Raw genomic sequence first — 242,234 nt, 5'->3', positions numbered from 1 at the left:
GCTAACATCTGCCAATCCTCCTCTTTTTTGCTAAGGAAGACTGGCCCTGGGCTAACATCCATGCCCATCTTCCTCCACTTTATATGGGACGCTGCCACAGCATGGCTTGACAAGCGGTGCGTCGGTGCGCGCCCGGGATCAGAACCAGCGAACCCCGGGCCACCGCAGCAGAGTGCATGCACTTAACCACTTGCACCACCGGGCCGGCCCCAACAGTGAATTTTTAAATGTGACCATGGCTGGCTTTCCTCTAGGACGATTGGAGCGTTACATAGTGATTACAAACCATTGAAAAAATACAAATGCATGAGTCTTTGCCGATAATAAATAGATAAGTAAATAAACAGGGGAGAGGGAGGTTTCTTATTTACAGTAGAATGACAGGGCCAGCTGGAAATGTGGAGGGAGGGCTGGGTTGAAAACTCACCGTGTTGCAACCATTATGGTAGAGATTGGCTCGGTCGAGGGTCAGCCATGGATTCTAAAGCCGGGAGGGGAGATGTTGATGAGGAGCGGGATATTTGCATGCTCTTAAGGGATCTCCCCACAGATGGCTGATTAATTTCAAGGGGAAAAACAGTCACTGTACGGTGGCAAAATCAGACATCCATTGACTGGGTCATCGGTATTAACATCATCGCTGAGGGGAGGGTCGCTGTGTGACACCCTGAGAAGGGCACGCCATCTCCATGTAGTGTTCTGGCCGAGAATGCACGACCTGAATCTCATCAGGAGGAAACAGCAGACGAACCCAGAATGTGGAACATTCTGTTTCAATACAAGGCACCTTATTCTTCAATGTCAATGTTGTACACGACAGAGGAAAGCTGAGGACACCCAACTGCAGTGTCTGATTCTAGACTGGATGCTGTGTAGGAAGGGGAACCCTATAAGGACATTACTAGCTGACAGGTTGTAGCACAGAGAGTGGATTAGATAAACTACTGCATTGGTGTTGAATTTACTGCCGTTGACAATTGTCCTGTGATTATGTAAGAGTGTCCTTATTCTTAGGAAATGCACACTGAAGTATTTAGGAGTGAAGGGCCGTGATGTATGTAACTTACTCTTAAATGGTTCAAAAAAAAAAACATGAATGTGTGTGTGTGTGTGTGTGTGGAGAGAGAGAACAATTGATAAATCAAATGAAATGAGATGCTCACAGCAGATGCCTCTTGGTAAAAGATATACAAGTGTTTTTTGTACTAGTAACTTTGAAATTGTTTCCAAATAAAAAGTATAAAAGATTACTACCAGCAATATATATATATATATTTTCATAATAATAGTAGTGCCTGGCATTTATTAAACAGCAAGATACAGGCACATTATATCATTTGCTCCTCAGAAACCTCTAACATCAGGCATGGTTAACATGCTCATTTTCACAGAAGATGAAACAGAAGCTCAGGGAGGTGAAGGTGCCCCAGGACCCACGTGAGTCAGTAGCAAAGCAGTATCCTCACATAAGTCAATATCTTTCCAGAACCCACACTCTTATCTACTACACCAGTATGTCTCAAAGCATGGGACACCCATGTGATGGCTTTTCAGTGTTATACCAACAGAGCACTGGACAACGTTAAATCACATAGTGAATTTTAAAAATCAAATTTCCATTCACTTTCAAATCTTTTAAATCCAGAAGAAAGTTCCAAGTTGGTGCTAGGTGGTGGTGAAGATTGCGCACTTGCTGATTCTCCTTGAATAACAGAGTCCCCAGGCAGGCGGCGGGCTCTGGAGAGACTGAACCTCTTGCCTGTGGGTTCATCATATTTTTGTGTGTGTGTGTGAGGAAGATCAGCCCTGAGCTAACATCCATGCTAATCCTCCTCTTTTTGCTGAGGAAGACCGGCTCTGAGCTAACATCTATTGCCAATCCTCCTCCTTTTTTTTTTTTCCCCCAAAGCCCCAGTAGATAGTTGTATGTCATAGTTGCACATCCTTCTAGTTGCTGTATGTGGGACGCGGCCTCAGCATGGCCGGAGAAGCGGTGCGTCGGTGCGCGCCCGGGATCCGAACCCAGGCCGCCAGCAGCGGAGCGCGCGCACTCAACCGCTAAGCCACGGGGCCACCCGCTCATCATATTTATTTTTCTAACTGCCTTCTTTTTTTGGCAGTGATTTATATTTGTGATTTAAAAACACTTCCTGTTTAGGTATATTAATTTAAGTTTATTTTTAAGTTTTAAAAAGCAAATCAATTTAAAGAAAATATTAAGGGAGTGACAGTGGCATGTGTTGGGGGACACGAATACGGCAGAGTTTGGGAAGGACTAAGGTTTGAGCAGCTGCAGATGAAAGCTCTTCTCAAGTTCATGATATTTGGGTCAAGGTGATACTTTCTCACCGGTGGTCCCTACTTTCTTAACACTATCATTTAGGAAGGCCCTAATTGGGTCATTTTCTCCATTCCTTTGTCCCTTCCTTCAAGGTTGTGACTGGAGTAACTGGGCCCTCTGTCTCTCACCAATATATGACATTTCCATTGTTTCACATCCTTAATTTCCAGAATCTGGAGGAACGAGGCAGAGCAGTGTTAGACTGGAAATTCAGAGGGAAGACTCTGTATTAGTTTTCTAGGGCTGCTGTAACAAAATACCACAAACTTAGTGGCTTAAAACAACGGAAATATGTTCTCTCTGGAGGCTAGAAGCCCAAAGTCGAGGTGTCAGCAAGGCCATGCTCCCACTGAGACCTTGCCTCTTCCAGCTGCCGGTGGTGGCCGCCCATCCCTGGTGTTCCTCAGCTTGTAACTGCATCGCTGTGGTCTCTGCCTCTGTGATCCCATGGTGTCCTCCCCGTGTGTCTCCACACGGCCATCTTCTTACAGGGACACCCGCCATATTGGATTGAGGGCCCACCCCACTCCACTATGACCTCATCTTAACTGATTACATCTGCAAAGACTCTATTTCCAGATAACGTCACATTCTGAGGTACTGGCGGTGAGGACTTCAACACACCTTTTTGAAGGACAGAATTCAGTCCCTGAATTTATGATTTATTCAAAAACTCAAGGGATGGGAAAGAAAAGATTGGTGACTGGCCCTATGTAAAAATAAAACACGTCAGCATAGCAAGAACGCCATATGCAAAATTGAAAGACAAATGACAAACTGGGAAGAATATTTTCAGTTCTTATCACAGAAAAGAGGCGGTTTCTCTAGCATATAAAATAGAGTTCCTAGAATATGATAAGAAAACAATAACAGGAATCTGTTAGAAAAATGGATGAAAGATATGAACAGGCAATTCACAGAAAGGAAGTACAAATGGCTCTTAAATATGTGAAAAGATGTTCAGTCGCACTTAAAATAAGACATATGCAATTAAAACTGTACCCAGGAGATTGGCAAAACTTCCAGAATTTGTTAACACGCTCTGCTAGTGAGGCTGTGGGGAAACACGCGCTCGCATCTGTTGCTGGTGAGAGTGTGTATCTGTGGGGTTCTTTTGCAGGGCAGTTTGGCAGGGTCCATCCAAATTCCACATGCACCCACTTTTTAACCTAGTCATCCCACTTCCAGGAATTTATTGCAATTGTCCATGTGCAGAGTAGCATATGGAGGTCTTTATTGTAGCATTCTTTGTAACAACAGAAGTTTGGGAACAATCCCAATGCTCACAGATAGAGAACTGCACAGATTGTGGTTTACCCATACAGTGGAATACTATGCAGCTGTAAAAATGACAATACTCTCTCAGCACTAATTTGGTAAAAACCTCCAGAAAAATATTGCAAAAAGGAAGTGATATAGCATGCTACTTTTCATTAAAAGAAAAGGGGGGAGTGGAGTGAATAGGAATATACATTCGTATTTGCTTCTATTTACATAAAGGAATTTTGAAAGGATACACAGGAAACTAATGAAAGTGGCTATGAGGGGATAGCGGGATGGGAAGGAGACTTTTTTACTATTTTCCTTTATAATTTTAATTTTTGAATCATGTAAATATAGAATCTGTTTTAAAAATGCAATCAAAACTAAATACAAGGTAGGGGCTGGCCGGGTGGCGCAGTGCTTAAGTTCGCGCATTCTGCTTCGGCGGCCTGGGGATCGCAGGTTTGGATCCCAGGTGCACACTGACACACCACTTGTCAGGCCATGCTGTGGTGGCGTCCCACATACAAAATAGAGGAGGATGGGCACGGATGTTAGCTCGGGGCCGATCTTCCTCAGCAAAAAAGAGGAGGATTGGCAACAGATGTTAGCTTATGGCTAATCTTCCTCGGCAAATAAATACATACATACATACATACATGCATACATACATAAATAAATATAAATATATATATAAGGCCTTGGTGGGGGAAAGGTTACCATGGTTGCTGCATGTTGTTGCTTTGCACGTCCTGGGTTCTTTATCCTCGGGGTGGTCCTTCCTAGCTGTTCTGGGAGAGAGCATGCGCCATGGGATACCTGAGACTAATAAACAAGTTCAGGTCATTTGGGGCCCGCAGTGGACCAGTTCACAGGGCATGCGATCGCTGTGTCTTGGGCAAGAAAGTGGGCCCCTCTTCAGCTACCATCATTTTGCTTTATTGTCGCCAAGCAGTGCCTCGGGGAGGGAGCCCCTTGACCTGTGTGTCTGCTGACGCACAGAAGGTCTGAAACTCAGCGAAGTCTGGGAGCAGAGCTGGCGCGGTGTGCTTGGTTGGAATCTGCCGAAGCCCCTTCTCTCAGTCAGGAAAATCACCAGATGCTGGTGAGCAGATGGCCTTGCAGAGGAACAGGTGCCCAGCGAATAGTGTGACATCTGAGCCCCCCTGGGAATTCCCGCTGCAGCGGGGGAGGCGGTGTGGCACAGTGGGTCAGTGCTGTAGCGTCAGAGCTGAATTCCCGGCGTGCATACCCTCGAACTGAACGTGTGACCTTGGGCAATTCACTTAATCTTGAACTCTAAGATGTATCATCTATAAAATGGGTGTGTTGATAGGACCTCACTCCCAGGGTTTGTGAAGATCGAGTGAGGTAATGCATAAAGTACACATAGCAGGTTTTCAATCAATAAACACTTACAATTATTACCAGTAATATTGACAGATAATACTTACCTTGCATTTGCTGTGCTGCAGGCACTGTTCTGAGCCCTTCCCGTGTATTTACTCTCTCCTGCAACTCCGTAAAGCAGGTACTTTAATTAGTGTCACTTTCCAGATGAAGAAACTGAGGTGTAGAAGGCAGATGTCTTGCCCAGGATTGCACAGCTCTGAAGTGGAGGAAGTGGCATTTGAACCCAGGCGGTCCAGCGCAGAGACTGCTCTTATTGGCTTCATCCTTCTGTTCAGTGAGTTCAGGGACATGAGTTTGAATGAATGGAAAAAGGGGAACTTGAAACTGTCAGCAGAAGTCTGCTGTAGGCATGAGTCTCTGATCTTTCAAGAACTGCTTTAGCCACTTTTAAACCCCATGAGCTTTAATTTTGTCCTATATAAATGGGGATGAGAAGAGTAATAACATCTACTATTTATTGGGCACCTGCTAGGTGTCAGGTGCTGTGACGAGTGCTTTACATGTCTCATTAGCTCCTCACTTGAGTGCGGTCAGTACTGTTGTCGCCATTTGGTAGATGAGAAGACTGAGGTTCAGAGAGGTTCACAGTCTTAGGCAGCCAGTTCGTGGCAGAGAGAGGATTTGAAGCCCAGTCTTGTTGATTCCAGAGCCTGGATCCGTCACCACCCCCTGGCCTGTGCCCTCGGGGAGCTGTCTCCGGGATGAGAGCTGCGCTTTGTGGGGTGCCTGGCACACAGCACTGGGCATGTGAAATCACCAACGCTCGGGGCGGTGATGTTACATTGGCTCATGAAAAATTGACCTCAGCGGCGTTGGGGTCTCCCTTTCCTCCTCTGCCAGGTCAGGATGCTGATGGGAGGGGGGCTTTCAGGGACGGCTTTGTGGAAGGGGTTCTAGAAGGTTGTGTGGCCCGGAAGCGGCACTGCGCTGATGTCAAGGGCCTCTACCTCTGAACTACAAGCAAATTCCTCCCTCCAACAAGAGCACATTGTGTCCTGGCCCTGCTCTCCTACCCAGGCTGCTTTACATGCAGGTCTTGCTGCCAACAACTACTTTTAGCAAGGGCAGACTATCATAAGGAGAGAAATTTGTGAGAAAATAGCAAAATGGAAGCATTGTTCCTGAGGGTTTGGAGCAGGCTCAGGGAACGGTAGGGTGGGAGAGGCCTGGAGACGTGCTTTGCCATCACAAATAAGTTGTACAGAAAATAATAACAATAATAAAAAAGTCACTTAAAGGTTTCCCTTAAAGCTGAAAGGAAGAGAGGGCAGGCCAAACTAACCGTTGAAGGGTCGGGATCCCATAGTCCTCTGGAAGCTCATCTGAGGGAGCCAGGACGTGTCTGGAGAAGGAAGATCACGCCTGGAGGCTGGAAGAAGTGCAGTGCGATTGGTGGAGTGATCTTTAGTGTTGGATGTCAGGCAGGAGAATAAACTTGTGGGTGGAGAGTGTAAAGGAGAAAAGCCACTTTTTGAGGAAATTAGAGTTCTCAGGAATGAGCTAGGATCATATGATAAAAGGTTGCGAGGCAAGTTCCAGCTCCACAGGAGTTAGAGCTTTTAAGGCTGCAAGGCGGCTCCCTCATGCAGCAGTGAGTGGACCGTCCCCAGAAGCATTCAAGCAGAGCCTGGGTGATGACACAAGTGTTCCAGCTTTGAGCGAGGACGCAGGACTTGAGCAGAGGTTCACAAACACTGGTCTGTGTGCCGGGGCACAGAGGACTGAGGTTACAGTCCAAAAACTGAAATTGCTGTTTATTTCAAGGACTGTCCCCGAGACCCTGTCCTTCCTATATTTGGGTGTTCCAGTGTCCTTTATAAAATTGCCAGTGGGTGGAATGCAAAAGTCTGGAAATACCAGGATTAGATAATGTCCAGATCTTTTCCATTGCTAAGATTCTGTGATTCTAGGAAAATATGCTTCTGATTTGGGTGAAACAGGAGAGGGGGAGCGCCTGTAATATCAAACTTAAAACTGACACATCAAGAAATTGCCGCGTCAGCATAGTAGCTAGAGATGTGGAGCTCATTACCAGAAGGAACAGCTAAAAAAGTTGACAGTGGTTGCCCCTGGAGAACTGGGCTGGAGGTGAGATTTCTCTTAAGTATCAATTCTATATTATTATATGAATTTTAAAATCACATACATGTATTATATGATCTTTGATAAAAATAAAAGACAAATGATAATAGCTGCCATTTATTGGGTTCCATGCTAAGAGCTTTTCATATATTATTGCATTTGATTAATCCCATCTTCCAGATGAGCAGACAGGCTCAGAGAGGTGAATTGACTTGCTTGGTCTACAGAGAGGGTGACCATCAGGTTTTGTTGACTTGAGAACCCAAGTCAGACTCATATGCACGATGCTCTGTGATCCCTGCCCAGGGGGAGACTTCTGTGAGGTTTGAGGAGAGAGACAGGACAGAGAGTGAGTGATGCTGCAGGAAGGGCCAGAAGGTCACCGGAAGAGAGATGACGACGAAAAAGGAGGTTGCGGTTTGGTTTCTAGATTGTACATTGTGAGAAAATCTGCAGAGAAGGCGCAGGTGCAGTTTAAAAGAGAAAGTGATAAACAATTGCACAGGACACTTTTGTCCTTTTCGCCTTTCATTTTGGACTTGATGGGAGAGAAGCAGACCAGGAGAAAGCAAACTGTTGAAGAGTCTACTCTGTGCCTGGCTCTGTGCCAGACCCTTATGTAAATATCAGCCCATCTAGTCCTCACCTTGACCGAGAAACGATAGTATTCACTCTAGAGCTCACTTGGGAACGCCTGCCACAGGGTTTCTCTGCCTGGCACTGTGGACGTTTAGGGTAATTCTGTCCTGGGGGGCTGAGTACTGTTGGATATTTAGCAGCATCCTTGGCCTCTATCCACCTGATGCCAGTAGCATCTCAACCCCTCAAGTTGTGACAACCAAAAATGTTTCCAGACACGGCCAAATGCCTCCAGGAAGGCAAGACCACCCCCAGCTGAGAACCACTGGCGTCATGTGACTGGGTGTGTCATATGTATAGTCTTTAATTGCCTGGCCAACTAGCAGTCATGTTGTCCACTTTATAGATGAGAAAACTGAGGCTGAGAGAAGGGGAGGGATTCGTCCAGGGTCACGGAGTTGTTAGTAGTAAAGCTGAGAGTCGAGTCAAGTCTTTTCAATGCCAAACTTTCTAGAAAACCAGCTGGTGAAGACGTGGGCCTGGACTTGACCCCAGACTGGCACTAAAATGCAGATTGAATCTTTTCTTTTCTTTTTTTTTTTTTTGGTGAGGAAGGTTGACCCTGAGCTAACGTCCGTGTGCATCTTCCTCTATCTTGTATGTGGGACGCCACCACAGCATGGCTTGATGAGCGGTACATAGGTCCATGTCCAGGATCCAAACCTGCGAAACCCAGGCCACCGAAGTGGAGTGCACGAACCCAAACACTATGCCACTGGGCCAGCCCCTGAATCTTTTCTTTTTTAGCAGCAGTGGATGTCTTAGAGGAGGTGCTGGTGTTTCATTACGTTTTTTAAAGTAGGCTGGACAGCACCAAATGCTGGCGAGGATGTGGAGCAACAGGAACTCTCATTCATTGCTGGTGGGAATGCAAAATGGTGCAGCCACTTTGGAAGACAGTTTTGCAGTTTCTTACAAAACTAAACATACTCTTACCATATGATACAGCAATTGTGCTCCTCGGTATTCACCCAAAGGAGTTGAAAACTTACGTCCACACAAAAACCTACATAATATGGATGTTTATAGCAGCTTTATTCGTCATTCCCACAACTTGGAAGCAACCAAGATGTCCTTGAGTAGGTGAATGGATAAACAGACTGTGGAATATTGTTTAGCACTAAAAAGAAATGAGCGGGGCCGGCCCCGTGGCGTAGCAGTTAAGTGCGCACGCTCTGCTGCTGGCGGCCCGGGTTCGGATCCCGGGCGTGCACCGACGCACCGCTTGTCAGGCCATGCTGTGGCGGCGTCCCATATAAAGTGGAGGAAGATGGGCACAGATGTTAGCCCAGGGCCAGTCTTCCTCAGCAAAAAGAGGAGGATTGGCATGGATGTTAGCTCAGGGCCGATCTTCCTCACAAAAAAATAAAAAAGAGAGAGGGAGGGAGGGAGGAAGGAAGGAAGAAAGGAAAGAAAGGAAGAAAGCAATGAGCTATCAAGCCATGAAAAGACATGGAGAAACCTTAAATGCGTATTACAAAGTGTAAGAAGCCAATCACATACTGTGTGATTCCAACTATATGACATTCTGTAAAAGGCAAAACTATGGAGACAGTACAAAGATCTGTGGTTGCCAGGGGTTGGGGGAAGGAGGGATGAATAGACGGAGCACAGAGGAGCTTTATGGCAGTGAAACTGCTCTCTGTGATTCTATAATGATGGGTACATGTCATTATACGTTTGTCCAAACCCATAGAATGTACACCACCAAGAGTGAACCCTAATGTAAACCATGGATTTCGGGTGATAATGATGTGTCAATGCAGTTTCATTGATTGTAACAAATATACCACTCTGGTGGGATGTTGATGGTGGAAGCGGCCATGCATGTGTAGGGGCAAGGGATATATGGGAAATCTCTGTACCATTCTCTCAATTTTGCTGTGAACCTAAACTGTTCTAAAAAAATAAAGTCTTTAAAAAAAAAAAGAGGCTGGTAGCATGGTGGCTGAGAGCATGAGTTCTGGAGCCAAATGCCTTTATTCAATCCACTTACCAGCTCCGAAACCTTGGTGTGTTACTTAACATTGCTGGGCCTCAGTATTCTTCTCTGTAGAATGGGGCTAATGATATTACCTTCTCATAGGGTTGTTGTGAAGATTAAATGAGATCGTGTGAGTAAACAGTGCCTGGCAGGTAGATATTCAGCATCAATAAATATGAGCTGTTATTCTTAATTGTAAGCTTTTAAATCCGTTCCACATACTCAGACCTGGAACTCGGACCCCAGTGACGTATTTCAGGGCACCATCTCTGAAGTGGCTGACTCTGCTTCTTTGCAGTCGAGCCCTGGGGTTGCAATTTGGGTCGATTTTTCGCTGACCACTGAGCAATCATCTCCGGGCTGTAGGAGTAGCCGGATTTGGCTTGAGTGTCGCCAGGAGAAGCGGTCCAAGCCAATGAAGCGTTCGCCTTCCCCACCAATAGGAGTCTCAGGAGAATTATGGAAATATCTTTGCACATGGAAGAGATTAATTCATGTGGCCACAAATAGCTCGAACACTGTGTCCTCAGTGCTGTGATCTCGTATCCCCTGAAATTTACTCAGGGTGCCAGCTCGGCAGCCAGAAAAGCCACAGGGCTGCCTTAACTACCCAGTGTGCCTAGCTGGGGGACCTCTCAGGAATCCGGGGGACGGGATGAGATTAAGTAGTTGGATTGTTTTTTTAATTTCACCCCCCCATATCCTACTTCTGCCCTCCCACACATCAGTCAAATGGACTTGTGTGGCCCCCTCGTTCCCACCTCCAGGGCTTTGTCCGCCTAGTTCCCACCTGGTATACCCTCTTTTTATTCCCATGACCACCTTGCAGTGTCCACGTGGTTAAATACTAGCATCCTTCAAGCCCGGTGCCACCACCTCTACCTCCCCCCAGCAGGCCACGCATGGTTTTAGAGGGTGTGGGATCTGGAATGGGTTTAAACCCCAGCTCTACTAAGGACAGGCAAGGGGCTTACGTTCTGGGAACCTCCATTTCTGCCTCTGTAGAATGGGAAGACTGATGGGTACCTTCCTCATGGGGTCATTAGAGATTTAAATGAGGGAGGGCGTCCTAGGTGCTTGGCTCTGTGCTGGGAATGTCGTAAGGACTCAATAAACGTTAGCTCCCGGCAGGTGAGGCAGAAAGGGACCCGTTTGGATAGCTGGGGCGGCAGAAGAACATCGGAAGAGGAGCGAGGGAGTGCCCTGTGGTCACACAGTCCCTAAGCGGTGGCGCCGGCAGCTGCTGGTTGGCGGGCCACACCTCCATGAATTTGGCGGGTAAGGCGACAACGCATCACCGTGGATTTAGACAGCAACGTCAGCATGAGGAGCATGAGGAGCGTGGGGTCAGCTCCGGCATCCCTAGTCCCACAGGGCTCTTCCTTTTCCCAAAGGCTCCTCCATAGTGACAGCGTTGACTCTCACTGGTCCAGATTAGGTCATGTGCCCCTCCCTGAGCCAATCAGATGGCCAGGAATGGGACAAGGCTCTGATTGGCCAGGCTTGGAACATGTGCTCCTCCCTGAACCAATCACAGTGGCTGGGGATGAAACAAGGAAGACTCTGATTGGCCAGGCTTTGGACATGTGCCCATCCCTGAACCAATCACGGTGGCTGATGGGACAAGGCTCTGATTGGCCAGGCTTGGGACATGTGCTCATCCCTTCATACATGGTGGGTGATCACTCCATCCAAATGATGTGGGTGGAGAGAGAAGAAGAAGTGGTTCTCCAAAGGAAAGTTGTGATACTGTTAGACAAGAAGAGATGGATGGTGGACAGGTACAGACAACAGGTGTTCGTCCATTAAACCCTCAAAGAACATGGTTCATTTCAGCCTGTTATGTGGACTGGATGAGAGTTCATCCGGTGGGACAGAGGAACTGGAGTGGGGGAAGGGAATCTCAGGCAGAGGGAACAGCAGGAGCAAAGGCCCAGAGGCATAAATGGCATGTTAGGACACATCAAGGTGCTCACATGAGTGGAGCACAGGGAATTGGGTGGTCGAGCAAAGTTGGAGAATTGAGCAGGAGCCAGGACACCAGAGGCCTTGTATGTCAAGTGATTCAGCGAGGAAAGGGCTGTGGCCCAATTTGTGTTTTAGAATTTATTCATTCATCTGATACATATTTGCTGCACACCTTATGTGAATAAACAAAGCCCCTGGTTATGTTCTCATGATACCCAAGGGCAGTGGTAGGAGATCAGACTGGAGACGCTGAGCCTGGAGGCAGGGAGGCCAGGGGGAGGCTGGTGCACTAGTCCAGGCGGGAGAGGAGAGACTTAGCTGAGGTGTAGAGCACGTTTCCCCTGAATCCCAGCTCTACTCAAAGCCAAACGTGCACTCTGTAGAGGGAGTTGCTTGGGGCAGAGTTCCAGGCTCCTGTTTGATGCCCCTCAGGGCAGCCTGCTGGGAACAATTTGTAGCATCTGCTTGCAGAGGCTGTCACCCACAGAATTACTCAGCCTAGATTTGAATCCTTGCTGCTGCATGTGCTACTGGCTGTGTGACCTTCACTCTCTCCTCTGTCTCCTTCATTAAATGGCTTAGTGATAGCACCTATCTTGTGGGGTTGTTGTGAGGATGAAATGGGACTGCGCTTGCAAAATGCTTGGCACATAAGAAATGCTGAACAAATGGTAATGGTATTAATTACTGTTATTATTATGACTGTCTTCAGGGCACCCCCCCCCCGTACTCATCCTCCTGTCTTGGAAAACGGGGACCATGATAGATAGCATGGACCTTAGCGGAGAGGTAAATCACTTAGTGGCTGTGTGACTTTGGGCAAATGACGTCACCTCTCTGTGCCTCAGATTCCCCATCTGTAAAAACAGGGCTAATATTAGTCCCTGCTTAAAGGGCTGCTATATGAATTAAATAAATCACGTTAAGTGCTTAGAAGAGTTCCTGGCACATAGCATGCTCTCAATATATGTCAAATAAATAAATAGTAGTAGCAGTATATGTTTAATGAGTAGAAGTGATAGTGATAATTAAGTGAGGTTGTGACATAATAAGGGCTTATTAAATAGTGGCTATTATCAGTATCATCATTTTCCAATCAGATACTTTGAGGGGAAATGACAGCATTTGGTTTTGGGGACAAAAGGGACACCATTTCCTCTCACAAAGGCTGATGCGTTTCTCCCCATGACACATGGATATTAAATATTGCTCCTTGGGTGAGGTGAAAAGACGTCAATTGAGGAAAACTGCCCCAAACCCTCTCCAGGCAAGATGGGAGAATGAGGCTGGCTCCTCCCCCGACCCACTTGTCCCAGAATAACCAGACAGGCATCCCCCACGCCCCCTGACAGTTCTGTTGCTCCCAGGATGCAACTCTAGCCAGGGTGTCAGTTTCCTGACTTGAGGATTTCTTTTTTCCCTCGTGCCTGGAATAATTTGTGGCTCTGTTTACAAGAGTAAAGCTTTTGTGATCAACCTCACTCGGGTCCCAGAAGCAGAGATGCTTGTAAAATGGTTTGGAAAGGTCAGTTGAGGGGAGAGTCCAAAGTGATTTTAAGTGGCCCAGCTAAGTGCCAGGCCGAATGGGGAGCCTTTTAATTTATGATAGTCTTGCTCTGTGAAGAAAAAGACAACACGGCTCTGGAGCAGTTTGACTGCAAAGTAATAAATCCCTTTGTGTATATAAAAAGTACAGATGTATCTAGCTCACGTTTCAGAAGGAAAAAAATCTCTGCTGGTTGGGGCATTGGGTTGAACTCATGTACATGAACCTATAGGAGGAACTTCCTGGAGAATAAGGATTTTATAATCTGTATACATTTTTAACTTATAAGGATTTGATCCGAGACTGAGATCACAACTTCCAAAGCTGTGTAACCTTAAGCAAGTTACTTCACCTCTCTGTGCCTCAATTGAAAAGAATAGTAATACTAGTTTCTAGGGTTTTTATAAGGATTCAACGGATTACTAGACATAAGGCAGTTAGAACAGAGCCTGGGACAGTGGACGCACTTGGTAAGGTTAATTACTATTACCTTATACAAACTTTTGTTTGGGGATTGGTGGCAGTTTTCCATCTGACACACAGAAAACCAGTCTAGAGAATGACCTTGTTTGTAACAGAAACCTATAATTGTTTCTCTCTCCTTGGTTTTCTACACTTGAGAGTCCAGTGCACGTATTTCATCATGCTTCGATTTTTTTTTTCTTTTTTAATCCAACCTTTTAGGGCATGCTTCCAGGAAGGCATTTTGGAATTCTTGAATTCCAGAGAGATTTTTCTGGCCACGTGAGCTAGCAGAGGAACTCTTCAAAACCAAGAGGACCTTGCAAACCACTGGTTAGAAAACTGACTCTTTCATTCATCCATTCGTTCTACAAATATTTCTTGCAGGCTTACTATTTGCCAGGTCTCTGTGCTATAGGCTCAGGTACAAAATGAACACGATGTAGTAAAGCGGACTCTTTGGGGGAACCAGGCCCTGATTTAAGAGCTGTACATACGTCAATCCATTTAACCATCAGCACGATCCTATGAGATAGATGCTATTTTCCTCCCCATTATACAGATGAGAAAACTGAGACACAGAGAGGTGAAGTAACCCCAAGGGCACAGAACTGGTAAATAGAGTCCAGATTCAAACCCAAGCAGCTTGGCTCCAAAGTCTATACTCTTCTCTTTTTCTCTCCAGTTTTTTAATTGAGAAAATATCAAACCTACAGAAAATTTATCAGTATGGTACAATGAACGTACACCTGTCCCATGGATTCACCAGTTGTTAGAAGTCTGCCACATTTGCTTTATCACTCTCTTTCTCTATAAATTTTTGCTGAACCATTTGAGAGTTACTTTCAGACATCCTGATTCTTCACCCCTAAATATTTCAGTGTGTGTAGTAGTTATCGATTGCTGCATAACAAATGACCCCCAAATTTAATGGCTAAAAAACCCCAAATGTTTATTATATCACAGTGCTGTGGGGCAGGAATCTGGATGCAGCTTAGCTGGGTCCTCTGCTTCAGAGCTTCTCACTAGTCTGGAATCGAGGTGTTGGCTGGGGCTCCTCTCATGTTGGGCGTTGTTGAGCTCACGAACGTGGCTGTTGGTGGGAGGTCTCAGCTCCTCTCCCCGTGGGTCTCTTCATGACACATCAGCTGGCTTCCCCCAAAGCAAGTGATGAGAGAGAGAGGGGGGTGGGAGGGACAACGAGGCACCAAGAAGGCAAGATGGAAGCCACAGTCTTTATAACCTAATCTCAGACGTGACATATCTTCACTTCTACCAAATTCTATTGGTCACACAGACCAACCCTAATACTATGTTGGAGGGGACCTCACAGGGGTGTGAGGACCAGGAAGCAGAGATCACTGGGGCCTCTTGGATACTGGTGACCACAGTGTGTATCTCCTAAGAACAAGGACGTTCTCCTGCACAACCCCAATACTATTATCACACTCAGGACATTTATTATTAATACCATACTACTCTCTACTAATATTCAGTCCATCCTCAGAGTTCCCTAGTTGTCTCCATAATGTCTTTTTTATCAGATTTTTTATCATGTTCAGTCCAGGCTCTAGTTTAGGATCCTGCCTTGTACTTACTAGTCATATCTCTTTGGTCTCCTTGAATCTGGGGCAGGTCCTCAGGTTTTTTTGATCGTTTGTGTGTTTTTGTTTTGTCTTTCAAAACATTGGCATTTTTTGAAGAATCCAGGCCAGTGATTTTGCATAATGTTCTCCTCAGAGTGCAATGGGCAGACTTTGGAGGGGACAGATGAGGGACAGAGGGACAGTCAGAGGCTGTGCATCATTCCAGCAAGACATGAGGGTGTGTCCTGAACTAAGTATTGGCCTTGGGATGGAGAGGAGGGGATAGATGGGAGAAAAATCTAGAAGGTGGAGTCTCCTTCTGATTGTGGAAGTGAGAAGGAGCTGGGGAGAGGGAAGTGGTCAGATTTAGGAACAGAAGGGTGCGGGGAGGACAAAGTGTCTTTACGAAGTAGGGGTGTGGAGGTGAGGGCTGTTGTCTGGAATTCTGGGCATCAGCTCGTGGTACTTACAGCAACGTGAGGATGGGAACTGCTCCTTCATGGACAAGTTAATCATGTGGTTCAGAGTCTGCCTCTCCAGGGAGGGATAATCGCTGTAGTGTTTAGGACTCGGCAGCCCACTGCCTGGGTTTAAGCTCCAGTGCTGCTCCACCGGGCAAGTTGTTCAAAGGGTCTTTGCAATGGGCATACCTTGCCTCATAGGAGTGCTGTGAAGGGAACCAGGTCATTGGTTCTTCCAGGCGTGCCATTCCAGGCCAGGCCCAGAGAGACGGCGGAGGTTTGGGGCAGGCTGACATTCCTTCCTCTTCTTTTGGTCACTTGCCTTGGTTTCCCCTCGAGGAGCCCCTCACCCACTCTCATGGGTGCTCTTGCCTCTGTTCTCATTCTGTGTGTTGTACTCTTTCATTATTTTTTCTGTTACCCCATAGTTTCATGATGAGCTCATACATCTCTCTCTGCTACTGGGCTGTAAGTTGCCAGTCCAGGTCCATTCGGCCTTCTTGACACGAGAACATAGTGATTGTCCTTTTGGGAAACCCTCCCTCCCTACTCTCAGTCCCCGTGGTTCAGGAGGAGCTGACTCCCCTCCCTGCCATAGACTCAGGCTTGACTCAGATCTGGCCAATGAGTGCACAGCATCACTGTGGTGACTGTGATTGGTTCAGGGATGGGCACATGACCCAAGCTGAGCCAATCAGAATAATTCCTGGATTTTAGCTGGTACTATTAGGAGAAAGATACTATTTTACCGCTGGCAGGGGTTGCAGGGGGTCAAGCTGAAAGTACCAAGGAACATCTTTCCCAGTGGTCTGGAGGAGAGGATCCCCAAAAATGAAGGCAACATGAAGGAAAGCAAAACTAAGAGAGAGAGGGAGAGAGGTAATGAGTTTATTAATTTTCAAATCCCTTGATCAAGCTATGTCTGAAGCTAGCTACTCCTAAGGTTTCCAGTTATGTGAGTCAGTAAGCTCCCCTTTTTACTTAAACCACTGTGAGCTAAATTTCCTGTCATTTGCAGTGGAAAATGTCCTTACCAATACACGCATCTGCCAGGGAAAGAGAATGATTTACGGTAAATCTTTACCACAGAAACTAATTTGTTTGCAGCCGAGTTTGCTATGAGAAAGCAGGGCTGATATTCTTAGACATCGGAGTTCTTTGCTTTCTGCCTTCTATTTGTAAGAGATGGTGCAGCGAAAACTCTAGCCTTGCTACCTTGCATACTGGGTTTGCCCCCCACTCCGGGAAGTTTATCAATAAATGGGTTGTCCCATTTATTATTGCTAGGGTCTGGGGTAAGTCAGTTAACCTCTCTGAGTCTCAGTGTCCTTGTCTGTAAAATGGATATATTGTTGAGACGTGAAGTTTGAGGGGAGAGTAAAATAAGATAATATGTGTTAAACAGGAAACAGTCCTGGATATATAGTAAGAGTTCAATAAAATTTAGCCATTTGTAATTATTATTAGATGAAAGATCTGCTACGTGCCCAATCTTGTGCAAGGATCTATAAGAAGATACTCGGAAAGTATGATATGCCCACCCTGGTATCCCAGAAATCTTCATGGAGGAGAAAAGGCTTGATCTGGCCTGTTAGGGACTCACCCAAATTTAAAAACATAAGTAAATAGATAGAGGGCTTCCTGGACAGAATGGGCAGAAACACAAATCAATAGTCAGAGCTAACATTTATTGAACACTTGCTGTGTACAGGAGTGGTTGTAAGTGCTTCCCTCCGTCCCCTCTTATAATACTAACAGCCCTGGAGGGTGGGTCTCGTGATTCACCATTTTACAGATGAGCACACTGAAGAACAGAGAGGTTAAATCATTTGCCCAAGATCACTTTGGTCTTAAGTGGGGACCCAGGATTGAGTCCCCCCGGGGGTGTCTGGATCCAGAGTCCACATTCTTCACCACTCTGCAAATACTACTATTACTAATAAAAAAATAAATGAAAATAACAGCAATTACTGAGGTCACACAGTTTATAGGCACAAGTCCAAACCTCGAATGGTGGTAAGGATATAAAAGAACAGGCACGAAGATCATCCATTTAATCAGGGCTCAGGCCCAGCTGGCTCGGCCTCTGGCCCTCGAGGGGTTAAACGCCTTGTTCTGTGCGGGTGGCCAGGCCCAAGCCAAGGACTCTGCGGGGGGAGGCAACAGGCCGGCAGAGGGAGCGGGGAGAGCTCCAGGCGGCTGGTGGCACTGGGGGCTGTGGCCGGCTGTCCCCCGCTGACCAGGCCGGAGCAGCCCAGGCCTCTCACGGGCGAGGCCCCCACAGCTGAGGGCGGGGAATGGGGCCTGCCCCGGCGACCCGCGGGGCGAGCCGGTGACCCTGGGGGGAAGCTCTGTCTGCCGGCCCCTCAGCCTCCTGACTCGCCATCTGCCTGGCCACCTGGCAGCGCCATTTCTGATGGTTCCCTTTGGTGTCAACAACTACGCGGTGAGCGGTGGGAGCTGGGTAAGACGTCCCGTCTTCCCCGAGCCCCGAGCCTGCCGGCGGCCCAGTGTGTTTGGGGGAGAGGGCCGGTCAGGGGGCACCAGCAGGGAGACCAGCATGCCCCGTGGTGCGGTGGGAGGAGCTGTGGGTTCAAATCCTGGCTCTGGTCCTCCTCAGCTCTGTGGCCTGGGCAGGCTCTTTAATCCTTCTGGGACTCAGTTTCTAAATCCTTAAAATAGGCTGATACTATCTACCTGCCAGGGCTGTGGTGCGCAGATAAACGCATAGCGACGTGTCGAGTGCCCAGAACACTCCGGTAAGCACTATAAGAGAAGTGGTTTAGCACAGTGGTTAAGAGTACAGGCTCTGCCACCTACCAGCTGTGTGACATGGAACAGGTTGCGTCCCCTCTCTGTGCCTCAGTTTCCTCATTTGTAACATGGAGATACCCTTACCTCAAAGGCTTGTCCCAAGGATGAAATGAAATATTATGAAAGCCCTTGGAGCTTAGTGGTGAGTTCACGATAGACATCAGTTCTTAATGTTAGGACAGCGCTTGTCGATCCTGGAGTGACTGTTACTAGCGGTCTTATTAACATCCTTTCTAGAACGTTCCTCACCAAGGAGGGGGCAGTGGAGAATCTGAGGAAAAGTGCCATTTTATAACAGAAAGACCCTCTTAGAGAAGAGTTGGGGAGTGGAGCAAAGGGCCCGCTAATATCTGGGGACGCTTCTCATGTAGTTGAGAGAACCTGGGAGTTGAGTTCATCCAACAGCTCAAAGGCCTCCAGCAACCGGCTGCACAGCTTCAAAGATGTACCCACGCGGCCAAGATTAACACCCCCGGGCACTGGGGCGAGACTCGCTGGGCTCCAGTCCCCTCTCTGGCACTAGCTGCGTGACCTTGGGGAAGGGCCAGCGACTTAACCTCCCCAAGCCAGGTTCCCTCGTCTGTAGATGAGGACACCGGTAGACCTGCCTCACGGGGAGGATTCCGTGAGTTAATCCACGTGGAGCAGCGCTCCCCAACCAGGGCTGGCTTTGCCCCCCAGGGGACATTTAACAGTGTCTGCAGACTTGTTTAGTTGTCACAACTGCAGGGAAGATGCTACAGGATCTGGTGGGTGGAGGCCAGGGATGCTGCTAAACATCCTACAGTGCCCGGAACAGCCCCACAACAAAGAATGATCCAGCCCCAAATGTCAGGGGTGTCAACAGAAATCCTGACCTAGCATACGGCCCTGAGCACAGTGACCATAAGCAGTAAGTACTCGTGTTTGTTGAGTGACTAAATGAACTTGCTCTCTCCAAGTCTCAGCTTCTGCTGGCATGGAGAGAATGTATATACCTCACAGATTTGTCATGAGACTCGAGGAGAAAAATCCACCAAAGCGCCCAGCTCCAGGCACGGCCCTCTCTGGGCCTGGTAAGTGTTGTCAGCTGTTGAATGAATGTTGCAACCAGGGGCCACGGGGAGTCCTGGATCTGGGATGTGGGCAGAAAGGCTCACCCAGGAGGCCGGCTTGTGCGCAGCATGAATTTCTTCTAGTTCAAACTGTTTTCTCCCTGAAAGATTTCAAGCGTGACGTATACCCAAACAAAAAATGATGGCAGCAAAGTGCGCAGAGGGAAGCCAGAATCGATTTGGTCCCCGGTGACTCCTCCTTGATAATTTCCGAAGCTGTAAGAATTTTAAGGGAAACTTAATCCACATGTTGTTGCCTCATTTGCGCATAATTCGTCAAAATGCCTTTCTGTAACAGAACCTCTTGGTGGCTTGGAGCCCTCCCCACACTTTTATTTTGATCTTTTGCTGCTCACTCATGTTCTCTCTCTCTCCTTGTCTCTCATTAAAAAGATGCATTTTCTCTCAAGTACAGGAAGTGGGCTTGTGCCAGAAACAAACAGGGTGGATGCTGAAGGCTCCCGGGGTTGTCATGGAGCCTCCAAGCCCTGGGCCCCGAGTGAACTTGTGACTCGGAGCCTCCTCCCTGCTCTGTCGTCTCTGGCTGGCCCGGGGGAGCCTCAGGAGCAGCCAAGACAGGGAGGTGAGTGTGTGTGAGGACAGGGGTCGGGGCTGGGGACAAGGTGCCCAAAGGTCCCTTCCAGTGGTGGGCGTCTCTGATTCTGTGGCAGGTTTGTGAGGGCTGCACTAGCTTCGGGCCAATGGCAGCCTCACTCTCCTCATCTGAGCAATGGGATAGTGAGGGGGCTGTTCAGAGGGTTGGGCCCCTGAGGAGAGGGACACAGAGTGTGCATCGGGCACCTGGCACTGCAAGGTGAGGGCTCAGAGCTTCATGCCTGCTATGTATTGAGAAGAGATGTCAGCTAGGAAAGGAGAGGAGCATAAACGATAAAGATGCTGCATTTACCATGTCCTGGCTATTCACTTGGTCCTTAAAAAAGAACGTGCCTCCTGCAGGTAGCAGTGGGAAGGTCCCTCCTTTATCTGGGGGCCTTCGCCTCTCTGGGCCTTAGTTTCCTCATCTGTAAAATGGGGATAATTATGGTATCTGCACCATTGGGGATTGTGGATTAAAAGAGATCTTCTGTGTACAGCGCTTAGAACAGTGCCTGCTGTTTCCTCAGTGCGGTGGAAGTGAGCCAGCCCTGGGGGTCTAGTGGTTAAGATTTGGTGCTCTCACTGCCGCAGCCCGGGTTCGTGCCCCTGTCAGGGAACCACACTACCTGTCTGTCACTTGTCACACTGTGGTGGCTGAGTGTTGCTGTGACGCTGAAAGCTGTGCCACTGGGGCTTCAAATACCAGCAGGGTCACCCGCGGTGGACAGGTTTCAGCGGAGCCTCCAGAGTAAGACAACCTAGGAAGGACCTGGCCACCCACTTCTGAAAAAATTGGCCATGAAAACTGTATGAACAGCAGCGAGCATTGTCTGATACAGCGCCAGAAGGTGAGAGGATGGCGCGAAAAGACCGGGCAGGGTTCTGCTCTGCTGCCCACAGGGTCGCTAGGAGTCGGAATCCACTCCACGGCACTACCAGTAACAATGTAAGAGTTGGCCGCGTCGACAGGGAGGCTGGACTCGCGGTGATCATCTGGTGGATTTTTAGAAAACCTCAAGCTCCCTGTTTTTAACCAACTCCAAGCACCCTGGAGAGTTCAGCCACCTCTCCCACACCTCGGTGTTTCTGTTCTGTGGGAGGGGAGTTATCCCACCTGCTGTCCGCTGAGTCCCCACGGATGGCCGCCTGGTGTCGGCCGAGCCCCGGGGGCTCTGCAGAAGTGCTGACAGATGATCCACGTGCTCCAGTGCTCCTCAGGGACCTGGGAAGCTCGGGTGTGTGTAGACTTTTCCTGCCTCCACTCAGTCATCGTTTGGGCATTTGCTGATTTTGGACGGGACCCGCCAGGCCCTTCTGGGTGTGTTGCAGGAAGGGAATGCATCGTTGCTCCCATCTGCCTAGTCAGCTTTTGTAGCAAGCTCTTGATATGACGATTGTGTGTTTTGGTTTAGCTTTTCAGACCTTCTGCAGGCTTTGCCGCAGAGGGCGCAGCTGCTGGGACAATCTGATCAAGCCATCAGTTGCCAACAGTGGCCCTGGCGAGGTCTCGCAGTGTGGAAGACACTGGGCCGTTCCACTGTGGCTCGTGGTGGGACCAGCCGGCGTTCCAGGGGCTGACTCAGAACTCAGGCAGGGCTGGCACAGAACACCCTGAGCACTGAGGGTCTGGAGAATAAGTGGTGACCTCAGGATCTGGGTCCTGTTTCCCAGGGGAGTTAGAGTCTCCATGGCCGAGGTTGTCTTTCTCCAGTGTCTGCTTGTACTTGAACTTCTTCCTGCTCTGGCCCTCGCCCACTGGGTCCCTGTAGGACGGTCAAACCCTTGGCCAAGTCGGGCCATCGGGAGTGAGAGCTGCTCCCTCCTTCCTTCTAAGCTCAAAACCCTGGGAGGTCCTGCCCCTGGAGACGAGGTGCGTGGCTTTGTGTTTTATTACTATTTATTGTTCTTGTTATTTTAACATTTATAGCGCACGTCTTAGCTGTGAACTCATTTCTTGAGCGTCACTGTGGTCAGAATCTCTCCAGGGTGCAGGGCCAGGGGTTACTTTGATTCGTTTTTGGCTTTCGTCCTATTTACTTTATTAAAAATATCATTCTCCTTGGGGCTCCCTTTGTTCTAAGGACTTTTCTGGATAAGGCCCTAGGTCCACCCTGAGCCCCTAAACACCATCGTTTGAACGTGAGCCTTGGCATGTGTGAGGCCGTGTCGGCCAGGAATCAGCAAACATTTTCTGTAAAGAGCTCGATAGTAAATATTTTGGGCTTTGCGGTTCGGATGGTCTCTGTTGCCACTGCTTGACTTTACTGTCAATGCATGAAATCAGCCACAGACGACACGTAAACGAATAAAACTTTATTTACAAACACAGACAGCAGCTGGAATTTGGCCCACGGGCCGTGGTTTACTGACCCCTAATGTAGATGATGGGAGCTTTGTTCTAACAGCAGCTCATCTTTAGTTCTCTCAGGGATCTAAAATGGAAGTCCTTCCTGTATTTCAGCCAGTTTCAACCTCTTTGCTCTACCCTAGAGCAGGCTTTGGCAAACTTCAACCCGCAAGTCAATTCTGGCCAGCCACCTATTTTGTAAATAAAGTTTTATTGGAACACAGCCATGCGTCCTCACTTCTGTATCCTTTCCCTCTACATCAGTGGAGTTGAGAAGTTGCAACAGAGACCTCTTGGCCCCCAAAGCCTAAAATATTTACTCTCTGGCTCTTTACAGAAAATGTTCACTGACTCCTGCCCTAGAGAGGTGGAGAATGGCTGGAAAACACCCTTTTCTTCCACATGAAGAACGTTCAAACTGACCCCTCCAAATTCACCTCCTTAGACCTTTTCTCCCAAGCTCTCTTGTCTTGTCATCCAAGTATTTTAGATGCTCTTTTGGGGACCCTAAGTTTTTTCCGAAGTTCTAGACCCCTGCATTTAGACACTTTTTAACCATGATTCTCAGTAAGAAACATATTTATTACAACATTGTAATGACATAAAAAAGAAACACATGCATGCACATAGACATACCCCCCCCACATACAAAACACACACACAAATAAAAGTTTCAAGAAACAATACTTACTCTTACTGTGTACAGCACACACTCGTATTTTCTATTGATATCAGTCAGGATGAGCTTGACTCTGCTGTGGTAACAAATACCCCCAAATCTGAGTGACTTTAAAATAACAGACATTTATTTATTGCCCCTACTCTGTGTCGCTCCTGGGTCGCCTGAGGACTCTGAAGCTACAGAACATCCCACGCTGGCTCTCCAAGCGTCTATATAGAAGGGTCACTCGTCATATCCTTTAACACTTCTTTGGCCAAAGCAGTTCATATGACCATAACTGTAAACAGGGTGAGGAAGTGCAGTCTTGCTGTGGACTCAAAAGGTAAACCTGAAATATTTGGTGAACAGCATTCCTAACTACCATGTGAGTTATCCCAAAGACAAGGTTTTAAATTGCTGTTGACACTTGAGACCCTGTTTTTAGGGCTTAAGGATTCAACTTGAAAATGTACTGTAATGTGCTTTGGTATAAAGTAATATCAAAAACATACATGACCTAGCTTCTTTAATGGAAAAATCGGAAGTTAACAGTGAAATCAGGGAGTAGGGAGGGTTTAATACTTTAGAAACTGTCCTGCTAGGTATGAGAATGTTGGGCCAAACCTACTCTCATAGTCAAGACTTTTAGTTACAAGCGACAGAAAACCCAATTCAAACTGGTTTAACGAGTAAAGGGAATTTATGGACCGAAGGCCCTGAGTCCAGGATTATCTTCATTCAGGTGTAGCTGGATCAAGGCTCAGATGATGCAATCAAGATTCCACACTCACTCTACAAAAGTCTCATGCCAGGTCAGCCCCACTGATGTGGAAGCAGGGCGTCCTAAAACTTTGTGCCCCTCTGTTCATTGTCTGTGTCCTCCACTAGAATGTCGACTCCAGGAGGGCTGACACTTTGTTTTGTTTACTGTACCATTCCCAAACCCAGAACAGTACTTGGCATGTAGTAAAAGTTCAATAAATACTTGTGGAAGGAGGGAAGGAGAGAGAGAGGGAGGGAGGCAGGCAGGAAGGAAGGAAGGAGGACAATTAAGAAAAATAAAATCAGTAAATTCAGGAGCTTACGGTAAAGGAGCAATCTTGCAACCCACACAGCTGTGTTTCTCTCTAAATTCCAACTCATTTTGACTTGTGGTTTATGGACAAAAGATTTGCATAGCAAACAGGCTCCAGGCAGCCAGCTCCCTTTGAGGGAACACATTAATATGATTTTTATGCTGCCTCTTTCCAGAAATACCGTGCTGATGAGTGACCTATGTTAAAACAACAGCAATAATATAAACAGATGCTCCTTCCTCCAAGCTGGTGAGCGACCACAGAAACTCTTATGCGTTGTTCCTCAAGCGCCAAGAAACACCCAGAGCCCACCTCTTCCTCCTCATGGTCTCGTTCCAGCCTTGAACAGAGCTCTGGGTTCACATCAACCCTGAGCTGGCCCCACAGGGCAGTGGGCTGTGATGACGCTCAGTTCCCACTATGAGGCGTGCGCGGTGCCAGGGGGAGGCTGGGCTGGTGGTCTGTGGGCTGAACATTTTTGGCAGAGGACTTACTCTAGGTTTTTTTGTTTGTTTGTTTGCCTTGATTTGGGGGTGGGGAAGAAGCAATCACAGTACCTTTGGTTATTCTAAAGGTCAGAATGGAAAGTCGGCATGTCCTGCAGGCCTGTTCTGGGCCTGGGTTGATTTCCTGGTGCCTGCTGGATGAGCAGAGGGCGGTGGGTTTTTCTTTTTCTTTTCTCTTCTTTTCATTCTTTTGCTGTATTTTTCATGTTCTTCAACGCTTGTTCATGCAGTCATCATACATTTAACGAGCACCTACTGTGTGTCAGCCAGGCCCCAGCCTGGCATTTAGAGTCTGAAGATGCATAAGAACTCCCCTCAACAAATTCCACTTCACCAGCACTTTTTTTTTCCTTTATGGGTTTTATTTTTCATTACGAAAGTAATTAACATGTTTATCCTAAAATGTTAAGATGTCACTGAAGGATATAAAGTAAAAAGTGGATGGTCCTCATGTCCCCTCTTCCTACATGATCTCCATTAACTGTGGGGTGTGCACACTTGCAGATGTGTTTTAATATATACACAAGCCATCCTACAAATTCATATAGTTTTCTTTTTACAAAAATGGAATCAGACTTTACACACCATAACTTACTATTTTCCACTTTTAAATCGTGGACATTTTTCCATGTCAGCACATCTCGCTCTCATCTGCCTGATTACTAATAGTGGTTTATTTGTGGATATAGCATAATCTTTATTTGTCCTGTGTTGGTCACCTAGTACAAGGATCAGCAAACTTTTTCTGTAAAGGGCCAGATAGTAAATAGTTATGGCTTTGCGGGCCGTACAGTCTCCATTGCAACTGCTCCGCTCTGTCACCACAGTGTGAAAGCAGCCATAGACAGTATGTAAACCAGGGGCGTGGCTGTGTTTCAATAAAACTTTATTTACAAATTAGGCAGTGAACCAGATTTGACCTTCAGGCCATAGTTTGCCAACCCCTGACCTTTTAGTCTCCTGCATCTTTCTCTATACTCCTGTGTTCCTAAATAGAGGATTTTGGTTTGGTTTGAGTTGAGTTTGGTTTGATTTGGGTTTTTTTGGGAGAAAGGGTGAAGGAAAGGAAGAATCACTGATTTTTTTTTAAAATAATGTATTACACATGCTTAGCATCTTTTTTTCCCCCTTCAATGATATTATGGAATTGCCTCTAAGACAACTAGAATAACTCTTACTTATTGTTTTCAAGGGCTGCATAAAATTCCGTTGTGTGGAGAGACTGTCTGTATTGGTTAAGGTAATGCTAGCTGCTGTAACAAATAAGTCCTATAGTCTCAGGGCTTAACACAATCACAACTGATTTCTCACTCATGTAAAGACCAGTAACAGTGTTCCTGGTAGAATAGTGCCCTGCATGTGGTCCACCAGGGACTCAGGCTCCTTTCATTGTGTAGTTGTGCTTCCTCTAGTGCCTCAGAGGCGAGTCCAGTCAGCAGGTAGATGAGAAAAGAGAGGGAACAATCAAGTGTTAGAGTCTTTACAGGCCAGGCCTATGCATTGTGAATGTCATTTCTGCTCGTGGTCCATTGGCCAGAACTCAGTTATTGGCCCCACCTAACTGTGATGGGGGGCTGGGAAATAGTCTAGATCTCCGTTCAGAAGGAAGAAAAGCTGGATTTTGGTGAGCACATAAGCATCTCCTCCTCAAGAGTTAAATGACTTAGTTGAGATAAAGCGGTTACCCCCCGGCCTGGTGTGGAGGACGCCCTCGACGAGTGCTACCCTCGTTATCACAAGCATCTCTCCCTGTACTGTTCTGATCCTGTGATGCTCTTAGACCGATCGTGGGCTCTTCGCCCCTGCACACAGCTGTGCTTCTCCCTCCTTCTCTGCTGCTTCGGGTCATTTCTCAACTGCGAAGCTGAATTGTCGAAACCTATCAGAATTTCACTGTAAAAATTAGTCAGTTCCAGGTGTAGTAGACTGAATATGCCCCCAAAGATAGCTGGTCCTAATCACTAGAGCCTGTAAGTGTTACCTTATGCGGCAAAGACTTGGCAAACGTGATTAAGTTAAGGATCTTGAGAGGGAGACATTATCCTGGATTATCTGGATGGGCCCCAAATGCCGTCACCAGTGTTCCTATAAGAGAGAGGCAGAGGGAGATTGCACACACACACACACACACACACACACACGAGAAGGCAATGTGAAGAAGCAGCAGAGAGAGGTGTGGGGATAGTGGCCTTGAGGATTGGAGTGACGCTGCCGCAGTCCAAGGAGCGCCGGCAGCCCCCAGGAGCCGGAAGAGGCAAGGAAGGAGTCTCCCCTGTAACCTCCAGAGGGAGCATGGACCTGCTGACACCTTGATTTTCCCCCAGTGATCCTAATTTCAGACTCCTGGCCTCCAGAACTGTGACAGAATGAATTTCTGTCATTTAAGCCACCGAGTTTGTAATACCTTGTTATAATAGCCACGGACAGCTAATATATCAAGAAGGTTTCTGGGGGTCTCTTATGAACAAAATACATAAGCATCTAACTTGGATCTGTCCCAAACCGAATCCCCTGCCCTCCCCACGCAGTGTCGTCCTGTGGGCTGTGAACTCACCATCAGCTCACGGCTCACGCTGGAAGCCCTGGAGTCTCGCTGGCCTCCTCCCAGCCCCTCGCCTCTTGCGTCTACTTGCTTCCATGGCTAAGTTTTGTCAGAGTGGCTCAGAGACAGCTCTAGATCCCCCGAAACTTTGTTCTCACCATCACACCCTTAGTTGCAGTGTTGGCGTTTTTTGCCTGAACTAGAACTTCAGTCTACTAAACCGGTCCCCCTGCCCGCGCCCGGGGCCTCCCTGCATGCCACCCGCCACGCTGCTGCCTGGGTGCGGTTCTCCAGAATTGCTCCTCTGCCCAGCATTCCCCACGGGCTCTCCGGCTCCCGGGGGGAGAAAATCCAGGCGCCCAGACAAGCATCGAAAGTGCCCTCATTTCTCGCCAACTCCCAATCGTGACAGAGATGAGCTAGGCAGGGACACAAAACGTGCCTCGTTGCAGTAAAACTTCATGATTTTTGATGCATCTGAGCCCATGTTTTCTATAATTATCAGAAAAACATGAACGTATTTAGTTTTTCACTGACGGTTGATGTGAAGGCAGTAGCCTTATAGAAATAAGAGATAACATTCCCATGGGGGCCCCTCCTTTCTTCCTTGCCACCCAGTCACGTGTCACTTAACTACGGGATCCGTTCTGAGAAATGCATTGTTAATCAATTTCATTGTTGTGCAAACACCATAGAGTGTACTTACACAGACCTACGTGGTAGAGCCTACCACACCTAGGCTACATGGTGCTAGTCTTATGGGACCCCCATCATATGTGCAGTCCGTCCTTGACTGAAATGTCCCTGTGCGGCACATCACTGTAGTAGATGCTCAAAAAATAAGTGTGGAATGGATGAATAAATACATGAAAAACGGATCTGACTGAGTCAAGGAGATTTTCTAATTACATCTGTGTCAGTCACTGTGTACGATAAAATCCTTCCCCTTAGCTCAGAGTTTCTCGGCCTCAGCACTAGGGAGATTTGGGGCTGGAGGATTCTTTGTTGTGTGGGGCTGTCCTGTGCATTGCCAATGCCATGCTGGGTGCTGGTAGCCCTCCTCCCCGGTCTGACAACCAAAGATGTCTCCAGACATTGCCCAGTGTCCCCTGGGCACTGCTTAGGTGATGATAGTGAGGTGCTGTCTCTCCATCCCCTGCCACAGGGTCCTCTCCTTCCTCCTGCGTCACTCTGCTACCTGTACCCCCAACACACACACACACACACACACACACACACACACGTGCGCACACATATCTCCCTCAACTGCCCCCACTCTGACATATAAAAGTGTCAGAGAATAAAGGGTCTTTCTTACCCTCCCCCACTGTCCATTTAGTGAACCCAGTCCCCGGCTGCCATCGAGGGCGTCTCTTCTCTCTGCAAGTCCCCAAGCATCCCGTCCCATTGAAGTCAGCAGGAAATCCAGATGCAGAGGGGTGTGGCGCCCGGAAGTGTCGGAAACTGCGGCCTCGAGTTTTTCTTTGCCTTCTGAAATCTTGGGAAGGGGTTGTGTGGAAAGAGTTGCAAGAAGGCAACTTTAAAAAGGGCCCTCGGGCCGCACCTGCCAGATTCAGGCTGAGTCAGGCAGCCCGAGCTCAGGGCCAGGGCTGCAACGCGCCCAAGGTCTGTTTTGATTTGTTTTGTTTTTCTATCGGTATTATTCTGGGGAATAATAATATTGACTTTGGCTATCGAGCACTCACTGTGCACTCCGGCAAATCACTTGGCGTGTATTCACTCCTTTCACCCCACAACAACCCTGGAGGTGGGTACTTTTATTGTCCCATTTTACAGCTGAGGAAATGGAGGCCGAGAGAGACACCTTGTCCAAGGATGCTCCGAGGAGGAGGAGCAGCTGGGATTTGATCTAAGGACTGCCTTCTTCCAGATGGTAATAATAAAAGTAGCTAAGATTTACTGATGTATTTACCGAGGGCCAGGTAGTGTCGAGCGTGCTTTCTGTGCCTTAGTTTATTTAATCCTCCCAGCCACCCTATGAGCTAGATACCTTTACGTTTCTCATTGTTGGGTGAGGGAACTGAGGCACAGGGAGGTTAAGTGACCTGCCCAAGGTCACATGGCTGCACTCCAATAGTCCAGCTCTGAAGCCCTACACTGTAGTGCAGGGGTGGGCAAACCGTGTCTCAAGGACCGGATTTGGCCCACTGCTTGTTTTTGTAAATAAAGTTTTATTGAGACACGGCCATGCCCATTCATTTACATGTAGCTGCTTTTGAAATACAACCACAGAGTTGAGCAAGTGCAACAGAGACGGTATGACCCACAAAGCCTAAAATATTTACAGAAAATGTTTGCTGACCTCTGCTCTAGGGCCTTCCCTGATTACCGTTCTGCCATCTGAGCTGTGAGACCCCACAGCCTGCTGGATTTGGAGGGTATTTTGTAGGTTTAAACAAGCGAGCGTTTTGGCAGCTGCTGGAAGGAAGCCAGCATCCTCGGAGGTGCTGCGGAGGTGCCCTGGGAAGGCCGACCTCTCATCTCCATCGTGTTTCCTGGAGGTTTGGTTTAGATTGAGCCAGCAACATGTGTGCAGACACCCTCCTCCGCCCTGCAGGAAGGGAGAGGGACATAACGATGTGTAAGACTCTTTCCCTTCGGCTCATTTAATTCCAGGCAAGCAAACAAATAAACAAGTACAGGAACTACTTTAGATCGTCTTAAGTGCTCTGGAGGAAATGAAGAGGATGACTTGTTAGACCTAGGAGTTCTCCATACTCATTGGAGATTTTTTTTTTTTTTTTTTTTTTAATGCTGATGTTCAGACCTCACCCCCAGAAATGTCTAATTCCGTTGATCTGAAGTGGGGCCTGGGTGTTGTTGTTTTTTTGTTGAACTCCCAAGGTGGTTCTAATGTGCAGAGAGGCCTGAAGGTGCCTCAGTGGTGATGGCAAGGCAACGTTCCGTGGATGAGCAGGCAGCCTCCCTGAGGAGGTAGTCTTTGGCTAAGCCAGATGGACAAGCAGGGAGAGTGCTCCAGCAGTGGGAGCAGCATGTGCAAAGGCCCAGTGGCAAGAGGGAATATGATGCAGGAGGTTCAGCATGACCAGAACTTGGGCTGCCCGGAAGAGGTGGGGAGAGATGAGGCTGAAGGGCTGCCAGGGCCTGGGTCTGAGAGCTCTTAAACCAGTGTTGTTCGGACTACAGGCCTTAACGCATCAGTGGGTCGTGAAGTCAGTTTGGTGGGCCACAGCCAGCACTGGGAAGAAAACAGAAAAGAATAGAATAGAAAATACTTGTGTGTGTCGCATGTGAGGTCAATGTGGTTTCTTGAAACTTTTATTTCGAGTTTTATAAAGGTGAACCCCGCACTGCGCTGTAAATGTGTTTCTTACCGTGAGTCTCAGTCAGAGATTTTGAAAGCCGCTGTTTTTAGCCCCTGTGAAAGTTTGAAATTTAGCCAAAGGAAATGGGGAGCCATTAGGGAGGTTTTAATGGGGGCATGACAAGGTCAGATTTACGTTTAAAAATCGCACTCCCGGAGCGTGGAGAACAGAGTGGGGGGAGGTGGGCAGTGGAGCCTGGGGGGCTCCCCGGGGGTGCTGGAGTCGCTCGTCGGTCATCAGGGAGTGTTGGTGAGACCTGAGTTGTGCCGGTGCACAGACGGCCCGCAGGTAGCCGTTGAAGGGACTCATGTCCCCACAGGAGTGCCAGGGAGTGGAGGGGCTGAGGGTTGAAAGCTTGAGTTTCAGGTTCTGCCTCCCACCCTCCCTGGGGAGCCCTGCCCCCGACTCGTCACCTTTCCTGTGGCCCAGGTGCTGCAGGCACCACAGACACTGGGCTCTTCTTTGAACACCCGCTCTTTGCCAGACACCCTGCTAAATGCTTCCAAGTACTAACTCGTTTAAGACCCTCACGACAACGCCATTGGCAGGTACTATTATCCCCATTTTACAGATGAGGAAACTGAGGCCCAGAGAGGGTAAAGGACTTGCCCAAGGTCACTGCTGTCGTCAAGTTGCATTGCTGGGACTCCAGCCAGGCAGTGCGCCTCCAGAGTCTAGCTCTCCAGCGTCTGCAGTGGTTACGTGGGAGCCAAATTGCCTGAGCGTGAATTTCGCCGGTAATAGTAGCTGAGGGTCGTCACGAGGGTTCCGTGAGCAGTACGTTCAGTGAGTAGTTCACTTAGAGCAGTGACTGACGGCAGCTTAGTAAATGCTAGAAAAATGATAGCTGTTGGCGCTGCTACCTCCCCCAACTTGATACAGCAAGTAAGTAGCAGAGCTGGGGCTCAAACCACATAACTGGTGAACGGGACGGCAGCTCCGGCTGCCAGGGTTCGAATCCCGCCTCTGCCACTTGCCCTCTGGGCAGCTCTTGTCATGAGGCATCCGTGTCTAAGTCCTTAGCACCGAGCCTGGTGACCCGTTTCTAAGCGTGAGCCGTTGGTCCTCCTGTTCAAGGTCAGACAGGAGTACAAGCGCCAAGACCGGGGCTCGAGTCACAGCCAGCTCGGACCTGAGCAACGAAAGCCCAGTTTAAAAGGGGCCAAGACACCCAGTTTGGTTTCTCTTCTGGCCTCTCAAATCCTCCATCTTTTCTCCCCACCCCTACCCCCCAACAGTGGGGCCAAGTTGGAGTGTCAGGCCCAGTGGGGCCGACAGGGGCCCGGGGCGCCCCGGAGCCTCGGGAGGGGCAGCCTCGGAGAAGGCTGCAGAGTCCCAGCCGCCACACGGCCGCTCCGCTGCCGGGGCCCCGTGCCGCCCAGCTCCCGAGTCTGACCCAGTGTGCCTTCTTCCTGTCGCGTCTCAGAGAACTGTTTTCCTTGGCATGGGACGGAGACAGGTGACCCCACCTGGTTGCTTCGGGCCCAGGCTTGTTCAGCCTCCTAGACACTCTTGGTCTTGGCCTCTTGACTTCCCCGGGTTGGCACAGCCTCGCCCGCCTTGGCTCCCGCCCGCCATGCCGTTCCCTGCGAGTACGAGTGGCCCTTTCTAGAACGTGTTTGTCCGGTCAAGGTTGACGGACTTCCCAAGCCACCATCTGTTGACTTTTGTGGGAGACTCTGGCTGGTTGCTGCGACGTTTCTCTCAAGACTCATCTTCTCTCTTGGGGTGTGGAGTCGGCTCAGCAAGCGGGGAAACGGGCCGTGTTCACAGGATCGTGTCGGAAGAGAAAGCCAGCCAGTGCCTGTGTTGGGACTCGGCAAGTGAAAGAATTATAATTCCATAGACATGGCGCTGGTGGCTGTTTAGAGAACTTTGAAACACAATATACAAACAAACTCCTTAACAACCAGGATACCAACAAGGCAAGCTCTTGCAGTCTCTTAAATTGTATTCATTCATTCATTCAGCAAACATTTATCCAGCACGTATGCCGTGCCAGGCGCTGTTCTGTGCACGAGGGAGAGAGCAGGAACGATCTAGCTATGAACTCTCTCCTTGGGGGGCGTGTTAAGGTCTCGAGCAGCACTGTTCTATAGAAATGGAACGTGGGCTAGAGATGTGAGCCACATGTGTAATTCTAAATTATCTAGTAGCCGCATTAAGAAATATAAAGAGAAACAAGTGAAATTAATGTTAATAATATATTTGAACCCAAGATATCAAAAAATATTATCATTTCAATATATAATCAATATTTTTAAGATTACTAGTGCATTATTTTACATTTTTTTTTGTACTGAGTCTTTGAGATCTGGGATGTGTTTGGACACATCTCGATTTGGATGAGCCATGTTTCAAGAGCTCAAGAGCCTCATGGGGCTCTTGGTTACTCTGGGGGGCCTAACAGGAGAGGTGAGCATTACACAACTTAATACTCAGCTAATTATTAATTGCAATGGTAATACCTGCCGTAAATGAAAAGTTCAGGGTGTAGCAAAAACTGCTCCAGTAAGGGAGGGTGGTGGTGGTCAGGGAAGACTTCCTGGAGGCAGTGACATTGTGACGTTTATGCAGAAACCTAAAGGTGAGGGAGTGAGGATGAGCATCAAGGGCAGAGGGAGCAGCTGTGCGTAGAGCCCAACGCGGCAAGGAGCTTGCTGCTTTGGAGGGGCCACAGGTAGAATGCTGGTGTTGCTGGGGGGTTGAGACGTGAGGGATGTGATGTGACAGTGACAGGAGCCAGGTCACCCAAAGCACCCAGCGTGTGTCTGTGCAGGGTGAGGCTGCGCTCAGAATGGCAGCTGGCACTGGAGAGGCGGCCACGGCTTGCAGTTATTTCACTCTCGGGAAGGTTGGCGTGGCCGGGTGTGTGGGATGCCTCCAGCACAGCCCTTGCCGGTGGCTCAGCCAACAGCCATGGCTCCTCTTCCCGACCAGCAGAGGCCCGATCTTCTTTAGTTGGCCATGTACTCAGGCCAGAGGGATGAAGGATGATTAGACTCAGCCCCTTTACCATGATCCAGTTCTGACCCATGAGACATAGGGGATGTCTGCTGGAGGATGCTGGGAGAGATGTTCCTCTGAGATAAAGTGAAGGGGGCATGTGAGGGGAGCCCTCTTTTCCACTTCCCTCCTCCCTGCTTTGGATAGGGTCGTGTCAGGTTGTGTTGCTTGGAGCTGTGGCTTATGACGTCTTGGGACCATAGGGGAGGCCAAGAAATACGCAGAGATGTTCGCCTGGGCCCTTGACATTGTTGAGCGTCCTGGGCCACCACTGCCAGAGGCCTTGTGAGTCGCAATAATGCGTGTCTGTACCGTTTACCGTGATGTGCGTGGTGTGGATGAGCAAACATTTACTAACACTGTGTGCCAGGCATTCCTCAAAGCGCTTGATTTCACGCCGTCCTCTCAGCATCTCTTACCCGTGTCGTGCAGGTGAGCTGGGATTCACACTCAGGTTTTTTGGCCGTTTTTAACCACCACGCTATCCTGCCTGTCCGTTTTTTTTTGTTTGTTTGTTTTTTGATGAGGAAGATTAGCCCTGAGCTAACATCTGTTGCCAATCCTCCTCTTTTTCCTGGAGGAGACTGGCCCTGGGCTAACATCCATGCCCATCTTCCACTGCTTTACATGTGGGACGCCTGCCACAGCATGGCTTGGTGAGCGGTGTGCAGGTCTGTGCCCCGGATCTGAACCTGCCAACCCCGGGCTGCTGAAGAGGAGCACGCGAAGTTAACCTCTACGCCACCAGGCCTGCCCCTGCTTCTCCGTTTTTCAATATGTTGGTTTGTAAAGTTTATTTCTCCCCAGAACAGCATTCCTCTAAAGCAGGGTTTCTCAACCTTGGCTCTTTGGACATTTGGGGCAGATGATTCTCTCTGGTGGGGCCGTCCTGTGCATTGTAGGATGTTTAGCAGCATCCCTGACTCTGCCTGCTAGATCCCAAGTAGCACTCTCCCCCAATTGAGACAACCAAAAATGTCTCGGAAAGTTGCCAAGTGACCCTGGAGGCAGACTCACCCCCCACTGAGAACCTCTGCTCTGAAAGATATTTCACGGCCAGCCACCTGGGAAGCCCTGTATCCTTGTGCAGATCGGTTCATCTTTCTGGTCCTCAGTTTCCTCTTCTGTAAATGGGGTGGGGGGGCAGTGTTATTTACCTCATTGGTTGCAGTGAGGACTAAACTAACCACTATATGTAAAGCACCTTGGCGTACAAAGGGCTTGGCGTGCAATGAGCCCTTTCTTCATGTGGAGATTTGGCCCAGAGGGCTCTCTGTCTTGTCTGGCTTCAGCTCACAGGAACTGTGAACTGGATTTTACCAGCAAGAATGAATTCCATGATCGCAGTGAAATCTACCAGGATGTTGGTTCTGGGATCAGGGGTGCCATCTGTCTTGCCCCCCACCGGATTCCCAGGGTTTAGATCAGTGCCTGGCACATAGTAGGTGCTCTGTAGTGTTTATTGCATGAATAAGTGACTTAAATCTTTGTGAATATCTGTAAAACTATTGATTTTAGGTCTCTCTTAAGGTGTCTCCCATTCTTTCTTGTCTTCCTTTATATTTGTTTTCATTATTTTTTGCTTTTTACTTGTGTTTTTTAGTGTGTTTTCTGTTTTTTGCTTTGTTTTTGCTATCGCTGTGTTTTTGCTACCCTAGAAATTACAGATCCTGAGGATTCGCCAGCGTTGCTGTCAGCTGAAGCATCATCAGCTGGGCCAACCTAATTCGGAGCCTCAAACCTGTTTTAGTAATCCCCTTGGCCTGTTTCAGCCCCATGGTATGCCCTGTTGGGGTTTGTTTAATTTTTCCCAGCAGGTTATGGCTGGATATTAAACCTGGCCAGGGGCAGATCTCAGCAGAGAGAGTATGCTTAAGGTTGTTGAGTTTAGGCTTCACTGAGAATTTGGAAGTCCCTCCCCCTTTTGTGTACAAACACCATATAATTTATTATTAAGTGTAGGAGAGAAGGGGAATGCAGAGGGTCATGCACGTTCCCGAAAATATAACCTACAATTGAAAGTATGCCAGACCATAAAGGTTAGCATGTTGTTCCCATCTGTAAGCCAGTTTTATAAAGTATGTCTCATGTTCTTCTGTTGGATCCCCTGATTGGAGGCACGATGTTAAAAAACAGATCAACTCAAGGGGTTTTTGATTGACATGGTAAATTTACAGTTACTAACTACAGTTTATTGTGAAGAATAATTCTCAGGTTTTCAGGGTAAGCGTGACTGAAGCACAGTGAAAGTATTTACCAAAATCCAGAGTGGCCGTGAACTGATAGTTTTCTCAAGTGGCTGCCATTTTGAAAACTCCTCTTTTTCCATTTCTCTACTGGCCTCCGCTGTATAAATTAGAGTTTTCTACTTGCTTATGTGTGTATATTCACAGGCGAGTTTCTCGACCAGGGTGATGCTAACACGAGGGGACTTTTGGCAATGTCTGGAGACATTTTGGTTGTTACAAGTGGGGAAAGGGGTGCTACTATTATCTAGTGAGGACAGGGGCCAGGGATGCTGCAAGACAGCCTGTAATCTGCAGGCCAGCCCTGCACGGCAAAGAGTCATCCAGCCCAACGTCTCGAGAGTGCTAAGGCTGAGACATCCTGAGATAGATAGAGGTTCGTTGCATTGTTGATTAAAATAGCAAAAAAACACCCTGTAAAATAACCTGAAAGTCCGTGAGTTGGAGAATGGCTAAATAAACTTTGGCACATGGTTTCGATGGAATACTATGCAGCTATTAAAAAGAATGAGGTGGCTCTAAGTGTACTGATGTTGAAAATTGCCCATGGTGTATTTTTAAATGGGAATAAACATAGTTGTTATTAAAATAAATTAATATCTGCTTTTGGTAATATTGAGGAATTTTGTAGGGATGATAATGGTATTATGGCTATGTTTTCAAAAGAAGTCTTTGGTTTTTCTTTTTTTTAGAAATTCATACTGCAATATTTACAGATGAAAGTATATTCTGGCTGGGATTTACTTTCAAGGACTATGAGGGGAGAAGTTGATGGGGTGGAAATGGGGCAGGACTGGCCATGAATTAATGGGTGGGTAGGGACTGGGTGATGGGCATAGGGAGATTCATTTAATGAGTCTGGGTGTTTTTGTGTGTTTAGAGTTCCCCATAATGTAAAGTTGCTACAAACACATGGCCGCACTCACACACATAAATACGTTGAAGGAAATCTGGTAGGAGATGATAGATGATAGACAGATAGAGAGGTAGATACAGACAGACAGACAGACATTGATTTGGCTCTGTGTAACAGAGAACTGAAATCATTGTGGCATAAATAGCCTAGAAGTTTGTTTCTCTCTCCCATAGAAGTCTGAACTGACACAGCAGCTCTGCTCTGCGAGGTCATCGGCGGCCCAGACTACTTTCATCTTGTTACATCATCCTTGAAGTGCTGCCCTTTTCCTTGTGGTCCAAGATGGCTCTCTATCATGTTGCGTTCTAGCAAGTAGGAATGGGGAGAAGGGGGGGTTCACCTCTCTCCTTTAAGGACGTGACCTGCATGTTGAGTGCATCACTTTTGATTCCATCCTGACTATAGTTTAGTCACGTGACCACAAGCTCACGTGACCACAAGCTAACTGCAAGGGAAGCTGGGAAATTCTTTCTGGGTGGTACATGCCCTGCTAAGAATCAGGAATTCCTTTACTGTAGACTAAGAGGAGAAGAGAAAGTATACTGGGGACCACCCAGCAACTGCCACGGTGTCCCTCAAACTGAGTGATGGTTAGTACAGACCAGTAGGACCACAGGGGACTTGATCTTTTTACATTATATGTTGTTCTATTCAACTTTTTACCATGAGCATTTATTTCCTTTTCTTTTGTAAAAAAGAACTAAGTATAAAAAAATGCTATTGATAGATGCTGCATGCATGACCCTTGTGTATAATGCTATGAGGCTGTAGGGTCCTTATTCAATATTCATTTAACTGCTACTGGCTGACAGTTTAGTGCCAGTTGCAATGACTGTACTAGATGCTAAGGATACAGCAGTGAATAAGACGAAGTCCCCACTCCCTCAGAAAGTGAACAAATAAACATGCAACATGTTTTAAGACAGTGGTCAGACATGTAAAGACAAATACAGCAGGGTCAGGGAATGGAAAGTGGAGGGCGGTTGGAGAAATGGGGGAATGGGTTTGATAATGTGATCAGGAAAGGCATCTCTGAGGAGGTGACATTTGAGAAAACACCTAAATGAAGTGAAGGAGCAAGTCACGGAAAGATCTGGGGAAGAAAGTTTGTGGTGGACAGAACAGCAACTGCAAAACCGTGAGATGGGAACCAACTCACTTGGTTTGAGTGACAGCGAAAAGGGCAGTGTCCCTGCAGGAGAGAGAGAAAGGGCGGAACTTCCAGAGACGAGATTCGAGGGGCGCTCAGGGCGCACATCGTGTGGGCCTCGGATTTAGGTGTTCTCTTGGGCTGTCTGGGTGTTACTCTAAGTCATTATGGCCAAACGGTGTTTTTCCTAATTATTTGCAATTATTTTCAAAACGTGGAAAAACATTTCATTGACACAGTGTAATGCAGGGGAATGAGATTTCTGTTCCAGCTCTGTCTGTCATCAGCTGTGGGACCTAAGCACATTTATTTAGCCTGTTGGCCTCTCTGTTTCTTCACTTGTAAGGGTGGAGACGGAGTTCACTCTGTGTCCTATTCTGTTCTAAAAACTATCCGAGTAGTACGTCATTTCATCCTCACAACAGCCCTAAGCCGTGGGTACCATCTTTATCCCAATTTGACAGGTGAGAAAATTGAGGCAGAGAAGTTAACCAAGACCCCATACCATCATAAGTAGTAGAGCCGGGATTTGAACCCAGGCACCTGGACACCCGACAGGGCCTGCTTAGTCACCCCACTGTTCCAAGTTCCTGCTCGCTCTGCCCACCTCACAGGCTGGTTGGGAGAGTGCCCTGAAGAAAGATTTGTGGCAGCAATTTGTAAGAAATGTAGATGCTAAACAAAGGTATTAATATTATTGTAATACTCTTGAATCTCTCTCTTCATTAACAAATATTTTCAAAAATTTCTAAATCCCTAATGAAATAATTGATTCAGACCATGAGCATCAATGGGTGAAACCATTAGATCAAAGATGTATGGGGAACTCCATAACGGAGGAAGCAGGGTGTTGGCACCTGGGCCCACTGACCCCTATTAGTATTACTAGAAGGGGGACACCTGGACGTGGTGCCCCTTCCCCTCCAGGAAGAACCCAGCACCAGTCTGAAGCAGTCGTGTCTCCCCCGCATTAATCTAAACCTAATCACATTTTAAAGTGAATTTATGGGAAATACGGTAGAAAGAGAAATAAGTTAGCACCACTGTGAAGAAACAAACAGAAAAATCCAGAGCATAAGATATTCTGCTAGACAACTAAACTAGTTTCTTCAACATGTCAATAGTCTATATAAAAAGCAGGGGAAGGCTATTCTAGATTAAATTAAAATAAGAGACACAAGAAGCAAATGTAATATGCAGATTTTATTTAGATCCCGAATCTTATAAACCAACCTTGAAAGGGCATGCGGAGATAATTGGGGAAGATCGAATATGGACTGTGTTCAAGATGGGACAAGGAATTATTGGGAATTTTGGTAGGTGTGATAATAGAAAGTGTCCATATTTTTAAATGAAGTATGGCAGAGAGAAGAGACTTCAAGTTCAAATTTGTTTTAAAAACTTTACCAAAGAGAAAAATAAATCCAAGAGCTTAGAAAAGACACGTGCGGTAAAATCTTGAATATTGTTGAATCTGAGTGATAGGTGCTCAGCGATTCATTTCCCTATTCTGCCTGTTTTTGCAAATGTTTGAGATTTTTCATTAAAAAACCTTCTAGCCCTCACCATGAAACCATCTTACAAAAAAAAGGAGGAAAAAAAATCACTATGAAACTGCATAAAATTGAGCCAACCTCAAAACAAGAAGAAGAACGTTTAAAAACTCATGAATCACTGCATGGCCCATTCAGTTTCAGGGTAACGATGTAATTAGAGATCGGTCATTGGGAAAGATTAATTTTAAGACATCTGCTGCTGTGGCAGCTGGCGGGAGAGTAGAACATTCAGAGTCAGACATCCTGGCTTTAAATCCGCCCCTGCTGCTTACAGCTGATTTTAGGCAACTGACTTAAACTTCCCGTCCTCACTTGCTTTATCTGTAAAATGGGGTCTGAGTTCTGCTGATCTCACAGAGGCTATTGGGTAGACTAAGGGACTCAAACATGAAAGTCACTTAAAACAGTGCCTGGCTCCTAGACAGTGTTTACTGCTTGCAACTATTATTATTTTCAGTTTTGTAGCGGTCACTGCTTCATGGGGGCACAAATAAGGATTTGGGTAGAATGAAGATATTCTAATCTTCAGTATTCCGTTTCTCTTACCATTTCTCCCGGATTCTTCTCCCAGCCGTTCCCCGCACTGAAATTAATATGCCCTTGCTCTGTAGCCTCAGAACCAGTCTCTCCGTGGTTTAAAATGGTTTAAAGTGGACCCGGGTCCTTGCGGTGGGCTGTGGTTGGGTGGGCCAGAGGGAGGGAGACGGTGACAGGCAATGATGCTGGTGTGGGGTGTACTGAGGGGAGAGACCGTAAACTCAACACAAAATGCCTTTGCAACCGGAGAGAACGCTGCCTCCCGCCTGCTGCGTGCTCGCTGCCTCTTGGGGGATGGGAGGGGTCCTGGGGCTCCCCGTGGCCTCCACTTGACATTCTCCAGCCATCACTGGCAAGGGCAGGCCTTCCCTTACAGTAAGAGTCCGTGGTGTTTTGCTCTGTGCCTTGTTTTGTTGGTTGTGGGTTGGGGTTTTTTTATGGCTCTGCATGAGAAATATTCTATAAAGTTCTGCATTTTGCTCCAGGGCCCTGCTGAACCCAACTTGAAGCCAGCAGAACGCGTGTGGTCCTGTCGTGGTCTGTCGCCGCGCATTGGGTGCTTTTCTGAAGGTCGCCTCCTGTGGGCCTCGAGAATATTGGGAAACGTGTTGTAAAATGCGGGCATCAGAACTTGAGTCATTTTAAAAAAAAAATCTCGAGAGGTCTTATACTGTATGATTCCATTTATATAATGTTCTCAAAATGACATTATAGAAATGGAGAATGGGTTCGTGATTGCGGGGGCTTAGGGATGTTTGGGGTGGGGAGGACGAGGGTCGGTGTGCCTGTGAAGGGGCAGCACAAGGGAGACCTTTGTGGGATGCAGTAGTTCTCTGTCTGGATTGCAGTGGTGGTTACATGTATCTACACACGTGATATAATGACGCAAAGCTACACACACACACACACACACACTCACACACACAGCACCAATGTCAATTTCCTGGTTTTGATATTGTGCTCTAGTTATATAAGATGTAATCACTGGAGGGAAATTGAGTGAAGGGTACCCAGGATCTCTCTGCACTGTTTTTTGCAACTTCTTGGAATCTATAACGATCTGAAAATTAAAAGTTAAAAAAAAAAATCCCCTGGACAGCAAAACTGGATTAGCCAAAACAACGGGCCCTTGTTTTACGTGGTATCAGGAATGAGGGAAGCGTGGCAAAACTCTCCCATCGGCCTTTTTTATTCTGCAGCAAGTTCACGTGAGGGAGAATTTATCAACTGAGTGCGAGAGCTTAGTCTGGGCTGAGATTCTAGACCCAGGCTGGTTTTCCTTTCTGACATAAGACTCTGTAGAACTTAACCTGCTCGGCTGAATGATGGTGCTGAGGAGCAAACTGCTGTGGAGGCGTACTAAAATAATTGCTTATGTCTTCCTCAGAGAGCTTTGGATAAAAGCTTGCAGATCAGGGAGTGGAAACAGTGCAGGGGTGAGGACGAGACATGGCCATGGGGCATGTATGTAGACTGGATCAGCCGCTGGGAGCAGCAATTTGCAAGTGTGCTTTACAATTTTAAAAGCAGACCCAGCAGTTTTACTTTGGGGTCTCCTAGAGAACTCCATGTATGTGCACCCAAGACCTGTCCTGGGCAGTGTGGCGTTAGTTATAATAACAAAAACTGGGAAACCTGGGGACTGATCGAAAGAAGCGTGGTGTGGACATACCTGTGAATCTTATGCAGCAGTTGAAAAGAATAAGCTAGATCTCTCTGTCATGATGTGGAATGAACATCAAGATATTTTATTAGAGTGAAAAACATCTTAGAACAGGATGTACATACAGATCAATGACTGATAAAAACACATTTATAAAACAATACTGTATATTTTTAAGGATACATGTAGGTGTTGATGATTAGAAAAAGGTCTGAATGATTGGCAGCCTGACTCAATGAAGGAATCAGTGAATAAATTTAGCGTCAACTCTGTCCCTATTTTATCTGCCTTCTTCCTAGCCTTTGGAGAGGAGACTAAAGTACGTTGTTCATCTGGGGAGATGGTTCTCTATGTGTCCCAGCCCTGCCCCCACAACTTCTGTTAAGTGACACCTTCCCCATTGTAAGGGAGACAGGCTGGGGGATGGAGATGTGGACAGGAGGAGGGGCTTGTGACCTCGCCAGTGTAGCATGTGGGGTCCTTCTGCCTGGATGTTGAAGCCAGCTGCAATGACAGCAGCCCCTGAAGTTCACTGGCTGCACCTAGTTTATTCCTACTTGAACTTTCATGCTGAACACCAAAGACGTGATGAGCATGTATCGGATTGGGGGTCACAGGCTTCTAAGACTGTGCTACTCCGAGGTCGTCTGGGGACCTGCACTGCCAGCAGCTCCTAGTAGACACCATCCCAGGTTCATGTCCCGTGGGAGAGAGTATCTCTTGTCCAGAGGCTCTCATTGGCCCCTGTGGGATCATGTGACCACCGCCCTGAGCCAATCACAGTGACCCAGGGATGGGAGATGCTAGTTACATCAGGGTCTATTAGTAGAGTCAGCCCCACCCAAGCCACATGGACAGAGATGCGGGGAGAGGCAGTTCCCCCAAAGAGAGAAAAGATGCTATCGCACAAGACCCACTGCCAGGAACCCACTGCTCCCGCCATACTCCTTCTTAAGTGATGACTTTTTCCTCCGTGCTGGGCTCTGGACATTTCCACTTTCTCGTCCTGCTTTCTTAGCTCAAAGCAGGACCCCCAAAGTCATTGTGCAACATACGCATGTATCAGATCATCTCATTGTGCACGTTAAACTTACACAATATGTCAATTATATCTCGATAAAGCTGGAAAAAAAATAAACCTAAGCCGGGCAGGGGGGGTAGGGGGGAGCAGGATGGCCAAGGGCGTGACAGCCAGGCAGAGCTTAGTAGTGTAATCACTGTAATTAACAAGCACCTTGTGTCATTTGGCAGGAGCTTTGGACCACTGCTCCCTTCTGGGAAGGCCTGGGGGGCAGTAGCATCCGACATCCATGTACCTCTGATCATGTCCTACATACGGGGCTGACGCTGGAAAGAACAGTAAACCAGGGGTCTCAGACTCGATGCCCAGAGGGGCCAGGCAGGGAATGTGAGTGAGTTCAGTGTCCAGGATGGTGACAGTGGCAGTGACTGGCACATATAACAGGCACTCGGTAAATATTGGTTGAATAAATACATTTTATTTATACAGTACATTCATTCATCATACAACAGATATTTATTAAACAGCTACCAAGGGCCAGGCCCTACAGATTTGGGGAATGTGATGGTGGACAAAATAGACGAAGTCCCTGCCATCAGGAGCTTGTAGTCTGGTCGGGAAGACATATGGAAACTTGGTAACATACAAACACCCATAAAAATTGTTGTAGCGACTGGTGTGTGAAAGAGAGGGACATGGGCCAGTGGAAGCTGCCGTCGGGGAACGGGCTCTGCTCAGGGAGGGCCTGGGGAAATCGTGATAGAGCTGAGACCTCTGAAGGGCAAGCAGGAAAGAATGGTGTTCCAGGCAGAGGGAAAAGCATGTGCAAGAGCCTCACGGCAGGAGGGAGCGTGGAGTGAGAGGCCGGTGCAGTGGAATGAGACATCGAGCAAAGGGAGGCCTGATCAAGGCTGTGTTCAGAAGTCTTGCCTTCACTCCACAAACAAAGGTTATAAGCAGGGATGAAGTGAGGGGGGCAGGCCCCTCAGACCACCCCACAGAAAACAAACTGGAGGGAGGCCAGGGTGGCTCTAGGGAGATGGGCCCAGAGGTCGTGGTAGCTGTCCAGGGCAGAGAGGGTGGTGGCTTGGCCCTGGGCGATGGCCGTGGAGGTAGAGAGCAGTCAGTGGGTTCCGAGGATATTTAGGAAGTGAACTTGACAACACCGAGTGATGGACTGGAGAGTGTGAGAGTTGAAGGAGAGGGAAGAGGCGGGACGATCCTGGGCTTTTGATGTGAGCAATTACCCCCTCCCAGGATGGGGGAGACTGAGGCAGAGCCGGCTTGCAATTAGCAGATGCGTTTTGAATGAAATCAAATGGGGGTGCTGGAGGCGGCCAGAAACGTCCAGGTTTGGGCCACAGCTGTTGTCTGTCCCAAAGCCTGTGCTGGCTGTCGCAGGTTTGGATTTCTAAGCCCATGAAAGATGCTGGGAGTTGGCCCTCTCTAAAGCCCCTTGGCCGACTGGCCATCTGTCCTCTCCATCCAGCAGGCAGGGCCGCTGTTCTCAGCCAAGGTAGCCAGTGCGCGCAGGGGGTGTGGAAAGGTGAGCTGCCCACCCGCCTGGGACCCTCCATCTGCTTTTGATCCTTCCCAGCCTTTGAAGTCGCCCCCGACCCCCACCCTCCAGCTGTCATCTCTCAGGCTCCTCCAGCAGCCCTGTGCTCCCCCAGTGCTTCTCAGTCCCCGGGGACAGGGGTGGTGACAAGGGTAACAAATGGTGCAAGCCGCTTGCAGCAGCAGGCCAAGGAGAAGGCCAGAGGGCGAGGGCTCTTGAATGCCTCTTTCTTCCAGCCCCTCTCAGCCCCGTTCGGAAGCAGCAGGGGCATCGGGGTTTTGCAACAATGCAACACAGGAAAAAAAAATTTTTTTGTAAATGAATCCCATGCCTTTGCTTCCTTTTCCTGCCTTCATGAAAGAGAAGCTAAGTCTTTCTCCTTCCCCCAGACTCCGTTCAGACTGTCTGATTTCTCTCTTCCCTCCCCTGCGAAGAGAATAAGCTGGTCTCCTATTTCAGGTAACTGTGAGCAGAGGAGAAGGGGAGAACGTGAGAGAAGCTTCCCCCCATATTGAAAGAGAACTCAACTCTGCCCATCAGAGCACAGTAGGAACCAGTGGTTTCCGGATGATTCTCCTGACAGTTCCCAGTGTCCACTTGGAATGAAACTAATTGTGTGTTTCAAGCTTTTCTCTGTGTGCATGCAAATAATGTCAGTAGCTACCCAGTGTGAAGCACCACTCACTCCTGCCTCTCCGACTTAATCTGCAGGATAACCTGCAGAGGAGGGTACTATTATTTTCTCTATCCTTATGGATAAGGCTCAGAGAAGTTAAATAACTTGCCCAAGGTCGACCAGCTGATAAGACATGTAGCTGGAATCTGAACCCCCAAGAGCAGATGACAGAGCTGGTACTCGGACCAGGTGGCTTAGTGGACCTTGGAGCTAGATGGACCCTGGGTTCAAATTCTGACCCAGTTCTGCTTTCAGGCCGTGGTTAAGAGCACAGACCCTGGAGCCAGACCGCCTGGTTGTGAATCCTGGTTCCACTACTAGCTAACAGGTCACTCTCTGAACCTCAGTCTCCTCGTCTTTACCCACTCATAGGATTAAATGAGCCAATATACGCAAAGAGCTCTTGGCCTTAGAGTAAATGCTCTTTAAGTGTTAGCTATTTTTGTTTCTGTTATCTGTAAAATGAGCACTATAATTGGCCAGGTTAAGACTTCAGAGGCCTCAAAACCAAAGAGGTCAGCTGCCCTCCTCCACTGCCCTGTGTAATTCAGTAATAAAACAACATGACCCATAAACACAAATACGAAACTCACCGTGTGCTGAAATTTAAAAAGCTTCTTTTTAGATCCTCCTGGCAGAACAGGGTAAGTTCACCAAACAAGAATGATTCACGTTTCCTGGGGCCTATGGTTTGCTCAGACCTAAATCTGTGTTGAGTCGGCCTGTTGGGAAATAGAATGCGGATAATTATATCTCCCAGAGTGGTTGAGAAAATTAAAGAGGATAATGTAAAAGTGATCGGGAAATTTACCTGGCACGTAACAGGTGCTTGGAGAATGGGAGATGGATTAGAATTTTTGGAAGGATTTTTCACCTTCTGAGTTGCCTTGAACTGTTTATATTGCTATACTTTGTGGTTAATAGTTTGCTTCTGCAAGATGGCAGTGCCTGTAAGCTATAGCTGGCAGCAGGAAAAGAACAGTTGTCAGGTTCTTAAGTCAGGGTCCTGTTTACTTTGTGATCAATTTCTGTTGCTTTGGCTTTGTTAGCAATATTTACTTATTTACCTCCAAAGGATGATTTGTTTGAATTGCTATAGGTGTGTGTGAATTTTAGATCTTGCATTGCCTAACAGAGACCTGGATTCAGTCAACTGTCTTTATTTCTTTTTGGAGTCAATACCATGCAGATTAATTTGGGGAAGGACAAACTTTTTAATTGTTATATCTTGATTCTTCTGTCAATACTATACGTTCCTCTAAATCTCTAGTAATAGTTTTTATTTTCAAGTCAATTTGAAATTATGTCAGCTTTCTTTGATTTGGTGTTTGCATCATATGGATTTTTTCCAATATTTTGCTTTGAACCTTTGTATGTCTTTATATTTAAAAGGAGTCTCTCTCGTAATAAGCATGTAATTAGCTTTTTAATCCAGTCTTGTAATCTTTATCTTTTAATGGGAATATTTATTCTGTTTACATTTAATGTACTAATTGTAATGTAATGTAAATATACATTAAATGTTTATATTTAATGTAATTATTGATAAATTTGAGTTTAAATCTATCATTTTATTTTTTTTTCTGTTTGTTTCGTCTCTTCTTTGTTTCCTTGTCTCTACTTTCTTGCCTTCTTTTGGACTAATAAAGTATTTTTATTATTCCATTTTTTCCTCTGTTAGCCTATTGGTATAAATTTTTTATTATTCTCTAAGTAGTTACCCTAAAAATTATAGCATGCATCCTTGATAAATCTTAAAGTTTGCTATAAATTAGTACTTGTATCACTTCCAGGAAAACACAAGGTCCTTAGGCCATATTAACTTCATTTATCCTACTCCTACTCACATATTTACTCTTTTGTGTTGCTCTCAATTCCTTGCTGAATTTTCATTCTTTTGTAGTGCAGGTCTACTGGTGGCAAATAATCTTAATTTTGGTTTGTTTCATTTTTGTCTTCTTTTTCGAAGGATTTTTTTTTTTTTCTGGCATAGAATTCTACGTTGGCAGATGAAATTCCACTGTTTTCTAATTTCCATCATGTCTTTTGAGAAGTCTTATTATTTCTTCTTTAAAGAGAATTTGTCTTTTATTCACCCTCTGGCTGCTTTTAAGCAGTGTGTACAGTTTGACTATGATATGTCCAGAAGTGTTTTTCTCTGTATTTATCCTGCTTCTGATTCACAGAACTTCTTGATTCCATTGGCTTTATGTCATTCATCAGTCTTAGAAGGTTTTCTGTCAGTTTCTCATTAAATATTGTTTATGACTTGTTCTCTCTCTTCTTCTGTTGCCCCCATTACATCTATGTTAGATCTTTTCTCCATGTCCCATATTTCTTTTATGCTTTTTTTTAAACCTATTTTCCAACCTTCTTTCTGAAATTTGTCTACTGACTCATCTTCCAGTTCATTAATCTTTTCTTCCGCTATGTCTAATCTGTGGTTCAACTGCTCTGTTGAGTTCTAAATTTCAATTATTGTATTTTTCAGTTTTAGAATTTCCATTTACTTTTTTTTAAAGATTCTAGTTTTTGAGCCAGCCCTGATGGCCTAGTGGTTAAAGTTCGGTGTGCTCAGTTTCAGTGGCCTGGGTTCAGTTCCACACCACTTGTCGTCAGTACCCATCCTGTGGCAGCAGCTCACACAGAAGAACTAGAAGGACTTACAACTAGAATATACAACTATGTACTGGGGCTTTGGGGAGGGGAGAAAAAAAAAGAGAGAGGAAGATTGGCAACAGATGTTAGCTCAGGGCAAATCTTCCCCAGCAAAAAAAAAAAGAAGATTCTAGTTCTTTAGTAGCATTCTCCATCCTAAATCTATTTTCTTGATCATATTATCAAAGTTACTGGGAGCTCCATGTTTGATAGCTCCAATATCTGAATCTTATGTGAGTTTGGTTTTTGTCCTGGTTTTTGATCATTTGGTCTTGTCTCCTTGCATGCCTGGTAATTTTTTATTAAATGCTCAACATCATCTGTGAAAAATTGTGGAAACTCTGGAAGAGGACATCTTCCCCAAAAGAAAAATTACTTTTCTTCTAGCGGGTGGTAATAGTAGAGGCAAATCACTCTGATCCAATAAGGGATTAAGATGACTCAAGACAGGATCTATTTGGTTTGCCCTTACTCCAAGGGAGTAACCTTTCAAGGATCTCAGTTAAAAGCCTGATGTGTTTACCAAGGATTCTTATCCTTGATGGGCCGTGAACTCCAGTCTTTGCCTTCCTAGTACTGGGAGAAAGTACTTGCCAAAAGCTCAGCTTTGTTTCTTGCCTTCTTAGCCACCCCTTTCTGCTTGGCTTCTCTGCCTCTCACCGCGCCCAGCTCAGGTATCAGCAAATGACTCAGAGATAGTGACTGTCAACAATATCAGCTCAATTCTCTGTGATTCTCACACCACTAGGATCTTTGCTTCTTGGGTCCTAGCTGCATTAGTAGCCCTGAACTCCAATTTTTATCTCCCCAGCCCAGAGACTGGAAAACTCTAAGCTGTTCCTTTTTTCTTCTGTGCCTGTAAATTGGCAAATGTCTTGAGGGGAAAAGTGGTGGAGGTCAGACTTAACTCAGTCCGTGTATCATCTCTCTGGGATCTTGGGCCCTCGAGACTGCCTTGGTTGCCCTCCGATGCCTTAAAACAATGTGTTGTAGCTTTTATTTTTTATTGTGAAAGTGAGATTGAACCAAAAACACAAACTATCCCATCACAGCTGGGAGGTGAATTCAGTTGGAGAATTTAATACATATTAGGAAAAATGGCTTATTTTCATTTTCTCCAATATTGGAGAAAAATGCAACTTAAGCCATATTAAAAGGAAGACTCCAGATGAATTAAAGACTTATATGAAAGTTAAAATTCCAAGTCAATAGCTTAAAATGTAGACAAATTTTAATATCCCAGGGTTAGGGAAAGAATTTTTACACCTAGAAAAAAGTAAATTATTGGGCAAATATGTAAGAATGCTTTTGTTCTATAAGATACCATAAATAAAGTAGAGAGACAAATGGAAGATTAAGAAAAGAAATTTACAGCATCTAAAACCAACAACGAACTAATACCTAGACTCTACAAGGCACTCCAGCAAATCAACAAGAAAAGAAAGAGAGAGAGGGAGAAAAAAAAGAAAACCCAGTAGAAAATGGGCAAGGATAAAAGATATAAATAGACAGTTCCCAGAAACTCATGCCCCACCATTATGTATTCACATAATGGTTCAAACTCACTAGTAACCATAGAAATGCAAATTAAAACAACGAAGAGATATCATTTTCCACCCATCAGTTTGGCAAAAATTAGAAAGCTGGACAACGCCAAGTGTTAGCAAGAATTTATGAGAATAGATGCTTATGCACTCCTGGTGGGAATCTAGATTAGCACAAGAATTATGAAGAACAATCTGCTAGTGCTTGGTCAAGTTCAGTTCACATACACCAACGACACAGAAACCCTCCTCAAATATATATACATTTTAAGAATGTGTGTGTGTATACACACATATATATGGATACACATAAATTTATATGTATGTGTGTGTATATATATATGTGTGTGTGTGTGTGTGTGTGTATATATATATATATATATATATATATATTTTTTTTTTTTTTTGCTAAGGAAGATTTTCCCTGAGCTAACATCTGTGCCAGTCCTCCTCTATTTTGTATGTGGGTCACTGCCACAGCATGGCCGCCACCAAGTGGTGTAAGTCCACGCCCGGGAACCAAACCTGGGCTGCTGAAGCAGAGTGCGCCTAACTTAACCACTAGGTCACAGGGCCGGCCCAATATATATATATTTTTTAATGAAGATGTTCACTGCAGTGTTGTTTATGGTGGCTGAGACGAAGGTTTCCCAGACATTCATCACTCGGGCAATGCATATGGAATCCTAGCTATAAGCTAGATAACCATCCAGCAGTATGTATGCATTTTAAAATCATACTGCAGACTGAAAAAAAAAAAGCCTAATAAACAGAATGAGATCTCATGCACAACATTATTCATGTAAATTAAAACACACTACACATAAAACAACGTGGCATCATTTACAAAGACATAGAACACGTTAGAGTCATTGTCTAGGGTGGGGTGGAAAATATGGATAAACGGGAATTTTTCAAAATCTTGTTGCGAGAAGCTAATCACTCAATTATAGATCTCCTCCCTCCCTCCGTCTTTCCCAGGCCCTCTCTCCCTCCATCCCTTCCTTCCTCCCATCCCTCAACAGATGTTAATCAGATGACAGGGTGAACAAGATTCTGTGTCAGGTGCTGTGGGGGAAATAAGATGATTTCCACGCCGGCTTAGCCCTCAAGGACCTTAGGCAAGAGTGTAAGGTGAATGCACCGGAAGCTTTAGTAGCAATACTCTGCCCCAACGTTAAGGCTCACAGCCACATTCCTGCTCTGCTGTGAGGTCAACAACTGGTGTTCACATGTGCTAAGAGCTCTTGAGGATGACAGCAACACTCAGTAAAATAAATAAGCTATGTGACCGAGGCCAGAAGTGTCACGTTGCTGTGTCTTTCCTCATTGGGCTTTCCTGATGATACATATGCCATGGGTCTCAAATGCACAGGGGGACCAGGGGGAAATACAAATGGCAAAAGAGCATCAAATGTGAGACACTAGGGAGTGGCAGGGACTGTGGCAAACTGGAGCTCCTATGCCTTGACCAAATTGGGCGGCCACTACTCAGCTCCAGCTAATTGTTGCCGTACAGGAATGTAACAGTATTCTTCCATTTTCAAGCGAAGCTGAAAATCTAGATTTTTCTGTGAAATTGCCTCATTTTTAAATATTGGCAACTACTTCAAATATTTTTAAACCCTGAGGAGGAGGAAGAACAATTCATTTTGTTTATAACTGGATTTGGTCATTTAGCTCACAATTTGCTGCCTCAAATACACATACTCGGAACATCTGGATATTTAGAGACCAACGCTATTTTTTTACATCACTGTTTATTTTTTAACCTTAAATTATTTGCACACACCCAAAAGGATGAAAGGAATGAGTTTGGATAAAATGCAAATTTCTGGCACCTACAGTCAGACGACAGGTTTGGTGTCTGCTCTTTGCCGAGCTCCATACAAAATGCTTTGATGTATTAAAGGAACGAGACACCTAGGTCTCTCCCCTGGAGGGCCTGATGGCAGTTGAGGGACAAGAAAACAGGCATTCAGGATGCATATGTGGGAACATTTAGGACCCAAACCTTTATCAGCTAATATAAAGATATAAACGTTAGAAGCTGATTTGTGTGGAATTCTCCCATCAGATTACAAAGTATGTATAAAGCACTTCCTCTGGGCAAGTCTTGGAATAAGTAAGCCCTTTTTAAAAAATTATTAAGTGCTTCAGGCATACAAAGGTATATAGTAACCATATGACAGTTTTATGCCCACCACCCTGCTTACAAACTCAAACAGAGGTTGGCAAACTTTTTCTGCCAGATAGTAAATATTGCAGCTTTGGGGGTCTCTATCGCAACTGCACTACCAGAAGTTGGCGCGTGAAGGCAGCCGTGGCCAGTACAGCAGCTAGTGAGCAGGGCCATGTTCTGAGAAGACTTCACTGTGGATACTGAAATTTGAATTTCACATGATTTTCACGTGTCATGAAATGATATCCCTCTGGTGACTTTTTTCAGCTATTTAAAAATGTGAAAGCTATTCTTAGCTCACGGGTCACACAAAATCGAATGAGAGGCTGGATTTGGATGGGCCAGAGTTTGTGTCAACCCCTGAACTAAAATGTTACAAACACAGGTGAAGCCCCGGGGTACCACTTCCCAAATTGCATCCCCCTGATACCCCCAGTGAGCCATTCTCCTGAAATTGGTGTTTATCATTCCTATACATACTGTTATCTTTTTATTGCTTGTCTGTGTCTCTAAGCAGTGTATATCAATATAATATTGATTTGTGTAGTTTGTACTTCATGGAAATTGTGTCATGCCTTGGCTACCCTCTGCCTCTTTGCTCAGTACTTTGACAATCTGTCCGTCATGCTGTGTGGAGCTGAGTTCAGTCTTTTTCAGTGCTGTATTGTATTCCATTGTGCACGCAGACTGCCTGTGGTAGTGAATGGCATCTAGATTGCAGCCTACTAAGTCCTTTCTTTACGTGTATCATCTCTTTTCATCTTCACTGTGACCTTGTCAGGTCACAGGTAACCCCCATTGTCCAGATGAGAAAACTTCTGACGTACAGCAGTGTGGTAACTTGCTCAAGGTAATGAGTAGCAAAACTGGAATTCGAATCCATTCCCTTTTCACGATGGAATCTGAGTTTATAACCACTTCACCGTCAATCAGTACGTTATGTTTTATTGACATAATGAAAATGGATCCTGCCAAGGATGACCTGGCGATGCTATGTGCTGTCAATCGACTTAGCCTTCCTCTGAGGCCAACTTGAGTCCATGTCAAACGTTACTGGCTGTAGTTTTGTCCTTTGAAAACTGCCGGGTGTGATATTGTGCACATTAACCAGAAACCTCATTTCCTAACCATGGTGGGGAGGAGTTTAGGAGAAACAAGTGCTGACATGGTGCAAGAGTTGGAAAAGTTTTCAGTGAAAAATGAGACAGACCAGGAAGACTCGTCCCTCTTCTCACCTGCTCCCCATAAGGTGTTATCAGAGTCGTGAGTGATTCGGGAGCTAGTGTTTTCTTTCTTGGTAGGGACCACAGTGATGGGCTGTGCAGGTTTGCCGCCTAAGGGACCTGTTAAATATTGCTGATGCCTTTTGAACCTTTCTCTTTCTGTACAAGTCACATCATGTCCGTTTTTCTCTTAACTGCAGTCAACTCCCATTTCTCCCCAAGCCTCTGGCTTTGGAGAATCCAGATCCAAGCTCTCCCTCTCTACCTGTTTCTCCTGCCTCTTCCAGGAAGTCTCCCTGGCTTGCTCCATCTCATTCAGATGACGTTAAAAACAGACCCAAATATAATTTTTTAATGGCAAAATATAGTATGCAGGAGGGGCACGTTTAAATCAAGTGGGCGGATTCTCCGGAGGGGAGCAAATACTTCATTTTAATTCCTCACTTCCCTTTGATGAAAAGTTTAGTGAATTTTTATTATGTAGAATTTATAAGACGGCTGGGTTTAGGTAATCAGCTTTAATATTTATACTCTTAGGGAAAGAAATAGGAATCATTAGTAAGCATGCATAATTAATGAATAAATTATATTTCCCTTTGTTTTCTTTCAGGTATAAGGAAATGCTAGAGCTAGTGATTTCACCCAGCCTCAGTGTCAACAGCGATCGTCCGGGGAAACTGAAGCTTAACTGCGCCGTCGCCGATGTCTGGACTCTGAGAGACGGAGCAGGTAGGCCTCCCGGTGTGAGTTTTGGTGGACCGGCGGTGGTCCCTGCTCACCCCGCTGAGTATGTAAGGGACTGATGGCCTAGACATGCGTCCTTTCAGAAGCACTGCCGTTATGACAGATTTTCCCCCCCCGTTTGGATTGTTGCCTCTGGACCAAAACTTTGGTTTCGTTGCAACAATTTTGTGTAGTCATTAGAGGTAAAAGTGTGCTCATTTGTGTTCTGAACTTCCCGTCTTGGTCTCCAGTTCCAAGAAACGCTGACACCTCCACAGGCCGTAGTCAGTTTCGGGTGTGTTCCAGGCCCGGCCCTGGGCGTGTCTGCGGGGCCTCAGTCTCCAGCTGCGAGTTCCCTCGGCTCCGTCTGGCCGTCGCCACATCCAGGCAGGCGTCTTGTTTACGGGGTTTTGACTCTGGGACAAGAACTCATCTGCCTGTTGCTTTCAGGTCGGGTTGGAGTCAAGGAAGCAGAGGAGAGTTAAGCTTTTTAAAAAATTATTGGCAAATGATGCAGCCGGACTAGTTTTCGCTAGAACAATCCCAGCTATTGTTTGCTCTGTTTGGGATTTGTCAGCCTTCCTGGTAGAGCTGGCGTTAACAAAAGGCATTTGAGCTATTATGTTTAACCATTGGGCTTAACCCTTTATTCGGCCGACTTTGGGATTTGCTGCTGGTGTTCTGGAACCCGAGGCTGTCTTTCCTTCGCTGTGTTTGGCACCCGCTCATGGGCACAAATGCCCCGTAACTGTCGTGGAAAACCGGAGAGACATGTGTCTAGTCGAACCTAACATCGCAAGGAATTTGCTTTCAGCAGCTCCGGGGTTCCGGGAGTAATTATTGCTGTCACCAAGACGGTGACATTTCCCTCGCATGCTGGTAACGAAGCTGGAACAGCCAAGAGGGTCTGGGCTCCCGTGCCAAAACCACATGGCAGAGAACACACCCTCGTTCTTCCTGCCTTTGGAGCATCCATGTAAACCACCCTGGGCTCCTGGGGAGTTTGAGAAAATGTATCGAGCCCTGTTCAAAGACAGTCGTCCTTTTCTTTCTGAGTAGAGGCACACGCCGACTTAAGATGTCTTCATTTCAGAGCCAGTGGAGATAGGAGAAGGCATGGACTGTCGAGTGAGGAAGATCCATGTCAGAATCCCAGCCCCACGGCTTCCCAGCCAAATGGTCTTGGGCAAATTCTTTAACCTTTCTGAGCCTCGGTTTTGTCACCTGTCAAATGGGGGCATAATCATGACCCACGTCATAGGGTGCTTATGGCAAGGATTAAATGACTTGATGTATGGAAAGCCCCTGGCACACCACGGGGGGCATGGTGCACCAGTTAAACTTATTATTCCATTGTCCTTCTCCTCTGAATCAAATAACCACAGTGAATTCAAAACCACAGTTGCAAACTGGCAGCTCATAGCCAAGTCTGACCCTCAGGTATGCCTCTGTTTGGTTTATACCATGTTTTAAATAAAAGTGAACTTGTAAAAATCGGGCGACTTCACATAATAATCTGGGTTTCTCTTGAAATGCTGAATGCTTTAGAAACGCTGGGCCCACCTTCCCACCTGGCTGCCACTAGTGGGCGCTGAGGGGCACTGTCCTTTAGATGAGTCCCTGCCTCTTGTCTTTAATTTATGTGAGCACATACTTAGTGCCAGGCCCTGCTCAGAGCAATATGTATCTAGATTCATCCTCCTCCATCACCGTCAGAGCAGACACTTGGCACTTGCTATGTGTCGGGCATTAACAAATTAACTCATTCAATTCCCACAACTCTGAGAAGTGGATACTGTTACTAACCTTTTTACAGAAAAGGAAACTGAGGCACAGAGAGGTTAAGTGGCTTGATCCAGATGACACAGTTAAGTGGTCGTCAAAATTTGAACCTGGGTAGTCTGACTCTGAAATCTTCTCCTCATCGGGACTGGGCTGCTTCTCCTTGAATTATTAGATTCCTGTTACATTAGGAGCCCATTTTACAGATGGGTAAGTTGAGGCATGGGGGAGTTAAGTAACCAGCCGAAAGTCACATGACTCATGGCAGGGCCGGGAATCAGACCCAGGCATTCCACTCCAGAGTCCCCTCCTCTAAACTCAGCAGTCACTTCTGCCGAGATCTTAATAGTGTCCAGACCCCAGATGCCCGTCCCCCACAGTGGTGGCACCCACAAACACACTGTCTCTCTCCTTTTTTTGTGACTGGGAGCTGTCCGCGCCCTTTCCATTTCCCTGGAGCAAGCTGGCTGCCAAGGGGAAGGCTTTGGGGTGGGAGCGATGGGGCAGAGAGAGGTTGCTCCCAAATTCAGAGCAGGTGGGGCCGCAGGGTCAGGTTACACACACACACACACACACACACACACACACTCACTCACTCTCTTTTCCTTCTCTCGAGGTAGGTGTGGGCTCCGGGACTCTGCAGGAGACGTTCCACCCTGGCTGTGGCCTCAGGGGCCAGGCTCGGCTGCCCTTCCTGCCTGGCCTCCTGCTCTGCCTCCTCCTGGGCCCTTCGCTCTGTTACAGAGTCTTACTGAGTGACTGCAGGGCCCAGCTCCAAGCAGGACCCCAGGGAGGCTGAGCCACGGGGCCTACACCCCTCAGAGCGACTCTGGGGGGAACGTGGACCCAGAAAGCCCCCAGTGGCTCGCACTGCATCCACCTCTGCCTCTTACCAGTCGTGGGTCCCTGGATTAGTGGCCTCACCTCTTTGGAGTTCATTTGCCTCATCTGTTAAATGGAAAGAGTTATTCCACCAACCTCATAGAGCTGATGTGAGGCTGAGATGAGTTAAAACATGGAGACGACTTAGTGTTTTAAGAAAGGGTGGACTACGATCTGAATTCCTCCCCCCGGCCAGCAGGCTCCACTTGTGCATCCCTGCCAGCCTCTCAGACTCGTCTCCCCTGTCCCCTCTGCTCACGGGGCCCGGCCCCTGGCCTTGTCTCCTCTGCTCTCACTCACAAGCGTGGGTCAGCCCTCAGGGCCTTTGCACTTGCTGTGCCCTCTGCCTGGACCAGTCTCCCGCCCCCAGGCTCTGCAGGACCATCCCCTCATCCCTCAGTTCTCATCAGAGAGGTCTTTCCTAGTAAAAGTAACTGTCAGTTCACTCGTTCATTCATTCACTCAATAAATGTTTATTCGGCCACATGCCCAGTATTGTTTCAAGTACTAGAAAGAGAGCACAAACCCCCATGCCCTCCTGGAGCCTATGCTAGGATGCTGGCAGGGCAGGAGGCTGATGATAACAATAAATAAGCAAAATAGATAGCGTGTGGGATGGTGTTACATACTGTGGGTGGTGGGGGGAACAGCAGGAAGGAGGATAGGAATGCAGGGGCGTGGGTTGCCCTGTTTGGTTAGGGTAGCTAGGAAAGATGTCACTGGGAAGGTTACGCTTGAGTAAAGACCTGAAGGAGATGGGGGGGCACTTCATGACAACATGGAAGAAGAGCCTTATGAGCAGAGGAAACAGCAAGTGCAAAGGCCCTGAGGCAGCAGTGTTCCCAGAGCACTTGAGGAGCAATAAGGAGGCTGGTGTGGCTGGAGCCCAGGGAGCAAGAGGGCAGCGGGGCAGGTGAGGTCAGAGAGATAACCGGGGTCAGACTATGCCAGACTTTGTGAGCTGCTGTTAGGACTTTGGCTTCTACCCTGAGTGAGATGGGAGCCATCAGAGGGCTTGGAGCTGATGAGGGACGATCTGATCTACATATTGACAGGATCCCTCAGGCTGCATGTGAGAATGGACTGGGAGTGGGGACAGAATGGGAGACCAGTGAGGAAGGCGTTACAGTCACCAGGTGAGAGGTGATGGTGGCTCAGATTGGGGAGGGAGCGATGGAGCCGTGAGAAGGGGTCAGAGTCTGGATCAGTTTTGAGGGCAGAGCCCACAGAACACCCAGTCATGCTGTCCCGGGTCCTGTTTCATTTTCTTCATATTCCTTCCCTCTCCAGAAGTCGTGTGTTCGCTAGCTTGTTGTCTGTCTGTCTCCCCCACGAGAACGCAAGCTCTTTGCATTTAAAGATGTGAAGGCAACGTTAAATCCTACGTGTCCCCACTGCTGAGAGCAGGGTATGCACATAGTAGGGGCTTAAGAAGGACTTGTGGGATGAATGAAGACAAGACAAAGCACTCTGCAAGGCCACAGAACTGAACCACTGAGTGAGCACTGCCGTCCAGGAGCCCCGTGTAGTTTCACACCCCACAGCCTTTGCACATGCTGGCTCTCCCTGGATGGCCCTTCCTTTCCTCTTTTTTCCTGTGACAAATCCATTTCCCATTACCAGGTAATACATAAGTACACGATCCTTATAAAAACTTGAAATGTTAGGCCCATTCTTCTTTGCTGCATCCACCAATCTTCGTCTCTTCCTCCTTTCCCCAGAAGTAACCACTGTTATTGCATTTTGTGTGTGTTATTGAAGACCTTGCTCTATGCAATTACATATGTATAAATGTATATTGATATAATTTATGTAAATATATATTTATAAACATATATTTACTATAGAAATTATAGTACTGCTGGAAAAAACTTGAAACACAAAAGCTATCCTGCAATACGTGTTTTTTATAACTTGCTTTGTTCACATCAAGATGCAGTAAGTAATGATCTACCTTTTTCTTTTAACTGATATACCGCAGAATGTCTGTGCCCTCGTTTTGTCATTCCCCTGCGGATGAACACGGAGGCTATTTTTAATTTTTTGCTCTCACAAGCAGTGCTGCCAGGGGGATCGTCACACAAGCTGCTGTATGAAGATGTGCACTGTCTCTAGGGAAGATGCTGAGAGGTGGCCCTGCAGCGTCAGAGGGTTCCCTTCCCTTTCCTTTCTGCCTTACGAACTCCCCCTTATCCAGCATCGCCTGCTTGTGAAACCCCCTGAGCCCCTCCAAAGGGAGATTTGGTCGTTTCTCATTCATCCCGTCCTTTTTCCAATCATGCAGTCAACAAATTGTCCCCAGTGCCTGTCGTGTACGAGGCACTGGGGATCCGGCGGAGAACCAAGCCCGCCCACTGCCCGCCTTCAGGAACTTTGCATCCTGACGGTCACTCTGCTCCCAGGGGCACTTTTTGTATCTCTCCGTGGTCACTGCACGTCACATCTTACAGGGTTTGGGCTCAGCTTGGCCACATGTGTATCCCAGCCCTGTCACTAGCTCACTGTGTGAACCAGGGCAAATTCCTACCCCTCTCTGAGCCTCAATCTCCTCGTCTAGATAATGAGGATTGTGTTTGCTGAGTGTGTTTGTTCAGTAAATAGTTCCCGAATGCCTGCCGTGGGCCAGCCCCTGGTGCAGGTCCAGGAAAATATAACGTGAACAAGACAGACAAGTCCCCCCTCCCACAGCTTGTGTTCTAGTGGAAGAGGCAGGTACTGAATTTTTTAACAATTAAGAGGTTTCAGACAGTGGTGATTTCTCTGGAGAAATCAAGCGGGAGTGTGATGGAGGCTGACCTGTGTGCGGGCCAGTGGTTAGGAAGGCGTGAGGGTGATGATGTTAAAGGCTTTACAGATGCTCCATGCTTAGAAAACACTCAGGAGAGGTTAGCTGTGTGTCTCTCCCTCTTCAATGTGCACAGAATCACCTGGGGACCTTGTTAAATTGCAGATTCTGGTCGAGCCTGAGAGTCTGCATTTCTAACAAGCTGCTAGGTGATATGCCGATGCATTTGGTCCACCAGCCACTCTAAGTAACAAGGTGCTAGCTCTGTAGTTCTCAAATTCTCTTGTGTATCCAAATCACCTTGGAAGTTTCGTTAGCACATAGATTGCAGGGCTCCGTCCCCAGTATTTCTGATTCTGTAAAGGTTTCGGCTGGGGCCCAAGAATCTGCATTTCTAAGTCCCGGGTGATGCTGCTGGTCCGGGGACCACACTTTGAGAACCAGGCTCCATTGCTGGTGTTAAACCTGGCTGCACACCTCCTGGGAAATTTTAAAAATTTTTTTAATGCTAATGTCCAGATCCCACACCCAGAGAGTCTGATTTAGTTGGTCAGAAGCATGACCCAGGCGATGGGATTTTTCAGAGCTCTCCAAATGAGTTTACTGTGCACCCAAGGTTGAGAACTGTTGTTCTAGATGGTGAATTCCTCCAAGACAAAGACAATTTTTTATCCCTATATATGTATTTAAATTTCTGTTTCTAATTAGCACACAGCTCAGTGCATGGCTCATAGTAGATCCTTAAAAATTATTTATGGATGGATGGGTAGATAGATTAATGGATGAATGGGTAGAGGATGGATGGATGGAGGATGGGTGGATGGATGGTTGGGTGGATGGGTGGATGGGTGGATGGATGGAGGATGGGTGGGTGGATGGATGGGTGGATGGATGGATGGATGGATGGGTGGATGCAGGATGGGTGGATGGATGGAGGATGGGTGGATGGATGGATGAGTGGGTGGATGGATGGGTGGATGGATGGATGGATGGATGGGTGGATGGATGGATGGGTGGATGGATGGATGGAGGATGGGTGGATGGATGGAGGATGGGTGGATGGATGGATGAGTGGGTGGATGGATGGGTGGATGGATGGGTGGATGGGTGGATGGGTGGATGGATGGGTGGATGGGCGGATGGATGGATGGGTGGATGGAGGATGGGTGGATGGATGGATGAGTGGGTGGATGGATGGGTGGATGGGTGGATGGATGGGTGGATGGATGGATGAGTGGGTGGATGGATGGGAGGATGGATGGGTGGAGGATGGATGGATGGAGGATGGGTGGATGGAGGATGGGTGGATGGATGGAGGATGGGTGGATGGATGGACAGGTAGATAGGTGGGTGGGTGGATGAATATAGAGTGGTCTTGAGGAATCACAGATAACTTCAGATTGATATTGGCTTTGAATCCTTAGTCACGTTTCCTTAACTTCCCCATGCCTCATTTTCCCCATGCCTCATTTTCCGTATCTGTAAAGTACAGATAATAACTTCCTCATTGTGTTGTTATGGGGAATAAAAGAGATAAGACTCATGCAGTCCTTAGCACAGCGCCTGGCTTGTAGGAACCACTTGAGAAATATTAGCTATGGTTCATTGCTATTCAAGGGCAAATTGGATTTGAATTGTATCCCATCTTCTGGAAGGAGGGAGAAAAAGTTACGGAAGTAAGGAAGCAAAGCTGAATAGAAAATTATTTTCTCTTAAAATGCAGAGATGTTTTGCAGAAGCCAAGCCTATAATCCCATTAAGTGTTTCCTGGGAGAGGTGAAACCACTGCCCCATGGAACAGGCCGGGCTGTCTGTCCTCTTCTCTCCCTGCCTGCACCTCCTCTGCCCGGGGTGTGACGAGGTCTGATTTTCAGTTTCAGTCTCTCCGGTTCCACCTGGGCTGGCAGATCTTCATTCGTTTCATCCAAGCCAGGTTGAGCTGCCCAGAGCTTTGCCAGGCCCTGACCTGGGGAGACACAGATGAGCGTCACCTTTGCCACCTTGAAGCCTTTCTCAGCTGGTGTCTTGGGGGCCTTCCCACCCAGAACGACCTCTACCTGCACGGAGCAGAAATCACACTGTGCGGGGGATTGGTACAGTGTAAAGGAAATTGCCAGTCCCCTCTTTATGAGAAAGGCACTGACTGTTATTAATATCTAGCCCTCCACAGGTAAAGAACTTTCACCTGTGGCTGTGTCTCACAAACATCACACATTCTCAAGGCACTTTCTGCTGCATATTCACACCACGTATAAGGTCGCTTGCTTATTAATTTTCTTTAAAACAACTCCCTTTCAATAAATTCATTTTAAAAGGAGAACTTAACACAAGTTCCAGAAATGAAAAGTTATGACATTGACAGTCTTGTTATGATTCTAATATGCATTACAATAAATTTGTGATGATTTAAATAGAAGTGTGTATTTACACATCCTATAAAATCCTCTGGGATAGTTCTGGAATGTGCCAGCCTATTCCTTTCAGTCCTGAGGAACACCCCCACAATGGACAAATGACTGATTCCCTGTCACAGAGCCACTCAGTGAGAGTCGAAATTGGGGTGTGCCCTTCTGGACTCCTGTTACAGTGCTCCCTCCTCCTGTCGCTGTCCCTGCGTTGGGAGCAGTTTAAGCCACTCACTCGAGGGAGATGAGCTGCTACCTTTCATGGCACAGACCTGCCTCAAGACACCACACACTAGAAATTGTCTCGTCACACAGGGATCAGTTAGAAGTGGCCCCTGGGATCCAATTAGGCAACATAATAGCAGTTGCTGCTCTCAGAATCATTAGCTTCTTAATCCTCCCAGTGAGAGGTAAAAAAAAGTGTGAACATTCAAATTGGGCTCACAGATTTAAGCAGTTTAAGCAAGGGCCCCGGGAGAATGGGAAGGTAATAATAGCTCCTGTGTGTTGAGCGGTTACTACTCGACAGGTACCTGTCTGTGTAATCCTTGCAGCAGCCCTGGAGGGGGCGGGGGTGGGGTATGAGATATTGTCTCATTTTGCGGATGTGGAAACCGAGGCTCAGAGAGAGGAAGTGATGGGCACAGGGTCACACAGTTGTATTGCAGCAGAGTCAGGATTTGAATTTGGGTTTAACCCCTTAAGCCCTTCTGCTTTCTTTGGAAAGAACGTGAAGTTAATAAATCACGAGACTCGGGTTGTAGATCTGGCCCGCAGCAGGTGCAGGATAAACGTTTGTTGACTGCATGAATGGATGAACCAAGTGCGTGTGTCCCTGGGCAAGTCACTTCACACATCACACACACACAATCACACTTAAGTGTGCCCTCACATACAGACCAGCTTTAGTTCCTCAGATTAAAACTGGACCTTATGCTTTGCTGATTTATATCCCCTTCTTGTCCCCAATATGCGTTTGAGCTTGTGACCTCTGGAATGGAGATTTATTTTTGAACCCAGAATTGTGATACTTTTTAATAATTTGCAGTTATTAGCCCGTGTTCTAAACTCTCGCTACTTCAAGTATGGTTTCCAGACCTGCTGCGTCGGCATCACCTGGGGGCTTCCTTGACCTACAGACTCCAGTCTGCATTTTAACAAGCCCCCAGGCGTATCCCGTGCACGGTAAGGTTCCAGGTGCACTGCTCCGTACAACCCGCTATCTTCCTTTGCACTTTGTTGTAATTGTCATTAAGTACTTATTTGTGTAATTATTTGTTTGCCATCCTCTCCCCCACTAGACAGGAAGCCCCATAAGGGCTGGGACTCGACTGCTTTTGCTCACTAGTGTCACCCAGTTCCTAGCACATGCCCGGTACGTGGTAGGCAGCAAATGAATGAATGAATGAGCTCATCCAGATGCTCTGGCCGTCTGTCTAGCTGATCCTACTCCCTTCGCCCATAGGGAGCTGGGGAGGAAGAGGAGGCTTAGGGTTTTAAATTCAGAAGTAAATGGAGGAGGCTCTGTGCCCCTCCCCACTTGAGATTAGCTGCCCCGTTTTATGTGCTAGCCACCTCCTCCAGAGACGTGTGGAGAAGCTTGGAGCAAATAGATTTGGCCGTGTTGAGTCAGGTCACTAAGGCTGCTTTCACCACTGGCAACGTGGGTATAAGTTGCCGTCTGTGACTCCTCCATTGACCTGAACCTCGTCCATCATGGCAAGTTCGGTGGCACTGACAAGGTCGAGAACAGGAAGCTGCGGTCCATGGGAAGTCCATCTCCATCTACCAGGCACCAGATCCCACCACTTTGAGGGGGGGCGATGCTGCTGCTGAATATGGTGTCCTCACCGCGCTGAAGATGCTTGGAGCTCCCTTGAAGAGTGGAGTCAAAGGGTCATGTGCCCCTTGTGCTGATGGCCCCATGTTTGTGATGGAGTGACCGTGAGAAGTATGACCACACCCTAGATTGCCAGCACGCATGCCGCCCCCCCCCGCCTGCCACCAGCACCAGGGTCTGTGACACTTGGCATCATGGAGGGACTCATGACCATAGCCACACCCTCTCTGCCCCTCTGGCGAGCTGTGGTACGATGGCCATGCTGTGTCCAGAGCATCTGCCTGCATCCAGTGGTGCTGCCAAGGCTATAGGCAAGATCATTCCTGAGTCACATGGCCATGTCTCCGCCCTCAATGTGTCTGTCTGGCTCTGACCTGCCATCTGGAGAAAGCTGTCAAACACAGTGGCATCTGAAAGTGGTGAAGTGGGCATCCGGGGGGATCACTGAAAGACGTCCTGGGCTGCGCTGAGACCAGGGTGTCACCTGCCACTCCAGCAGTGCGGCCCACTCCTCCACCTTCCACAGTGGGGCTGGTGTTGCCCCCACAGCCGCTGTGTCAGGCCCACTTCCTGGTGTGCAGGCGATGTGCCGCTCCAACTGCAAGTGGGCCTCCTGGTCCTCGTGACCTCTGAGGACTAACAGCCCTGGACCATGGACCACAGCCAGAGCACCAGAGGGAGAGAGAGGCTCTGTGCTCCTGGGGAGCCCCTGCCCCACCCCTGCACCCAGAGCACTGAGCATCCGCATCCTTGACACAACCCCCGACAGGATTCTCAATGAGGTCTGCACCGTCCTCACCAGGGAAACAGGAAGAAGGAAGGATGGGGGGGGAGGAAGGAGAATAATGGGAATAATGCACCCATTTTCCAGGTTCTCAATTCCCCCAAGTCTCCTAGATGAAAAAGTAAAATGTGATACCAGTTTTTTTAAAAAGATAAAAGCCTGTGTTTTTCAGAAGTCACACAATCTGCAAACAGAAAAGCTCTTTGACTGAAGGCCTGTTTCTCACTTGCACAGTCTTCCCAGGGGTGGCTGGGGTGGGAGAGGGAGACGTTATAGGTCTGCACGGCAGGAGAGGGAGGCCTGCCCGTGTGGGAAGGCAGGTCACTCAACAATTCAGAGGAACAGAGGAAGCCAGAGTGAGCGAACATGCAAATCCTGGCACGGAGGGGCAGGACGCTGACTTCAGATTTATAGGATGCCAGGTTAATCGGAGCCCATAGGAATGTTTCCATAGATTTAGATTTTTATGAATATTTACATATTTATTAAAGGAAACATATTCCAAATGTTTAATTCAGTAACTTATGTATTACTAAACACACTCAAATCAAGGCCTTAACCAGTAATGAGACTGCAGCTGCTTCACTCTCCAGGCCTGGAGGAGATGGAGAAGGGGATGCGGGAGGCCCTGCCTGGGGCTGCAAACCCTGAGTAGGGAGATGAGCATTGAGTGAGCACCTGCTGTGTGCCAGGGGCGTTAGACCACTGCCGTTCCAACTTTCTTTTTAATCGGATGCATAGTAAGAAATATGTTTTTATACCGCCATTCAGCACACACACACACAAAAGACACACAGACAACGCATTCTTGTATTTATAACTGGAACAAAAGTTTCACACAATTGCTTCATACTGTGGACAATACATGCTGATATTGTCTGGTCTATTTTTTAGTTCTAGTCGTAGCTCTCTAAATGGACTTCGGGACTCCCACCCCCACCCCAGTGATTTGGGACTCGAGCAGAATTGACTCACCCCAGGGAAGGGATGTGGGACTCAATAGCCCTTGGGCTCAAGTCCCAGTTCCCAGGCGCACAGGCTGTGTGGCTTGAGCAAGGCACTCAGCCGTCCTCAGTTTCTCCATCTGTACGATGGGGATAATGACACTGCCTGCCTCCTAGTGTTGTCGTGAGGACCGAATGAGATCATGTGTATAAGCAGTTAATGCGGGGCCTGGCACATAGGGACCCTCTCAGTGGATGCTAGCTGCTATGACAATGACGATTGTCATTGTGGGCTGCAGTGTCGTGGTGGAGAAGACAAACTCCAGAGCCAGAACACCTGGGTTCACATCACAGATCCACCCTTATACCTGTGTGGCCGTGGGTGAGTTACTTAAACTCTCTGTGCCTCCAGTTCTTCATCTGTAGCATGGGGATGAGACTAGAACCCCCCTTGTGGGGTGAGGATGAGGATTACGATAGTTAACCCGGGTAACATATCTAGAAGAGAGCTTGGCTCGTAACAAGCGCTGGGTAAATGATGGGTATCATCATCATCGTCTTATTGAATCCTCATCCATCCTTGAGAGTTGAATACTTTTCTTCATTTCCCAGGAGGGAACTCTGAGGCCCAGAGACTCCAGGCAGCCTGCCCGCAGTCCCATTGCTCCGGAGTGGGAGTTGAGATTAAAGCTGGTCTGCTGAGCCGCCAGCTCAGGGGCGGAGAGAGGCTCGGAGCTCTGGGGCCTCGGGGCATTTCTCAGGAGGCACGAGGACACCCAGCCACTGCCCTCCGTCCCAGGGAGTGTGACCTGGCAATCAGTAGACACGTTATCTCGTATCTGCCAGGGCTCCACGGTGAGGACGTTGAGTTGTGTTGTTGAAAATGACATAGCACAAAATACTCCCCAGTGAACTGTCCATCTGTAAAATGATCCTCTCGCAAATGTCTCTCCCAGCTTAATTCTATCACCTTTTCATCACCCCCCGCATTATTGTCTCCCACTGGTGGTTGGATGCAGGGTGCCCGAGGGTACAGTGTATACAGGGATACAGTTGCATCAGGAGTTCGGGCCTCTTCCATCTCCTTGCTCCACACCCCAGCTGGAGCCTAGGAGATAATCCAAGATGTGCCCTCCCCTGAGTGCTGGGGCCAGCCCCACCTGAACCCCATGGACTGATTTTGGGAGCGAGGGGAGGAACATCAAGGTGATGTCACTGAAAGAAGGGAAAATGGGTGTTGGATAATCAAAGCCACCCAGTGCCGGCCATTCTGAGGTGCATGGGGTCGCCTTTGAGGCAGGGGGGAGAGTGGGTCCCCAGCTTGGGATTCAGGAAGCCTGGTTTAGGTGCCAGTAGTGCTGCTGTCCAGTCAGCTGACCTGGCTTAAGCACATCCGTTCTGTCCTTTGGCCTCAGTTTCTCCATCTGTAGAATGGGTCGGGGGGATGAATTCCCCTCTGATGTTTCAAGATGCTCTGTAGCATCTTTGCTTTATATGTATCCTTCGATTAGCACCTGGAGACAAAGCGCGCCCAGAAAGGGTTTTCGAGAGGGAGAGGGCTCAGATTGCTCCTCAGATAAGCTTTTGCGGTTGAGAAAGTCCCTGGCAGGAACTCTCTAAGTTTCTTCCCACTTCAGCTGGCGTCTAAAGTCACAACTTCTGCGGAACATCGCTCTGACAGCTACAGCCCTTCAACTTTTTCTCTTCCCCTCCAGGCATCACGGCGTCGGCCCCTCCGAGTGCGTCCCAGCTGTTCGAGCGGTGAGTACCGGGCCTTGTCTCCTCAGCTCTCTCTTTCTCTTTCTTGGAGGGCAGGGGCTCTGGCGCCGGGACTCCCCGGAGAGAAGTCCCAGCGCCAGCACTTACTGGCTGAGCGACCTGGAGCAACTGACTCCACCTCCCTGGCCTCAGTCACCCACTCTGGAGAAGGGGGACAATCATGATGCCTGCCTATGAAATGAGCTAAAACATGTAAAAAGCGCTTACAGTGGGGCCTGGATCAGTGTTCTGAGAGTGTTGGCTGTGGTTTTCTTCTTTCTTCGTTTTTTCAGTCTTTCCTTCTCTTCTTTCCTCTGATGAGACTCTTTCTCAATCCCTCTCTCCCTCCCTTCTTCCCTGTCTCTCCCTCCTGTCTTCCTCCTGCCTTTCCTCTCTCTCCTCTTCTCCCTCCCTTCTTTCTCTCCCTACCCCATCCTTCTCACTCTACCTCTCTCCTCCCTCCTTCCGTGCTTTCTTCCTGCTCCAGCACTCACCCAACACTCCTGGGTACCAAATCCCATACCGAGCCCCGGAGAGAAACGAGTGAGACACAGTCCCTGCCCTCCGAGAGCTTCCAATCTAGTGGGGGAGACAGACCAGTACATCAGAGATCGCAACACAGCGGGCGGCGTAAACGCTCCACCACAGGCATGCTCGGGGGCAGTGGGAGCTCGGTGACGGGCGCGGCTGACCCGGGGTCCCCCCGGTGCCTGCCCTCGGGGAGCTGCCAGTCTGCACCCTGCACATGAGAAGCCCTGGCTTTGGTCTGGCCGGACGGTCAGCGTGGCCTGGTCTGGATGATCAGCCCTTCCGTATTTGGACATGCTCCTCTCTTGACAACACTGGGGAAGCTGTTTATGAGGAACACACTTTCTCTGCCTTCATTTCCCTCCAGATGTTTTGGGGGTTGTTAGTAGCAACTGAGGTCTGTTAAATCTACTAACTTCTCTTTAAGGCCTCAGGGTTAGAGAGCTCCTCTGTCCTTTCTCTGGGTTTTCATTTGAGCCCCGTTTAATCCGAGTGGGTTAAATTGGTTTTGATGGGAAGCAGGAGTTGATCATCTCAGATTTCCACCTTCTGCTTCTCAGGACAGGTGTAAATTGGGAACATTTTCAAATAAGGTTCTCCTCTCAGCACTAAGTCCCGACGTACCGGCTGCATTTCCAGGCACCCCACAGAGCGGGAATATTGACTGATAAAACGCCTTCCAGGGTTGCTTCTGGCGTCTCCCACCCAAATGAGTTTTTTATGCATTTTGGAACAAGTTCCCTAACCCTTGATCACGGTAGTAGTCAAAAAGAAAGAGGGTATAAGAACATCTTTTTATAATTCCGTAAACTTTTGTGTCCGTCTCACACCTGCCATGAGGCTTCAGATGTACAAGGATCTCTGGGAAGGAAAAGGTTTTCACTAAAGTTATGTAACCACAATGCAATCAGACACAGATTTGGGAATCTCATTAACATTTGCTAGTAAACATGCTGGTTAGAATGGTTACATTTGGGGTGTCCAGTGCACATGGCGCTGGTGTCCAGGTATGTAATCCGCAGGATGAGAGGGCAGTGGTTAAGGGCGTGGCCTCTGGAGCCAGGGTTCAAAGTCTGCACCAGCTATGTGCTTTCAGTGTGTTACTTAGTCTCTCTCTGCCTCAGTTTTCTTATATGTAGAATGGGGATAGGAACAGTCACTGCCTCCCAGGGTTGTCACATTGTTATGAGGATTAAATGAGCCAGTCCACCTAAAGTCATTAGGACAGTGCCTGGCACATAACAGGCACAAGAATTGTTAGCTGTTTTTGTCACAAAGTGAAGTGGGCCCGGTAGAAACTGTTGCAGACAGAGTGTGACAGTCTAAAGAGGTGGCCACTACTCAAATCCAGCTGATGGCATTACACAGGAGGACGAGAAGACAGACGCAGGCTTGCCAAAGAGCTTGCTAGGAAAGAGAAGGGGGAAGTAAGGAGCACGTGTGTGTATGTGTGTGTGTGTGAGAGAGAGAGAGAGAAACCACCTGGTTTTAAAATATTGGTGATGAATTCAAATAAAAATAAATAAATAACTGTACTGGCCAAAGAAATTCTATCCATAGACCCATGGACTGTGTGTGGCCCCTGGGCCACCATCTTGCCCTCTTCCTATTAGAAGAGCCCACCTTGACTTCATTTATCGCTGCCTGCGAGACTGGGTCAATTTCCGTCCTATAAATGAGAAGCAGCAAAGCTTCATGGTTCCAAGTGTGGGCTCTGGAGTCAGGCTCCTGAGGTCAAGTTCAAGATTTCCCACTTTCTAGCTGTGACTTCGGGTTTCTTCATCTCTAAAATGAGAGTTATAAAAGCCCCCACCCCAGAGAGCTGATGTGAGCGTCTGATGAGATTTCATGCACACACTAGGCCTGAATGACACAATTCCCAGCCCGTGGTGAGAACACAGTGATCGGTGGCAGTCATTATATTACAGATGTCTTAGGTAAGTCGCCCTTCGAACCCCAGCCCCTCGTGGAACCTGTTATTCACCATGGAGTCAGAATCCATTTGAGTTCTTTGGTTGCAAGTAACAGAAATGGACTCCAGCTGATGTAAGCCCAAAAGGACTTTTTTGGGGAAGAGTTGGAGTAGCTCCTAATGTAAGTGAAAGTGGACTAATCCGGCCTCAAGAAAGACCAAGAACAGGACGGCTTCTGGGATCCAAGCAATAGGAAGGAACTAAAAGACAGGCTCTTCAGAGTGTGGGTGTTGGGGTGAATTAGTCAGCCCAGGATTTAAATTCCCAGGGCAGAGTCTGATTGGCTGATCTTACATCATGTGCCCACCCCTTGGCCAAGAGCAGGGCATCTTGATTGACAGCCCTGCCAAGCTGCAATCAATTGGGAAGGTGTCTAAATTAGGATAGATAGTCAGGGTGGGATAGGCTATCCTGCAGGAATCAATAAACCGTGATCTCATGGCTTAACACAACAAACAACAACGGTTTGTTTCTCACTCACATAAAGTCCAATGTGGATCAGATGAGACTCTCCAGGGCAGCTCTCCTCCACAGGCTGACTCAGGATCCAGGATGTGTCCACGTTATGGCTCTGCCATCTCACCATGTGCCCTCCGCAGTTGCTGCCGAGAGAGGAGAGAGGGCAGGAGGGTCACAGAGGATGGTTTTATTGGCAAGACCTGGGAGTGGCTTATACCTTCTTTTGGGCAGCCCCCAGTCCCATGGTGGAATCTGACGGCAAGGAAGACAAGAAATGTAATCTTCCTGGTGCCCAGGAAGAGGGAAAATGAAATGGGATTTGATGAACACGTAACTGGTCTCTGCCCTGAAAAGAGTAAATATCCAAAGGAAAATGGTGGTGTTGGTACCAAAATAACAGGGAAGGGATGCTTGGCTGTGCTTGGAGATTTCATCTTCTCTCCTTCCCTGCAGACCTTGCCCACGTATCCTGCCCAGTCAGCCTCCCTCCGCCATGGCAGCCTACGGCCAGACACAGTACAGTGCGGGGATCCAGCAGGCTGCCCCCTACACGGCTTACCCACCTCCAGCACAAGCCTATGGAATCCCTTCTTACAGTGAGTACCAGACCAAGCTCTTGCTTTCCCCCAGGGTTCCCAACATCATGGTCTTTACTCTGCCCTATTGCCTCAGTTAAATGCAGCCAGCCTAATTTTGGATTAGAGATAGAGGAGAAGGGCAGACACTTTAAATATAGTTGAAATTCTGCAGACTGTATCAAGTCCTCTTTTAATTGCAAGAATAAGAAAGTTAACCCAATCTGGCTTAGGGAAAACAGCAATTTGATTCACATACTGGGAAATCTAAGGGTACAACTGACGTCAGGTATGGCTGGATCCAGGTGCTCAAATGATATCAGGAGGAAGATGTCTCACTCCATCTTCAGATGTTTTCCTCTGAGTTGGCTTTACTCCCACACAGGTTCTTCCCATGTGGCAGCAAAGGTTGTGCCTATCAACTCTGGGTTTTCATCCTTTCAGCTCAGCACTCGCAGTGGAAGGGGCCCTGATCTTTCCCAGTAGTTCCACCGGAATCCCATGTTGACCTCATTGGCCCAAATTGGGTCACATGACAATGCTCAGAGCAAGGCAGGGAGGTGGGGGTGAGGGAGAGAAGGAGGCTGAAGCATATGGATTGTACATGAGGGAAGGATGGTTCTCTCGGAGGAAAACACAGTGGTGGCATAGAAGGAGGAGAAGTGGGTGCTGGGAAGGCAAAAACAACAGACCTGCAGACCTGGACTGTCAGAATCTTACTGCTAAGAACTGGAGACTCGGGGAGCCCGGCCCGCCATCCACTGCTCACCTGTCCCTCTGCATTAGTCAGGGTTCTCAGAGAAATGGAACCAATGGGATGGATGTAGATGCATATATCTCTAGAGAGAGATTTATCATAGGATTGGCTCACCCTATTATGGAGGCTGAGACGTCCCAAGATCTGCAGTTGCCAAGCTGGAGCCCAGGAGAGCCAGTGGTGTCATTTCTGTCTGAGTCCAGAAGCCTGAGAACCAGGAAGGCTGATGGTGTAAGTTCCAGTCCAAGAGCTGGCAGTCCCAAGACCCAAGAAGAGCTGACTTTTCAGTTCAAGCCTGAAGGCAGGGAAAAAAATCCGTGTCCCTGCTCAAGCACTGGGGCAGAGGAGTTTCTTCTTACTCAGCCTTGTTGTTCTATTCAGGTCTTCAACTGATTGAATGAGGCCCACCCACACTGGGGAGAGAAATCTGCTTTATGGAGTTTACAGATTTAAATGTTAATCTCATCCAGAAACACCCTCACAGACACACCTAGAATAACATTTGACCAAATGTCTGGGCACCCCGTGGCCCAGTCTAATCTAGTCAAGTTGGCACATAAAATTAACCATCACACAGCCTGTGGTTTTTATTCCTGCTATTTCCTCCCGTCTTAATTTATGTATCAACCAAAGCTCTTTTGGTAGCATATGACAAAAATCCAATGGTAATTAGATTAAGGAGATAAAGGAGTTCGTTGTAAACTTAGCTGAAAAATCTTAGGGGAGTGGCTTCAGGCAGGGTTGGATCCAGCTACTCAAACAATAATATCAGGAATTAGTCTCTGTGCTTCCCTTTGTGTGGGCTTTAATCTCAGGCAGTCTTTCCCACTGTGGTGCTGAAGACAGCCCTAGCAATTCCAGGCTCTAACTCCCCCCAAAAAGAGAGGCTCTCCTGTCTAGGACTTCCCGCACAGTCCCAGGGATTTCTCTGACTGGATTCCCATCGCCATCCCTGACCCAGACATTGGGGCAGAGAAGATGGAATGCTCTGGATGGCCACATTTGGCCACATATCCACCCGTGGAACCAGGAGTCAGATCAGGCTCACCCAAGAGAATTGCTCTGAATATGGAGAAAGTGTACATCAGGAGGGCTCCCCGAAGGAGGAGGGGCAGGGAGAAACCACAGACGGCCACGCAGACAGCTTTCCCATCCACCCGCATCCATGGCGTCCGGGGAAGAGAATATAGGATGGGAGGCAGGAGACTTACCTTCCAGACCCAGCCGCCGCTGACTCCTCCAGGCTTCAGTTTCCTCAACTGGAAAATCAGTACGTTCCTTTCGTCTTCCCAACTAGACAGTGTGGCTTGAGCGCAGAGACTGGACGTTGTGTTTTTTTCTCGCTCTTCTCCCTCCCTGCCTCTGCTTTGCTCTTTCATGGGTTCCCTCGTTCATTCAGCATGGGGTCACGTGCTGGGCGTGCAGGGGTCAACAAGCAGAGTGGGCCCTGTGCCTGCGGGGCTTACTGTCCAGAACAGAGGCTGACAAGTGAAAGCTGGTGGGTAATGTGGCCTTTGTGTTGTTTTTTAACCAGGAAAATATACTTGACATTTTTTAAATTAATTGCCAATTTTAAAACAAGAAAGGTTTACATAGGAATTCATGTTTCTAATGCCTTTAAAAAAACCAGATGATCGGGCAGCACTGGGCCCATATTTTTCGTGTCTGGAGGAGGTGGCTCTGAGTAGGGCTGTCCCCGTTAGCCTCGGTTCACCATGGTCCCCACCCAGCCCACATCACTTACTTGAATTATCTGCCTGTCCCCTGAAGACATTTGAGTTTGCAACCCTTGGCCTAGAGGGAGGAAAACATTTTTTTACTTTTTAAAATGTTATGTTATTTCAAATTATCATGCATGATGTAAAGGAAGAGAAGAAGGTCGTGAGAGAGAACAGAACAAGGAAGAATTAATTTAGGTTCGAGTGCCAGGGAAGGCCTTTTAGATGAGCGGCTGATCCAGCTGAGAACCGAGGGATGGCCGTGTGCAAGCGCGGGAGGGGGGGGCATCCCGGCAGAGGGCACCGCCTGTGGGAAGGCCCGGGGTGGGAAGGCATCTGGCAAGTCCAAGAAGCCGGGTGGCTGGAGCACAGTGGGGGAGGAGGTAGGAGAGGAGGGCGGAGCCTCAGAGGCCTGGGAAGGATTCTGGGTTTTATTCCAAGTGAAACAGAAACTCAATGGCAGGTTTATAAGCAGAGGGCTATATGATACAATCTGGGTGTTTTAAAGATGACTTTGGCTGCTCTGGGAGGTTGGGTTGGAGGGAAGCAGAGAAACGGGAAGGCCAGCTGGGAGGCTGATGAGGCCTGGAGTTGGGCGGTGGAGGGGGCCTCGGGCAGAGCAGTGGACGGACAGAAGCGGGCAGATTCAAGAGCAATTCGAGAGGTGGCAGTGACAAGTCCAGTGGGACATCAGGTCAGGCTTGGTAATAGTCACTGTCGTTGAGTTGCTGCCACCCATGGTTCTCAGTGCTCCGTGTCCAGTCGCTCTTTTAATCCCCCCCAACCCTACAAGGAAGTTCTCATCATTATCCTCTTCTGAGGGATAAATCAGTGCAGGCTCAGAGAGGGTAAATAACTCGCCGAGGGTCACCGCAGCTGGTGGGCGGCAGAGGTTGAATGAACCCCGGGCGGCCTGGCCCTGGAGTCCAAGCCCTTACCCGCCGAGCTCCCCCGCCCGAGCGTGCATTCCGTAAATCCCAGGGGATTACCTATGACAGGCCTTGGCCAACAGGTGTGAGCATCTTTGCTAACTTTCTGTCCCTCCTGTGCTGGAAGACCTGTGACACAACCACATATAGGTTACCCCGCCTGGCTGACAGCCAAGGAAAATGAAGCCCTTGTATTCTTGAGCATCAAAGAGAAACGTAACCCTGTTCCCAGACAAAACATGGCATCGGGTGGAAGTTACTCTGGTTCAAAGTCATTTTACGGTCTTAGTTACTGTCAGCGAGTCTGTGCCCTGACCAGACAGCGTAGGTGGTAGGAGAGCACGTCCTGGGGTCGCACCCCACCTCTGCAGCTGGTCCTAAGACCCTGGGCAAGCCACCTCCGTTTCCGCGTTCATACGATGGGAGTGATACTAAGTCTGGCCCTCCTCACAGTTGTTGTGAGGATTAAATGAGATCGTCTCCTTCAGAGGTCAGCTACCTTTCTCTGTAAAGGGCCAGATAGTAAATATTTTCGGCTTTGTGGGCTATACGGTCTCTGTTGCAGCTGTTCAACTCTGCCACTGTAGTGTGAAAGCAGCCAGACGCTGTGTAAACGAATGGGTGTATCTGTGTTCCAATAAAACTTTATTTACACAAACAGGCAGTGGCCAGGTTTGGCCCCTGGACCTTACCCCTGATCTATATGAAGGGCTTAGCTCACAGGACCTGGCCCAAGGGACATGTTCGATCAATGCAGCAGAAGCCAGGCTGCCACACACCCCCGGAGTGTCCGTGTCACTGGATAATGACAGGTGGGATGAAAAGCCATTTCCCTCACATATGCCTGTGCCCGAGCAAGCAGTGTTTGCTCATTGTCTGGACAAACCCTGTTGAATCTTGTTAGGAAATGTTTCTCATTGCTTCTTGGCAGGTAGTAGTATTACCCTTGTTTAAATAGCTGCAGGGAAGTAACACAATTGAGCAAACTAGAGGCAAGGAGGTTAGGAGTACTGAGCACTTTTTCTGTCAATTTATTATGCAACATTTAAGACATATGTAAAAACATAAAGAATAATAAAACAAACCGTCATGAAGTGACCATCCAACTTAAAAAATAAAGGGAGGTATAACTCCCTTTCTTCTCAGAGACACCCACACCCGTGCATTTGGTGTTTATCATTCCTGTGCATTTCTTTATGTAGAACAGGGGTCAGTAAACGTTTCCTGTGAAGAGCTTGATAGTAAATACTTTACAGAAAGTAGTGGTTTCTGTGTTGGTTTTGCAGACCATACAGTCTCTATTGCAACTACTCAAGCTGCCATTGTAGCTCGAGAAAAGCCACAGATAATACATAAATGAGTGGTATGTCTGTGTTTCAATAAAACTTTATTTACTAAAACGGGCAGCAGGTCACATTTGGCCCCTGGCCTTGGCTTGTCAACCCCTGATATAGAGAATTATTTTGGGTGTTTGTGGAATGAAGGAATGCCCAGAATATCTCCACTGTTGACATGCTTTCTGAAAGGCACATGCTAACTTGAGTGTTTCCGTGAGCTAAGACAGCAAAACCTGTAGGGAGTTCCTGAGCATCTGTGGAGGCCTCATTCTCTTTGCCACAGAGATATTCAGGAGAAATTCTTGGGGAGGAGGAGATCTGATGCAGTCAGACTGTCCCCAAATTCACCGGATTTCCTTTGAACTCAATCTCTTAGAGCAGTGCTTCTCGTCTAGGGTAAAAGACCAATTGTTTTCTGCTTTTTAATTTCTAGTTCATCATGGACTGATACTTTGGTAAAATGCAATAAAAATGAATTACTAGAAAAATGAAATTAAAGTAACAAAATAGAGGCCAGCCCAGTGGCGTAGTGGTTCAGTTGGCATGCTCTGCTTCGGCAGCCCAGGGGTTCGCAGGTTCGGATCCCGGCACGGACCTATGTACCGCTTGTCAAGCCATGCTGTGGCGGCGTCCCATATAAAGTAGAGGAAGATGGGCACGGATGTTAGCTCAGGGCCAGTCTTCCTCAGCAAAAAGTGCAGGATTGGCATAAACATTAGCTTAGCGCTAATCTTCCTCACAAAAAATAAAAATAAAAAAATAACAAAACAAAATGATACAAAATAGAAGCCCAGAGATATGACCTTAGATGTCACAGCAATGTCACATTGCTATGAAATTTTCTAAATGCTTACTTCTCAGTTTCTGTACATTCTCGTCATGAGCTGGTGACTGGTCTGTGGTCCACAATCTGGGCAGCCCTGATTTACAGGACTAAGCCTTCCATGTGCCTGCCATGTTCTCTCTCCTTTCTCACGAATTGGAATTTTATGATCCAACTTCAACAAACAAAAGGAGAGGTGAAAAACTTTATTTTGTTTTTTTCCATATTCGTCCGTTTGGCAGATGCTTACTGAGCACCTACTGTGTGCCCAGCAGTGAGCTAGGTGTGGGATGCCATAGTGGACAAGACAGGCCCTGCCCCCCTGGAGCTTTCAGCCTAAGGAGGGAACAGATGGTAAACGAATGAACTTGATGAGTGCCATGAAAAGACCTGGGTGCGACGGAGGGGGTCAGGGGAGGCCTTTCTGGAGAAACAACGTTTAAGCTGAGAAATTGAGGATGAGAAGGCACTAGCCTGGCAAAGAAGGGGGTGGGAGGTAGTGCATTCCAGGGCAGAGAGAACAGCATGTGCAAAGGCTTCAAATCTAAATATGTATTCTTGCAGTTTTGTCTGCATCTATTTAAAATGAAAAATGTACGTACCCTTTGACTCAGCAATTCCACTTCTTGTAGCCAACCTGGACAGGCATTCTAACACTGCATGAGGAGGCACATCCGTTCCATCATGGGCTGTGATAGCAGAAAAATTGGAGGGCCAGCCCCGTGCCCAAGTGATTAAAGTTCCACATACTCTGCTTTGGCGGCCTGGGTTCGTGGGTTCGGATCCCGGGCACAGACCTACAGCACTCATCAGCTGTGCTGTGGAGGCGACCCACATGCAAAATAGAGGAAGACTGGCACAGATGTTAGCCCAGGGAGAATCTTCCTCAGCAAAAAAAAAAAAAATGGAATCCACCTAGAGTTCATCATCAGGAGACTGGCTGAATAAGCAGTGATATTCCATACTTTGGATTTCCATTCAGCCACTAAAATGAATGAGAGCGGCTGAGCACGCAGCTTGAGAAGGGTGAGCGAAGGAGCCTGAAGAAGCAGAGGTCTGAGGCGTGAGCAGAGCCCATGTAGGACCGGGTCACCCAGGGAGTTTAGATTTTACTCCAGGTGCACCAGGACGCAGACTGCACTGAGGAAACCATTAACCATTCCAGCAGACTGAGCAAAAGAAGATGCCATATATATATTGCTTGTTGCTCTCATCGTTATTGTTACTGAAGTCTTGTACCATCTACTGCATAAAATCCTTTCACACCCATTATTGAGAGGCATCAAGAGAAGGAAAGGAAAACCTTGACTTCAGAGTTATCAGCTAATTGCGAGACCCTGATGCAGTGGCCTGGCTTTCTGAACCTCAGTTTCCACATCTTTAAGGTGGAGAAAACGATATTGCCTGTTTTGTGGGATGGTTATGAGGGTGAAAGAGATGTGTGTTTGTAAGTACCTCATTCAGAGCCTTTTATGTTCATTCTTTCCCCTTCCTTCAACCTCCCCACAACCCTGCCGGCGGGATCAGCATCTTATCTCATAAGGGAGGAGACTTTCAAGCTGGGATAGAAGGAGAAACTGCCCAGGTCACCAAGTAATGAAGGAAACCATCCAGGACTCCAGCGCAGAACTCCCAACTCAAAATCCATCATTTTTACCCCACTAAGCATTCTCTCCATTTATGGGGGTGAATGGGGGAGAAGGAGGAAACCACAATTACAAAACCATCCCCAGAACTAGAAATGTTCTTTAAAGAAATGCAGATTTAAACAATATTGAGATACTCTCTACACCTATAAGATAGACAGAGAGAAGCAAAGTTTGATCATGCATTTGATGCAGGGGGTGCATTTGATGCAGACTCTCACTCATCGTATGGAGAGTATGTCCATCTACCATCCACGGAGCGCCATTTAGCAACATCCATAAAAATCCAGGATGCTCTTGCCCTAGGACTCAGCAATTCCAAATACTGGGATTGACAGAAAGGTATACACGTCTACAAGGGGTTAAATGATGAGGCAGTCGCACGATGGAATACTGCACAGCCCTAAATACAGAATTAGAAAGAACTTTATAAGTTGATGGAGAATGATCATAATCACATATTGTGAAGTAATAAAAGAAAAATGCAGAACAGTATTTAGAGAATACTCCAGTTTATTTTTTAAAAAGTGAAAAAATATATATATTACACATACATACATATTTATGCGTAAGTTTGTATTTGCACAGAACATGTCTTGAGGTAAACACAAGAAACTTGGTAACAGCGGTCGCCTGTGGGGAGGGAAGCTGGAGGTTTAGAGTCAAGGATGGAGGAGAGACTTTTCTCTATGCCTTTGGTCCTATTTGTATTTTCTACCGTGAGTTTATTATATTGTCAATAAAAATACAGTGTATGGGCTACTGATGGTTGATCAGCCCCCCTCCCTGAGTACAATCCCTTCTCCAGCCAGTTGCTTGTGGAATCAGTGCCTCTGCTTTGGGGAAGCATGTCAGATAAGCAGGACCCCCACAAGAAGGGTGGAGAGTGTGTCTTTGGGTTAAGTGGCATTATCTTTACAGAGGAAGGATGGTTCACTTAACTCCTTCGCTCAAAATCCTGATGGACATTTAAGCCATGCATGGCTTTCCTCCGTGGAGTAGGGGGTCGTAAACTCGCTGCCCTCAGAGACAGGCAGAAGTATGGAGCTGACCGCATGTGCAAAATACAAGACCCTGTTGGCCTGCCTTTCCCTTCCCCACTTTTTTTTGTGTGTGTGTGAGGAAGATCAGCCCTGAGCTAACATCCATGCTAATCCTCCTCTTTTTGCTGAGGAAGACCGGCTCTGAGCTAACATCCATTGCCAGTCCTCCTCCTTTTTGTTTTTCTCCAAAGCCCCGGTAGATAGTTGTATGTCATAGCTGCACATCCTTCTAGTTGCCGTATGTGGAACGCAGCCTCAGCATGGCTGGAGAACTGGTGTGTCGGTGCACGCCCGGGATCCGAACCTGGGGCCCCCAGTAGCACAGCGCGCGCACTTAACCGCTAAGCCACGGGGCCGGCCCCTCCCTTCCCCACTTTTGATAGTGTCCTAGCATATAAAAAAAAAAAAAAGTACAACAGCAATGAAAAATAGCATTGTAAAACGAGCCTCAGTGTCTCAGAGACGGTACGAGATCCATGGTGACCTGGGAAACACACAAACTGAGGAGCCTATGGGGGCAGCCTGTCGTCACGTGGGAACACAGGTTTGGTGTTGCCCGACCATCCCGTTGCTCAAGAGTCCCGAAGCCATCAGTCCAGATTTTTGGTGAAATGTGCTGATTTTTAAACAAAAGCAGCTAATTCAGATTTTCCTTAAAAATATGCAGGCCCAGCAAACTATGTCTGTAGGCTCACTTCCGCTCCCAGTTTGCAGCTCCTGGTGTGGAAGCTGATAAAATCACGTGCTGTCCTGTCTCCGTAGCTCTCCTGCAGGTGACAAGGAAGCATTCTAATCACGTGTCCCTGGTGCTCCTTTCTCCCCCTTCGAAGGCATCAAGACAGAAGACAGCTTGAACCATTCCCCCGGCCAGAGTGGATTCCTCAGCTATGGGTCCAGCTTCAGCACCCCAGCCACTGGACAGAGCCCGTACGCCTACCAGATGCACGGTCAGTGTGGCGCTGCGGCCCCTCCCCGCCCGGCTCTAAGGCACCTCCTGAGTTGAGTGTCCAGTCATTCATTCATTTATTCAGCAGATTTATTGAGCACCTACTGTGTGCCAGGATCTATCTCGAGTAGTGGAGTTACAGCGGTGGACAGAATAGATATGAGATCTGCCCTTATGACAGTTACGTGGCGGGAGGGAGAGATTGACAGTCAACAAGGCAACAAATAAACTGGCTAATTCTGGAAGGGGTTGAGTGCAGTGGAGCCAGTAACTGTGGTGTTTGGATAGCAAGTGATGAACAGTTGCGGGGTCAGGGGAGGTGGGATATGTAACTTGAGCCATCAGGGAAGACTCTTTGAAGAGATGACATTGGACAGAGACCTAAAGGGTGAGGCAGAGTCAGCCATGGCAGACCTGGGAGAAGAGCATTCCAGGCGGAGGGAACAGCCAGTGCAAAAGCTGTGTGGAGGGAAACGTCTTGATGTGTTTGAGGACAGAATGAAGGCCAGCAAGGCTGGAGCAGAGTCAGGGGGATGGAGGAGAGAGTCTTGGAGAGAGAGCAGGGCCGAATCATGCAGGCCTTGAGGGCTGAGGGGGAGTTGGCTTTGATGCTAAGTGTGATGGGCCAGGCAAGTCCATTGTAGAGTCAGAGAAGTGCCGGGTGGTGGGAATATTAGGCAGGCAGGTAAAGGAGCTCTTATTCCAGGCAGGAGGTTCAGGGCTCTGCATCCCCGGAGGGTGGCCTTAAAAAGGGAGGAAAGAACTCCAGTGTGTAGCTCCCACCCCACAAACACTGAGAGACTGGCGTGCTGGATTCTCCCGTGCCCACTCCACTCTTGCACCGTCCAACGGCCCCTTCTCTTCTGCGGTGCCACTGGGAGCATTTTGGGGCTGATGCATGGAGCAGAGGGCTGGCGGCAGTCATTTGGAGGATCCTCATCTTGGTAACAAGGACCACCAAGTGTCTGAGAAGTAAAATGCAAAAATGAAGGGCTAATCACAAGGTGAGGGGCTAATGAGTGATTGTACTTTTCTTTAAAAAAACTATTTGCAAAAAGATATCTTTTTTTAAGATAAATTAAAATTATTAAATTAATTTATTAATTTAAATTTTTTTATTAAACTAAAACTAAAAATTAATTTTTAATTTAAAATATATCACTTCATCTTTTTAATGAAGAGAACAATAAAAATGGATGTCAAGGGCAGCCTTTCAGGAAAAAACATTGTGAAGGGACAGAAAATGATCTTAGGAGGATGTAAGAGAAAGTGGGTGATGAGCATTAGTGCCCAGCCCTTGGACTAGCTTCCATGTAAAGGTCTGCATCAGAATCTGTTGGTGACACCATCAGCTGACATTGACCAAACACTCGCCGCCTGCCATGTGGTGTTGCTGGATCTTGTACAATCTTCACGATGCTTCAAAGCATTGGTGCTGGTATTATGCCCATTTTAGAGAAGGGGAAACTGAGGCATAGAGGAAATGACTGATCTGCCCAACATCAGGGCAAAGGATTTAGATTTTACTGCAATGAAGTGGACTGAGTGGAGTCTCTTGGGGGTCTGGTAAAACCCCAACCCCCAGCCTCACCCAAAGCCCACACTCTTAGCCATGGTACTCTCCTGCCTCCTCTGCCTCTGCTATCACCTCTCTCTCCCCACAGTGGCCTCTGAGTTCCACTAAAGGGTGTAAGCTGCCAGGACCCACCTCCAAGTGGGGAGTGAATTATGGTACCAAGCCCAATAATAAAGACTTTGAAGACGCTGAACTTGAAATTGCTTTTGGGTCAATCTCAAGCCAGTTTTTTCCAGCTCTGCCAATAGAAACAGATTTTACTGCCTCAGAGCCTCCAAGGCTACAGAGGTTGAACAGCAAACACAGTCCACCCTCCCCCATTCTGACACAACCCCCCCACCCCGTATAATAAGTGAGGTGAGTTATGTAGGAGTGGCTCCCCATCCATTCATTCATTCGTTGTGTGTTATTGAGCACAAGCTCTATGCCTGGCACCCTTTTGGGCTCTGAGGGCACAGCAGTCATCAGAGATAATTAATTCCCTCATAAAGAGAGGGGGACAACAATCGATTAACAAATAAACAGATGGTGACAGATTTTGATAAAGCTTGTGAAGGACAAAAACAGGGCGGTGAGGGCAGTGGTGATGGACATTACCCAGGTGGGTAGGGAGACCCGAGGGATGAAAAGGAGCTGACCATGTGGGCAGCTGGGGACAGGACAGCCCAGGCAGAGGGAACAGCAAGAGCCAAGGCCCAGAGGCAGGAAAAGGGCTCCAACGGAGACCCATGAATCTGGGTGTAGCGAGGAGTGGAGATGAGGTTGGGAAGTGATGCAGGAGCCCTTCCTGGACCGGGATGCGGAGAGTAACGTTATTTCTTCTCTGGTCCTTACAGCAACCACCTGAGGTGGGTACCAAGCCTGCTTTTTACAGATGATAAAAGTGAAGCTCAGAGAGGGAGAGTGACTTGCCCAAGATCACAGAGCTGTGGTGTTCAGAGCTGGGATTCAGACTTAGGTTTCTAGAATACCAGAGCCTGCACTGACCTTCAAGTGCCATTTCCTGGACTCTTTCAGGACTCCTAAGCTCTGCGTATATGCCATTCCCCTTAATCCTCCCAATAGCCCTGTGATGGAGGCTCTAGCATTACCCCATCCTACAGGTGGAGACACCGAGGTACACAGTGGTCAAGTGACTTGCCCAAGGTCACATGGCTGGAGCAGTGGGATCTGAAGCCAGGCAGTTGCACTCCAGAGCCCGGGCAGGTACCCCACACCATCCTGCCCTCCACACTCTATCTAGAAGACCATTCTCCATGGGTGAGCCCTGGCCTAGACGCGCCCCCCCCCACCCCAGTCCCCACCAGTCCCTCACAAATAGAGAAACATCCCCTGCTCTCTTCCCACCCGCCCACGGGAATAATTCAGGTTCTTTTCTTATCGTCCTCGTGGCCCCAATGCCAGAAGGGCTACAGAAGCAGCTGGACTTTGTCCCGATTAACTGCCTTCCGTCGAATGCTAGTGGCCGTAAACTGCTCTTGAGACAGCCCAGGCACTTTGCAGGCCTGACATAGTCCTCCTTAAGTATTTTTTTCAAACACAAACACGCAGAGCCCTCGCACACCATGCCCATGTGCTTCCTATTAACTTTTTTTTTTTCAAGTTGCTCCAGAGGAGAAATAAACTTGCAGACGACTCTGTGTGCATCTCAGAAGGGAAGGCGTGGGTCGGGCTTAGTTTTTTAAGGGGAGAAGAAACGAAGAGGGAGATTGAGACTGGTTGAGCTTTAGGCCTGAAAGCACTGAGCTGGAGGGAGATTGGTCCACGTTTAGAAGCTGGAATGACTCTTTTCTCCTTTCTAAGAATTAAAATCGTAATTTTGTAGAGGCAAAAAAGAACTTCAGTAGGGACCACCCCATCATTTTACAGATGAGTAAACTGAGGCACAGCAGCGGAGTGGCTGGTGTATGGTCACAGAGCAAGCATTAGATCAGCCGGGATGCCTCCCCCTAGATCTTTTACCTGATCTCAGAAACTTCAGCAGAGCCATGGCCCCTCGACCCCGAGTTTGAGATCTGTGTCTGTTCAGATAACACCTGCCCTCCACCGAGTATACAATAAACGTAAAAGAGAAAAGTTCACGGCCCTCCTTCAGCCTTTGCGTGGTTGTTTATTTTCTTTTTTCAAGTTCACCCAGGGGTTCTTATAGCTGAAATGTATTTCTTATGGGTTTGATTTTTTTGTTTCTTTTTTGGCTTCTCCCGCTAAAACACTGCGGTTCACAGAAATGACCACAAAGATTAAAAAGAGAAGAAAAAACACCTTGAGAACGTGTTGTAAGAACTCGCTGGTGCCGTGGAGGGGTTGAGAGCCCTGGACCTGGGCCATAGGCGGTCCTGGATGTGTCCCCCACCCCACAACATGACTTGGGTGTGCCTCAGTTTCCTCATCGGTAGAACTGGCATCACACCAAGAGATATGACCTCATGGGACCATTGTGGGGACTAAATGGAATGATTCATCAGATGAGGTCCAGAAAGACAGGGCGTCCTTTTTATTATTCCTCTTATTCCTTTGGTAACGTAGTAGTTTAAAGCAGTAACTCTGAAGTCAGGCTGAGTTAACTTCCCAGTCCTGCAGTCTGCCCGTGTGTGACCTTGAGCCGAGTTACTGCTTAGTACCCCAGTTTCTTCCCCTGTAAGATGGGGACATCAAGTGTACCTGTGCATGGGGTGCTACGATCACTGAATGAGTTAAGGTGTGTGAAGTATTTAGCACAGCCCCTGGCACAGACTGAGTGCTCTACAAATGTTACCTGTCATTATTGTCATCCTAATTTCAGGTTCGGGGTCTGTGTTCTTCCCAAATCCACTTCTCTTTCCTGAACTCTCAGTGCTAGTTAGTAGTCATGGTAAGAGGAAAGAAGAAGACTCATTTGAGACTGTTGAGCCATCCACACCAGCATAAAGCCCCCGTCTGGTGAACTCTGCATTATAGGGGGCCTTAAAAACAGTGGGAGCCCTCTTCAGTGGGAATTCCTTTTGTATTTACCAAAGGCCAGGGAACGTTAATACTGAAGCTCAGAACCCAACATGAGCCATTCAGGAGCAACTTGGAAACGTTATTCGAGGATGTGTAAAAAAATTAAAAGTCCAGCCAAAACGTTTGGAAGCCGGTGATCTCAGCCCGAGACCTCCAGGGTTGGTTTGTGTTGGATTTATGAGATCTAGCACCATCTCTGGCACCAGTGTGCTGGGTGACTTTGGACAAGTCACTGAACTTGCATGATCTGTGTTTCACAGCTCTAGCGCTCACAGATGCTCATTGAACATAGAAAGAGGTTGGAGAATGTCATGGTCAAATACATTTGACAAATGGCGTGTAGCACAGAGTTCAACAGATGTCTTCACTGCAGGATTTTTCAGAGTCTTTGCAGACTTATGTACCTTGTGACTCTCCAAGAACAGAATCCAGTAGTCAGTTTTCCCAGGTAGATGTGAACAGGGACCCTCTCTCCAAACCAATGTTCTGTGCTCACTGGGATGCCTTGGATGTGATCATCTTTAGGCTCCTTCCTGTGTTAAAATTCTTTGATTCTCTAAATTTTTTTTAATGATGAACATGTCTGTATTCCTTTTTCTGTATTTCAGTTCATTTATTTTTGGCTGAGATATGATTCACATACCATAAAATTCATCCTTTTAGAGTACAATTCAATGATTTACTATATTCATAAATTTGTGCAGCCATCACCACTATCTAATCCTACATTTTTATCACCCCAAAAAGAAATGCCATGCCCATTAGCTATCTCTCCCTACTTCCCCTCCCACCAATATATTTCCTTTTGTAATAAGAAAAAAAGATAAAGTTACTCTTCCTTTTTAATCATTTTTGAACAGGTTATGCATTTATCTAGTTTAAACATCTACAGAAATCTTTATCCCACCCTCGTCCCATATCCACTCAGTTGCCAAACCCCCAATGGTTAACCACTTGTACTAGGTTCTTGTGAACCCATCCAGAATTTCCTTTTGCAAACATAAGCAAACACACACATAATCTACTATATTGCATATTTCTGTGGCAAGAATTAACTCATACATGATTCATAAATATGGAAATGATGTCAGTGTAACTCTGAAGTTGCATGTGTTCATTTGCTTTTAAGATTTTCTACTTATCATGGGTTTTAAGCAGTGTAATTCTGATGTGCCTTGGTGTAGTCTTCTTCATGATTCTAGTGCTTTGCGTTCCTTGAGCTTCTTAGATCTGTGAGTTTATAGTTTTCATCAAATTTGGAAATTTTTCGGCCATTATTTCTTCAAATATTCCCCCTCCACCCCCATGTCTTGAAGTTCACTAGTCCTTTCTTCTGCTGTTACCTGATCTGCTGTTAATTACACTTAAGACATTTTTTTCATCTCATACATGGTTTTTATCTCTAGAAGTTTGATTTGGATCTTTTTTAATATCATATCAGTACTTAACATGTCCAGTCTTTTTTCCAGCTCCCTGACTGGACAGAATACAGTTGTGTTAACTGTTTTAATGTACTTTTCACTAATTCTGTCATCTGTGTCATTTCTGGGTTTTCATTGATTCTTCTCCTCATCGTAGGTCATATTTTCCTGCTTCTTTGCATGCCCAGTAAGTTTTGATTGGATGCCAGACATTGTGAATTTTATCCCGTTGGGTGCTAGATATTCCTGTGAATATTCTTGAGCTTTGTTCTGGGATGCAGTTAAGTTACATGGAAATAGTTTGAGTCTTTCAAGTCTTGCTTTAAACTTCGTTTGAGAGAGCAGAGCAGCATTTGGTCTAGGGCTCTCTCTACCTAACAGTTTTCCCAGCACTGAGATAAACCTTTCTGAGTATTCTACCCAGTGCCCCATGAATTACAAGGTTTTCCAACCTGCCTGGTGGAAACAGGAACTGTTCTTGACTCTGTTTAGCTCTGAGGATTGTTCCTTCTGATCTTTTCAAGTGGTTCTCTCCCAGCCTTGAGTAATTTCCCCACAGGCATGTGCTCATCAGCACTCAGTCCAGGGGAAATGTCTGCAAATCTCCAGAGCACCCTCTCAGTGCAGATTTCTTTTTTTTTTTTTTTTGGTACCGTGCTCTGCAAATTCTAACTACTTTGGCCTCCCTGGACTTGTGGCTCCATCTCCTCAACTCAGAGAGACCACTGGGCGCCACCTGGGTCTCCTCCTGGAAACTCTCCACACTGGGGCCTTCATAGGGCTCACCACTTGTTTCCCCCCTCTCGAGGATTAGTGGCTTTCATCGCTGGATGCCCAATGTCTTGGAAATCTAGTGTTTAAACTGTTTCACGTGGGAGGGTAAAGCCACCCCCTGAGACCCAGTCTTGGCCAGAAGTGGAAGTACTGCTACATTGGTTCATCTGCATATTTTCCCAGCTCATACGGTAATAGCAGCTGAATGCAAAATACATAACACGGGTAGAGGCAACAAGCCTGGTAGGAATAGGGGTCTGTCCCTGGGGCCCCACGTTCTTCCTCTGACCTCAGTTTGGCCACATGTTCTGTTTCTTCCAATCTTTGTGCATTTTTCCCTTGTGTCCATAATTCAACACCTCCATCGTCCTTACATCCCCTTCCATCAAGATACCTTCACCTCCTTTTTAAAGCAAAGTCCTCTATTTAATGTGGCACGTCTCTGTATATTACTTATTTGTTTTTTTCACTGTGCTATTATTTTTATTGGGATTGTTATTGCTTTTGTCATGCTGTGGTTACAAAGTTGCATTGTTTCAGAGCAGTCTGCCCCAACCCTACTTTTCCCCATGAGCCCCATTGTTTTAGTGCACGATTTTGCACAAGATGTGGCCTTCAGGAAGGCATTGTCACATATGGCAGAAACACTTGTATATATTCTGATTTTCATAGGTAACACACTATACACACTCTTATGCACTTTGCTTTCTTCCTTTAGCTATATACCTTGGAGAACTTTCTGAGTCGGTATATAGAAAGAGCTTCCTCATTCTTTTCGCAGATGCCTATTACTCTGATAGGCATTGAATAATGTGCTGTAAATGATTTGACCAGTTCCTTATTGGGTCTTTCCATTGTTTTCACAGATGCCTATTACTTTGATAGATATTGAATAATGTGCTGTAAATGATTTAACCAGTTCCTTATTGGGTGTTTCCAGTCTTTTGCAATTACCACCAATACAGTTATGAACAATCCTATATGTGTATCATTTTGTTTTTCTGCAAGTATATCTGAAGGGCAGGTTTGCAGAAGTGGAATTCAGGGTCAAGGTAGATATCTCCAAGTAACGCTCCATCGGGAGTCTACCGATTTAAACTCCCGCCAGCAGAGTCTGAGAGTGCCTGTTTCACCAACGCAGTGTCATATAATAATTGGAGTTTCTGCCCATCTGACGCACGAGAAACAGTATCTCAGTGTAGTACTAATTTGTAAGTGTGTCTTACAAGGTTGAGCATCTTTTCAGATATTTGACCAATTTGTATTTCCTTTTCTGTGAACTAGGAGATTAGACTTGAAAAACTATGCCAAAGAAGAGTGATGAGGTACTAGGCATACCAATATTTAAACATATGATAAAGTTTTAATAATCAAAACAGCATGGTTCTTGTATAGGAATAGACTGATTGACTAATAGAAGAGAACGTACCATGCAGAGAGAGACAAAACGTATCAAGGAATTTAGCATTTAGAGCAGGCGGCATCTTAAGTCAGTGGGAAAAGATGGAATATTCAGTGAATGGTGTTGGAACAACTGGTTAGCCATCTGGGGGAAAAAAGATCCATTCCTATTACTATATACCAGGAAAAAAATCCAAATGGATTAACAGTTCAAATGTCAAAAGTAAAACCATAAAAGTATTAGAATGAGAATGAGCACAGTTTTTATAACCTTGGCGTGGAAAAGGCTTTTCCAACCGTGTCTCAGAAATCTAGACTCCATCAATGAGAAGACTAAGTTTGACTATGGATTTTTTTTTTCTTTTTTGCATGGCAAAGAACACCAGAAGTAAAGTCAGAACAACAAAAACAACGAAAAAACAAATGGCAAACTAGAAAGAAATATTTACATCTCAAATCAGGAAGAAATCGTTCCTCTTTTTAAAATGATTCTATGGTTCTATGGATTGAGTTCTTCTATGAGTTGTATGGATGTGAGTCTTCTGAATTAAAGAGAGAAGTGAGCTAGATATAGTGTTACAGGGAGTGGTGGGGACTGTGGCAAACTGGAGGGTACATGCCCATCAAAGTCAGGGGGCAGGTGTTACTCAGCTTCAGCTCATTGCTGCCACACTAGAATGGGGCCCCAGAGAGGCCAGATCTTGCCATTTTCAAGGTAATCCTCAAAACTATATTTTAATGTAAAATCTCATTCATTTTCAATATTGGCAACTGATTTAAACACTCTCTTTAAAAATACCTTGTGACACAGACAAACTTGTATAAGGCTGGTCTTTATGCCTCTGTCTTGCATCTGGTTCCATGTTTTCTTAACCAAACCACAGGTCATGGAATGAGACCAGGAATGGAAGGAGAAAATTACAAGCCAAGTGCTGACCTGGGGAGCCAGAAAGATCGCCCCTTTTGGTCCCCACCTCTGGCTTATTTCATCAGTGAGGCATGTCCCAGAGGACTTGAGTGGTAGGCATGGTTATAACTGAGTCGGAGCCCGGTGGCCTTCTCCTGGTGAAGGAGAGTTATTTCCCTGTTGCTTCTTGGCAGCAGTTACTTTCAGGCTGTCCCAGCCCAGTCAGTTTTGAGCAGGCTAAGCCTGCCTGGTCTCACTATGTCGGTCAAGACAGGAGCCAGGCTTGGCATCTCGTGGGTTCCTGGCCTGAAGTCAGGTTTGCTGGTGTGAATCAGCAGCTCTTCTGCACATGATGAAGTGGGTAGGTTTTCCAGCACATGTCAGCACTCTCGCGCCTGTGCCACCTCCGTCCTGGTGGTCACCTTCTCATCACCTTCACTTGTGTTGGCAGGCTTACTGCCTTCTGCTTGTGCTGAAGTCTCTGGATTTAGGACATATAGAGGTTAAATGAATGGTCTCTTCCTCTGGTTATATAACAAGTTTGATTTGGTCACCCCCATCTCTAAAAGCTGCTGGAGATGACAGATGAAAACAGCTGGAGAGATGGAGAGAGAGTTTGGGGAATGAGGAGGGAGTTTAGTGAACAACAGTTCACTAAGGCAGCGCTCTCCTGTAGACCTTTCTGTGGTGATGGAAATGTTCTCTATCTGTGCTGTCCAATATGGTAGCCACTAGCCACACATGGCTATTGAACATTGAAATGTGGCTAGTGCAACTGAGGAACTGAATTTTTAATTTTGTTTAATTCTAATTAATTATAGCATAAACATAAATGTGACTACTGGCTACCATATTGGGCAGCACAACTTTAAGGGATGATTGAAAGCCAACTCTTAACCTGGTTACTGCAGGGGTAATTAATTAGGTAGAGGTAGAGGATAATTAGTAGGTATTATGGACTAAATGTTTGTATCCACCCAAAATTCTTATTTTGAGGTCCTAACCCCCAAGGTGATGGTATTTGGAGATGAGGCCTTTGGGAGGTAATTGGGGTTAGATTAGGTCATGAGGATGGGGCCCTCCTGATGGGATTGATGTCCTTATAAGAAGAGGAAGAAAGAGAGATCTCTCTCTCCCTCTCCTCATGCACACAGAGGAAGGGCCACGTGAGGACACAGAGAGAAGGTGGCCGTCTGAAGCCAGAAAGAGAGCTCTTATCAGGAGCCAGGTCAGCTGGCACCTTGGTCTTGGACTTCCCAGCCTCCCGAACTGTGAGAAAGCAATTTCTGCTGTTGAAACCACCCGGTCTGTGGTATTTTGTTATGACAGCCCCAGCTGAGACAGTAGATTTTTCTGAGACATGCAAAAGCAGAGGTGGAAAGGCTGAGAGCTTGCAACAGTTTCTTGTTTCTCTGTTGGAGATGCTTCACCTCTTTCTTTTCTTGCCCCTGTCATGAGAGGGGTTTTCAAGGCAAAGCTACGGAACGGAGGCATAAGAAGGCACCCTAGGGGTCTGCATGTGGAGTTGAGCGCTTGTGAGGGACAGAGGCTGGTGCCTTCACACGGCCGTTATTCCAGTAGATATCAGTGGAGCATCTTCTCTGTGCCTGGGCCTGTGCCAGGTGCTAAGAACACAGAGATGAGCAAGACAGATGTGGTCCCTGCCCCCATGGAGTTCACAGCCCAGGGTGGGGAGACGGACGATAATCAAATGATGGCACAGCACATGTAAAATTGCACCTATAAAGTACTGGGAAGCAGGGCCAAGACCGACTCTGGCTCCAACCCTGTTCTCTTCACTCTGCCGCTGGTCACAGACCAAGACGCCTCGGGAGCCCAGCCCACCAGGTCAATGTGTGGGGCTGACCGGAGGAGGCCTATGATGAACTGGGAGCCCCAGCCTTGTTCTGCTAAAGCTGATTGCTGCCATGCAGTGGCTCAGTTATTCCAAATTGTGGGGGTTGGGGGGGGGGAGAAAAATGGGCCAGCCCCGTGGCGTAGCAGTTAAGTGCGCGCGCTCCGCTGTGGCAGCGCAGGGTTCAGATCCCGGGCACGTACCGACTCACTGCTTGTCAAGCCATGCTCTGGCAGCGTCCCATATAAAGTAGAGGATGTTAGCCCAGGGACGGTCTTCCTCAGCAAAAAGAGGAGGATTGGCAGATGTTAGCTCAGGGCTGATCTTCCTCACAAAAAAAAAAAACCACCACCACCACCAGAAATCTGGAACTTAAGATATTTCCCAATTTAAAAAACTTAAATTGGTGACAACAAATTAAAAGAATTACTGTGCAGACCAAACAAATCACGTCTAGACTGGATTCTGCCCAGAGGCCGCCATTTTACTAACTAACCCTGTCCTACATCGTGGAGAGAACTGATGTCGGTGACTGCCAGCATCAGCAGACAACTCCTGGTATCTTGTCTCTGGGGCTGACTCTGAGGTGCTGGTGGAATTAGTTCATCGATTCATTCAACAAATATGTGTGGAACAAAACAGAAGATCCCCACCCTCCTGAAGCTGACGTTCTGGGGTAGGAGACAGATCATATATAAGAAAAGCAAGTCAAATGTATATGTGAGATGGTGAGGAGAGTTAAGGGAAAGACTAAAGAAGCAAGCGTGGGGGTTTGCAATGTGTTTTTAGATAGAGTGATCAGGGAAGGCTTCATGGAGGAAGAGAGAGTTGAGCAAAGGCAAAGGAAGGAGCTATGTGGCCGTGTGGAGGAGAGTAGTCCAGGCCTCATGTGCTTGAGGAACGTCAAGATGGCCCGCCTGGCTGGAGTAGAGTGAGCGGGGAGGGAGAGAGGTAGGGAGAGGGCCACTCAGGGAGGATCTGCAGGCTGTTGAAAGAACTTTGGCTTTTGCTCTGAGATGAGGAGCAGTGGAGGGTTTTGAGCAGGGAAGTGACATGATATGTCTCAGTTCTAACAGGCTCCCTTGGGCCACCATGTGGAGAATGGACTGTGGGGACAAGAATGAAAGCCGGAGACCAGTGAGGAGGTGACTCCACTAGTCCAGGCGAGAGATGATGGGGGCTTGGCTCAGGGGTGGTGGGGAGGTGGGGAGAAGTGGTTGATTCTGGGTGTATTTTGAGTGAAATTGATGGGAATTGCTGCTGGATCGAGTGTGGGGTATGAACGGAGGTATGTGGAGGATGAGGGAGATGGAGCAAGGCTGGAGGGGCACCGTGACTGTGGGCATGCTCCCTGTCCAGCATCCAGACTGTGAGAGAGGGAAGCTCCTGGTCTATATCTCTCCAGGGCCCAGGCATTTTCAAGCCCAGTTTCCATCAGAGAGTAGTTGGGGCCTGGAGTGGAGAGCAGTTGGGACACCAGGGCTGTTTACACTCTGTGATTCTTAACCCCATCAGACCCAGTGCCCCCTTTTTATAGCAAATATCCTAGAAAGTGTGCCTTTCCTTTCTTGAAATTTAATTCATATATAATTTAACCTACTTACATATTTTTTTAAAGTCAAACGGAATGCCTTTACTATAAAATAAAGAAATATGGTAATTTATAAACTATATTTTTGAACATGTAACTGCCCAGACATGACCACACTAGACCACATGGTGAAATAGTCAGACACACCCATGAGAACCCACGAGAACGTGACTGACGAGTTGGGCTACAAGGGCCACACAGACATCACCAGCCGTGTGGCCATCGGCACCGTGACTTTCCATAACAGTAGACAGCTCTTGGTAAAATCCAAACAGAACAAAGGACAGCCATCCTTCTGTGACAATGGGGGTGTCATCGGGAAATTGCCCTGATGCAGTGACAGCCTCCAGGGACATGTTATCCCAGAGGTCACAGGGATAAGGCTCACAGAACAAATTAAGATGCTCGGATATCATGGTTTATTAAACCGATTTAAAGCAAACTGAGAAACGAGGGGCGCAAGGCGGTGAAAGAGCCACACGGCCTGGATCCTGGGCTCTGCGTGTGTCCTGTCTCTCTCTCAGCCCCATCAGCCTTCCCGATGATGGTGTGTGGGGTCACTAGGACCAGAGCTGACGCTGAACAAGGGGCTCAGCGAGTGAGAGGTGCCTGGAGCCCCCCCCCCCGCCCGCCCTACGGGAGACGCACAGAGGCAGCTCTGCCTGGCCCCGCTGCAGCGCGCCGGTTACCCTGATGGGCAGCCAGGACGTTCAGCCATGTTTCCAGGGCAGAGGGCACTTGGGGCCAGCATGGCGCCAGAATGGTTGTCACCAATTTGGGGCTGACATAACTGTCAGTGTAGAGGTGGCGTGAACGGGTTCTCCTTACTGTTTACAGTCTCCCTGCTCCTTCCACGCCTTTCTGTCTAAAGGTAACACTTGTGTCTCTTCCATCTTTTTTATCGCGTATTCCATTTATTCTATTTTTAATAGGTCACACAAGGTTACTAACTTTCTTATTCTCTGTTCTTAACACATCTTTAGAATTTTGCCCGTATCTCACAAGTTACTTGCTTACTACGTTTATATAACACTTCTTATGAGTTTCATCCATCCCATCTCTTTTTCTTGTTTTCTACGTAGCATAATTGAATACCGTTGAATATTCAATTAAGAATAATTGAATACATTCTGGTATAGTACACTGGCAGTTGAACATGTTGCAGTAGCGTTCCTGCAAAGTTGAATGTATGTCAAAATTCTGAAAAAAATCCTTTGTATTCATGTTTAAAACAGACTGATGTGCTAGGACAGGGTTAGTAAACTTCTTCTGTGAAAGGGCCAGATAATAAATGTTTTAGACTTTGTGGGCCATAGGTCTCTGTCTCAATTACTCGTAACTCTGCCATCGCAGCTTGAAAGCAGCCATGGACAATGTGTAGATGGATGGGCAAGGCTGTTTTCCAGTAAGATGTGATTTTCAAAACCAGGTGGTGGGCTGGATTTGGCCCTCAGGCTATAGTTGGCCAACCCCTGTGCTGTAGAATCAGATCATTAAATCAGCCACGTCGTCGCCTGCCCGAATGTCTAGTCAGATATTCACAAGCCAGGTGGCACCTGGGAAAATTCTCCATTGTGCTGGACTATTCCATGAATTGCAGAATGTCTACCACTCCTGTCACCTGCCCACTAAATGCTACTAGTGTCCCCAATAGAAGTGTCCCCACAAGTTTCCAGGCACCCCTAGCAGCACAACACCCTTGAGAACCACGGGTTTACGCAGCAGCAGGTACAGGCATGGGGAGATATGGCTGTGTGTGTAGGGAAGACCATCTGTCATTCACTCAGCAAACACTCATAAGCACCAGCTCTGTCCAGGCAGCATGCCACGTTCCGGCCATACAGCCCTGAGCTGGCAGTCAAGCCCCGCCTTTATGGGATTTATATCCCAGTGAGAGGAGGCAGACAGTGTATTAGTCTGCTGCAGCTGCCATAACAAAATACCATGGACGGGGGGCTCAACAAGAGAAATTTATTTGCTCACAGTTCTGGAGGCTGGGAAGTCCCAGACTGAGGTGCCAGCAGATTCTGGTGAGAGCTCTCTTCCTGGCTTGAAGACGGCCACCTTCTCGCTGTGTCCTCACGTGACCTCTCCTCTGTGCACATGAGGAGAGATCTCTTGTGTCTCTGTTCATGTAAAGACGCCAGTCCTATTGGATTAGAACTCCACCCTTATGACCCCATTTAACTTAATTGCCTCAGTAACGGCCTTTCTCCAGATACAGTCACAGAGGGGTTAGGACTTGAACGTATGAATGGAGGGAGACACAATTCAGTCCGTAGCAGACAGTGAGCGAGGAAATGAGCAATGACAAGATGGTGTCGGCTGTGTTGAGTGCTCTGAGGAAAATAAACAGGGAGATTAGCAGAGAGAAATTGGGGAAGAAGGGTCTAATTTGGGGGCAGGCAGGGCAGGGCAGGGTCTCTGAGCAGGTGACAGTAGAGCTGGTATGTGCATTAAGAAGAGCAGCCATGGGTCATGAGTATTCCCTGCAGACAGGAGGCCGAGTGGCTGGTGCGCGAAGGGGAGATGGGTGGAAGATGAGGTTGGTCGGTGGGTGAGGCCAGACCTCGCGGAGCCATGTGGCCATGTGGAGGCGTGTGGATTTTGTCTTGAGAGCACCGGGCAGCCATCGGGGCTTCCAAAACAGGGCAGATGATCTGGTTTGCATCTTAGAAAGACCAGTCAGCTGCTGTGGGGTGAGTGGAGTATAGGGGGGTCATGGAAGATGCCAGGAGACCAGGAGGAAGGTCTCTCCTGTGATGCCCCATCCCTGGTCCTCCCTTCCCTCCAGTCCTTTTAGGTGGGGCACAAGGCAGCCAATATTCACAGAACTTGCCTGTAACAACACTTACCAGGTCCCTGGGACTCCATTCAGAAAATTCTAGAATCATCTCAACTTATCCTTTCACTCTTAAAGGAACAAAGACCAGAGAGGGGCTTTGATATTGTCTGCTCTGGTGTCATTTGTTTTCATTTTTATTTCTAAAGTGTCAGTGGAGTAGGAACTAAGCCCACACCAGGTCCGTGTCTGAAAAATTTGTTGAAAATTTTTTGAGAATAAATCTTTCTGATCCTTGTAGGGGGGTAGGGGGAGGAAGAAAAGGAAATCAAAAACAAACCCAAAAACAAAAAACTACAGACAAAAATGGAGGGTCCTATTCCAGGTACAAGTCCCTGCCAGGGCCACTCCTTAGAGATAAGGGAGAAACCAGTCTGGTCCCAGCCCGGGCAGTGGGCCTTCTGCTCAGGAATTGAAAGAGATAATTAAGGGGTGAGCATCTGGGGAGAGGGGAACACAGCCTCAGGCAGGGAGCCATTGATTAGGCGAGAGACACAGACAAACAGACAGACACTGCAAATCCATCTTCACTTTTAGAGAAGCCGCGGTCAGGACTGAGGCCAGGCTATGGGACACATAATTTGCACCCTTAGTACAAGTCAGATTTTGTCTGCTCATAAAAGTTCAGCTGGTAAAGGGGGACCAGAGCCCAGATCCCCCTCAAGACCTCTAGCCTTGATCCGAGGGAACTTGCAGGGAGTTTGTCTGGTTCTTTAGGGTCTTGTTCTCTCTCTCTGCCTTATTTCACATTCAGTAGTTTCCGTGTGCCCCAGGCAGGCAGCGTAATCCTCCAGACCTTAATCCACCTGCCTTTTTATACTCTTTTTAATTTTTCATAAATTTATTTTAAATCACATTCAGTAATATTAGTGTGTATTTTTCTGGAACTTGTGTGTGTGTGTGTGTGTGTGTATTTTTCCTCCCACAACTGGAAAATTCCCCCCTTTTTTTAACAAATAATCTCTTGCTGTGCATCTTGTTTTATAAATTGCCTTTTATATTTTTCACTAAATAACATGTTTTGGAGATCTTTCCAAGTCAGTTCAAATAAACCTACCTTATTCTATTTTCCGGCTTCCTAGTACTCCGTAGAGAAACAGACACCTGGGTATGAATCCCAGCACCACCCCTTACTGGCTGTGTGACTTTAGGCAAATAACGTCTCTAACACTTGATTTTCTAATCTGTGATATGGGTTCTATAGAAGTAGCTGACCTCATGGGCTATTGTGGAGCTGCTAATATGTGCATAGGACTTAGGACAGAGCCTGGGACAGTCAGAGCGCTTCATGAGTGTTGGCTATTGTTATTCTTATGGATACACTGTGATACTTAGCCATTCCCCTTTGGATGGGCAATTAGATTGTTGCCAACATCTCCCTGTTTTTACCTGCTCTGAATCTCCCTTTTCTGCCCCTGGGGTATGGTAGCTGCACTGGAACTTTGATTGTTGGGCCGTTTGCTGTCCCTGCTCCTTTGTACTGGGACCCCCATCTCTCTGTGTGTTTGTTCCCGTTGTGGCAACCAAGGCGCCCTGCCCGTTTCTGCGGCAAGCCCCACGGGTCTCACCAGACCTTGCGTCTCTGCTACTCCAGCACTAAATTGTGGTCTCCAAGAACCGGCTGCTCAAAAGGAGTGTGTGACCCCCAAAACCATAGGCCAGGGCTCTCCCAGCTGCTGCTGCCCTGGGGCCCCAGTCAGCTGCCTGACCTGTAAATTCTCCAGGCTTCTCTGACTGGTCTCATTACAGACCCCTGGGACCAGAATAGGGATGTGGCTACAAAGATGCGCAGCAGGACTCCGCCTTGGGGGAGGGGGTGGGATTTGTGACCTCGGAGGCCCAGATTCTTCGGATTTGCTGTTGCTGAGGCTTTAACTTCTCTCGTGCCTTGTGACCTGCCCTGGGGTCATTGATCATGTGGACTGTTGATATTACACGTTGGAACGGCTGACCAATGGCCCTGGCCTGGAAGGTTCTTAAAAGGGGCTGGCAAGCTCATCTTCTGGGGTTTGCCCAGTGTGGGACGATATCAGGGATAACTTACTCTTCTCTCTGGGACTCAGCTTTCCCATCTGTAAAATGAGACAGTTGGCCTAGGAATCGGTGACATTCATCCTTTCTTGATCCCAGTCCACGCTAAGGCCTTCTACATCACAGCCCAGTATACACTTCATGTGGGGATATTTGTGTGCACAACTAGTTACAAAGGGTCTACAGAAACAACACTCGCTTAATGTGTGTTCTGCACTCTGATATTTTCTCTTCTATTTCACTGAAGAAAAACAAACAGAAACATCTACAGCTGACCAGCCGGCAGCCTGTATTTATTTATTTTTTTTTTTATTTATTTTTTTTTTTGTGAGGAAGATCAGCCCTGAGCTAACATCCATGCCAATCCTCCTCTTTTTGCTGAGGAAGACTGGCTCTGAGCTAACATCTCTTGCCAATCCTCCTCTTTTTTTTTCCCCAAAGCCCCGATAGATAGTTGTATGTCATAGCTGCACATCCTTCTAGTTGCTGTATGTGGGACGTGGCCTCAGCATGGCCGGAGAAGCGGTGCGTCGGGGGCGCGCCCGGGATCCAAACCCAGGCTGCCAGTATTGGAGCACACGCACTTAACCACTAAGCCACGGGGCCGGCCAAGCCTGTATTTATGAATAAAGTTTTATTGGAACACCACCCTGCCCATTCATGTTCGTGTTGTCTCCAGCTGCTTTCTCACCACAGTGGCGGAGCTGGGTCGCTTCAACAGAGACCTCGTGGCCTGAAATATTTACTCTTTGGCCCTGCACAGGAAAAGTGTGCTGACCTGGGTCTAATAGATGATGGCACAGCGAGTATATCTGCATTCACATCATTATGCCATGTCTGACTATTCCCTCCTTCTTAAGGACATATATTAAATGTATAAAATGTTATTTGGTGAAACTCTGAAGTTTCTGACAGAAAGAAATGTCAATGACAAGGTTAAAATGAAGAAAAAAGACATTTCTTTCTTTGTAATAGTGCTATGGTCAGAATGACCCATATCATTTATTGCCTGAACCTGGACATTTTTTTAGTCTGAAACGGAACACCATTAATAATTATGCCCAGACAACAGCATGATCCGCCGTGGCCATGGGTCCACAGGCACATCATAGCCGTGGAGAATGCATGGAATCTTGTAGAAATCATGCTTGAATTATGATTCTGGAGAGGATGTGGGTCCTGGTCTGCTGCTAACTGCTGTGTGACTTTGGACAGATGAGTGTACTTCTCTGGTCCTTCATGTTCTCCACAGTCATGCCAGCTACCCCAAGACTCTTCTGCAAGTTACCAAAACCCAGTTCGAACTCCGTTAGGATTTAAAAAGGCACATGTTGGCTCATGGAAGCAAACCGCCTGCCGGGTGAGTGCAGCTGGCCCCACGTACCTGGAACCAGAGACGCAAACCTCTCACACCTGGTTCTCTCTCCTCATCTGAGTCCTTCCAGATGGTTCCACAAGGCTGGAACCACTGCCTTCTGCACCTTGGGGCATAAAGCTTCTCAGTTTTATGACCAGGGAGGAAAAGAGGCTTCTCTCTCCCAGCTCCAGTTTTAACAATCCCAGAGAAGATCTCTGATGGGTTCTGAAACCAGCCCCTGTGGTCGCGGACTGTGATTGGCCCAGGCTGGGTCACGTGCCCATCCCAATATTTGGTCCCTTCTGTCTGCCAGTGGGCTAAGGAATGGAGCTGGCTTTTCAAGATGAGAAGAGCCTTCTTAATTGATCTCTGTAAAACGTCCTCAGGACATAGAGTTGCTGTGAAGAAATCGAACAGAGGCAGGGGATTCACACCTGAACTTTCTTTGGGGAAATTTTCTCATCATTTATATAGGTTCCGAGAGTTGACTAGACGTGGTAGGTGTTTTATTCACTGTTCGTAGCATTAACGAGGAGTTCTAAAGACTTCAGTCTCAAGAAGCAGAACCAAGAGTGGCCAAGTGAGTGTGTGGCCTCTGCTGCCTGACTGCCAAGGTCTAGATTCCAGCTGCGCCCCCTTCAGAAGCTGTGGGACCTTGGTGAAGTTACTTAACCTTTCTGTGCCTGAGCTCCTTCAGCCAGAAGGACAGTAGTTCAGACTTACAGGATTGTTGTAGAGGTGAAAGGAGTTAGTATTTATGAACTGCACAGAATATGTGCTGGATAAACATCAGCTGTCGTGTTGGACGAATTCTGTAATTTTTTTTGAAGAGTTATCTCTAATGTAAGTTGAGCACTCAAGTCCATGGAGTATTTTTGGTCACTCAGGGACAAAGGAATAGAGGCCAAGAAAAAGCAAATGTCAAAACCAACTAGAGATAATCCAGAATCCCAAAATTGTATTCTAGAAGGGATGGGAGGATCCTCTAGGTCAGGGGTCAGCAAGCTTTCTGTAAAGGGCCAAATAGGAAACACTAGGCTTTCCAGGCCATACAGTCTGTCACAGCTACTCAACTTTGCCGTTGTACCGTGAACGCTGCAGTAGCCAATGCATACACAAACGGCATGGCTGTGTCCCAGTAAAACTTTGTTTACACAAACGGGGGGCCAGCTCCCAGGCCGTGGTTTGCCCGCTCCTGATGTGGGCTGATATAGGTCGGCCCATCCCTAGGTCTGGGTGAGTCACTGTGGCTGCCATTGGTAATATTCTTGACTTTGAGTGACCCCAAATACCCAGAGTGGCAGGATTGCATTCCTTGCCCTTCTTGTGGTGGGCAGTGCTGTGGGGAGAGGCAACTTGATTAATTCTGGCCACTGTGTTGAGAGTGGAAATGACCATGTCACTTCCAGGCCAGGGCATTCAATGAGAATACAACACCCTCCAAGAGCTCTTTTCCCTCTGACAGTGTTCAAACTGGAGGGTGCTCCTTTGGAGTCACCACTGGATGTGCCTTTGGGTGACCATTAGAATCACTGGTGCCCCTGAGTGACTCCCATGACCAGAGACCCTGCTGACCCTCAGTGGACATATAGCATGAACAAGAGATCAACTTTGGTTGTATCTAAGCCACTGAAATAGTGGGGATGTTTGTTACCACAGCATACCATAACCTCTCCTGACTGATTTATTGGTACAGAGATTAATTTATGTGGTCCATGAAAGTGGCTGTATAAGTCGTCGGTTCACATAGTGAGGAAGCCATTCTCCTTTCTCTTCTCTTTCGGTCTTTCTGATTCAATGGTAACGCGAGTAAGAAAGTCTCCATTTTGTGCTAGTCTGTCTTTAACGCCTCTCTAATCCTTGCAAATATTTATTTTTAACCAAATGAGCGCAAACCTCCCATTTAAGGCCTTTGGCAGACAATGGTATTTAGCTAGAACTAAAACCATTTGTTTTCTATGTATTTTCTATTTTTCTGTTTTCATTATTAATGGCAAGTGGCATTGGCAAGATTTTGTCTTTACAGTAGTGATATAAAGTTTTTGTCTCAAATTTATTTAAGTAAAAATAATGAGTGATTTTATAGATATTATAGCTTAGGACAAAGCTAAGTTTTACAAAAATGTGAGTCAGTCTAAAGTTGATTTAAGGGAAATATTAAATAAAACAAGTACAGATGGTTTGAAAATATGGTAAAAAGCATAAAGGAGTAGGGATATGAGCAAAGTCTAGATGCAGGAATCTAGTTTGGTATCTTCCTTGCATGGATGTGGAGGCTCAGAGAGGGGACATGCTCTGCCCAAAGTGATCCAGCTTCCCAGTGGCAGGGCCAGGAGGCAGCCACAAATTTTGCAGTTCAGAGGTCAGGCTGCCCTGTGCCCACGGCCCTGGCCCTGCCATAGTTGGAAAGAAAACTGATGAATGAAAGCAAGTCAACAAGATGACCCGTATTCATTTGCTAAGGCTGCCATAACAAGGTGCCGCAAACAGTGGCTTTAAAAACTGTAAATGTATTGTCTCGCAGTTCTGGAGGCTAGAAGTTGGAAATCAAGGTGTTGACAAGGTTGGTTCCTTCTGGAGGTTCTGAGGGAGCATCTGTTCCGTGCCCCTCTCCTAGGTTCTGGTGGCTGCTGGCAATCCTTGACGTTCCGATGTCTGCCTTAGTGAAGACGTGGTGTTCTCCCTGTGTGTCTGCCCAAATTTCCCTCTTCTTATAAGGCCACCAGTCGTCGGATTAGGTCCCACCCTTATCCAGTATGACCTCATCTTAACTTGATTACATCTGCAAAGACCTTATCTCTAAATAAGGTCACATTCACAGGTCCCAGGGGTCAGGAGTTGAACATATCTTTTCAGGGGACACAATTCAACCCTCAACATCACTCACCCGGGGTCCCTGCCTGAGCAGCAAGAGGCTTGGATCTGAGAGCTGTGTTCTGCCCCCGAGATGGCCGGGCTTTGCAAAAATTGAAACCACCCAAGCGAGGGAGGTGGGTCAAGGCCCCTGCTGCTCAGCTGGCTTGCATTAGTCTCAGTCTCAGACTGCAGCGGCAGAGGCAGTCCAGACCCGGCAAGTTCCACAAGGAGAGGCGGGCAGCAAAGGTCAGGGCTCAGTCTTTAGGGTATAAATACAGCCCCTCCTGCCCCCACACCCCCAGCCCAGAGCCACACAATGTCTCTTTCAAAGATCTGCAAACACCAGAACAGACCATACCAAATTGACTTTATTGTTTTAAAACCGGCCCCTTCTGTCGGCCACCACCCGCCACCTCCTCCCTGAGGGGAAAAAAATTCATAATAGATGTCTTTCCAGCGTGCGCCTCTGTTCTCTTCTGTCTGACAGCAGCTCGGAGCCCCGAGGCGGTGACTCTAATAGTGTGTCCTAATATCCAGCATTTGACAAATATTTAGTGTCCGCCAACCTCATCGTGGCCACCCTGAATCCATGGCCAATTTAGTGACAGGTGCAGGATAATAGTAAAAATAGCTAACGCTGGATGAGGGCGTCAGGGCCGGGCGCCAGGCTGAGCACTTTGCCTGCATTTCCTCCCTCTGTCTTCACTCCAGCGCTTGGGGCAAGCTCATTGCCATCTGACAGATGAGAAGACTGAGGAAGGAAGTCACAAACTGGAAAGTGACAGAACAGGATTAGGGCCAGGATAAGGTGAAGCAAGCAAGGCATTCTCCGAGGTGCAAAATTTAAGGGGATACCAAAAACTCAGTAATCAAGATAAATATTTTAATGCAATATTTTAAATAGTCAAAGTCAGTGCAAAAAAACTCTGATGCACAAAGTATCAAAATTTTAAATAAAGACAGACTGTTGAATATTGGTTTGTTTTGCAACTTTGCATTATTGGGCAAGGGACACAGTCACTTCCAATCATCCCATGGTTCCAGTACACACAGTCATTGGGGTCCTGCCAGCTGGGTCTGTGGGAGTATACCAACAGATTTGGCAACAGAGGGCTTTATATATAGTCATGCTGTTTGATTGTAGGGTGTTTAATAACTTTCCCAGTTGGTTCAAAATATAGGATGATATTTTGGTAAAGGCATGTAGGAGCCTGCATTTTTCCTTTTGCCTCAGGCCCAGCACTGCCCAGGATTCTCCTCCAGGCAGCCTGAGTCAGAAGTCCTTGTCTTTAATTATTCCTTCTGGTAGGTTCTAAGGCTTTGCGCACAGGACCTCATGGAACCCTCATAACCAGGTGTGGGGGCTCAGACGTGGCCTCTGAGCTCAGACGGCCTGAGTTCAGATCCCCGCTCTACCAGGAGTCACTGTGGGACAGGCAGGCAGCCTCACTTTTTCGGGCCTCAGTTTCCACATTTGTAAATTGCGGGTCATGGGAGTCCCTCCCTCGTCAGCTGTGTTGTTGTCAGGTTGTTGTTAGGATCAAATGAGTCAGTCCGCATACGACACTAAGAATAGAGCGTGGCACAGACAAAGGGCTGCATGTTCATGAGTGGTCTTATTATTATTTATGAGGATTATTAAATTAGTTTTCTATTGCTGCTGTAACAAATTACCACAAAATTAGTGGCTTAATTTGATGTCTTACAGTTCTGGAAGTCAGAGGTCAGATATGGGGCTCACAGAGCTAAAATCAGTGTGTTGGCAGGGCTGCCTTCCTCCTGGGGCTCTGGGCGAGAATCTGTTTCCTTGCCTTCTCAAGCTTCTAGAGGCTGCCCGCATTCCTTGGCCTGTGGCCCCTTCCTCCACCTTCAGAGCCAGCAACAGTGGGTCAAGTCCTGCTCACATCGCATCACTCTGATCTGGGGTTACATCTCTCCAACTGTCCCTCCTGCATCCCTCTCCCACTTTTAAGGACCCTGAGATGCATTGAACTCACCTGGATAATCCAGGATAGTCCCCCTGTTTTAAGGTCAGCTGGTTAGCAACCTTGATTTCATCTGCAGCCTTACTTCCCCTTTGCCCTGTAACCCAGCATATTCACAGATTCTGGGATTAGGATGGATATGGGGGGAGGGCATTATTCTGCTCGCCACGTACGCTCATCAGTCAACAAATATTTATTCATAGGACCCACTATGTGCCAGGTGTGGGGTCACAGCAGTGACAAAACAGAGAAAAACTCTGTCCTTGCAGAGCTTACATTCTAACAGGGGGATAGACAATAAATTAGCTTCTTTCTTTGAGTAAAATTCATAGTGTTTCGGATAGTCATGGATTCATGTGGAAAAATAAAGCAGTGGGGTGGGGGGGACTGGGCTGGTACGGAGCAGGTGGGATGTTAGGTAGGGGTGGGGGTCGGGGAAAGCCTCGCTGAGCAGGTGAATCTGAGCAGAGACCAAGGAGAGGAGGGGAGCCCACCAGGGAGTTCTGGGGAAGGGCATTCCAGGCAGAAGGAACTGTACCTGCAAAGGCCTGCAGATCTGAGCAGCAGCGAAGGGACCAGCGTGGCTGGAGGGGGAGAGGGAAGAGATGAGGCCAAGAGCTGGCGATGGGCCAGGTCGGGTGGACCAGGGTAGGGGGGCTGTGGCCTTGCCTTGAGTGTGGTCAGAAAGGGCAGGGGGAGTGAGGTTGGAAAGGGCAAGTGACACTTGTGTCTGTGTCACTTTCCTGTGGCTGCTGTAACAAATTACCACAAGCTGAGTGGCTTAAAACAACAAAAATGGGGGGCCAGCCCTGTGGCCTAGTGGTTAGGTTCAGCACGCTCTGCTTCAGTGGCCTGGGTTGGGTCCGGGTGTGGATCTACACCACTCGTCAGCAGCCATGCTGTGGCGGCGTCCCACATACAAAATAGAGGAAGATTGGCACAGATGTTAGCTCAGGACTAATCTTCCTCAGCAAAAAAAATAATAATAATAATATTCTCTCGAGGTTCTCGAGGCCAGAAGTCTGAAATCAAGGCACAGCAGAGCTATGCCCTCTCTGAAGGCTCTGGGGGAGGATCCTTCCTTGCTCCTCCAGCTCCTGGGGGCTCCACGAGCTCCTTGGCTTATGGATGCCTCCCTCCAGTCTCTGCCTCCATCCTCCCATGGTTTCCTCAGTGTCTCTGTGTCCTTTTCTGTCTCTCACAAGGACTCTCGTGTTGGATTTAGGGCCCACCCTAATCCAAGAGGATCTCGCCTTGCTCCTTACCTTGATTACATTTGCAAAGACTCTATTTCCAAATGAGGTCACATTCTGAGGTTCTGGGTGGACATGAATTTTTGGGGGGACACAATTCAACCCACTGAATGTTCTAGCAGGATCCACCGTGTAGAGAGTGTTCTGTAGGCAGACGAGGGCTGGGTGCAGGGAGACCAGGGCCCAGGCGACTGTAGTGCTCCAGGAGAGAGGAGGGACATGGACCAGGAGGAAGGTGGGGGTGGTGAGCAGCCCATTTGTGACCCTGTCCTGACCAGGCTGGGAGATCGTGGCTCCTGTGGCCCTAGGCAGGAGGGTCAGAGGTCAGGGAAGGGCCTCTTCTGTCCCCGGCCAAGCAGTGAGACAGATGAACTGCTGCTTCTGCCCCACAAATGCTCCTGGGACAAATCCACAGAGGCCAGAAGAAACCCTGGGCGGCCTGTGTGTGTGTGTGTTTATTGTGGTAAAAAACATAAAATTTACCATCCTAACCATTTTTAAGTGTACAGTAGTGTTAACGATATGCACATTTTTGTGCAGCAGATCTCCAGGACGTTTTCATCTTGCAAAACTGAAACTAGATCCATTGCACAACTCCCCATTTCGCCCTCCCTCCAGCCGCTGACAACCACCCTTCAACTTTCTGTTTCTAAGAGTTTGACTGCTTTAGATACCTCCAAGAAGTAGAATCACGTAGTATTTGTCTCCTGGGGGGCCTTTTTAAAGAGAATAGAGACTTCTAGAAACGGGGGCAAGTGTGGACAAAAGCTCTGTACCCGGGAGTTTCAAATGTTTGTGACCTAGACTAGGTGTGGGCCAACTACGACCCTCGGGCCCAGTCTTACCCACCGCCTGTTTTTTGTACAACCCGAGAGCTAAGAATGGTTGTTACACATTCAGACGGCTGGGGGAAAAAATCAAAAGGATATATTTCACAACACATAAAAATGATGTGCCATTCAAATTTCAGCATCCACAAATAAAGTTTTGTCGACACACAGCCCTCCCATTCATTTGCATATTGCCCATGGCTGCTTTGGCGCTGCAGGGGCAGAGCGAGATCGTGGGAGAGTAATTGCAACAGAGACTATATGGCTAAAGCAGAAAATATTTACTAGCTGGCTCTTTACGGAAAAATGTTAGCCTGTCTCCTGTTCTAGACCCACAGAAAGGAATACAGTTTATATTTTAACACGTGGATATGGATATACACATAATGGAAAGAAAGTATCAACACAATAACACTCCCCCTACCTGAGAGACAGCTAGTATTTTCAGTTCTCTTCTCTTCTCTTGGGGCAGGGTATCCTGCAGTGATAAAGGATACAGATTGTGGAGCCAGCCTGCCTGCATTCAAATCAGGGTTTTGCTGTTAGCTGTGTGACCGTGGGAAATTGATTAACTTCTCTGTGTTTCAGCTCCTTCATCTCTGAAATGGGAACAGTATTTCCTGGGGTGGTTGTGAAGATTGAATCACTTAATAGACGTGCAACATTCAGCCTGGTGCAGACTGGGCCCCAGACCAGTGTTAGCCATTTTAAGTCCTGAAGTTCATCTTTCTTACAGTGGTGGTTCCGTCTGCTAGATTCATTTCGTGGCCCCCAGTAGGTCTCCCCAGTTTGTAAATACTGTTCCGTAGAGGAGTGGAAACAGTGTGGTCTTTGAAGAAGGATGTGCGCGGGTTAGAACCCGTCTCCAGGACTTCAGGCAAGTTTCTTCCACGTCCTGAGCCTTGGTTTTCTGATCTGTAGAATGGAGATAGCAGCCCTACCCTGTAGAGCTGACGTGAAGACTCATGGGAAAATGCAGAGTCAGGGGCTCGGCGCTGGGCCTGGTCCTCCGAGACCCTCAGGACGTGCAGCCGCCATGCTTCTGTCCTTTCCCTTTCCGTTACCTGCTCTGTCTTCACACAGTACAAATCACAGCCACGTGGCAGTAACTGTTCTCGGTGCACTACACTGTTAACTGCAACTGTATCAACAGGTAGGTACTGAAATTAGCCTCATATGACAGAGGAGGAGACTAAGGCACAGAGACGTTAAGCAACTTGCTTGGGGTCACACAGGTAGGACGTAGTGGAGCGTGCGTCTGAGCTCAGGCTTTCTGGTCAGGATTCAATGCTGTTATCACTTTGTTGAAATGTGGCCAGAAATGGGAGTGTCTGAGGGGCAGAAGGAGGGGAGGGAGATCCTGGGGCTTTTCACTGAACAGCCAGGGTCCAGCTCAACCCTTGTTGTGCCGCCAGCTGTGTGCTCAGAGCCGGAGGGGGCAGAAACACCCATGGCCTCCTGCAGGTAAGCAGCTTAGGCCTGGCTGGCGGCAGAAACCACCCCCCAGGGAAGTCAGATAACAACAAGTGGACACTACCCCCCTCACCAGCTGCTGGAGCAGGACAGGAGCTCAGCTGCCGCTCTGACCTCCGGGAGGGGAATTCTGCACAAACCCACTTTCAGTTCTCCACTGTTTAAAGGACCCTCTGATCCTCAGGAAATCCAGAAACTTTGGCAACTCTAGCTCACCAGAAAATCCCCCCTCCTGGTGCCTTGTCCTTTCATGACATATTAATTGAGTTTTTTGAATAGTTGATACAAGCACATGGCACGGAGGTAACAGTTAAGTCTTCCTCCCCCCGTGTTCTGCAGCCAGCCGCGACTCTTCCCCAGAAGCACCCTGTCACCAGCTCTTGGGCGTCCTTCTCGAGATAGTCTGTGTACATCTAAGGGTATATGTACATTCGACACTTTTTATACAAATTGTAAAAACCCAACCCCAGGGCCGGCCCGGTGGTATAGTGGTTACGTTCGGTGCGCCCCGTTTCAGTGGCCTGGATTTGCAGGTTCGGATCCCGGGCGTGGACCTTCACCACTTGTCGGCCATGCTGTGGTGGCATCCCACATATAAAGTAGAGGAAGATGGGCACAGATGTTAACTCAGGGCCAATCTTCCTCAGCAAAGGAAAAAGCAAAACAGAACAAAAAACCAACCCCAAACCTACCAGGACTCCTAGCCTTTCAGCTGCTGCCATCAGCCCACTCGGGTCTGCTCTTCCCATCACGAGGCTGCAGCGTCGGGTTCTGGATTCTGTCCGAGAGCACTGGACCAACGAGGAAGCCGTTGGTGAATTTCATTCAATAAATGTCTGTGGCCTTGTCGGCCTCAGTGGGAGGGCGTGCAGGGGTCAATTAGTGGTGTCTGCTCTGGCCGAGGGAGGGGAGGGGATGGGCAGGGTGGGTGCTGCAGAGTTTTCTCCCTGGGTTTAGAAAGTGTCTCCCAAACTTCAGGCCCTCAAATATCTTATTCACGATTTTGTCACGTCTAAGTACCACCTGTACTATTATTTGATTTTTTTCAATTTACAGACTTCTGTTGGCTTAACATAAATCCATCTTAAAAGGCAAATTTATAGCACAAATTTTTCCACTGCCTTTAGTGGAAAACCAGCATTGTTTGCCATAAATGGAAGGAATTGGTAAAAATAAATTCACTGAAAATAAACTGGTATTATTAAATTCTAGCCAAGGCTCCAAACTTGAAGGCTGTGCTTGCTCAGCTGTAAAGAGAGATTAGTGAGTGTTAGAGATTTTCTCCTTGACCTGGCAATAATTAATATGTATTTAATATTTACCATGTCCAGGTCCTATCTCATTAAATGCTCACAACTACTGTATAATACAGAAATTATCATGTCCATTTTATAGAGGAGGAAACTGAGGCTCAGAGAGGGCCCATAATATTTTCAAGGTCACTCAACTAATGAGTAGTGAAGCCAGGATTTGGATCCAAGCAGTCGAGCTCCAGAGTCCAGGCTCTTAACCTCTGAGCTAGGCTGCCTATGAGATGGGTTAAAAGAGAATAAAAAGGGAAACATCTAAAATTATCTTTTATACCGCCACTGGGGATTTCTCTCACACTCTGGAACCCCTCGACTAGTAGAAGGAGCAAAACTAGACTTAGGACATAAGTCTGGGTTCTCATCTTATCTCTGTTACAAATTCATATTTGACCCTGGTCATTCAGTCTCTGATCCTCAGTTTCTCCGTCTATAAAGTACAGGAGTTGGGCTATATTTGAGCTTCTAGATGGTGGGAACCATCCCTCATCTCACAGGACCCATGACATCTGGTTCACAGTATCAGTTAGAGTTCATTCAGTCACAGGCAACAGAAAACCCAGTGTCCCAGCTTCCCTCTAGCTTTCATGCTAATTCTTGTCACTTAATAATCGCAAGATGGCTGCTTTACCTCCAGCCCTTACCTCTATATTCCAGGCAGGCAGAAGAAAGGAGAATCAAGAAGCAACAATGCCATGATTAGGAAAACTGAAGTTTTCAGGTTTTGTTTTATTGACTGGATTTGTGTCATGTGGCCCCCCTTGGCTTCAGGGGAGACTAGAGACGGGATTCTTTTTACCTGGATGTGTTTCTATTCCAGGTGGATTCTCTTAACAAGAATAGGGAAGAAATGGATATTGGGTAGGCAACCGTCAGGCAAGTATAAATACTTAAAGAAGAAAAGGAGAGAGAGAAGAGTGGGAGGGTTAATCCCTCAGACCCCTTCTAGCTCTATAGAGCTGTGATAAATGAATATTCGTCCTCCTCTCCCTTACGGAGCTCAGTGCCCAAAAGCTTGGATATTATATTTTTCCATAAAAGGGCTTCTCTGTGAACTTCTACATGTTGAGGCCACTTTTGTTTTTACTGGCAAACTTATTCCAGGGGAATGAAAGTTCACCACGGTGCAGATGTATATTTAAATACAACAGGAGGCAGAGGCAGGGAACCCATGCAAAGGGAATGTTTTAAAAGGGGAAGGCAAGCGTTCGGCCTGGAAGGTCACATAGAAGTCTCAGGAAGAATGTGTCAGGTGCCCTCCAGCCACAGCCGAGGACAGGAAGTGGCCTTGGAGCTGGCCTTACTTCTCCCCAGCTGCCCGTGGCCCACATTTGTTCCCGTGGCCTGCCAGCCTCCTTCCTATGATGCTGCGCTCATAAGGTGGTGTTTCTCCTTTCATTTCTTTTTTTTTTATAATTTTATTTATTCATTTATTTTTTTCCCCCAAAGCCCCAGTAGATAGCTGTATGTCATAGTTGCACATCCTTCTAGTTGCTGCATGTGGGACGTGGCCTCAGCATGGCTGGAGAAGCGGTGCTTCGGTGCGTGCCCGGGATCCGAACCCCGGGCTGCCAGCAGCGGAGCACGTGCACTTAACCGCCAAGCCACGGGGCCAGCCCACTCTCCTTTCATTTCTGACCTGGCCTGACTTAGCATTTTTCCCATCACTTTCTAGCTAGGTGGCCTTGGACAAGTTTCTTAACCTCTCTGTTCCACAGTATTCTCATCTGTATAGTGGACTGAGGATATTACCCACTTCAGAGAATTGTTATGAGGGTTAAATGAGTTAATATACACAAAGCTCACAGAGACTGTCCCGGTACATGAGAAGCTCTCTCTTATGGTTATTGTATCAGCGCCTGCGTCATTGTCCCACATGAGCATGTCAACAGAAGTTGACGCCTTCCCGATCCATGTTGGGCAGGTTTTGAGTAATGGTCTCATTTTTGCAAGTCTGGAGGTTTTTGGATCCCAGTGAAGTTGTCCAGAGATAGAAAATCTCTTTCACCGCAGACCTAAATCCGTGATTTTGGAGAGAGGGCCTTGGGAAGGTGTTCATGGTCCCTGCTGGTGTGGAGCAGAGCTGGGCACCATTATCAGCACAGCCCTCCCCGTCGGGGCTTTGTGTTTGGTTTTGTACAACTCCAGGGGGTGCCATCACATCAGGTCTTCGTAGACTTGTGTCGTCGTCAGGGCCATTCTCAACATACAGTGCTCAAGTGTCTCAAGAGGATGAAGGGCCTTCTTCTAATGGGGCTGCTTTCCGTGTGCTCGCGTCCACGCTTCCAAGAGCTGTGGACCCCCGTGAACACTTCTTACGTTTATTCATTTGTTCGACAAATGTTTGTTGACACCTGCTGTGTGCTGGGTGTTGTTCCAGGCACTGGAGATGCATCAGGGAACAAAATGGACAAAACTCTATTTTTGTGGAGGGAAAGACAGACAGAAACCAATGGAGGTAATAGAATAGGTAAGTACATCATATTGTAGGGTGATAAACGCTATGGGTGAAGAACAGAGTAGAGTAGGGGGATTAGGGATGTGGCAGTGGGGACAACCAGTGCACCTTTCATTGGGTGGTCAGGCCAGGTCCTTGCTGAGGTGACGTTGAGCAGCTGCATCATTCAGCCGTCGCGTATTTGTAGAACTCTGTTATGCCGATGCTTTCATTCCTTCACTCAACAAATATATATTGAGGACGTGCTGTGTGCCAGACTCCGTGCCAGGTGCCTGACTGACCTTCTCGCATTTCATCTCACAAAAGCCCCGTGAGATAAGTACTGATAGCTCTCCCATTTTGTAAATGAGCAAATTGAGTCCCAGAGAGGTAAAGTGACCTGCCCAAGGCCACACAGCCGGGAGTGGCAGAGCCTGCTACTGAGTCCAGGTCTGAGGACCTCCCAAGAGCACACTTCCTGCTACTTAAATGTGATGTCAGCAGACATCCACTAATTACATCATTGCAATTGTGGGGGTTGCTGTGAACGAAGAGCACAGGGCCGTTGAGGAACAGTAACTGGGCCGGGGAGATACAAAGAGAAATAAAACAGTGCCTGCGTGTGGATTGGCTATTGCTGTGTAACAAAGCACCCCAGCAACAGTGTATTATTTCTCTGCTTCTTGGGTTGACTGGGCTCAGCTGGGTTGACTTCTGTTCTCCCTGGTGATGCCTGGGGTCCCTCATACACCACGTCCAGATGTGACGTCCAGGAGGGCCGTGCTCGCTCGTCTGGCAGTTGGTGCTGCTGGAGGCCGGGCACCTTGATTCTCCAAAGGCCTCTCCTCCTCCAGGTGTCCAGCCAGCTTCCTTGCAGCATGGCGGCTGGGTTCCAAGAAAAAGAAAGGGGAAACTACCAGCTCTCTTAAGGCCTGGGCTTGGAAGTTCCGGAACATCGCTTCTGCCACATGTCATTATTGGTCAAAACCAGTCACAAGGCCAGCCCAGATTCAGGGAGGAGGGAAAGAGGCCCGAGCTCCAGACGGGAGGAGTAGCATTCACATACAGGGATGGGAGAAACTTTTGGCAGCCATATTTGAAGGCAGCCCACCACCTTCTGTCTTCAAAGCTTCTTACAAGCTTCCAGAGTAGCTGGAAGGCAGTGTTCCTGTGAATTTGTCACTGGAAGGAACTTTTGTCTGGGGCTGCCCTCTCCTTTTCCTCAGCTCCTTTTCCTAGACGTCTACGTGAGCAGTGGAATTGCTGTAGAACCAAGAGCACTTTTCTCAGGAAATGGGCAGGGCTCCGTCTTTGAGAGCGTTGTTTGGCATCAGTGCGTGTGAGGATTTGGGAATTTAGGGTGTGTGCTCAGCTGCTGTAACAAAGACCAAAATTAACAAAGGTTCAAGGCAATAGCAGTTTATTTCTCTCTTGCGTAACAGTCGGGTGTAAGCAGCTCTGCAGAGTTAGGGACCCAGGCCCCTTCCATCTTGTCGCTCCACCATCCCCATTGCTGCCTTCATCGCATGACCCAGGACAGCTCACACCAGTCATCGTCCAGACACAGGGGAGGGGGCGGTGGGCTCACACAACCCAGGTGTTGCCCACCACACGTCAGCTCACGGGACATTGGCCAATCTAAGACACTTGGCCACACCGAGCTGCAGGGGAAGGTGGGAGATGAGGTATTCATGGCCGTGGGCCCAGTTCAAACTTGTGAGCTTTGTTACTATGAGAGAGAAGAAAAGAACAAACACTGGGGGCAGTTATCAGGCTCTGCCCTCATGGTTGATGAGGGGAACCAACATGTGGACATGCCCGAGGATGACAGCAACCGAGTCTGCCGTCATCCCTGCACAGAGCAGTTGGCCGCCCACTGGAGTGCCCTCTCTTGGTATAAATGTCCAGTGCCACGGAAGGCTCGTGTTGGGGGTGGATTGGGTCCAAGTCCTGCCAGCCAGGTGTGGAGTCAGTGGGGATCTGCTTTTTCTGGACCAGGCCTTTCCTCTGCTCAGAACGTGTCACCAAGTGGCTGCAGCCACCAACAGCCCGAGCTAGAGCCAGGTTTGTCACTGTAAAATGTGCCACTGCTTAGGAGCAGACTGTTAAAGTGAGTTCAGGTGTTCAGCAGCTCAGGGTGTTCCTGGGGGACGTTCCGACAGATTTGAGCTGTTGGTGGAGAAACGGACCAAGCACAGGCTCCTGTTGGAGCTAGCTCGCCGCTTACCGGCTGTGCAACTGTAAACACGTTACTTAACTTCTCTGAGCTTCAATTTCCTTATTTTAAGATATCTACCTCCTCCCCTCGCACCGGGTTATTGTGAAGATGAAATGAAAATAACCTTGGGGCAGCTTGTCCATTTTCTAAAATTTATTTTGTGCATTTCTCAAAAATGCAATTTCTCTCTTTTCAAAGCTTAAATGTTGTATTTAATCCCCTTGAATATCCGCTTAGACTGTGAGATCCTTAAGGGCAGAGACGGTCTTATTCCCCACTGTATCCTCAGTGAGTGATTATCAAGCATGCATGAAGGAGTGAATGAATGAATGAATGCATGCATAATATGAGGCTCGTGGTCCAGGGGCAGCAAATACAAATGCCCACGGGAAGAGGGCAGGTCACCCAAGTGAGCAAAGTGGGCTGAGCCTAAGAAAAATTGGGTGGCCCCTACTATATTTTTCTCTTTCTTATTTTTGGTAGAGACATGAGTACAGTGTTAGCATCCTATGGTCCTGTAACAAATTACCACAAACTTAGTGGCTTAAAACAATGCAGATTCATTATCTTATAGTTTTGGAGGTCAGAACACTAAACTCAAGGTGTCAGCAGGGCTGCGTTCCTTCTGGAGGCTCTAGGGGAGAATCCATTTCATTGCCTTTTCCGGCTTCTAGAGGCTGCCTGCTTTCCTTGGCTTGTGGCCCCTTCCTCCGTTTTCAAAGCACGTCACTCCAACCTCTGCTTCCGTCATCACAGTGCCTCTCTCACACTGACCCTCCTGCCTTCCTCTTATTAAGACCCTTGTGATTACATTGGGCTCCTTTGGATAATCTAGGATAATCTCCCCATCTCAAGATCCTTAACTTAATCACATTTGAAAAGTCCCTTTGCCATGTAAAGTAACATATTCACAAGTTCTGGGGATTAGGACATAGACATCTTTGGGGGCCATTATTCAGCCAACCAAATACACGGAAACATTTTTTAACTGTAAGAAAGATATCAGGCCAAGGATGATAGGATTTATCCTCAGTGTTGGGGAGACAATAGGGAGGGGTGGGGAGTGTGGTCACATGGAGAGCACATGCTCCATGTGAGAGGGGCAGCCACTACTCATTTCTAGTGTGTGATTGCATGTGAGAAAGTGGGCCCGGTTTTCCAGAGCTGCCTTCCCTTCTTTGTTCAAATAGAAGCCCCAAATCTGGATTTTTATGTGAAATTATTAAGTTTTGTCAGTTTTAAAAATACTATGCAGCAGTTCCCTGACAGACGTTATGAAATGTACCAGCTTGGGTTGCTGTTAGAGGAAACTGAATTGCTGTACATATTTCACCTTGTTCTCTCCCAACAAAAGAGAAGCAGCGGAAAGTGAGGGCAATAAGAATCATGATACTAACAGTGGATGACACGTGTTCCGGCATTTCTGAGCACCAGTTATGGTTCTCAACACGTTCTGTGTATTAATTCATTTGATTCTCACAATGACCCTGTGAGGTGGGTGCTGTGTTTAATACCCATTTTACAGATGGAGAGACTGAGGCACAGAGGGGTTAAGTAACTTGCACAGGGTCATGGAGCCAGTAAGTAGCAAATTCAAACTCCAGCAGTCAGAATCTGAGTTCTTTTTCTTTTCTCAACTTTTTGTTTTAAAGTAAATTTTGAGTTTCAGAAAAGTTCCAAAGATGGGGGAGAGTTCCCGTGTACCCTTCACCCAGCTTCCCCTAATGTGGCGTCTTACAAAACGGCAGTGCAGAGACCAAAATCAGGAGATGAACAGTGGCTCAGTGCTTTTAATTGAACTATAGACTTTATTTGAAATTCACCAGTTTTTCCACAAAAGTCCATTTTCTGTTCCAGGATCCCAGTTTGCATTTAGTTGTTATGCCTTTTCTGGTCTCCAATCTGTGACTGACCTGCAGTCTTTCATGACCTTGGCACGTTAATGCACGCTGGTCAGGCATTTTGTCACATGTCCGTCAATTTCGGTTTATCTGACATTTTCTCGTGATTAGATTGAGGCTGTGCATTTGGGACAAGGAGACCACACAAGTGATGTCGTGCCCTCAGTGCATCTTATCAGGGCTGCACAGCATCGGTCTGTCGTATCACCGTGATGTTAACCTTGATCAGCAGAGTCCATGCCCTATAACCCCTGGGTTTAAATGCTTTCGTTGTGTAGAGAAAGGAGAAAATGTAAACACAGAATATTCAGGACAGGTCGGCAGGCTTCGTCCGTCCCTTCGGCTGACCTAATACATAGGATGTGCTTTGTGAATGTGAATGACCCTCCGAGTTTTAAGACAGGCTTAAAAACACCCACTAGTGATGGTGGGAGTGGGGACGAATGTCACCTACGTTCTGGGACTTTGGAATCATTTAAGCTACAAAGATTGGAAGAGCTGGCCAGAGACGGGGAAATAAATCCAGCTGAGGTGAAAGCCGAGGTCGGCAGCTGCTCAGACCATCAAATCTTTAAAAGCAGCGTGAGGTTTTAGGGCGGGGGGTGAGTTATGGCTCTTGGGACCGAGGAAGAGGTGGCTTTGATCTCGACGTGGGAGACATCTGAAGGGAAGCTGTGGCCTTTGCCTGAGTTATTCCCACATCCTCCTGGGGTACATTAGATGGACCCCGTTGGAATTTACAGGTCTGTGGAAGGAACCTTACTCCTGATGGTAAACACTTGAAACAGGCAGCATTGTAAGTAGAGGAGCGGAGTCGATGTTCTGAGGGAGCGCGCCAACGCTCCTGCAGGTACCTGAGAAGGGTGCGCCGTTTTACGAGGCTCTTTGCCCGTTAAGTGGGACAGATGAGGGTTTGTGATCTTACGAGGCGTTCAAGGATTGCCGTGGGAGGTCGGTTTGGAGAGCACTTGACCTCTATTTGAAGAAGTATCAATTTGGAGAAGGCTGTCTTTACTGGCAGGAAACTTTAGACCAGAGGCCTTACCGTGGCTTTTTGGATGGCCACCCTGTCACAAACCAGATGTTGGCCTCTGTTTGCCCCAGGACAAGCCCCTGGCCTCAGGCAGACTTTCCCTCGATGCTGAGCGCTGGCTGCCAGGGAGTTATGAAAGCGCCTCTGCGGGGCCTCACCATTGCAGCGTGGCCACGGTGCACGCGGCTGGCGTCGCAAAATGTGACCCCAGCCCCAGCAGGCAGCCACCTGCTGTCGAGGAAGCAGAACCTGGGCAGCGGGTACGACATCTGGGGGTGCACGGGGCGGGGGGGAAGGGACTTTTAGCTAGGTTAAATCCAACACCCACTGAAACCGTTAATGCACCTTCTGGTAGGATGGAAGCTCCAGCAGATGGGAGGTGGGAGAACATTGAGATGAAAAACAGCAGGCCCCAGAGTCAGATGAGTCCCAGCTCTGCCACTTCCAATCTCTGAGTCGTCGGTTGCAAGTGGCTTAACCTCTCTGGGCTTCGATTCTCACCTCCCACAAGTCTTTACTGAGATGTGGAGCCTTCCCTGACCCCCCACCTGTACCCACGTTCCCCAGCCCCCTCCTTACGTTGACTGTCTCCACCTCCCCTCGCCACCACCACGTTATCTTACGTATCTGTTCCCTTCAACCCCTCCCCGCTAGACGGCAGCTGCCCCGAGGCGGTGGTTTCCGTCGTCTTGTCCGTTGCTGGATCCTTAGTGCTTAGGACAGACCGGCACATCGTGGGTGCCCAGAAAACATTGGTGATGATTGAAAAGGGGCCCCAGTAGCGCTCCTCTGTGGTTATGCCCCTTGTTGGCTAGGGCGTAAACTAGGAAAACCCAGGTAAGGGGCTTTGCAGAGTTCCTGGCACACGGTACATGCTCGACAATCAGAAACTATCACCAAGGTCGGTTCATTCACTTTTTAATTTCTTCATCCAATAAATAGCTATTGAATGTTCATTGCCTGCCAGGTACTGTGCCAGCAGCTGGAGACAGTGCCAAGAACAAGACAGACTTTCTTTTTCTTTTCAAAAATTATTTCCAGAGAGCCACGTGCTGCGTCCTCTTCTAGAAACTGAGCCGAGACGGTGAAGAAGGGACGAAGTCCCTGCTCCCGCGCAGCTCGCGTCCTGTGGGAATGATAGAAACAGTCGTGTGTGTCTGACACATAGGACGATTCCCGAGGGTGTACGTGCTTCCGAGGGAAGTGTGTGAGGTGTGGCTGCGGGGGGACGGGGACACTTTAGCCGGGGTGGTCAGGGGATGTCACTTCTGAGCCGAGACCGACTGAGAAGCAGCTGGCCGTGGAGGGGTCAGGGCCTCCACCCTGGTCCCCAGTGTGGCAGCATCAGTACCACCTGGGTGAGTGTTAGAACTCTCAGGCCTCACCCGGAACCTGCAGAATCTGCTTTGTAACAGGATTTCCAGATGATTGCTGTGCACACTAACGTTTGAGAAACGCTGGGCTACGAGATGGTATTCCAGGCAGAGGGAGGAGCACATGCAGAGGTCCTAAGATGATGTTCTAGACGGCCAGATGGCTGGAGGGAGGTGAGAGAGGGTGTATTGGTTTGCTAAGGCTGCTGTAACAAGGTACTGCAAGCTGAGTGGTCTAAAACAACAGAAATTTACTCTCTCACAGTTCTGGAGGCCAGAAATCCAAAATCAGGGTGTTTGCAGGGTTGGTTCCTTCTGGAGGCTCTGACGGACAAACTGTTCCCCGCCTCTCTCCCGGCTTCTGGTGGTGGCCAGCAATCCTTGGCTCGTAGACTCGTCACTCCAAACTCTGCGTCCATCTCCACATGGCCATCCCCTCTGCGTGTCTGCGTCCAGATTTCTTTCTTCTCAGGAGGACTGATCCTAATCCAGTATGGATTACGGCCCACCCTAATCCAGTGTGACCTCATCTTAACTTGATTACGTCTGCAAAGACCCTACTTCCAAGTACGGTCACATTCATAGAGAGTGGGGCTGGGACTTGAATATATCTTTTGGGGGGACACAATTCAACCTACAATAAGGCGGAAAGGTGGGGCTCAGTGAAGTCAGAGAGGAAACAGGTCACCCTGCGCCTGTGGCCGCAGTGAAGGGTGATAAATGCAATGGGAAGGTAGGGAGGCTGTGGCTGATCTGGAAAAGAGCTCTGGGCAGCTATGAGGACAGTGGGTTGAACCAGGATCAGGGTGGATGCAGGAAAATCAGTGAGGAAGCTCTGCAGTCCCCAGGAGAGAGATGGTAGAGGCCTGGAGGTGGTGGTGGTGGTGGTGGTGGTGGTGGTGGAGATGGAGAAAGGTGGATGGACTTGCACGGTATTTAAGAGGCCCTATTCACAGAAATTAGTGATGGCATTTAGATCTGTGAGACGGGGAGGAGCATCAAGAATGATGATTCAGTCATCCATCTATTCCTTCAACAGACAATTTTTGCATGTCTGGTCAGTGAAAAATGGGTATGTTACCTCTTTGGGGAAGAAGGCAGTCATGTAAATGCCGAGTGCCCTCATGGTGAGCAAGTGGCTGCAGCACCTCCAGCCTCTTTACCATACAAGATCTTGAGATTCCCTCTCATTTGGATCTGCTTAGTTCAGATGCACACTGCTAAAGCAATCGCTATGATCAAGGGAATGTGATGCACTGATTGGTCCAGGCTGGGTCACATACTCCATCCCCGCCATATTTCCACCAGGGCAGTATAAGTTATGTCTACCGTCATTGCCTTCCCTGGGCACTATGTCAGTGCAAATCTCTCTCCGACATGTATGACTTGTCTCAGAAACTCTGATCTTTTTGGGTTACCATTCCCAAAAATCCCTCCAGAGGAGACCCTTGGCAGTAAGAATAGTGCATCTGGTCTTGAGATCCATTGTGACCCCCTGATCTGTTTCCACCACACTGAGTGAGGAAGTCACACAGTCAGTCCTTCCCCGTGTTGTATCAGATCATGTCACTCCTGCTGAAAAGCCTCCATCCAGGGCTTCCCATTACAATCAGAAATAAATGCCAATGCCTTGCTGTGACTTGGCCACCAAGCCTTGCCTGACCTCTCTGACCTCACCGTGCCTTCTGCCCCCGCATCCTCTCCACTTCACTCACACTGGCTTTCTTTCCATTCCTCCCACCTCAGCCCTTGCACTTTGCTGTTTTGCCCAACCCGAAATGCCCTTTCCCCAGATCTCCATGTGGCTGGCTCCTTCCCATTCATCAGCTTCTGTTCAACTGCCGCCTCCTCTAAGAGGCAATCCAGCTTCATCAATCCTCTGTGTAACTGAAATGAACAAATACCCAGTTCAATCTCATGTGTGCTCAGAGAGGCTCACGATCCTGCCCCGTGCCTTTTTTCACCTGGCTCTGCGTGTTGGACATCTTCCCGCACCACACACGTGGATCCACACGTGCTCGCTTTCTCATCTGCAGCATCAGTGCCCTCCTTGGCCCCGTCTCCCCCGTCTCTGCCCCGGCGTTATTCCGACTCGTGTGGCAGAGACGCAGTGACAGGGCAGCCGATCTGAAATGGCATTCTCAGGAATGCAGATCGTTTTATTAGCAGTTAAATATGCTTTATGCTACCTGTGAATGAGGCCATTGTGACATTTAGCAACTGATTTGATTAAACACAGATGTGGGCTGGACTCCACGTGGAGCAAAGATGCAGGGAGACAGGCTCTGCTGCGTGTTTGGATTTTTTAAGATGGCAAAATGGGCTAGACGACTCAGTGTCAGCAAGACGGGTAGGGACACCACCCTTGCTGGCATATGGACCGTGCGTACTTGTTGGTCTCAGAGCCAAGAGCTCCATCTGGGTCCCCCAGAATCCTTTGTTTTCATTTGGGGTCTGCTGTTTGGCCCTATCCACGTTGTTTTGTGTTTGTTTTTTTTAAATCTTCCCCAGATGTTTTTATTTCCATGAACATTTTCTTTAAATGGAGATCAATGAAATACTAGCATTGTTGATATCTCCAGTGGTGACTATTAACATGCAAAGAATAATAATCCCAGCTACCATTTGTGAACACTTACTCTGTGCTAGGCTCTGCCCTTTGTGTGCCTTATCTCACAGAATCCTCATAATAAACCAGATAAACTAGGCTTAGTTCCATTTTACAGAGGGGGAAACTGAGGCTTAGAAAGGTCAACCACTTGTCCACAGTCACCAGGGCACGTAATCAAGTATGTGCGGATTCTCTGTTGTCTTCCATCCCCTTCTAGGCTCTTAGATCCAGAAAGACAGGACCCAGCTCTTTCTCAAGATAGAAATCTTGACACATACTAGGCACTCAGCAAAAGTTCATTGAGTAAATGAGTGACTGAATGAATGAACACAGGTAGAGGGTGGGGCCAGGTGAAGAAAAGAAAAAGAGACATCAACCTGTGAAGATCTGTGACTTGTCCCTTTCTGGAGCCTGAGCCATGGTTGGGGGACATGAGTGGGTGGGGTTTCATAACCGGCTCACCTCTCTCTACCTACTTATGGCTTTTCCATTTTCTACTTTATCTGCTGATGACTTTTTCTATCCTCCCCCATTACATATCCAGACCTTTTTGACTTACAGTCCTGGTATGTTTTCAGCAGTTTTATTTTAATATTGACATCATTAGGACTTAATTAAGACGAATAAATACATGTTCTTGAGTGTCGCTGTGGACCAGGACGGTAGGTCCCTTTGCTGCGGGGAAAGAAATTGTAAGATGGATTCCAACGCAGGTAACATGGTGAGCAGGATCATCCGTGAGGCCTTCTCTGCGCTGCCTGGGGTGGCACGTCAAATCTGCGAGTGACAGTGAAGTCAGGCTGGCTGCAGTGAACTACGGCGAGCCGTGACTTGTGCTCTTTCACAGCTGTGTGCGGGCAGGGCTGCACAGTGGCTGGCGGGGATCCTGGGCTTCGGGGTCAGGCTCACCCCTGCTCTGCCACTTCCTAACAGGACCCATTTCCTAGGATTGTGGTGGAGATTAAACAAGATAACGCGTGTAAAATGACTAGCCCTGGGGAAGGTAGTAAGTGCTCGATAAGTGGAGGCTATCATTATTATTGTTTTATTATTATTTGTCTAGCTGCTAATGCCAGTAACTGAGAGGCTTCCAAGGGCTTGGATTAAGTTCAAGCTGAGTGTGGCCCAGGAAAGGGAAGAGAGGTTTTCATGGTGACTGTCACCATCTCCTTAAGAGAGGAGGACATGCAGAGGCCAGCAAGCCCCAGAAGGGATGTACAGAGTCACCAGGAATCAGAGAAACGTGAATTCAAGACAACAAACGAGCTGTCACGTTGGTCCTAATGGGATAGGAAAAATTAGCACGTGGGATTATGCCAACTGTTGGCGGGGATGCGGGGACGTGGGAACTGTCGGCACTGCCAGTGGGACTGTGCGCCTGCAGCCATGCCGAGAGCTGTCACCCAGCCCTCGGGGAAGTTAGGTCTGTACAACCTCAGGACCCAGCTGTCCCACTCCTGGGGATACATCCCTAGGAAACTCACACGCAGGCCCACAAAGGGACAGGTCCGAGGATGTTGATGGCAGTCTTGTGAGTAGAGATGGAGGAATCCCAGATGTTCTTCTGGAAAAGGGAGCAGAAAAGACATGGAGAACGCACATGAGGGAGGGCGGGGCACCTGCCAGGGTGACAGACGAGACACACCCAGAGCAACAGGGACAGAGCCAAAGAACTTGATGCTGGGCAAAAAAAACTGAGAAACCATGTGAAATATAAAGTAACGAAATGTAACAGACAGACATTCCCACTGCAACATAGATGGGTCTTAAGAACTTAATCCTGGGTGAAAAAAACAAGAAACTTAAGACATGTAACACATAGAATATACAGAAATTATATACCTGCCCACAAAACATAGTGCACCTTTTGCAAGAACACATACAAACGAAAGGATGTGCACCAGACACACTAGAATTATTGCCTATGGAGTGACAGGGAGTGAGAGGAAACATATTTTTAAAAAGAGAAATCTTGGGGGGCACTGATGAGGAAAATGTGCCATGAACTGAATTAACTCGACGTTAGCACCTAACATTTTGCAGGATGACAAAAAGGGATGCTTTCCACACAGGTTCCCTGACAGTTGGCGGAGGCACAGTTCCAGGGACATAAAGAAATCCTCTGTCCCTTGTATAGTAGGTATAAATCTCAATCTGTGAGCTTAAGGGGGTAAAAAAATAGAACTGACTTTATTTTTGGTATTTCAACATAATTTCTGTTTTGAGCTACCATTCCCCTGGGCTGGTGGGGAAGTTTCATCTTAGTCTTTTGGGGCTTTCCCCAAACTGTCCAGAATTTTGGCCGTGGTTCTGGAATCTTACCCAGTGCCGACGTGCTATGGCGTTGGGGGCTCATTGAGTCCTCCATCTCTGAGACCCTGGCTGCCCCTGAGTCGTCCACTCTTAGTCCTTGAGGCCCCTTCTGTCTGGAGCTCATCATTGCTGTGTCTTTGCCACACCGCGGGCACAGGAATCTTTCACTGTTCTGTCTTCCTAGACCAGAGGTCATAAACTGGAAACCCATAGGCCACATGCACCCTGCAAACATGTTTTTGTTTTGTCCAACTAATTTGTATTTGTTGCCTACATTTAAAAATTGGGAAATTTCATGTACAAATCCAGATTTCTGACTTCTCTTGAAAAATCAGAAGCCCTGGCTACGCTAGACACACATTTCTAGGAGTAGTGCATCAGTTAGGAATGCTTTTGGCTGCAAGTGACAAAAAGCCCAGCGAATTGGCTTCAACCATAAGGCATTTATTGTGTGTTTAGCAAGAAGTCTAGACCCCAAGGTTGGTTTGGCAGCTCGTGTCCCAAGATGGCTGCTGTAACTCCAGGCATTACATCCTCACATGATCCAGGGGAAGAGCCAGCAGGGAAACAAAAGAAAAGTCTTTCCTAGAAGCCCCTTGGCCAGAACTAGGTTACATGGCCATCCTGAAGCTGCGAGGGAAACTGGGAAAGCAAGGAGAGAAGCTAGCAAGGAAAAAGGAGTTGGGAATGCCTACTGGGGAATAGTGGCTGCCACAAACTGCTGCCTTCTAAGATAGAAACTATGCGTTCCAGTTTGCCACAATCCCCACCACTCCCTTTTGTCCCCAACACTGAAGCTCTGTGTCAGTTGCCCTTTATCAGTGTGGCTGCACCAGCTCCTCCTCTCACCTGCCTCAGCTGCTGGCCCTGTAAGGTTTGGAGCTCTGCCTATCTCCGACTCAGCGCACACAGCCACTTCCAGTTTAGGGGTCTCGCTGCTTTGTCAGCAGCTGTGTGTGGATACAGAGACCAGAATCCCTCTGCCCCAGGGCTCCCTGCTCATTCTCCTTCTCTTTCTCTACCCACTCCTTACCCTTCCTTCTTGCCCCACCCCATTTCTCTAGCCAAGAGAATTGCTGCCCCCTTAAGAAAATCCCTCTTCCTTCGTATATCTTATTAAGCCATTTTTTAGTCAGCTGCCACCTGGAGTCAGTCCATAAGCTATTACTGGCCTGCAATCACATAAATACGGAGCTAAGTAACAGTGAGAAACTTTCACAGCAATTAGATGTTGCCCCAACATTGGAGCTCGTGATCACAGACTCGTCTTGTAGCACAGGGTGTAGACCAGTTCTGGAGTTCTTGAATCACGCGGTGAATTGCCTGTAGCATGGGTCGCATGCTAGCCACGTGCCTCGAACCACATCTTCGTCCCCAAAGCATTAAAAATTTAAACTCTCGTCTTTCACAGAAAGTTCCAGAAGCATTAGCCTGCACCTCAAATCCTCCCAGACTCTGGGGCCTAAACTTTGGAACAGAAGAGCCAGGGTAGCTCATTTCTGCTATTTCTTCTGCCCACTTGTGCATCCCAGCACAGGGCCTGTGACCCAGATGTGACTGTCTGGGAGGAGAAGTCCCCACGTGCATCAAAACGTGGCCCTGACATGCTCTCCTTCCTCCCCTAATCCCAGACTCGCTTCCCACCTCCCACTTGTGATTACGTGGTGAGGAGTCCCCGGTGGAGGAAGGAAGAATGAAATCAAACCATCCACCCTGGACCACCGTGGGAGCGCTTCCTCGCAGACGAGTTGAGGGGGAATGTCCAGAAAGTGCACACCTCTCGGCATTTTCTTTCGAATCTCTCTGTTAAACATCCCCGTATAGATGTGATTTCTATCTGTCTAATCCACCGTGTCGAATCTGCTCTGGAATTCGGCAGGCCGCTCCGCAGGGCCCTCTTGATTGCACATCTGGTGCGGGGTTGGTGGCAGTTCTCTGGTATCACAGGCGGGCGCCGACGCTTTTATGCAATTACCTCTGATCGTTGGGCAAACAGGAAGGCTCAGGGTCGTGTGCAAATATCAGTGCAGTAAACATGTTCGCTTCCCAATTTACACAGAGTGTGTCCCCCTGGGGGCCCCCGGCCCTCCTTCTGACTGCCATAATAAAGGAGGATGCCTCTTTTCGAACTGACAGCGTTTGAAAGATCCCAAATCTCACCTGGATTGTAAGCGAGCGGCCCCTGCATGCCAGAGCTGTTTTGTGATTTGAGAAAGTGGGACATGTGCCTGGGGGACCCGGCCCAGCTTGTCTTCCCTCTGTTCAGAAGAGCCTTCTGCAGGGAATCTCAGCAACCTGGTTAGATGAAGCCATAATGTCACCAGCAAAGGGAGAGAAAAAGATGGAAAGGGAACGTGAGGTCGGTGCCAAAGGAGTAGGGGCACAGGTTGTTCCCGAACTGGGGGTGGGATGGAAGGAATCTCTGATACTCGGAGATCATCTCTTCTCTCAGGGCTCCAGGTGCAGAGTGTCCAGGAGTGTGGCAGAGGGAGGGGTCCTGATCTTTCTGGGCCTCTCTGGATCCTTCCTTTGCTGTTGCCTGGGAGATAGGCTGTGGAGACAGTACTGGGCGGCAGCAGGAACAGCAGTTTTGTTTTGCTTTTAATTGAGGTAAAATTCACATAACATAAAATTAACCATTAACCATTTTAAAGTGTACAAGTCAGTAGCATTTACTGCATTCAGAATGTCATGCAACCTCCACTTCTATCTAATTCCGAAACATCTTCCTTACCTCAAAAGGAAACCCATTAAGCTGTCAGTCCCAATTCCCTCCTCCTCGCAGCCCCTGGCAACCCCTAGTCTATTTTCTGTATCTGTGGACTTGCCTATTCTGTATATTTCATATAAATTATGGAAATGATACAACATGTGGCCTTTTGTATGTAGCTCCTTTCACTCGGCGTGATGTTTTCGAGATTCATCCATGTTGTAGCGTGTATCGGTACTCCATTCCTTTTTATGGCTGAATAATACTCCGTTGTATGGATATGCCACATTTTGTTTATCCTTTCATCAGTTAATGGACATTTGGGTTGTTTCTACTTTTGGCCACTGTGAATTGTGCTGCTGTGAACATGGGTGTGCAAGTTTTTGTTTGAACACCTATTTTCAGTTCTTTTGGGTATATACCTAAGAGCAGAATTGCTGGGTCATATGGTAATTCTACTTTACCTTTTGAGGCATCATCAAATCGTTTTCCCTGGTGGTTGCACCATTTTATACTTCCAGCAGCAAAATACGAGGATTCCAATGTCTCTGCATCCTTGCCAACGCTGGTTACTGCCCGTTTTGTGTTCTTTTGGGTTTCTTCATGGCCAACCTCGTAGATCTCAAGGAGCAGTAGATTTCAGCTCAGATGTCACTGGGCAAGTCACGGAACTTTTCCGACACCGAGTTCCTATAACTGGATAACAATATCTTCCCTTGGAGGGTGGACCAGCAGCATCAAACAAGTCACTATGCACAACGGCACCCAATGCTGGGAACCGCTTTACCTGGTACCGAGGTCCACCTCCAGGTGCAGTATCACCCAGTACTTCACATACTTACTGTGGCGAAGGACCAGGGTTTTTTCTTTAACTTAGCATAAAATACAATAAAAATGAATCACTAGAACATGCATTCTCAGTGGGGGCAGTATCACCCAAAGGGGGCAAAAAATTGTTCTCTGGAGCAACATTGTACAGCGGGGGCAAAAACATCGTACGCTTTTTGTTTTAAACACAAATATGTATAAGTACCTAAGCAGATATACAGCATATCTGCAATATTAAAATTTCATAGGGGGAGGGGCAATTGGGGGAAAAAAATGTCAAAAAGGATGGGGGGAAAGAATGGCAATAGAGAAAAAAAAGTTGAGAAAAAATGAAAAATTTTAAAAGGCATACAAATGACAAGCCCTGATTTTTTATTATCAGATCAGCAGACGATGGATGTTCTACACACTGGCTCTTGATTTCTGTATTTATCTCGTCACAGACTAGTAATAAACAGTGTGCGGGCACACTGCAGTCCATGCTTCAGTAGTGCTGCACTAGTGCATCACTGCATTTTCATCTGTCGGGAATTATCTTCAGTCCTGTGTATCTATGTATTCACTTGATTGTGTTCTGTCTCTCCTCTCTGAACGTAAGCGTCAACTCCTCGGTTACTGTAATATCTAGAACAGTGCCTGACACAGTAATATTTGGCACATCACTAGGAAATGAATTGTTGAATGAATGAATATCCACTTAAAAATTGTTTTATTGAGCCAGGCATTAGGAGTCTACTTTTACTTAAAACCCAAGAAAACCAATAAACCAAAAGAAAAGATGGCACTTCTTCGTGTGTCACACAAATGCACAAAATAGCAATGTCTTCAGTAAGAAAGAAGCTTTTTCCTTTCTTACCTAAAAGTCCAAACTGATGTGGCAGTTCTCATCTGCAGATGTGACAGGGGCCCAAGCTCCTTCCATCTTGTTGCTCGGCTGGGTGATCCAAGGTGGCCCCATCCCTCAGGGAAAGGGAAGACCCAGCCCTGCCCTCTAAGGGCACACCTGGGAAGTTAACACATTAATTTACCCCTCTTCCCTCGTCTAGAACTCTTCACATGGCCACACCAGCCACAAGGGAAGCTGGGAAATATAGTGCTTATTCTAATTAGCCATGGGCCCAGCTTAAAAGCAGAGATTCTGTTCATCTGAGAGAGTAGAGGTGAATGGATACTGGGAGGCCACTAGCAGGACCTGCCTCCATCACCTTAGGAGAGGATGTTTTCCTCATCTCGTCCTGGTCTTCCCCAGCCCTCACTGGGCATTCCACCAGCCAGACCGAGGCAAGAAGTCAGTGTTTAACATTCCAGCTCAAGGTGGGTCCATTGCAACACCCTCTGGAGACCACATACTGTGGCACAAGATTTCTGGGGCTACGTGCCCCCTTTCTCCCGGGTCCTCTCTGGCATGGGATGGATGTCCCTGCAGGGGCTCGTGACTGCCCTTGGCACACTACAGTTTGTTCAGCTGTCCATTCTTCAGATGACCCTGGCTCACGAAATAAAAACAAACAAGAGGCTATTTTGGAGAAAGGAGACCAAGGGACGAGTTTGTGGCCTGTTTGTTTCCAAACCTGCCCTAAGTTGTCACTGAGAAGGTTGACACAATAGACAAGAGAAATCAGAAGAGAAAACATGGCATCCAAGAGTCTTCCTCAGGCAGGCATGTTCCTAAGCTTCAGTGGGTAGGGTTGCCATGCTAACCAGGGCCCAAAAAATGACCTTGAATGGAATAGGCTGGCCAGAACCTTCTGCCAGCCGTGTCTGGACTGGCCATCGAGGACAGAATGGGATCCTGGCATGCCACACTGGTGTGGACAGATTCTGTGGTATCTGGACCTTAGGCCAGGTAATGGAGATCAGGAGAGAATGCTCAGATGTGGCCGTGTTCCTGGTTCTCGCTTTCTTCACCTGGCTAGCTCCTCCTCATCCTTCAGAGATTAGTTTAGATGTCATTTCCTCCAGGAAGCCTTCCCTGGTCCTACCCCCTCCCCAGTTGGCATTACGGAACCCTACCCTGTGTCCCCCGACTCCTAGTGAAAGTGCTTCCCAGCAACTTGCTTCTCCAGTACCTTCCCAGTGCCCAGCACATAGCCCCTCACCCCTGGGGTGGGGATATAGTTTATTTTGTAGACTGACTTTGTAACCATTTCAATATTTTATATAATTATAAAACATATTTGCAAAAGTAATTCCTAAAATTTGATAGCACACTCTTGTGAACCTAACTGTATGTTGAGTTGGTGGCATAACCACACAGAGAAAAGAATTTATTTACCTATATTTTCACTCTTTTGCTTTTTCTGTCTTCCTTCCTGATATTTCAAGATTCCTTTTTTTTTTTTTTTTTTTTTACCCCCTCTCTCTTTCAAGAACTTCCTGGACCCATTCTTTCAGGGTAGATCTGTTGTGACAGGTTCTCTTAGTTTTCCTTAATTTGAGGATGTCTTGATTTTCCCTTCATTCCTGAAGGATGTTTTCACTGGATATAGAATTCTGGGTTGACACACTTGAAAAATGTGCCACTTCCTTCTGGCCAATAGAAATTGACAAACTTATTCTAAAGTTGATAGGTAAATGCCGAATTTATACATAGAAGCCAAAACAATCTTGAAAAAGAAGAACAAAGTTGGAGAACTTAGATTACCTGATTTCAAAACTTACTGTAAAGCTATAGTAATCAAGATAGGATGGAATTGGTTTAGGATCAATACATCAGTGGAACAGAATAGAGAGTCCAGAAATAAACTCTCACATTTATTGTCAGTTAATTTGTGGCAGAGGTGCCAAGTAATACAGTGGGGGAAAGGATAAACTTTTTACATTGGTGCTGGAACTATTGGAGACAAAATGATTAATTAAGACCTTTACCTCACACCATACACAAAAATTAACTTACATTAAATCATAGACCTAAATGTAAGAGCTAAAACTATAAAATTTCATGAAGAAAACATAGGAAAGAATCTTTATGACCTGAGTTAGCCAGCAAAAGCAAGATCCATGAAAGAAAAAATTGATAACTTAAAAACTTTTGCTCTTCAAAAGATGCCAGTAAGAAAGTGAAAAGACAAGCTACAGACTGGGAGATAATATTTGCAAATCATATATCTGACAAAGAACTTGTGTCCAGAATATATCAAGAATTCTTACAACTCAGTCATAAGAGGACAGACCTAACTTGTTTTAAAAATGGGCAAAAGATTTGAATAGGGGCCAGCCCCATGGCATAGTGGTTAAGTTTGGTGCATTCTGCTTTGGCAGCCTGGGTTTACGGGTTCGGATCCCAGATACAGACCTACACCACTGATCAGCCACACTGTGGCAGCGACACACATATAAAGTAGAGGAAGATTGGCGCTGATGTTAGCTCAGGGCTAATCTTCCTCTGCAAAAAAAAAAAAAAGATTTGAATAGATCTTCATCAAAGAAGATACATGAATGGCTGATAAGCACATCAAGGGATGCTCAACATGGTTAGAGAAATGCTGCTTAAAGACACAATGAGCTACTACTACATACCTACTAGGATGGCTACAATCAAAAAGACTGAAAATACCACATGTGGGAGAAACGGGAACTCTCTTGCATTGCCAGCAGGGATGTAAAATGACACGGCCACTCTGGAAAACAGTTTGGCCATTTCTTAAAAAGAAAGACATACTCTGACCACATGATTCCACAATCCTACTCCTAGGAGTCAGCCCAAGAGAAATGAAAACATGTATCCACACAAGGACTTGTACACAGATATTTATAGCAGCATTATCCATGACAGCCAAAAATTGGGTGTGGTACATCTGTACCGTGGAATACTACTCAGCAATAAAAAGAAATGAACTACTGATACATGTTACAACATGCGTGAACTTCTTAAGTGTTATGCTAAGGGAAAGAGGCCAGATCATACGAGTACCTTTTGTATGATCCCATTTCTATGAAATTTCTAGAAAAGGCAAAACTCTACAATCAGCAACAGCTCAGTGGCTGCCTGAGGCTGGGGGGAGGAGGGGGTCGGCTACAAACGGGCAGGAAGGAACACTGGGGATGATGAAGATGTTCTCAAACTCCATTGTGCTGGCGGTTGCACAGTTAGATCACTTCACTTAAAAAATCATCCAACGGACACTAACAGTGGAGAAATTTTATAGTATAGAAATTATATCCCAAAAGACAATTTTAAAAAGAAGCAGCAACAGCAGCATAGAGTGGTGTTGAAAACACAGACCAGAGCCGGGCTGCCTGAGTTCCAGCCCCAGCCCTGTCACTCACTGTCTGTGTCGCCTAGGGCCGTTACTTGACTTTTCATGCCTCTCTTTCCCCATGAAGAGCTCACAGTGGCACCTGACACAGGCGAGGTCACTGCTGTCGTTGCTATAGCCACTGTCTCCTCTCTCTGGGCTCCTGCCCCATTGGCCCTCTTTCTGTTTCTCTAACCTGTCAAGCTAGTCCCTACCCCAGGGTCTTTGCACTCATGCTTTGTGAATACTCCTCCCCCCAGATGTTTCCATCGCTGGCTGCTTCTCATAATTCGTGTGTCAGCCGACGTGTCATCTCAGAGGCCTTCCCTGACCACCGTATCTTAAAGGACACCCCACTCTTTCATTCATGTACTCAGTCACTCACTAAATCGTATTTTCTATTAATGGTAGTATTTATCTTCCCATCTTATAGATGGGACAACTAAAGCTCAGAGGGTAAAGTCACTTTATTCATTTATTCAAAACATAATTATTACCACCTCACGCCCCTTAGGATGGCTACTGTCAAACAAAAGCAGAAAATAAGTGTTGATGAGGATACAGAGAAATTGGAACCCTTGTACACTGTTGATGGGAATGTCAAATGGTGCAGCTGCTGTGGAAAACAGTATAACTGTTCCTCAAAAATTAAAAATAGAATTACCATGTGACCCAGCAATTCTACTTTTGGGTATATAGCCAAAAGAATTGAAAGCAGAGTCATGAAGAGACATTTGTGCACCCATTTGTTCATAGCAGCGTTATTTGCAATGGCCAAAAGTGGAAGCAACCCAAGTGTCCATCAGCAGATGAGTGGCTAAACAAAGTGTGGCATACACATACATTGGAATATTATTCAGCCTTAAAAAGAAAGGAAATTCTGACACATGCTACAGCATGGATGAACCTTGAGGACATTATGCTAAATGAAATAAGCCAGTCGCAAAAGGACAAATACTGTAGGATTCCACTTATAGGAGCTTCCTAGAGTAGCCAAATTCATAGAGATAGAAAGTAGAAGGGTGGTTTCCAGGGGCTGGGGGGAGCAGGAAAATGGGGAGTGCATGTTTAATGGGTACACAGTTCCAGTTTTACAAGATGAAAAAAGCTCTGGAGATGGATGGTGGCGATGGTTGCACAGCAATGTGAATATACTTAATGCTACTGAACTGTGCACTTAAAAATGGTTAAAATGGTAAATTGTTATGTACATTTACTACATTTTTTTAAAATAATTAATTTTTAAAGCATGATTATCGAATACCAGAAACTGTGTTATGTGCACTGTCTCATTTATTTCTCACCACAATCCTTTGATGAAGGTGTCATTTTATTCATTATTGAGAGCACTGGGGTTCAGAGACGTTTGGTGACTTGCTAAGGCCACAGGTTCCATCCCAGCCTGTCAGACCTCAACGACCCCACCTCTCTGCTGCATCCTTCTCCTCTGCACCCCCTCTGACTGTGAGAAACCTCATCTTACCCCTGTCCCTCCTTACCGCAGGCACGGCCGGGATCTATCAAGGAGCCAATGGACTGACCAACGCGGCCGGATTCGGAAGTGTGCACCAGGTGAGCATAGCTCCCCACCGGCTGTCTCCTCGGTTCTTTCCTTAAGGGGTCCCCTTGACTCAGGGCGCCCAGAGAGCCCATTTGTGCCCACGACCTCCACCAGAAACCCAGCCTCTTATTCCCTGGGTTTGGGGGCTACAGGGGCCAGATTGTACACAAAGCCATTGGAAAGGTATAAATCTTCTATATTCCTAGAAGATTTCCAAGAGGACATAGACGACATTATATGCTCCATCTTGACCTGAGCCCAAGACACCCGTTGACTGTTGACTCTGCAGTATATGAATGCAAAGGCCACGTGCTCTTTCGCCAGGCCATGAGCTGCTCAAGGGTGAAAATACATCTTCTTCACTCTGCATCCCAGTGCCACGTGCCCAGCTCACAGTGGGGGCTTTATAAATGCTTGTTAAATCGAACTAAGTCAAGCATGTCAAGATGAGTGCTGGCTAATAGTTGGATTCTCTTGGTTTCTCTTCGAGAGTGAATTAAGAATTAACCTGCTAAAGGTGTAGGGTAACTCTGTACTGTTTGTGTACCTTTCCTCTCAGTCCAAAATTATTTCAAAACAAAAGGGTAACATGCTTGCAGGCTAGTGTTGAAACAAAACTACCCCAAGGTGGATGGGCTTTAGGAATAGTTAATATATTTAAATATGGGGAATCCACTATTTCTTTCTTAGTGAGCTGAAGAATCTAAATAATTTAAACCTTGGATTACATGAAAATTGTTTCCTTTAATTTTGTATTATTCCGGTGTACTCTATATTTTGTCTATGTATATAGTACCCCTGGGGGCAGCGCTAAGCAGACACTGGCTGGAGTTGGTATATAGACACCCCGGCTGCCTTGCCCCTCGGACAGATGGTTCTGAGATGTGTGTTTTATACGATCCCAGCATTTCCCCAGTAGAATTCCGCTCCAGTCCCCACTTAGAAGCCCCTGTACCGGCTGCTTTCCCTCCTTCACTGTCTCACTTCCCCACGCCCCAACCGGTGCCCCCTTTCCTCCCAGATATGCTACTCGCACTTGAATCCTTGTCTCAGGTCTGCTCCTGGGGAAGTCCCCACCTTCGCACAGCTTTTATTCTGATGGGAGAGAGACAGAGACAGACACGGGAGACCAGCCCACGAGGCCCTCTGCCCTCATCCACTGACTGAAGGCCCAGGCCCAGACAGGCCTCCTCACTCACCACTTGTGTGCTTCCCTTTCCAGGACTATCCTCCCTACCCCGGCTTCCCCCAGAGCCAGTATTCCCAGTATTACAGCTCGTCCTACAGCCCTCCATACGTCCCGGCCAGCAGCATCTGCCCGTCCCCCCTCTCCACATCCCCCTACGTCCTCCAGGAGGCATCTCACAACGTCCCCAACCAGAGTTCTGAGTCGCTTGCCGGTACGTACAGTCAATGTCGCACGGTCATTTGTGGCTGTGGTCTGCGCTCTTACGCGAAGGGTAGACTGGACGCAGGTCCCATTGTAATGAACTGGTCACCCAAGGGCCAAATCCAGCCCTCGGACATGTTTTGTTGGCCTTTCTCTGTGTGTGTGTGTGTGTGTATGTGTGTGTGTCTATCTAATTGCACCCATGTTTAAAAGTCAGAAATTTTTACCTAAAAATTCTCATTTCTGCCTTCTCTTGAAAGAAGATCTGGTCACTCTAGGTCCACATTCTAAGTGATAAGCTTGGCCAGAGCTCAGTAATGTCTGCCCCGTTTGGACAGGCACTCACAATTCCACGTCTAGCCAGCTCACCTCAAGTTCCTTACCTGCCTGGCCCTTGTAGGAAGCGGAGTTTGTGAGCCTTGGTCCTCTAGGAAAGGAAACTAGTATTTATTGCCCATCCACTATGTGCCAAGGACATACCTGTGTGGTCTTCTCTAATCTCTTATTTATGTACTGATTCAACAAATATTCACTAAGCATCCGCTGTTTTCCAGGTAACCCTTAATTTGGGAAATAAAATAAAGTATAGACTTGATCTTTGCAGATGGTAATCAAACGACCACACAAATACATAATTACAAGCTGTGATAAGGAAAGTCATAATCCTCACAAAAATAGGTTCTCAATTACCCCCTCTTTTCCAGATAAGAACAATGAGGATCAGAGTGATACGTGACTTGCTAGTAACTGGTGGAGCTGGGATTCGAACCCAGGCCCGTTGGACTCCATAACCAGTGTTCCAGCTACTCACTAGCCACACACAGCTGAGACTATGTTATCTAAAACCCATTTGGGAACAGAAGAGCAGAGCCTTCAAACCTTGGTTCTCTCTCTAATCCAGGTCCTTGAGAATTCTAGAATCCTTCAAAAAATCCTTAAGTGCATGCCTTTCCAATGACACAGCAGTTTTAGGAAACCCTTTTATTAGTCAGGACTTTTTGGCTTCAAAAGACAGAAAATTCAGGGCCAGCCCGGTGGTGCAGCAGTTAAGTGCATGCACTCCACATCAGTGGCCCGAGGTTCGCAGGTTCGGATCCCAGGCACGTACTGATGCACCACTTGTTAAGCCATGCTGTGGCGGCATCCCATATAAGGTAGAGGAAGATGGGCACGGATGTTAGCCCAGGGCCAATCTTCCTCTAGAAAAAAAGGGGAGGATTGGCATCAGATGTTAGCTCAGGGCTAGTCCTCCTCACAAAGAGAAAAAAGAAAAGAAAATTCAGTTCAAACTAGTGTAGGCAAAAAAAAAAAAAAAGGAATTTTTAGATGTATGTAACCAAGATGCACAGGAGTTCAGGGCTGGGTCCAGGGGCTCAGATGAAAATGTTGGGACTCCATCACTCTCTTCCTTCTAGCTCTGCGTTTTCCTGGGTTCATTTCCCTCTCAAGCAGGCTCTCCCTCTATGGTGGCAAAGATGGCCGCCAGCTGCTCCAGGATTCGGTCCTGCTGCCTGCTGTCCACCCCAGCAGAGAGAGTTCCTCCTTCCTGATGGTTCCTGCAGAAGTCCCAGCTAATGCTCCCATTGGCCTCGCTTAGGTCAGATGCCCATCCTCAAACCAGTCTCTGTGGCTGGTGGGATGGCTGCTGGGATGGGTTCTCATGAGAACGGAAGAGCTGGTTCTCATGCCCACAGCTGGAGGCAGAGTTGGGGTCAGCCCCACCCGGACCACAAGGACTGAGAGTGAGGGGGAGGTGGTTTCCCAAAGAAACCCAGAGCACTGTACCCAGAAAAAGACGGAAGAGACACTGAGTGGGCAAAAAGAACAGATGTCCACAACCTTGATATGGATCCCGCCTAGATTGTGAGCCACATGTGGCAGAGTCTGTGTCCTGGCCCCTTGGTGACGTACATCTCTGTGCAGCTCACCAACCTGTGGATTTGTTCATTCATTCCACAGATCTGCTGTGCACGTGTCTCCTTTTATGACGTGGTTTGGGCTTATCAATGTTAAATGACATGACATCAGTAAATTAGAATGTCCAAAAGAAAAGTAGATATCATTGTGTTTTGTTCTTTTCTCTTCTTTTCTGAAACCTACTGACGTGCTGGAGCTTTGTAGAAGCTGAGCTAGCGTGAGGGTGTGTGGACATCCATTCCATAAATATTAATTGGTTGATGGTTAGACAAAGAACAATAGTGGAGACCCACCACCTTTGTTCCTGGGGTTCCCCGTGCAGCCGTTGCCTTTAGCCCTCGTATTTTCCATCACTGGGGGCGAGTTAGTTATCCTTGTTTGGTCATAAGTGGAGGCAACGTGGCCAAGCATTTTTCAGTCAACTTTTGAGGAAGTTTAGGGCTTGAGCATTGATTTTGGTCACTGTGATCTCATCACAGAGTATTTAATGAGTGCATAGTACCTATTTAACAACTTCCAAAGTGCTTTCTTTGAAGGGTATGAAATTTAACAACCTTTTCTTTGTCGTAGTCCTGAATCATCTTTGACTATCCTGCTTTTCAGAATGTGGCCTCTCCAAATTGGTTTCAGCAAAAGAAAAACAAAAAACTGGTGAAAAATTAGGGCAGAGAGGAAATAATAGGCAGGAAATCTTCAAGTAGATGCTGCTATCTATAATTCAATGGTGAACCGAATTCCAAAGACTTACTTTCCAAGAATTTGGGTTATGTGGGAAGGTCGTCTTTGTTCCCCGTGAGGAGCGAATATAAAGGCTCCTTGTGTCTCTCTGAAATTTTTCTTTATTGTTTCCCCCTGTTCTTCTTTTATCCCTTGGTCTAAGGTTCAATAATAAGTGGTTGAGATGGTTTTTACTGTGTGTCTAACAAGCTCACATAAAATCTAATGACATAAATAATTGTCAGCTATAACCAAGGTCTATTGCCTCTTTTCCCCAGTGTCCATTATAAAGGAAGAGCCTGTAAGAATACGTGTGCACGCACACACACACACACACACACTCATGCACTGTCTTAAAATTTCCCATAAAACCTCCATTTTTGAAATTATCCAGGGTCTCCTTGAGTGGTTGGTTCCAAACTCCTGAGGCTCAAGAGGTTTCTGTATTACCGACAGATGATGCTCACTCTTTGTGTTGCCGGGATACAGTGTCCTGATGCTCCTTTCCCTGCCCAGCCCCCAGCCCTGCTGCAGTACAGTCTGCATTGACGTGCATTAGCAGCTATATGAAGCCCCAGCAATTTGCAGATGATTGCAGGGCAATTTGCTGATGGAGAGGGCAAAATCTGAACATCTGACACCGCTCAAGAAAAAAGACAAATTAGTAGTAGTTGTTTAAGGACATTTTTCTTTTTAAATTTTTAAGTATGATACAAATTATCTGAAAAGAAGTTGTAGGATTTTTTTACCTTCTTAGATCATCTGCCTCAGTCAGTAGAAGGAGAAATTCTTTTAAATCTCTCCAGAAGAAACATGGAAGTCTCTTCCATGCCATATGGCAACATCTAACACCATTAAAAATGCATGTCCTCTTTAACCCAATTATTCTACTTCTAAGAATTTATTCTAAAGGTAAACTCCCACATAGGCACAAAGACGTGAGTAAAAAGAATATTTATGGCAACATCATCACAGCAAAAGACTGGAAACAACCTAAATAGCCATTAACAGGAGTCAGGTTAAATAAATTATGGTGCATCCACCAGTGGCACACTATACATCTGTTAAAAAGAGTAAGGTAGATATATTTACGCTAATATGGATCTCTCTTTGAGCTATTGTGTTAGGTGAAAAAAAGAAAGATGCAGAACTATGTGCATAACATGATCTTGGGGGCTTTTTAAAATACAAGTATAGTTTAATACTCATATTTGTGTAGGAATTTTCTGGAAGGATGCAAAAGCAACTGTTAATAGTCATTTTCTCTGGTGAGGGAACTAGAGTGAAAAGAAAAGACTAGATGTAGCAGACTGTCTATAAGCCACTCCACTCAGCAACAGCAAAATACACCTTTTTTTCAAGTGCACATGAGGCATTTACCAAAATAGATATATTCGGGCCCATAAATCAAGTCTGATTACATTTAAAAGGATTCAAGGCATACAAAGTATGCTCTCTGAAAACAGTGGAATTTTAAATTAGAAATAAAGAACAGAAAGATTTCTGGAAAATTCTCAAATATTCAGAAGCTAAATAACACACTTCTAAATAACCCATGGGTCATGGTTATTTTTATTTGTTAACTTGACCAGGCTAAAGGATGCCCAGATGGCTGATAAAACATTATTTCTGGGTGCGTCTATGAGGGCGTCTCCAGAAGAGTCTAGCGTTTGAATCAGTAGACTGAGTAGAGATCTGTCCTCACTAGTGTGGGCAGGCATCATCCAGTCCACTGATGGCGCATATAAAACAAAAAGGCAGAGGAAGGGTGATCTCTCTCTCTCTCTCTCTCTCTTCTTGAGCTGGGACATCCGTCTTTTCCTGACTTCAGATATTGGAGCTCCTGGTTCTTGGGCCTTCAGACTCCAGGACTTACACCAGCAGGGCCTAAACCTCCCCCATTCTGCCCTTCTGGTTCTCTGGCTTCCAGACTCAGACTGAATTATACCACCAGCTTTCTTGGTTCTCCAACTTGAAAATGGCAGATTATGGGACTTCTTGGCCTTTATAACTGCATGAGCCAATTCCTATAATGAATCTCCTCTTATATATATATTTCTATAGATCTTATTGGTTCTGTTTCTCTGGAGGACCCTGACCAGTACACCATGGGTCAAAGATGAAATCAAAGGGAAATGAAAAAGTATGCTGAACTTGATGAAAATAAAAATACAACATATCAAAATTTACAGAATGTCACTAAAGCAATACTTAAAGGGAAATTATAGCACTAAATGCCTATATTAGAAAAGAAGAAAGGTTTCAGACCAAACGCCTCATCTTCCACCTTAAGAAACTAGAAAAAGAAGAGCAAAGTACACCCAGAGTCATCAGAAGAAGGGAAATAATAAAGATCAGAATGGAAATCAATGAAATCTGAAAACAGAAAGACAATAGAGAAAATCAGTGAAACCAAAAGCTGATTCTTTGAGAAGATCAGTAAAACTGATAAAACTCTAGACAGACTGATGTGGAAAGAGAAGACATAAAGAGAAAACATAAATTACCAATAAAATGAAAGAGGTTTTATCAAATAAAAAAAAATTTTTAATGAGAGAGATGATATCACTACAGACCCTACAGATATTAAAAGGATGATAAGGCAGTTTTATGAACAACATCATGCCAATGAATTTGACAACTTAGATGAAATGGACAAATTCTCTGTAGGACAAAAACTTCCAAAGCTTACTCAAGAAGAAATAGATAGCCTAAACAGGCCTATATCTGTTAAATAAATTGAGTTTTTTGTTAAAAATGTTCCCACAAAGAAATTGTCAGGCCGTGATGGCTTCCCTGATTAATTCTGCCAAATATGTAAGTAAGAAATTCAGTTCTACACTTTCTTTAAGATAATTTAAGAGGAAGGAATACATCCCAACTCATTCTATGAGGCCAGCATTACCCTGACACCAAAAGCAGACAAAGACATTGTAAGAAAAGAAAACTACAAACCTATATCCCTCATAAACATAGATACAGAATTTCTGAACAAAATGTTAGCAAATCAAGTCCAACAATATATTAAAGAAGGATAATGACCAAGTGGGGTTTATCCCAAGGATGCAAAGTTTGTTTAAAATTTGAAAATCAGTATAATTTGCCATATTGACTAACTGGAAAGAAAAGAAAAAATATCGTCTCAATAGATGCAGAAAAAATACTTGACAAAATCTATCATCTACTCCTGATAAAAATTCCAAATTAGAAGTAGAAGGGAGCTTCCTTTATCAGGAAAAGACATTCAATGGACTGAATGTTTGTATTTCCCCCAAATTCGTATGTTGAAGCCTTAATCTCCAATGTGATGGTATTTGGAGATGAAGTCTTTGGGAGGTAATTCGGCCATGAGAGTGGAGCCCTCATGAATGGGATTAGTGTGCTTATAAGAAGAGACATGAGAGAGATAATATCTCTCTCTCCACCATGTGTGAATACAGCAAGAAGGCGACTATCTGAGAACCAGGAAGAGGACTCTCACCAGGAACCAAATGGCCAGTTCCTTTATCTGGGACTTTCCAGCCTCCAGAACTGCGAGAAATAAATCTCTGTTGTTTCAGCCACCTGGTCGATGACATTTTTGTTATAGCAGCCCAAACTGACTAAACCAGGACAGCTACAAAAGACCTACAGCTATCCCCCAAGATCAGAAACATGACAAGGATGTCTACTCTTACCAATTCTGTTCAACGTTGTTCTAGAGCTTCTAGCCAGTGCAGTAAGCCAAGAAAAAGAAATTAAAGTCATCCATGTTGGAAAAGAAGAAGCAAAATCTCATGAAGTAAAAAGAAGTAAAATGATGTGATTACCTATGTAGAAAATCAGATACAATCTACAAAAAAGCTACTAGAAAAAGTGAGTTTAGCAATGTTGCAGGGCAGTAGGTGAATATATAAAAATCGATTATATTTCTATATACTAACAACAAATAATAGCAAATAGACTATTTTTAAATGCCATTTACAATAGCATCAAAAAATATGAAATACTTGGGGATAAATCCAACAAAAGATGTGTAAGACATATTCTTAAAACTACAAAACACTACTGAAAGAAGTTCAAGAAGAGACATGGGGAGATAAGCCTTGTTCACAGTCAGAGGACTTAATATTGTTAAGATGTCAGTTCTCCACAAATTGATCTATAGACTTAACACAATCTCTGTCAACATCCTAGGCTTTTTTGTAGAAATTGGAAAGCTGATTCTGAACTTCATATGGAAATACAAAGGACCTAGAATAGCCTTAACAACTCTGATAATAGAAGAACAAAGTTGAAAGGCTAACCCATCTGATTTTAAGACTTGTTACAAAGCCCTAGTAATCAAGAGAGTATGGTATTGGCATAAAAATAGTGGTTCACTGGACCAAAATAGAGAGTTCAGAAATAAACCCACATGTAAATGAACAACTGACTTTTTCAAAGATTTTATTTATTTATTTATTTTCCCCCCAAAGCCCCGGTAGATAGTTGTATGTTATAGCTGCACATCCTTCTAGTTGCTGTATGTGGGACAGGGCCTCAGCATGGCCGGAGAAGTGCACGCCCGGGATCCGAACCTGGGCCGCCAGCAGCGGAGCATGCGCACTTAACCGCTAAGCCACGGGGCCGGCCCTGAACAACTGATTTTTGACAAAGGTTCAAAGGCAATTCAGTGGAGAAAGGATAGTCTTCCCAACAAAAGATGCTGGAACAACTGGATTTCTATATTCAGAAAAACTACTACAATCTATACCTCACATTATGTACAAAAATTAACACAAAATAGATCATAGACCTAAATATAAAACTGTAAAACTTCTATGAGAAAATCTTTGTGACTTTCAGTTAGGCAAAGAATTCTCACATATAACACCAAAAGCATGATCCAAAAAGAAAAAAATGATATAAATTGGACTTTATGAAAATTTAAAACTTTTGCTCTTCGAAAAACAGTGTTAGGAGAATGAAAAGGTAAGCCACAGTCTTGGAGAAAATAACTGCAAAACATATATCTGATAAGATAAGTTGTATTAGTCAGACTTCTCCAGAGAAACAGAACCAGTAGTATATATATACATATATATAAGAGGAGATTTATTATAAGAATTGGCTCATGTGGTTATGGAGGCCAAGAGGTCCCACAATCTGCCGTCTGCAAGCTGGAGAACCAGGAAAGCCAGTAGTGTAATTCAGTTCAAGTCAGAAGGCCCGAGAACCAGGAACTCTGATGTCTGAAGGTAGGAGGAGATGGATGTCCCAGCTCAAGAAGAGGGAGAATTCACCCTTCCTCCATCCTTTTATTCTATTTGGGCCCTCAAGGGATTGGATGATGCCCACCCACATTGTGGAGGGCGAGCTTCTCTACTCAGTCTACTGATTCAAATGCTAGTCTCTTCAGAGACACACCCAGAAATAAGGTTTTACCAGCTATCTGGGCATCCCTTAGCCCAGTCAAGTTGACATATAAAAGTAACCATCCAGAATATATAAGGAACTCTCAAAACCCAATAATAAGAAAACAAATAGCCCAATAAGGAAATGGGCAAAATATTTGAACAGACACTTCACCAAAGAAGATATAGGCATGGCAAAAAAACACGTGATTAAGATGTTAGTCAATAGTCATTAGGGAAATACAAATTAAAACCACAATGAGATACTACTACATAACCCCTAGAATGGCTATAATCACAAAGGCTGACCATACCAAAGGTTGGCAAGGATCTGGATCAACTAGAACTCACTTACCCTGCTGATGGGAATGTGAAATGATACAACCACCTTGGAAAACAATTTAGCAGTTTCTTAAAAAGTCAAACATAGACCTAGCAAATGACCTAGTAATCACGCTTGTAAAGAGAAACCTTACGTCCATACGAAGACTGATAAGTGAATGTTCATAGCAGCTTTATTCCAACCAAAAGCTAGAATCAACCCAAATGTCTATCCACAGGTGAACAGATGAACAAACTGTGGTATTTCCATACAATAGAATAGCACTCAGCAACACAAAGAATGAACTATCAATATATATCTAACAACATGGATTGAGTCTTGTAGTAATTCAAGTAATTCCCAAACTCTAGAAAATGCAAACTAATTTTTGGTTGAAAGAAAGAAGATCCCCCACAAAGGGATTATAAGGAAACTTGGAGGTGCTGGCTTTGTTCCTTATCTTGATTGCAGTGATGGTTTCATAGATGTATACATATGTCAAAACTTATCAAATTGTGTGCTCTAAATACATATGGTTTACTGTGTGTCAATTATACCTCAATAAAGCTGTTAAAATAAATAAGAAAAAACATAGAAGGGGAGAAAGAAAAAGAGTGAAATGACTCCAAGAAAGGTTTACATAAATTGCTGTAGCCTGTGTACCTCTGACTGTGACCTTGAACTTTGAGCCTTCATTCTCAAGAATGTGTAAGGTTGGGAACAGGATTGCTTTTTTTTTTTTTTTTTTTTTTAGACATTTCTTAGGTGGCTGGCATTTTTCGTTTTTTAAATATTTGTCTGGATTTTAATGGGGTCAACCAATGTTTTCTAAGCCCCCATAGCCTTAGAATTACCAAGTGAATCAGGATAAACCTTATTTATGACTCCTGAGCATCTGTGAATTTGTTTACTGCCTGTTCCTCATCCTCCAGAAGAAAGTTTCTCTAGATTGATGTTTGGGAATCTCTAATGCTATATCCTGAGAATGCTGGGGAGCTGGAGATGGCCCAGCGGTCCTGACAACTCAAAATCACCTCTATTCTGATTATGTCCTTAGTCTAATGAGAAGTTTTATAAATATTAAATAAACAAAGTTCAGTCCCTTGGGTTTTGAAGGGAAGTAGTCCTTCCAGGGTAGGAAAAAGAATCGGTCTATTGCCGAGTATTTTTAGACAAAAGCATTTCCCCCAGTGATCCAAGAACTGGCGATCATGGAAGGAGAGGTGGAGTCCACTGGGTACGTTTGGAAGCTAAAACAGCTGTAAAATGAGAAGTGGGATGGGATATCCCCTAAGGTTCCACCCTGGTTTACAGTTCTGTCACTCTGGTGACAAGGGCAGGCCCAAATTTTAGTTCTGGCTCTACCATTAATTTGCAGGGTAACAACAGGCTTACGTCATCTTGATAAGCCTCAGTTCCCTCGTTAGTTAAAGATAGTAAAGCCTAATAAAAAGCTATGTATTTAAAACTTCCGTGCCTTAAAAACAACACGACTTGGATGCTGGCTTTGGGACCTGAGTCCCGGGAGGGTGCTGCTCACTTGTTCAGGGTCATTAGACAGTTGCCTGAGGGCATGAGCGTGGGAGCCTCTCAGCGCACCGAGTCCAGAAGCACCACCTCGATGAGAAGTAGCAGGTGCCCGCCCTCTGCCCTGCATCTTCTCACTGATCCTGTATGTGGATCTAGTCGGGCCAGAACTCGATTCAAATCATTTATTGACATCTCCTAATTGCCAGCCCTGTACTGGATGCTTTCACATATATAACCTCATTTAAGTCTCAAATTGACAAATCTCTTAACAAGCAAAGCTTGAAAGACTTGCTGTTAATAGAGAACAGCGCAAGCTGCATAGAGACAGGAATATAGAGAATTCTCCCCACACACCCCCCATTAACTCCACAGGAGGGGTCTCTTAAAGGTAGGAGAGTTGGATGCCCAGCTGTGTATAAATATTTATTTTCTTCATCTTGTTAGTCTAGGGAGTCCCAGGCTTTAGGATATATAGAGAGTTGTAACACAAAACTCTGTTCACCATAATTATAGCTCCCGCAGTGGCCCCGCCCTCACTGCTCTAAGATCCCTGCTCAGGTGTCCGCTTCTCCAAGAGGCCGTCCTGACCAGCCCACTTCTCCTGAGGACCCTCCCCAGCACTTCCTGTTCCCCCATCCGATTTATTAATTCTCTACAACACATGTCCCCACCTGCCATATTATGTATTTACTTGTTTGTCTGGTGTCTCCCTCCTATCTCTAGAATTTAGATGCTGTGAGAACCAGGGCTTGGAACTGTGCCTGCTCAATGAATGTTCGTTGGGTGAATGAATGATTATGGATGGGTAATTAAGGGGACTCTCAGGAGTAATTTTGATTCCGCATGGTCTTCGCTTTTGGTGCTACCCTTGGGACCTCCCACTGTGTAGCTAGATGGTTCTGGTGGGATATTTCCCAGGAGGAGACACGCAGCAAAGCTTCTGACACGTCCACCCTTCCCCTTCCTGCCCCAGGTGAATATAGCACACACAATGGACCTTCCACACCGGCCAAAGAGGGAGACACAGACCGGCCGCACCGGGCCTCTGACGGGAAGCTCCGAGGCCGGTCTAAGCGGAGCAGTGACCCCTCCCCAGCAGGGGACAGCGAGATCGAGGTAACCCACACCGCCTCTCTGTGACTTGGTGAATGTACTCTCCATCTGTGGCCAGAACAGGAGGGTGGGACAGAATCCTGTCCAAGTACATGGAGGAGAATGGCTCTTTGTTGTTCAAAGTAACAGAGAAAAGAGCACTTGACAGAAAAGTAGGGAAGAATTACGTTGGCCCTATGGAAGCGCTGTTGACTGACCAAGCTGGGAAAAGGGACCTGGAGAGAATGAAGAACAGTGGTTCTCAGACTTAAGTAGCAGGATCTCCTAGGGGCTTGTGAAAAGCCCTGGGCCCCACCCCCAGAATTTCCAATTCAGTAGATCTGGGGCGGGGCCTGAGAGTTGGCATTTCTAACAAGTTCCCAGATGATGCTGATGCTGCTGGGTTGGGGACCACACTTTGAGAATCCCCGATAAAGACGACAGTGGGCTGTGGACCTTCCCAGCTGCATGTTATAGAATCACCTGGGATGCTTTTTAAAATACTGACACCCAGGCCCCATCTCAGACTAATGAAATATACACTGGGGGAGGGAGTTCTAAAAGTTCCCATAGTGATTCTAATATGGCCTCAGTATTCATCTACATGGAGACAGGAGGTTGGCTCAGATGAGTTTGCATCATTTGTGTGATTCTGAGTATCTCAGATGGTGGTTCTCAACCTGGGCTGCACCTTAGAATCTCCTGGGGAGGTTTGAGAAACCTTCATCTCAGGCTGTACCCCACATCAATTAACTCAAACTCCCTGAGAGTGGGAGCCAGGCAGCAGTATTTTTAAGCTCCCCAGGTGATGCCAGTGTGCAGCCCAGGCCGAGAACGGCTGGTCTAAGGGATGCGCCAATCTTGATTATAATAAACCACGTGTAGGATTAGTGGTCAGGCACTGACATTTTCCCAAATGAACCAAAAAGAACAGCACACGTGAGGGGCCAGGGAAGGTACTAGTGGTGACAGAGGCAAGATGGACACCCAAAAACAGATATAAGCAGCTGTTATCCATCAACAGAGAAAAATGGACGTGTGCACTAGCTCAGACTTCTTTGCAGAAGAAAGTCAATCATTCGTTGGCTTGAGTGTGCTGTGGGGACCTGGGTAGCGTTGGCAAAGCCTGTGTCAGTGCCACGAAACTGGAATGCATCGTCATCGCGTCCCTGTTCATAATCTTGTGCAATTTATGCAGCAACTGCAAAGCTCAACCCACAAACTCAGACCTGCTAAGAAATACCATTTTCATCGTTTCCTTAAAATCAACGTAATTTGACTCTGAGTCCCACATCCCACCAAGGTGGTAGGAAATTCCGTCTCATTATTGGGGCCCCACCCCTCCCAGAATTCTGTGAGAATCTCGGAGTGTGAGTGTCTCAGAAAACAGATTATGAGCCTCTAATGTCCAGTGTGGCGTGGTCCCTGTTGCCTTCCTCGCTGTCAGGGGCTGCAGTGGCCATTGCAAGGCCAGCCATTCCCCAGGGTTTCCCTGCCACACATCCGGCGTAGAAATCCTTATCGAGCACGAGGACTTTGGAGTATTAGCTACAATCCTTGGGTTGCAAGCAACAGAAACCAGTTCTGGTTACTTAAGCAAAAAGGAGCTTACTGGGAGGGACAACATGGAGAGGTTAGAAAGAACAGTAACAAAGCAACAGTACCCTCCAGGGCGCCAGCCCCTGCCGGAGAGTGAACCATTTGAGATTCTAGCGCCACTTCACTCGGTGTCCGATTCCAAGGAGGCAGCATCCCGTTGGCCTGGCTTGGCTCTTAGGCTTGCCTCTGATTGACCGTCTCACCAAGACAACACACGATGGGCCAGAAAACCTGGTGCTCTTATCAGAAGAGGGTGGATGCTGGCGGCACAGACAACAAACGCCCACCACCAGGGCATTTGATATTGAGCCAGTATTGACTAGTCGGGCTATACTAGTTAGACAGTGTTCACTAGTAGGGCTGTAACGGATGTTTATGGCTGGTGTCTGTTCCAGTCATCCTAGAGGTGTTAAATATTTTGAAGATCACGCTTATCCCCTACACTCGGTCAACCTCCTGAGGATACAGCAGCCGTCTCCTCTGAGAGGTTGACCATCCTGGGGACCTGCCACGGAGCAAGTGTTTCCACTGCTCTTGGGACTATTCTCAGTCCAGAGGATTCTCTTCTTGCTTTTCCTCTAATTCTTAAAGCTCTCTGCCTTCCAAAACCGAGGAGATTTTGCATAATCCCTTCAGTGGGATTAGGCCTTTGCAAAAGGCCAGAAGAAAATTTAGTGACCTCAGGTTTTCCCTGCTTTCTGCCCTCCCATATTCCTGAGGATTTTCTACCAGCTTGAGGTTGCAGAGCTACAGAAATCACAAAAAGCAACACATCCTTTAATATTACAAAAAAAAAAAAAAAAAAACTATTGGGTCATCTAATGTGGTTTCTGCTCTTGGTGGGAGTGGGTGTGGAGAGACGTTTTTCCATTAAACTGAGAAGGTGGAGGTGGCATGGAAGTCAGGGATTATGGGGTGATATTATTCTGGAAACATCTGCTTCTTGATTCCAGGGTAAGTACCACTGGGCAAAGCACACTTGCAAAGGTGTGAGCTGTGTTTCACTTCTGTGCTTAATGTCAGCATGGAGGGTTGCATGGGTCGCACCTCTTAAGTCTTTGGCAGTTTTGCTAATGACTGAGCCCACGAGAGAGAAATTATGTAAAGAAGTGGAAAGGAGGAAAATGCTGAGTGTGTATTAGTCAAAATCCCTTGACTGCAGGTGCCAGAAACCAACTCGAGCTAGCTTAAGCGAAAAAGCAGAATTTAAAGGATATGGGGATTCTCTCAGAACCCAAGGGCAGGGGTGCACTGGAGTGTCAGGAAGATACTGGAATTAGAAGGTAGTCGGGGCAAGGAAATGCATTTATACCTTCTCTCCCCACATGCCACAGTGAAGGTGCTGGAATCCCCAGACAAGAGTGTCTTGCAGTGTCCCCATGCACAGGTTCCTGGGCACGGCTCTCCTCCAGGAGCCTCGCTCTGCTTCTCTCTGAAACCAGGTCCTGCAGAAGTGTTAGGTTATCTTTCCGTCTTTCACCCCTCTGTTCCTCTCTTTCTGCAGACTGGCCTCCCTGCCCTTCAGATCATGTGGCCACCAACAGCCACCCAAAGACAATGAATTTCTTTCTAGGTCTTAATTCTTTAAGTTCCCAAGGAAAGACCTCTGACCCAACCAGGGTTAGGGGCTCACCTTGGCCCAAACCATGGTGGGCTACAGAGTAGGGTCATCTGCAGAATGGCCATCAGGAACTAACCCATGAAGGATCTAGGAAGCGGGGATAGAGTGGTGGGGTAGTGGGGGTGACTTTCTTCTTCAGAGAGGACGTAATAGATAAATTAATGGAGTCTGCATTAAATTTGAAAATATTCGCTGATTTTTGAAAATTCTCTTACCAAGATTTCTAAGTTTAACTGATCCAACCCAGTTAGTTCAGATAAATTAGGACTTAGTGTATTTAAACCCCAGAAGCCCTCTCCAAAACAGTAGTTTTCAAACATTCTTTTACCATGACCCATCATAAGAACGATACTTAATATTGTGACCCAGCACATACACACACATAAATATAACTAGACTAAAAAACTCACAAAATAATACTCAGGTCTGCTAATTGCTTTGAAAATCTCTGCACTAATTGACCTTTTTCCTTCTAGAAACCACCTTTCTCTGCTTTTAAGGGCATGGTCAATGCCAATGTGTAAATAGAGCCACTGACTTGCAGAGAATTGTCACAAGTGGCCCATTCAAGATGGTAGACTGAGTAGGTGCCTCTGCCCCCGCCCCCTCAACACCGGCTATGTAAATGATTAGTCGGACCCTTTGTTGTTAAAAATAATGATTGCCAGAAAAATGAAGAAAACCAACAGTATCAAAAATAAAGGCCAAGCTAAATGAATAAATGACAAGAGAGGTATTTTAAGAAACATAAAAGAACTTAGAAGAATTCTGACTGGTTATCTTGTAAAGATTTAAGGAGATCTTGCATCCATAAAATAAGAAGTAGAGGCTATTGGGAAAGGAACACTCAGAGACAGAGAAAGAGCTTTTGGAAATTTTAAAATGATAGAATCAAAAGTTTAATAGAAGAGTTGGAACAGAAAGTTTAAGAAATCTTCCAGAACATAGATCAAAAAGAAAAAATTATAGAAAATATATTTTTTAAAGGATAAGCAATATCAGTCTGAAAGGTCTAATTTGACTATTGGGAATTCCAGAAAGAGAGAACAGTGGAAAAGATGGGAGGAAATTATTTAAAGAAATAGGATTGAAAATGCTTGAGTGTTGAACAGTATGAATGAAAAAAAACTACCTCTAGATATATCCTCATGGGATTTGAGGATACCGAGTATAAAGAAAAGATCCAAAAAAATCCTATAGAGAAAAAAGTGAAACCTACAAAAGAGTGAGAATCAGTGAAACAGATCAGACTTCTCATCAATCATGCTGGACACTATACGATAATGGAGGAATTCTTTCCAAGATCCAGAGGACATGATTTTCCAATTGGATTTCTGCACCCAGAGGAATTGTAGACCAAAATAAAGATATCATCAGATTTTCAAGAATTCAGGAAGATTACTTTCTGTGATCCTTTCAGAAGAAGCAACTTAAGGATGTATTCAAGCAAAACAAGGAAGAAAACCAAGAAAGAGAGGGACTTGAGGAAACAGTGGATTTGACCCAGAAATGCGGTAAAGGGAGGTCTCACGATGCTAGCTATGTAGGAAGCCTAAAAATGATCCAGTCCACACTGGAGCATGCAGTCACCAAGGATGAACATCTCTAATAGATGATGTGGCTGATTTTGAGATCATAAGGAAGGCACATTATTGCAAACAAGAAAATAATTAAAGCGATTAATAAACTCCAACAAACACAAAAAGTTATACCAGACAGGCATGTTTCCTATGTAACAGAGATATGGCATGATTTTATTTGGGATGGTGTGCAGGAAAGGAGAATACACGTGGACCTTGTTGGAAGGAACAGTCTCCTTAAAGTGGCTCCAGGGTAATGACATTGGGCACCTAGAGAAGCAAGTGAAGCCCTAGCACGTTACTTGGCTCTGCAGTGAACAGTAATCACAAGATGTCAGTGCTCTTTGCTGGTTACCAGCTTTTAAAATCTACGTATGGACAGAGCACAGAAGACTTAAGTATAGTTATAAAACCAAATGCACAAACCAGTTGACCCACATTGACAATGCAAAAGTAAAGGCTGAAGTTGATAGATGTTGAAGAGGGGAGGAGGCGAGGGAAAGGGTGGGTATCCATATCTTTACTGTTTTAGCCAAGGGAGATGTCCAAAGCTGATGGAATTGGCAATAGAAAGGTTCACATATGTGAAAAATATAAGGTTCCGGAGACATGAGAGAGATCACCATGAGCTAAACCCTCATCTTTCACATTGCCCAGTCAAAAGATCTTGTCTAAAGTCGGCAAATCAATAACGTATAAGTGTGTTAGAGTTATGGAGGTAATCACCAGAACTGCTAAAAGTAGAAATGGTCAGAAGTAATTGGACTTACGGTGAGCAGTGAATGCAGAATGGTAGTATTTCATTTCGTCAAATGAGTTATGTGACTTTTATTGTTGTTTTTGGCCTGAGCTCCTCCTTTTTTGAGCTTTTATGTGGAAGGCAAGAACAGGCTTCTTGGTTCTGGCATCTCTTGGGTTGATAGGAGCTCAAATATTGGCCATCAGAATACACTTTACGCAGCTGAGGTTGGATGGAGACTCAAGGACACATCAGTGAGTCGCATGTTTTATAACTTAAAGATGATGTTTTTCAAGACTTCTTTTTCCTCCCAGGGAGTTAATTTCTGCAGACATTAAGTCAGGTGCAAGCAAGCCCATTTGTCTCCATTCTCTTCCTCTCTCTCATCACAGCGCGTGTTCGTGTGGGACCTGGATGAGACAATAATTATCTTTCACTCCTTGCTCACGGGGACTTTTGCATCCAGATATGGGAAGGTAAGAATCCATTTTGTCTCTCCTCTTTTTTTTTTTTTTTCCAACAAGACAGTCTGTCCAGCTGGTTTGTCTTGGGAATTGTGGGGGCAGTTTATGAGGCAGCTTCTCCAACAAAAGCTGCCCCACTGGATCAGCCCAGGTTTGAGAACTCCTATGGAATTTTCCCTTGACATGTGAAAATTTAATTAGCTCCCCTGCTATTGTCTCCCTTGCCTTTTCTTCCAACACATGAAGCATTCAACATCCACTTGATAGGATATAAGCTCATAGTCTTTGGCTGTCTCCCTCCTAAGAGGGCTAGGATACACTGCAGCCAAAAACAGTCATCTTAGCTAAGAAACAAGGTAAAGTATTTTTCTTCTTCCCTGTTGTTTATGTTAGTGTCTCCGGCAGATGAATTTAATTTTCCTTCCGTTTTTCTGAGACGAGGGGGAGGCATTTTGTCGGCCCCAGTGTGGATCTTAGCGACAGCTTTGCAAATATATCATGGGTGGATTATGTTGGGGGAACCACCCAGTTAGAATTCTGGGCAAATGCTATCAGCTGATTGGTGGTAAATGGAAGAAACATCGAAACCACCTTCATAATGCAAAAACGAACCCAACTGCTAAAACTCAAACACTGCCGAATCTTTGCATTCATCCTGTGGGCTTTTCAACAAACCCCAGGTGGATGCTCCAACCGTCTGCTCTCTCTTCAGGGAGACAGGTGGGGGTGGAGGGGCGGAGCTTTAGAGGATTGGCGAGTTATCTTCTCATCCGAAGGGAGCGACCTGTTGGCAGCCACTTCCATGCCTGGGTAGGGACCATGAGACTCACCAGCGCCTGGAAAATATTTCTGTTTCTGTTTAGAGACCGGGAATATGATTTGACATCACCTCATGACTTTTCCAGCTGCTCGTGTTTTTTATGGGGGTTATAACAAGCTGGATGTGTAATTAGCAAGATAGATTTATCGTCTGCCATTATGTTGTAAAGAGTATAAAAATGGTGTTGGTGGTGCAGAAATCTCTTGCCGCGTAGGAATGCCGTTAATATGTCTAGCAGTGCCTACGGGAAATCCGGCGTGCGTTTTTGGCCCGTGCACAGCTTAGGTAAAGCATGGCAGAGTGGAGAGCTGCTGAAAACACCGAAAAGTAGACTTGGCAGCCATTGCGAAAAGTTGGGCTATCCCAAAGGGGCCACAGTAGTGGGTTGCCCGCTAAGTCTGGATGTTCTGTGGTTTTTCTAACCACCGGTAAAGTCACCTCCCCTATAAAGCATTCCTTCACTCTCCTTGTCCTTAGAGATAGCCCTCTGAAGCTCTCCAGCTCCACGCGACAGTTTGGGTCTCATGGGTTCTGTGTGGGGCATGGTAATCTTGGGGATGATTCCTGTGTCTGTGTCTCACCAGTAGTCCTTAAACCGAATTGTGGGCTCCCTGAAGACAGGGACAAAGCCCAGAGCTTTCTGGGCACCATGCACCTGGTCCATGTCGTTCCTCATTGCCTCTCTCCAGCCCCACCACCTAACTCCAGCTATCTGGTCTCGAAGCTTCCACTTTTGCCCTTCACAGCCCCCTACGGAGGGGTCATCCTACAGTATAAGCCTGATCATGTCACTCCCCCACTGAAAAATCGTTAGTGGCTTCCCCATGGACAAACCCTGACCCAGCCTCCAAGGTCCTTCATGAGCTCTGCAGCTCTGTTTCCTGCTATTTGTCCAAGTTGCTTTCTGTCCTCCAACCTGCCACGTTCTCTCCCATCTCTGCTGGGTTTCTCCCAGAAGCAGAGCCTGAGACAAGGAGTGAGTGTGGGTAGTTTCTTTGAGGGGTGATCCCAGGAAGCACCAGGTGCAGAGTGGGGGAGTGAGACAGGGAAGGGAAGGCGGCCAATGCAGAGTGCGTAAATAGTTATGCTGCGGGTCCCTGGGGCTCAGTCCCACCAGGGACCCCTGGGAGACTCTGTAGAACACACCTCGGAGTTGACTCACCCAAGGAGTGAGGGTGCTGGGATATTGATCTACAGATCCCCTTCCATCGTGAGTTGAGGGCTTCTCCCAGGGGCCTTATCTCCCTGCCCTTCTGGCCAGCCCCAAGAAAGCCCTAGGGCAGGGAATCACAGGTGCTAATAGTAGAAAGCCTCTGTGTGTACAGGAATGGCAGCACCTGAGGGGACGGGGGAAGGGGCACACTGGAAGCCTCTGCTATAATCTAGAATGTTATAGAAAATTCTTTTACTAGATTAAATCTTACTTTGCTTTCAGTTCTCATTTTAAATGTAGCTGCCTCCAAGAGGACTTTCCTAACCACTCTCCTCCGTGTAAATTGCATCTCTCCCCATAACTATATTTTCCATTTGTATTATAATTATGCACTTATTGCCTGTCTTCCTTCCAGGCCATATGTACCATGAGGGCAGGGACCATGAACATTTTTTATTGACCCAACTAAGCACAGCACATGGGCCAGAATGGCTCAGTAAATACTTGTTGCCTGAGTGAATCAGGACAGTCCTCTAGAAGGAAAGCTGTATGTCGACAGGCATGATTTTTTTTCTCTGTTTTGTTCATTGCTTTATCCGCAGTGAATAGAACAGTGCCTTGCACTCAGTAGGCGTCAAATAAATATTTGTTGAGTGAAGGAAGGAAGGAAGGAAAATAGTCTTAAAACAAAAAATTCCTAACTGGTGGCCACCGGCCAAATTCAGCCTGCAGACATTTTTGTTTGGGCCCTAGAGTGTTTGGAAAAATGTGAATTTGTCGCCAGCATTTAAAAATCAGGAGATTGCACAGACCAAAACAATCTAGATTTCCAACTCTTCTTGAAAAATTAGGAAATCTGGCAATCCTGCGATCCCATGTGGCAGCAATCAACAGGAGCTGAGTAGTAACTGCCCTGATAGAGGGGGTGGATGCTTCCAGTCCACCCACAGCCCCCACCTGGCCTGTTTAACCTGTTTATGGGACCCTCCTGGCCCCATTGGCATCTGGGTTTCAACTGTCCTAGAATTTCAAAACCACAAAAGGTCACAGCTGGAAGAACCATGATAGGAGACCATCATGCCCAGTTAGTCTCCGCAGTGCATAAGGAGAGAGCAAGATCACGCAGGAGAGAATGAGAGTCAGACCTCAGGCTCACTTGCCTCCTTGTGTGTTTCCAGGATGTCCAGGGGAAACAGAGGTGAGAAGCTCTTAGAGCCCCCAGGTCTCCTGGGCCATCTTCATTTCTTTTCTAGAATGTTCCACTCCCTCCTCCAGCTGTCTTAGGTGAGGAATGAGTATTTTTTTATTTGCTAAATCCAGCCACCCTAAGAGAGATGCAAAATACCCATGGCTTAAACAAGATAGAAATTTATTTCTCTCACCTAGCAGTCGAGCCATGCGTGGTTCAAGCAAGGCTACTACACAGAGCCAGAGACCGAGGCCCCTTCGTCTTGTTCTCTGCCATTCCTGGAGCATTGCCCTCATTGGCAAGATAAAACATGCCAGCCAGCAAGAAGGGGAAACAGGAAAAGGGGAGTTTACCCCTCTCTTTTTTTATATTTTCTTTTTATGTTTTTCCCTCTCTTTTAAGGGCCAGACCCAGAAGTTGCACATATCATTTCTGCTCACATCCCATTGGCTGGAACTTGATCACATGGCCACATCTAGCTGCAAGGGAGTCTGGGAAATGTAGTCCAGTCACATGCCCCATTAAATTCCAGGGATTCTGTTACTCTGAGAGGGAGAAAGGAAGAACGATTACTGGAGGACACTAGCATTTTCTAGCACAAAGTATCATGTAATACAAGGAAGATGAGGGAAAGAGAAAAATGTTGAGGAAAACTAAAATTAGTTCTGTTCGAGAGACCTAGAGGGCAACTGTATTTGTGGGTCTGACGCTCCAAAGAGAGATCTGGACTACAGTTATAAACTTGGAAGTTGGAAAAGTATAGAGGATCTTGAGGAGCAGGAGTGTGAGTCCTGTTTTGCAGACAGAGTAACTGAGACACAGAGAGGTCATGTAGTCAGGGTATTCATAACAGAACTAAAATACATGACCTTGACTTTTGGCCCACAGCTCTTTCTCTTTGTGCTTTTCCAGCAGCTGCAGCCATGTAGAACTCGATATTAATAGCTGGTATCAAGTGGGACTCTCAGTTTGAAATATGTAGTATTTAAGCTACAAAGGGAATTTATTGGATCACAATAATTGAAAAACCCAGGGATATCTGGGATTCAGGTCAGGCTGGATCCAGGAGCTCAAGCAATGTTCTCAGGGCTTGGTCTTTTTGCATCCCTCAGCTGATTTTCTCCATGTAGTGACTCCCTCTCTGCAAACCCAACTAAAAAAGGAGACCTCGTGCTTCCCAACTTCCAGCACAACTCCCAGGCGTGAATCTCATTGGCCCAAACTGGGTCAAATGCCTGTACATATGCCAACTTCTGTGGCTCTCATTGGCTAGCCTAGATCAAGAGCCCATTCCTGGCATAGAGAGAGTGGTGGAGGAACAGGTCAGCTTCATCCCAACCAAATGGATAGAGTGGGGAAGGGATGGTCCCCCAAAGGAAACTGAAGTACTCTTTCTAGAAGAGGGCGAGGACCGTAGAGGTCCACGCCAAGGACAAAAAAAAGAGCAAAGCAGCTCTGCTTGTGGCCATTGTGCTGAGCACTGTCCAGGAAGCAGAAATCATATCAATTGTGGTCCCAGCCAACGGAGCGACTTACTGTTGACTTAGGAAAATAAGACCAACAGAGCTCAAGTGATTAAGGAATGATTCAAAACAGAGTGAGTTTTAAAACAGACACTGGGCTCGCTTCCTGTTCCCAATCAAGACATGTGCTGCTCGAGGCTGTCATCTCTCCACTTCCTTTCCATCTCTTCCTCCCCAGTGCTCAGAACCAGAGCATCCCTTTGGTAGCTGTACCTCCTGCATCTTGTAGATCCATTAGAAATTCCCTGGAGAGCTGCAGCAGCCGGCAATCGCCGCCTCTTTCCTAACCTCTCCTCCCACCCCGCCTCCCCACAGTCCCTGAACTCAGTTTTTTCCAGCCGGGATCAGTCAAATGCAAGGTGGTCGAGAAGCCTCTGCCTGTGGCTGGGGGTGGATTGTAAGAAGGATTAATCAGCCCTCCTCCCAGGGTTCACAGTGGGTCGGCCCTGCCTCCTCTTTTTGTGCCTTGCCTTCCAGGCAGCTCAGTACCAAATGCAAGCTCAACTCTAGGACCAGTTGTGGTTTTTTTTAATAACAGCTTCACTAAGATATAATCCACATACTGTAAATTTACCGTTTCAATGTATACAATTCGGGAGGGGGTTTAGTATATTCACAGAGTTGTGCGACCGTCACCACTATCTAATTTTAGAATGTTTTCATCACCCCAAAAAGAAACGCCACACCCATTAGCAGTCTCTTCCCGTTTCCCCCCCACCAGGCCCAGCAACCACTAATCTACTTTCCCTCTCTGTAGATTTGCCTCTTCTGGACGTTTCTTATAAATTGAATCGTACAATAGGTGGTCTTTTGTGACTGGCTGCTTTTACTTAGCATAAGGTCTTCAAGGGTCATCCCTGTTGTAGCATACGCCAATAGTTCATTCTTTCTATTGCCATATAATCTTCCACTGTGTGGATGTATTACATTTTGTCTATCCATTCATCAATTGATGAACAGTTGGGTTTCTGGCTGTTATGGATAATACTGCCGTGAACATTTGTGTACAAGTTTTTGCGTGGACACATGTTTTCGGTTCTCTTAGGTACATACCTAGGAGTGGAATTGCTGGGTCATATGGTAACTCTACGTTTCACATTTTGAGGAACTGCTAGATTGTTTTCCAGAGTAGTTGCACCATTTAACATTCCCATAAGCAGGGGCCGGCCTGGCGGCATAGTGGTTAAGTTCACGTGCTCCGCTTTAGCGGCCCAGGGTTCACAAGTTCGGGTCCCGGCAGGGATCTACACACCGCTTATCGAGCCATGCTGTGTCAGGCGTCCCATATGCAAAATAGAGGAAGATGGGCACAGATGTTAGCCCAGGGCCAGTCTTCCTCACCAAAAAAAAAGAGGAGGATTGGCAACAGATGTTAGCTCAGGGCTAATCTTCCTCACAAAAAAAAAATCCCCATAAGCAATGTACAAGGCTTCCAGTTTCTCCCCATCCTCACTAATGCTTGTTATTGTCTGTCTTTTTGGTTCTAGTCCTCCTAGTGTGTGTGGAGTGGTATCTCATTGTGGTTTTGGTTTGCATTTCCCTAATAACTAATTATGTTAACTAATGACTAATGATGTTTTCGTGTGCTTATTGGCTGTTTGTAATATCTTCTTTGGAGAAATATCTATTCAAATCCTTGCCCATTTTTGAATTGGTTTATTTGTCTTTTTATTGTTGAGTTGTAAGAGTTCTTTATATATTTTGGATACCAGTCTGTTATCAGATATGTGATTTGCAAATATTTCCTCCCATTCTGTGGGTTGTCTTTTCACTTCATTGATGGTGTCCTTGAAGTATTGCAGGAGAGGGGGTTGAAATTAAATTTGAGAAAAGGTGGCCAGGGAAGAAGACATCATGGAGAAGCTGAATGTTTTTTTATACACACAGTTTCGATTTTTTATTCACTGTATTTTGATCTTACCTCTAATAGTTTTCTTGAGGAGAATCTGCATACAGAATGATTAAATTACATGGTGACAAATACAATAATCAACCTAAAGAGACAAAAATACAGAAGGGCACAGAACAGTAGTCTTTTCCCTGACGGATTTTAAAACTTACTTTCACATGCTTAATCAGAGGAATTTAAGCCTAAATTAAATTATTTTTATAACTACAATTCTATAAGCTTTGAACATTATTTTTAAAGGCCAACAGCTAAATATTATCAACATGCTGTATTTCAGATCACGAATGCATCTTTTGTGTGTGTGTGTGAGGAGATCAGCCCTGTGCTAACATCTGCCAATCCTCCTCTTTTTTTTTTTTCTTGCTGAGGAAGACTGGCCCTGGGCTAACATCCGTGCCCATCTTCCTCCACTTTATATGGGACGCCGCCACAGCATGGCCTGACAAGCAGTGCGTCAGTGCGTGCCCGGGATCCGAACCGGTGAACCCCGGGCCGCCACAGCGGAGCGCACACATTTAACCGCTTGCGCCACCGGGCCGGCCCCCACAAGTGCATCTTAACCTCTTTGATTCTAAAGACATGGGCCAAATAAAAATCACAGGCAAACACACACCCCTGCCATGGAGTGTTAGATGGTCAAGCTTTGACAGTTATTTTAGTTAAACAGTAGGCAAATTCCAGCTGATACACATCTTAATGAAAAGTGAGCGGCCAGAAAGAAACCCATTTAAAGAACAGGTTAAGGAACAGTGGAGACTTAAATCTTTGTGTCTTTCTAAGGGAAGGGAAATGGTTCCATCTATGCCTTGAGTAGCAATATTTTCCAATTACAAGAAATTAACATCTTTCCCCCCAAGAAACTTCTCATTTACCTTGGCATGGTCTTTCAAAAGGGTAGGGTAAAGGAAGAATTACACAGGATTCAATTTCTTTTTTGTTAAATCAAGCTTTATTGATAAAAGGGAATTCAGAATATCTTACTCTGAACAGCAGCAGACCCAGCCAATCATGAGAGCAAAAATGTGGTGGTCTCCTCCTATATGTAGGAAGCTGCCGCTTACCAATTAGTAATTAAATGTAAGGACTCGTAAAAGATGCAGAGAATCAAGGCATTTTAGCCTCAGGATTGATAATCTTGTGAATATACTGTATTACCTGCAATACTCATGGCAACAAGGAGAGAACAACCTAAAATTCAGTTAAAGGAAGGGACTGGCTTTATCAGCAATGCCAGTCCCACTGCCAAGAACATTGATAGTTTTCAGTTAATTCCCTGGATGTTCAGCCTTGTAGGATTTTGGAATCCTTCTCCATAATCACCTGCACATTTGGGCGTCCAGCTGACATGCTGCCGTTCTCTCGTCCCAACCCCAAGTCCAAACACAACGTGACTTGACAGGGCTGTGCATCTGTTGCATCACCTACGAGGCAAACATTTCCTGTAACTTTGGTGGTGATTTAAAGCAGTTCATAATTAAATATGAGCGTTTTGTACAAGGACAGGTACCCTCCACGAAAAACAAAACCATACAGCAAAAATTCTGGAGTCTGAGTTACATTTTGAAATCACATTTACCTAAGTCTCAAATTTACAAGAAAAGAAATCAGTTCCAGGGCTGGTCTGGTGGCATAGTGGTTAAGTTCACACGCTCCGCTTCAGCGGCCCGGGGTTCACAGGTTCGAGGATCCCAGGCACAGACCGAGGCACCGTTCATCAAGCCATGCTGTGGCGGCGTCCCACATACAGCAACTAGAAGGATGTGCAACTATGACACACAACTATCTACTGGGGCTTTGGGGAGAAAAAAGGAGGAAGATTGGCAACAGATGTTAGCTCAGGGCCAATCTTCCTCACCAAAAAAAAAAATCAGTCCTGGGCTAGCTGCTGTACTGCTGAAGTTCTCTGGTGTAACCACTCTCACCCATGTCATGTGCCCTTCTTTGCAGTGGAGGATGGATGTTTGTGGCTGGATGAGCAGTTTTACCACCTATCATCAGTTGATGGACTCAGTGTCATCATTTTTGTAAGGATTCAGTCTATTGTAAACGGCTTCACTTACATTCTACTTGCTTGCCAGTTTACCACCTGGTGGGAGGCTGGAGATGCTCTCACTTGCTAATGTGCCCGTCACATGGACTAAGTCAGGGACGCCTTCCCCCTGAGAAGCTGAATATTGAGTAAAGACTTAAAGGAAGTGGAGGAACAGATATCTGGTAGAAGAGCAGAGGCAACAGCAAGTGCAAAGGCCCTGAGGCAGAAGTTTGCCAGGTGGATTTGAGGGACAACAAGGAAGCTAGCGTGGCTGGAGCAGAGTAAGCGAGGGGGAGAATAGTAACTGAACTGGCTTTACTCCAAAGTGGGAGCTGTGGAGGTTTAGAGTAGAGGAAGGTCAGCGTCTGAGTTATATTTCTAAAGAATCCATCTGACTGCTGCGCAGGAGAGTAGACTGTAGAAGGGCAAGGTTGGAAGCAGGGAGACCAGTCAAGAGACTACTGCAACAGTCCAGCTGAAAGATGATGGTTGTTTAGACAGGCAGAAGAGAGGGGGTAGTGAGAGGTGTAGCAGTCTGGATATATTTTGAAGGCAGAACCAACCACAGCGATTCCTTATTCTTACCTCCTGGGCTGCAGAGATGTCCTGTCTTCTGCCCATGGTCTCCCTCGGAAGGGACCTGATCTCTTCTCCCTCTACTGCCAACTAGCAAATTCCTCTTGAACAAATTCTCCCATTTTCCCCACATTCACTGTATGCCAGGTACTCTGCTGTGAACATTATTATTTTTTTGAGTTGGTCCTCAGATACACAAGTTGAGTCATTCACGGTCTTTGTCCACACAAGGCCCCTTTCTCGTTTCACAAATGGGTGTTTCCTTTTGGACCCGTTTGTGCTCATCTCTCTCCCCTCCCCCTAGCTTTTTGTTTTCCCATCAAATATGTGTGGTCTTTTTGTGTGCATTTGTTTGTTGTGTTTGTAAATGGCATTGTTTAAATGCCCCGTGGTTCTCACTTTTCTCCCTCTGCTCTGTGGTTTTAGATCCGTCCACGTCGCCACACGTACAGCTCCATTGCTTCTAGCTCAGTGCTTCTCCACTGGAGGCGATCTTGCCCCGCAACGGACGTTTGGCAGTGTCATAAATATTTGGGGTTGTCACGATGTAGGGGTGTGCTCCTAGCGTCCAGTGGGTGGAGGCCAGGGATGCTGCGACACATCCTGCAGTGCACAGGACAGCCCACAACAGAGCATTATCCGGCCCCAAACACCCACAGGCCTGTGACTAAGAAGTCACCCCTTAGGGACTGCTCTGAGCTTTGCCCTTTCTCTCTCGCTGAATCCCCACGACCCTAGAAGGCGTGGCGGCTGCTATTGTACCCATTTCTGGAGAAACTGTGGCTCAGAGAGGTGGCGTGACTCAGCCAAGGGCACCCCGCTAGGCAGGGACGAGAGCCAGGATGTGGCCCACTGCTCTTAACCACGGATCTAAACCGCATCTCCAGTGACCCCGTGAATGTCCTCGGGGTAGAAAGAAAAGCCGCTGGAATGAACTCTTCCGCTGGACTGAGGGTCTGCTGTGCTCGCAGCTTCGTCCCCTGGCACCCGGCGGTGCCTGGCACATCGCCTGATAAATATTGGTTGAATAAACAAATCGGGCAGGGAGCTTTCAGCGTCTGTGGTTGCGAGCACTGTAGAAATGAGATTCCAGGGTGCCTGCCCTCGAGGGAGCATGTATCCACACGGGGGCCGAGACAGGGGCCTGTCAGCCGGTCTCCAGGGCTGGGATGCTGGCTACCAGCCTGGCCTGGCCTCACCCAAGGGTTGGCGCCCAGCAGGGGCTCAGCAAAGGCTGTGGAGTGTTGAACAAATGGCCCTCTGGGCAGGCCTGGGGCCAGGGACACTTTGGCGGGTGGGGGACCTGGGGTGGGGCCAGGGGGCCCTTGGTGCCTGCCTGAGCAGAGTCCTATCCAAGGTTTCCATCCCTGTCAGCCCTGCAAGGGCCGGGCCCTGCTCAACCTGAAGAGATGAGAGCTTTCAAACTGGCAATCTGGAGCCGAAAGACAAGGTGTTCGGCCCCTGGCATTTCCTAAAGTTCTAAATTCCTTGCCAATATTTTAAAATCTGGATGTTTTATAGAAAAATCTGGGTGTCTCCCTTCTGCTGGAAAATGGGACAGTCTGGCAACACCAGACCTGAATTTTCAAAGGGGCCCTATGACAGGACCCGTGCTCTCGGGCTCACCTCAGCCCCCCTCACTCCCTGGAGTGGAGCCGTACACATCCCACCTGGGCTTTGGGGTGTGGAGCTGTTCTATTCATGTGTGGTACCTCCTCCGCCCCCAGAGGCGTTTACATCTGTGACCCACCAGGGCCAGGGTGTGCCCAGAGTATGTGGGAAATGTGGGGCAGAGATCACTGGTCCCTAGCCCTCCCCGGGTCCTCTGTGTGGACTCTGGGACACAAGGGTCCCTGGTTCCCACCAACCGGACTCCAGGCTTTGTCAGGTGGTTCCATACTGTGCCTCTAGGGTCCTTCAAAAAATGCAGGCTATTCACTTCCTACAGATCTCTGCCTTGGGCATCGATGATCAGGCCTGGGAATTCTGTTCCCTCCGTGTGGTTTAAATCCCCACCCCCACCACCGCAGCCTCTCCCTCCTCCAACGAATAGAAGAGAAGCAGGAAAACGCTTTCTGAAGGGACATATCTTCTGGAAGTTTTAGGGATGTCCAGATCTTTGTAGGGGGAAATTCACACATCTTCCCAGGTTGGGCTCCCTGGAAGCAGGACCCTGAGGCGAGGATTCCTGAGCAAGTTTTTTCGGGAAGAGCTGGCAGGGAAACCTGTGAGGGAGTGGGGAGCAGGACAGGGCGGGGGGAGAGGCAGGGGTGCGATTCCAGGCGAAGCCCCAGCCTCAGCCTGATCCTGCAGGGTGCTCTGGAGGGTGCAACACACCCACCGGAGAGGCTGTCCTGCCTCCGGGGAAAAGAGCCGGGCGTGCACACCCCTGCACCGTCCTCATTGGAGCACACTTCCCCGGGGGCATAAACTCCCAGGTGCTTCCGGGCCTCAGCAGGTCCAGGCCAAGTGGCTCCAGTAGCCCGAGTGGAGCCCTCAGAGGAGGACTGCAGATCCCAGTCCCCATGTGGGCACAGGCTGGGGGATGGGTGCCCAGAACTGGAAAAGGGGATCCAAGATCTGTATGGAGCGCCAGTAGCGTTCACTCCTCCATCCCTCCGTCCATCCTTCCACTCATTCGTCCATCCATTCGTGTTCCATCCATCCGTGTGTCCATCAGCCCATCCATCCATCTCTCCGTTCCTCCATCCGTCCATCCCATTCATTCATTCATGCAGTCCTAAACATTTTATGAATATTCATGAGTCCAGCCCTGTGCTGGGGTCCAGGCAGGGGTATGGCAGTGAACACACAAACGAGGTCTCTGCTCTCTTGTCGCTCACGTTACAGGGAGGGGGATAAGCACAGGCAGACAAGTCATTGAGAATCCCCTGCCTCACCGTTATCTGGGGGACTGTGTGGCCCACCTCTCCAGCCGCATCTTTCACCTGTAATGAGCATCCACGCACATGTTTGTTCATTCTACGCTGTTTGGGCGCGTGAGCACGAGTCGGGGCTTTTGTGGGTGGAGAACTGAGCAGAACTCGCAGGGAGCCACCAAGTTCCACACAGGCCCAGGCATCGTCCCGCGCGATCCTCTCCACCCTGGGGGCAGGGAGGAGAGCCGGGCCTGTATTGTGCCCACTTTACAGGCAAGAACCCTGAGGCTCCCCATGCTTACATAGCAGAACCAGAAGCCTCTGGAAAAGGTTCTTGGCACAGGGTTTCTTGTCCCCTTTAGGGTTTACTTTTTAAGCCTTACTGCATTTTTTTAGCTTAAAACTTAGTAGTTTTATTTTATTTCCTAAATAAAATTTGTATATATTTAAGGTGTACAACAAGGTGCTTTGATATACATCTAGAACGGCATGAAAGCTTCAGCCTCTGTTGAAGATAAGTTCAGGCATGACTGGGGAGCCGGGAGACGGGTCTTCGTGGCTGAATTGGCTCACCACCTCCACACTGCCCTCCTCCCAGCCCTTCCCTCGGCAGCCAGAGGGATTGCTTGGAAGTGCAAATCAGAACTCGTCAACTCCCTCATTGAAACCCAGCAACGATTCCTACTGCTGGGGGGGGAACAAACTCCTCACAGTGGTCCACGGCCCAGCTCACGGATGCCATCTCAAACCGTCTTCCCTAGCCACACGGGACACCTGTTAGTTACTCAGAGGCACCCAATTCCCCTCTGTCTCTGGGCCTTTGCATGTGCTGTTCTGAATTCTTGGAATATTGTTCATCCTCCTTCCCCACCCCTATTACCCATTGGGAAACTCAGCTTATCTATCATAACAGTTCAAAAATCACTTCCTCAGGGTTCCCCAGACTGAGTCAGGTCCCCCGTTACAGGCTCACATAACTCTTTTCACTTTTGGCCTGTACGCCAACCATCATCATTATCATTCCTAAATATTTCTGAATTCTATCCCCTTCTCTCCATCTCCACCACCATCTCCTTCATCCCAGCCACCGTCGTCTTTGGCTGGACAGCTGCCTCTCTGCTTTTCCTCTGCCTCCCGTATTCTGTCTATTGGGCAGCCAGAATGATAGTTGCAAGAAGAAAATGTGATCATGTCACACTCCCCCATCCTCACTCCCGTTGAAAACCCTTCAGTGGTGCCCACTGCTCTTAAGACAAACTCTTCACCGTGACCCTCCAGGTCCTTCAAGGTCTGGCCTCTGCTGGCCTTTCCAACCTAATCTCTCCCACTCTCCCCTGAGTGCTGCAGTAGCCTCCCACTCACAGCACTCCTTCCCACCACAGGGCCTTTGCACATACTGTTCCTCTGCCTGGAACACTCTTCCCACCCTCTCTTAGCCTAACCAGTGCTGCTCATTGAGTGTCACATCCTTAGAAACTCTCCTCAACCTTCGTAAGAAGGTCTAAACGCCCTGTTGATGGCTCATAGCACCACGGGGCTTGTGATAACATGGTTGCAATTATTCATTGCTGGGTGTGATGATTTGATTATAGAATAACATCAACAGCATCATTAGTAAATGGCAAGATTGAATTTTTATTATAGCCACCCCTTCTCCCTGTAGCCCTCTCCATTCCCGTAGGCATGATGGCTCCTTCTGCAAGTACCTGTGACATTCTGGAATGTTCTACGGAGTCTCCCAGATGTCCGCAGAGGGATAGAGTCCAGTTGGCCACAGCAGTGACCTGCTCATTGACCTACCCTTGTTGACTTCCTTCCTCTCCCCACCTCACTTCATCCTCTGTCACCAGTGCTCCCTGGGGTCGCCTCCAAGATGAACTGCTTGCACCTGAATCCTAGGCTCGGGGTCACCTTCAGGGGAGACCCCAACTAAGACCCTGAGGAGGCCTGAATGCTCAGACTTCTGCATGACTGAGTCTTATGGGAACTGAAACTCCTCATTGCCAGAGCCCTGTTGCCACATAAGCCCTCTTGGCCATCCGAAGTGTGGTCCAGGGACCAGCGTCACCAGGGAGCTGTTAGAAATGCAGGGTCTCGGGTCCCACCCCAGATGTCCTGAATCAGAATGGGCATTTAAACTTGACTGCCAGGTGATGCCTTCACACGTTAGTCTGTGAAGCGAGACGTAAGCCGTGCATTCACCTGGTGACGGCTTTTCTCGTGGATCCAGCCAGCCCACCATCCTCTTCAGTATCTAGAAGAGGCTGGGTAGAGAGAGCGCAGCCAGATCTTGGCTGTACACTGCGCCCCCCGATGGCTCCTCTGCCCACTCTGACCAGCCCCAGCCCTCCCCCATTCCCCAGCCGGTGTTATTACGTGATTCCGGCTCGGATTCCGGAATCCAATACCCAGCGCAGTGCCATCAGGATTCAATCAGATCCAGTTGGCGATACACAGCTTGGCCTGTCTGTTACTGCTTTACAAACTGAGAAGAAATAAAAAACCCCGGTTTTATGACCCAGCAGTTAAAAACTATTTGTAGAAGTTGCTAAGGTTCAAATCAAAAGTGCCTTCCCCGGAGGACTATTAGTTAATTCAGGGGACCACAGATTCTTCCCTCTTCTTTCTCTGTCTCCCCGTCTACCTTGAGATGTAGTTCGCATTCACCCCGGCCGTTCAGACATCTAGAGCTTTCCATCCTTGGACAAACACAAGCCAAAGTGCTTAAGGACATCTGTTTATTTTATTTCTTTAATGAGAAAACCTTCCAATTTCTCCGGGCTCAGCTGTGTTTATTGACACTGTGTTAGCTATGTGAGGCAAGCACCTTGAAGTTTAGAGGCCTGGCCGGGGCCTCGCGGCGGCCTCCAGCTCAGAGACGGAGTCAGCCCTGCCCAAGGAAAACACAGTCCTTGGAACTCTATAAAATAGATTTTCAAAATAAATACTGCCTAATTCACTCGGTAGATGTGGATTAAGTCAAGATGAATACAATTTGGAAAGGATTTTCTGAGGAAGTCGGAGATTTCTTTCCCCCACTGGGGGTTAAACCTTGTACTGAAATCTTTTTTCCCCCCACTCCAGCTCTCTTTTCGGTTAAGTAAAAGGTATTTAGTCTTTGTGGCCAATAAAGAAACGATGACTTAGAATGGCCTTCTCGAGCCATGATTATTTTCTTTGTAGGACGAGCGAGGGAGGTGAGTTACCCAGTCACTTCATTCCAGCCAGTAACGGCGAGAAGTGAATCTGCAGCTGTCATCCTGATGGGGGTGGATGAGGAAGAGGTTGGAAAGGCTTTGAAAGATGTCCTCAAGGTGAATGACAGTTGGAGGGGCCGTGGGCCGGGGGTGGTACCCTTTGTAGGTTTAATCCCCTGTAATCGTGCTTCCCTGAGCCAGTGGGCCGCCATGCCAAGCACCTCTGCTTATGTATTTTAGAGCATTAAAGGATTATTTCCAACATAAAATATATTTCAGAGATGGTTTGGGGTTGTCAGCAAAGTGCTCATTAGCAGAGGCTTTCTTTGAAGCCCCGCGCGCTCTGCCACTCAGAGAGAGACCATTTCCTCGCAGAATCGCCCGACTTCAGCTGAAGGTTTTGAGCTAGCTAAGACCCCTGAGTACTTCTAATTTTCCGCCCACAAATTTAACAAATGCCGGCTGCTTCCCCAGACTTCTTTTGCCAACTTTTTTTTTTTTTTTCCTTCTCTGGTCCCACCTTTCAATGAATGCTGAAGGGCATCTGAAAAAAAAAATAATCATCAGAAGAAGGATTTAAATCTCCAGGCAAAACCTGCGACAAATTGTCGGTTGGGGTAGAGTGAGAAGCTCTTTTGTCTTCTCTAAATATAGGGGTTGCTGCTCACAATGATAAGTGGTGAATAAAAATCCGAGGCGACCTGCGAACCTGAATAATGGGACCGATTTTCCTTTACGCTTAACTAGCGGGTCGAGAAGCTGTCTGCCCCACACCGCACCTGCACTTTTACGGTACTTATGTCCCAACAATGGGGCTCTTGAGCTGTGCAAAGATCGCTGGAATTCCCCTGAGCCTTTGGTGATGAGGGTGTCACTCGGTGAATGGCAGGAAGGTGTCAAGGCGGTCGTGTTGAAGGTTGACTTTGACAGGGAAAGAGGAGGTCTCCCCCACCCTGCCCGCTTCCCACACTTCCTCTGCGAATTAGTGAACTTGTGGGCCCTTCTGATGGCAGACGCGGGAGAGCTCCGACGCAAGTCCCCGGATGGGGCCCAGTTCAAGGTAGAAATATGCAGTTTAAGAATCTCTTTGGAAACGTCCATCAGCGGATGAATGGATAAACACATTCTGAGATATTCACACAATGGAATATTTGTCAGCCGTCAAAATGCGTGGAGTACTGAAACAGGCTATAACGTGGACGAACCCCCAAAATGTTATGCCAAGTGAAAGAAGCCCGACACGACAGTCATACATTGTGCGATTCCATTTGTAGGAAATATCCAGAGTAGGTAAATCCATAGAGACAGAATACAGATCGGCGGTTACCAGGGACTGGAGAGAGTGGGGACTGGGGACCAGCTGCTCCACGTGGACGGGTTTTCCCTTTGAGCTGATGAGAATATTTTGGAACTAGAGAGAGGTTTGCTCATCTGTGAAATTGTAATAACAGGTCCTACTCCCATGACCGAAAGAGACCAGAACCGTGCGTTTCCCAAGGGCTCTGTGGGTACTCTTGTGGGGACACAGGCTGCCTGGAGCTGGTCAAAGATGAACGTTTTTTGCTTGAAAAATTAGGGTGTTTTTTTTTTATACTCTCTTCATCTGGTTTTGGTGTCCGGGTAATACTGGCCTCGTAAAATGAGCTGGGAAGTGTTACCTCGTCTTCCATTTTCTGGAAGAGCTTGTGGAGAGTTGGTGCTAATTCTGCTTGAAATGTTTGGTAGAATTCTCCAGTGAAACCGTCTGGGCCTGGAGGTGCCATTTTTCAGGAGGTTTTTAACTGTGATTCAACTTCTTTAATACTTGCAGCCATTTCATCCTGGGTGAGTTTTGGTAGTTTGTGGTTTTCGAGGAATTGGTCCTTTTTAGTCATTGTCAAATTTATGTGTCTAGAGCTAAAAAAAAAAAAAAAAAAGAAGTATTCACTTTTATTGTGACTTTCAGTTTGTAGCATAACCCACACCCCAAAGCCTTAAAAATATAAATCTCGGGGCCGGCCTGGTGGCCTAGTGGTCAGGCTTTCACGCTCCGCTTCGGTGGCCTGGGGTTCGCGGGTTCGGATCCCAGGCGTGGACCTGCACACCACTTACCAAGCCATGCTGTGGCGGCGTCCCGTATAAAGTAGAGGAAGACGGGTGGATGTTGGCTCAGGGCCAGTCTTCCTCAGCAAAAAGAGGAGGATTGGCAACAGATGTTGGCTCAGGGCTGATCTTCCTCACACACAAAAAATATATATATATAAATCTCTCCCCATGTGCATGGCAGTAGGTCATGAGTCCTCAAGACATCTCCTTAGTCCTCATGACAAAGCTACAAGGTAGCCGTGATGATCCCCATTCTACCCAGAAGGACACTGAGGCCCTGCCCAAGACCACCAAGCTAGGAAATGGCAGAGAAGGGATCAGACCCAGAACTCCAAAGGCGATTCTAAGCCCCTCTGCCACCTGACTGACCACAGCCCCTCACAGGGCCCCTAAGTTCCATGGCCAACTTTCTAACCTCAGTCCAACCTCAGTTCCTCCCTATGCCAGACATCACACTGGGGGCAAGGGGGCTTCTGCAGGCCACACTGGACTCTAAAACATATTTTTTCATTACTTTTTTTAATTAGTTGTCAGCTTTTAAAATTGGGAGATTCCACATAAAAATTCATATTTCTGGATACTCTTGAAAAATCAGAAGCTCTGGCCATGCTGTACCCCCAATCCCAAATGGCATACTTGGCTGGAGCTGCAGAGCCTCTGCCCTCTTTAAAATGGGGCAAGTGGTCTCCAGTTTGCCACAGTCCCCACCACTCCCTATTGCTTCTCTAACACTAAGGCCAAATAGCGGTTGTCCTTACTATCTCACTTGCACTATTGTCTTTCTCTAAGGAGAATTAGGGAAGAGTTAAACGTTTCTTGTATCAAGAGTTGGAAAATGAAAGACCAACAAGGCCGTGTGTCTCCCCGGGGCCATTTCACTCATTTGAGGGAGCTGTTTGGTCTCTGTAAGTCTTGTCTTTTGTGCCTCATCCGCAGAATAAAGTCCAAACTCTCTGGGCTGGCTTCCAGACCCTTCGTGGCCCGGTTCCTTCCATCCTGTCCTGCCTCATCTCTCAGACTCGCAACCTGATATTTCAGGCTCCAGCCTTGCAGTAGCACCAACAAACTCCAGGCCTTGATCCGTGCTGTTCCCTCTGCCAGGAATGTTTCTCTCTCTTGCCACCCACTTGCCCAGCTAATGCTTACTCAGCCTTCAGGTCTTACCGTAGACGTCTCTGCCTCCAGGAAGCTTTCCTTGACTGCACTGAGCTAGGTGTCCTCCTGTGTGTCCCTCAGCGCCCTGTGCTTGCCCCGTTCAGCATTTGTCCCTAAGGATTTTATCACCTGCTTACTTGTCTGTCTCCCCAGCTAGACCCGCACCTCAGGTGCAGGGACCGTGACTGTGTCTTAGTTCTCTCTCTGTCCCTACTTTCCAGCACAGCACATTCTATGTGCCCCGTCATTCGTTGTCAAATTAATTTTCTTTCAGCTATAAGTCACAGAAACCCAACTCAAGCTGACTTAGGCAGAAATGTGCATTTATTGGCATTTATGACCAGAAGGGTGGGGGGCACGGCTGAACCCAGGGGCTCAAGCAGTGCCAGTAGAACTCAGTCTGTCTCCATCTCTGTGCTCTGTTTTCTTCTGGGCTGGCGTCATTCTTTACATCTGCGATGGAGAGATGCCCCACGCAGCACAAGGTCAACCTCCTGCCAGCTCAGTAACCCAGGGCGAAGAGTGCCTCCTTCCCCCTAGTGCCAGCCGAGTGCCAGATGCTCCCCTTGGCCTGGCGGGAACCAGTCACTCCAGGGGGCTGGTGGGGGTGAGCCCCCCCGGAACTACACAGATAGAGGGGGGTGAAATTCTCGTCCCCCAAAACACTCGAGGTGCTGTTACCGAAAGGTGGGATGATGCTGGGCTGACAAGACAGCAGATGCTCACGTCCACGTGCGTGGTGTAAGCCACATGGGGGCCAGGAGCCTGCGTGGTTTTACCCAGCACGCAGTAGGTGCTCAGCAAACACTTGAAATGTAGTCTTCAGCTCGTTCCTCTTCATCTCTGTTACCAGGGTCTGTGCCCTTAGGTGTGGCCCTACAGGGTCTGGCCCCTCACCTCTATGCCCTCATCTCCCAGGACCCCCTCCCTCACTCTGCCCCAGCCACACTGTACTCAGACCTGCTAGACACACTCCCAGCTCAGGGCCTTTGAACGCTTGGTTCCCTCTGAAATGTTCCTCTTCCCGCACGGCTTCCTCTCTCTTCTCCTGAAGATCTGCTCAAATGCCACCTTCTCAGCAAGTACCTCCCTGACCGTCGTGTGAAATGCAATGCCTCCTACACAGCCTACACAACAAAAGTTCTTTGCTATGTTTTTTGTTTGTTTGTTTGTTTTGTTGCCAGCTTTCTTATTTATTTATTTATTTATTTATTTATTTATTTATTTTTTGTGAGGAGGATCAGCCCTGAGCTAACATCCATGCTAATCCTCCTCTTTTTGCTGAGGAAGACCAGCTCTGAGCTAACATCTATTGCCAATCCTCCTCCTTTCCCCCCCCCCAAAGCCCCAGCAGATAGTTGTATGTCATAGTTGCACATCCTTCTAGTTGCTGTATGTGGGACGCGGCCTCAGCATGGCCGGAGAAGCGGTGCGTCGGTGCGCGCCTGGGATCCGAACCCCGGGCTGCCAGTAGCAGAGCATGCGCACTTAACCGCTAAGCCACGGGGCCAGCCCTTTGCTATGTTTTTGGTGTAACATGTATCGCTTCCTGGCAGGGCATACTGTTGTGCAGAACGTGCACTGCCCAAGTCTAGGAGGTGCCACTTTCATGGTGGTCTATGTGAATAGTGCCCCTGGAGTTGTGCAGTGCGCAACCTGTGCAGCCATACACAGCAGCCTTGCCACCAAACATACATTTCTTGCTTTATTCATTAATTTATGACTGCTTTATTTGCTGCTGTAACCCAGTGCCTAGAACAGTGCCTGGCACATAGAAGATGCTCAGTAAATATTTGTTGGATGAGTGAATGAATTTCTGTCCCTTTCAACCATGCTTCGCCTTGACAGCTAAGTTGGGCTGTGAGGGAAGAGGAGCCCTGTGTCCTGATGGACGCCTGTGAGAACATTACCCTCGGGACTGGAAGAAGCCCTGTGCAGTGACACTTGCTCCTTCTCGGGCCCCTCCGTAGATGCTGGGGAGTCCAGCTGACAGTATGTTGAGTGCTCTGTCACCATTTAAGAGGAAACTGATTCTGCTACTCAGAAGGGTTGTCTGTTCTCTCCTACCGTCCTCCCATTCTTCAGGTTCCCTGGTGGCGATGATGGGTCACTTATCACTGGTCATCATACCAGGACACACCCTCGCTGTGTTGGTAAATTGTTAGCTTCTCTGCAGACTAGAATCAAGCCAGTATCGGCTTAGGCCAAATGCCCTGGCCTTTCTGATACTCAACACAAAGAAGCCTTTGGGCTGAGAAGTGACAGTGGTCCAGGCGGCTGCAGTTTCATCCTCTAAGGCTGAGTGGCATAGGGAGGAAGGAATGAGATTGCAGCACACTGCCCTGGAGCTGTCTCAGTCCTGCCTCAGTCTCCATCTCTGTAGCATGGGTACAATAGCAATAAAACTTCCCTCACAGGGTCACTGGGGGAGGATTAAATGAGCTAATCCTGCTGCTATACAGTGAACAGTTTTTTATAGAATAAATGAATAATAAATAAATAAATGTCTTTTAAAACGCTGCGTCTTTAGAAGCATGCTGCTGGTTGAGTAAGAAGGTCCTCTCTGTGGAAGGGACGCTGAACTATCTCTACTACTACTAATAAGGATAGCGGGAGATCCACGGCGTTGATGATGTTGTCGGGGCCCGCAGAGCAGGAAGCACATGCCGGGTGTCGGGCCCTGTTCTGTGCCCTGGTATGAACTTCCCTAAACACACTGGTCTCGCATGCCCTCCGGTGCCTCTCAGTTCTGGGCAGTGACTCACCTTCGGGCGAGCATCTCACCTGGTCTGTCTGGAACTTTCCCAGTTTCAGCACTCAAGTCCCAGGTCCCAGGAGCCCCCTCCGCTGGGGCGCATCAGGACAGTTGGTCCCCCTACTCTGCCTTCACAGCCCCATTTATCGATTTATTATTTTTTGCCTTTAAATTTACATCCTCGAAGAATGCTTTAAAAGCTGCTAGACACCTCCAGCTGAAAGACATTTTTCGAAGGATTAAAAAAAAACGAAGAGGCTGAGAAGTTACATAAAACCCCAAAAGAAGAACCGATTTAGACGTCTTTGTTCCCTTAACTTGGCCATGATTTTATCGTTTGTAGTCGGTTCGACTCTTTGTGATTCAGTGATGATGAGATTTATGCTCTGGTTTTTTTGGTCAAGTTCTTGTTAGTACAAATAGACCCACTTGCTGAGCTGAGTAGATATTATCTATTTTCTGTGTTCTCCTATGAAACTGCCAAAAAAGCCAAGTGTTTTTTTTTTTTTTTAACTTTACTGTTTAAACATGTGAATCAACCTATTTTTTCTTTACAACCATCATTTTCTTGTCTTCCTCTTTTAAACAAGCTGATCTGTTTTCCAGGAGTTTCCAAGTAATTAAACCCAATTAAAACCATTAAATTCTTTCTTTTAATGACAACTTTATTATTAAAAGCCAACCACAAGGAGGAGATTTAACTGGCAAAGCCCTCCATTGTGTGCTAATCCGTCCCTAACCTCTGGCTGACACTTGCAAGAGATAAACCCCACAGAATGGTGAGGCTGGTTTAATGAATAGCTTTAATTAATACTTTTCTTCCTTGTGGCAGAGTAATTATTTGTTCAGCTTGTAAACGGCTACTAGGCAGTGATTTTTTAAAGGCCCAGTTGGCTTGCATGGTGTGATGGCTTTGATTGCTTTTGTGTGTTTGTGTGTTTTTTCTTTGAGAGAGAGAGAGAGGGAGAGAGGTCTCGAGTCCAGGATAGGCGCAGGACAGCGTTGTCCTGAAATTTGGGACCTCAGGTAAGCAGCACAGAAGAAAAGCAAGGCCAACACAGGTGGCAGGCTGCCTGTGTTTGTGAACCATCTCCAGGGTGCGCAGGTCTGCCCTTTGCAGCAAAAGTCTGCAAGCCCCGACAGGGTCCCCCACCAAGACACAAGCCTGGCTCGAGGCAGTCTGGGCGCTGAGAGGAGGAGGAAGGGGCTGGGATAGAAAAATGCCAAGCCGAGTTCCTACCCCCTGATCCCCTGACCTTCCCTTCAGGTGGCACCTGAGAAAGGGCCAAGTGCTGGGTGTGGCCACTGAGGCCCCGAGAAGTGATTCTGTCGTCAGAATGAGTAACCCCCCAGGAGGGCTTGCTCCCTCCCAGCCTGGCGCCCATCTAGTGCTTTCCGTATATCAGCTCACTTACTCTTCCCATCACTTTAGGAGGTAGGCGCTATGGTTACCCACATTGTACAGATGAGGAGACAAGGCACAGCGACTTGCCCAAAGTCACGCACCTTCTGGGAAGAAGGGCAGAGCCCGGGTTCGCAGACAGGTGTCTGGCTGTAGTGATGGTTCTCAACTACTGGGTCACACTGCCCTTTGAGACAGGAAAGTGGATCCTGCCACTCAGCCAGCTGGGAGATGCAGAATTTTTTTTTTATTGAGCTCATCACTTAGTTAGAAAGCTAGTTTCATTAACAAGGTTGCCCACTCTGTAATTACAGAGTTGATTGACTAACGCTAAGGACCAAGCCTTTTTGTTGTTTTTAAATGATTTAGAGGAGTGGGTCTCTACTGGGGGTAATTTTGTCCTCCTGGGGACATGTGGCAATGTCGGGAGACATTTTGAGTTGTCACAGCTGGGGAGGGCATGCTACTGGCATCTAGTGGGTAGAGGCCAGGGATGCTGTAAACACCCTGCAATGGACAGTACAGCCCCACGACAGAGAATGATCTGGCTCCAAATGTCAACAGTGCCGAGGCTGAAAAACCCTGATTTATGGAATGCTCGAACTTTTCATTCTAGAGACATTTTGTAAACACACAAAAGCAATGTTAATGCACCCACCTGTCAGTTTCCCTAATGAACTAGGCCAAACCTCTTCTTTAAAAATAATTAAGTAAGTAAATGTCTTAGTAATTTTGACTGTTAACCACGCCACCAAAAGTTTTTCAAAAACACATCTAAGGAGCTAAGAGTTCTCACCTGAATGTTAGCTATTGATGAACTTGCTAGTGCATGAATATTTGAAAACCACGCCCCAAATTCCCAATTGCCTACCTCTACTTATTCATTATACAAGTGTCCTTAAGAAAATGCCTCGTGAGGAGCACGAAGCGGGTTGACTAATTTCGTCATCCAAGCAGCTTCGTGCTGAGAGAAGTGTTCAGAAATCCCTGGGTGCCACTTTGGAGCCACCGAGACTTGCCTCCCCTGGGGGCACTCGGAGATGCGTTTGGAGCAGGAAGAATAAGCCCACAGTCCGGGAGGGCTTCCACCTGGGAGCCGGCCGCTTAGACTGGAACTGGGTTAACACATAGGATGTCAGAATTCTAGCACCCTGGAGTCAAGACTGTGGGTTTCTCGTCCTCCTCTCCAAGGACTGGCCATGGCATTCCACCTGAGACACCCTCGGGAAGGATGAACCACACGGCCCCTGGGAAGCAGCCCACCTTAGCTCGGGGTGAGAACAAGACAGCATTCACAGAGTTGGTTTTTGGTTGGTTATCAAAATGGGTCTTCCACAACACACCTCTTTTTGACTCCTATGATGACGTCCTAAAAAGTTATGGGCTACCAATAAGGGGGGCGTGCATTCGGAGCCCTGCAGGGCCGGCTCAAGTCATCTGATCTCAAGGTGTCTGGTTCCCGCAGAGCCACTCCGGCCTTGGGGGCGGGGAGAGGGCAGCTGAGAAACGAGAGATTTACCATTTACCAGGGAACTTTGCTTTTCCATATCAAGTCCAGGAAATGAAAGGCACAAATGCTCAGAGGTAATAAGGGGAGATCCTTTCGCACCCCTGGGCCTTTCTTTTATCCTCTCTGAAGCCCAGCCCTTGTTAGAAAGGAAAGCCAGCCTGAGACCTGAGAAAAGAATCAGGGCTGGTTTTTGCATGGCAGCCGCTGGTCATTTCTCCCAACTTTGGAGGTGTAACTTAATTAAATAAATCATTTATTTCATTAAAAGTAGACATCAACAGTTTTAAATCAGGCATTTACAAAAAAAGAGGAATCTGATTATAATCTGCCTTAAGCTTCTTTTCCCTAATAAAAGACTTTATGTTGTTAGTTCCTGCGGAGACATATTCTATGAGTAACATGGTTAAGATTTTGGTTTCTTAGATAGTCCTGGGTTTGAATCCCAGCTCTGCCGCTTATTAGCAGTGTGACCCTGGACAAGTCACTTCATGACCTTGAGTCTTGATTTATCTGTAAAATAGGGAAGAGATATTTTGAGGAGGAAATGTGTTAATGTATATGAAGCTTACACACACTCATATATTCATTTAAAAAATGTTGAACTGAGCGTCTGCTGTGTCCTGGGCTATGTGTCAGATATGAGGGACACAGCAATAGCTCTGACAGAACTTGCCTTCTGGTTGAGGAAGAGGCACCAAAAATCGTAAATAAGAAAGATCATTTCAGATAATGAAAAATGCTATTTCTGTAACAAGGTAATGGGATGCAGAGTGAGTGGGGGGTCGGCATCTGGGTTACTTTAGATGGAATGGTCGGAGAAGGCCTGTCTGCTCCTGAAAGTGGGAACCGAATGTCACAAAGGAGCCAGCCATGAAAGCTCCTGGGGAAAGGAAATTCCAGGCAGCGGGAACAGCAAGTGCAAAGGCCCTGAGGCAGGGGTAAGTTTGGCAAGTTCGAGGAGCAGAGGGGTGGATTGGAGTGGGCAAGTAGGTGGTAGCTGCCGAAGGATGTTGGCTTCCCTCAGAGAGCCAGGGGAAGCTGGTGGCTTTTCAATGAGGAAGGACAGCTCTGATTTTTGTTTTAAAAAGGGCACTCTGGCTGCCGTGTAGACAGTAGATTTGGGGCAGGGGGAAAGCTAGCTGTCTTTAGACATAGCCCAACACACAGCTATACTTGTTCTCTTCCTCCCTCCCTGTCACCTTCTCTCAATGATGAACTAAAGGCCCCTTGGAAATAAGGTAAATGACCCGATGCAGGTAAAGAGCTGAGCACGGGGCCCAGCACACAGCAGGCGCTCAAAACCCAGGAGGACTCAGAGAGTGAGGAGTATTATTTGGGAGAAATGTCTCTTCATCGCTTGCTTTTGAAGAAATTAGGAAGTTGAGGTATAAAGACCAAGTGGGGGCGGACAGGGTGCCTCTGTGAGCTGCAGTTGCAGGTGCTCTGAGCACCGTCACCCCAACCCCCCACAGCCAGAGAATAAACTGCCACGAAACAGATCCTAGGGAAGGGTTGACAGTGGTGGCCCTTGGCATCAGGATGTGAGTCACTGCTGCCAGGTTTTCCTAAAGCACAAGATTTCAAGTTTATCACACACATCCAAACCCCTTTTTAAAATAAATAACTTAAAATCCCCCATTTACTAGTCTAAAATGAAAATCTAGATAACATAGCCCACCCACTCACAACTTTAAAAAAATAAAGAATATCCTAAGTGTAATTTAAAGGGAAGAAATAAAAGAAAATTTGGGTTTTTTAAATATGTATTTCAATACATGAACGCTCAGGTATGACCACAAGAGAATTTGAGGCATGTACCTACTTCCCATATAAAAGGCTGCATTTAAGAAGAAAATCTGGAGCTGTTCTGTACTAGTAGAAAAAGTGGGTTTTTATGGAGGCTTCATGACAGACGCATGATTGATGAACTCATTGGCCACTGGTGATTGAACTCAGTCTCTAGCCCCTCTCAGCTCCCCAGAGGTCAGGGGGCAGGACTGAAAGTTCCAACCCTCTAATGACGGCTTGGTTTCCCTGGCAACCAGCCCCCATCCTTGGGGACTTTCCAAAAGTTACTTCATTTGCATAAACTCAGAGTGGTTGGAAGGGGCTTGTTGCCAATAGCAAAACACCTTTATCGCTCTCATCGCTTAGGCAATTCCGAGGGTTTTAGGAGCTTTGTCCCAGAAATTGGGACAAAGACCAAATATATATTTCTTATTATAAATCACTATATCACACCCCCCCAAATACCACTACCCCCCAATTATTATGACAACCAAAAATGCCCCCCCTAAATTTCCAAACTCCTCTCTAGCAGGAGGTGCCACCTCTGCTGAGAACCACTGCCTTAAAACCTGGTACGTGAGATGTACCCAAAAGAGCAGCATTTTGGAATTTTGTCATTGCACGCTGTGGGAGGCAGACCAGTGGCCCCCGAACGATGTCCATGTCCTCGTCCCCAGAACCTTGAATCTTGCCTTACATGGCTAAGGGACTAGGCAGATGTGATTACGTGGTCCCAGTGTAATCACCAGCGTCCTTAGAAGAGGGAGGCAGGAGATCAGAGTGGGTGGTAGGAGATATGAGGACAGAAGCAAGAGGCTGGACGAAGGGACCACATGCCAAGGAAGGCAGGGGGCCTCTAGAAGCTGAAAAAGGCAGCCATGGGAACCGAATACACATTTTCTTCATGGTTACCTTCCAATTATGGTGAGTGGAGCAGGTTTGTCATTTATGGTCATGATAAATTTCTTTTTAAACTAAATGCATTGAAGCTTAAAAAAGGCAGGGGAGGGGTAACTGAATTAAAGGAAAATATTAAGTTAACATAGCTGCTCTGCGGTGTGGCAAAACTTGCAGAGGTGTTATGAGAAAGGTCATGGTTTTGAAAATACCAGGTTAAACTATGGCATGGGAATAACCGCAGGAGATTTGTTCCCCCCGCCCTCCCAGGATACCACAATCCCCGGATGCTCAAGTCCCTCATGTAAAATGGCGTGGTATTTGCATATAATCTGCACACATCCTCCTATATACTTCAAATCATCTCTAGATTATTTATAATACCTAATACATTGTAAGTGCTATGTAAATAATTGTTATACTCTATTGTTTAGGGAATAATGACAAGAAAAAAAAGTCTGTACATGTTCAGTGCAGACACAACCATCGTAGGCCTTTCCATCTGAGGTTGGTTGAATCTGTGGATGCAGAACCCGGGGATACGGAGGGCTGACTGTAATACCTAAGCCCAGGAGCGAGTCACATCACGTGCATTATCCTACAGGAACCCTAGAAGGATTCACTGCTTGTATTCAGATGAGGAAACTGAGGCGCAGGGAGGGTGAACCTCTCATCCAAGGTCATGACCTTGGGGAATGGCAGCCTGGGGATTTGAACCTGGGTCCTGCTGACTCCGTGGTTGATGCTCTCAGCCACGTTGCTTCATGGAGCTTCTTGCCTAGGGCCACTTTCTTGCACACCTTGTGAAGGTGGAGGCGATTTGTGGAGGTCATCTGGGGGAAGCCATTTGCCCCATTAGGCAATGCTTGTGTGACAAAGAGATTGTTGCTCTAAGACCAGACAGTATCTCGGACCCTTCTGTGCACTTGGCTTACATCATCTTCGGGTGGAGGGAGTAAGAGGTGCCATCAGAAGAGAAGACATCCCGTCTTTCTCGAGTGCTGCCTAGCAAATCTCGATCCTTGTTGAGATGTGGAGAATCACGGAGCCTGCCCTCTGCACATTGCCAGTGTTGGAAACGCCTGTTTTTGCATGGACATGGGGAGGTGGCAAGCAGAGTCAAACTTTGGATTATGAGTGACAGAAACCCAACGCACGTTATTTTAAGCCAAAAATGAAAATTTGCTCATGTAACCAAAATGTCCAGAAGCAGACTGCAGGAACAGTGAGATCCAGTCCCCAAATAATTTCATGTGGATCTGTGTGCATTGTCAGGGAGGCTCTCTCTGTAGTGATAAAGGCGGCTAAGGTTGGGTTCTACCAGCTCAGTCACCCCAGGAGTAAGAAGGTGCCTCTTTCCCAGTAGTTACAGCTGGAGTCCCAGGGCCAATTCTCATTGGCTTCACTGGCCACATGACCATCCCTGAACCAGTCCCTATGACTCTGCTCAGGCCTAGGTTATGAGATTGTCCTAGAAGGCCAATAATGGGTATTATTTTTACTAAAAATGATTACCTGCTAATTTACAGACATGAAAGTTCATTCCCAGCGAGATCACGTGTCTCCACAATAGCATGCTGCCTCTTTTGTTAACCGGTTGGAATTTTTTCAAGGTGTCTCATAAAGATACTATGTTGGGGGCCCCCAAGACCACCCAATGAGTTGATGAGTCACCAGAAAGACCCACAGGACTCAGAGGAGCTATTCTACTCATGGTTACCATTTATTACAGTGAGAGGATACAGATTAAAATCAGCAAAGGGACAGGCACATGCAATAAAGTCCAGGGGAGACCAGGCACAGCCCTCCAGGCGTCCTGTCCCAGGAGAGCACAGACACTCCACTTAATTCTCCCAGCACTGATGTGTGACACCACCTGCCAAGTGTTGCCAGCCAGGAAGCTCACCTGAGCCTTGGTGTCCAGGGTCTCATTGGGGTCAGTGATACAGGCATGCAGCATCTCAGGACTGACCTCAGCTACTCAGACTCCAGCCCCCAGAACAGAGACAAACGTTCACCATAAATCACGTTGTTCACATAAACTATCTGCTCAGCTGGGACTGCATAGCCCAGGGGCTCAGAGCTCATCTACCGGGAGCAGCCAAGGGCCTGTCTTAAAGACAGACCTTTCTTAGGAATGTGCAGGGTTCCAGCAGCCCAGGCCTGCTGAGTTAACCCTTTCCTGCACAGACAGCTCTAAATCTTCAGAGCAGGGACTCCAGAGGAAATCAATTAAATGGTTGAGCTCAGGTGGAGACCACCAGATACCACAGAGGCCTGGTGCCTCTGGATATTCCGGGGGGGGGGGGGCGCCTCTTCTTTCCCGTCACGCAGCTGAGCCATGGAGGGCAGACACTCCCTCAAAGCAAAGAAGTCATAACGAGCATCAGGGCGTAACCAGAGGATTAGGGAATCTGGAGTCAGATCAGACCTGGGTTCCAGTCCCAACGCTGCCTCTTACAAATTGAGGAACCACGAACAAGTCACCTGCTAATAACAGTAACAGCAATAAAAATAGTAGCTGTCATTAAACTAACATTTATTCAGCATTTGCTGTGTTCCAGGCATGGTTTTAAGCTCTGAACAGTCACTCACTCACTGTTTTTACATTTTTTTTTTAACACAGTCACAGTAAGAAATACATTTTACATCATGACCCAACTCACACGCACTCCAACTGAAATAGAAGTTCACCATTACTACGTATGACTCACTCGGAGATTTTACCATCTATTCTAGGGATTGGCAAACTTTTTCTATAAAGGGATAATAAATATTTTAGACTTTAGGCTAGACTCGGTAGCGACTCTCAACTCTGCCATTGTAGCACAAAAGCAGCCATAAACATTAAGTGAACAAATGGACATTGTTGTGTTCCAATAAAACTTTATTTGCCAAAACAGGCAGTGGGCCATAGACACCAGGACCCCTGGATTCTATTGTATTTCTTGCATTCTTTTTTCTTTTTGGATGCTGGTCATTAAAGTACACTTTCACTAAAAGGATTATTACCTGCACTTTGAAAAATTCACTTAATCTTTGTAATAACCCTATGAAGTAAGTAACTCCATTTTACAGATGGGAAACTGAGGCGCACAAAGGTTAAGTAACTTGTACAAGGTCGTTGAGCTGGTAAGACATGGAACTGGCCTTGATCATAAGCAGTCTGTCTCAGAGCCCACCCTCTGAACCTCTACTCCAAAGCACTCAAAGATTGGCTATTATTATTATTATTATTATTATTATTCAACCAACTGTGAAAGAATCCAAAAGAGCACAGTCACATAAGCCAGTTTGGGTTGAAGTTAGGTTGTGCCTTTTGTTCAAAAGGTTGCGATGCTGGATAAATAGTGTGGAAATTCCATAATGGACAAATACAGTTGCGATTCATTAAAACAACTTTGTGGTAAAAACTTGGACTCCTTTTGAAACGGCAATGGCTGCCTCCTAATCTATAGGGATTGGGAAGTAAACCTCTAAGAATGTGGTTTAACTTGGGGAGCTGGTAGAGTTGGGGATGGTGAAGACACTTGATAGAAACTGCTGTCGTCTTAATTCACCCTGAATAACTTCTGCATTCAGATTTTGAAACCTCCAAGAACACGCACACCATTTTCTTCCTTCGTGTTTATTTGACGTCTTAATTTCCTTTTAGGAAAGACTTTCTTTTTTTATGCTCTTACCGTCTCTCCTCCATCCAGGAAATACAACTATACATCACAAGATAACTTACTGATGCGCAAGGCAGATCTTAGTGCTGCCCGTATGGCAAAAGGCCCCTCCATCCTCCTCTAATTAAGAGAACTTCACCAAGAATGCGTAATAATTAGGTTACAGAACTGCATGCAGATCCACAGCATCTGCCTCGAGGGGGTTCCAACGCTCGGAGCCTCCTCATCAGCCTCCTAAATGAATGCGTGCACAGCCCACCTCACCGTCATCAAAACAGAACCTTGAGAAATCTGTAGAACATTAGAGCACATTGAAAAAATCTACAGGACCTTAGTCTGATTTGTACCTACCCTGGGATTCTGAGAACCACCCACAAACTCTCAAGTCAAACAAACATGATGTCCCCTCCGCCCAGCCCCACAGCCCCCAGCACCATCCTTCAACGGGCAACTTACAAATTGAAGCCTGTTTTGGAAAAACCCCGTTTTCTCAGTTCTCCCTTCTGGTTTAAATTGATCATTTTTTAAGAGCAATCTGTTTCTGCTGTTGCTCATTTAGGAAATTAACCACTGATTTTTTTTTTTTAATCCAAAGGGTATGTAATGATTAAGAAAATGGTTTTCATGTGAGATGGTACTTTCAGAAAGTACCGTCTGATTTGGGGTGCTTCTGCTAGGTTTACAGAAGCAGGTTCTTGGCTTAGGGTGCAAGGAAGTGGATTGGGGGATTTTAACGATAACCAGCGCTCGTGGAGTGCCCACGGCACACCCAGGTAGGTGTTTACATGTGTGCTATCTCGTTTAATCCTCACTGCAACGTTAGGTGGTAGAGGGATCGGAGTGGATTTGAATGGGTCAGTGGCCTTTTATTAGCTGAAGACCATGGTGTGAAGGCTCCCATATTTTAGGCTTTATTTGACTGGGAGACATGCAAGGTCAGACAGAGGGTCCTCCCCCCACAAGCTGCACAGGGTGACCGGAGCCAACAGACCAGGGGGGTGTGTTTATGGAGTATCTTAGGGACACGTTCCACAGGCAGCGGGAGATGCAACTCATGGCTTTCGTCTTGCCCTCACTCCAGATGTATTTCACATTAATTAATGCTGCGTCTCCACCAATTTTTTTTCATAGATTCTCAGTCTTTGCAACCCTGGAAAAAGATTTTCTACTTGGATAAAGTGGTCTGGCCTGGGTAACCCTGTGTGTTACTTAACTCCTGGGACAGTTGTGCTGTTCTTGGGCTCTTCCAGACTTTTCCGCCTCTGTACAACTAGTTTTTATCAAGTTCCTTGAAAAGAAGTCCCACCTACGCAGTTTAAAACAATCTAACAGGCAACATGAAGGCAGATTTTAGGGAAACCTGACATAATGAGAAGGCTCAAGGAGTAGATGGGTATTCTAAAGACTCTCCTCAGAAACAGTCCAGTGTCTTTAAAATTTTGTTTTAATTTTTAATTATACAATAAATATTTGAATCTCTTCTCCTTTAAACAATTTTTAGAATATTCTAGATAATGCTAAAGTTCACTTTGATCATCACTTCTAATTCCTGTTGCCTCCTCTCTGCCTTCCAGAAGTAATTACTGTTCTGACTCGGGATATTTATAATGTATAAATGCCCATGGAAAATGTGTGGTAACATTTTATGTGTTTCTAAAAAATGCTAATAACATGCAGTATATAACTTTCAGAAAACTGTTGCTTTCACTCAATTTTTTTTTGATGTGTTCATGTTAATACATGGAGATCTGGTTCATTTCTTTCAACTAAATTTAGTTTTCTGTATGAAAATATAGTCATGTGCTGCATAAAGATGTTTCAGTCAACGGTGAGCTGTGTATACGATGGTGGTCCCATAAGAGAAGTGCCATATAGCCTACGTGTGTGGTACAACATGTCCCTGTGCTTAGGCAACGCGTGACTGTATTATCTTATTTAATCTTCACAACAGAGTACAAGTTAGGCCCATTTTACAGAAGGAGAAACCGAGGCTTTGAAATATAACTTGCCTGAGACCACAGGGCCAGTAGATCTTATAGGCGGTGGGTCATTTATATGAGGGATGTGTGTGGGGGCAGCTAAGGAGCTGGATTGTGCAAGTTGTAGTTAACGAGGGGGGAGATTTACTCATGGGGTAGGTGGTGATGGGTGGGACATGGAGGGAGTACAACATAGATTTTATTATATTTACATTTTATAGTACACTTTTTATTTCTCTAGTCTCCTTTGGCTGAACAGTTAAATCGTTTCCAGTCTTTTGCAGTTTACAGACAATTCTGTAATGAACGTCTTTTGACATGCCCCTTGTTCACATGTACAGATTTTTCTCTAGAGTAGAATAAGAAGTGGAATTACTAAGTATGTTCCCTTTAATTTTAATTTCGTTTTTTTTTTAATTCAAGAAATATACGCATATAGTTTAAAACTCATATAGTTCTACGAGGGCAAGTATTGTGAAAAACAGCAGCCCCCAGTGGACCCACAACCACACTTTCTTTCTGCCCAGAGGCAACAGCTTTCAACTCTTGCTGCGTCTTTTGGTCCTTACCTCCCGATTGCTAAGCAACCTGCTGATGTTAACTACTTCTTGCTTTTTTTCTGTTCTAGGCATGATCTCTGGCTTCCCAAATTAGAGGATAAGAAATAGCTCTCTTTTCTCACCCCAGCCCCCATCACACACATGCAAACTTCACATCCTCCCAGGGTCAATAAATCATAATTTCCGCTTTATCAATATAGAGTACTTGCCTTCTTATAACTAGGCAAAGACTTTTTTCAGATAAGCCATTCCGTATACAATAATTACTTTTCCTGTTGTATGTGCTGGCCTGGGAGTTGACATTTTTCTAAATAAATCCTTTCAGCAGATGAGTCTGGATGACAGCTTCTTGCTTCTTGTCAAGTACGTGGAGGGCCGGTCATGGATGGTGAGGTGTTCAGACAGCCTCGCCAGGAAGGAATGTGCAGTTCTGCAGGGGTGAAATGGTCCGGGCCTTGAGTAATGCGTGGAAACACCCCCAAAACCTTCCCCCAGGTCACACAATGATTCCCTCCTTGGCCCTGAGAAGTTTGCTTTCCTCATTTTCTCTTCATTTTTCACTGAATTCTCTGCCCTGCCGCCTTCCAGCCGGGACCCGGAGTGCTCAGCTTTGGCGGCTGGGGCCCTGATGAGGTGTTTTGCCTAATGGCTGCGTTCCTGGGCGTGATTCTTCACGGTTAGGTGTGTGAAGCTGAGATCACCAGCTCTTTTTTTTTTTAGGGTCAAGAAGGGTTTATGTTGTTATTTATTTATTTTTGTAATAGAAGTAATTCAGCCTCCCGGTGAAAAATTCAAACAGGAAAAGAAGTGTGTGGAGTGACAGTAAACGGTCCCCTTCACTCCTCTCCAGACCCGGGCCCCACTAAGTTCCCCTCAGAAGCAGTGTTGCTCTGGAACCCAATTGCCTGGATTCAAATTCCAGCACTCACCAGCTGTGTGTCCTTGAGCCAGTTACCTAAGCTTTGTGAGCCTCAGTTTTCTCATCTATAAAATGGGAAAATAATAGTGCTCCCCTCAAAGCGCTCTGTGGGAATTAAATGAGTTAATACTTACAAAGTGGCACAGACAAAGCACTTAATCGATATTAACCAGGAATATTAGTACGTGTTGTATATCCTTTTAGATCAGTGGGTCTTAACCTTGGCCGTACATTGAAATCATGTGGGGGAGCTTTAAACATTCCTAATACCTGGACGCCACCCCGAGCAATTCTGATTTTATTAGTCTCCGTGCGACCTGAGGGTCAGGATTTTTAAATGCTCCCCAAATCGTTACAGGGTGTACCCAGGGTTGAGAACCACTGTGCTACGTCATTTCCACGCGTATCAGTTGGGGTAGCCGAGGTGATGCTGCAGCAACAAACATCCCCAGAATCCTGTCTACTCCTCATTTATGGTGCATGTCCATCGCAGTCTGCGGCTCTGACCCATACCATCTTTCCTCTAGGACCCAGGCTGACCAAATAGCTTTTATCCAGAACATTTAGTCTCGTGACGTGGGAAGAGAGAGCGTGGGGAATCAGGCACTAGTTCTTAAACAGGCGTGAACGTCTGCTCGTGTATCATTGGCCAGAGCAAGTCTCGTGGTCACACCTGAGTCCCATAGGGAGGCCATGTACCAGGGGCCGGCAGACTTTCTGCCAAGGGCTAGACAGTAAATATTTGAGTCTCTGTCAGAGACTCAATACGTCTCTGACAGAGACGTATGGTCTCTGTCACAACTACTCACCTCTGCCTTCAGACCACGAAAGCAGCCATAGGCAATACCTTGTCAAAAAATGTAAAAGTCATTCTTAGCGTGCGAGCCATACAGAAACAGGCAGCAGGCCAGATCCGGCCCGTGGGCTGTAGTTCGTGACCCCTGGTATGTATCATCCTCCTGCAGGGAGAAGCTCTTCAGGAAGGGACCCCAAAGATGGGCGAAGAGTAATGCAGTCTGTCACACCACGTACATAGCAAAGAGAGGGCGGGAGAAGGGACCCTTGCACGGCCTGCCTGCGTTTCACACGTTGTCCGGTGCTGCAGCTTGCTGTGCTAGTTAATACTGTGTTTCTCCAGGATAGTTTCACATCAACAGCTCTTGCCTGACTTCAGTTTTTTAATGGCTGCCTAGTTTTCCCTGGTATGGATGTCCCATCGTGGGTATTGTTTGTGTCTTTGTTTTTATCATTAATCCCCCATTGTTAGATAAGAGTGATTTTTTAAAATATCAGGAGAAAGGCAGCATGCATAGAGAGATCTTTGTAAAGAGAGAACCCACCTCCGGCTCTCCCAGCGGTTTATGCGTGTTTACACTGCTTTCCCTGAAATCTTTCAGGCCTTTCTGAAAACACGCATTTGCTGAGAGGCCCTCCGTTATTACAGCCATTTCTGGTCCTTGCAACTCTGAACACAGTTGCAGTTGCAGGGGCGTTGGGGGGAGGGTTAAATACTGGCAAGGGTAAATAGAAATGAGGAAGACTAGACGTGAAATCTCAGAAGCTGTACCACCTCGTCACCCTGACCCCACACAGAGACACGTTGTAGGCCGTGTGCGAGCTGTGGGGACGAGGAGGGACCAGACCTGCCTCTCAGAGGTGGACGGGCAGGAGGGGGAGGCTGAGATGACCACGGCGGCAGGCTCCACTTGCGTGAGCTTCTCCCGTTTTCTTTCTTCCAGGACACCACGACGTCCGTGCGTATCGGCCTGATGATGGAGGAGATGATCTTCAACCTCGCAGATACGCATCTGTTCTTCAATGACCTGGAGGTTTGGCATTGCTCGTTCCGTTTCATATTTGCCGTATTTGATCACCTGCATCTGCTGCCTTTTCTTTTTTTTTCTTTTTCCTCGGGAGGCTAGCAACTTTTGCTAGCAGACCCCAAAAAGGCACAAAACTGTGGCTAGCGACGGTTTATTGGAAACACACTTGACCAGATTATCTCCCCGCTTCCATGTGCAATTAATGGGCTTTTCTCCCTGCTCTAGTGGGGATGTCCACTGGCGGTTTTACTAATCCAATAAAGGCTGTGTAGTTTCTTCCTCCTGAAATTTGCTATTTAATAAGTTTATTAAGGCAAATTAGTACAGATCCTCCTGGGTCAGTAATAATTAGCAGTGGGCCAGGATGGAAGCTTTTAAAAACAATTTTCATTCCCCTGAAAACATGTTTTACAAAGAGAGCGAGCGAGCAGAGGGACTATGCTTATTTAAAGTATCTGCTCCTGTGCCCCTAAGCAAGTGGCAAGGGAGATGGAAAAAAGAGGGAGAGCAGCTTCAGAAATAAATTTAATTCATTTGTTTATACCCAGCCTATGTCAGAAAGATTTTGGAAGAATTTCAAATGGAAAACATCTTTAAAATAGAACTATTAAAGCAAAGGCAAAGGAATAAAAAGCTATGTAATGAATAAGGATAAGGCATGGTACCAAAAATTTTGGCTCAGGTTAACTACTACACTTAAGTTCAGAGTTAATCTCTGAGCTTCCTGGTAGCCAAAGCAAGATGGGAAATACAATGCGTTACTTACCTCTAATGAAAGAGGGAGCAGCTTTCTCCAAGGTGAAGAAGGGTTTTTTTTGGCTGATAAGAGGATTAATGTGAGGATCTTCTGGCTTTATAAATTACATTGACATTATTGGTTTAACAGATTGAAAAATAAAGATAACCTCAAATAAAACTGTATGTGAAAGACCAATTCTATTTATCCCAGTAGGAATATTTGTTCTCGGAATTTAGGAACTCCCTGGGGACTAAACTGTGAAGTAAAATGAAGACTATAAATTCCAAATCTGTCCTGGCTATGCCAGAGCATTATTAATATTTGTCATCAGCAAAGGATACATGTTTTGCTTTCCGGTCTGTAGTCCTAGAGTTACAGAGGAGGAAATCCTTGCTGAAATGATCAGTCTTGTGTTTTGTCCAGGTAGGCAAACCATTTGGGCCTCAGGCCTCCTGTCTGTGAAATGCAATCAATGTTCTCTGCCCAGTGGCTGTTTCAAAGAGAGGATCTGTGCAGAAATTTCTTGATGACAGAAGAGAGCTCTGGAGCAGTGGAGAACACCGCTAGCATCAAGGCCCAGGACTGTCTCTTTAGCCAAAAGTAATGTGCAGGCTCCGTTTTCAGTGATCTCTCATATCTTGGGGAAAAAGAGATAGAGAGGGAGGAGGGGAGGGAGGGAGAGAGGGGGAGAGAGAGAACTTATGAGCAAACCAAAACAAACCTGGCAGTTGAATTCAGCAGATATTTATGGATCCTAAAGTAGGGGAGACTCAGCTGATGGCAAATAGCAAAATCCAACTCACTTTAACAAAAATTTGAAATTATTGGCCCTTATAGTTGAAAAGTACAGGGTCGACTTAGTTTTTCTCTGTCTCCTCCTTAGAATGTTAGTTCCATGAAAGCAGGGACCACAACTCTCTGATTCACCCTAAATCCCTGGGGCCCCAGCAATCAACAACCAAATAAATCCATAACTGAGAAAGTTTGTGATAATGAAAAGGATGTGAAGAAAATAAAACAATGAGGTGTGATAGTGAGTGATAGGGAAGGGGGTATGATGGGGGGTGAGGGAAGGCATCTTGAGGAGGTGACACTTGAGCCAAGGCCTGAATGACGACGACGGGAGCCAGCAGGGTGGAGATCTAGGGAGGTGGGATCAGCAGGTGCAAAGGCCCTCAGGTGGGAACTAGTGTGAAGACCGCAGGGACTGGAGTGAGTGAGTGAAAGCCCGGGGGGCTGGGATGGATGCGTCTGGAGGGGGAAGTGTAGGCCAGACACGGGTACAGACATCCGAGTCTATTCTAAGTGCTGTGGGTGATCGCGGGGCGAGGGAGCGTTAAACAGGAAAAGCCACGTGATCTGGTTTATGTTTTATGAAGACCGCTCTGGCTGCTGTGTGGAGAACGGACACTAGGAGGGGACAGGTGAGGCAGGGAGACCAGCAGGAGATTACTGCAGTCGTCCAAGCAAAGGAAGAAACATGGATTGGGTCGAGGTGGTGAGAAGATGCGGCTTTGGGGTGGCGGTAAAGCCCAGGGGACTTGCTGATGGGTTGGATGTGGGGGTGAGGGGAGAGAGGAGTCAAGGAGAACTCCTGGGCTTGGCCCAACTCAGGCGGTGGTGCCATTCTCCGACACGGCAAGACAGAGAAGACGTGGGAATGCAGTGGGGACAGCCACCCTTCTGCCGTGGGCACGTGCGGTCCGAGATGTCTGTGACACCCCAGTGAAGATGCCACATCCACCGGCAGAGATCTGAGCTTGAAGCTGCTGTGCAGTAAAAACGCCAGACACATAGTTGGCGCCTTGTCCATCTTGGTGGGACCTGAGGCTGAGAGCCGGGTATTCTGCAGGACTGGCGTGCGTTTCAAGCTGAGGTCTTCTGAACTCCCCACCCCTGCGGTTCCTCGCTGGCCCTGGAGTCGAAGTCGCGCCTCTTGGAGAAGGATCTTAATTACCAGCTGGACCTACTCAGAGGAAAACCAGTTTGCTTTTGTTCTCTAAATGTTTTCCAAAATGTCCCTGATGCCAGAAGCCCCCAGGGCACCTCTGCAGAATTGAAACCACGTTACACGATGGAGAAGTTAAGACTCACAAGTGAAAACATATTGCTGGCTGGAGCAGGGAGCCCCGGTCAGAGTCTAGAGGGCAGCCTCCTGTGGCTCCCCAGGGAAGCCGCTGGGGACCGGGGGGGAAGCCGGCCTGCGGGAGGCCAGCGCAAGGCTGGCTCGTGCCTGGATGATCGGATGATCGGGTTTAAGGAGCAAAGTCAGATCCCCTTGTGCGCCGAGCCTGGAGTGCATCTGTAAATAGGGGGGTTAGCTCCCCTGTGCAGGAGCGGTTTATGGAGAGCTTACCGTTTGCCAGGCCCTACTCCAAGTGCTATGAGTTCAGTGGCAACACAACACAGCCAGATCCCCGCCCTCAAGGCATTGATCCTCCAGTTGGAGAGGCAGACCATAAACAACTGAACATATAGTCAGATAAAGAGCTCCGAAGAGAGACCAGCAGGGTCAGGGCAGAGACGGTCACAGGGGTGGTTATTTTACTCGGTATAACCAGGTAAGGCTTCTCTGACATCTGAGCAGAGACCTGAAGAAGGTGAGGGAGTGGGCCATGTGGGTATCTGGGCGAAGAATGTGCCAGACAAAGAGCAGTGCAAAGGCCCTGAGGCAGGTTAAAGTTGGCAGGTTCCAAGAACAGGGAGGAGGCCAGTGCAGCTGGAGCAGAAGGAGGAGGAAGGACTGTGGTGGGCAGTGGGGTGGAGGGTGGGGGAGATCACACAAGGCTTCGGATAATAGCCTAAGGGTGACAAGAAGCTGCTGGAGAGTTTTGAGCCGAGGAGCAACATGATCTGACTACGGTTAAGTGGCTCCCTCTGGCTGCCGGGCGTAGAACAGACCAAAGGAGGGGGCAAGGGTAGAAGCAGGGATCTGCGTGAGATCAGCAGTTCCCAGACTCCCAGGTGAAAGCACTCACGGAGAACCCGTGAGTGTAAGGACCAGTCGGAGACAAGGTGGGCACCGAGGTCAGTGGTGTCTCCCGATTTGGGCCATGTGTCCTGAGTTTAGGGCAGGCACCTTCTAATCAGTTCCCTCTGCCTCTGAGTCCTGGCGCCACCATCTCCCGGCTGTGTGACGTGGGCAAGTCGCTCCACCTCCTTGAGCCTCAAGTGTCCTCATCTGTTAAATGGGCAGAAGAAAAGCCCCTACCTTCCCGGGTTGTGATGATGATGGGAGATGGAGGAAAGCCGTCAGCATGGAGCCCGGCACCAGGCCGATGCCCAGGAGACGGGCCTCCCCACCAGAGGGCTCCGTGTGCCCCGGGACTGTGCAAGAGGGGATACATGGTACAGGGGCAAAGTGTTTAAATCGTTAGATATTTATTTTACTATGAGTTACAAAAGTATAGCTAACCCCTGATTTTACAATAATTCAATAACAGCACAAGTAATACAGAGACGCAGCCAAGATTGTGACAACAGTGGTCAGCCTGCCCCAGTCACAGCCGATTGCTGGAGCTCGGGCGTAAATAGCCACATAAATATTCGGATAATATTCTAAGGGAATAAATATCGGGCATAAATCTCCCGCTCCCTGCCAACTTGCCCCGTGCAAGAGCTGCTTGTTTTGCAGTAAAATCCAGGGCAGTGGAACGGCGTCTGAAATGTCGCTGGGTTGTGGGGCGAGGGTGGAGGCTTGATGCACACTCACGCGCCGGCCGCTCGAGCGCTGTGGGAACCATCCTCAGGGCTCACTGAGCGGCGCCTGCTCCAGAAGCCCGTTCGTGGGAAGCCTCCAGAGCTTCCTAGAGGCGTGGACGAGTCACCGCCCAAGTGGGTGCTGGACCCAGCTCTGCGGCCTCCATCCGCTGAGCCCCCTTGGGAGCACAGCCCTCTTGCGTTTGAGCCCCAGGCTCAGGGTCAAATGGCGGCAGGGGAGGAGAAGCCATTCCGAAGAGGTGGATGGGGAGAGCATGCAGACGCCTGCTAGAGACACCTCCGTCCTCGCTCCCCGTGTTCCCTCTCCCGTTCCCTCCCTCCCCTGCTTCTGTCTTAGCTTTCCTCTCTTTCTCTTCCAGAACTCCCCTCGCTTCTTCCCTCTCACCTCCCTTCCCCTCCCACCCCTTCCTTTTTTCCCTTCCATCGTTTCCATCCCTCTGGCCTTCTATCCGTCCATCCATTTTTCTTCCTTCCCACCCATTCCTCCAGCTGTCCATTCATCCATCTTCCTGTCCCTGTATTTTCCATCTTCTTTCTTTCCTTTTGTCCCTCTAGCTTCCTTTCCACTCTGTCCTTCCCTTCCTTTCTTCTGTCTATCCACCTAGCCTGCCTTCTTTCTTCTCTCTGTCTTGTCCTTCCGTCTTGCATTCCTCCCGTTAACATTTGTTGCCCACCTGTTATGTACCAGGGGCTCTGGTCACAGAAATGAGCTGGGTGTGGCCCCTGTCCTTTGAGGAGCCCACCTCCTGGTAAGGAACACACATCGTCATAGGACAAGTGACTAGAACTGCTCTGATGGACAGTCCCAAGGTCGTCCAGCAGAAGCCCAAAGTAGAAAATGAGTAAGTAACCTTTCTAGTCGGGATGAGGGGGAGCAGGGGAATGGGGGACGCGTCAGAGGAAGAGATGCTTTAGCTAGGCATTACAGAAAGAGTGAGGACTTGCTAGGGGACTGGGGAGGAGGCACAGGAGAGAGACAGGTGGGAGAAGAGTATTCCCAGGCCAGGGAACAGTACGTGCAAAGGTGAAGAGGCAAGAAATTGATTGGTATGTTTGGGGAACCTACAATACAACAGTAGTTAATCCTCCTGCTGGTAGATCCGTTTTTATTAACTTGTCTCATGTTCTTGGAGGGAAATGCGTATCAGAAGTGCCAGGCAGGCACTTCAGCAACTTGGAGACCGAGTCTGGCGTTGCTGAATTTACAGCTTGAGAGTCATTGCTCAGGTCACCCTCCATCTGTTAGGGGTGCATGAACCCCTGAAATTGGATGCAGCATATGTGTACGTGCACAAGTGTATGTCTCCAGAGGAGGTCGGATCCAGAACCTGGATCCTTTTCCAGAGGATCCCGTTACCCCAGGGCTGAAATCCACCCCAATGTTGAGCCTTGTAGCCTCGGGAGATGCAACAGCTCGTTCTGCTTTACTCTCCCCCGCGTAACCCCAGCAAACCAAGAGAAGGCGAAAGAAAGTGCACTTGGAGCTGGATTAGACCCCAGCTCCTTCGTGAAAAGGGATTCTGGAGTGAATGGAGCACACAGAGCTCTCTGACCGGGGCAGGCTGCCCGCCAGGTGTAGCAATGGAAGGCGGGAGCAAAGCCTGCCCCCTTGGCTGGTTCCATTGTGTGGCCAGTAGCAAGAAGAAAGCAGAGCCCTGACAGTTCCCCCACCCCCACGCACATCCCTGCAGGGGACGTGAGCACCCGGGGTGCTGTCAGCATCTGAGGAGGCCCTGGCATTTACGCTGAAGCCAGCCTGTCCAAAGAGTGGGTTAATGCGGGAACTTCCAGCAGGAACAGAGACGTCGCCTTCCTCCATCCACCCCAGAATGAATGTGGCGGTTGGAAAAGCGAGGTTGGCAGAGCACCGTGATATTCACAGCCGAGAAGACACTCGAAGAATAAGGTAGTGGTTGAGGCACAGCCTTTGAAGTCAGATGGATTTTGAATTAAACCCCGTTTTACCACTCACTGGATGATTTTAGACAAAGTTATTTAAACTTTATGAGCCTCAGTTTCCTCTTCTGTAAAATGGGGATTAAAATGCATCTTGTAGACTGGTGTTAAGATCAGAGATGAGGTGTGTAAAGCCCTTAACCTGGGCCCTGCTCCTCCTCGCTGTACAAGGATTTCCTGCGCTGATGCATGCAGAGCCTGGCCCATGGTGAGCGCTCAGCCGTGGCGGCTGAGATCATGCCATTTGTAACCAGACCTGCAGGACTGACAGTAGTTTGTCCTTTGTCCCTAGAGACCCAGGGCATGAAAGGTCTCCATCAAGCCTTAGAAACACCCTGGGAAGTGGGAGGCACAGGAGCAAGGCCAGATGCAAACCTGAGAATGGACCTGCTGGGTGTTTGTTCCCAGACCCCTGAGGCTCTGCCTGGGCCCACTTGGCTTCAGAGGCCGTGGGTCCTTCCTTGCTGACAGGTAGAGGAGGAGACCCGTCAGCCCAATGCAGCCGACTTCATAGGAAGCATGGAGCACTCCTTCTCAGTGCCCACCCAAATGCCTGGCACAGAGCTAGCGTGCTGTGGATACTTTTTGAAATGCCTTTGATGGGTACAAAAAGCCAAAGGATGAGCTGCAAACTTCCCCTGTCCAGTGGCCCTTTATCAGAGGCAATAGAGGTAATGATTGCCAGCAAAGGCTCTGGGGCCAGATGGCCTGGGTTCATATCCCAGCTCTGCACTGATAAGCCGTGTGACCTCAGGTAAGTTACTTAACCTCTCTGTGCCTCAGTGTCCTCATCTGCAAAATGGGAGTAATAATACCTGCCTCGTAAGATTACTAAGAGAATTAAATGAATTAATATATAAAGCACCTAGAACATAATAAGCACCACATAACTGATCGTTATTAGTGTTATTTTATTATAATAATTTTCATTATCATTATTTGCCGATAGAATAAGCGCCTGCTAGGTGTCAGGAATCTGTGCACGACCCTGGCCGTAAATCCTCTTTATTTTCCCCCATTTTACAGATGAGGAAACTGAAGTTTAGAGAGGGTGAGGGATTTGCCCAAGTTCACAGTAGCTGTAAATATTAGGCCCAAGACTCAGACCTGGGTTTGCCGGACTCCAGGGCCTGCACTCTTAGAAAATGCAAATCTTTAAAACAAGAATTCATTATTTATGTTTCAAGATTTATATAACTTTGATTGAAAATAAATAAAAAATCTAGACCATGTCGAATGGCTGAGAGTTTCTAGGCAGTGTGATTAGGCGTGTTTCCAAATTCCTGCAAAAGGATGCTCGATTTGGGCGCAAAAAAGCGGTAAACAAAGGTGATTATAGGCAAAGGCATTATATATGGACTAGAGCTAGAAGAAGAAGATCTAAGCGGAAGGAGCAGGTGAAGCTGACTCTCGGTTGCAGGATGTTCATTATCGGCTCTTCACACCGCTGAGGCTCTCTGGGGATTGGTCATCCATCCATCAAGTATGATAGCCCTGTAGCGTGTCCCCCATTCTCTCGGTTAAAATGGCAAGTGTGTTGACAAGAACTCTCCTGGGTACCTCTTGCCCACCGGCTTCCACTCTCTTCTCGGTATGTTTTAAAAACACAAAATTTGCAGGCGAGATGCAACAGGACCCTCGAGGGGACCTCCTCACTCTCCGTTGCCTTAATGGGCAGGCTGCCCGTGTCAAGCTGAGTGATGGGTGGGAGGGGCTGTCCCTGCAGAAGATGTCCAGGGTCTGGCATGGGGAGGGCAGGAGTGAGAGGGAGGCAAACTGCTTGGCCCCAGGAGGGAGGTGGCAGGGCCAGTCAGCCCGGGGGTGAGCTCAGTCAAGCCGGGAGAAGGTAGTCACACAGCAGCGGCGGTTTGAGGTACCTGGCATCGTCCTGCCTTGCCTGAGCTCCTGTGGCATTCTCCCGACTCGCCTCTGGTCCTGACCCCTGTCCACTTCTCTCCACCTCCTTTGCTACCTCTGTCATCCAAGAGAGGTAGCAAAGGAGGCTCTGTGACAGTCTCCTTGATGTCTCCCTGTCTCCACTCTTTCTTGCTCGGTATTAATTAGGATCCAAGCTCACCAACGTAACTGTGGCTTAAGCAAAATACAAGTTCATTTCTCCGTCGTGAGAGAATCTGAATGGGAGCACTCTAGGGCCAATAAGGCACGTGGTTCACCACGTGGTCCACCACTGAAGCTGTCACATGCACATTCAAGGGCACCACCAGAGCTTGCATTTATAACTTCTGCTCACATCCCATTGGCCAGAGCTTAGTCACATGGCCACACCTTCCTGCAAAGGAGGCTGGGAAAGGTGGTCCTTATTCTGGGCAGTCACGTGCCAGTGAAAATTCTGATACTATAGAAAAAGGGGAAAATGGATGTTGGGGGTCAGCTTGCACCAGTTCTGTTCTCATCACAGTAGCCACAGTGGTCTTGGGGAAGGGGAAATCTGAACGAGTCACTTTTGGCTTAAAGCTCTTCAGTGGCCTCTCTGTGGTCTTAAAAAAAGAAAAAGACATAACCAAGCAAAAAGTAAATAAAAATAAAATGTTCATGGATTGGCCCCAACTACTTCTCCAGACTCCCTCGTTTACCCCACTCCAGACCCACTAGGCTTTAGGCTTTTTTCAATCCCTTGAACATACCATGCTCCCTCCTACCCTAGATTCTGTGCATGCCAAGCCCTCTTCCCAGAACACACTTCCTGACCATTCCCTGTCCCCTCGTTCTCAGCGTCCAAGATCCAGCCAATTCCTCTTCGTCTTCCAGATCTCTGAACCAGCACCACTTCCCCAGGAAGACTTAACAGTTCCTCCATTATATGCTCCCAAGACACCCCTCACTTGTGTGGTGCACTTTGCACACTTGTAACCATTTCATTAATTGCAGTAATTTATGTGAGGTTTGTCTTCCCTCCGCCGTGTGTTCCCTGAGGACAGAGAGCATGTCCACTGTCTTCTCTGCTACATCATTGGCAGAGTAGGTGCTCAGTAAATCTTTGTTGGTTATTGACCAAGGTGGCGATCTCGTCCTCTGACCTTGTAAGTGCTGACAGCTGCCTGCTGGAGTTCCCGACCTTCTCTCAGGAAACTGACGTTGTTTATGCTCCTGACTTTGACTTTCTTAGAAATAAAATAGACTAACAGTGGTCTACACAAAATAGAATGTATTTCTCTTCTGCGTAAAACTCCAGGGGTAGGCAATCCAGGGGGCTCTTGATGAAGAACTCAGACACCAGTTCCTGCCAGCTCACCCACCAGCCCTGGAGTGTCCGACTTGCCCTCAGGTTCCAAGATGGTGACATCTAAGTTCCGGGTAGAAGAAGGGAGGAAGGGACAAAGAACTGCCTTTGCCATTTCAGACACCTGTTAAAGAAAAGAAGGTCGTTCCCCAGAGCTGTCATACAACACTTGCGCTTACATCCCATTGGCCAGAAAAAAAAAAAATCTCATGGCCACACCCTCCTGCAGAGGTGGCTGGGAATTGTAGTCTTCATTCTGGGCAGCCGTGAGCCTCACAGAAGTTCTATGACAACGGAAGGGGGAGAAGAGATAGAGAAAACTGGCAATGTGCTGCAGCACCTAATTCTCCTCTCCTATTTTGCAGACCTCAGTTTCCATTTACTGCATTTTGTCCTTCTCAAATCCTAGTCTCTGGTTCACCAACCCCAGCCTGGTGCCTCGACCCTGGACCCTGACCCATTCTCCTCTTTTGCCAAATGGTTTGGTCTGGTCTTTTGCGCCTAGATTATTCCTTAACTCTGAGCACACCTCCCACCACCTCTAGTGTGAACCCGCAGCCCTGTTCCTTAGTGGTGTCATTTGTGGGAGAGATTGGGGGGTGTTTCCATTTCTTCTTTAAGAAGAAATTTGGAGTCAATATTTGCATTGTCGATATTTGCAACCTCATTACCCAGTGCGTTTAACTAGACCTGAGGGCAGTACCAGCCCCACAGGAGGACGCGTTTGGAAATGGGAGGATTGTCAAATGAAGGGGAAGCTCTGTTGGCTTTTAGCGTACAGGGCCAGGGGTGCCGAATAATGAACTACGTTGGACAGCCTTGTCCCACCCCAAATGCCAGCAGCACCCCGTTGAGAAACACCGCACTGAGCCCTTGAGAGCTGTGGATCAGCTGCACGGCGTGTACGGATCGCCTAATGTACAACACACCCAGGCTTCCTGTGGCTTGCTTTTACTTGGAACACACACAAAAAAAAAATTGTTAAACTTATGGGTTTTTCTTAGTAGTGTTTTAGGGGGACAATGACTAGCACATGAAGCCAGTGATTTCTTAGGTAACAGTTGCTGAGGAGGGAGCTAAGGTTTGAAACGTTTGAAAAGGAGAGTCGATTGAAAGATAGTGAGAAATACACAAGGGTGGGGCTCCTGTGTGGCACGATCCATGGAGGTGCCACATGAAGGACCAGAAACTTGGGAACCACTGCCCTGGGGCTGCCCCTCCACCAAGAGGCCTCACGTTGTGCAAAGAGTGAGGATCCTATTCGAGGTCAGAAGACCCAAGTTCAAATCCCAGCCTCGCTCCTTCTTAGCTCCGAGACCTTGAACAAGGTATTCAATTTGCCTGAGTCTCCACGTCTTCCTCTGTGAAAGGAGGGAATTGGCAATCCACAAGGCAGCTGTGGGAACTAAGTGAGGACAGGTGTTGAAAATATCCCGTTCCTGGCCTTAGTAATTACTCATCCTCTCCTTCTCTCATCCCTGCTTCTGGCTGGGCAGGGAACGCTAGCATTTTTCAAATAGCAAACTATGACCCACTTAAAGGGTCAAGACCAGCATAATTTCTTAAATAATTAAAGAATAAGGAATAAAATAGAATATGATAGGGTGCAACATAAATAGTAGTGGTGAATATTGTTTTAAAAATTGTTTCAGTGGATATAAATTATGTTTCAGTAATTTAAATCTCTGTGCGATACAAAATATATTTCTACCAAAGGGCACAGTCAAAACAGTTTGAAAGCCAGTGCTCTCGAGCAGTGCTCAAGAATTTTCTACAATGATGTAAATGTTCTATTCTGCACTGTCCAATGTGGTAGCCGCTAGCCACATGTGGTTCTTGAGTACTTGAGGTTCTTGAGTACTTGAAATATGGCTAGTGCAACTGAGGCACTGAATTTTTTATTGTATTTAATTTTAATTAATTTTAATGTAAGTAGCCACATGTGGCTGGTGGCTCTCGTATTGGGCAGAACAGAACATTTAACTCATTGTAGAAAGTTCTATCAGACAGTGCAACTCTCGAGTCCTAAGTTTGTAAGACATGGCTTACATTTTCAGTTATGATGATGGTGATGATAATAACAATAATCATAGCTGATGCCTGCTGAGCGCTGACTAGGGCCCAGGCCCTGTTCTGACCGTTTACATAGATCAGCTTGTTTAATCCTCACTATTGTTATCCCCATCGTCTCAGGCCGGGCTGCCATAACAAAATACCACAGACTGGGTGGCTTAAACAACAGAAATTAGTTTTCTTACAGTTCTGGAGGCTGCAAGTCCCAGACTGAGGTGCCAGCACGTTTGGTTTCTGGCGAGGACTCTTCCTGGCTTGTAGATGGCCACCTTCTCCCCTGTATCTGCAGGTGGCCTTTCCTCGGCGTGAATGTGGCGGCGGGGGGGGGGGGGGGCAGGGGAAGGAGAGAGCACACTAGGTCCAGTGTCTCTTCTTACAAGGACGCTAATCCTATTAGATCAGATAAGGTTAAATGACCTCATTTAACCTTAATTATTAATTACTTCCTCAGAGGCCTCATCTCCAAATACAGCCACACTGGGAGTTAGGGCTTCAACATATGAATTTTGAGGGCAACACAGCATTCAGTCCATAACACCCATTTTACAAGTGAAGAAACCGAGGCACAGAGAGGTTAGTGAACAGCCTGAAGTCACACAGTTATCAGTGACAATATTCAGACCCGGGCACCTGGCTCCAGAGTCCTTGCGCTTATCCGCTGGGCTATGCCGCCTCCCAGGGAGAGGGATTGCCATCTGGCTTGAGAAGGAAGATTCCCAGCAGGACATCTAGTGCTGCGGATGGTGGGTTCAAAGGAAGAGAGAGAGCAGGGAGGGTTGGAGTGGCCGGGAAGCCTGGAGGAAGACAAGGAAGTTCTGACAGCCAGAGGAGGAGACATTCCCAGTGTAAACAAAGATGATGATGCTGAAGAACTGTCCACTAGTTGGCGCATCAAATCCGCACTGTTCATGCAAAACAAAAGTCACACAGACAACCACCAAAACCACAGTGAACCCTCGACAGCACCCACGACAGCACCCTCGCTCCCCAGCCTGAAGGGGAACAGAGCAATACGCAAAGGATCTGAACGCATTTCTAGAAAGAAGGATGTGGACCATGGTTGGAGCTGAGTGGAGGGCAGAGATAGGAACAATAAACACAGTCACAGCAACAGCTGACACGTCTGCACACTCATTGTGCCAGGCAGTGACCCGAGGGCGTCCTGCACTCGTTCAAGTAACCCTTACAACAGCCACGGAAGGGAAGTGCTGCTCTGTGTCCCCATTTCAGAGACAGGAAAACCGAGGCCCCGAGAGGTTAACTTGCCCGTCGCCGACATGTACTGAGCTCTTACCCCGTGCCAGGCACCACACATGCATTTTCTCACTGAAATCTCACACACCCTGCAAGGGAGATTTTTTTCATCTCTCTCATACGGATGAGGAAACTGAGGCCCAAAGAGGTCACTCTGTCAGGGTCACGTGGCCAGTAAGAGTCGTGTGGAGATTTGATCCCAGGCCAAGCTGACTTCTAAGCGGGGATGTTTATCCTTCATGGAAGATGCAGTTTTGAGATGAACTGTGGAGCGGAGAAGGAACACGGGTCAGCAGAGTTGATGGAAGGAAAGAGTCCTTCGTAAGAAACTAGGTTAACCTGGAGGCTTTGGCAGAAGGTGTCCCTGGCCTGATTCAGGAGGGGCCAGGCAGGCAGGGGGGCCGGAGGGGAGCATTTCCACACTGCCAGAGCTCTGGCAAGGATCTTTCTGGAGGGACTCAGAAGTGGCTGGAATCTGGGCAGGCCGTGGCTGTGCGCCTGACACACAGGCCTGATTGCTCAACCTCTGATTTACGGTTCTGCAGGAGCTATCAGGCAGAAGAATATTTCACCGTGTCAGCGCCGAGCAGCTCTCCAAGGCGTCCTGCCCAACTGGCCATTAATGCAACGCGGCCCACGGCCTCTTGAGTGCTCTTCAGATAAGTTAAACATTTAGACAACACAAGAAAGATGGCCTGGGTTTCCCTCCCGGGGAGCAGGCCCCTCTCTGGCTAGTCCAGAGGCAGTATTAAGCAATCTCACTTTAAAAACATACCTGCCTCGGAGGAGAAGTGGCCAGGGAGTCCATCTGGGCTCTGACGAGAGTCATTTTTCTAAAGCAAATTTGTCAACAATTTCCTTTCTGCGTTCATGTCTCCAGGCAGCCAAGGACAAAAAGTAATGGGATGGGACCACAGCAGGGCAGGCGGGGAAAACCCCAGCTGTCACCAGCTTAATCAGAACGGGATCAATGGGTATTTGTCACTGAGTTTATTGTTCAGAAATGAGCAATGGTGAGAATACTAAGTATCAAAGCCTGTGGGCTGCAAGTGAAGGATGATCCAGACAGCCACGTACATCCTCAAATTACATTTACTAGAAAATCAAGAAAATTAATAAGAACTGGTCATTGAAAAGACTAAGGTAGATGAGCCTTTGGCAAGCATGAACAAGAAAAAAAAAAAACGAGAAGAAGAGGAGATCAGTAAACAGCATCCAGAATGAAAGCATGGACATTACTACAAATTCAGGAGAGATTCATATTTTTTTTTTACTAATGAGAATACCGTGTACAGTATTATACCAATGAACTTGAAAACCTAGATGAAACTGGCACTTTTCAGGGAGATATAAATTACAAAATTAACCCAAGGGGAAATTTAAAAGCAAATAAAATAAACCAATGACTATGAGAAATTGAAATGGTAGTTAAGGATGTACATCCAAAAAAAGGCACCAGGTCCGGCTGGTTTTAAACAAGAGCTCCACCAAACATCCAAGGAAAGGATAAATCCTATCCTGCACAGACTACCAAGCAAAGAAGAAGATGAGACGCTCCCCCACACCTTTTATGAGACAAGCATCACCCTGAAACTAAATCTGGACTTTGAGCATGTAACAAATGGACAGATGGCAGCCATGGCTGATGAGAGGCAGGACGCTCCTGCAGTCCTGTAGATACCTTCACCCGTGCTCCGGGACTGTGTCAGTTCCGTCTGGGCCCTGTCTGAGCTTTAGTTTCAGCCCCCTGGCGAAAGAGGGGTCTGGACTATAATTGGTACCATTTATTAGGCCTGCCACAGGCCTTGTAACACACCTGCAAGTAGGTGCATTAACCACGTTTCATAATTTAAAAAAACACTGAAACTTTGTTGCCTGAGAGGGCTCAGAAACAATGACACCGCTTGTAGCAACAAGCATGCTCAGCACCCAGCTCTTGGTTTTTAATCCTATTTTCCAGTAAAAGGAACCAGGGCTCCTCGGAGAAATGGCTGATTCTAGGGCCGGGGCAGGGAAGACACGTGGTAAAGCATGGAGTATCTTATAGTACCAGATAGTAAGGAGGCACTCAACAAACCCCACGGTGACGGGTATGTCGAGGGGACACAGGAGCTCATTGGAAGAGTCTCCAATGGCCAAAGCTGGGATAATTTGAGTACTGAAATAAAGAGCATAGTACTGGAGTCTAAGTATAAAAGAAGTACCTGTGAGTCCATCCTGATACAGATGACTGATTGAAGAAATGAGTAAGTGGGAAAGAACAGACAAATCTCCCATACAGAAAAATTCGAATAATTTACGCAGATTCTCCACCCTAACTGTGAGCTTTGCGTAGTGACTCCCTTCCAGAGAATGCAGTATGGAAAGTGGGAAAAGAGTAACTTTACAGGGAGAGACCTGACGAACACCACCTGAGCCAGGTGATCCAGGTCAGTGTCCACAGTGATGTCGTGTTGATGGTGTGGACCTTTGACCTGATGTGACGAGAAGGGCACTTTACCTCCGTGGTCTTCCTCACCAAAACCCATAACCCCAGTCTAACCACGAGAAGAACGTCAGACAAATCCCAGCTGAGAGACGTTCTGGGAAATACCTGCCCACTACTCCTGTGAACGGACATCAAAACCAAGGAAAGTCAGAAATTATCACAGCCCAGAGGAACCAAAGGGACAAGACGACAAAATGTAACCTGGGACCCTGGATGGGACCCTGGGAGAGAAAAAGGGCATTAGTGGAAAAACTAAAGAAACCTGAATAAAGAATTGACATTCATTAATAATAATATAGCAACGTTTGTTTATTAGTTGTGACAAATGTACCATACAAATATAAGATGTTAACATAAGGGAAACTGGGTGTGGTGTATGGAAACTCTCTATACTATACTCGCAACTTTTCTAAATCTAAAACTGTAAATCTAAAACTATTCTAAAATTAAAAATTTATTTAAAAAAAACAAAACTGAAGACACAAAGGTGTTAAGCAAGTTACCCAAGATCGCACACCCAGAAAGCGGCAGGGCTGGGACTGGAGCCCAGGGAGGGGCATTTGAACACCAACTGCAACATCTAGGACGTGATCTGAGGTCTCTCCCCAGTTCCCTTCTGCTCTCGTTCCCTGAGACACATTAATGCATAGCATCCTGATGTGTCCACGGAGTTTGGACTGAGGAATCCAGTTTCCTGCCTTGCTCCTAATTACCTCATCAGCAGAGTTGACCATCCATGAGCCTCTCTCAATGGTGAACTCAATTCAATTTGACCATTACTGTACCCGGCACAGAGTTTGGGCCAACAGAATTCAAAATAGTAATAATATCAATAATTATGGCAAATGTGCATGTGGCATTTTCTCTGGGTGAGGGACTTTTCAAAGTGCTTTACCTGTATTGATTCATTCAATCTGTACAACACCCCCTGCGGTAGGTACTGTTCAGTCGCTCAGTTACAGATGAGGAAGCCAAGGCTCGACAAGATTCAATACCTTCTCCAACGTCATTCAGTTAGTAAGTAGCAGAGCCAGCACTTGAACCCAGGACCCAGAGTCTGTGCTTTCAACTGCTGTACTCTCTGACCTTGCAAAAATCAGCAAAAAATGGGCTCTACCTTCAGAGTGTTTCCCAATTTCGTGGATGAAAGAAGAAATTGGCCATTATATCAGGCCTCGATTAGTCCTAGATGCCCCACAAAGTGGGGAAACAGAGACAGCAGCCATTTGTCCTGATTCGAGGTGGAGTTAGGGCAGTTTTTACAGGACACGACGTCAACAGAGCCTTTGCAGGCTTTTGACAGATGGAAAGAGAAGGGAAAGGCATACAAAGCAGAAGGAACAGCAGTTGCAAAGGCCCTGCAGCAGGAGCATGCAGGTTGTTGAAGGAACAGCGGGAGCTGCTGTCTCTGCAGTGCAGTGAGGAGGGGAGGGGAGGTTGGGGGAAGGGGCGATGAGTGGGGGGTGCAGACGTGTGGGGCTGGGGTCTTTGTGAGGACTGTGCTTTTACTCAGAGGGAGGTGAGAGCCACTGTGGGGTTTTGAGCAGGAGAAGGACAGGATCTGACTTAGATTCCAGGATTTCTCTGGCTGCTGGGTAGAGACGAGGCTGGGAGGATGGGGGCAGGCAAGGCAGGAAGCAGGGAGAGGGAGGAGGTGACTGCAGTAGTCTGAGTCGGGGATCAGAAAACTTCTGTAAAGAGCCAGATAGTAAATATTTTAGGCTCTGTGGGTCATACTGTCTCTGTCTCAACTACTTAGTTCTCCCCTTGTAACCCAAAAGCAGCCGTAGACAGTACATCAATGAATGAACATGGCTGTGTTCCAATAAAACTTTATTTACACAAACAGGTGGTAGGCCGGATTTGGCCCACAGGTTATAGTTTGCTGACCCCTGATCTAGGCAGGAGATAATGATGGCTTGGACCACGGTGGGAGCAGTGGAGAAGGTGAGACTAGTCAGATTGTGGATGTATATTGAAGGGAGAGCCAGCAGGATTCCCTGATGGATTGGTTGTGGGATGTGAGGGAATGCAAGGAGTCAGGGACGACTCTGAGACACATGCAGGGTCCACGCTGGTGTCGGGCGCATAGTAGGTGATCAGTACGTACGTGTATTGAATCAGCGGTTCAGGATTTCATGTGCGTTTACCTCATCTTTTCCAGTGACATGTAAGTTCCTTGAGAGCAAGAGCCAGATTTAGTCCTTGAAACCTCCCCTCTGTTGACCCATGCGTTATCTGATGCGGTTCTGGGCCCGTAGTAAGTGTTTTTATAAATAGTCTTTGGGTGGATGGATCTTTGCAAGCACAGGCTCCAGAGGCAGACGGACGGCCTCCTGGGTTTCTCTTCTCCCTCACCTTGTAGCCTTGGGCATTATGTTAGTTTCCTGGGACTGCCATAACAAAGAACCACAGACTGGGTGGCTAAACAGTGGAAACTTACTGTCTTACAGTTCTTGAGACCAAAAGTCCAAGATCAAGGTGTCTGCAGGGCTGGTCCCCTCTGAGGGCTGTGAGGGAGAATCTGTTCCATCCTCTCTCTCCAAGCTTCTGGTGCTCTCAGACCTTCTTCACCCCGTCTCTGTCCTCATGGACACATGGTGTTCTCCCCTTGTGCACATCTGTCTCTGTGTCCAAATTTCCCCTTTCTATAAGGACATCAGTCATATTGGATTAGGGCCCACCCTAATGACCTCATCTTAACTTGATCATCTGCAAAGGCCCTATTTCCAAGTAAAGTCACATCCACAGGAGAGGTACTGGGGGTTATGACTTCCAACATCTTTTAGGGGACACAATGCAGCCCATACCAGGCCTTTTCCTGCACTTCTTCTGCCTCATTTTCTCCTCCATCAGATGGGATGACAATGGTATCCCCCTTAATGTATGTAAAGTGCTAAGCACAGCCCCAGCACGTTGGGAGCAAATAAATGTTAGCCTCTGTCCTCCAGTGTTAGAGCCTCCCCAGTGAGATATTTTCAATTAACTTATTTTCAAAAGCAATACATATACACATCATCCTTGTAAAAAAAAAAAAAAAGAAAGAAAGAAAGAAAGCATTTCAATTAGTTTAAAGCCTCTTTTGACCACTAACCCAACCCCAGCGCCTTCCCAGATGGAACTGCTGTTTCCAGTCAGATGTGTGAGCTTCCAGATCTTTCTTCCTCCACTTATGTATATGCATGTATCCATATAAAATATCTTGTTTCCTTTTTAATGGGTTTTTATAAATGTATACATGATATGGTACTGGATGTATCATTCTCCAGCCTGCTTTTTGCACACTATAGGTGGCCTTGGAAATATTTCCATGTGCTAACATAAAAATCGACCTCGTTCTCCTGAACCACTGAGAAGGACTGCCCTAAATGGATATACCACATTTCATTTAGCTGTGATCCCATCGAAGGAACTTTCGGTCTTTTCTTGCTGGGATGATGGACACCCTTGCCCAAGGCTCTTTGCAGGTGTTTCTCTGGGTCAGAAAGTGTAAATTCCTTGAGGCCGGGTTTGCGCTGGGGCCCACGGACACCCTTCCTCTGTCCTCGGTCCTGCTCGGATCCCCCAGGATAGTCACACAGACCCAGGAGAGGCCAGAAGGCCCCGGGCTGTGAAAAGCCGGCGTCCTGTGCCTTAGAGGCCTGCCCCCCGTGCAGCAGAGTTGAGGGGCATAGGATCCTCCTCCCCAGGAGCTCGGTCCCCTCCTCGTGTCCTCTGCGTTGTCCCGCTCCCCGTCGCCAGCTCAGTGGGTAACCTGAGCCGAGTCAGCTGGTGGAGTATGAGGTAGCGTCTAGCGGAGCGTCACGGTATTTTATTAAGTCCGAAATGTGATCGCTACTGTTGTCACAGTTTAGCGCCCCCAACAATCCCCTTGCAAATGAGAATACCAGGGCCTCCCCACATACCTTTCCCCTGACACCAGGGGAAGCACAGGAGCCCTGCCCAGGGGCCTGAGCCCGTGTGACCCCCGGAGCGGCTTTCGAGCTTGAGGGAAGGACTGGGGGGCAGAGGGACGTGTTTTTCCAATTTCAGGCAAAGTAATGGGCTGGGGAGAAATCTGCTATTAATTTTGTTTTCTCTGTGCCTGAGTCTGTAAGGGCAGCGTTGGCTTTTGAATACAGTTGTCATCAGCATGTCGGGATTGCTGGTCCCATCTCTAAGGTGGCCGTGGATCAGATGTCTCCAACTCAGGTGCCCACGGGGGCCACGTAACCCGGCGATGTAAAGTGAGGAAAACCCCGTAGGCACTGTGAACGACTGGAAATGGAGATCGAGGCTAAGGATTCTCGGGATAGAAGAATGCAAGCCCTCTATTGCCAGAGCGTGTAAATCCTCAAAGTAGCTGAAAATCTGGAGAGACGGAGAAAGAGAGAGAACAAGAAGAGAGAGGAGGGAGAGAGAGAGATTCCCTGAGTTTACGTATTAGATATTGTTCCAGAAACTTTTTTAAGCACAGTGTGGGTTAAACGAGATATGTCTCCAGACCAGCTTGCAACCCTTCCCTAATTGAGCTTATCAACGTAGAAGCGAAGTTGTCAACCTAGTTCCTTTATCCCTCTAGAGCAATGATGGAAATACGTGCACCATCCAATATGGTGGCCACTGGCTACATTTGGCTATAGAGCACTTGAAATAGGCCTAAAGAACTGAATTTTTTATTCTATTTTATTTTAGTTAATTTAAATGTAACTATAAATAACCACATGTGGCCAATCACTACTGTATTAGCGTGACTACAGAATCTTTACATTGGGGGCACACCTTCATGCTCGACTGCTTTAGGAAAGGGCACTCCAGCTTGGGGAGGGGGATCAGGTATACCTGAAACCCCCCCAAGCGTCTATGAGAATCCTGGGTACGTGGAAAGAAAGGAAATATGGAACAACAGCAGAAGAGGTTTAGGTGTAAGCCAGATATCTACTGACTCAGGAGTGGTCACTCAGTGTCCCCCCAGTTTTTTTTCCAGCGTTCTCCGAAGAGTTTCTCAACTGGGGTCACCATTTAGCATCCGCCATGTTCTTTGCCATCTGCTCCGACGCCCATGTGCCCATGGCTGACCCCTGGGGAACCATTTGGTGGGACTTCCCTGCTGCCATCACCATCCAGGCCCATCAGAGCACACCACTGCCCATGCCCAGGCACTGTCCCCAGCTCACAGCCGTGCGAGGTCCTGTGCAGCGGGGGAAGGGTGGCTCCCGGACTCTGAGTCGTACTTTGTCACTGCCACAGAGCTGTGGGCCAGAGTGTGCCGGGGACTCTGGAAGCAAACTTAACCTTCCAGCAGACCCCTTTCCAATCCAAAGCCCCTTCAGGGACCAGCGGCCACACCACTCCTTCTCCCTGGTTCCAGCCTCGACCCCCAAAAAGCAGTCCAGGCGGTCCCTAAATGCCACTATCCCCACCCCCACATCTCCATGACAACAAAGTTACCTCTATATATCTTTTTTTTTTTTTTGGTGAAGAGGATTGGCCCTGAGCTAACATCTGTTGCCAATCCTTCTCTTTTGCTGAGGAAGATTGGCTCTGAGCTAACATCGGTGCCCATCTTCCTCTATTTTATATGTGGGACACCACCACAGCATGGCTTGATGAGCAGTGTGTCAGTCCACACCCGGGATCTGAATCCGCGAACCCCGGGCCACCAAAGTGGAGCATGCAAACTTAACCACTACACCACCAGGCCAGTCCTATATATCTTTAAAAAATTAATGAGGGAAGGAGCCATCATCCCCCAGCAAAGCTCCTGTTCTTAAAGATAAATTTAAGCCTCTTCTTGTGTAAAAAGCGATCTGCTCAAAATGTTGAAAACACTATTTTTTTTCCAGCTTCCAGCCTCCCGTGAGGGGTCAGGAGATGTTACAACCAATTTTTTTCTCAGAGGTGAAGGTCAGAGTTCCGTATGCCTCTTCTCTCCCCAGTAGTCTTTGCGAGGAGATATCCGCCTCCTGAAATTACCTTGCAACCAAAATGTGAACGTTTATAAATCTTAACACAGTAATAAAAACTAACATTTATGTAGCGCCTACTGTGTGCCGGGTGTATGCTAGATGTTCTCAGTGCAGCATCTCACTTCTCCTCACATCAGCCCTCTGCGGTGGGTTCTGTTATTATCTCCATTTACCAATCTGACCTCTGAGGTTCAGGGTGGTTATGTCACTTACTCGAGGTCACACAGCTGGGAAGTGGTTGCACCTAGGATCCAAACCCAGGTGGTCAGATTCCAGAGCTCTAGCAGCACCATGGGGGCTGGCACAGCACACTCACAATTCTTGCCCTATCAACCTATCATCCAAATGTACTTCAGGATGGAGATGGAATTGACAGGGTTGGTGTGTATTTCGTGTAGCTTCCATTGAGGGTGTCGCATCACTCTTGACTCTTGGTTTCAGAGTGACGGAACTCCAACTCCACTAGCTTAAACTGGAAAGTCCGTGTGTTAGTTTCCTGTTGCTGCTGTAACAGATGACCACACACTTGGTGGCTTAAAACAACACAAGTGTGTTCTCTTACAGTTCTGGAGGTCAGAAGTCCAAAACCAGTTTCACTGGGCTGATGATGTTGGCAGAGCTGGTTTCTTCTGGAGGCTCTGAGGGGAGCATCTGTTTCTTCGCCTTTTTTGGCTTCTAGTGGCTACCTGTATTTCTTGGCTTGTGGCCTCTTCGTCCGTCTTCACTCCAGTCCCCTTCTCCTGTCTATCATCAGATATCCTGCTGCCTCTTACTTATGAGGACCCTTGTGATTACATTTAGGGCCTACCTGGATAATCCAGGATAATCTCCCCGTCTCAGGACCATTAATTTAATCACATCTGCAGAGTCCCTTTTGCTATATAAGGTTCGGGGGATTAGGATGTGGACATTTGTAGGGGGCTGTTATTCAGCCAACCACAGTCAAGGTGGCCTAGTTTCAGCTGTGGCGGGATCCAGGGGATCAAATAGTGTGATCAGGGCCTCATCGCTCTCTCCAGCTCTCAGACCTGCTTTCCTCCAGCGGCTCCAGGCTTAATCCTGCCATCCAGCAGCCCCAGTGGAAGGAGAGTGCCTCCTTCCCAGAAGTCCCAGCCAACGTCCCAGGGCTGGTTCTCATGGGTTGGCTTAGACCACATGCTCATCTCTGAAGCAATCACTGTGGCCAGAGGGATCCTGGGTCTCTCTGATTGGTTGAGAGACCAACTCAGACCAACCAATCTGAGTCATGTGCCCACCTTTGTCATCCCCTCCCCTCGGTCTTAACTCACGTGTGTTAAGATGTTTCCCCAAAGAGAACTGAGAGATGTGTGGGTTGTAGAAAGCAGGATGGCATTGGAGTCTGTTGCATGGGAAGCCCTTGGAATGGTGCCTGGCACATAGTGTGCTCAATAAACGATGATCACAGATCATGGACACAGAGGGGCCTTGGGGAGGGGCTATCTCCAGCTCATGCTTGAAGCATGCAAGGTTCACTAAGCGGCTGAAGGCAGAAGAGCATTCCGAGGCGAGGAAACACCTTGAACGAGGCAAAGGCTTTCACCGTGTGGCCGGGGTGACCAGATGTACCTGGGGCGGAGGGCGAGGGCTCCGTTTTGTGCTTGTCCTCCCAGTGTAATATTAATAGCAGCCCCCTTTACTTGCAAAACTAACTTGGTTTGCATGATAAATGATATGGTCACCCCCCACCTTATAGCCAACCTGCTCATTTATAAGGAAACCAAAGGCAAAAGAGGGGATGAGACTTAACCCAAGGTCATTTCACCGTTGGTGGCAAAGCTCAGACTAGAATTCAAAACTTCTGACTCCCAGTCCAGTGCTCCTTCCCCCCGCAGCATATGAAACCAACTCTTAAAGCCTGCATCAGATTAACCAGTCCCGTTTTTCCGTTTTTCTCTTCTTGCCAAATTCTCCATAGGATTGTGACCAGATCCACGTCGACGATGTCTCATCCGATGACAATGGGCAAGATTTAAGGTAGGACTTTGGAGAGTCAAAAATGCCCCTTTTGATTGGTTATTGAGCTCACCTTTCACTAGGAGGTTGGAGAAGAAGGGCGGGCTGGTTATCAGGACGAGACGTACCCGCCTCCAGCCAGAACTGGGATGTGTGTTTCTCTGAACTCAAAACTCACAACCCGCCCCCACCCCACCCTGCAGCCTCTTCCACATCACCTCATATCACTGAGGCTGAGATTTCCACAAATTCTCTGTGACTCGGCTTATGTTTCTCTCTCTATGGGTTTTTTCCTGCTTACTAAAGTAATACATGTATATTGTAAAAAATTCAAACACCACTTCTGATCTTGCCTCCCAGAATCACCACCATTAAGAGTTTGGTTTATCTTCTTCAAAGGTTTGATTGCATTTATTAGCACATATATATTGTTTAATATAAAAGTTGGTATAGTTGATACTCAAAAAAATATTTCTTGAATGAACAAGTGGTATGTCTGGCTTCTAGAGGAGAACACTCTTGGGACATGGATTCTGGAAATAAGGTACCCAACTGCTCAAAAGGAGACAGCTGTCAGAGGAATGTGGCTGGAATGTTCCGAGCCTGCCCCTGGGGAAACTTTATAAAAACGGAACCATAATTAATCGATGTTTATCCAAATTATCACAGTTCAACACCTCCAGGCCCATCAAAAATATTAGAACAGATGATGTTTTGCTTATGGGGCCAGTCGTCGTAACTCCGTTTAGTGTTTGCTTCCTGGGTGTGTCTTCCAGCTTACTCCAGGAAAGAAATCTAAGTTCTGTCACCGAGCCTGCAAGTCTTTTCACAGCCCAGCGCAATTAGAAGTGATAGGTGGACAGGCGCCTGCTTCATTTTAATTAGCCATTCCAAAAATCCCTTCTGCCACCAGGACCGGCAAGGAGCAAGCCTTCAGGGCCAGACAGGATCTCTCAATTTATGGAGTAAATAAAACTCAGATCAAGGTTAATTATGCCCTTTCCATGAAGTCATCGCTGGGAACCACTCTCCCTTTCAAGGCAATGAGCAACCAGGGTTCGGTTTTTGTGAAGTCTCCCCTGTAACTGGCTGACTTGGAATTCAGAGCAATGTTCCTCTGAATCCTGCCTCAGGCTGAGCTGTTTGGTACCTCACGTCAAAAATCTACAATCCAATAGGAGTGTCTTTTACCCCTACAAACCAAATTCCTCATTTGTTCATTCAAGAAATATCTACTGAGTCCCTGCTGTGTGCTAGGCATCCAGTGCCCCTTGTTTTGTTTTTTTTTCTGTTAACAGTAAAAACCAACCTTGGTAACGCCCTTATTTTGTGCCATGCCCTGTTCCAGATGCTTCACGTGGATTAACTCATTGCATCTTCACAGGAACTCTAGGAAATAGATGCTCTTATCATCACCCCCATTTTACAGTTGGGGAATGGGAGCACAGAGAGGTTAAAGTAACCTGCCCAACCTCACACAGCAGGCAAGAGGAGGAGGCAGGATTCATGGACGCCCTTCCCTGCCCTCCGCCTCTTGGCAGAACATCCCGGCACTCCCCGAGGCATCCTCTGAGTTTATAGTCAGTGTTCTTTTTTAAGAATCAATTATCTAGCCTTTCTACACTGCCCAGAGAGGGGTCCATGGGTTCCCCATTGTAACTCAAAGGGAACCTTTCACGATGTCCGGAGCCCTTGATGTCCTGCAGATGAAGGAGGAGGATGTCCTCACGTTCCTTGCAACAGGAACCCAGTTAGGTGGCACCAATCTTGACTTCCAAATGGAACAGAACATCTACGAAAGGGAAAGTGTTGGCATCTACATCATAAATCTGAAGGAACCTGGGAGAAGCTTCTGCTGGCAGCTTGTGCCTTTGTTGCCCTTGAAAACCCGGCTGATGTCACTGTCACATCCTCCAGGAATACTGGCCAGTGAGCTGTGCTGGAGTTGGCTGCCCCTGGAGCCAGTCCTATTGCTGGCCGCGTCGCTTCTGGAACCTTCACTAACCAGCTCCAGGCGGCCTTCCAGGAGCCACGACTTCTGGTGGTTACTGATCCCAGGGCTGACCCCCAGCCTCTCACAGAGGCTGTTATGTTAACCTGCCTGCATTGCTCTGTGTAACAGACTCTGCTCTGTGCCACGTGGGCGCTGCCATCCTGCAACAAGGGAGCTCAGTCAGTGGGTCTGATGTGGTGGGTCCTGGCCCGGGACGTTTTGCACACAGCTCCCGTGAACACCCACGGGAGGTCGTGCCTGGTCTCTACTTCTGCAGACACCCTGAAGAGATCAGAATGGACGAGCAGGCCGCTGCTGCAGGGGCTGTGACCGAGGAGGGATTTCCAGGTGGATGGACTGCTGCAGCTCTCAAATTTACTGCTCTCCACCTGAAGTCACAGAGCGGCCTGGAGGCGCGCAGGTGCCCTTGGCGCCGTCCAGCAGCTCCCACTGAGGACCGCAGGGCACAGCCCACCACTGATGACTTGCCCACGGCTCCCACTGCTCAGGCCACCGGATGGGCAGGAACCACCGCTGAGTGGTCCTAAGCTGTCTTCCACAAACGCCTAAACAGAAAACGAAAATGTTTCATTTTCTTGATGGAAGGTAAACAGTTTCTAAAAAAAGAAAAAAGAAAGAAAGAATAAATTATCTAGCAAGATAGGAACCTTTGCAGTAAAGAGGAAGGACCCCGTGGCAATTAAAAGTGTGGGTTCTGGAAACAAGGGGCTGTGATGGGATGAGGTCATATAGCCCCTTTCTCATCAGGTTAAGAATGTGCTGGAAAAGTGCCCAGCACAGTGAGTCCTTGGTAAATGGCTGTCATACCCCTGTGATTCCATGTTGTCCTCTCTTTTACCAATTGGGTATATTTCACTCATCTTTAGCCTGTGGTCACCACCACCACCCAAGGTGGGGGTGGGGGCGCTGAGAAGGAAAAAGCAGCAACGTGTCTGTGTAATAAACCCATTGACATCTTTCGTGGGAAAGGGGAAGTTTTTGTGCAAACAAGTTATTAGAACAGTCATATCGTATTCTCCTTGGGTCTTTTTAAATTTGGGTAATTCAATAAAGAGCAGAGAAGAAACTATAATGATTCATATTCCCCCCATCTCGAACTAACCACTTTCTGGCATTACGAACATTACTTCCAGTTTTATACGCACTCACACAAATGTCTGTGAAAAATGACACAGGTGCCTGTGTGTGTTAGGGAGTGTGTGTGTGTGTGTTTACATGGACACACGGGCGAGAATTTAAAGACATCTAAAGAACAATTTCTGTCACTGTCCACACAACCTGCTCTGGAAGGAACAGCAGGGTCTACATCTGAGGCCTTTGGGATTGATTCACTGGGGCCAGCGTCCTCCTGGCCCGTCTGCCCCAGGGAGCCCCCAGGGTGAAATTTGCTGTTGACTGAGACATGGCCCAAGGCCTGTCTGTGGCTCCTGTAGGGTGCTTGTCACCACACAGCCTCTTCCTGGGAGGAGTCGCACATCCAGGCAGGAGGCCTGGCCTGCTCAGCATGAGGCTGAGCCCCAGACGCAGATGGTGGGTGACGGCGGCACGCCACATCCGCACATCACACGCCCACAGGGAGGAAGACCCGGCGCTCCACACTTCCTAGGCTCCCTTTTATTGTAAACTGTAGCTACTTAAGATATAATTTTCGAGTGCTGTTTCATTCCTGTTGCGTCACGTCATTGTAAAAAATAAAACGTCTTTCTTTTTCCACTCTTAAACTTGTCCTAGAAAATCCAGAAACACCAAGTAGTACAAAGAGAAAAAACTCAGCGAAACCCACACCCTGAGGAGGCCACAGAACCATGCTGACCTGTCTCCTTCCAGTCTCCTTCTCCCTGAAGAGACTTTCATTTGGAAGCTTTTGGCAGACTGGACACACACCCCTTGTTACGATCTGGTTTTCCCTGTGACCTTACAGCCTGGGCGTTACTCCCTGATTTTGCAAACCTTCCCCAAAGCTGATCGAGGGACAGAGAAAGGCGTTCTCTGGAGGGCTGGGCTTTCCATCCTCACACTGGAGTTGCTGTCGGTGGCGAATCACACTCTCCCCTTCTGGTTCCCAGCTGTCATCTTGTTGCTAACCTTGTGTGACACTCTGACTCATCCCCCGTCTGCGTGTAGAACTTCGTAGCCCAGCATGCTTCAGTCAGGGTGGCGGGTTATCCAAAGCACTGGCAATCGACTCTGCCTAACTTAACAAATAAGAAAATCCAAATCGAGAATTTCTATGGAAAGATGTGGGGTTGCTCACAGAATGGGAAGAGAGGGTCAGCAGCCAGGCCTTGAAGGGACGTGAACCAGGGCAGATTTGGGGATCAAAGTAGCAGGGACTAATAACATTTTCTTCTGGACTCTTCTGTCAGGATGAACCAACTCCATCCATTTTTAGGAATTCCCTTCCAGCTTCAAATTCTAAAGAGAGAGAGAGTCGTCTTAGCTTGGGCACTGCATGCAGAGGACAGGAATAGATCCCCGCCCCGCCAAAAAAAACAGAGATGCTATTTGATACCAAAAGAAAGAAAAATGGATGCTGATTAGGCGAGAGCAAAAGATGCCACCGTTCTTTGGGAAGCCAATAAAAGCTGTGGTCCTGCTCCTCCCCGAACGCACATACACACAGCACCTTGCACGCTGGGGGGTTCATGGGCGCCCTGCGCCCCATCCATGATCCCGCAGGGCCTGTGGTCTCCTGGTGAAGAGCCCCCACCTCCCCACGTTAACCCTGTCTCTTCTCCCTCCCCCACCCCTCCCTCTCCCCAGCACGTACAACTTCTCTGCTGATGGCTTCCACAGTTCGGCCCCGGGAGCCAACCTGTGCCTGGGCTCCGGCGTCCACGGCGGCGTGGACTGGATGAGGAAGCTGGCCTTCCGCTACCGGCGGGTGAAGGAGATGTACAACACCTACAAGAACAACGTGGGTGGTGAGTGGGCCGGGAAGAGGGCCGGCCGCGGTGCTCAGGGCCTGCCTGTGCTTAGGCCGCATCCCTGCACCAAGGGGCATTCCTCAAGGATGGACGCTGTCGCTTACGTCGCCCCTGCTCTGTGCCAGGCACGCTTCTGAGAGGTTGATAAATGCTGGCTCACTCAGCGTGACCCTCATGATGCCCTCGGGAAGAGGGCACTGTTTATCATCCTCATTGGAGGGGGTGGAAGCTAAGGGGTGGATGAAGCATCTTGCCCGAGATTCCACAGCCCACACACAGTGGGGTGGGCGTGGGGGTTGACCTCCCCCATGCTCTGAGTCACCCCCAGTGGTTCTCAAAGTGTGGTCCTCCGCCAGCAGCAGCACCTGGAGACTTGTTAGAAATGCAGGTTCTCAGGCCCCCAGGCCACTGAGTCAAAGTCTGCATTTTTAACAAGACCCTCAGCTGGTCTGCGGAAGCGTTAAAGTTGAAGAAGCCTGGGAGTCACCACTTCTCGAACTTGGCTCCTGTTGGAACCACCTGAGGCCTCTCTGATTCTGGTTTTCTTAGTCTGGCTGTGGCCTGGGCATCGGGATTCATAGGGTGCCCTGGGTGGCTCTAGTGTGCACCCGGGTGAAAGCCACCGGCTTCGGTAGCAGGAGAGCCAAACAAGAAGTCTGGAAGGGGCTGCAGGCAAGGTTGGCCCGCAACGGCCAGGCCCTAGATCTATTTCTGGAATGCTCTAGGCCGGTGATTCTCAACAGGACGAGACACTGCTTCTCCCCCAGAGGCGTTTGGGGGTGTTTTTGATTGTCACAATCTCTGGAAGCAGCTGCTGGCCCATAAAGGGAAAAGGTCTGAGTGGGCGGCTGAGAGTGTCTGCCATGTACACCTCGGCCCCGAACGCTGCCAGGCCTCTCTCCCCACCCCAGAAAGAGTCGAGTCCCAGAAAGAATTGAGGGTCTCAACCTGGACGGAACCCACTTCCAGCCCCAGCTGCCACCCTCTAGCTCTCTCTCAGAGCCTCAGTTTCTAAGCCTATGAAATGAGGATAAAAATGATTCTGCTCCCCGGGGTATCGAGAGGTTTGTAGTTAATGCACAGGAAAGGCGGACTCTGTGCCTGGTCTGTGGCCGGCACCCAATAAATGGTGACATTCATCACTAGTTCCTTTCAGTGTTGCTTGGCCGTGTTTCAGGTTCCCTTGTGTCTTCTGCTTTCCCCGGACAGACCATCAGTTTTTCGGGACGGATTTTCTGTCTTGTCCGTGGCTACTGTCCTAATGCAGTCCTGGCGTAGCTAATGTTTATTGCACGCTTACTCTCTGCCGGGCTCTGTTATGAGGTCTCTTCATCTAATAGCTTATTTGCTCTTCACAGGATCCCTATAAGGTAAGTGCTTTTACCATCCGTATTGTAGGAAGGTGGAAACGGAGATCAGAGAGGTTAAGTAACCTGCCCAGCATCACACAGCCTAGGTGGCAGAACCATGGTGGTGTCCCAGGCCACCACTCCACCACCTCTGCCTACACTCCATGGCCTCCACATCCCAGTCTGTTGACTGTAGGAGTGAAGCAGAGAGCTTCGGGGTCGGCCCTGCTTGCTCACCGCCCTTATGCAGAGAGAGGACGGGAGCAGTGTGCTTGGAGTGAGGGAGACAGGGATGGACTCAGCCCACAGGGGCCATCTGCTCCCCGTCCAGGTTAAGCCCCAGGAAATGCCCAGGGCTTCTGTCAGGCGGTGTTGCTTTCTCACAAGCTGAGAGGAAATTACCCGGTGTGTCAGCAGGTGGGAGCTGGCAGCTGGCCGGAGGCTGGTGGGCAGCCCCCCCACCTCCGTCCCGTTGTAGCTTCTGCGTGCTACCCCCGTCCCCCTGCTGTTTGTGCATCACAGAGCTAGCCTGGTGAGGGCTGCGGCCTCCAACCTGAGGGTCACCACAGACCCCAGGATTCCGAGAGTTCTAGAAGGTTGCTCGGAAGAAAGACATCCGCAAGATACAGGATGAAGAGAGAAAACACCCAGGAGGCAGTGGTTGGGTTCAGAGGCCTTTGCCTGACTTCACACCTCCTTCTGCCATGTCCTGTGTAACCCTGAGCAGGTCACTGGACCTCTCTGTGCCTCGGTTTCCTCAAGTGTAAAGTGGGAATAATGCTGCTGCCCATCTCACAGGATAATGGGAATTAACACATGGACCGCGCTTGGAGCAGTGTCTAGTGCATAGTAAGCGCTTCTTAAACGTTGCCATTGTGATCGGGGGACGGTGGGACCCGGCCTGGAGGAAAACCCAGAGGGTAGGCAGCGAGCCGACCGTAGCTTGAAGCAAACTTCTACAGGTGCAGAGTAGGAGTGGTTGACCAGCTAGCTACATGGCAGCACGCGTGGGAAAGCCTGTTGTAAACTGTAAAGTGCCCTTGTGAATTTGTGTTGTTGTTAAGGGTCCCAGCTAAGGGGCTGTGGGGAAGGTGCAGAGAGAAGGGAGGACCAGAGGCTGCCTGCTCTCAGTTTATGGAGTAATGAGAAGATGAGACGTGTAGCAATAAGAGATCCATTCATTAATTCATGTGTCCATCATCAAGGACCTACTCTGTGGATACAGCAGTGAACACGAGGTCCCCGCCCTCAAGGAGTTTAGATTCAATATGTGGAGGAGACAGACATAAACCAGTGCACAAATAACTTCAAGTTCTGAATTCACTCATTTCAGAGAGTGAGAAGACCCACAAAGGAAATACAAGTAGCAGAGAGAGCCTGGGGGTCAGGGCTGCTGTGAAGAGGGGACCACAGAGGACATCTCTCAGGAAGGGATATTTGAACTTACTTCCAAATGGTGGTAACCAGATGCTTGGTGTTGAGGGCTGACCAAACCAATAGAAGCAGAGAGGGAGTAAATCAGTTACGGTTATATGAGACAACAAAGAATAACAATGCCTGAAGCCAAATAGAAATGCATTTCTTTCTCATATACAAGACCTGCAGGAACTCCAGAGCTGGCAAAGCGCTTCAGCGTTTGGAGCCCAGGTTCCTTCTATCTCGTTGCTCCACCGTGTTCAGTCCCTGGCTTCTGCCTCACGGTCCAAAGTGGCTGTTCTAGCTCCAGCCGTAATATTCCAACCAGCAGGAAGGAGGAAGGAAGCGAATAAGGATAGGCCTCCTCTCTTTGAGGACAATTCCTAGAAATCACACACAGCACTTCCACTTCTCAATGGCCAAAGATTTAGTCCCATGACCACACCAGCCGTGATGAATACGGAGGAAGCAAGCCTTTTAGCCTGGCAGCCATGCACTCAGCTAAATCAAGGTTCTTATTGCCTAATTACCTTATTACCTAATTCTTCTCTAATGAGAAGATTTTTGATATTTTTATTTTTATTAATTACTAAAGAGAAAAATGGATAGTGTCATCTGATATGAAACCTCAAGGTGCAGTAGCTAGACTCCCCTTCCCTTAATGCTACATGCCCAGATCTTTTTTTTTTTTTTTTTGGTGAGGAAGATTAGCCCTGAGCTAACATCTGTTGCTAATCCTCCTCTTTTTTCTGAGCAAGATTGGCACTAGGCTAACATCCATGCCCATCTTCTTCTACATGTGGGACGCCTGCCACAGCATGGCTTGATAAGTGGTGCGTAGGTCTGTGCCTGGGATCCGAACCTGTGAACCCCAGGCCGCCGAAGCGGAGTGTGTGAACTTAACCACTGCACACCACCAGGCCGGCCCCTCAGACCTTTTCAAAAGGATAGTGACTACGTCTTTATTTCCTTTGTCCACAGGCTTGATAGGGGCTCCCAAAAGAGAGACCTGGCTACAGCTCAGAGCTGAGCTGGAAGCTCTGACCGACCTCTGGCTGACCCACTCTCTGAAGGCACTAAACCTCATCAATTCCAGGTAAGTGGGAACCCTCATTTTCCTTTGTGCCCCTAAACATTCTTCCATTTGAGGTGGCGTCTCCTGTATTTCCACACTTGAGTGAATTGGACTCTCCAGATTCTCACTTGCACACTTTCCAGAGATTTGATAAGCTGAGGTGTGCAAGGCACCATGGACACCTTGTGCCATAGCTGAGAAGTTAGCTGCAGAGACTTATCAGGGTCTAGCAGAGCTGAAGACCTTTGTACATAGGTCCGTCTCGTCCCATCCACTTTCGCCCACAACACCCACCAATCACAGTGTCACCCTCGGGAAACCATTTCCTATGATGTCATGGACCATCTGGTGGGTATCTAGTGAGGAGAGGGGGTCCAGCTTCATTCTAGGCTTCTTAATAAGTTACCTCTTGCTCTTTAATAAGATCATCTGAGCCAGAGAACAAATGACTCCCCTGCTCTAGCATCAAAAAATCTTGTGACCCAACACGTGAATGGTTACAAAATGGCAGCCCGTGAGCTGAGTCTGTGCTACTGATGTGTTTTAATTGATAAACATTTTGTCCCAAAGACTGGGAAAATTGATCCATAGCGCCCAGTTTCTAGGTTCTCTCAAAATATCAGAACTGGCATGTGCTCTCCAGTTTACCCCAGTCCCCGCCTCTCCCTGTTGTCCTACACGTGTTCTATATCACTCATTTACATTGCCGATAGGCCCCTGCAGCTGTTTAAGTGTGTGGTCCTTACCATAAACATTTGCTTTTTAAATAAGGAAAGGATTACACCCATATTACATTTCAACATGTCAGGCAGCTTCAGGCTTAAAAGAGAAAACCAGCTGGAGAATCTTTGAGCCCTACCTTCACCTGAAGATGCCCTCCAAACCCCACGCGAGTTCCTGCCGACTCCTGGCTCATGTTGCAGGCTGAGGAGGCCGGGCCTTGTGGCACCTTCAAGTTCTGATCCACAGTCTTCTTTGTCCTCAGGCCCAATTGTGTCAACGTGCTGGTCACCACCACTCAACTAATTCCTGCTCTGGCCAAAGTCCTGCTGTACGGACTGGGCTCTGTGTTTCCTATTGAGAACATCTACAGTGCAACCAAGACAGGTAGGGGGAGGGGGAGGTCAGCCTTCCATCCTGGGGATGGGAAGTTTAAGGAAAATGGCACTGGGGAAGTTAAAGAACTTGCCCATAGGCATGACTCAGATCCCCAAAACAACCCCCACAACCCACTTGCTTCAACCTCTGCTTCTGGGCCAGTGGTTTTCCAAAATGTGTTAGTTAGGATACCTGCAAAGCTGCTCTAACAAACACCCCAAATACAAGAGCTGACATCAGAGTCAAAGCTTGTTTCTCCCTCACACGTCAGCAGACCAGAGGTGAGTGATCCAGGGTGATGGGGTCACCCTGACCTCATACTCACCCAGGAACCCAGGTCCTTCCCATTTTATTTTTCCACCATCCTCTACGGTTTTAGTCTCACGTATGTGGTCAAATCAAAGTCCTGCCACATCGTCATTCCAGCTTATGGGAAGGGGGACAAGAGAAAGCAGTAATGCACATCCAGTATTTTTAAGCCAAGCTCAGAAGAGTGGTACATGTTACTTTAACTCACCTCCTATTGGCCCAGCTTAGTCACGTGGCCACAACTAATTGCAAGGGAAGCTGGGAAATGTAGTCTACAGCTGAGTGACTGTGAGTCCAGGTTAAACTCATGGAATTCTGTTACTGGGGAAGAAGAAGAAAACAGTTCCCAGTACAGCATGGTACGAGGTGATTTTAATTTAGGTGGTACAAGTCATCAGATAACCTTGAATCTCACCTTGAACCACACAGAGAGAAAATTACTGATTTTAAGATTCTCTTTCAAGGAGAGAGTCTCAATTTGGTGCTAGCCTGCTTTCACACCTCTGATAGTTGCAAATCTCCCTTGTTAACAAAGAGAAGAGCCTTAGGCTCAGAGCTTTCATCAGATAAGAGGATTTAATAACTAGAAAGTAACAGCGTCATTATCATCAGGGCAGATAATATTGGTTTTCTTTTGTGTGGGGAGAGGAGGGCTGATTTTTTTTTTATTCTTATATCACCTAAAAACATGTAATAATGCAAAATAAATCTAGCTAGTTAAGATGTTTTTAATTATAAATTTTGACCTTATTTTTTCCTGGAGCAAAAAACCATTTTATATACTTTGGAAGCATTTTCTTGAGCAGTTTTTGCGTTTACTGAAGTTCTAGGTCTGAATATTATATAAAAGCACCTTTAGATTTTAAAATCATAGAAATTCAGGCCCCAAATGGCCATTAGAGATTCTATAACAGGACCTTGTGAGTCTTTTTGTTTTCTTCCTGCATACCTCTAGTTATGTGCCTTTGTAGGCTTATTTCGATCCTCTTTTTTGTAATAATTTTTTCTTTTTAATTGTGGTAAAATATACATAAAATTTACCATCTTAACCATTATTAAGTGTACATTTCAGTGATATTAAGCCCATTCACATTGTTGTGCAACCGTCACCCCCATCCATCTCCAGAACTCTTCATCTTACAAAACTGAAACTCTGTCCCCATTAAACAACAACCCACATCCCCTCTCCCCCAGCCCCTTCTAGCAACCACCTTCTACTTCCTGTCTCTATGAATTTGACCACTCTAGGTACCTCATATAAGTAGAATCATACAATATTTGTCTTTTTGTGACTGGCTTATTTCGCTTAGCATAACGTCCTCAAGGTTCATCCACGTTGTAGCGTGTGTCAAAATTCCCTTCCGTTTTAAGTGTGCCATTGTGTGTATAGACCGCATTTTGTTTGCCCATTCATCTGTCAGTGGACACCTGGGTTGCTTTCACCTTTTGGCTGTTGCAAATAATGCTGCTGTGAACATGGGTGTGCAAATGTCTCTTCAAGTTTTCAGTTCTTTGGGGTCTATCCAGAAATGGAAGTGCTTGGATCACATGGCAATTCTATTTGTAACTTTTCGAGGAACTGCCATACTCTTTTCCATGGAAGCTGCCCCATTGTACATTCCCACCACGGTACACAAGGATCCCACATTCTCCACATCCTCACCAACACTTGTTCTTTTCTTTCCTTTTCTTTCTTTCTAATAGCCATCCTAATGGGTGTGAGGTGATTGGTTTTCTTTTTAATTTAGGGATTCTATTCTGAATTTGTGTGTGTGTGTGTGAGGAAGATCAGCCCTGAGCTAACATCCGCCAATCCTCCTCTTTTTGCCAAGGAAGACTGGCCCTGGGCTAACATCCATGCCCATCTTCCTCTACTTTATATGGGGCGCCGCCACAGCATGGCTTGACAAGCAGTGTGTCGGTGCGCGCCCAGGATCCGAACCCAGGGCTGCCACAGCAGAGCGCGCACACTTAACTGCTACGCCACTGGGCTGGCCCCTCTATTCTGTATTTAAATGGATTTATTTAAGTAAAAATAAAAGTGGGAGTTGATTTTAAGAGAAAAAATTAAATAAAAATGGTTCTCAGATTTGGTCACAGTTGTGAAGGTAGTTCTGGAATGTTTGGTCCAGGATGGCATTTCTCTAGAGATGATTCATGAACCAAGTATTCAGTCAGTGGTCAAATAAGTTTGGAAAGCTCACAATGAACATGAACATGTCAAAAACCTGTGCTAAAACTTTTTAAAGCAAAGTTGCATTTGACAACAGAATCTTCTGTAGATTTTGCACAAAAGGAATCTCTAACCCAGACACATCTACAATTTTCATTTAGCCCGTTGATTCTGTTTCCATGTCAGAGGAATCACATGCCATCAGGGAAATGGAGAGTGACTCATTTCCGTCTTGGGGAGCCTGAAGATCAAAGAACTGAGGTTATTAAAGTTGAGATAGGACAGAAATTTGGCCTCCAGCTCCCTGTTTTCACTTAAAAACCATAATTTTTTTCAATAGTCAGGTTTCTGCTCTGATAATGCTGCATAACAAACATCCCCGACACTCAGTGGCTTACAGCAACAAGTTTTTATTTCTCCCTCACGGTGTGGTGAGTCAGCTGTGGCTCTGCTGGGCTTGACTCCAGCTTCCCGCTGCTTCTCATGTCCTCATTCTGGGACCAGCAGCCATCCAGGGGCACATTCTTCTCATGACAGATGGCAGAAGGGAAGGAGGCCAAGACAAACCACCCACACTCATTTCTTGTGGCAGGTCCCCAGCATTCCACTGGTCAGAGCAAGTCACATGGCCAGCCCAGTATCAGTGGGGTGGGGAGTAGGCTCCACCTACTGCAAAGTGGGATGGCAGAGGGCGAGGATGTGTAATTTTATAACTCAGCCTGCAGTTACGATCCACTGCTGTGACCCAGCCTCTGCTCCCACAGGGGAGGAAGCAGGCACAGAGGGAGGAACAGTCTGCAACAGAGCTGGTTCCTACCCAGAGCAGTCTAACGGGGGGTTCAGAGCTCAAGTGGCAGCCTGGGTTCGAATCCCAGCTCTGTGCTTGCTAGCTGGGTGACCTAGGCAAGTGGCTTCCCCTCTCTCTGCCTCAGCTTCCCAGTCTGTAAAATGGATGATCACAGTACCTCTCAGCATATGATAAAGTGAAATGGTGCAGGTAAAACCTGTAGCAGTTCCCAGCAGAGCACAAATGCGCAAAAATAGGAGCCATTTTATTATTATTATAATTCCTCCTCCTCCTCCTGCTACGCCACTCATCTTCCAGGCACTTCACCAACCCCGAGCCTCAGTCTTCCCATCTCTAAAATGGGGATTATATTCACTCACAGGATTGCTGTGATAGTTAAATGAATTAGCGTAAGTCAGTGGCTCCCAATTGGGGGGTCATGGGCAACTTGCCTCTCAGGGGACATTTGGCAACGTCTGGAGACATTTTTCATTTTCACGACTGGAGGAGTTGCTACTGGCACCAGTGGATGAGACCAGGGAAGCTGCTAAACATCCTACAATGCCCAGGGCAGCCCCGCAGCAAAGGATGATCCAGTCCCAAATGTGAGTAGTGCCGAGGCTGGGAGATCCTGATGTAGGTGACGCGTTTAGCAGAGCCCCTGGCCTGTAGTAGACTCAGTGAGTGACAGCTACTATTGCTGCTGTTATTATGTGTTGCTATTTTCATTGTTTGTATGGTTACTAAACTGGCTGACCCGATCAGGATGAACCAACATCTGAATCCAGTGTGTCTGGATTTATGCTGCTGCCCAGACACCTGAGAAGAAGAAAAACGCAAAGAAGAGTCATCGACAGGTGGCAAGGAACAAACATACGGGGGAGTTGCCATGAGGGCCAGCTCTGTCGCCAGGCTGCCCATCCCTGGAAATGTGACTCCTGCCCCTCTGCTTCCTAACTCTGGGATCACGAGCAGACACTTCACCTCTCAGCCTCGTGTCCTCATCTGTCTGATGGCCCAGCGCTGCCACCAGGCAGCTGCATAGACTGCAGAGCCTGCCTCACACCCCTGCGCTGTCTCTTCTGCTCTGTCACCCTGGGCAAGCCGCTGAGCTCCCCGCCTCTCCGCGTTGTCATCCGTCACATGGGGATGGTGACGGTGTGCACCTCGAAAGTTTGCTTGAGGATGAATGATTGACACCTGGCCCTTAGAAGGACGGCCGCACAGCACAAGCACTTAACCCTTGGTTAGTATTTGCCGCAATCCCAGGTCCTCACCGAGCTTCTTTTCTCTCTCCTTCTGCGTGTGTGCAGGGAAGGAGAGCTGCTTCGAGAGGATAATGCAGAGATTCGGCAGAAAAGCCGTCTACATCGTGATTGGCGATGGCGTCGAAGAGGAGCAGGGAGCGAAAAAGGTAGTCCTTGCCTGTCTCAGGCTGCTTCCTCCTCCTCTCTTGAGCCGCGTCGTGGCTTTTGGGGGCTCTTTACACAGATTTCCTCCACCTCCCCGTCGCTGGCTGGGTCCCCGCCTTCCCAGGCTCTTTGCTTGCAGGTCCATTCCCATTTGCAAATCGCAGAAGCATCCTGAGTAATTTCCGTCTGCAAATCCCCCCCGGGGTGCCTTTGGCTGCTGCCCCTGGTAGCCCTGGATTGTTTCTGGGACAAGGGCTCAGGAGCAGAGGCGCTGTGTCAGGGCAGGCTAGTGGGGGCCAGTGCACGTGTGTGTGTGCTTTATTTAATACTCACCGATCATATGTTCCAGCAACCCTTCCCAGTTAATAAAGACAGCATTAAGCTAATGAAAAAGAAAATCCTGCATTTGTGATCTCGGGCCCATGAGGAGAGGGGCAGGGGGTTCTGGTGGCCACAGCTCTGTTCTTGGAGAAGAAACAGCTGCCAAAGTCCCAGGTCTGGACCTGTCAACAGCGTCCCAGAGAGCCTGACGCCCCCCACCCTGAGGCCTGGGAAGTGGATTGTTAATGTCACAGAGCTTAATTTGGGAGACCTGGTTTCCCCCTTCCCTCCCTGGCAACAGATTCCAAGGAAATGCAGAAACGTTTAGGGTCTCAGCGGAGGAAACCCACAAGAAGAGGGAAGGTCCTGAGAGAGGGTCTCAGGAGAGGGGGGCTCAGAAGGCTTTGCATATGCTGTTCCATCCACCTGGAAGGCTCCTCCCTTACCCGGCTCTTCCGGACTCATCCTTCAGCAACACTTCCGGTGGGAAGAATTCCCTGACCAGCTCCCACTCTGCCCTGCCTGCTAGATCAGGCCTGCCTGCGATCCCCTCCCTAAGCTGTCCACATCCACATCGTCCCTTCTTGTCATGAAAGAATCGCTGTGTGATTGGTTGACTAATCCCGGATTCTCCAGCTAGAGTATAAGCTGCCTCTGTGTGCCAGCCACTGTCACAGGTCCTGGGGATCCTGCAGTGAGCAGAACAGACAGGGCCCGCACCCCTCACTCAGCTCACAGTCAGGGGACAAGCAATAAACACACACGTGTAACATGCATTTTACGTGGTGACCAGAGCTTTGGAGAAAAACAAAGGAGGGAATTGCACCAGAGGGGACTCTGTGGAGGGGGGCAGGCCACAACTGTAGGCAGTGGTCAGGCTGGCCACTCTGCGAGGTGACATCTGAGCCAAGATGGGAGGACGCGGGCGAGTGAGCCAGGTGGATATCAGAGGGAGGGCATTCTCAGAGAGGAACCGAGAAGTTCCACAGTCTGAGGCTGGAGCTTCCCGCAGGGAGCCGGCGTGGCCACAGAAGCGGGCCAGGCACTGGGGAGTGGCAGGAGGTGAGGTTGGGGAGGTGCCCGGGGCCCTCGGGAGGACCTCAGCGTTTGCTCTGAGTGCCGCTTCTTAAAGCGTATTTCTCTAACTTTAACAATGAATTGACTTAGAGGAAAAAATATTAAGGAAATAATAGTAACAGAGGTGATACACAAGGATATGGCCCAAACTGCGGCATGAATCACTTGAAATATCACAGGAACTACTGGGGTTCCAGAAACACCATGCCAGGTGGAGAGTGTGGTCTCTGAGGTGGCCTGGAGCTCACTGCTGGGGTCCAAGGGGGCTTCTCGAGCCCCTCCGCCCTCTTCCAAGTTCAGATCTAGGGGAAAACTCTGCCCTAATCACATGACAGTGACCAAGGTAAAGCTTTGCTCCTATCAGCACTGGACTGGGAACCAGCTCAGGCCTGTGGCCCCAGGCGTCCCCGACCTGCCCTCTCCTTCTCACTGGAGGATGACAGGGACGTCCACAGGGCAGTCGCTGCCACACGCCCGCCTTCTCACCAGTCAGAGAAGGTTTATTAGGGCGGCGTAGCAAGTGTTCTAAAACGACCCCTTTATGATCCTGAAATGAAACACTAATGGATAATATAACCTACTGATAACCAGAGTGTCCAAAAGATCGATATCTCATCCAAGAGAAATAAAGGGCAAGTCATCTATAATCAGAATAACATGTGCTTCCATACGTAAATGTCTGGGCACAAATCCCAGCGCTGGCACCCAAACGTGCCGTCACTGTGGATGTCACCTGGCAGACGCAGATGGACATTAAGGACCGTTCACAAATCAGGGGAGGGGCTGCGGCCGTTACGTGATTTCTCCAAACTGCGAAGCAGCTCATGGCGAGGTTCTGGATAAAACAAAATACAGACTCCCCTTGATTTACAGAGCAGTTGCTCCCCTGGAAATTCAGGTTTTATTAAAAGCGTGCAAAAGATACTCTGTATTTCTACGTGACATGTAAAGTGGGGTCAAGGCTCTGGGCTCGGGTTATTATGAAGGGTTTGTACTTACTTGAATGTCTGGCCGCACATTTGAAAATCATTCAGGTTAAAAGTGTGTGGGATGAGACAGGACAGCTGCCCCACCCACAGTGGCCCCAGATCATCGTGATAGTCAAAGTCACAGCTCTAGAAATTTCCATGGGGACCCCTGGAGGGCAGGCTTTTCCTCCTTTCAGAAGTGCTGGTCTGGGGTCACCTCCTGTACGGGACCAGGAGGAGGACGAGCCGAGGGAGGTGCCTGCTTAAATTCCATGTCCCAGGCTCCTGCCTCGCCTCACCCTATGCCAGCTCTGCTCCCACAGAAACACGCGGCCAGGGGAGCACATGCCCTAAATCCTACTAGCTCTGCCATTTTGGGCTGTGTGGCCTTCAGCAGAGGACACGCCCTCTCTGAGCTGCCCTTCCTCATCTGTGACAGCTGCTGAGAATATGCCCACAGGGCCCAGCAGAGGAACCGTGCAGACTGAGCTCTCAGAGCCTGTAGCGCTGGTATTATTACTCCCCAGGCCTGAGGGTTGGGCAAAGAAGGATAACTCGACCTTTAGAAATTCAGAGGAGGGTCTCTCTCCTGTGGAGCCAGCGGAGAAAGAAAATGTGAATGCTAATTCACACATAACACAAAAACTCACCCAAATCTCGTGTTTGCCCCGAGCCCTCGGGAGAAGCACATTGCTGAGAGGCGGCAAAGGGTGTGGATGGGGTGGTCTCCCATAGGGGCTGGGTCCGTGGGTCTCAGCAGGGCCAGTGCTGCCAGCTTCTGCCGAGTGGGGTCTGGGTGGCCAGAGATGCCAGACAAACAATAGAGAGAGTTCTTCGTCTCTCACCTAAAGCATCCGTCCGCCGCCAGGATGGCCGGACCAGCACCAGGGACCCAGGCTCTGTCTAGCTTGTTGCTCTGCCTCCCAGTACTGCTCTGTCCACAAAGCCTGAGAGGGCTCCCCACCACCCCGCGTCCACACTCCAGCCACCAGGAAGGGGAAGGAGGAAAAGGGGGAAGACCCCTCTTCCCTTTAAGGGCACGGCTGATACAGGTGGACATCACTGCTGCTCGAATCCTATTGGCTAGATTTTAATGACATGATCACACCTTGCTACAAAGGTAGGTGGGAGATGTGGCCTTTATTCTCAGCCACCATGTGCCCAGCTGAATAAAAGGAGCTTTGGGGCCGGCCGGGTGGCGCAGCAGTTAAGTGCGCACGCTCTGCTTCGGCAGCCCAGGGTTCACAGGTTCGGATCCCGGGCGTGCACCGACGCACCGCTTGTCAGGCCATGCTGTGGCAGCGTCCCGTATAAAATGGAGGAAGATGGGCACAGATGTTAGCCCAAGGCCAGTCTTCCTCAGCAAAAAGAGGAGGATTCGTATCGGAGGTTAGCTCAAGGCTAATTTTCCTCACACACAAAAAAAGGGGAACTTCTTCTGAGAGAGAAGAGGGGAATGGATGTTGGGGAACAGGTGGCAGTCTGGCACAGCTGGCATGTGGCAGGCCTGTGACTGGCACCTGGGGGTGCCCGAGCAGACCCCATGCCGTTAACCACTGCTCTTCATTACTGACGTCATCATTTTATTTAATCCTCAAAACCCCCCTGCAAAGTGGGTGTCGTTCCACTTCATTTTATAGAGGATGGATTTGAGACTCAGAGAGGTTAATTAATTTACCTCAAGTCACACAGCTGGTCCATGCAAACTGATGTGTGTTTTGCTCCAAACACCTGGCAGGAAGGGGGTGGACTTAGGAGTCTCAAACGCTGTCAGTCTGTGCCCCTGAGCGGGTCAGACAAGAGTGGAGTCCACCAAAGAAGACTAGGGCACCCCCCCCCACATACACACCAAGCTCCCCTAAAAACTTCTGCCAGTGTCTGAAGCAGCAGCCCCAGCCCGTTAGTGAGAAATTCTGTGCACCAGCCGCTCTGGCGGCCTGATGGATGGGAGTCGTTAACCCGGGCCGCCGGACACCTGAGCAGCGTGAAATATGGCGACAGGACAAGGGGCTTTGTTTCGGCTGACAGTGTTGTTAATATCTCCATTTTAGTGGCTCATTTGTCTCCAGCTCTCCACAAGTGATAAATCCACCTGCGCTCTGGAGCCGTCAGGCCTGGGGTGGAGGCGGCTGAGACCTTCTCCTCCAACTTCGCTATTTCCTCCCGGAAAAATCAGTTACACTCTTTAAAGGGGGACAGGAGGGGCTGGGCGGCGACCAGAATCCGTCTTTGCAGAGAAAGGGAGGCTGGCTGGGGGGAGGGGGGTGGGGGAGCTGGGACAACAGGAGGGCGTTGAAGAGATGGCATCTGTGGCCATGATGGATAGTGTTCTGCTTCCGTTCAGCAAAAGAGAACATTCTAAATGTTGAAGGCTGGTGCTGACAGAAGCTAGCAGTCCACGGTCTACAAAAAAAGAGAGAAAACGATGTGCCTGTTGATGACTTTGCTTGAGAAGCCCACCTTTCCCTCTTCCTCCCTCCCTTCCTCTTTTCGCTCCTTCCACAAATATTTCTTGAGCACCTGTGTGCCAGGAGTCTTGCGCGGCAGCAGTGAACGTGACGTTCCAAGCTCGAACCCTCCTCGGGCCCTTTGTACTTGCTGTGTCTTCTGCCTCAACTACCTCCCTCCCCACGTCTGCACGGCTCCCCCCTTCTCATGCTCTGGGCCCGCTTACTTATCACCCCCCAGAGGAGCCTTCCTGGAGCCAGCTGTCAAAAGCAGACACCCTCCCCGCAGCTGCTGTCTACCCTCCCCCCTCTTCTGTTTCCTTCATAGAACATACACGAAATGACATCATCTTGTTTATTTCTTGTCTGTGGAGGTGTTATCTGTGACTCCAATGAGGACCCCATGAGTGTGTGCCACCTATGCAGAAGGGCCCGTTGGGGACACCGCAGTGGACAATCCAACAAAGTCCCTGCCCTCTGGATACTCTCCCCATCTCAAGATCCTTAATTTAATCACATCTGCAGAATCCCTTTTGCCATGTAGGGTCGCATAGTCATGGGTTTTAGGGACTAGGACGTGATGTCTTTGGGGAACTATTATTCAGCCTACCGTAGGCCAGAGAGGTGAAGATGAACGGTGATATGAGGAGTTGGCAGAATAATAAGCGCAGAGCCCCCCAGAGGCAGGGCAGGGTTGTGTGTGCTCCAGGAACCGAAAGGACACCGGTACAGTGTCTACCCTGTGGGCACAGAACCGTATGGGGCAGCAGAATCACCACAAGAACTCGGGCATCCGTATGTTCATCAAGCACCATCTGTTCATGCAGTAAATGATTTAAGGCCCATGACTGTCTTGAGGAAGCTCAGTATCTTTTAGCTGCAGGGAACAGAAAACCTGTGTAATGATGACTTAAACACTTGCCCACCTAACAAGATTAAAAGTTGGTGTACCCTAGGATGTTTCAGTGGGTCAAAAATTCATCCCTTTCCATCATTTTGCTTTACCTCTCTAACCATCTTGGGCTTTTTACTTTCTGGTTTGTTGCCTCATGATCTCAAAAGGGCTGCCACAACTCCAGGTATCACATACTAATATGATAGCATCCAAATAGGAAGAGAAAGTAAGGAGGAAGGAGTTCTCCTCAGGTGCTTCGCTCTAATCATGGAGGAAAACCTTTTCCAGAAGCCCCTAGTCGACTTCCTCACTGGCTTCAACAGGTCACAAGTCAGGAAAGATGGAAAATAAATCCCTGGCACACAGGGCTGGGGTTGTCATAGCTCACTTAGACAATCATAACTCATCCCCTACGTCTGGGCATGGCGCTGCCACATTCAAGGTTCTGGAAGCCAGGAAGGAGGGAGGATGGCTACTGGGCAGGCAACAACTTGAGCCAATGGTTAAATTTTCCGGTGATAAAAATGCAGTCAAGTTTCTTCTCTGGAGCCAGACATGACTTCCCTGTGCCTCAGTCTCCTCATCTGTAAGATAAGATGGACGTAGTGCCGCTCTCTGAGGGCTGTTGATCAGGTTAAATGGAGTAATTAGTGCACGTGAGTGTTTAGACAGGACGTGGCCATAACAGGCACTTAATAAGTGTGAATGGTTGTTATGACTGTGACTGGCTCACCAGTAATTCACTTTGGTTAAGTCAATTCTCTTCTTCTGTCTCTCATCCCCCACTTGAAAAAGATGTTTTGTTTTTGTTTCTGGGTTTTGCTTGTTTGTTTTGCTGATTCAGTAGATAATAAACCTCAAGTGCCCAGCACGGTGTCGGGCTCCATAACGGTAGATTTAAAAGGTTATTATTTAAAATCTCGGGCATCACAGGCTTACACAATGAAATCCACGCTCTGCATCACGAGACGCGGAAACTTGACTCAGCCAGCCTTTCTCCACTCCCCACCCCTACGCGCACACGCCCACACACACCCGTGCACGCGCACCAGGCCGTGACCACCCCGCGTGACTGCGTTCCCAGTCCCCCTCCCCCTGTGTCCTCGCATGTCCCCATTGGCTCACCCGGGGAGGCCCTGCCTGGGACGGCCGTCTCTTCAGCTCCCTGCCAGCCGTGAAACCCTCATTCGTCCTTCGAGGCTCGGTTCTCAAGCACCCCTCCTCCTCTGGGACACCTGTCCCGGCCCCATCCCATTCTCTGCCACCGAAAAACAGGCTGCTTCCTCTTGTTGGCTCCCATAACATTTTATTTACGCCTGCCTTAATGATTTTTTCAAGTCTTCACGTTGTAGCCTATTTATCATTTTTTAAACTACTGAAAACCCCCAAAATTCATCCTTCCACATACGTATACAATTTGCCCTGCATCCTTCCTGACTTTGTCCTGTCTTTACATGGATATGTCCTTGTGGACACAGATGTAATCGTATTGGCAGCTAATATTTACGGAGGCACCATGAAGAGCCACAGCAATTGCACACGGCACGTATGGCCCCATGTTACAGACAAGCCGCAGAGTCAACTCCCTGAGGTCCCCCAGCTGCTGACAGGGGAGCAGAGTTGTCACAGGGCGCTCTTGCTTTGAAGCCTCAAGCTATAGAAATACTTCACAGATTTCTCTCCACGTGAGTGATTTCTTGCCACCATCAATACACCGCTTCTTACACCAGTCACAACTTTTGTTGTATCGGCATACTGCCTCTACTGTTATCTACTTAATGTTTTCCTTTCATCACTTAGATTTAAAATTGAAAACTTGATATCATGACAACACTGAGCAAGAAAAAAAGGAAAAGATGACACTCCCCAGGAACAGCTCTCTCTGTTCGACTGGAGATTCGTGATTGTTAGGGAGGCGTTCACGATACACCAGCACCCGACTGAGACTTTCTTCTAGAAGTAGCAGGATTGAGAACACACTTGTAAAAAGGAATAGCTTTCTCGCTGCGTGATTTAATTCCACGTCAGCACATCGCCGAAGACCATGCTGGTCCCAGCAGAGGGGAGATGGTCAAACAGGTGACATGCCTGGCAGTCAGAACAGGCTCAGAGGGAATAGAAACGGTGTGGCCAGTCTGGTAGGTTCTGGCCACATAGGGGTCTGCCAGCAACGTTATTGTGCCTCCCGGTTTGGGAAATGCCCACACGCTATGCTGACTCGGTTGACCTCTCCTAGGCCCTAAGCTCGGGCGTGGGATCCAGGGGCCGCGGGAGGTGCGGAGCGGGCCCTCACCGCGTGGCTGCTCTTCTGTGTTCCAGCACAACATGCCTTTCTGGCGGATATCCTGCCACGCTGACCTGGAGGCGCTGAGGCACGCCCTGGAGCTGGAGTATTTATAGCAGAAGCCGTGACATCGCCACCTGCCATCACGGCGGCATCCCACCCACCCAGGCCCCTCACCTTCCCCGCGCCCCGCCAGATGCTGGACACCGGGCCGGGTCCCTGCAGCCGAGAGGACGTGTCCAGTGACCATCTCAGAAGCCGTCCTTTCAGTCCACACGCGGGTCCCGAGACGCAGAGTACCCACCAGTGGCTTTGGGATATTTAACTTCAGGGAAAAGGGCTGGCTCAGAGTCCAGACTTTTCTACAAGACTCACAGAACAAAAGCAAGGAATTGCTGATTTGGGGGAGGGCAGGTGATGAGGAAAGGACAGGCTCTTTTTTGTTTTCGTTTTAATTTATGGACTAATCTCATCGCTGCGTATTAGGCTCTCGTATCTGTGTCGCTGGTTTTCTTAGTGGTTGGTTTGGTTTGGTTTTTTAAACTGGCATGTGGGGTGGCGCACAGTTCTAATTTAAGCACTCTCTGCTCCAAGTTGTGCTTTGGGGGGACAATCATTCTTTGGACATTAGTGAGGGAGGCAATTCGGGGCTGTCGGGAAGACTGTTGCTCATTTTTGTTTTTAAGGACCTAACCTGACGTCGTGTGGACAGTGCACGTGCCTTATGCTGCCATCTTGTTTTCTAGGAAGAGGGGACCCTGGGGAGGAGGCGGTACTTTGTGACGGAAAAAAGGCATTAAATAAAACCACGTTTACATTTTGAAATGGGGTAGGGTGTTGCTACTTTGTTACCACTCTTGAGGCTTCTGAATGTGTTGGTCTTTTCCAGAACCTTTTCAGTTGTAAAAGAATAAAATCCAACTCAAACTGGCTTACACCAATAAAAAAGTGTCTCCAGGAACTTAAGGTGAGAGTGTCTTCAGGCATAGTTGGATCCAGGTGATCAAATGACTTTCTCCTGTGTGGTGTTACTTCTCAGGCACGCTCTTCCCTGTGTGGCCAAGATGGCTCTAAGAATCTTTTAGCAAAACCACACCAGCAGAAAGAGAGCACTTGCTGCACAAGGGTTCTGATAAAAGCCCCAGGACTGTGTTTCATTGGACAAAACTGAGTCATGGGCTACCTGTGGAGCTGGAGTTAGGGTTTGATCCCTCATGAACAGAAAGTGGGGGAGAGCTGGTCTCCCAAAGGAAATATCAGTGGGCTATTGCTAAAAGAATTGGGGGAAATGGAGGTTGGGCTGGAAAATGCAGCCGACTTCCATTCCAATCATAAGACTTTATTTTCCAGTGAGTGAGCCAAGGATCCTGTGTAGGGGGCAGGAAGAGACATCTGGAGAAGTTCCAAGGACATCTTGAGCATTGTTGCTGCCCAGAGAGTTCCAAGCAGGCCTGGATCCATCTGATTTGATGCTAAACATAAGTATAGACTCCTCCCTCTATCCATGTTGGTGAAATCCAGGGTTATCCATGTCAGTGGAGATGGGAGATGACTTGGTAGTTGGAGTCTCAGAGCTAGAATCTCTGATGGATAGAAAGCCATCACCAAGGGTGAGATAGACTCCCCAACTAGACTCGGAGCTCCCTGGGGGCAGGTACTGGCAGTTTCATCTCTATATCCCCAGAATCAAGCACAGAGTGAGGTGCTTGGAATCCGTCCACAGAGTGGATGCTGACACAAATTGGAATCCTATTATAGATGAGATGGAAGGAAGGATGGAAGTATAATTGGAATCATAGTCCAATGGGTGAATGGACATTTGGACAAATGGATGAATGGATGGTTAAATAGTTGGGTGGGTGGGTGGATGAATGATTGGTTAGGTGATTGGATGGTACAGCGATTGGAAGGTGGATGGCTAGCTGGGTGATTGGAGGGGGGATGGATAATTATGTTGGGATGACCATATGGATGGTTATATAGATTAGGGGTGGATGGATGATTGGATGAATGACTGAAATGGTGACCGAATGGTTGTGTGGTGAGATGAATGGATGGATGAGTGAACGGTTGCATGGTTTTCTGGAAAGATGGATAGACGGTTAGTTGGGTGCGCGAGTGGATAAATGAGCGTGTGGACGTTTGGATGGGCAGATGGATGGAATCCATGGATGGTTGATGGGTGGTTGATAGTAATGCTATGATGGTTGGATATGTGGATGTGAGAATGGTGTAATGGTTAGATGGATGGATGGTTAAATGGAGGTGAAGAATCCCTAAAGTTGCCTTAAAAAGCTGGGTCAGCCTCACTATCATCTGCCAGCTTAGATTTCTTCTAGAATGAGTAGAGGAGTTTTGCAGGATGAATTGGCTTCTGGCTAGAGTGGAGAAAGAGACTGGAGCAGAGCCACCCTGGAAGTCAGTGATGTGACTACTCCCGGATCCTCCCTGTCTCCCCATGGTTTAGCACTCAGGCACCCATTTGTAATCATGCTCTTTCCATCCTCCCTGTCCTGCCACCATCAAAACCTGCTGTCGGGAAGAATTCTGTTTAGAGTTGAACAAAGAGTAAGTTACTTATAAAAAATAATTTTTATTTTAACAGGCTTCTATTAGAGGCACTAATAGTAGACTTTCAAGCCTTCCTTTACACAGGAAGAGGTTTGGGGTGAAACAGATAGACCTTCTCCTTAATCCTGAAATTAACTACCGAGGTGGTCAACTACTTTTCTTTTGTGATGACTAACTGTTGAAGGCTGGTTCTGACAGAAGCTAGCAGTCCACAGTCTGTAAGGTAAGTGTTTCAGCCTGAATTCTAGATGACTCAGAGCTGACGCTGGGCAAGGACAGTGTCTTTCCCATTCTGTATACTCAGTGCCTATAACAGAGTCTGGCACAGAGATGGCACTTAATGAATGTTAGAATGATGGATGGATGGATGGTGGATGGGAGGTAGATGGATGGATGGTGGATAGGTGGTGGATGGATGGATGGATGGATGGATGGATAGTGGATGGGAGGTAGATGAGTTGATGGATGGATGGTGGATATGTGGTGGATGGATGGATGAATGGTGGATAGGAGGTAGATGGATGGTGGGTAGGTGGTGGGTGGATGGATGGATGGATGGTGGATAGGTGGTGGGTGGGTGGGTGGATGGATGGATGACTGGATGGATAGTGGGTGGGTGGTAAATGAATTGATGGATGGATGGTGGATAGGTCGTGGATGGATGGATGAATGGTTGATGGGAGGTGGATGGTGGATAGGTGGTGGGTGGATGGATGGATGGATGAATGGTGGATAGGTGGTGGGTGGATGGATGGATGGATGGATGGTGGATAGGAGGTAGATGGATGGTGGGTAGGTGGTGGGTGGATGGATGGATGGATGTTGGATAGGTGGTGGGTGGGTGGGTGGATGGATGGATGACTGGATGGATAGTGGGTGGGTGGTAAATGAATTGATGGATGGATGGTGGATAGGTAGTGGATGGATGGATGGATGGTTGATGGGAGGTGGATGGTGGATAGATGGTGGGTGGGTGGATGGATGGATGGTGGATAGGAGGTAGATGAATGGTGGGTAGGTGGTGGGTGGGTGGATGGATGGATGGTGGATAGGTCGTGGATGGGTGGGTGGATGGATGGATGACTGGATGGATAGTGGGTGGGTGGTAAATGAATTGATGGATGGATGGTGGATAGGTAGTGGATGGATGGATGAATGGTTGATGGGAGGTGGATGGTGGATAGGTGGTGGGTGGGTGGATGGATGGATGGTGGATAGGAGGTAGATGGATGGTGGGTAGGTGGTGGGTGGATGGATGGATGGATGGTGGATAGGTGGTGGATGGGTGGGTGGATGGATGGATGACTGGATGGATAGTGGGTGGGTGGTAAATGAATTGATGGATGGATGGTGGATAGGTAGTGGATGGATGGATGAATGGTTGATGGGAGGTGGATGGTGGATAGGTGGTGGGTGAATGGATGGATGGATGGATGGATGGTGGATAGGTGGTGGGTGGATGGATGGATGGATGGTGGATAGGTGGTGAGTGGGTGGGTGGATGGCTGGATGGGAAGTAGATGAATTGATGGATGGATGGTGGATATGTGGTGGATGGATGGATGAATGGTGGATAGGAGGTAGATGGATTGTGGGTAGGTGGTGGGTGGATGGCTGGATGGATGAATGGATGGATGGTGGATGGGAAGTAGATGAATTGATGGATGGATGGTGGATAGGTGGTGGATGGATGGGTGGATGGATGATGGCTAGCTAAGATTCAGTGGTCCCAAGTTGCTTGCCTTCACTATTTCCCCAGCAGTACCTTGCTGCTCTCTAGAACACTCTCAGAAGTAGAGTAACTGCACTATTCAGCACTCACAAACAAAAGCTTTTGTCCTACCAGAAGTCTGAGCATGACTCCAGAACTTCCTGACCAGCCCAGCAGAAGGATAGAGACCCAGAGAAGTCATCAGGTTAACCTCTGGGGCTGAAGGTATTTGCCTATCCAAGGGATTTAGAAGTCAGAGAGCTACCACTGGGATTTTTTTCTGTTGCAAATGACAGAGACACAAAGTGGCTTTAAACATAAAAAAGAATTCTTTGGCTTACTTGACTGAAAGGTACAGGAATGTGTGACCTCAGACCCCCACCCCCACCCCGAATGCAGAATTCGAGATATGTCTTTAAAATTTTAAATTAAGTCTCTCTCTCCATCTCTGGATTCTGTTTCCGTTAATTCAGCTTCATTTATAGGCAATAGTCCACGTGCTTAGAGTAGAAGCTGTGGAGGGAGTAATTCAACAAAGATCCCCACTGTTACAGCATCACTTAATTCTTACAAGGATAATTGCTTAGGAAAGATAGGTTAAATTTATTACGTGAGTTAACAAATGTCCTTATGGTTTAAATATTTTCAGTTGGTTCTTCCTTAGTTATTTGCAGCCAAAAGCATCCCAACTTATATAGCACATAATAAATAGTGTTATCAGCAGTATTATTATATCACATGGGCTCGGATTTCTACTCAGCCCCTGCTGATGTCACCTCCATGCCGGCGAGGCTGTGCTCGCCAGTGACCACCAGAGGGCAGTGCAGCCCCGCAGCTGGCCCAGCCACCGCAGGGCCTGGAAGCAACGATACAGGGCTGGCCTTGTGAGGATTCCGGAAGCATCTCCTCCAGGCCGTGCCCATGCGTCCGAGATTGCTTCCATGAAATGGCAGCGCCATCCACAGTGTGTTCAGGGCCAAGAGTTAAGCTGACCCTCTGCCGTGGCCACACTGGGGATCCCAGCAGAGCACTGTCTATGCCGGGAGGCAAAAGGACACCACGGTGGCCTCAGAGCAATCCCGCCACCACAGGGCTGGGAAGCCTGTTCCTGCACTCTGCCCAACTTTAAAGGTTAGCTGCTCTAATTTTTAATAACACAATTGTAGTGATAGTGTAAATTGTTTGAAAAAATGTTGTGATTTATTTTTATATCCACGAGTTCATTCGCGGACGATAAACTGGTTGCAGCCAAATCCTGATTTTACAATTCATCCATTAAGTATCTGGCCCCAAATGAGTATTCGGTAAACTCTGGCTGTAGGCGAGGTGGGCGTCTCCCCTTGCAGCCCCGCCCCCACTCCCCGGCTGCAGAGACCCAGCCGTCCTCTCTCAGCCCCAAGCCTAAGGCCTCCTGGTGCCCACGAATGGGGAGCTGCAACCACGGGCCCAGCTTCTGACATTTATTAAGCCCCTGCTATGTCCCAGGCCCTGGGCCAAGCCCTTGACCTGCATTCACTCATTTCACCCTCACAGCCACCCACAGCCCTGTCTGGAGAGGCAGGATAGCGTGATGGTTAGGACATGGACACTGGTCAAATCCCAGCTCTTCCTTTTACTGTCTGTGGGAACTTCGCCTCTCTGAGCCTCAGCTTTCTCAGCTGTAAAATGGGGTCATCATAGAACCAACCTCACGGATCTGTTGACAGCACTGAGTACAGCCAGGCGTGAACCACACTTTTTGACGGCACTCCACAGTAAGAAACGCATATTACATGGAGACCCGGTATCACACAGATATACGTGTGTGTGTAAATACAAGTGTATGTACATCGTGTGTGTATCAATTAAATATGTTTCACAAAGCAATGCCCACTACACTACTCTGATACATCCTGTTATTTTCCATCCTGTTCTATTTTATTTTTAAATGATGCAGGTCGCAATCCACTAAATCAATTTCAGATTGTTTGGAAAATACTAGTTTAGAAAAGGGCTTGGCAGGGGCCGGCCCAGTGGCGCAAGCGGTTAAGTGTGCACGCTCCGCTGCAGTGGCCCGGGGTTCACCGGTTCGGATCCCGGGCGCGCACCGATGCACCGCTTGGCAAGCCATGCTGTGGTGGCGTCCCGTATAAAGTTGAGGAAGATGGGCACAGATGGTGGCCCAGGGCCAGTCTTCCTCAGCAAAAAGAGAGGAGGATTGGCAGATGTTAGCACAGGGCTGATCTCCTCACCAAAAACAAGAAAAGAAAAGAAAAGGGCTTGGCAAACAATGTTGTTTTTAGAAGCCTCATTTTACAGAGAGGGAGACTGAGGCCCAGAGAGGGGGTGTGGCTTGCCCGTGACCTCACAGCTGGAAGGTGGCAGAGCTTCGACTCCAACCCAGCATCTCTGACTCCTAAACAAATGCTCTTCAACCCGAGGTTGCAAACGAGTGCCTCACAGGCCAGATCTGGCCCACAGATACGTTTTATTGTTCTTCACATCTTGTTTTCAAACTTTGATCCAACTATCCAAAACTTGAGAGATTTAACTCAAAAATCTAAATTTTCAATTTCTTAAAAAAAAAAAAAAAATGAACAACCTGGTGAGAGTTGGCCTGCATTTGCACGTGATCAGCAGGTGCTCTCCAGGCTCACCCAGTCTCCACCCACCCCTGCGGAAAGCTGAAAAACTGTTCCTTGGGCTGCCTTACAGCCAGGGGTCTGGGCAGTCAAGGGCCCCCCAGTCAGCTGCGTGCACAGGACACCTGTGTTTGGGACTAAGAGGGGGTGAAGGAGGCTGCACGCAGGGCACCCAGCCTCCAGGTGCAGAACAGAGCGACGCTGGCACGTCTGCTCCTCCAGTCAGCAGCGACGCTTCCTGATTCTGGGGCAGCAGCAGCCCACCCCCACCCCACCCCACCCCTGGGGGCTCAGTCCTGCAGTGTGGCTTCCTCAGCCCTCTTTGTGATTCTGTAAATACTCGGAATGTGTCAATCAGATCCAATCAGGAAGGCAGCCAGATCTGGCCCATGAGTCTGGGGTAAGTAATTTATTATGGGGATTATACTTCCAGCCACCAAAGTGAGCGTGCAGAGGGGCACTAGTAGAGACGTCGATGGGGAATCATTGGCCCTGCAGCCAAGTGTCCAGGGCTGGGCCAGGTGCCGATGTCCAGGGGTCAGGAAGAAGACCTGGACTCAGTGTGGAGGCCAGCAAGGACAAGACGGAGCCTGCTGGCCTGTCCGCACTGTCTGTCGCCACGTCCAACCACAGCGACCTTGCAAGAGAAGACGCTGCTGCTTCCCTGCCACCTTCAAAATCTCCCGCAAGTTTCTCTTTTGGTCAGTTCTAAGTGGGAACCATTTGTGGAAAGGGATTCTGGGAAATGTAGTTCCAGCCTAGCCTGTTGACAGTACAGATTAGAGACCAGTTCTCTTACTAAACATTCTGCTTTAGCTGGCTGAGTGGATTCTGCTCTCTACGACTGACCTGACTGACAGAATTTGGACAGTTCTGCAGTGGTACTATCACCATTTTTGTCAACGCAAGACCTTTTGTTTGGACAATTTCCCACCTTAGGAGTCTGCACCAGAAGCAGCCTGAATCTCACTATCCCAGCCTCCCTTGCAGTTAGACTGTAAACATGTGACCTAGCTCAACCAATCAGATAGACCCAGATGGTACCCAGGCTCAGCCAAGCAGATAGACCCAGATGGTACCCAGGCTCAGACAATCAGATAGACCCAGATGGTACCCAGGCTCAACCAATCAGATAGATGCAGGTGGTACCCAGGCTCAGCCAATCAGATAGACCCAGATGGTACGCAGGCTCAGCCAGTCAGACCCAAATGGTACCCAGGATCAGCCAATCAGACCCAGATGGTACCCAGGATCAGCCAATCAGATAAACCCAAATGGTACCCAGGCTCAGCCAATCAGATAGACCCAGATGGTACCCAGGATCAGCCAATCAGATAGACGCAGGTGGTACCCAGGCTCAGCCAATCAAATACATCCAGATGGTACCTAGACTCAGTCAATCAGATACACCTATGTGGAACCTAGGCTTAGCCAATCCAGATATACCCACATGTGAAAGCAACGGAAGTGGATTCTGAGGGAATCCAATTTAGCAGGGAGGCAGAAAGGACATGCCCAATGTCGTTAGTGAGAGTTGCAGTGTCTGGGCCCAGTGGTGGTGACAGGAAGGTCCTGCGATGTAATTTGGACATTGTTGGTGGCTGTGCAGTCTCTGGCCCTCCCCCCACCCCAGAGGTCTGTGAGTCACTTAATATTCTTTAATAAATTCCTTTCCTGCTCAAATTACCTAGACTGGACTCGGTTGTTTGCAACTGAAAACCTGACCTCCTCGAAATTCATTTCACCCTCGAGTCTGGGTCTCCTACGCTGTACAAAGAGCAGAACAATACCCACCCCCGTGGGCAGTTGAGAGGAATCAGGGAAAGGGTACCCAGGAGGCGTTTTAGAAACTTACCTGGTGCAGCAGACCCAGAGGCAGTGTCATCTGATGGGTCACCGCACTGGCTGGGGAATCAGGTGGTCTGGTTTGAATCCTGGCCCTGGCACAGACCTGCTGTGTGACCTGGGGCAAGTCACTTTCCTCATCTGGAGAATGGGACTGTGGTCAGTGCCCGCCTCGTGGAGTTGTCATGAAGACCAAAAGATTACGGCATGGAAATCCCTCAGCACAGAGCTCGGCATAGGCAAAGTGCCCGCACCAGTGACACTGGGAGGAATCGGGGGCACCTTTGTTTTGATGGATTAAAGAAAATAAGCAGTAATATAGGTGGTGTCCTGATGTATCGTGATAGGAGGGTGGTCCATGAATGCTGAAGTTTGGGAAACATTTATATGTTCAAAACACAACTCTAATGCCACTGAACTAACTGCACACTTAAAAACAGTCAAAAGGGCAAATTTTATGTTATATATATTTTACCACAATTTTTTAATTAATATGTATTATATCAAACATCATTGAATTACGCACTTTAAATGGGTGGATTGCATGGGATGTGAATTATATCTCAATACAGCTGTTAACAAAACCACCCACCATGGCCTCCCATCTCCTTCGAAGCACAATGCAATCCCTGACCCCCCTCCCTCTCTGATCTCATCAGCCTCGCCCACCCCCAATCCCTCCATCCTGCCTCACTAGCTGCCTCCTCCTCCTGGAAGACGCAGGTCCCCGCCTCTGCTCTCCTTCTACCTAGGATGTTCTTCCAACCAGGTGAGTGGCTCTGAGCTCTGCTGCCCATTAGGATGACGGGAGGAGCTTGCAAAAGCCCAGACGCTGCAGCCCCGCCTCAGACAGTAGGACGTCATTATTCAGGGAGGGGGTGGCATCTGGGCATCATTGGCTTGTTGTTTTAAATCTTCCCAGGTGCTTCTCATGTTCAGCCAGAGTTAAGACTCGCTGCCCTAGACATCACGGCTCAGTCCCCACCTCCTTCGGGTTTCTGCTCCTTTGACACTAGCTCCTCGGAGAGGCCGTCCCCAACCCCACCATCCACTCCCTCCGGACCCTGCTGGTCCACCTTCAACGTGTCTGTCCCGCCGGGATTCTATTATACGCGTATTGGACTCCTTCCCAGTGAGAATGTCAGATCGACGAGGACAGAGGCCGCGATTGTTCTGTTCGGTGCTGTGGCCCCCGGCTTGGCTCACACAGAGTGCTCAGTAAGTCGCCCGAACAACGTTTGGCCCATCTTCTCCCTGTGGCCCGTGGTCCAGCTCCGGCTGTGTGGGCTGCAGTTCTGCCCGGGGCCACCAGGTGGCGAGAGTGCCTGATTGCATGAAAGGTCGCCAGCCCTGCGCGACGCCCGGCCACTGCGAAGTGAAAGGAGCAAGGAGCGTGACAGCGTCTGCCGGGTTCACCAAACCCCAGGGTGTCCTCTTTCTTCTCTTCATTCACAGAGTCAGAGTCACTGTGCATCTGACAACACTGGACCCGGACTAAAGCCAGACGGAGAAGGCCCTGCTGCCCTGTCTGGAACCTCCCAGTCCTTCCCTCTTTTCTGGCCACTCACTGACCCTCTGGTGTAGCCACTCGGGATGACTCCCACGGGTCCCCTCACACAGCTCATGACTCGCACCCCAGGGCAGGTCCGTCTGCCCTGGCCAGTGTCTGGAGACAATCTGAATATCCGACAACGGGGCTGTGACACGCACCGTCCTCTTCCACGGCACCCGCTCAGAGGAGCAAAGACGGACTGGACCTGTGCCAACATGGGACAGCACCCTGGACTTCAGGGCAAGTAAAAAGGGGACAGAAGTGTGTGTCCAATGCTGCCGTTTATGTACAAAAAGGGGGAGAAAACTCCCTGTCTGCATTGGCCTGTGAATGCAGAGATTGAGGGATATGCAGGAAGGGGGCCCGAGAGGACCAGGGAGGCTGGGAGGACTTCACAGTGGGGGCAGGTCGCATCTTGTCACGTTTGAGGCACGTGACTGTATGACCTAGTCAAATAAATAGTATTTTTATAAACTTTTTTTAAAAGCAACTATTTCTCTATCACTGGGTCAGCCACTTCTTCCCCGATCTTTTCTTCTACGGGAGGCTGCAGCTGAGGCCGGGGAGGGCACGAGTCGGGTAGGCAGTGCCAGGACGCCTCAAGGTGAGGAAGACTCAGGGGCTGCCCCACCACCTAGGAGGCGTGGACCGTCATCATCGGCTCTCCCAAGCCGAGGACGTGGCAGTGAACAGAGACAGCCGTCCCCTCACACACTCACATTCGAGTGGGACGGGGACACAGACAAGATCAAGTCATAAATACATAGGAACTTTGCTCAGGAATATGAAGAAAACTAGGAAGAGGCCGAGACAGAGCACGGGGAGGGTGGCTACTTCAGACGCGACATCTGAAGG

The 242,234-nt window shown here is 47.6% G+C and overlaps 1 protein-coding gene across 3 annotated transcripts; it reads left to right on the top strand.

Annotated features, from left to right (window-relative positions):
• Nucleotides 1-53,285: 53,285 nt before the first annotated feature.
• On the top strand, nucleotides 53,286-231,489 carry EYA2 (EYA transcriptional coactivator and phosphatase 2). Of its 3 annotated transcripts, XM_058562104.1 has the most exons (15): nucleotides 53,286-53,394; nucleotides 66,526-66,571; nucleotides 69,982-70,124; nucleotides 79,187-79,303; nucleotides 130,910-130,977; nucleotides 132,189-132,366; nucleotides 143,191-143,333; nucleotides 149,241-149,324; nucleotides 185,051-185,140; nucleotides 208,490-208,548; nucleotides 213,305-213,465; nucleotides 217,215-217,329; nucleotides 218,294-218,415; nucleotides 222,989-223,089; nucleotides 231,115-231,489. In XM_058562104.1, exons 1-15 carry the CDS (start codon nucleotides 53,286-53,288, stop codon nucleotides 231,193-231,195), a joined length of 1,617 nt encoding a protein of 538 aa, XP_058418087.1. In that variant the 3' UTR covers nucleotides 231,196-231,489. The 3 variants fall into 3 exon arrangements, with proteins under 3 accessions (XP_058418087.1, XP_058418089.1, XP_058418088.1); XM_058562105.1 differs by lacking the exons at nucleotides 53,286-53,394; nucleotides 66,526-66,571 and adding an exon at nucleotides 111,721-111,729 and having other exon boundaries at nucleotides 69,996-70,124; nucleotides 79,187-79,309; XM_058562106.1 differs by lacking the exons at nucleotides 217,215-217,329; nucleotides 218,294-218,415.
• Nucleotides 231,490-242,234: the final 10,745 nt, after the last annotated feature.

Source organism: Diceros bicornis, chromosome 19 (genome assembly GCF_020826845.1).
Source record: "Diceros bicornis minor isolate mBicDic1 chromosome 19, mDicBic1.mat.cur, whole genome shotgun sequence".
In the NCBI taxonomy this organism is placed as follows: Eukaryota; Metazoa; Chordata; class Mammalia; order Perissodactyla; family Rhinocerotidae; genus Diceros; species Diceros bicornis.
This window is presented reverse-complemented; position numbering and strand designations above follow the sequence as displayed.

What these genes read in the sequence shown, in the direction of transcription:
- EYA2 (XM_058562104.1), top strand. Translation starts at nt 53,286, where the DNA reads ATGCTAGAGCTAGTGATTTCACCCAGCCTCAGTGTCAACAGCGATCGT. An exon ending in CTACAGTGCAACCAAGACAG is followed by an intron (nt 218,416 to 222,988) that starts GTAGGGGGAGGG and finishes GCGTGTGTGCAG; the next exon opens with GGAAGGAGAGCTGCTTCGAG. An exon ending in AGGAGCAGGGAGCGAAAAAG is followed by an intron (nt 223,090 to 231,114) that starts GTAGTCCTTGCC and finishes TCTGTGTTCCAG; the next exon opens with CACAACATGCCTTTCTGGCG.